Source organism: Diuraphis noxia, unplaced genomic scaffold, assembly GCF_037042655.1.
Source record: "Diuraphis noxia isolate RWA-SAM2 unplaced genomic scaffold, SU_Dnox_SAM2 contig0004, whole genome shotgun sequence".
In the NCBI taxonomy this organism is placed as follows: domain Eukaryota; kingdom Metazoa; phylum Arthropoda; class Insecta; order Hemiptera; family Aphididae; genus Diuraphis; species Diuraphis noxia.
The window spans coordinates 67626888-67850445 of record NW_028301714.1 but is presented as its reverse complement, the minus strand read 5'-3'; the positions used below and the strand labels follow the sequence as shown (position 1 = coordinate 67850445).

The window sequence follows — 223558 nt, the reverse complement described above, 5'->3', positions numbered from 1 at the left end:
ATCTACGTCACTTATGTTTTTTTTCACTGATAACTAGTGTGACAACGAGTAACTTCGTGTGCACAATTTTTATCTTACGCACTTATTTTATATTTAATCCAATATTTACTATTACTAACTATAATATTTATTCTCTCAAATTGTTAATTCTATATATACATCGATTCACTAAACATAATACTCAACAACATTTTAATTTTTTTTTTTTAAGGAATATTACAATTTTACAATTTTCTGATTCATCTAATTTTTAAATAGTATGCTTAAATACTGTCACGTTTATAAATTCTTCAGATTTTTTTACTACTTAAAGTGTGTTCTGAAGAAATATAATCTTTTCTTAATCAAATGAGAACCCAGAACCAATTTTGTTGAATGTAAATTAATAAGTTAAATTATGTTAATTAGAAAAACATTATATTATAATAAAGGAATATCAAAACAAGATATTTAACTAAATCATATTAAATATTTTTCATATTCCAAAGACTTACACCAATCAAATATTAAATTTATAACAACATAAAAATATGTTACACGTTTTAAAATAGAAAGATGTGAATATCTCTACGTAGATGAAATATCATTACATTACATTATGTATTCAATGTCTTACAAGATTTTCAATGTTAAACAACATTAATATAATACCTTAACGATAGTGTATGCAAATACATTAATTTTATCTATCATCCGTGCATTTAAAAGTAAGTAGGTACATAATATCTCTTATCTTGTCATATAATTCTTATTGTTGAAAAAAAATGATATCCTCTTATTCGTTCTTTTAAAATTTGCATATGACCTAACGCTGAAAACAAACAGTTCGCTATCTTCAGCTTATCCTAATATTTTGTTAAATCTCGCGTATAATGACATACAGCCGATAAACCCAATGAATCAACCATGTAATTCTGTACAAACGAAATATTAAACACTATTATACCATTTAAATGAGATTACCTTAAATGGAATCATATAGAGGAGTATTAATGCATACAAATTTATACTGACATTATCGGCACAATAAAATCCGTTATAAATTATCATCCAAACGGAATGCCAAAAGTCAAATTACAAGTTCGAAACTCCCTACACATACCTAATTTACGTATGATAACTGAATTCGTTAAAATCCATCATGCAAAAAAAATAAATGTTGGTACCTATTCGAATATACATTTTTGATTCCACCGCATTTTAATGTTTTATGATTAATTATAACATTTTAAATTGAACCAAGCACTAATAACTGTATTATATTATTATTATGTCTACATTGTACAAAAGCACGGATTTTTGTAATTTTTATTTTACAAATTATCAATTTGAAAGTAATTCTATTATTGCTATTTAAATCAAATGCGTATAATTCATTAATTAGTTCTATGTATCGATAATATATTAAATTAAAATTTCCAAAGTGATAATATTATCATTGGAAAATAATAAAAATCACTTTTAAAAATACGGTATTATTATTTATTTATTTTTAATGGTTCGTAAAGTAACGAATAGTATTTAATAATTTGTATTAAATATCTGAAATGCTGATCGGCGTTTTCAAATATGCATACAAATTTAATTAAATACCTAATCTATTTTAAGTTTATGAAATGTACTTATAGTATAAAAAAATTTTACAGTTTTTAAATATGTATGCCTCATAAAATCGAAAAAAATATTAGTAATCGATAATTATAACGATATATAATTACTAATTATACATAGAACCTGTAGTATGGCTGCTATATATGTCTAACCTCAATTATTTGTAATTTATCAACTACTTATTGGTTATAACTTATAATTATTGTTTAAATACTATTAGATCAAAACAACAACAACAAAATAATTCATTCGAATATTTAGAAGACTAAACGATATGTTTAAAAATATGTCAAGTTAAATAACTGAAGTGTACACACATCTATAATGCCTATCATGATATAAAATAGCTCGTATGCCCGTTCTAGTATTTAATTCGAAAAATTTCCGTTTTAATTTATTAATTTTATTTTCCTTAAAGTATGTGTCTATGCATTTAAAATGTCATATTATTTAGTAATCAAACTGTTTCTAAATATGAGGAATTGAGCTTAAAAAAAAATTATATAAGCGAATTATATAATTAAATAAATTATATTAATAAATATTATAAATTATATAATTTAATGAATTATATAATTCTATTTATTGTTTGAGTATAATAGGTATAAAATAATATGTTATAATGCTGTTATTAGGTTGACCTGTAACGTGTCCGTCGTAACGACGCGCGACGTTATATATAAGTTACCGAACTGTTGTACAGCTATTGATTATCTTAGTATTTCATTTAACGCAATGTTTCTCGCACAAATTACTCTTGGAAACACATTTCACAGTACACAATAGGCTCAAGTATTTTCAAGACGAATATTCAAATTTTTATTAACATATAAAAATAATTGTTTCCAGTATTATAGCGTATTATTCAATTATTGTAAGCCGATATTTCAATGTTATTTAGCTATTATAAATTTTTATTGCTATATCATATCGATCACTAGAAAATTTAAATGGAAATATATAAAACCCAATTATAACACTGCAGTAAAACAACAACCATTTATAAACTAAATCATCACATATTCCCGGTATATTATTCTATTTTAAAACCAGCTTGACATTTAATTTTTAAAAAATAATAAAAATAATTGGTTCACTTAAAACTATTTTTAAATTATCTTGTTTTTATGTTATTATATCTATATGACATTATTTTGTAATCACATTTGAAGGTAAAGAAGTACCCATTTTAAATGTTTCAAGTTTTTACCTGTAGAATTATTTTTAATTTTTATCCTAAACTTCTACTTATCATACCATTTTTTTGTTATAAACATAATAGTTTCTCTTAGCATAACATAAATATAAAACGTTACCAACAAATTAAAAAAAAAAAAATGTCACCATTTTATTTTAACTAAAAATAATAATAAACCTAAAGTTACTTTGCCGAGCCAGTAGTTTATTTACGTATTGTACTGTTGTCGAGATGTGTTGAATCGTTCAAAATATATTCATTTTCATGCTAAATTAAAATTTAATTTAATTTTAATATGTTTTTATTATATTTTGTCTTACATATCGTATATCCTTATTCCTTAACCTTGTATAGTAACATGGTAAAACTGTGGGTAATTTAAGAATTAATAGTAACAATTATAATATTAAAGCATTTTAATCTAACAATTATTTATCAATATATTTTAAGTATTTTTTCTGATCATCGTTCAGAAATTGTTGTAATTTAAAAATTTAACATATTATCGTACCTTACTTAAAAATGTTCTTCCTTGATAATCGCTCTAGACCGGGTTATTTCTTTGTCTTTTTAAGAACTACTTTTAACATGATGCTATATCAAATACTTTTATTGAAGTATAGTACTAAAAATTTTAAGAAACTTTTACTTTAATCATTTTGAAATCACTTTTCACTTTTTAGTTATTAATTGTATTTGTTCTCGATAGTTTAATAATGATTTAAATATTTTGTATTCATTTTAACTTTTTAACATATAGAAAGCATTATTAAACCATTTCAGGGGGTGGAGTGGACGAGCGGACTAAGGCGTCGGTTGCGACGCACGCAGTCGCCGGTTCGAATCTCGGTCACGGGTGGCATCGCTCTTTGGGCATTTCGCGGTGTCTGGAGAGAGAGGCCGCCGACCCCCAACCGGGCATGGCAGAAACCCACGGGTGCCCATTCAAAATTCTGCCAAAAACCCACGTGTTAAAACCTACAGTACCTTCCCCTACATTTACCTAGGCTAATGACCCCAGTTGTCGAAGCTTTAACCCTAAAAAAAAAAATTTAAAAAAAATCATTTCAATATATTATTTTGTAAAGCAAGAAATGTATTGGTATTATAATAATAATTAGGTTTTCCTTTTTAGTTATTAAGTTATATAATAATGTTTCTGAGTAAAAAACTACCATGCATGGTATATTTTTATCTAAATGGTCGTTTTATTAAAAAATATGTTTATTTTATAAGATTTAATATAACTAATTATAGTAATAATATGAAACTTATATATACATATATATATATATATATATATATATTTTTTTTTATCAATTATCCTGCGGCAACTAAGGCCATTGGGAAGGGGGTGGTACTGTAGGCCACGTGGGTGAGTTTTGGCAGAATTTTTATTGGGGCACCCGTAGGTTTTCGAGGATCGAACCCGGACCGGACCGGACCGGCTGAACCACAGCTGACGCGTTAGACCGTTCGGCCACCTCGTCCCCCTTATATATTTTTATTTATCGTTATAAAGTACAAATACCAAATTAAACTTGAAATTTAAATTTTTTAATTATTAGGTATATTATTAGTATTATTCAAAATAACAGGTACCTATTTTTTAGATAGTTTAATTGTATTTATTTTATTTTCAGTTCATATAATAACATATAATATTCATATTTTGTGAAATAAAAATAAATTATAATCTTAAAATCGTTGTAACATATTTTAATAATAACTTGGTCATAGTTAAAACCAACAATACAATAAAACATCTATTCTAATGTCTGTTTTTAATCTTAGGCAAACCTATTCAATACTTAATTTATGGAAAATACTTATAATTAAAAAAATAAGTTAATTTGAGAAAATTGAAAAAGTAATTAATTTCAAAAATTATGTATCAATTACATAAATTAGTAAAACTTAGACAAACACAAATAGACATCACGTATGTATAATACAGTATGATATCAATTTTCGTAACTTTATTTGGTTTTTAAGTCCTTACAAGATACCAATTTTAAATAAAAATTATATTTATACTATATTTTTCATTAAGTATTTTTATTCTGAAATAAAATTATACATAATTACAAACATTTAAATTCGAATGATTAGTTATAATAAGTTAAAAATGAGTGAAGTACCTAATAGAATCTAAATTAATTTACTACATGCTAGACCTTAGTTATTCATTTTTTACATATTTAAATTCTCGGAAAAATATTTCACTCCAAAATATAAAATTAAAAATTTATGACATCATTAAAAAGTTTAAAAACTTAAAAAGTTATAACGATAAGTTATGGTAGTAATATAATTTTTTTATATATATCCTATTGTAATGACTTAAAATCATGTAAAAATATATAAATATATAATGTTTCTAAAATCATTTATAATTATCAAGATAATGAGTGGGTAATTAAGTGTTAAATGAATCATTCTGTTTATGCACCTAATGTAAGTAATCAAATACCAGTAAAAGGTATAATGTCCAGGCTAGCATGGTTATTCTCATTATTATACTATTATAAGACCACTCCTTGTCAGCCAAAATTTCCTGAAATACGTGCTTACATAAAATATTCATTTGCTCAATAAAAAAAAAAATCTAAAATTCTTTAGTTATTTTTTTTAGATTATTCTCGGATAAAGGACGCATTATAAATAGGTGTGAATAAATAATGGAATTAGAACCTCATAAATCATGAAATTTTGTTGAATAAAAACAATAATATGCACTATACAATATAAATAAAAAAAGTTTATAAACATCATAACACAATGCAGTGTATTTTGTTTAAACGTGCTCTTTTAAAAACACTATAATTTTATAATAATTATTAGATGTTTTTTTTATTAATGATTTAAAATATGTATGTGCTGTTTGAGAGTTAATATTCCGTATAGTGTATATAGTCTATACTGTTTACATTTTTAAATATAATTAATATACTGAACACAATACGCTGGAACGAAAAAAGTAAAAGTATTGTATTATTTACTTATTTAAAAACTATTTTCGTTTTAGTCATGTATACAATATTATACAGCAAATTATGTGAAGTATAAAAGGTACCTACACAGGCATTTTCACGAAACTTTTTCTTAAAATTTCATCAAAATATTACTTTGAATTTTAAAGAGATACCTACCAGAGGTAATTTTTTTTAAATCACGACTTATATTTTGAATTTCATATTTGCCGTACTAGTTTGAAAGTTAACTAAGTCTAGACGATTACCAAAATAACCCAGAAAATACCATTTTATTCTACTGTGGGTTTCATGTAATAACACCAGTTAATATTTTTAAACTTAAATTATTATTTGAATTTTAAATTAAATTTTAAAGCTTTAATGTTTAAATTCACAGTCTAAATCTCTAAATCGTATTATACTGTTACATTGTATAAATATATTTTAGTATTATTGATATGTGCATTTGTGCAAACTACATAAATAATATCGATTCACAATAATTACATTAGAATAGTTTTATCTTAATTAATCAGTTAGTTGCCAGTTTGCTACGCGTTTGGTTGTTTCTATATTAATTTAAAAAAAAAAATAATAATTTATCTGCTAAGAAAACTTAATACTCATTTGCTGTCTCCGTCATATTATATCATATTATTTATATACATAAGACATACGACATAATACATTTTATGTAAGAGATAATTTATACAAACCTGTAATATTTTAAATGTAAAATGTGATTTTCCTTTTATTATATTAATATAAATAAGTAGGATTTGTGTTCTTTTGATGTTTTAATAGCAATGTGAGATATTAACATTTTTAATTAAAGGATAAATACAAAATAATGAGCAATCTGAAAATGATATTAATAAAAACATTTTAACGATTTTACAGTAACTAAAAAGCAAATATTCTAAATGCTTAATAATTTATATAATAAAAAATTTAAAAAAATCTTTAACAATTTAATATTATTACTAACATGACATTAAATTTTCTATTTAATTCAACAAAAAACTTTAAAAATTAATTTTTTTGATGATTGTGTATTATTTTGAAAATGTTAGTAGTTACAACTTATAAGTAGGACCCGGATTTCAATGTGAAGTGCATCTTTTTTTGGTTAATCATAGACAATGCTTTCCAAATACATAATTCGTTTCATTTAGTGTTTCTAAGTCAACATTTTTATTTTGAATTTTTAGCATTATTGGGTAAATTTTATGGTTTTTAATACATAATTAATTGTTCAATATTCTGTACAAATTTAGCGTATTAATTAATATATATTTTAGTATCTTTGTTTATAATGGAAAATATTGCCCCAAAACATAGGCGATCAACATCATAGCAGTATCAAGTCAATTTTCCAATTTTTATTTTTATTTTATTTTTATAAAATAATAAATAATAAATATATTTTAATAATAAATTCCAAATTAAAATACCAAATTGAATAAAAAAAATATATAAATGGCATTTTTGGCTATTTTTTGGATCATATTTTTATAGTTTTAAGAGCATTTAAATCCGGGTCTTACTTGTAAGTTATAATCATTGATTTAATAAAATTAAGTGTAACACGGCACTGTGTTCAGGCAAAGTAGGTACATGGATGTGTTGGGGGCAACAAACAATACAGAATAATTCTTTAAACGGTGAACTCTCATATTCTTAGTAAGTCTTATTAATTAAGATTTAACTTAAATTGTTAATTTAAATTTGATATTTCTAAACATTAAAATTATCTTAAAATATTTCTGCCTCATAATGTCTAAAGTAACATTTTTTTCTCTCTTTTTACAAAAGTAATAACTAAAAATTTTTTAAAAAACTTCTTTCAAAAATGTTGTTTTCAACATCAGTCTATTAAAAAAATGTTCACAGACATTAAAATGTTCATGAAAAACAATGTGTATCTTAAAAATAATTAGCTTGTACGTTTAACTCTTATAATTGTATTAAGAATGAACTAATAGGAAGTTATGTGTTTTGTGACATCAATCACTGTAAGTTGTCCAGTTGCGTATTTTCAACTTTTTTTCTGGAGGGAGGAGGAAGATTGCAAAATTTTTTTCAAGTCTAACATTTTATAGGTATTGATAAAATAAAACTATTATAGATGTTAAAAATTGTTTGGTTAGCTGAATTTTAAAAAGTAGATATTTAATTTTAAATTAATTTACAAACTAAAAGTAAAATATTTAATCTTTTTTTTCCTAAGCTTATCCAAATGAGAGGAAAGTGAATCTTTATTGTAAATGTATAACATTGTTAATTTGTTAAGTCTATTAAAAAAAATTTAAAAAACTGTACATTTTTAACTAAAATAAATAAATATTCTATCGAATAAAATGTGTTAATACTTACTTCAGAAATATTATTACACAATTACGCTTTTATTAATTTTAAATTCGGAAAGATTCTTTTTTAAACGATTTTAATGAAGATTATTTTTGTTTATTTTATAAAGCATTTGTATTGTGAATATTTTCTTCCAAAAAATAAATAGATAATACAATAAAAAATAAAAATAAAAATAAATTTTAAATATTCGAATAATTTTATAGTTAAATATAAAACGTATGCTTAGGTATATGGTATATCATAAATTAAAATCATTTAATAAATTTAGCATATTATAGGTACTTAATAAAAAAAAAACCTTATATTATGCCGAAATACTATCATAACATCTTCTAATTATTGTATATATTCGTTAGTAAGAATGGTGCACACGAAAGCCTATTTGTTATATACGCCATCGTACCTACCGTTTTACATCAAAATTGGTACAACAATTATTATGTAAAATATCATGTTATGTACTTACATAAGTTAGCAGTGAGCTATGGCTCTACTGCTCTAGCCATCATTGGTAAGTTCATCATTAGGCAGTGAAAGACAAAATACATTGAGAGTTGTTGTCTTGTTGACAACAAAGTAAAAACTCGAGTAAATTAGAAATAGGTATAGGTACTAACATACTACATAGTAATAATTGAACAGTGGTCTGTACATAGGTCTTCAATTTCTCGTAATAAGAACGTCTTGAGAATTATGAATATTTAATTATATTTTATTATTATTTTCATAGCGACATGATCAGGAGGTACCTCTGCAGCTCTGTTTATAAAATAAAGTGCACATGTAATATTTTGTACATTTGTCGTCTTTGTAATACAAAGTTCGTATAAACATCATCTACATTGTATTATAATAATAGTATCAAATTTGAATATCTTTAATTATCCTTCTTGTTTTTTGGTCTGGAGGAGTCTAATACCCCATCACAGGACACCCATCCTGTAAATACACCACTATTGTTGTTTATAGGCTGTAAATTCTAGATCCCTGACCAGGCCTGATTTGCTACATTGATTTAATATAAGAAATGTATTTTTTACATGAAAAATGTTTAGAAGTAAAATATAATGTAGCGATTGAAGAAAAACAAATCAATATTATTATAGAAATATGATTATCCAAAAAATAAATGACGAAAATACCTAACTATTAATCTCCTTAATATCCTTAATATCCGAAATTAATCATTCAAGTAGTCTATTATTGCCAGAAGTATTCGTTCATACACTTTATGGTGTCCTAATGGTTAACATTTAGAGATTATTGATTCACATTGTTCGAGCGTAATACAAAGAACTATTAGCAAATACCATTAGCATAATATGGTAATAAACATAATATATCATGCATTAATTCAATTAATTAATGTGTTTAAATTAATATATTATTATGTAAACATTTTCTGTTGAATATTTATGAACAATTATATAATTCATATGAAAAATAATACATCAGAATTAATCTCATAGTTGATAAAAAAATCACAATAAATAGAATTTGTCTAAAGTTATTTTCAAAGTAGTCAAGCTTATAATTTAATATTAAAACTACTCAATTAGTATAATATGTATACATTTAAATAAAACTAGTAATGTGTTCGGTTTTTTTTTTTACAGATGTTATCATATTGTAAACTAGTGTTATGCAAAAATAATCAACTTCATATTGAAAAATGTTGCATGGTCGCATAACTATACAATAAATATCGAATGCAGACGTTTTAATTTTAATACCATAATATTGAAATAATTGGATTTCTTAACATATCTGTGTTTATAAAAAACGAAGACTGTTATAATATAGTTAAACATTTTGCTGTCGGTACTTTAAGTCAATTTAATGGATATAAAAACACAATAGTATGAACTATAAATCATTTACGTATTGTTCATAATATTATACAAATAACCTTACAGAACAGGGAGACATGGTAGTGTTGATGGTATGTCTCGCGATACTTCCATTACTATGAAACGGAGTTTTAAATTATGGCTTGATAAACCTTATATCGTATTGAGAAACTATTTTAGAGCCAAATTCACAAAAGTGTTAGAGTCGTTTATCAAATTTTAACGCTCGTAATAACTCTCTGTGCAATCGACAACATTTGTGAATAAATATATATGTACATAATAAATAATTTATATGTCGAACAATAATATGCCTAGACGCCTAGTGGATGCCCATAGAATTGCCAACCAATCAAACAATAATCCACTATGTTTGACCTAAAGTATCGACATAAGTTAATTCGAGTTGTATTGGCAACGATGGTGTAATGATGCGAAATTGAAACGGCAATAAATCAGTTTATGTTCAGTCATTGGTCAATACGAAATACAAAACCCCGTTTCTTTACCTGCACGTTGTGCACGGGTTTTCATCGAAAGAACAGCAGATTTCATTTTCATTTCACGAAATGGTATCGATATGACTGTAGCCCTAATTATTCATTTATTCTATACAACAATATGTCGTATTTCTCGAAAAATGTACTTCCCTTAAGCTCGCCGGCTCCTACTACATACATTTTGGAATTCTAAAAAATTAAAGTACAACGCTAACTAAATAATACAATATATCAGTATAACTATATGTATGATGTAGTTTCTACCTTTTTAGACCTATTAATAACTTAAGTTTTAAGATAGATGCTTAAAATATATAGATATATTAGGTATGTACTCAACTGAGGATGAAGGGATGTCCCGTAAGTAATGACTAATGAGAAGAAAAAGAAGAAAAATACCTTTTTGAACACACTTGCATAATATTGATGCTATACGTGAGCAATATACGTAAACAGTTTAAACTGTTTAAATAGTAAAAATTAACCACAACATTTGTGCCAACACCCAATTGATATATTGAAACACTTTTCAAAACTTCAAATATTCCTGCTACACTGTAAAAAGTGTCCACAAACATTAATGCAATACGTATAGTGGGAAATTTGTTTAACAATAAACAATCATTATTTTGAAAAGTAATTAATGTTTTTGAAAATATTTTCTTAATCTTGTTTAAAATTAAAGAACTTGAATATTAGTTTTAATTTGCTAAGAAAATAATTAGAAGTCGGGATTTTGGCCATGTACACAAAGTTAGTTCTTCAACTTCAAAATACTACCAAATAATCGCAAATATTTTTTTGTACTTCTTACGATTTTTTCAAAATATTTATTTTATGAATATAGAATTACATAATATATAAATATATATATATATTTATACGTTTACTTAAATAACAGTAATATCACTTAATTTATTTTTCTTCAACATGAAACATTTAAAATTATGACTTATAAAGCAATACATTTAAATTGTTATGTAATATTATGTAAAATGCATATTGTATATTAAGTATTTAAACATTTTTCACACTGTTTTTTTATTTATCTAATGTTATTACTAATTAATACAATACCTTTGTTTTTCTAGATTTTTAAAACCTTGATTCAACCTTGCGGTAATTATTTGCCAAGGTAAAATTATTATCCTACTTTTACGGTCAATGCCATTACATTTAATATATTGAATGTTGATGTAGATTTTAAAAACTCATCACTATAAATACCACATTACAAGAACAGCGAATGTTACCAACACCTGCAACTTCTATGTCCTCTTTAAAAATAATATACAGAATTTTTAGTCAATTTCTATGAATAATAATTGACATATTTGTTGTAATCATTAACTTTTAAAATTCTAAAAACTTATTGTTGTTGTTATCAGTAGAAGTTGTGTAAAAAGGATTATCCAAGTATGCCATCATAAATACTATTATCACAGATTATATAAAATATAATCTATGTTATTATATTACTGTTGCATTTTAAGGTGTTGGCTATGGTTCTACATTTAAAACAATTAAGGCAATATATATAATAATTAATTAGTCATTACATTAGATAATTACAAAATATTTGTCTGAAACACTTCAAAATGTATAATATTACATAATTATATACATATATCAATATCTAAATATTCTAAATACATTTTTGTTATATTATAATATAATGTTCAGGTATTCTATACAAAATATAAACCAACCTAAAATTAGTATTTTAATATTTTAGACTAAAACTTTTAGTTTTATATTTTATAGAGTAGTTGAATATAATATATGTTACGGTGAATGATGTAAACGTGGTAAAAGACGTCATTCCCCGGTAAATGACATCATTTACCTAAAAATTGGTAAACGTTGTAAATGCAGACATTCTCCGGTTATTGTCGTCAATCACCAGTTTAATTGGAGAATGATGTTTAAAAAAATTTTCAAAGCTTGTGTCGGTACAACTGTTCGTGTCCCAATATTAGATGTTGATAGAGCACGTGGTTCTCCGCGTAATTTACTTGCTGTTATTATTTCATGCGAAGATGACATGTATAAATTATGTAAGGTAATTTTAATTTGATAATGTTTATTTAATTTGAATTAAATAAATACCCGAATGTTTGAACCAGGTACAGAATATGGGGTGTTGAAACACAAATATACACGAGCACAAATTTCTCCGTATAAAGAAAAATTTCTAGAGCTAGATGAAGCCATGAAAAAAATTAAAGACAGGGAAATAACATCATTAAGAGAAGCTGCAGCAGGACATGGAATGCTGGTCATCAAGGATTTAATCGATGCAACTGCAAAACTGGTTGTGGTACTAAAAAAATTGATTGCAATGCAGCAGAAATGTTATGCAATTCAAAATGTCATGTTAACCAAAATTGTACAAATAAAAATTGTTTTAATAATAAATCATTATTATAAATAGTACCTACCTATAGTAAAAAAATCAGTGTATTATTTGAGATTTATCATCATTTACCACTAGTTTTGGTAAATTACATCAATGACCGGTGAAAGATGTACATTTGAATTTAAAATTTGGTTTTTTACATCATTTACCTACATAATCGAATCAATTTGGTAAAAGACGTCATTCACCGGAGAATGACGACATTGACCAATATTCATCTTTTACCGTAACATATATATATAGCCATAATATATCTTATTTCTTATACAACGCAGGTTTGATGGTACATGGAAAATGTTTAATGATTTACAACTTTCATTGAAGGTATGAAAATTAAACTAACGAAAAAACTAAAATGTCAGCACAATCTAGTGACAAAATCTTGTGACGAATGGACGAGAAGATAAGTCTAAAAATAACAACAGTAGATGACTCTGCCATAACGACGTTAGCTGAATAAAATATATCAAACAAATGTATTAGATTCTAAATTTAATGATGGTTTAAGAAATAATAAATAAATTATTAATAATTTTTTTGTAACCAAAAAATTATATTATACTGGCAAATAATTTAAATAATTTCATAATATCAAAAACGTATAACACATTTTTAATCCACTAATTAGTTATAAAGGTATACTAATAATTAGTATTTATTATAATTTTGAATTTTAAAAGATATACTGGATGATTTACCAGATATGTTAACTCTTTTTTTTTCAAGAATGCAATTATTCAAAATCTGATTTTTGGAATATTCTATTCAAATTTTTAAATTCTAATGAATAAGATTTTATTAAATATCAATGTTATATTTAAATTCTTTTGTTTCATCTATTGAAAGGCCATGTTTTTAAATTCTTGAAATTTTTTTACATAAGTAGTGTCCTATACACATTTCTGTTTTTTGAATCAGATGAACTCCCTTTTCTACAGTAAATCATTTGGCAAATAATTTTTCTGAAAATGTTGACGTGCCTATAAAAATCAAAATTTATACAAGTAGTTTTTTAATTTACTTAACTTTGTATACTAAGGATAAATGGAACGTTATAATCCGGACATTCCTTTCACACCAAACCTGCAAAATGAGTCATTGTTGGTTTTGATTGAGAACATATATCAGGTAATCAAAGCACTGGTAGAATATTAGGATCGGCTGCACAATATCAATTCACATATGTCCTTTTCGATCGTTAATTGAAACGAAAAATACACATTTATATCGACGTATTGGGAACATTTGTTCAAAAGAATTTTCCGTAATTTTCAATACAATTTATAAGCCATATCAGCGCGTGGTGGAGTGTATTCCATATTTATTATATGTACCCAGAGGCACAAGCACAACTTTTCTCATTTTACTTTTTATGGCAACCGTACGAAACTAATCATATGGCATTGACAATCGCATCTCCTGAAATCGTAGCAATCATTATTTTTCATTGTGGGGCTGAGTAGAGCATATTTAGCAATGAAATTTCATTGTTCAGCGAGTCTATCATTCATCTATAAAATTTCAATCCACTACAACATTGCAACAATACCTAAACTTAAGTGAAAAATATAATATCAATATTATTGAAGCTATGATTTTTAAATAGGTTGTAAAATGTGTACTGTTGCCACGAATCTCAATGATTATACGTCATTTGAATTAAAGCGTTTACCGTTTTTGGCGCGACTATTGCCTTTACAATGACCATCAACAAAGCTTAGGGATAATCTCTATTCATGTGTGTGGAATACATTTGAAAAATCCTTGATTCTCACATGATCAAAAGTATTTGGCTTGCTCATGCAGTCATGCATTGGAGGATACCTTCTAAATTACGCACCAAGCGGAAAAGCAAAAAATATCGTGTATAGTTAACATTTGAATAAACAAAATTAAAACGAAATGTCAAATGGTCAGATTTTTTCGAAAAAAATGAACAAAAATACTCAGAAGAAAAATCAAAACAAATTAAATATTGTTATAAAGAGTTTTCTTTAAATTAAATTTCAGATAGAGTGATAACAACATAAGGTACAAACTATAATAATAATGATGTATACCTACAGGGCCGTAGCTGAAACAAATTTTTGTTGGGGGAGGGGGGTTTAAATCAAAGAATATTTTCATTTTAAGTAATTAAAAAAACACTTATTTAAAAAAAATCACATTTTACTATGTTAATGCATTATAATTATTTTAATCTAAATTTAAATTATATGCAATATACAATATTATAAATTACATTTATTAGTTGTAAAATATTTCGTGGAGGGGGGGGGTCAACCCCTAACCCAACCCCCCAACCACCATATACGGCCTTGTATTCAAGATGGGATGGCCAACGGAGCTTAGCGTCTAAAGTTTAACCTGGGTATTTATAATTATTTACAAAAGGTAGTATAATGTGACCATTGATGATAATATCGGGACAATCATTGAAGCGATTCTTATGAATATTAGAGTTTTGCATTTTTCAGGCGCAATAGAAAAAAAGGAGGATGATAAGATGTTATGTAAAGATTCTAATGCATTGTTAAGTGATATGGCTGCAAGATCGATATTTTGGTGGCTACCAGGTTGGTGGAGTTAATTTCGTAATTAGTGTTATCGGTAGAGTTCGTATTGCCATGCGGTAAATTATCGTCCGCTGACATCGGAACGTTTATATCTGAATATAATGGTGATTGTGATTTGGTATTTTTTGAGATATTTATAGACAACTGAAATTTTCAATTTTTCTGAAAATTTTTTTTTGAAGTGTGAATAAAATTTTTTTGGCCCTATCAAAATACTTGAAATTTTAATACAAAGTTTCTCATAAGTTATTCTCATAGTGATTAAAAAATTATAAGAATACATAGGCACAATTTTTTTTTATTAGCATTTGAAGTTCAAATATTGACAAAAATTCGTCAAAACCATGAATGTTTTTTTTTGTGTTTGTCATCTCGTTTTGGGGCAGTAAAAGTGCTTCGATTTTTGACTTCAGCACCTTATTCGATCAGAAAGTGAATCTAGTTGGTACTTTGGTTGTCAAAAATAAAAGTATTTTTTTCTACATAATCGGGATAAACAAATTAAAAATTAAGGGAAAACGGGAAATTTTACGCACAATCAGTTTTCGACAAAATCGATTTTGATTATTGATGTAACTTTATAACAAATGACCATTGATACATGAAATTTTCACCAAATATTTTTATAAGTATATTGTATCCACCATGAAATTTTCAAAAATGTTTGAATTATGTTGTTCTATTCATAGGTATATGCAATTTTCGATCATTAATAGTTTTTTTTTTAAATTAATATCGATAAAAATTTATTTTTTGGGTAGAAAATATTGAAGATTTAATACAAGGCTCTTAACATATTGTTACAATAGCAGTTGAAAAATAAAATAAATTCAGTCACATTTTTTTTTTATAAGCATTCAAATTTTAAATTTTGACAAAATACGTAATAATCACAAAAATTCGCAAAATGTTTTTAATCTAGAAATTGATAAAAAATTTCTTTTTAAATCTAAGATTTGAAAATTTAATACAAGATTCCTTACAAATTGTTCAGTCTTTATTACAAAAAAAATGTCCACCGGAAATTCAAATTAAATTTTTATTAGCATTTGAATTTCAAATATTGACAAAAATTCGTCAAAACCATGAATATTTGCAAATTATTTTGTTGTTCAAAATTCATAATATTGTTTGTATTTATACCTAAGGTTATAAAATGTAACACTAAGTTTTCCACAAGTTTTGCTTCAAATAGGTATAGAGAAAATTTGAAGCATCATTATAGGAAAAATGTTTTGAGCGTTTAAGTTTTAAATTTTTATGAAATCGCGTTTCATAAAAACGATTTATCATCAAACCAGGTATATGTATATCTATGATAATATAAGGTATTATGAATTATTATAATGCATAAACATGCAATTTTTTTTTGAAAAATTGATTAACCATGCCTTATGCAAAATGCGTCTTAATTGAAAAATAAAATATTTGTTTCAAAATAGAATATATGACAATATTTAAATATAATATATCCTAGACTGACAAATCATCTCCGTTCAGAATCGTTTTTCGTATACAATGATACCTATTATTGCATTAAAATTTAATCCCATCCATTACAGTAACCTACTGTACAGCAGAGCGACATCCACGACTTACCCGCTTTTTTTAAAATTACGTAAGTAAATAACTATTTAACAAATATGATGTTATATTAGGTTTACCTTTAAATTTTAATAAGATCTAATAAATAAATATCAGCTTACTTATTATTAGGTTTATTATTATTCATAATCACTTTAAAAAAAATAAATAAAACTATAACCTATTTAAATTATATAATTATACTTTTTATTTCAATTCAAAACTTGATTCATGTTTTAATTATTATTCTAAAATATGAAGAGTGATCACAGCTACTGAACTGCTGTCGAACTGTCCTTTATCAATGATCTTATTAATAAACCTATGGTGCCTGTCTATAACTATCTAAGGGAGTTTGATTTTCAGCAAATAAATTGTAATATTACTTTTTTATGCTGTTATGATAGATTAACTAGTAAGGATATAAGTTACAAAAACGTTAAGTCTGGGGTAAAAAACTACCCAAAAAATTTCACAATCAACATAATATATTAATTAATCCCAATTCGCATAGTCGCTCAACGTAAGATGATAATATATACATGAGATTTCACATATCTCATCTGGTGTCCCGCTTTTGATCATGCCCATTACCGAATTTACCTATCCATTCTTTCTAGCCATGATCATTTTAACCTATGTACAATGTTACCAGTATTCTTCTATAGTCTTTTAAAAGATACTTAAAAAAAAATATTCAAATACAGATATTTACTATTAAAAGTAATTAAAATGAGTATTCAATACTCAGTAAAAAATATATTTGAATACAGTTAAAAATACTTTTAAAAAAATAGGTATTTGTAGACACTTTCAACTTGTTAATAAAATATTTATTTTTTTACCTTACCATTCAACCGAACTGGTTTTCATGTTTCGCGTTAACTTTATAAAGCATTTTATACCATATCATTCGATGGAAATTTAAAATACTTTTCTGCTTTCTTTGTCGTAATATTTGAATTTTAGGTTGAGTAAAACTCACACTAACAGTATATTATTATATATAACATGTTCAAAATTAAATTAAAAATATATACTATATATATAATAATAAGCATCAGAAAAATAGTATTTGATTTTAAATACAGATAATTTGAGAAAGTATTTAAAATACGTATTTGAGTATCTATTTAAATAAATTGCTCAACAGCTCATCATCATGTCTATGCTTTCCTTCATTAATTCAATCATTTTCGTTATCTAGCTTTTTTAATGTCCTTCTCTACTTCATGTATTTTAATAAATTATGTTAATTATATTCTTTATGCTTACCAAATAATTAAGTGTCGAAGTAAATGGCTATAGTTGTTAAAATATCAATAAAAATAAAAATTTATATTTTACTAAATACGTAATTAAAGTACCTATTTAATTTCTGTCATATTTTTTTTTTAAGAATACGGTAAAATGAGAATACACAATTTGGTAAATACCTACACACTACTTTTTATGTACCTAACTGAATTTTCGTTAGCATTATTTTAGTGTATTTTTGATATACCAGTAATTTGCTAAAAAGGACATAAGTATACTAATTGGGTTTTATTTACCTTTTGATAAAATATTTTCAATATTGAAAATGCACAAATGAATATGATTAATTAATCTTCGTTCAATAAAGACCTTGAACATTTTGCACTACAATACTACAGATATATGACTAATGTGAAATAATTATTAGTTTCTTATGGCGCCATCATGCTACACAGACACACAGTATAGGTAGGTTACCTAACTATTTAATGGATAACGGTGTATGATTGATCAAATTATAGTTTGTTTCACGTCTAAAAATAATCGTATTGAACTCCCATGTAATATTTTCTTTCCAATTCAATAAAATATAAACAAAACATCATAATCAACCACCAAATTACATACTTTGAAAAAAAAAAAGAATTAGAATTTAATAATTAAATATGAAATAATGCATTTCAATATTCTAATATTTTACTCTAAGAAAAAAAGTTTATTTCAATCCAATTTTATATATTAATATAAAACAATGTGAGGAGAATAATAAATAATAACGTGTTATAAAATTAATTACTTATGTGTATATTAAAAGATTTTACTCAGTTTTAGAAGTGTAATTAAATGCCTACCGTGTTTTGTTTATGACTTCGGTTCATCGCCATAGACAATAGATTTTTCGATAATTTAAAATCTCCATGACAAAATATTATTTATAGGTAGTTTACTTACGTCATTTAATAATGCTATATCATCGTGTAACCATCGCCGTGAACTAAATCATGTAGGTACACCAGACTTTGAGGGAAATTCATAACCTAACCTTTTGATCTATAATAGAGGTACCTATTAATATAATATTATAAAACCTATATAAATTCCAGCATACGCATTCATAAAAATTAATTAAACATTAATGTCACTGAACAAAATTTTAATAATACCACCACTATAGCAGGTATACCTAGATAAAAAAAAAAATTGAAGAACATGATCTACGTGAACTTAATTTATATTACAAATAATAAGAGGTTTTTATTTTTGGTGAAAAACGTTCTTCGATCTAATTTTTTTCTATTATTATCATTTTATTTTATTTGATACGAACAGACTAATAATTAACTATTTAAAGAAAAACATATTTTATTGACGAAAACGATCAATAAAGGCTTTTCTATTATTTTACCAGAAATAATATATTAAGTTTTTTTTTTCTGTTAAAATAATGTAATATATCATATTATACAATAAGATATTATCTTATATTATCTATATTATAATCAATTATTTTATTAAAAAATTTGGTTTCGTACAATTTATATTGTTGAGTTCTTTAAATAGGCATATCCATTGTTTTATGGATTTTTTTTCAAATATTTATTCGTCTAGGGTACTTGAGAGTAAAATAAATTACATTTATATTAAAAAAATTTCTATATTTATGTCAAAATGGTCGCGTTTTTTGATATTCGAAAATCAAATTATATTAGAAAAATAATATTAAATAATAAAATATTTTGACTAACAATAATAATAAAATAAATAATAATAAATCATCTATGTCGAAACTGTGACAGAATATTATTTTGTATGTACATTGTACATGTATGCCTAAATTCTGACGTGCATCTTATCAATACGAGAAAACAAAATTGACAATAATTTAAAATGTTAATGAAAGTCTCAGGTGGCTTATAGTATTTGAAAACATAATGATTTTTTTTATATTGAAGAATATTGGATAGTTTTATAGAAGAAATATTGCTAATAGTTATAAGAAATTTTCAGTTAAATGTATGATACAAATATATTTAAAATATTAAATATGTAAATTATGTTATAAAATACAATAGTAATAAACATATATATGTATATATATATTTTTTAATGCAGTTATTTAAAAAAAAATAAATGACAGTAAATAAGTATAGAAAAAATAGTTAGTAAAATAAAATGAAACCATGAAAAATATTAATGATAATAAAAATAACAATAAAATAGTGTGCAAATAATAGAGAGGTAATAAAAAAATATCATTATGTTATATAAATTATGGGTATTAATACTTTTTTTTAATGTTATTACTCTTAGCTTATTAAAATCCCATACGATATAGGGTTTCAAAAAGTAAAAACTGGCCTACCTATCAAATGACTAATGGTACTGACAATCATACATACGACTCATATAAGTATCTATAGTCACTATATTTTTTTATATTCCTACTTACGTTGAATGCATGAAATAAGAAAACTATTATTACAGGCTGTAATTTACAGCCATTTAAACAGGCAGTCTATGAAACTTCAAAAATTAAGTTTTTATATATCGTTTGTGTATATCACGTTTTGAATGTTTGATGAATATTTTATCTAACTGTTAAAATGTTTGATCATAGATATTCCACTAATTAGTTATTCGAATTTATTTTATTCATTGTACTACGTACATGAAAATATATTCCATTTAAGCCTTTTATTAGGACAGAACATGGTTTGAAATCAAGTTTTTTTTTAATGACATGAATCTATTATTATTGATGTCAAAATATGTTCATAATTCAATGCACTGGCTATTGCCGTGAGGGTAAGCAAAGCGAAACGAGTAGGTGCCTACTAAACATCCAATTTCCGTACCCTGTCTACGCTTAATTTTTTATGGTTGTTGTTTTTGTTTAGTTTTTATTTCATAACAACATAACATCGAGTTTTCTAAAAAACTTTATTGTTTTTCAAACTGTATTATTTTGATTATTACAGTGAATGTTACGCGTTCATGTATAAATGTAATGTGCCCACTATTTGAGAGTTTTATTTCTCAATTTCTGTTTTCCATTTAAAATTGTATTGCGTGTTAACAAAAATTGTCGGCCAAGATAATAGAATCCAGATATGAAATGTATTATTGCCTTCTTTTTTTTAATGCTCGATATTTATTAAATTGGTATACAATTATTTATAATAATTACAGTAATGAAATATAAAAATAAAACAATTTTAGAATAATTTATATACCTACTATAACAGAACATAAGATCTAATACGCAACGATTTAACATTAATTTTACTAAGTGTCGCACGAAGATATATTCTTTATAACATAAACAGTTCTTTAAGATTAATAACTTAATTCTTTATATTCCCTCCTTTCTAAAAATTAAATACTAGAGTTTCACGTCCGATAGAAGCTTAACTTTGTCAAATCCAGACTCCAATTGCCCCACCCACTTCTCACATCCAAACTGAAAAGTCTCAATTTATAAAATCACCATCAGACCAGTATGTCAGTTTCTAAAGAAAAATGCGGACTTTCAGTAAATTTGCCTTCGTCATAACATGTTTACTTCTTAGTTCATCCAGAATAAAATAATAATTATGTTGAATTTCCGTGTTCTGTATAAGTTTTAAATAAATAAAAAAAAATGAATTCGATTTGGTGACTAAAATGGAAACATGTTCAGAATAAGATATTTATTTCGAACCTAAATTGGTTTATTATATTTTATTTTATTTTGTTTCAAATATATTTTTATACAGTATATTGTATTACAGAATTATTATATGCTTATAAGGAGCGTAGGAGCGTGTAAAATTTAATAAACTACATATACATACACCTCACTACAGTTAAACGTATAACCTATAGATATGTGAAACTTAAATATAAACTCATTATGTAAACATTATGATTATAGCTTAGTTTCATTATATGTAAAATGTAAATTTGAAATCTTTTTTCTATATGTTAACTTTATAGATTAAAAATATTTTACAAATGTTTACGGAAAGTAAACTACCTATAGAATATTAAAAGTTCTTAATGTGTAATATGAATAAATCGACATTCAAAAAATAACGTTGTTTACTATTATTTAATATAACACATTGATATTTTGATCTCAAGCTTAAATTTATTATTTTCTAAAATTGCTTACGTTTAATTCATAGTTAATATATCAGCTATTTTTAATAAGAATACAGATAGAAGTAAACATATTTCTGTATTAAATCTTTTGAATATTTAAAGTAATGGTATATATTAAGTACATTTTTTAACACACCTACTGAATAAAATAATTATTATTAGTATTAAATTATTTGAAAACAAAAACATTTTTAATATAATAAACATTCACTAATTATTGAAAAATCAGACAAATTATTAAGGCATTATGGAAAAGTAACGATTTTTAATTTTAAAGATTTTTATAATGCCTACTTAAGAGCATACTACACAGCCATTTGTCGTCTTTGTCCTACAAATGCGTAATACATACCAAATGCACGCTCTGCAGATCACGTTTTGCTTCTTTAATTAAACAATTGGAGTGAATCGACCTATATGGGTTTGAAAGATATGAAAGCTATGGTGATTTGAAAATTTTAGAAATTAATAGTAATCTATTAACATTTATAATTTGTGAAAAAAATTGTTGTTTGTTTTTGTTTAGCAAAATTTTTATTAGGTTATTTGATAAAGGTCTAAACAGTTGAACAGTAAGATTATTGATAATAAATAATGATATGAAAATAAAAAGAGTGAAAAGAGTGAAAAGGCTTTACGAAGAATATACTTCATCATTATTCTATCTATTTGATATTTTTTTTAGTATTAACATTTGAATCACTGATAGACTACTTGTTTGAATTTTGAATAATATACATCAATATTTTCAACAGATATGATATTTCAAAGAATTTTCTAATTTAAAAAGCAGTTTGTGTCACCAAAAGACATAGGTAGTACAAAAAATCCTGATATATTCTTTAAGTAAATAATAAATATGATCTTTAAGTATATTTAAAAATTCTATGAATCAGAATTTGAATACATTCATTACTAAAGGAAAAAATGGGAAAGAGTAAACTTGGTAAATTACCCAAAATATATAATATTATTTATATAAGATTAAGACATGTTTGAAAATAAACCTTAAATTCTTAGCTATAATGAATTAGGTACCTACCTAAACAATATGTAGATGTCAATATAAAATATATTGTTATTTACTGCATTCATTATTTTTTTACAATTATGTATTGCATTTTTAGTATATTATAGCCTTCCTCAACTATATAAAATTATTACAATCTTAAACTATGCTGATGATATTTATTTTAATACATAAAAGAACAAAACATGATTAAGCATAAGTCTATATTTTGTGTTTTAATGTTAAATATTTCTAAAATGTTAAGACTATAAAAAACAAATTTAAAAAAAAACTTTTATTAAAGATTTAATATTGGAGAAGACAGTTTTAAAATTTAACAATATAACTAATTATTATACCTACATTATGTTAAATAACATACTTATGAAAAAAATAATTATCATAAACTAAAAACAAAAAATTTTATTCTAAATCACTATGAATAAATCTTGATTGAAAATTACTAAAAATATCAAACATGGATATCATAATGTACTCAATAATTGCGTAGGAGTGTGTTTTTATGTATAGGCACCTAACCATCCATGCACCTTTTCAGTATAAAATGGGATACAAATGCAGGGCAGACTCTTTTGACTGCCTCAGTTAACGTGTGGCAGCCGTAGGTTAACTTACCTCGCAGAGCGTGTATGAGCAACAGGTGAGAAGAATACGTCAAAACTGAAGAACACAAAATGCATAAGCTCTTTGTTCAAGTATATGTTTTTGTGTTGATCATTTGGGCTGTGGAAAAGTCTGATTGCAAACAAGGAGGTAAACGTGTTTATTAATGGTACCTAGCTAATTTTTCTTATACAATAAAATGTATTATTTTAATTTTTAAGGAGCGAAAAACTCATCATTAAATTTACCATTTTATCAATGAATAGAAATAGTTCACATATATTATTTATATTATAGCATTAAATTATTAAATAATAATTATAAGAATATAAGAGTTTATTTTCTTGAACTGAACTACCAACATAACTCTTTTATACATATTTGTAACTTGACATGTTAAAGTATTCCCTGCAATATTGTGAAATAACAGTTTTTTTAGGATATCTAAACTTGTAGACATTTAAGAATATTTTTATCAATTAAATATTAAATACTTTAAAAAAATTTTAATTCCATCACAAACTCCAGATCCTAAATATTATTTTTATTATATAAGTAGCAACCTATTTTTATTCAAATATTTACATTTCTTCTGAAGGTCAATTCTTAGGTTCCATTATTATTTTTATAAATATTATTGTATTTAGAGTGTTTTTTGTTATTAAAAATTGCTAAAGACCGAAATCCGGAGTAAAGCATTTCAAATATTATGTTAAAACGAAGATTCGGTAAACATATTTAAAATATAAATGATATTTTTTGTACACTGAACTATAAAAACAAGTTTTTTATTCATTACATAATCATGAAATTTCACACATGGAATATCAACATACAATTAAGTTTTTCATAATAAAAAATAACTGATTTATACGTAAATATATTATACATTATTATACAACTAGTATATATTTTATTGTAACAATATTTATTTAATATTCATCACACGATTTAAATTGATATTTGCAAAAATAAAAATAATAAAAATATTATAAATTTTATATTGACTTAAATTAGGTAATATGTTTAACTTTTAAGCATACAGTATTATATAACGGGATAAAGTTTAAACTAACACTTACTTATGTTTGAGTTTTATTTTTAACAATTAATGTACTTAATTTACTTTGTGTCTACTTTTTCAATTTGAATAAATAACAACTAATATAAAGTATATCCATTTTATTAAATGAGTGTCAAACATTTCACAATTGTTGACAAATAATAAATATGTTATAACCTTTACATGCATTCAAACATGTAAACGCATGACTAAATGTTTGATTTATGTTGCGAAAAATATAATAGCATGATTGATTAACGAAAATCCATTAATATGTCAGAAACTTCCAAAAAATTTAATAAAAAAAAAAACATCGATTACAATTTTCAGAAAATATAATCTATAATCCTGAGCACAACACCTACCTAATATTTTAATACTAAATATTTATAAAAACATAATATACTACAAAGTCATGTTTTTGTAGTTCACAAAATTATTTTATTTTTATTTCCTAAATAATAAATTATACAATAATACATAATAATATTATCATGAACCTAATAATCATAATATGCATAGTATGTAGCTTAGTTTAAGTGTCAAAATTTTTTATAATATTTTCTTATGAAGATTAAAATATTGCGCTATACAAAATACATTTCGCGTCACATAAATTGTAATTACTTATTGAATTATTTACTAGAGAAACTTAAATTTAAAAATAACTGCAAGATATAATATTTTTCGTAATTTAACACATTATATAGATAATTGTGTTCGTAAAAATGTTGTATAATTATTTCAGATAGTATACATAATTTTTGAACACAGAAATATTGTGTGACTCTAAAAATACCCCAAAAAAATATTCACCAAAAGGTGGTTTCTTTCCAAGAACGATACAGAATGCTGTTTTCAAATTATAACTAAACATTAACAATTTTATAATAAATTAATTTAAAAAAAATAGGTACTACACGCTTGGTTGTATATGTTTTAAGGGATTCAATTAATATTAAAAATTGACTTTGTTATCGTCAATAATTAATTATTGTACCATGACCAAACACATAATACACTAAATACATAATATATTTTACATGAGAACAATAAGCAATAAAGTAAGGTATTATAATATAGTGTGTTATTTCTACATATTAATTATTTTAAAAAATACAAACAATGACTACTCTTTGGGAATTCGAGATTAGTCAAAATCTGACATTTTTTCTCTATATTGTGGTGAATAATTTGTTTCGTGAAATAGTAAAAGTTACAAGCTTAAACTATTTTATTTTCAAAATGAATAGGAATATTTTAACCATTTAAGCGTTACGTAACAGATTTTTTTGTTTCAAAATTCAAATCCCTATATAATCCAAAACATTCCATGAATACCGGGTTAATACGTTCGTCAAAATTCTGTATGGCTATTCTAAAACAGTTGCAATTTAAAAGGCAAATACTAAATAGTATAGTTTACAATGAGTTTGAAAGTTTTGATGTACAGTAGTTGTACACAATTGAAATGTTACCAAAGTATAATTAGATAGATTATCGTTGGTGTTATACATTAAAGACAAAGTAAGTATACAACTTATTCCTTGGAAACGCAATCTAATTATTGATATATTTTTAAATCTATCGAATTAATTTTTATATTTAAACAGATTGGTAATTTATCACAATATTTACGTAAATCAAAGTCAGAACGTACAATATAGTCAGACGACCTGCGACGATTCTAGGCTAATCTATCTTTAAAACTATTTTAATTACCATCCAATAATTGTTTTAACTATTGTAAACAATAGATAAACAATTATTCAAGACTAAAAACTTAAATAAATATCATCTCTCTATAATTATATTAATTCGTTTTGTAAACGATACACAAATATCTAGTCTTATACTACTAATCTTTTAATTCGCCGCAGTTATATGCTATATACTGTTTCCTCATTTGATGAAATTATAATATTATTTGAATCAGAATCAGAATCTCCGTCATTCACAAATCTATCATTGCCGTCATTTATTAAACAAAGCACAAGCTATGTCTCTTAGGCTCTTAGCTATTCATTAATTTGTGTAGCTATATTTCGTCACACGCGTATACAGTAAGTTAATAAACTCGTATATATATACTATAATATGTAAAATGTATCCTCCCAATGGCTACGACAGGCGATAAATAAGAAATATTAAAGAATCATAATATGATACAAATAAAAATAAAAATAACAAACCGAAAAAGCTTCAGACATGACTCGGTCACAGCTCAGTGGTGTCATTTCAGCTTTTGAGAGAGGGGGCAAACATTTTGACTACCACATAATATAACAAAAAAAAAAAAAAAAACCACTCGCCAAAAATTACATTACAATTACATTTTTATCTCAATACAAATAGCCTTTTTACATAATTTCATACATAATAGTAACTATCACGGTTATCTGAGATACGGCATAAATAAGAATAACTCACTTTTTGAGGGATGACTGCAATGACTAAATTATACATATATAATAATATGTACTATGTATATTGTAGAGGGATACCCAATATTACCTATTAGCTATTATATGATGACTTATTTTGAGATGAATTTTGCCTGGATTGATGTCCTATTTACGCTAAATATGAGTATAAATGTATTTATAAAAAATAGAACAAAATATACAATAAATTATTAAATATGTATCATTAATTTATGTTTTTAAAATGTTACTTAGATAGTAAGAATGTTAGATTCAAGGCATTAACTGGATATCTTCTAGTCTTCATAACAACAAACATGTCAACAGCTTGATTTAAATCTATTAGTGAAGCTAATGAAATAATTTGAAATGTTAATTTATAGCGAGCTTGCGGCCCATATCCGGCCCGACAGCAAACCGCTAATGATAAGGCAGATGACCACCCTGTATCCCTCAAATGACGCCACAGCTCTAGCTCTTTATTTGACCGTATAATAAGAATAAGCAAAGGCATATAAATATCTTTCCTAGTTACAGCCTACTTTCCGATAATCTCTATATACTATATTTCATTTAACTCGCCATGCTACTTGAACAAGAGCTGAATAGCCAATCATCTAATATCTCCAATCTCACTCTTCTATTATAAATATCCCTCTTTTCATATAAATTTATCCTTATGTACGTCTTGATTTTTAAATTTAGTAATCGGAGACTATATTCATATACCCTTTTTAAAATCATTTTGGCTATACTTCTTTGGTTATTATAATAATGTCAATTTAAGATTGTATATGATATATTTTTTAAGTTAATTTATTCCTTTATACTAACAAGGTACCAATATGTTGAATATTATTTTCTAATTTTTTACTATAAATATTATTATGTTAGGAATAAAAACAACTAGTAAGAATAACAATAAATTATAAGCGTAGGTACATTGCATAGCCTAGGGACTGTCGACAACCATAATTAGAACATACGAGTCCCACTGTGGCAAAATAGATTAGAGCATTAAATTTTAATAAACTTTCAGACTGAACATTTAAAAAATCTTCTAAGTTTTTTCATAGTAAAACAACAATATATTTATAATTTTTAGAAACAACACATTTTCATTTGATATTTATTTTTTGTATCATGTACATCGATTTTGTTATAAATATTTTTGATGTTGATAAACGTTTGCAATAATTCTTAAATTATATAAATTTATATACCTTTTATAGATTAAAAGTATTTAGAATTTTTGAATGTCCATTATTTTTTAATTTCATTATTAATAATAATTGTTTGTTTTCATTTAAAATTTGATGTAAGTAACACTTAAAATAGCCTAAATATATTTCCCTATACTCATAAAAAAAAATGATAAAACTAAAAGTTAAAAAAAAACTAAATTTTTGGTGTACCTACAGGTCATCAGAACCAGCTAATGAATGCTGAAGATTTCGATTTTTATAACGGAGGTAAGAAATAGAACGCAAAATTTATCACGCAATTTGTATAATACATATTAACTCGTGTTTTAAAATGATTTCCATCACTGCACCGTAGAACAATTTTACAATCATTGACTTAATCGTTGAACAAAATTAAAATATATTATAATATCACTATATTTCACGTTTCTTTTGCTTATCGACACATATTTATATTTGAAATATTATCATCAACTTTTTTTTATTACGAATACGAATACAAATTATTTATTTATTATATACTGATCCTTGTTAGTAGATGAACTATAAAAAATTATATTTTTTTTATATAAATAAATTAATTGTTATACATACGTATTTATTTTTAGTTATGATCATGCATTAAGTCATACTTTTATACCAAAAAGTCTACACCTACGTACTAACCATAATTTATGATAACCTTGTATTTTTGTTTTAGAAAATTTAATTTAAAACAATTTTATTAACATTGTCTACTTGTATTCTAAATTATTATTATTATTATTATTATTAAAACAAGACTATAGTGTTTCACAAATTCCTCAGTATCTCCAACAATTATTTAAAAAAGAAAGATGTACATTAATTCTATTACAGTGGTATTTTGTATGGAATAGAGTTAAATTTATTTCTTATTACACTTTAATTTTATAATAAAGCCTCACTGTTTATTATTGGAAATATTAAGCAAGATTTCTTTTGTACATAGGAGTATAATATATTAAAAACCTAAATTTCATTGGAGTGCCGTTTGAATTAAAATAAAAAATTATTTTATAAGCTCTATCAATGCATATCATATCCTATGATAATTAAACAATTCTTTTCATATAATTATATTTTCTCGAGTTGACGGTATGCTTTAATCAGTTATTCTAAATTTATTCATTTTCTAAGTTTAAAATATTTACTCCATCTAATCCGTATACAATATTTAACATGGCCATGGTTAATTCTGTACAAAATGTAGAAGTCAATTATTGACAATATTGTCCCTGGTTAAGATACGAACAAAAATTTGAACAGATTTAAAATTATTAATCGTCACCTAGTTTTTTTTTTACGTTTTATTATATTATACAGTGTTTAAAAAGTTTAGAAGCAATAATTTGACTAATTAGGACTGATAAGCAATAATATGCTATAATTGTTAATTAAGGAGATGATTAAATATTTTACCTAACAAAGGTGTAGCAGTGTTATATGTTATTTGTTATTACTAAACTTTATTATGTAGGTATAAAAATATACAAACATTAATTAAATCGTTTCCAAATTTTAAACACCTTATATATTATTTGGGTGCGTTATATTATGGATTATTGTGAAATGATGATATTTTAAACAAACGAGCGTCTGCAAAAATATGTATTGTGTTGAATTAATTAGTAAGTTATAAATTAGGTTGTACTTAATACTTATAGATTATCTTGTTTAATTTTGAACTTTTTATAAATATGCCTACCCCGAGTAGAGGTACGACTAACTCGTTTTACAAAAAATTAGTCAATGTTCATATAAAAATTTAAATAATGAATGAGGAAATTTACCTAAGAATATAAACGGTGTTTTAGAAATTAATATCAAAATTATATTATATCCTTGATAGTACTGTACAGCTTTTTTCGATCCTTCTAGGTGTCAAACCAATAAATAAACAACCACACAATAATACGATGCTTACTAGCTATACTGATCAGACAACACAACATTTAGTTAGCTAAAATAATTTTTAAAACACCTTGTAATAAAATTGTATTAACGCCATAAATATTGGAATTTAGCCGGTATTTGTTAAACGTGATACAACGAATTATTTGGAAAAAACACACAGCTGTGGTAGATCACCAGTGTTATTTTATGTTAGATAGTTAAATAACATAAAAGTTCAATTTTTGAGTGATATTCCAAATGTTTAGACAAGCACATCGGTAAAGTTCTAATGTGTATTCTATCCATGATATAAGAAACATAGGTACCTAGTCTTATAGAAAACCAAACAAATAATAATTGCTGATACAAAATCGCCCAACACTAGTAAGTATAGTTAATTGGTAGGTTTCCTATACAAGACGTAGGAGAAATTGTGTATCTTAAATATAATTACATAAATAAGATTAAATGTTTGCTTATGAACAATATTGATAGGTTTACATGTTAACATTATTATTAATGAAAAAGCGCTTCACAAATATTGTATTATTTCTAAAATGTTTGTATTGTTCTGTACAAAATCTTGAAAAACAATTTTAATTTGGATATAGGTGATAAACATACATAAATTAAATTACTAGGTAAGTTCTTATTTTGCATAGATATAATATTGACTTTGAAAAATATATAAGATTAAATAACCAAATATTCAAATTCAAAATATCTAATTTCAGAAATTTTGGCTATTACACGACCTAATCTCAATCGTTTAAAAGGTATTTAAAAAAAATTCTAAACGAGAAAAAATATAGATACCCGTGATATTTCAAAATTACGCAATTCCTTACTAAGTATTTACTATTAAAAATAATAATAAAATAAGAATTATAGAAAGAAAAAAATTAACGATTTATCTCAAAATCTTAGAGCTTGTAATATTTTTTCTTCTATAAAACCTTTTTAGTATCATTCATCAAATAATATAAATAGTACGTAACATAATAAAAAATTTCCTGCAAAAAGATAGTAATAGTTTTGGTGAAATACTAAAATAGTTGGAAGGTATTTTTACGTGATAATATATAAATTAAGCACTAGTTTTTTTTATAAGGATATTCATTCAGCTTTTTATTAGTTAGCTAGGTACTATATAATTTACAACATACCAAATCAAGTACAATTGATTGCAACGATTAATGTAAATATTTTATGATTATGATTTCATATTGATTTATTTTGCACTTCGCTTATTTGTTATGATAATTTATTTACAGCTTTTTAAACTGTAAAATTTGTATAATAGGTAGTATTTATATAGTAAACTATTATTTTTTTCTATAAAGTAAATATTGGATTGCCGATAAAAATACCGTAATTTTAGGTTTATGTTGTTTGATAAGACATGAAAAAAAAAATTGGGGAAATCGGAGAAATCGGTATGCTGAATTGTAGTTTTTTAGTGTACAATGTACCTCATAATTAAGAAAATCACTGTAACAGAGATGAATCTGAATTCAATGACCAATCATTGTATGAAAAAATAAATCTATTTTTCATGCTAGTTCATGTTAGATTATATTTAAGCTATAATTAGTATTTTATTTTAATTCGATAGATTAAAGTTCAGTGTTTCTTAACCTGTGTTCCGCGAAAGTTCCACAAAAGTTTAAAATCGCAAGAGATAGAGATCGCTGACGGTCGGTACTCTAAAGATAATTTCCAAAGGGATTCCACATGAAAAAAATATTATTGTTTGGTGTTCCGTGATATCAAAAAGGTTCTTAACACTGGACTAAACTGATAATTTCCAAAAACATCGCTTATAACTTAAAAGTCAGTTCCTACCTAAATAAAGATAAAAAAATTAAAAAGTTTCAAGTTTCAAATGTCTTTATAAATAGTCAGTTCAAAATTATAAAATATTTGTAATATGTATTAGGTTTAAAAAAATATAATAATATAAATAATTTTGTGAATGTTTGGGCCTTCGCTAATGTTTCCTAATAAATTAAAATTAAAAAAAAAAAAAAACAATATCGATTTAAAAGATATTTATTTATTTTTGACCTCCTCCCCTAGAAAGAACTAATTACATCACATATTTTAAATTAACCTCAATGTCGAAGATTGGAGCAAATTATCTGCTCTTAACAGACACACTAAAAAAGGTGAAAAAATATAATTTTAAAACCAATACATTTCACGCTCCACTCAGAATCTAAAAAATATATCTCCTTTAATTTTACTATTTGTACAACGTGTCAATGTACAATTTGAACCTGACTATTCAATATTTCACGAAAAAACAACCTTGTATTTTCCTTGGAAATATACTTTCTAATGTTTTTTTTTCTTTCATCTCAAAACGTCTCTGTCCACGTTTTCAGAGTGATGGGTGATTTGAAAATATATAACAATTTTCGTTAAGTTTGAATTTAATTTAATTTTAAAAAAAAAATTGAATTTTTTATTTCACACGGTAATCTTATAGTTACCAATATATTATATTAATATTTTTGTTGATATTATTTTCGAGTAATATAAATTTGAAATTAAATACCAGCAAATTGTGCTTTAGACAGTATGTATTTTTTCATCACCTTTTTGGAATATATAGTAATCAAGTAACAACAATATATGACAAAGAAATATGGCCAAAATAATATTTCAAATTTATGAGTAAACCATGAGCTCTGAAAGTCTGAATTGTTTTTGAATCGTTGCTTTTAGATTTTAAAAAACCTATAATTCTTAATCCAAACTAACTCGATTCCTTTAATCCTAAATCTTAATTTATTGAGTACCTATATCTATATGTTATTAGTTATTAATTTATTACTTATTAGTAGTTATTGGCTTATTGCCTATAATTAACATAATATTTATGATTAACAATGTGGTTCTTAGTAGTAAAAACGTATTTTAACTATCAAGAATTTGTATTTTATTATTAATTATAAAGTATGTTTTATTTTGTATATATAATGTACATATTTTTATATTCATCACATTATAGAATTTGATTTCAAAAATTACTACGCAATTTACTTAATAACCATTGAAATAATGAATTGTATTGACTGTGTGTGTATAATATAATGCTGGGATCAAACATTTTATACAACTTTTTTAAACTGTTATTTACAAAAGGAGCATAAAAAAATCCGTTTAAAAATATTTGAATAGATTTGAGAAATAAAGTTAAGAAAGCAAAAATCAAACAAATACAGATATTTTTTATTTCAAAAAATAAATTTGAATTAATTAATGAAAATCAGTCGTTAAATCGTATCCCTGTAACTGTTTATTAAACCTATGATGTATTATCAAATGACTTTTTTTGTTGCAGCGGCGTGTTTAAATTATGGCCATTCGTGTTGGGGAGGTAATTACAACGTATCTATATAAATATATTACAATCATCAAATTAAATTTATAAAAATAAATGTTGTAACAATATAATTCTGGAAATCTAGACATGTACCTAGTTAAAATAAGTTAATATGACATTTTGTACTTCACACAGCTCATGGCAAACGCAATGTGGGCGGGACAAACGACATAGACACTTTCTTAAGATATCGGATGGCCCTTCTTAAGAAATCGGGACGCAGAGATTCATATATAGATCCAAATACAGACCAATCTCAAGAAGATATTCCGAACTATTACAACATTTTCAAACATTATTCAAAAATAAATTCGATGAAAACAAACAAGTAATAAGATTAAAATTATTCTTGAACTACAATATTTAAATTATTATCAATCATATTTGTCGTAGCGATGATACCGTTGACACCTGGAGCCTTGAACCGAACAATAACTTACCTAGTGGTAAGTCGTACTACGAAGATCAAGTCTTAGATCCCAGGATTGAATATAAAATTATGGTAATAGTTTCATTTGTACACTAAAAAGAGATATTATAATACAATTGTGAAAACAATTTTTATTTTTATATGTTGAAAAATTAATCTATATATCTTTTTCACAGAAAATATAGGCGAAGAAGTACCACAATTTATTCTATAACGTTAATAGTTAATACTTGGAGAAACCGGAAAAATTAATATTTCAAATATGTAACAATAATACCATGTAAATGTCAAAATAATAAAGATATTGAAATGTTGGTCACATATTTTAATTTATAAACACAACCTATGGACAATGTTAATGCAAATATTATTTATATTTGCTGATTATATTTTAAAACTTATTTGTTTCTGTGTACTGAATAAGAATTATGTATTTATTCGAATTTTTATTTCAAGTTTAATATGTAACAAAATCTTACTTACAATGACCTTAAAATAGTATAGATTATTAATAGACAATTATTAAATCTGTAGCACAATACTATATTTTAAAAATGCTTCAATTTCCAAATAAACAAAATAATACAATAATTGGTTTTTATTAATTTCTTTAATATTAAACGCAGCTTTATTCTAATAAAGGTTCTAAATATTAAACATTTTTATTATGTAAATACTATATTTACCAAATCGCTAAATGCTATTATAATCGTGGCATAAAATGTAATAAAAGTAATAAATTTAATTTTTAAATAAATGAAACCTTTCATAATTAACACCGTTTAATATTGTTAATTAAATACATATCTCACATTTGGTTGGATGTAAAATGAAGGTGGTCACTGAGGGGAGTCTAAAATATATCATAAATCATATTTTTATTATCGTACCTCATTCTTTAATAACATACTTTAGGATTACATGTGCAATATTAGATACCTATTATCGACAAACATAAAATAATATGGTTTGATTAAACATTCAATTTAAACTAGTAGCTCAACCACAGTATAAAGAATAATTATTCTTTATACTGTGGTGGCTCAACTTTAAAGGAATAAATGATTTAATAATACATATTTAATTTTAATAGACACAAGATGATAAATCAAAACTAACCTTAGTATAAAACATCATATTGTATATACGTAAAGGAAAATAGTTGAATACAAGTGTGTGGTAAACATCACTCATTAAAAATAAAGTGGGTTTTTAAATTATATAAAAAAAAAACATGTGCAATATGATGCAAACGTTTTAACAACAATTAATGCTTAAAACATAAAAATGTTTATGATAAATGTATAAATCAAATTTAACAAAATAATTATGTAGGTACATAAATTTATAAATAATTTTTAGTTTAACAAGTGAGCGACTTGTTTTAGAAATTATAATGAACAGATTTAAGTATGGCAGTTAACTTAAGAGTAAAGTATATTTTATGCTTATGTATATAATTATTTTTTTAAGAACAATATTTAAAATAAAACATTTGTTTGGAATAGATATCGAAATCAATAACAAGTATTACTTATCAGTTGTTTTAAAAATAATAAAAACATATTAATACAAATAATAATAGATATAAATATTATGTATATTTAACTTTTTAAATAGTAAAAAAAAAAATGCTTAATTTAACGATAATTACTTCAGCATGAACTTGAGTTATTTTTTCCTATTATTCTAGATGAATCTATAACTAATCTATAAAATATAAATTCAAAAAATGTATATTCTATAGAATAAAAAGGTTTTTTAAGACTTGGACTGTATTTATAATGCATAAGTTATAGATTTATGAGGACATACATATTATTACCTATTAAGTATTTATAATCGTTTAGAGATTTTTTTTTAAATATAAACTGTTTAACTCAAAACTAATTATTTTTCAAGATTCAAAAGTCTTTGTATTTAATGCCCAAATTGTTAGGTATCTATATAATATCACAAAGTACTATATAAGTATTAATTTGTTTCGCGGTATTCTAAAAATATTTTAAGTTAAAATAATCATACTCTATGAATTCGAAAAGCTACGCATTTACTTTATATAACCATCGAAATTTCATCTTTAAATCTAAATTTCTAAATTTCATAATATGATTTTATAACTATTCAAATAAACTTTGTTACTTATAATACAAGCACATTTCGATTAATTTATTAAGCAAACATGATAATATATTCTACACAGTAAATTTAAAAAATCTAGTAATATATTTAAAGATTTCTCTATGTTTAATCAACTGTATAATATCATAATATTTTCGTTATACATTAAGTACCTATCTTCCTATCAAGTAGTAAATATGAGAAAATGTGTAACTTAATAGTATAATCATAGTTCATACGAAGGCATAATATCATAAGAAAAAAAACATTAAAAATAAATACAGAAAAATGCATAAGCGAGATAGATCATCCCCTGGTTCTCAAATAAACTAGATTAAAGTATATGTTGGAATTACTTTTATTTGATTTCTTTAGTAAGTTTAATTTAAAAATAAAACCCACTATCTGAAATAAATTATTATTATTTTATAAAGACAACACATTTCAACGATTGTTAGTAATAAAAAATCTTGTAAGATTGTTTTTCATTAATTATTTATTCAGAGAGTTATATCATTATTATGTACGCCACTACAACGGAAATAATAATTGTCAAATGCGATTGACATCTACCAGCTGCTCCCCATCCACATTCAATGTCGTTTTTAAAAGCTTCGGCTAGTGGTTTTTTCTTATCTGCACAAGCAGCCATCTCGAGATCTTCGTCACTGATGAGACACGTAGACTTACTAGTAGAATAGTGTTCAACATCTCTATATCTATTTGAAGGCGCTGTCGACGGATCTTGGTGATTGCACAAAAATTGACGTTTTTTACGATGCCAGACTTCCATCCAACTAAAATACATAACATACGCACAGTCAACACTATATGAAAAGCTTAACTCACGTCAACAATTGAGAAAGGCTACATAATATAGGCTATATCAAAAATATAGGTCTGTTTAGAAAAATTTAAAATTCGAAAAATTTTAAGCCAAGCTGCGCCATTTTTCTGAGGTCAAAAAATCAGAACATACCTACTTAGTGTTTGTATTCACACATGTCGTATCTCTAGAAAAAGACTGGCACAACTTAAAATACATCAATTTTATGGCTACCTACTTTCGAATAGTGAAAAATGTTCAACATAATCATTCAATATCATTTTTCATTCAGCATTTAAACCACTAAAAATATTGTCCAGTATTGAATTATTTATTTTTTTAGCTAATTTTAAAAAAGAACCACATTTACCTTAAGGTAGTATACTTATTTTAATTTATTCAATAACTCATGAAAGTCAAATTCAAGACTACCTCATTTCGATTTGTGGCATTCTTGCACTACATAAAAACTAATTTTCGTGCGATATGTTTAGTGCTATATAACAACTTTTGTACACAACCACTTCTCGAAATATGGCAATCTTGAATTTACTTAAAAAATTATTAAAGGTCACCAATCTAACTTTTTGAGTGTAAAAATGTATAATATTTTAAATATTCATATTGTATAATATGTTTGCAATTAGGTGTTTGAGTTTTCGATTTCAAACACATAAGTAAAGAATAATGTAAAATATCTGAGATTTAAAAAATAGTTTTTCTCAAAACAATTAGTGTTGAGGCGTGACATTCTTGTTCTAGCGGTGCAATATTGTGTTAAGTGTATCTCACAAACTTGATTTTTTAATGATTTCCAATGCCGATAAATCGGAATTTCAATTAAACGAAAAAACATGTTAATTTTTAGGTTCTAACAGTTACTTAAAACACACCCTGTACCATTATATTACAGGCTACAGCATAATAATAATCATTCCTCTCCAAAACGTAACTTTAATCATATTTAGTCCTCTCGTTACTCCAACCTTCCAAGAAATATTACATACTGTTTTATAGGAACTGCACACAATAATACAATATTATTGCACCGTGATAGTAACGCTACACAAAAACCAAAACCGATTTCTTAATAAAATGTCTTTTCAAGTAAGCACACAAACTTTTGTAACGACGCAAATCATATTTGCATGTTGTATATTTACAATTTTTCATACAGAACTCTAAAATTTAATTTTTAGGCAACTGTATTTATGAATACATTATACATATCAACATGTATTAAATTGAATGATGTAAGTATAAGCAATTCTGTAAATTAATGATTACAAAAAATTAAAAATTACCCAATACTACAATCACAGGTCCACGGGTTTCCAGAAACTTTTAGTGAAGTTAAAAATGTTTGGCCATGCTGTTTTGGTAACGCATTAGTGGATGGATTTCCTATGGACTTCAACGAATTATTTCGGATATCTAAACTGATGTTTCTTACAGATCCCATATGTCGAAAAATTTCATTCGATATTAAGTCCAAGCTCGTATTGAAAATTGTCAAATTCAAATTTGGATATCTCAGACCCTAAAAATAATTTTCTATTTATTTAATTAAAACACTTACAATAGTCAATAAGTCATAATTTTAATATACTCGCTCAGATTGTATATCTGTACCTGAAATATATTATTTGATGTAAGTCCGTGTAAAGCTTTTCCACTAATTGTGAAGTTTCTTAGCTTATATGGAAACACACCAATTAATTCTTTCCCCATTCGTGATAATTTATCAACCTGCAATCACATAAGATACCTATAAAATAATTGAAATATAGTCGTACCTAATCATTAGTAACTATTATTTACTATACATATATACTCATAATGATACCTATGAATAAAATATTGTAAGAACATTATAACCTTATGATCATTTTTATGGTTTTATAAGTCAGTGAATGATATGTTCATAATAACATAATGGAAATTAATAAACATAATAGTACGATCCGTCGATCCCTTAAAAGTCCTAATGTATTTTAATTTGACTGTTTTTGATTATCGATACATTTATTTATTACATCATTTTCAGCATAGAACTTAACATGACTATGACGTAATTATTAGCTCAAAACCTTACTTAAATTTTTTGATAAAATACACTTTAAAAAAATAATCAACTTTTTTATTTTAACTAAGAACCATATATCCATTAATGTACAGTAAGAATATTAGATAAATGCATTTGCTTGAATGAAACCCTTGGTTAAAGAAGCCAACCATTAATAAGAGCTTCAAAAAATAATTTTTTTTTTTATTTTAAAACAGGAAAATATAATCTTCTTATGCTTATTATATAATCAAATTTATTCATTTTCCGTGATTATTGTTTGGTAAAATTTTATTGAGTGACTACTGATAGATATAGTGATGGATATAATATGTAACTATTACAAGTGTTGAGTACCTAATACTTACTTTAAGGTTCAAATTTCTAAGAGTATGAATGTCAGCAATTACTGAAGGAACATTGAAATCCTTGATACCAACAAATGTACTAATAACTAGCGTCTGTAAAGATGTCATTTTGTTTAAAGCACCGGTCTGAAAAATAATACATAGTAATGAAAATTGATATAACAGTTTTTTCAAAATAGTTTTTCTTACTTCAAATGACACTAATGGCATATAACTCAGATCTAAAGAAATCAATTTTTGAACACCCATATTTAAAGTATTGTTATTCAAATCGTAAATATGATTATTGGATAAATTAAGATGGTTGAGCTCTGGCAAATTCATAATGATGGCTGGAAATCCAATAAGCTCATTACGACTTAAATCTAAGCTTCGCAATGATGATAAATTAGAAGCTCTATCTGGTGACAAAGATGATATTTGGTTTCCAGATAAATCTAAATTTAGAAGAGATGGTAGCGGCAATTCTGGTATCTGAAAAATAATATTACATATTATTATATAAACGAATAAAGTTAATATAATATAAGATACTCATTACTCACGGACGTTAAAGAAATATTTTTAAGTCTAAGATGTTGAAGCGACTGATCAAGGCCTAAGAACATGCGACCTTTATTTTCAAAACTCAGAGCATCGTTATGACTTAAGTCAAGGTAAGTTAAACGAATTAAACTTGCAAAATTTGAATCTTCGAGATGTACCAAACGATTACCAGCTAGATTTAACCGTTTTAACGACTAAAAAAAAAAATCATTATTATAATTTTAACGCTTGATAATAAAGCTATATTTGCTTACTTTAAACCTAGAAAACATTTCAAAAACAGGTAATGCCGTTATTGTGTTGAAAGACAAATCCATATCACATACAATGCCCGCAGAATGTGTACTAAATGACAAAACAGGCATACGAGATAATTCGTTATGAGCCATGTTTAGTACTTCCAAGTTATCTTCACTGAAAAACATATCTGGCAACACCCGAAGTTTGTTGTATGAAAGATCAACTATTCGAAGTTCAGTGAATCCTTTAAATAAATCATTAGGTAAATCGACTAAACGGTTATGAGATATTATGAAAACTTGTAGTCTTTTTGATCCTTTAAAGGAATCAAATCCAATTTCGACAATATGGTTATGTCCAAGATCTAGCCAAATGAGGTTATTTAAGTTACCAAACACATTTCTAGACACTTGAAATAGATTATTAAAAGACATATGCAAATAACTTAAACTTGACTCCATCGGAGAAAAATATTTGTCTTCTATACTTTTAATGCTATTATACGAAATGTCTAAAACCTAAAAATAAAAACAATAATGAACATATAGACTATATTTTATTACTTAACATTACCCTAATATTTGATTGTATATATAAGTCCTTTGTAGAAAAATTGGAATTAGATGATAATTTCGACAAGAGATTGTGACTAACGTTCATATGGAAATTCGAAAGCATTCCAACCTAAAAAAATAGTAAGAAAATATATTAAATAGAAAATATAGTTTATTGAGTTTGTATATTACTTGATCTAAGAATGTAAAGTCCATGTGTTTAATAAAGTTATAAGCTAAATCGAGTTCTTGTAAATATGGTAAATTTTGGAATGCTTCCATTTCCAATTTTTCAATTTGATTTCCTCTTAATATTAACCATCGTAAACGCTCCAAATTGGTAAAAGCGTGTCTTTCAATACGATTTATTCGATTTCCATCCAAATGAATCTTTCCTAATGATGGTAAATCATCAAAAGATCCACCTTCAATTTTTTTCAAAAAGTTAAATGACAAGTATATTTCTTCTAAAAGAGTATGGCTCCCTCCAATTCCACCCTAAAAAAGTTGAAATTATCAAAAGCTACAACCACCTAATTATAAAATAGTTTATCCTACTTGAAATGTCCCTTTGTGCAAAGTTTCTATCATGCAATCTTGTAGCTTTAACGACCTTAAATTTGTTTGAGAGTGGAAAGTCGATTCTCGTAGGTATTGCAAATGATTATTGCTTAATTCCATATATTTCAAATTATTCAAATACCGAAAAGCATCTCCTGGTATTGGTTTAAACGAAGATGCAAAAGCGTGTGACATTTTAAGGAATTGAAGAGAATGTCCTACCTAAGTTGAACAAATAATTTTTACATTAAATAACTTTTATTTTATCAAACTGTTTTCTTAAAACCTCTTTAAATGCGTCGGAATCTAATGTGCTTATCACATTATCAGACAAATCTAAATATTTTAGTCCATGTATATGCTTAAATGCATGTGCCTTGACTGTTTTTATATCTGATCCAGTGATCTGAAGTTCCTCCATATCAATAGTAAAATTCATAAACATATCTGGTTCTATATATGATGTGGTCATCTTTGATAGAGAAAGCCGACGAAGATATTTAAAACTGAAACACAATAATAACATAATTCACTTAGTATTAATACAATTTATTGAAATTTGCATACCCATTAATGATATTAGTTTGAAGCGGGCCATTATTCCATCCAGAGAAATCGAAATCTTGCAGGGAATAAAATTCATGATGATTATTTTTTTCAAGTGAATTTCGTTCATTATTTTCATGAGCAGGCTGTTGCTTGTCGTTTGCTTTTTTCTTCTCGTTTGATTTTATTATATTTTCTTTTCCCTCATTATGTATGATGGGAAATAAATGTTTTATTTTATTATCTCTAAGCCCTAGTTTCATAAGCGTGTTAAAATTCTGCTGTAACTTCCTAATAGGAAATTCTGTTATGTTATTATTTGACACGTCCAAAGTATGCAAATATGATTCAAGGCCTTTGAACGCTTCAGATGATACATTATAAATTTCACAATCAACCATAAAGATCTCTCGAATTTTAGTATTTTGAAATGCTCCTTCCTAAAACACTGACAATTATTTAATTGGCCAATACACAGGTACAATTTAAAAGATACCTGACAAGTGTCTTTATTGTATAATGTTAACTTCTTAAATATTATTGAATTTTATTTAACTAATTAGTGATTTTTTTTTTTCTATAATTCAATTGGCAATTTACGAATGCAAATAAAATTCCAATAAGTAGACCGTACTAATTTTAATTTAATATATTTTTAGATGTCCATTATTATTTTAAATTTCGATAAAAATTCAAATAAAAAATGTCTACTTTTAATTAATTATTTAAATTTCAAACATTATTCAAATAATTACAGTTTTACTTTTTGAACAAAACGTATAAGTATGCAATATATATAATACCAGCATGTTACATACAAAATAAAATATTTAAAATATAAATTTTATATTCACTTGAATATGTGTTATTGGGTTTCCATCAAAATATGTTTTGTTTATAGACTCGAAATTCTGCAAACTTTGTTTTTCTAAAATTTTGATGTGATTGTATTCCAAGTGAAGTTCGTCTAGGAAAAACTTATGTCTCCCACCTCGAGATGTCACTGTCAATAATGGTCCTTTTGTACTTTCAATCAAATTGTAACTAACGTCCAAATACTTCAGAGATCTATTATTAAACATTGATTTTCATTTGTTATAAATATTATGTATACACATAAATATTTTAGTATAAAAGTGGGCCAAATATATAATAATTAAAAGTTTAATAATTAACTTAAATATAACATTAATTAACTATAACAAATATGTTTCTATTATTTGGACTTGAAACATTATAAAAATACAAAATATTGTTTACATAAACATTCAATTTCAAGAATCAGAACAATGAGCAGCGTTATTGATATTAAACTAAATGTCATATTACATGAGCAAATGTCTGTACTTTTACGTAATTGTTCAGCTTACTTCATCGCCGATGATGATAAATGTATGTATGGAATATATTTCAACAAATTATCAGCTAAATTAAGTCTGAGCAGCTGCAATGGACCGTCTTGAAATGCATTTACATGTATTTCCGAAATCATATTACCAGACAAATCAAGATTTTCTAAAAACGCAAGGCTATCAAAAGCTCTGTGTGGTAAATATGTAAGTGCGTTGTTTGCAAGTTTTAGAACTTTAAGAGTGTTCTCTAGTCCACTCCAATCACCCATCTTTATTTCTGATATTTGATTGCCTAAAATTTTAACAACAATAATATTATTATAACTAATAAGTACTTTAATAGTTCCTAGTAGCAGTAAATTGTACAGTTTAAAGCATACCTGACAAATTAAGTACTTTTAGCTTAAGTAAAATTCGTATTGCCCGACTTGGAACATAAGTTAAATAAGTATTAACTAATTCCAATTCCCATAGTGAATGCTCTAATCCATATAAAGAATCATCATTTAAAATTGGCAATGGATTGTCTTGGATTGTCATCTTATAAAGACCTAAAATGTACAACTTTTTATTAGTGTATCGAATAATAACGTGCATATTGACACTCATATAGTTAATAAGATGTTATTCTACGATTCGTTTTGTTTATAGAAAATTTTAATAGAAAAAAAGTAAATACATTCCAATCATATACAATAAAATGTTTTAATTTCATTGATATGATATAGACATATAGGCAGTGACGTATTTAGGGAGGATCAGAGGGGGCTTGGGCCCCAGGCGGTAAAATTTTAGGGGCGCAACATTTTGGAGAGCGTTTTAATATAATACGGTACCTAGGTAATTTTAGTGATATAAAAAGGTAATGGCATTCAGATACTAATACACTATTATGTTTTTTTTTTTTTTTTACAAATACACCTATTGCTAATAAATTTAGGTTGGAAGGGGGCGTTTTTTCTCTTACCTGGTGCGCAAAATTCCTAAATACGTCTCTGCCTATTGGTAGGTAGTAAGATATTTTTCAAATCTTTTTCTAGATTCTTACTGACTTAAATGTTATTTTTGAATCTAAACGAGAACTTATGAGATATGAGTAGATTTTAACATTAATTAAAAACAGAAGATAACATATCATTATACATAGGTTTTCTTAATATTGTTAGGTAACAATAATAATAAATAAGTGCCTAATGGTTATTCTAACATTAATTAGGTATATAGCATAACAATAATAAAATACAAAAAAAAAATAATGAAGTTACCTACTTATTATTAAAATTAGTATAACTACAGTTATTTAGGTAGGCACCTTTAGGTATATTAGACATAAGTATAGATAATTAATTTACACGAATATTATCTTACAAGTGAAGATTTAACCGACAAGTTAAGTCGGCAATGTCGGAGAGGTTTATGAAAAAAATCTTTATAAAATCTACAAACCAGTAACATTAATAGTCTGAGAATTTTACCAATTTTGGAGATTAATGATATAGTGAATATTTAACTAATTTAGCGTATATACCTAAACAAAAATAAAAATAAAGCAAATGTGAAAAAACGATTTTTGAAAAAAACACACTGAAAACTAGTTTTAACCACTAATCAATAAAAAAAAAAAAAATGAAGTATGATTTTCAATCAATTAACTGTATGTATCTAGAAAAATCAGTTGTAGATTACTATAATATCAATAGGTGTATCGTATACAAAAATAAGTGATTATCCGTCTTTTCAGATGTTATCAGCTTCATAGAGTATAAAGTATATATATAGAGTCATGGAGAAGCGATTAGGTGGGTACCTAAATTGATTTGACAATGCCTACATAAGCTGAGCTAGATATAAGTTTAACCAGTAAAATATTACAACATAATGTAAATTTAATACAAATGATTATTTGAATACATATATGATATGGTTAACGAAAGTCGAACCGAACAATATTTACCGGTATTGACGAGGAAGTAAGGCTCTATGCTGTCCAAGTCATTGTTCCTAAGATGGAGTGTCGACAACCTAGATCGGTTGATAGCCGGTGGTATCCGAGGAAAGTACACATCTACGCAGTGTACTTCGCCTAAGCTGTCGTATGACTTGGTGCATGAACACAGAGGATTGAACGGACACGGCTGGAAGTCTTGCAAAAAACTTTCAGCTTCCGTACGGGACATCCATAATACCGACAATGCGAATACTACAAATGCGTATCCGGTGTTCATGACAATCTGCAATCAAATAATATGGTACTGTTGATTTTAGTATTTTGTCCTATATTATTTTATATTGGTGAATATCTGATAGGTACATTGATGCATTATATACCTAATATATAAGTAGAATAAACGATTCGTTCGATTAATACATTCGTACGTCACTAACGCCTTAGTAAGCGGACGTATTAGCTCAAAATATGATTTTAAGAATAGATAAATGCAACCGGAAGTACTAAATTATAATATGTGAACGACAAAATTTGAAACAAACAAGTAATTGATCTTACTGTTACACAATTCTTAAAAAATAATTAATGTTAAATGAATGATTAAAATGAAAAGCAAGGGTCATGTCGTATAATGATGACGTAGTCATTAAGATATTTTTCAATGGAGTAATTTAAAAATAAAACACAATATCACATGTTGAATTATAATATCAGATATAGGTAGACATAATTAAATATTAATAATATACACATCTACGATGTCACGATGAGTACGTGTAGGTACCCACTCTAAACAGTATAACGTTTAACGTTGTAAATTGGGAATTAAATGACAATACACCACTTGGTTGTCCCTATATTTTTTTTATTAATGCATACTAAACGTTGTACATGTTGTTTATATTTAATTACACTAATGACCATAAAAAATATAGATTTATATTATAAACTATTGGATAACACAACTGAATAAGGGAAAAAAATAAGTAATATTACATCAAATCACAATTTATACGGCGTTATTTCGTCATTTATATACGCAATTCGAAGTAATGTCAAAACCATCCTTGCAGTCTTATACCTTTTTCTTGTAATATAATATATTACTTATTGCATTAATATTGTGCACAAATCGTAAATATTAGTTTTCTAATAAAAAACAATTTAATATGCAGTTGCCTTAAATTCAAAATTAATTGTCGGGTGCAATGAAAATAGAACTGTTTTTCGAACTCTAAGGTTAAATAGGAGTGTGAATGTGACATCGAGTCTTTAAAATTGCGTGATGTACGTTTTAAGTACGTTATTATAGAAAGCGTTGCACTAAATATTTTCAGTGAAAAGCCAAAAAAAATATTAAATACCAAACCCAATTGCTTAGTCCGTGAGATTCCAATTTAGAGTCAAATCATGTAAGTACCTAAATAACTAAGTAAGTATACTATTATGGTTTTAAAAATAACTATTATTGTTTTATTTTTATTTTTATTTTATCGTTTGGATCTCCAATATTGTTAATATTATAGTTTAAATAATATGTTTTTAATTATATTTAATGTTTAAAAGTAAAAAGAAAAAAATGGTGTATACCTCATGACAAGCACATAATATAAATCATGTATTATTTGAATTTTCATTATTCACATTTAATTGAGAATTACTTGCGACCAGTAATCAAATCACTTTTTTGATATTAACTAGGTAATAAAAAATGTTAACCTAACCAAACTGACCTTTCATTTATCAACCACCCACGATGATTTTTTTATATTGTGAAAGAACTTCATTGCCTGTTGCCTACTTTAAATTAGATGTTGTTTTAACATAAATCTAAAACCAGCACATAATAGGATGAATGGATAATACATTAAGACAATTATGAAGAAAAAAATATACATATATTTTATTCTACTCTTATTATTTTAGTCAACTTCAATATTTCAATAACATTGAACAACGTTTTGAAACTATTTTAAAATATACATTAGAATTTTATTTTAGATTCTTATTTTATTTATGCATAAACATACTAGACTTATTTTGAGATAGCATGAGAAAAGTATAGACAACATTAAAAAAATTATAAAAATAAATTAATAAAAAAAACTAATTAAATCCATGTATACCAACTATATTCTGAGGTGAGCAGAGAATGCATTGATTTTACAATGACACCTGAAGATATTTTTTAAACCTAATAAAAAAAATGCTTCAATTTTCAACACCTGCATTGTGTCTTTTGATAAAAATATGAACCTATAGTTGGTAGATATGCTTTGAGAGGTCAAAAGTAAAGTCCTTTTCTTAATAATGAAAAAAAAAATTATGGTAAAACAGGAATTTTTCAATTTTAATCAATTTTTTTATTTAATTGTTTCCAAAAATATTTTCTGAGCTGATTTAAGCTTTAAACTATAAAATCATATATTATATTTGTAACGATTTTTTTTAAATATTTAGATTGATTTTATGCCATTGTCAATATTTTATAGTACGAACCTATTTGCACCGTCAAGTCAAAATTGATTCAAAAGCTAATAACACTAATATAGGATATAAATATTTAGGTATTATCGTTGAATTCACATTTAACACATAATAGGTACATTACTATAATTACGATAATTTACTCAATGACAGTGTACACTCTACACCGACTACACCTATTGTATAGCTGATCGTTTATCTACGTTCTCGCCTTTTTCATTTTTGACCAGATTCGCACAAAAATTAACATAATCGAAATGAAAAATTAAATTAAACGGCAATAATCACAGTATAGCTGGCTGTCTATCTTAACGCTTAAGTCATCTCTATAAATATGCAAAGTATTAAATGCTGTGTAGGAAGTACCGATGTCATATTTACATACCCAACTTTAAAATATAAATGTTTTTAAAAATGTATTCATTGCATATAAACTTCTGTTATGGAATAAACAAAGATGAAGTGTTTAAGATTTTTGAAATAAGTGACAAACTAGTATCGATATCGAACAATAATACAGATACCTAAATATATCTGCACGTAACTCTTTATACAGATATCTATTCTGATATATTATAACTACAGTATTTTCATAAGTTTATCAAATAGTTCAGAATGGTCTATATAATTACTTTCTTTAGATTTTGTCACAGCGCTGTATAAAAACACTTAAAAAATATTTAAGTAAATATGTGTTTAAATATTCTAAAAATTAATACATTCAAATAACATTTTAAAAATATTATAGGTACTTGTATCCATCAAATATAATCTTCCGTCATAGAATTATTTTTTCCGTAGTATCTATAAGTACCTCAAGAAATGCGTAATTATTTAATGTAACATTATGTATTTTTACATTTTTGTCCAAGTTTAAAAGTGCATCATAATTCAATAACTGCGTGTAATTATGGGATCAAAAGAAAAGAAATTCAACTATTACATAATATAGTAATTAATGGCTTACATATAATGTATTGCATATACGTTCATTGAATCAAATCTTTAATCTACAATATACATCTATATAAATATAATTTCAAAGTCCGAAAGAATATTTCTGAATAAGCCCTGAATCATTAAAGCCTACTCAAACCCAAAGTTCATTACGACGCAGGATTTTTAACACATGCGGGGGGGCTATTATAACGCTGCAGATAAATATTATAAAATTTATAATTACATAAAATATACATTATTTAATAATGATATAGAAATAAGTCAGCGCGGACCTATCTATTATATTACAGCGTACCTATACATATAAAATGATTACGATTTTCGACCTACAGGAATCGATATTATTAATAATTTATATCTCACCATTTTTCTTCTTCTCTTTTTTTCTTTTTGTTTTTTTTTGTTTTTTTTTGTTTTTTTTCTGTAAAACCAGATTCCCCGGCGAAACCCACTACACTCGTCGCTCCGGGCCGTTTATTACAATAGTCGGCTTACATTTTTAGTACGACGACAGAGACAACGTAAAAATCTGACTCGCCGACATGTTCCCGTAATGGTAAGCTAGTTAAACGCCGTCCGAACACACTGCACTGCCCGTTCGAATGTCCGCGCGGTCTCCTATTACAAACGAAACAATATAATTGACGAGCATTTGAAAGTTTTCTCCCATCCGATTCCAATATAGGATTAACGACGATATTGTATTATGTACAGTGTACAGTTCGCGGTGGGTACGTCTGCGGGTGTGCGTGCGTGTGTCACGGTCCTTATTAATAATGTATGTATAGACCGCAGTTTTGTACGACGTGTGCTCTCGTGGCGGTGACCCATTCACGTGGGGGTACACTGAAATAGGTGCATGCGACCACAATAATTAATATGAAGTAGGTATATGCAGGGCCCCCTCAAAAGGGGGGCCGCTGGACCTTGAGTACGTAGGGTCCGGCTATATTTTAGGAGCCAGCTGAAATTAATTTATAATTTTGAAGTTTTGACATTTTGATAGTTATGCTTATTTTATATTAAATAATATTTTATAAGATTCGCGAAAAAATTTAGTGCAGGGGTCCCAACATTTTATGCGGCGGGCCTAGGTAGATGTAATATAAACTGCAGTATTTTATAGGGTATTGCGGAGTTCATTGATAGGTTGCCATAACTTGGGTTTTTTCTATGTAGGTACTTATATTTTTTTATTTATTTTTCGAGATAGTGCCGAAGCTAAGGGGTACTACACCAGTAGTACCCCCCAAGCCCTAGAAATAAAATATTGTAGCCACCTGCCATCCGAAGAAAAATCCTGGCTACGACACTACTTCGAGGAAATAGTGATACCCACTGAACATGTTCGTGTAATGACACATGCTATGATAATAAAATAATTGTTAAATTGCAATGAATATAATATTAAATAAAAAATGAACGAGCCTGTGAACAAAAAATCATCTGTATACCTATGAGTGGGTCGTGGACCACCGTATTGCAAGAATTGTAGCCATCATCAAAACTAAGGAGGTGCAAAAGGGTTTTTAGCTCCCTGAACATCTAATTTTACGTATATATATATGTATATTACGTACTCGGTAAAAACTTAATTAATATTGATTTAATAAACTCAAATCGGGTTATAACATTACTGGTATATTTGGGCATTTTGATCCCCTTATATGATAATAATAATGAAATTCATTTTTTATTTTTTTTATTAATTTGTATTTGTATTTGTTTTATTTGTATATTCAATATAAATGAAATACCTATATAATAATATAATATAGTGAAATTAATTTTTATTGAGTAAATAATGTATAAAATAATAATAAAATTTATTTTTTCGAATAGTAGCAGGGACGGATCTACTACCGGTTTTTTCCTGGGTCTCAATTTACTGAGTAAGTGTCATTCGGAACCCAATTTACCAAACCCATCATTTTCAAACATTTTATAATACAATATAGCTACCTAATATAATTTCATTATTTCCATAGTTTATATAATATATAAGTTATTATAAGCTATTATAAGTTTAAAATATCATAGATAATATATTAATTAATTTTCATACATGTGTTTTCAAGATTCTTGTACTACTAATGACTACTAGTATAGTTGTATTGTAAATTTTATAATAAATTACATAAATAAATTGTCAAGTATAAAAATAATTTAGTTAATTATAGATGTCAGATATCTATGCATTTTATTAAAGAAAAATCCAGAGGCCTACCCCTCCCCCGTGTACGCACCTATGAAAACCATCGATCGTTCAATTATTAAACTATAATATGACTTATCTATTTAATATGAATGCACATAAAATTATGTAAATACTGTGTTGTTATAATGTCTTCGTCGGGACCGTCGTTAAATATATTTTGAGAAACTATATTTGCAGCGAAAAGAAATGACAAAAATTATGATTCTAGCCTAGAGATGGCAAATCCATGGCAAGCAAAAAAATATTATGTAGGTACACGCGAAAAATTATTGTTAAATTTATTATATTGTATTTTATTTTCAACAAAAATAATAAGACCGAAATTGTTTTTTTGTTTATACTCGTATGACGTGTATATTGCATACCTAATACAGTAATACCTATACTTTATTGGCACTCAAGAAAAAATCAGGTAATTTTTTGCGTGTTAGAAAAATTTGCCATCCCCACTATATCCGGTATAAAACTATATTGGTATATATACCTATGCCCAGTGCACTCATAAGGGTGGTCCGGGGGGAGGGGGGAGTTGTCAGAAGGACACATGGTACTGGCCATTGGGGCTCGGCGTTCGTGCAAATAATTACTTAAAAATTATTTCAATATAAATTAGAAAAATCTTCGGGGCCACAACTTGTTCTGTGTACCAGGACCAAAAATATGATGTCGGGAACCTGTCTATGTCTCATATATAACATAATAATTAAATACATAGCCGCATATAGGTATAATGATCCATCCTATTACAGACAGACACAATCAACGAAATGGATAATTCACACGATTCATCATGTGTGTGTCGTGTCTCGTGTGTGTCTATTGTACACAAATGTGGTCAAATAGTCAGTCATACGAACGGTAGCGTGGGCAGACTACCAATTCGAATGGGGAGAGAGATGTACCTATTGCACATTTGTGCCTACTATCTAATATCTATACCTATATAATATATGTTATGTGATAAAGACCGCGTATACGCACTACATAATATATACCAATATGCCACACACACATATAATTTTATACATTTAATCGAAGAAAAAGAAGTTTTTTTTCAATGGTCAAAGCGTCAAACTATGTGAGAAGGATTTTATTGCTCGACTTAATTTTATTCGAATTATTCCCTTGTTTTAATTTCTTTAAATCTCCTATACTCAATTGCATATTATGCTATATAAGTGTTATATTATATTGTAATAAATTATATTTATACCTTAGCCTCGAAGGATGTTTCGTCTTGTTGGACATGAAACTCACTAAATAAGTAGAACTACGTATACAATTGTATCGTTTACCAACTATACATACCTATTATAGTATTATGTAAAAATATATTTATACGTACACCTCTACGAGATTAGGTTAGCTCTACAGGGTCCGTCAGAACAAACGCATGTTTTTCAAAATGATGCTATGCTCAAAGTAATTTCAGTAAAAAATGTTTTATTTTATCAAAAAATGCATACGCATATGCAGTTTCTTCATATGTAACAAAATTTAGGTTTTGAAAATAATGTCAGGCATATGGCGCCCTTGAACCACTAAGTAGGGGTGTTGGCACTCGCAAAACGATCTATCGTGTCAATCAGCATCTGTCTCGAAATTTTTCTCACCACTTGAGTGATCTCGTCTCTCAATTTATCAAAGGTTCGTGGTTTGTATTGGTAGACTTTTAATTTTATGTGACCCCGCCAAAAAAAATTGTATATTCTCAAGTCAAGGGATTAAGGAGGCCACGGGAATGTCCCCAAAACGCGAAATGAGCCATATGTATGACATTATTTTCAAAACCTAAATTTTGTTACATATGAAGAAACAGCATATTCGTATACATTTTTTGATATAATAAAACATTTTTTACTTAAATTACTTTGAGCATACCATCATTTTGAAAAGCATGCGTTTGTTCTGACGGACCCTGTATAATCTACTCATGTCCTGCCTAATCTAACTGACTTGCTAAACTTCAATACATTTTTTTTTTTTTTTTTAATTTGAGTTAAAGTGAAAAAAACACATAGGTACCTATAACCATAATTAGATAAATACTACCTATGTATTCAGTATAGTAATAATTTTTAAAAAGATAAATTATAAAAATAAGTTTTGAGTTTTGACCTTTGCAAAAACGGAATATAGATTGGTATAGTGAGGATTATATCGGTATAATATTCAGTATTCATTATTCGTACTTTCAAATTATAAACGGCTATAAGATAATATTTGAATAGTGTTGTAATAGTAATATTATGTTTCAACACACATTAAACAAACATAATATCATAGACCATGAAAACCGCATGATGGGTAAGGGTATAATACGTTTAAAAATGTTTAACTTCTTAAAATAATTTGTTGGCAAACAAAAATCATATTTTTCTGTTGTTTAGGCTCGACTGCACTGCAAGCGTGTAGATGTTACTATACGTCATAATTATATATGGTAATTATTTTTACACAATAATTTCCACGGGGTCCCGCGTGACGGCGTGCCCACACTATTTTTGACAGTGATATTAAAGTTTGTTTGGCGGAATTAATAAGCGTAGTGGTCAACGCGGCACAGTTTTAAAACAAAAAGTTTCGTGTTCCATTTCGGTTGACTGAAGTCGTTACATAAATAATGTGTACGTGTAAGACTTCCTTGACCAATACACACGAGGTAGGTATACTATAAGCCTTTAGGTCATTTCTAAGTAGATAATCATGCCGCGAGTACAAAATTAATGTCCGGGTGCTTACCTAAAATTAATGTATAATATTATAAACATTCATTATTTATTTTATAACAATCATATAATTATCATGAAAGCTCGCTGCGCGCATCGTTTCGGCCAAAAAATACGATTGTGCTGTACGAACAAAATATTTATAACGTTATAACCACTAACAGTTAGGTTCCGTTTGCAGGTTAGGATTTATATAAACATTTTAAAATACAAAATACATACCTAAATATATTAGGTATATTTCAACATGTCGTATAAATATACCAAAGATTGCAATAAAAAAATATATATTGAATACGAAAGTTCTGAATCGTTTTTACATACCCACTTTGAAAAATTAAAAATATTACCATACATAGTAGATACGAGGTATCTGGGAATTACACGTTTTCGTCAAAATAATATTACCCTTGTTTGCGCCTTAGCCCTTTTCCGCCAAAACGAAAAAGGTTCCGCCAAAATATGTTTGGAAACCAATTATGTAATTTTTGAAAACCTGACCTATCCTTGTATTATAATTGATATTTCTAAGACAATATAATATTATTACTTATATTTTGATATTATAGATACCTATGTGATATGTACAATATTTAAAAACTCTAAATTATTTTGCCTGTATTCAATAAATATATTATTATCATCTTATTATTTTTTTTTTTTTTTAATTAAGCCTCAGCAACTATGGCCATTGGCAACAATGGGTTTAACTCTAAATTATTTACAATAAGTTACTTATTAAATTCTATTAATAAGGTTAGACTTACTAATAAAGGTTATTATTTGTCTTGTATTGTCTGGGTGGTATCATCTTATTGTATTATAGTTTATAACGGCAAGAATATTTTCATATAATAAGAATATGTAATATTAGTACATTGTACATAGCTCCCAAATAATAGTTGGCGGAAAAAGGCCATGCTCGTTAGCCTAACCATTTTCAACAAATATGATTTGACCTTTAGGTAGGTATATTGAGTAATTAGGTATTGGTACCATAGTAAATCTATTTTTAATTGTTGTAACTTTTTTTTAAAATTATTTTTATTAATATTATACATTTATACTACCTATTATATTAAATATTAACAGTTTTTAGTAGCTATGCCTTTAGTATTTATTCTCAATAAAGAGAAAAAAAAAATTATACCAATTTTCAAATTCAATTCGATCGAATGATTGAAAAATAATGTTTAACATTATTATAAAATAAATGTTAACTACTAAAACCTACATTTAGTAAACTAAGTATCATATTCAAATCCTGTCCAACTGTCCAATTCAGCTACGCTTCGGCCTTTTAAATCTGATTAGTAATCGAAATTTGCCCAAAAAATAGTAACAAAATTAGACACGATTTTTAGCAACTAATTGGTATGTTTGGAAAATTAAAATAAATCTATTGTACATTTGTTAGACACTAAAATATTTTTGTTGGGCTTAGATAATTGTATAGTTATAATTTATAATAAATATATAAATAAGTGGAAAAAAGTTTCAAATCACACTACTCCCAACAAATAATATTTTTCAAATTACTACAAGTATAATTAGTATATAATTACTAAAATTTGGTTACTGTTTAATTACTAAACTTAGTTTGGTACTTATTTAGTGGACACCCGCCCCATATCTTCCCGCTACTTATATCTTTCATACAAAGTTCTAAATGTTCTAGTCAGACTAGTCATCTTACTGTATTGATAGTATATATATTAAACCAAAATTATTGATAATTATAATAATAAATAGAAAAGTATGAAAAAATTATACATAGATAGATAATAATATAAAAAGCACACTAAATCTTAAAAAGTAAACAATACGAAAACATTTTTACACTAATCACTAGAGGTCGGATTTTTATGATTTTACATATTTGTTCCTAGTCTATGCAGTTAAATGGGAGTGAGAAATCTTTACGATTCATGAAACACAGAAATCATAGGAAAAGATTTATTTTGCATAAAAAAGCATATTTTATGGGTTAGAGAATATTTGAGAATATTTTTGTAATATCGGCATATAATGAATATATTTCACGTATATCAGCACTTTGATAGGCATAATGTTCACTAAATAATTCTGTTTATAAATAATTAATTTCTGGGTTTTAATAAAAATTAATCTACAGGTATTATAACCTTATCGATTGCGATAGCACGTATGTTATTTCCTTAGCTAAAATAAATTTAAACTGAATTTTTTATTAATATTAAAAGAATATTTTGCATATTTAAGGACACAAAACATGATATATCTGGTATTTTAAAAGAATATTATGAGAATATATTGCCTAATTTATGCGACATAAAAACATCATATTTTAAGGATTTTAAGAGAATATAAATCCGACCTCTACTAATCACTATAGTACATTATGCTGATAAAATTATGCAGGTTAACTAGTATTTTAATTTTAAATTAAATTATCAATAAAGTATACAGTACAAATAATTATGTAATTTAATTAATTTAATATTTTATTTTCATTGATTTTGTAAAGATACTATTCATAAGTCATAGAACCAAGAGTAAGTAATATGAGAATAATACCAAAGTCTATGAGTATGAATCAACAATTTGTAAAATAAAAATATTATCATTATCTCCATGGACCACTATCCAAAATTAGTTTATGCATGCCAATGAAATAACAGGATTATACAAAATAATATTTTATATGATTATTTCATATTAGTTTTTTAAAATCGAAAACACAAATACAAAAAAAACTCAGGTTAAAAATTAAATTATTTTCAATTCTATACTCAGATTGCCGAGAGACCAGGACCGTTTGGCGCACATAACTGACAGTGGTGGCAGGTGGCACATAGCTGTTACGAGTTTTAGTGGGTGGAGATTGACGAGTTTTCATCCGCCGCGCAGTCCTGGTCTCTCCGCGAACAGACTTTAATACACATAAAATAAAAACTAATAAATTTGAAAAATATTTTAATACAAAATTTATTTTAATTTTATAACAAAATAGTGTTTTCTTTTATTATACTGTTATATAAATTTTACTAAAAATAGACATTGAAAAATCCTAAACAGTAAACATACATAAATATTATAGATAATAAAAATAATTAAAATCAGAAAATTAACTTAAATGATCTGACAATAAGTGAAAGTTGATGCAGTAATAAGTTTCTAGAGGTACAGTTGTTTGGTCCATTAATTTTTCCTTGGTTTCGCCATTCGTAATATCTATTAATAAACATAAATCAGCTAATCTTGTTTATTGAAAATTAGATTATATCAAAAATTCATAAATAGATAATTGTTAAATGGCTCGACTCAATAACACAAGTAACACTCAAAATGGGGAAAAATTGGGAGAGTTGAGACAATTTATTAGAACATACAAGAAAAAGTATTTTTTTTATAAAATACAAATGAAAACAATAATAGCTAATTTACTTTTAAGAGGATAAGCTATAAGTAATATACTTTATAATCAACTGTAATATATCAGATTGTATAAAATTTACTTTAATTCCAAAAAGCAATAGTATTAAACAACAGTACAGTATCCTATTACCTTTGAAATTCACTAAAACAATCAGTGGAAACCATACAAAAAATCCACTTTAATCACATTAACTTACATAAAGAAAGTTATTTTTAATAGGTACTTATCACATTAACAATTATAACTACAAAATAATCAATATTTCTCAAATTTAAAATTCTGTTTGTTTCTCAAACCAAAAAAAATATATTTGTTATTTGTTATTTTTAAGGTATTTAAATTAATACAATAAATAAATTATTTATTATTTAATAATTTGAGCTTTGAAATACTTGAACATTCAATTGAATAAGATTATTTTAATAACCAATTATTTAATGAATAATTTTTATTCAAAATCGCTGTATATTAACATTATTATATACTGTGATAAAATCAATAACACCATTTCAAAAGAATAAACAATATTATTTTTCATAACTCTTACTTATTTATAAATACTATCTAATAGCATTCGCTTGTTTTATTTAATTATAATTATCATATTAGATTTACATTAACACATTTAAGATAGATTGTCATAATCTAAAAGTTATGTTTAAGACGAGTCATGCGTCTGGTGCGTTACAATATTTTACTCATGAAAGACGAATCATGCGTTTTGCGCGTTATGTCTAATATCAAATTTTTTTTAAATTGATATAAAATCATATACTCACACCATTGTTTTCATTTAACAATCTATCAATAGGAAATATTCTATTGATTATTTACATAAAATAATTAAATTACACGTCACAGGAATTTGATTCGTAGTGCATATTAGCTGTTAATAATTATAAAATTGCTCATCTAGAGAAGAAAAAGAAACGAATATGTTCCTTCTTGATTGTACATAGTTGTACAACGCGCCTCACACGTGATTCGTCTCCAATACGTTAAATATATTTCCCATTTCTACTGAACACGAAATTGAAATAAATAAAATAAAACTTATCTAAAATAGTGATTGATATAAATTATACAAATTATATTTTATGCTGTACAATTTGAAGATAGTACTGGTTTATTTTTAAGACTTCACTATTAATATAGTATATTTAATTCACTTCTAAAAATTATTTATAAATTAGTTGTTTTAAGTAAATAAAAAAAAATTGTTCTAATTACTGAAATAAAATCTTCAAAAAATTCATAGTACAAACTTATAGGCTTATTTACAAACCTTTGCATATTTGTTTAGGCAATATATTTTCAGCATTGCGATGAAATATACTAATAACACGTCGATTACTATTTTGTGATGTTAATTGTAATGTCCAACTGTCATATGTAAAAGCTCTGAAATAAAAATTTTCAAGTTAAAGTCATAATAATTAATAATATGATTCATTCAGACATTCATAAACCTTTTTAAACATTAATATTAAATATAATACTTTGGTATATGATGTTCAATAAAATGTGTATTGATTGATGATCGAAAAATCTGTAGTGGTAATGTTTTCACAGAAGTGATGGCTTTTATAGGAGATGCATCTCCAAGATAATAACGCAAAGCATTTGTAATGACAGGCATCATACTTTGTGTAGTTATATTTAACATGGATTCAGTGACAGCAGCTAAATCTAAAACTGTATGAATTCTACATAACCAAATCATCCATGAGTTTAATGTTGTCCACCATTCTGAATAATCAATATTGCAAAATCTAAAAGAAAGATATCATAAATTTAAAATATACAAATATACAAAATTAATCATAACACACAATACTTACTTATTGTTCATTTCTAATTTTAAATGATCTGCTAAAGCTAACTTAGAAATTAAAAAGGCTTGGGTGTAATCATTTTTAAGTTTTTCAATTCCAATTTCAATTAATAACTGAACAGGGTCATAAAGTTTTTCTGGATTAGACGCTGTATTTCCTGGTAATGATTTTAAGATTTGAGCTAATCGTGTACCATTTGTTGATTTAATCTGTGTTTAATAACATATTATAAAAATCAACAGTTTATAATCATTTCTTATCTTTATCATACATACCAATGGTTTGAAAGTTTCATTTCTTACTGCTTTGTATAAATGTTTGAAACATTCAATTAGATCATTATATGATCTGCATTCTGAATAATATTTAAATTAAATCAAATATTAATTTTAAATCATTATATCAATTTTTAGAACTAACCTAATAAATAGGTCCAAAGTTTATCGGTAAATTCTTGTTGAATACATTCTGCAGCAATAACATCTCTGACACATTGACAAAATAACTTTTGATCATTATCTTCTTGTTCTCCAAACTTACCTCGTTTGTACAATGTAGAGGATATGCTTTGCAACATAGCAGGAAACATTTCAACAATTTTTCCATTGGCACAGCTTCTTATATCGCCCTTTCAAATAATAAAATAGTCAGTTATATATCAAAATAAAATAGTACTTATAAAATATTTACTTGAAACTGAGGAAACACAATGTTATTCCTATTTGTCAAACATTCATCTTTCAAATATGTTAATTGTTCTATTAGATCCTCTAAAAATAATAATTGGTGCCATAATGAGTGTAATGGACTAGTTTCTTGGCCTAATATACACTGAACAGTCTATAAAATAAATATTTATGAAAAATGAGTAATTAATATTTGTTATTATTGACATGACTTGCTATGTATAGAAGTACTTTGCAATTTTAGTATTGTGGCATTTCACCAATAGATGTACTGACTACTGGTACAAGGTACAAGCACGTAAAATAATATTTAACTTTTAAATTTTTTATAGCTTATTCATAATATACCTTTGATTATAAATATTAATTTAGTAATAAATTAATAATTAATAATTTACTTAAAAAAGTTCAATAATATTAACAAAAAATAAAACCAATATTTTCTTACTACAATATCTTTTCACTACAAATAGTGAAGAGTGCCTCTTGTTAAAAAAAAATGGGTAAAATAAATTTTAGAATTTATAACTCAAGGTCGTATTTAAAATATATGCATATTAGGTATGTGTATTTAATTTATTAATACTCATATATTATTTCAATATTTTAATATATCATTATTTATTATTAATCAATAGTTATTAATAATAGCTTATTATGATAAATTTATTTTTAATATTCTCAACTATTGTTTATTATTTTCCAATGCTAGTTTATATAACGTGAGAAATGTTTTAAAATCTTATTATGTATAGAAACTAGTAACCTCTTGAGGACCAATGTCTATTTTAATAGACAAATTTTATAACTGCTTTAGCGCACATGTTTAATCTAATTTTTGTATTTTTAATAATTTTTATAAACCCTTTGTCCATTTTTCTCTTATTCCCACAAAAGTCTATCCATTTTATTTGCTTATATTATACTTCCATCAAGATAATTTTAAACTGATGATAATTTGGAAGGATAAATGTGTAAAAAAATGTCCAATGAAATAGACATTGGATTTGTGGTACTGCAAAATTTAAATACGAGTTGAACCTCACGAGGTTATAGAAATTTTAAATTTAATAAAACAGAATTTTCCTTTTTAATCAGTGAACTAGAAACTTGTCCAAGACACAATTTTAATTGGCCCCATACAACAGGTTTCAATGTATACTACACTATAGATCAGGGGTAACCAAGTGAGTCTCGTGTGGCTCTTTACACCAAGCATAGAGTAAAATTAATTCATATAATATAAAAAGCACTTCTCAAAAGTAAAAAATCCCATTTCTTAATGTATACTTAAACAATAATGTTCTGTGTAGTGTAAAAAATGAATACTCCTTTACTAGTTATAAAATTAAAAATGTATTTTCATTTTATAAACATACCTACTTATCTTAATAATATGGCTCTTTTCGAAATAGCTTCTTAAATTTGTGGCTCCCAAAATTAAAGTTAGAGACCACCCCTGCTATAGGTCTATAGCTCCTAAAATTAATTCAATTAAGTAGTACCTGAAGTATGGCATGCATTTAATATTAAAACAAATGGAATGGAATATAACAAAACATAATACTTCTTACAAATAGACCATATTAATTATTTATTTACTTATATCTTACACAATATGATACTTTACACTTGTTGATTATATTATTTTGTTTATTAAAAATTATTTTATAGGTGGGAAATAACTTGAATTTTTTGAGAGGGAAGCTAAAATTATTCAATCCTTAAAGTACAGGTATTTTAGGGGATTGCAATTATACCTTAGCTAATTTTGAACATATTTTAAGTTATTGGAAATTTAAGGGACTTAGACCATATATTATTCATTATTCAACCTTTTGTAATTGACAGACAAAGTTATAAATGTATACACACTGGAAGCCGTAAAAAAAACTGTTTAACACTGAAATAATAAATATGCAGTTCATGTTTATATATTACATAATATACTTACAATAAATGATTCTGTTGACATGAGAGGAGCAAAAAGAGATGGTCGTCGCCAGCTAAGATTAAGTATAACCATGCCTGGCCCATTTTCAATAAATGTAAACTCTTCAGTGTTAGTAGCTGAAGTCAAATTTATAACTGCAGACACTTTGGACTCTAACTAGAATTAACAAACATAATTAATATTTTTTTATAATATACATGAATAATACAATATTTTAATTAAACTAAAATTTATTTACAATCATTGATGACACTTGAGGAAATTTTTTATGTGTTTCTATCATATTTTGTACAGAAAGCTCATCATGTGCCACATCATTACGTCCTTTATATTCGCCCCAGTAACGAGAATGCCATCCTTCAGATACATCACCGCCCAATAAAATTGTATTGTTTTTTAATCCATCACATAATATAAATAATGGTACACTTAAAAACTGTTCATCCTTTAATTTTAAGTATACTAATCGCCTAAAATATAAAAATCAAACAATTTAAAGTCTAACTGAATACTGATACAAGTATTAACACATTCTTAATAGAGTTGCTGGGTTAATAAGTTTAAGTTTAAAAGTATGCTAACAATTAATAATTACTGCTGAAAAATGTTATTTATTTATGATTAATTGTTCAGTTGTTTTAATCTACTTATAAAATGAACAAATAATATTTAAACAATTAGGTTTAATTAGATTCAATTACTTTACCTTGCTTGAAGCAAATTTAAAGGAAAATGACTATCTTCTGGTTTGTTTATTTCTACTTGAATTTTTTGAGCCTTTATAGGACTAAAAGGGCATTCTAATGGATTTCCAGTTAATTCTAACAACAAATAATAACAGATTAATACAACTTTAATTACCTACCAACTGCAATTTAATCTTAGGTACCAAGTTCATCATATTCTTCTTCCTCAGAACTAGAACAATTTTTAGCAATAGAATTCACAACTTTTGTGGGATGTTTTTTCTAAAAAATCAATAATTATTTATGAATTTAAAAATAAACGTACCAAGTATACACAATATTTATACTTACATAAATGTAGCCAACTATGGGTTTTTCAAAACCACTTACACAAAATGGACGGATATATGAGATAGTATTAGGATCACATTGATTCAGAACAAAATCAGGGTGTAAATTCACTTTCTCATGGCAAAATTGAAGAAAATTGTTGACATCCATCTAAACATTAATAATAACAAATTAACGAACACAGACTACCACAATAATTTATAATTCATAAAAAATTAAATGTTACCAATGTACACACATATAGACATATATATTTATATATTAAAATACAAAAAATTGTAAGTACTTACATTCAGTTTTCAAATAAGAAAAAGTTTCACTAAAAAAAATTCTTCTTCTAAATATAATATATTATGTCTGCTTCTACGTTTACAACACGTATAAAAGTATCGATGATCAATTTCTGTGATCTTAGTGTGCCTGTATCCTGAGTACTCCTCACTTCTGGCTTCTTGTCAAAACTCAGAACTCAAGAGGGATATTAGAGAACAGGATTTGTTAGTAAGTTGTTATTATATATTTATATTGCGAATTTGAATTTGTAATCAAACCAAAAACTAAACTAACAAAATAGGATAACAACATAACATCATAATTCATAAATTCATAATATAATAATCTATAACTACAAATTACGATAAATGGTATTGTTCAATGAAAATAAATTGGCGGGAAAATCGATTAGAGGTTAGTATCAGAGATTCATCTAATGATAAGTTGATAAGAACTTTTTGACAGAGAATTCTAACATTTTTATTGTTTAGTATTTTTATCCTATGTATCATCTGCACAGCTGCTGTTCACTGGATAAGAATTCGTGTCGCAAAAATACACATTTACGAACCTGGATTTAATTAATTTTAAATTTACGGTAAATACTGAATGTATTGTCAAATTATACATTTTACATTAACTATCATAAAATAGTATTCACCAAAAATTTTACAGCTTATTATTATTTACTGTTTAATAGGTACTAAAATCTATCTATTCTATCGTCCTGACCAACAGAAATTTTCATAAATATGGCTGTTAGCCATTTTGATGAAAAAAGTGGTATTGTACCATGTAATACAGAATGGGGTAGATGGTGGCAAACTGTGGATGAATTACATATTGAAATAACACTGTCACTTAATACCAAATCCAAAGATGTTAAAGTCAATGTCACTAACTCAAGTATTACTTGTCAAATTTTAGGAAAAACTTTATTTTCTGTTAGTTTGCAACTATTGATTTAGCGTCATTGTGTTATATTACTACCCATCGTTGTCCTTCAGGGCAATTTATTTAGAAAAGTACGTGCTGACGACACTGTATGGACATTAGAAGATAATGGTACTTTATTAAACATTGTATTGACAAAAGCAGATTGTTCTGATAAACAAAATTTTTGGGAAGCTATATTGGAGGATGGATCATTTAAAGCAGATCCCCTTACATGTATTGAAATGATGAAAAAAATGGATTTAGAAAAGCTTCAAATGAAGGTATGCAAACTTATAAATCACTTTAAACAATAAAATTAAAAATTATATGCTATCTATGGTATATTTTACAAGAAATAAAAATCTAACTCTTCATAATTGTCGTTACTTAGATATACTTGTTGAATATGTTATCAGTTGAATTGTCATACAGTGTAAAACTTTAAGATATTGACCACATATTACAATTTATATTAGGTAATTTTATGTTTGAAATTTGAATTCATTTAAATATAGGAGGTGTTTATTATTTTTATTATTATTGAAATATAACCCTTGATTTTGTAGCCATTAGATTTTAAATTATTATTGTATATATTTACAATAATCAACAGGCTAAACCCATTTATATAATATAGCAAAAAAATTTTACAAACCATGGTACATAGAATCAAAAATGCAAATAATAACATGATATTTGTAATTTCAAAAACAAAAAATAATTCAACATTATACTTTGAATATAACAAATTTCTAGCTATATAGGTTAGGCAAAATATCTAAGACAGTGAGAATCCTATTGGCATTAAAAAGAGCTCTTGAAAAAAATGAATTAATACCACAGTTTGTTTTAAATGTTACTATGAAGTATGAATAAACAGAATTATGGACATTTATAAAGGATTCTTAATCCAATTAAATTTAAACTTCTGAGCAGTTATTATAGCAACATAGTAATTTAAAATATCTTGAACAAACTTAATATTCATTAAATCTTGCCTGATCAAAAGATAATATAACCCTTTGAACTTCTGAATCAAAAGCACAGAATCACTTGAGATTGTACTGTTAGTGACTTTGAAAATTCATTTTAGAAATATATATCAGATATTATATGATAATTTAAATTAGATGAATAATTAGTAAACCAAATTCTAAATTAGATCTAACTAGAACAGTATATTCATTTTTTTAACACGAAGAATTTCTACTGTGCTTAGTATTTCTGTTTATAAAACCTGACGTCTTAAATGCTTTGTCATTTTATAATTTAGTAGCTGAACCCATACATTCTGTAGCCCATTAAAAATCCTACCTCTTATAATATGTCTCAAACATAGTGTGTTAAATTTGTTTCTTGTAATTTTACTAGTAGTGTACTTTTAAACATATAAATAAATAACAGTTAAAATATACTAAGTAATAATCTTACAACAATATTCAATTTAGTTTATCATTGTGTGATTTTATTCGTTTTATCGAGAAAAATCTGACAATTCAAATATTCGATTGCATGATATTTGGGCATTTTGTTTTTTTATTTCAGCCTATCTTTACCCATAGGTCTAATATATCTTTGTACCAAATTTCATTGCTTATGATAGAAATTTTTTTTTTTATTTATTAATTTATGTGTCGGAAAAATTTATTTATGTACCCACCAGAAGGAAGATCAAAAATTATTTTATATCCAAATGCACCTAAATAAATATCATTGAATTGAATACTTCAATAATTATATATATATAATTATTCATATTCATATTCATTTCATATAATAATATTATTTTCTTACAAAACAAATAAAATTGCATAATGATAAACTAAATTGAATATTGTTCAGTTATCGACACATTGACGAGTAATATAGCTTATATTTTAACCGTTATCTATCCATATGTATAAAAATACACTGCTAGCATAATCACGGCCCACGGGTAACGATTTTAACACACAGTTTGAGAGATATAAGAGGTAGAATTCTTAACAGGCTATGAAGTGCATGGGTTCCGCTAGTTATTAATATTTATAACATAATTCAAATTATAAAGGATGTGTTGGTGAATGGTGATTGATTATTCTTAGTAATGTTGTTTATTGTTAACTAAAATAATTAAATATATGAAAACAATTATATCATGTATTTTCTTTTCAGATTCTATAACCCATAAATATTCTTTATAATTATTGAAAATAGGTAATTAAAATGTGATTATACTTTTTGTGAAGTTACCTTGCATGGATATGCACTCTAATTATGCGATTGCATTTAATAATAATATGCAATATTTATTGAACTAACAATTCATGACTTCAATATTTTAATATTTAAAAGATATATATTTTTATCATACCCATAAATATTAATTTTTTATACTTTTATACTTTTATAGAATCATAATAAATAATAATATTGTATTTGTGTACTAAGAAAACTAAACTAAAAAATTTGTTAAAAATGCTTTTTATTAGAATAAAATTGTTCTTATAAAGCAGTGTTCGTGAAACTCATTCCTAAATGCTGATAATTTGATAAGTGCATTTAAATTGTACATAATAATGTTCAGAACAAATTTAAAAAAATATATGTATAGTCTTATTGTATTGCTTAATTTTTAAAGGTAAATAAAAATAGAAATCTATCTTAAACAATAATTTTTATAGTTTATAAAGATAATACAGTAGTAATATTTTAGCAAATATACTTAGTATTATGTAATTATTAATTAGTTTATTTCCATACAGTTTAACCTACTTGCTATACCTACTAAACTCTTATATGATTCAGTTTTTAATTGTTTTGTTTATTATAATTTAACTCTAAAGAAGACTAAATTATAATTTGTTTAAAACTTAAAAAGTTAATGCTATTTTATTTTTATTTAATATACTATATATTATATACTACTGTGATAAATGTTATATATTTATTGTGATATTTTAATAGCAATAATCTTGTATGTTGAATAATATTGTTTTCATAAGCAAAATTAAAAATTAATCAATTTTTTATTTATTTGAGCTATTTAATTATGTTTTAGTACCCGGGAATGGACTTCAGTAGATCAGAGCTTCAGAAAAATTACGACTCAATACCAGGACTCAATTAGGTTTAGATTTTAGTTATGTATCTAGATTCTAAACTAAACTTTTATGATTACATTTGAATTTCTAACTACAAGAATATAAATAATGACAATGCCAGGATTAGAACTTATATTTATGCCATTAACCAAAAATGTAAATTATTCATATTTATTTATCATAATGTAGACTTACACTCCTATTGTACCTATTATTTTAATTAAAACTTTCATAGTTTGTCTCTTATTTATATCTATCACTAAAATTTCTTATATGGAGTTATAAAATTTCTTATGTATAGCATTAAAAATTAAAATTATTGTAACTAAGTGTGTTTTTTTACTATTGATTAGGTGCATTTAATACATATCTCAATGTTTTGTGTGAAACATTTGATATTTATTCATACATTTTGTGTTATCCACTAAATATAACAAAACATAAATAATTTCTTGTATTAGAAATTTGATTTTGGTGAACAGTATTAGTTATGTCTTGAATATCAAACATTTATGCATGATATTAATATATTATAAAAGACATTCAATATCCATTTACAAAGTGAAGTTTATATCATACTTACAACCATACTATATTTAAAAAATTTATAGTTGATAGTAAAATGTGTTTTTCTTTTTGAGCTAAGAATTATTTTATTTTATTAGAAATGGAACAACAATAAACATTTAAATATTATTATTATTATTATTATTACTATTTTTTATTTATACATATTTCATGTCTATATACTTATATACCTATGCATTAAAAATCATTTTATTTAAATAATCTAAGAGACTTCCCATCCACACTGTATTATATTAAAGACAACTATAATACTAATTTGATACTATTGTTACTTGTTTAATGTTATATTATTGTGTGGACATTATTTGTATGTATCTAAAACAGAATGTATTGACTATTGATATATATAGTCATTCCCTTTGCTAAGGACTTATTAATTATTAGAATATGCGTAGACCTTAAGTGTGAATTTAAAAAAAAATTTAGTTTATTTATAATTTAAAATTGTCTGATGATTTTTAGTTGTAATTATACGTTCAAATGCTTTTTTTTAGATATTTTAATTGGTATATTATTCCTTTTTTTATTTTTATATATTTATAGGTATATTAAGTAGCAAAAAATTTTAAAATTGTTTAATATTATACTATAATTTAAAAAAAAAGTTTTTTATTTGAATTATAGGGAAATGCTAGATTTGAATCACCTAGTCTGTATCCTAACTTAAAGCATACAATTCTTAATTGGAAAATACGCTATAATTTATAAGAGGTAGTTATTAAAATAAAATTTATTTTACCTTGTCAGCTTGACACTATGATTTTATAAGTGTGGTAAAAGAATTTTTACTTCTATAAAAAAACACAATTTTCATCTATCTTACTATTTAAGGTATTTTAATAAAGTCTAAAAAATCAATGTGGATTTCTGTTCTGAAAACTCAATAATACTATTGCCAAAACTCAGGTTTAATATTCCATCATTTTGGATTGATGATATATTCACAGAAAATCTAAATATTACAGCCCAATGTTGATTCTTAATTTTCATCAATCAAACCTTTCTCAGTTTGGCGGTATGGTCTCAATGACTGGGAACCCCTCCCCCCCCCCCAAAAAAAAAAAAAAAACATTTATCAGTTTAATGAAGTTATTTGGAAATCCTTAATTTTTGTTGAAGTCTTAGAGACGATTAACACTTGTAATTTCAAAACATATCTCTACGATTGTGTACTACACAAATTAGTCTTATAGATAGGACACAGCACAGCTAAATAGTGTGAACTGGAATCGTTGAAACACGAGTAAGTTTAACGTTTGTTTTCATATAATTTTGGAGCATAAATTTACTTTTTAGATATGAATAAAATAGTTATTATTTATTACCACTAAAAATCTGATAATCGGGTGATGTAAAAACATATACTTATTCCCAAAAGCACAATTTATAAAATTCGTGAACCCTAACAATCCAAATGTCATCTACGTTTCACCGTGTCAAGTTTAATATGTATTTATTTTGCCTATACTACACGCCGCCGGGTAACACCTTAGGTTTGCGCTAAGTATAACGCTTAGTTATTATACTCATAGACGTAGACATAGGGGATTTATGTGTAATAGATCCCACTAAAAAGTTTTTGAGATTTTAAGTAGAGTTATGAATGTATTGATTTAATAACCATATTATTTTTTTTTCCTGTCATTAGTTTTTGGGACAATAAAAATGCAGTAATTGGTATAAATATTTTTTATTAAAACTCCTTTAAACATAGGCAATATAATATGCAGTAAATCCAAAGTAAATCTTCACGCGTATGGATGTTATCATTAGTTCTATGATAGTACATGTGTATTATCATAGAACAATATTATCAATATAAAAAATGTGCCGATTTCTCGATCATTCTGAAATTTTGAAAAATGTTTAGGCATTATAATATTATACCTATTTGTAATGTTATTAATGTTAATATCATAATTCACAGACATTTGTTGTTGAATTAGAGCAATAATTGTATTTAACTATTTATTCAACAACTATGAATAACTTGGTTTTAAGCTTAAGATTTTCCCGGAATATTAAATGCATTCAGTACTTGAATGTTCGATTCTACTCAGATTCTACTGTCAGAGTACGATTTGCTCCAAGTCCTACTGGTAGATATTTGATTATTATTACTTAAATTTAATCTATTTAATATTAAATATAAACATCACTCCGCCAGTTTTATCATATTGATTACTAAGATATAATTAAAATCTACAAAAGTATATCCATCTGATTTGAAATTTTTTTTCATTTAGGACAGTTACATTTAGGTGGATTTCGTACAGCACTTTACAATTATTTATTTGCTAAATCAAAAGGTGGTAAATTCATTTTAAGAATTGAGGATACTGATCGTACAAGAGTAGTGGACGGTGCTGTAGAACAACTTCAAGAAGATTTGAAATGGCTGGGAATTGAATTTGATGAAGGACCTAGTAATAATGGATCATATGGTCCATATATTCAATCTGAACGCCTGGAAAATTACCAGTATAAATTAAATGTAATATTTTTTAATTTATACGATTCATATTGACTTCGTTTTAAGGAGAAGAACACAGCAATTGTTAAGTGCTGGACATGCCTACAAATGTTATTGTACCGAGAAAAGATTAGAGCTTTTAAGAAGAGATGCATTACGTACTAGAACTATTCCCCGCTACGACAATAAATGTAGACATTTAGATGATGATGATTTAAGAAACAATGAAGGGAAAAAATATTGCATCAGATTCAAAGTACACCTTAGACTTTTCTTATTTATTTAACATATTTAATGCATACGAAATTGATCTTTAGTTGAACCAAAGTGATGGGTTTTTCAATGATCTAGTATATGGTCACATTGCAAGAAATGTGGCAGCTGTTGAAGGAGACCCAGTAATACTAAAATCTGATGGTTTTCCAACTTATCATTTAGCTAATGTTGTTGATGATCATGATATGAAAATTACACATGTCCTTAGAGGTGTCGAATGGCAACCATCAACATCTAAACATATGTTACTATATAAGTTAGTAACTCAGCAATTAAAGAAAAAAATTATTATTTATGTACTTGTTCCTAACAATTTAATCATATAACAACTTATTTAAACATTCTAGAGCATTTGGTTGGAATCCACCAAACTTTGGACACTTACCATTGTTGATCAATAAAGATGGTACAAAACTTTCTAAGCGTCAAAATGATATAACCATTGACGCATATCGTCAAAAAGGCATTTATCCTGAGGCACTTTTAAATTTTGTTATTAGTTGTGGGGGAGGATTTGTTCAAGATAAAGAAGCAAATAATGTTTACATAAAACCTCTATCAGAACTTATTTCTAAAGTGGGTATGGAGTATAGTTTCAAAGTTAAGAATATTAAAATTATTATAATTTTCATATAGTTTGATATAAGCTTAATAAATTCAAATTCATGTCAAGTCCCTCTGGATAAGCTTGGACATTTTAATCAAGCTCAATTAAAAATTGAATTAAACACAGATTTAGGAAGGAAACGAACAACTGAAAAATTAAAAAGTATTGTTCAAAATACATTTTCTAACGAGTAAGATTTAATTTCACTGTTTTATAGTAAATTTCTTTTAATTATTTAACTAAATTCACAGTAAGTGATAGATAGAAACTAAAAAATATTTTTATTATTTATGTACTCTATATTGTTATAAGGTAAATTATGTATATACATTTTTATTTGCAGCAAATCAGTAGAATTAGATTTGTCTGAAAATCATTTAAACAAAATACTTAAGTGGAGTATTAATAGAATAACAAATATTAACGAACTAATTCATGAAAACTATAAATTTATTTGGTTAAAACCATCAGACTCTGCTATAAAATCTATGGATTATAATAAAGGTAAAAAAAACATTTTTACTATATAATAACATAAACAAATATTTATTAAATATATAATACACAGTTTATTATGATTTTGTTCTAATAGATATAGTAATCAAACTAAAACATCATTTAATAAACATAGACGATTTCACTATTGATAATTTAGGAATAGTATTAAAAGAATTTTCAAAATCAAACAATATTGTATATAGTAATTTAATGAAAATGCTTCGCAACATTATCAGTGGATTGAAGGCTAGTAAATTTATAATTAGATCATTATTTATTTTAAAATATTTTTTTTATTTATATATTCTTTTTTGCAGCAAGGTCCAGGTGTTAGTGAAATAATGGTAATACTTGGCAAAGAAGAAGTGATAGCCAGATTAAATAAAGCCTGTTTAAAGGGCTGAACAATATCTAATTTTACTAATAAATATGTTTATTTTAACAATTATGTACTAGCAAATATGTAATGTGTTAACTTTTTTTGAGTAGTTATTTACTCTTGTCATCTGGCCCCTATAAATAAAAATAACATGTTTTTAATTAATTTTAATTTTTATAATTATTTTTCTTTTAAATTTACATTTTTTTCATTAAAAACCATTTTTTTCAAAGATTCCAGTGGTTCTTTCACATAATCCATCAATGAAAAGAATAATTCTTTCAAATCAGGTTTGCTACTATCTTCAGTACTGTCTGACTGGGACTCAGCTTTTGGTAATGGCAATGATGGTAACTCATAACCGGTTAAATCCTTCGTTACTAAAACAAAATAACATTCAGATTCAGCACTTAATTCATACATACTGAGTGATTTGCTGGCAATGTTTACTCTTCTTTTATACTTGAATAAAGAATTATGTTCTATAACGTATTGGTTTTTAGAATTTGTAATTTCTAAAAATGCTTAGATTTTTCTATTTATCTTAATAGATAAAAGGAATGTTTTCTGGAGGCATAAAATCATTTTTTCAAATGAAAACCATACATTTATACTGTTACTACTACCCGTTCGATTCAGATGAAAAAATCATCTACTTAGTATTTTATAGCAATAAGTCTAAGAATTTGAAAATATAGTCCTTATATATAAATAAGAATTTAAAAAATCAGAATATTCATAAATTTATTATTTAAGGAATAAGTTATGGTAAATTTTCTAGGAGAATCCCACAGTAAAATAAAATTATTTTATTACTAACCATTATTTATCAAATGATAGGACACAACTGAATAACGTTTGATGATTTTAGTAGCTTCTTCAGATTCTTTTGGATAACCAATATAAAATGCTGCTGTTGCTCCAGTAGTGGAGTAGGCTAGTTTTTTAAACTTTCCTTTTCTAGCTGCTATTAACAAGCCAGCTAAACCACTTCCTGCCACAAATCCAGCTCTGAGTGCAGAATTATTTTCTTGCCTCAAATCGCCCACAAAAGCTTAACATTTAACATAAATAATTAATTACAATACGTAATACAAATTTTAATTATGGTTAGATGTGATATTAATATTCTAAGAAATGGCCTAGTAAAAGTAGATATTAAATATAATCAATATGATTTTGTTATTTATAATATTAAGTTTATTTATTTATTATTATAAGAAAATAAATTGCATCCTTTCTCTCATTGGTTAATATTTAAACATTTTTAACATAATATATTACATACAAAAATGTTTATATAAAAAATTTAAAATATAACTAAGGAATATAGGTGCCAAGCAGTGCGTTATATACTTTAATTTAAATTTAATGATAAAAATATAATATCTAATAATAAAAACAACTAACTCGTATATTGATTATGCCAAATATAAAATGTTCTCTAGGTTCTGTGTATATAAGAAATGGTAAAAGCAAATATAAATATCAAGTGTTGACAGTAAATAATATTAAATTACAATGTTTAGTAAAACAATTTAAAAATAAAAACAGATGTCAGTATTTTTTTAAATGTATTTAGAACTATTAGTTTTGGAGCTAAAAATTAATCTTGCCTAGTTTTTTTATTGTGTACCAGCATATAATAATTTAAAGTAGTTTAAAAACTGTTGTCTTACATAACACTAAATGATTGTTTAAATGTTTAAATTGTTAGACCTATAGGTCTATAATATATCAATATTTATCTATAATTATAAAAGACATATAAATAAGAGATGATACAATATATTATTCGAGAAAATAATTTAAGCTCATACATTTTCATTCTAATGTGTTTTTCTGCAACAAGTATCTTGGTAAAAACCATTGAATATAATATTGTCAAATCTGTGACAATCTATGTATATTGTATATACTGCCCATGTATCATAAAGTCTTAAAATGGTGGAGGGAGTCACAGCAGTAAAGTAATCAAGATTATTATGCAGACATTGTGACATGCTAAAATGTTTGGGACAGTTTAAAGTATCTCCAAGCCAATAGATTACATACATGAATACTTGACCTCAGTACAAAACTTATTGTTTGTGAAGCCAAAAATCTATGAAATTTGATACTGGTAAAAAACAAAAATGTTTGACTTCATTATGTTTGTAGTAGCAATAATCTTGTATTACATTTAGTCAAGTACCAACTAGAATACATAATCATTTTTTTACTTACAAAGAAAGTATTTGATATTAATATTAAGGAATTAAATTTAAGTATGTATTTACATTCTGTGTGGCTAGCCCCAGTCTGAATAAAAATGTATATTCTATCTTTGACTTTGGACCATTGTTGATTTAGACTGACAATTTCTTCTCTAACTTTTTGAATTGAACTTAATGCTATAGTTGGTTGCCAGTTATCTTCTATCTCACTGCAATTTAAATTGTTATCTTTAATGTATGACTTTATCGGCATACAGCATATTTAATGCTTGTTCATAATATTATTATGCAATTATACAAGTACTCACGTTTTCTTTTCTTTAGTATCATCGGGGTATATTGATAAATCACTAGGTCTGACAAGTTTGGGTTCTTGTTCATCCTTGGCTAATACTGCTGGTATTACCGTATAAGCATAGGCGGATAATAAAAACCCATTGGTTGCAGTCTAATATTAAATAGAAATGAACGGTTAAGTTTTTAAGAAAACACACAAGAAATGTTTTATTCCAATTTTAATTATAACATCATTACACTTACTTTATTTTTAATAATGTTTTTAAACTTCATTTTTCTTAGATCAATCGCCAATGGAAAACAAGTAGACAAAATATACAACTAAAGTCTAAAATACAAGTAGTGATGAAGAAGAACAAGTAGGTGCAGAAATTAATTACTTATTAAAGATAATGTTTTATTTTTTTGTGACACTTTTGATAAGAATAAAAAAAAAGTAGCTACAATCACAGAATGTAAATTGTTGATAAGATCATAAACTACAACCACAGAATAAGACAATCAGAATGGACACTGATTATAAAATATACAGCAAACATAGGATAATAACTAAATCAATGACGCCATGTTTTTGGAGGACAAAACAGTGTGACCTTTAATGAGAAAAAAAACTATGTTGCATCATTATATAGTAATTTTATTTGAAAATTCAAATTTTGTCATTAAATAGTAAATTTTCTTACAAAATAAAAATAGTAAGTATAAAACAAATTACAGAAACCCAATATTATCTGTAAATAGTATATTTTACAGTTTTGTACATAAAAAAAAAAAAAATTAAAAATAGTTATAACAAATTATTAAAACTCAATATTGTCATTAAGCAGTAAATCTAAAACGTCATATTAATAAAAATAGGGTTTAAAACAAATTATTGAAACTTAATATTATCAGTAAATAGTATATTTTGCAGTTCTGTACAAAAAAAAAAATAAATAAATAAAAATAGATTTAAAAAGTTAATACATTTCAATATTGTCATTAAGCAGTAGGTATATCACATCATCCAAATAAAAATGCTTGGTTGTAAGATAAATTATTGAGTCTAGATAAAAAAATTATAAGTGAGAAAGAATATCTAGTTTCCTGTGCTTTCTAGGAGCAGAGAGTAAATCTCTATTAATTTTTTTGATAGCATGAAAAATCCTTAAACGTAAGTAAAGGTTTTTAAGAAAATCAACTTTAAAATTTGAACAAGGATGATTAAATGGTACATTATCTATTAAATTTTTCAATTTCATTCCTACATTGTTTTCTATGGCCAGTGTTGGAAAATTTGTTATAAATAAATTATCAAGTTCATTAATATAATTAAAAAACACATCTGATGGTACATTTAAGTTACCGAAGTTTGTAGGTTGATCATTTTGGTACGCTTTCAAATGGGTGAATAGAAATGATTCATCTAAGTAGTCTTGGCTTTTGGAAAAAGTTAAACAAGTTTCACAGGTATGCTTGTCAAGACATTTTTTTAGTAAATATCCACAAACATAAGTAAGAGCATTTCTTGGTGTTAAATCTAATTCCCTATAGTCTGTAGTTCCAATTTTTAAAGAATTGTAGTTGATTGGTGACTTTTCAGGAAACAGTACTGACGAATTAATTAATGGAGAAGTAGTTTCTCCGATGTTAGTAAGAATTTCATCTAAATCTTCTAAACAGTTGGACCCTTCAGAATGCTTGAAGTAGTTAAGAAAAAATATCTTTTTGAATGCCCAAAGAAATTGAATTGGCGTTGGATTAATATTATTCCCATTTTGATTTCTGAAATTACCAAAAAGGTTCTCAAGACAATCTTGACAGAGTCTGTATGTACATAATGCATACTGCGGTGTTTGAACATCTTCCCAAAGTTGTAAAAGTGAATTAATTGTGATTTGCCACCCATTTAAGAATTTCATGCGTTGAGTAACATCTATTTGTATAGTTTCTCCATCTATGATCTTTGTCTCAATAACTTGCATATTTTCAAAAATATTCAACATCTTCAATAAATGTTCTCTTTGTTTGGGAGTGTTCTTAAATGGACGGTTAAAATCTTTACTACCGGCTTTTGGCTTAGAATTCAATAAATCAAATAGTTTATCCATGTCATCTATGAAGTTGACAGTAGTATTTGCATTAGAAGGCAAGGTACCATTTATAATGCAATTACGCATACTTGCGGCCACTGTTGCACTGAAAACATGAGCAGCATAACAGACTTTCATTTTTTGAAAAGGCCCAGGATAAATATGAGCAACAGTTAACTTGGGTGCACAGCGGTTTAGACCTTGGTCAGCCTTAAAAAAATCGTTGAGGTATTTTTTGTCCGTTAGATCATTTAGGTCATTAGACAATTGTAGTTTATACTTGTAAAAATTGTTTCTTGTTGATTTTAACAAGTGTGGAGGGTCAAATACATAGTATATTTTTTTCCCATTCACAAAGAAAAAAGGACGCTCCTTTGTGACATGCATTTTACTAGCAAAACTATAAAAATTTGGTCCTTGATCGGTAGTGAAAACTCTAATATTAACACAAATACTCTGGAGTTTAGAGATAACAGCAACAATTGTGTTCTGTAATGTAATTCCAGTACAACTATTATTTATGAAATAGTATGCAACCGGTTGCTTCCATTTATAATTAAGACTTCTAATCATAAAACATAACACATGTTTTGCGGGTTCATATGTTTTTTGATCATATGTATTATTAAATCCAATTATACAATCTTTTGATAAATTATAAAAAAGATTAGTTTTTATGGACATTTCATCAACACAAAGAATGCAGTCCTTTGCATCATCTTTAAGATTTTTTATCTTTAGTTCTATAGAATTGAATATAATGTCGTTTAACCCGGGCATAATATCTACTTTTTCTGTGACTCTTCGTAGAGTTCTTGGACTAGGCAATTGCAAAATATTTTTTAAGAACCTATATGCCATGGGCCCAAAGAAATAAATAGTAAGGGCTAATTGTTTTAATTGGTTAGTGTAACGAAAGCCTTGAGGCTGTCTAGAAGCCATTCTACAATAACTTTTAACAATCATTGAAAGATTAGATGGTAAATGTATATCACATACTTCATAAAAATGTTCTTTGGATGTCATTACTTGTGAAAATTTGTTGGACATAAGGTTGAAATTTTCCTCCAATATTCTATACTTTTTCTCAAGTTCATTCACCTTAGTTTTCAACAGACGTTTTCTAGGTGTGTTTACAGAGAGCAGCTGGGTGGTTTGAGTAGTAGATGTTGACATAGAAATTGTAGAACATACAGAAGTTGAACTAATGATTGATGATTCTATACCTAAAAATAAATCGAATTACTAAATATATAAAAGATAATGGTAACATTATTTAAAGTAAAAAGTGAAAATATGTATTATCAATTATCATTAAAAACCCCTAAATAAAATAAAAATCGAACATTAAAAATTAACCTTGCCATAAAGTATACTTACTATCTAGTTGATTTTCTGAAACATTTAATTTAGAAGGTGTGCTGCTCGAGTATCTTGGTTCTGAAATAGAAATATCATCTTCAAAGGACACTTCGACTTTATTATCTAAGGGCAGCTCAAATCCAGCTTCAGTATTATCTAAAGATAAAGTACAATTTAATAAGTTGATGAAATATGATAAATAACAATCAAACATTTTAAATTAACTGACCAAACTCTGTAGGTATTGCAGTTGGTAATAACCTTGTCTTTTCAGGATTACTGAATGAACTAGCAGCAAAATGTTTGTTACATATTCGATAATTTTTATAAATATAATCTTCAGAATGGCCATGAAGATTAAATAATTTACAATTTGTTAACCACTGATTACAACTGAAATTGTAAAATATTTAATAATAATAAAATAAAAATTAACTTTGACTTGACATCTCAATTCCAAAAAAATTTTGGGTACACTTACCGCGATATATCATTTGGAAACCTATGCAATTTACAGTCCTTTTGTTTAGTCTTCCTTTTGGAGTTAACACAATTTTTAACAATACACACAAGCACCATTGTTTAAAGTGATTTAATACTATAGAAAATCAAATAAGGTACTTTGTAGTTTTGTACTAGGAATTAAATGATCACAAATTCACAATAATCAAAATTTTCAAAAACTGAAAACACGTTGTTATCACATAACAAAACAATGATAGTATCTTGAACTCTTGATTACAGCAGTGATAACAATTTGTCCTCCAAAAAAATGGCGACCGAGTGTCCAGGGGCTGCTACAACCATAGTATATATAATATATATAGACATACAGAGTGATTCTTTTATCAAACAACACTTATATGGTGTTTGTGTGTAAATACCACCTAACGACCTAACATACACCTATAACACACAAACACCACCCAAAACCACCCAACTTCGGGAGGCTATATCTTGTAAACGAATTGACGAAAAATGAAAATTTAAACGTGAAAATTCATTGCAAAAATAGCCTTTTTAGTTTATCAAATTTTAAGTATAGGTTGTCATTTGAAAATCAAAAGTTGATAATGGTTAACCTGATAAATATAAGGGTGAAAATATTTTAAAAAAATATATAGTTCTAGAACAAGATGGTTCCAAAATTTTGAAAAAAAAAAATTTTAAAAAATTCAATAGTTTTTGAAATAATGAGTGTTGTTTGATAAAAGAATCACCCTGTATATTATATATATATTGCACTATTTTCACAACACTTTCGTTAACACAAGACACAACAGATGTACTCATAAGTCATAGTAGACACTAGACACTAGACGCCGTATAAACTAAAACTTTACTATACTATATTTTAGGTCTATGGTCTATAACGTGGATTTTATCTATGGGACTATGGATATACTGCACAAGGGCCACAAGGCACGATCGGACAATCGTAGACCATAGTGGCACACGAATTAGTAGCATCATCAACATTCGTGTATGATACTATAGCATTCTAAAATCAACGTCTAAATTCATCAAAAATTACATTTTTTTTTTTCCTTTATCACTAATTTACAATTTTTATTTATATAATTTTATGTCTAAATATAAAATTGGTATTTACTATTTATAGAAAGATAAATATGGTTGAAACTTTAAACTTATACCAGGTTAATTTGTAACTTAGAAACAACAAATATAATATACTATGAGTATTCCGTATTCGTCGGTACTTCACAGAAGTAAATATTAAAATCATTAACAAATAACAACGAAAACTCAATAATGCACCTATATAATTATTATATTGCCATGGCCTGCAATCTACATATTATCTGGTATTATCCGCAACTAATAACAATTAACAATATCTACCGCAAAATTACCAAAATTTGTTGGAAAATTAATGTAAAATACCTACACCTAAAATAAACCTAACCTCGAGAAACTAGGTTCTTAAGTCAAATACTCAAATGTGATTGGTGCACTGGTCTTCCACATATTATATAATTCGCAGGTTTTATAAATACTTGTTATTTTTAAAATTTCACTTAATTACTTAATATGTTTATATTATATTATTAAGGATTATGATTTTAATAATTCATCGTAACACATATTTTTATTTTTTAGTCACTTCCGAACAGCGTATCCTTTAATGACCTCTACACGTACTACATAGACATACAAATGTCTATAACTCTAAATTTTTCAATTATTTCGAGAAATAAATTGTTTACAATTTTAAATTAAAAGTTCCAATAGAAATGCCAATCAGGTAGTGATACATTTAATTAACAATCAACCTATAATGTATCTAACGCATTTTTTAAATTGCAATTAATTCATATTGTAAGCATTTAATGTATAGTATACGATATCCGTTCATATCAAATAGATGATTGTAAAATTAGTTGTTATTTTTGAGGCTATCTTAAAATTGGGAAAATTATGTAGTAATTAAAAATGACTTTGAATAGTAAATAATTAATAATTATATCATTTGAGAACATGGCGTAGAGTACTTAATAATAAATAATATAATTTTTGACTATTTATCGCGATGTAGATAACATTTTATACTTTTATCTGTTGGCCATCTATAGATTTATAAATTATAGTAAATTTGTGTATAAAAAAAATTTAAATATAAAATATTATTGTTTTTAACTCGGCTTTTTACCAAAATTTACGATTGGTAAAAGTAAAATATTAACCAGCTGTAATTGAGGAACACCAAAACATGGCTGCTACAGCCTTCCGTGTTATCGTGTTATCACTTAATATCAATACAAGCATAATTATAATCACATGAACTTATAAACTAACCCTTGTGAAATTGAATCTTAATGTTAATATCCCAGTTGAAGTAATAAGCGCGAGTTTAGTTGCTTCAATTATTGTAATATATGTACACTTAATTATAGTTTGTATTAAATACCAAATTAATATGTTTTTTTAATTGTATATATTGTGTATATAATTTTGTTGAACTAAAAACACACATGCAAACTCATTTTTTGTGAAGAAAAACCTGTGAGTTTCATAAAAATATAAAATTACTACAATTATTTATTGTATTTACTAATTATAAATTAAAATAGTTTTTTGCCTCTTAAGATTAAATCTTAAAAAAATTGTCCCTGAATCTGTTAAAATGTCAAGTTTTTATATTGATTAAAAACTTTCAGTTATTCCTTAAAATCAATAATCTTGAACAATAAAATTTATAATTTAAATATTAGTATTTGTATATATTATTATATATAACTATTTTTTGTTGGTTTAATTTGCATTTATAGCATGTAAAAAATATAATATATCATCTCTTGTTTTAATTATTTGTTTTAGTATTTTTTTTTAATGAAATATCATAAATACCAAGAATAAAATCATACTTACTTTTCAGGTGATTTTTTTAATTCAATATACATAATGATGAGGTGGTCAAGAATGCCAAGACACTTTATGTCTGTTGTAAGAATGCAGTCTTCTAGTATAACTACTACTAAACTAGTTCGCCTCGATGAATCAAAAGTGCCCAATAATATTGTAGCAGCTGCTTTTCAATCATTAAAAGAAATTGATGATGCTAAAACAAAAAAGTCATCATTCTATATTATAAATAATACAATTGATAATGCCACTACAGTCGAAGAAATATTGGCAATATCAGACATAGGATTAGTCTCTAAACAACATGCGCTAAAAGTGAATATTTTCCTAGCTTAATAAATCTTATCATTAAAAAATATGTTATTCACATTTTAATATGATATCCTAATATATTATTTCAATTTTTTTTTTTTTTTTTTATACAGGCTGTATCTACTTTAGCTGAATGGGCTAGTTCTGGCCGAGTAAAATTGTCAGAATTTGAATCTGATTTAAGGTTTTTAAAGTTATGTAGGATGTTAGGGAAAGAAAATACGAAAGACAAAGAACATTTGTTTAGTGATCTATCTACAGTCCTTGGAATTACAGGAGATGATGAAGCTGCCAAATTGATCTCTTCAATAAGTCTACCACAAATGGTCAAAGTAAATGATTGTAGAATATTTTAAATGAAAAAACATTTATACTTAATACATTTAAAGGTATTATCAACACTTGGTGCTAAGAAAAAACGTTCCACAACTTTATTGCGATCATTAGCATTTAATATTGGAAGATGTTCTGAAAAGATGGATATTAAACAATCTGCTGATGTACTTTATGCTTTAGCTATACTAAATTTTCCAGATGAAGTACTTCTGGAAAAAGTTAGTGCAGATGTACGTAGTATTATGTCTACCACCGATCGGCCTTCAGTTATTGCATCAATAGTAACAAGTATTGGAATTTTACGATACCGAGACCCAGGTAATTTGCAATTTACAAAACACATAATCTTTTTTATATTCAAGAAGTAATTGGATTATAAAATAATACTTTTTTGAGTCAATTGTGTAGTATATTTTAAAATACTATACTAATTAAAATATGATATAGATGGTTAAATGTTTTACTCCATAAATATTATTTAATATTTTTTTATCAACGGTATTTTAATATTATTGGTTAAATTAAATAAATAAAAAGTAAAATTTGTGCTTACTTAATTTAAATTACTTTTGTAGATTTACTGGAATCCTTGTCAACATGGTTGGAAAAACACATTGATGAATGCAAACAGCATACACTATTTTCATATTTATTAACATTAGCTTATGTAAATTACAAACCTAATAATATGGACAATATAATTCGAGTAATTTTTTGTTAATTTTACTTTTCTTTAATGGTACAGGGTATAGCTGTACTGGTATAATTCTAGATTAATTTAATAAGATTATTTTTAGGTGTTCAAAAATACAAAGCAATTTAATGATGTTGGTAATTTAAACACATGGCTTGATATTATTTGGAGTTTGGTAGTATTAGAAAAAGCGGACAATGAACATTTGGCATCAGTTTTATCACCTAATTTTATTTCTAATCTTGTGAAATTGAAAGGTAAATGAAATGAGCATAATTCACTTTGGATAATTTTCTCAAGAATCAGCTTTTTTATTAATTGTTTGTACTTAAAATATATGTATCATAATATATCTATTTATCTATTATTGAACTTTACAAAAAAATAACTTACCTGTTAGTATACCATTGCTTATAGAATATTAATTGAATAAGTCGTGTTATTCGCATTCCACTAACGACTTAAACCAAAATTATTCCAAGTGATAAATCAGTAATATATTATACTTATTAATACGGCTAGGATTTATATGCAATAAAAAATGATTAAATATGCATTTGGTTTATTAAAAATATGCAATCAAAATATGCTTAAATAAACCAAATAAATATTATTTAAAAAACTTATTTTCTATAAAATTTTTTAAATACCAATTAATAAAAATAAATATGGTAAACACTTAAAATATAAAAACATTTAAAAAATTCTAAAATCTAAGAATCTTTAAAATATTAAATGATATAAAATTGATAAAGCTACTCAAATAATTACATGATGTTTTAAATTTTCAAAAATGAACGATCATCTGTTTGACCTTAGTATGTTTTTATATTTGCTAAAACTCCGTTCAACATCACATGACGTAATTTTTGCATATTTATATTTTGTAACTTCCCCAGAAGTTAGATTTGGAAAATCTTCATCTACATCGTTGCCATTTAAAATATTACATATCGTAGACATAGCTTTAAGTCCGCTATTTTTTTATAACACATTTTAGATTTTTTCAGAGATCGGTCCTTTGTTTTGGCCAAGTTAAGATTTGGTGTTTTCAATGATTTCCAAATTGAATGAAATATACTATAAAACATGCATTTTTTGTATTTTTGTAGTCGAAAGGTATAAAAATATTCATTTTGTCAAAATATGCAAAAATATGACAAATAAAAATACCACCATTTACCTCAGCAAGAGCTAATTGTGGACATTACTTACAAAATAATTAATCAGAAGTTGCAAAAAAAACATACCAATGCATATAAATCCTAGCCCTACTTATTAATATATCCATCTATTAGATAGGACTTAATTTATTAAAACAATTTATACGTATCTTTTATTTATTTAGCAAATTACTGCACAGTTCCCAGATAAATTTATACTTTAAGTTCAAACATTAATAATAGTTATTATTAAAAATACATTTATTCAGATTTTCTTTACATGGTGATTCACAGAGCATGTTTACACCTTTTTTCTTCAATAATTCAATTAAATCTAATTTTTGAATATACTTTAAGACCATATTTTTTAACTTTTGTGATTTATTGTACTACTTAAGAAATGTATTGTAAAGATTCTTTTTTTTCAAATGATACTCCCCCTCCCTTTCATTCATATATTCAGCAAATAATTTTTCTGAAAAATTTTACGTATCTGAATCAAAATGTATACAAGTAGTTTTTGAGTTATTTAACTTAGAATTCTAAGTATAAAATTTCCATAGTAATATGTTTATATGGTATGTGTCTATGATGATTTGAACATTTTAGTCATTAATATTAATCTAACTACAATAATGATTTATAAAAATAGCTTATAGTATAATAGTATAATAACTAGAAAATACTAGTACAAATATTGCATATATTTTATATCTTTTTAAAACCATCTTCAAGGACTATTATCCTTAGCTTAAACACTATTAAATAAGAAATTATAAATAATATAAATTTTAAACCTAGGTACATCGACATTTTCAAAGGAATTATCCACTAAATAATTTATGATTGAAAATGAGAGTTTTCATTTGAAAAATAGAAGTTTATATCATTACAGGACACTTCTTAAGTAGTTAAAAAAATTTTTCAAGTTTATTTAAAAATTCCAAAACTTAGAATTTGATTAAATTCATTACTAAAGAAAAACATTTTAAAAATAGGAATGGAAATGAACATTTTTGATGATAATTAATTAGACATAATTAAAATATATATAATTTAAAATTTTCAGTTTTTTAAATTTCATTTTTATTTTCTAGGTAACAGAGTTGTATCAATCAAATTACTTAATATAAATGGATATGCTAAGACCAAATTAGATTATAAAGGTAAATATTATAAGTTCATTATTATTATTATTATTATTTTCATATTTAAGGTTATTTTTTTTTTAGAATGATATAATTAAGAATAATCTTTGTATCAAATTTTTGATTTATAATAGAGTTGTATGCAAAATTTTTAAATTCAATGCTCTGAAGTTTCATCTGAGATTTATTGAGAATTTAGTTAGTACTTAATAAATAAATATACTATAAAATTTAATAAATTCTATTTTATTGTTTAAATACAGGACCATTACTAGATTCAAATTCTGAGATTTTTAAACTTGAATTAGTAAGATCAAAAGACAAACAAGTCTTAATGACAACAATGATGGACTCTTTGTCAATCATGTTTCCATCGGAAAATTTTGTGAAAACTGACGTTAAAACAGATTTAGGGTTTATAATTGGTAAGCTTGAAATTTTATCTTTTAATATATATTTTTTATAATGGAATACCTAAGTAGGAACCTATTATTTTATAGATAATAACTAATTATGATACAGTAAGTTGTCATTTAATTTTGGTTTTACTTATTACATTTTAGAATTTAAAATTCTTGTTTGGCTTAACAATGTGATAATTTCAGTAAAACGTTTTTAATATCAGCTTATATGTAACTTAATTTTAGTCGACCTTTTTGTGTAGTGTAGCCTTTTGTAGCCTGTGGTATAGGAAAAGATCATAGGTTAAATGCTAAGAAAATCTCCCTTCATAAAAAAAAATTTATTTGGTCCAAGTTGTACATAAAAAATTTCAACCTTAATAAGTAGTATGTGGTTATAAAAAGTTTTAAAACTAATGGCATAGTGTATATAATCTTATATAATTCAAAAGTTATTTTTCAATGATGACACTACCAATTTTATTGACATTCCTATCATACACATATGGTTATGATGTGGATAAGTGTGCGTTTATTATTTATATTAGTTCTTAATTTGATTAATAATAATCAATAAGTTGGTTAAAAATAATTTTCCTACTCTGCACTGCTACATTAATACACTTATCATGTTTTACTTTTTGATAATTATATACTACAGTGTCATTTATTGGCAGGAACACATTCCTCTAAATATGTGTAAAGAATCCCACTTAACTTTTTTTTTTGTGTTTTCTAGGAACCTATCCTTGACTTTTAACAAGGTCTTACTAGACATAATATTTAGTGTGAACAAGTTCTACCCAAAAATTCTAATAAAAAATAATGTGTTTTGATTGCTAAGTTGTATCCAACTATATAGTTGAATTAGTGTACATTTTATAACTTTTATTAAAACAGAATACAATAAAACTATAAAATATTCATTGCGTCTATCTTGATAGATATTTGCATAATAATACAGAGTTAATACAGTACAATTAAAAACTAATTACCAAATACCATTAATTTCAGACAATAAGTATTCTTTAAAAAATATATTAGGTAGTACCTATTATTATTTAAAGTTTCTATTGATTCTACTTAAAAATAAAGGGAAGCATTAACTTCTTGTTATTCACTAATAAGTTGGGAGTTATCACAAATGTGGAGCAATAGTGCAATACCTTTCATGAATTTAAATTTTTCTCTATTCTTATTGATGCATAATATAATTCCTTTATTTTATCATGTGTAATGTCTACTTACTATAATTATTGCAATGAACAAATATTTATTAAGATTTTGATGTGTAATACTTCATGTGTGTGAATGTAAAGATCTCAATAATATATGATAATCAAAGTACTATTTGTTATGTTAGATGCGGAATGTGCGCTTGATTCGAAATTGAACCCCATACCACTTGATAGTTCCAAGGTGAAGAGTCCAGAAACACATTTAATAGCATTTATGTTGACGGGATTTCATGACACGTGTCGAGGCTGTCACAATGAACCTAATGGAATTTCAGCACTCAATGCACGGTTAGCTAACACTCTTGGCTACAAAGTACTAACTGTTCCTTACACAGAATTAGGAACTAAAGACACGTTAGTTAACAGTGTTCAATACCTAAAAGAAAGTCTTAAAAATTTGTTAAGCGAGTCTTAGTATAAATAGTTCTGTATTTTATGTTTTATTGTATGTATCACGATTAAATTCATATATTTAAAATCAAATGCTGTGTTTATTTTTTTGTTTTTTACACTTATAATATAAAAAACTAAGTTCGTAGGCATTTGGATTTGATCCGGCTGAATTGCACAACATTTTTGCATACCATGAACAAAGGTTTTCTAATTTTGATATTCGACATTGACAAATCAAAGCTCCATGTGATGAATGTTGATGAGAATCAATAAGTAATACCTATACAAAAAAAAATATTTTTATTCTCAGAATTATATATTTAATTTTTCATTCATTAAAATTATTTCAAATATTTAAGGATTTTATAATTCTGTTTGTTGGTCTAAATCACAAAAAGCTAAGTTATCAACCACAGCATTATACTAATTGTATTATGATAATTTTTAAAATACATTTGAATTTATTGATTGTAAATAAAAAATAACAATGATGTATATAGATTGAATTTAAAAGCTTAACAATACATTTTGAACTTAGAAATATTCATTATAAAATTAAAATAAATTAAAAAAAAATACTTACTGAGTTCATATCTAACTGTATTACTATTAAAATTGCTTTATTGTGAGCAATGAGAATTATGTAAAGGTTGTTTGGTTTACAACATGGAGGATTTGTATACCATTCGATTACATAACGGTTCATCTCAGTGTACAAGTTGATTATCATATCGTTAAAATAAACTGAACTTTTCTAAAATAACCAATATAATTATACAAACAGCCAATTAGGAAACAATAATAGTTTTCAGTTAAAGTTGAAAAAATAATAATAATTTAGGGTTGCATAAAAAATTGTTAACCATTTAAGGAATTAATAGTACACTAAGGGTTCAATATTTTATTTAACCTGCTATAAATTTTTATTTTTACCCATTCAGTCATGGTGCCCAGTGATGATTTGCCTGCCTTCATTGCTTCTGGCACAGTTAAGTTTGTATCCTGTGATGAGCTGCTATTTTTGAATAAATTTTGATGGATTACATTACCATTTAGTATTGCATCTGAAAACAATTCAGTGAGGCTGTCTTTGATTGATTGTGTGAACAAACAATTGACTCGAATGTTTGATGTATTTATGTTTGTAGCCATGAGTAGTGCTATAATAGTACACGCATTACTCCCTTCTACAAATACATAAATTATAACATTATTAATAAGTAAATAATAATATCAAACAACACTAATTGCTTTAAGCAAATAATATTCATTTACCCACTTTATTATCCAAATAAACATAATTTAGGTTCAAAATATTAAAAACCAGTTCAGTAATTTAAACATTTTTAATACCTAGATGAACATTTTTAGGATGATAAAACGCCAGAGAAAATCTTTGATTTATTGTGTTAAATCGACATTTGACATTGACGCCTCAGAATTTAATGCAGCAAACCAATAATCAGTTCTTTTTTAATTTATCATTTTTTTTAGATGCTTAATGTAAATAATATCATTATCGTACTGTACTTGAATTTTTATTTCCTAATCTTGATTGTGAGAATGTAGGAGGGTACCAAATGAAGTGTATGCCGTATTTGTTTACAAATTTAAAATTTTCCGCATTTTCTGTGTTGTATTGACATGCATCACATGTCATCTTAGTGTTTCACAATTTTGATAGAAGTTTTCTGTAAATTTATTGTTAAAAGTGTTTTTGTTTATTTATGTGTTTTAAGTATTATTATTTATACTTTAGTGTAGTCAATAGAAATATTGAATGTTAAATTAAATAAACACATGATATAAATATTAAATATATAATTATCAATAATTATTAATTTGTAGGTACTAGGTATAAGGTAATTGGATCTATAAAAATAAATACAAGCTTTAATATTCTTAAGGTCATTGGAGGATTTAATGCCTGTAGGGTGGAGTAAATATTTACGAACCTGGACACTGCTCGAAAATGCTCCTTAGACAACACAATCACCACACTTTGTTTTTATTATTATCAAATCGTTTAGGATAAAAATCGATTATATTTTACATTTTAACTTTTTGTTATTTGTATGTTGCTCAAAATACAAAGTTTAAATTACAATTTTTTAATTATATAGGTAGATACAACAAAGTTATATTATGTGCATCAGCATCAACTATAGTATTAAAGTAAAATGTAAAGCTATACCCAGTTACCTCGTGGCTCCTACAATTATGACGATGACGGGATGACATCATAATAAATTATAAGCTATAATAACTAGATAAAATATTTATGCATAACTGAATGAGCTCAGTCGCACAGATTAAAATATTAAATGAAATAATGATTAAATTATAATATTATAATTAAATGTTTCATTATTTTAACATGCGGTAGACGAGTTTTGCAATGTACATACTATAATACACTGCAATAGACATAATACGCAAATACCTGATACAAGTCCGATCGTGTATTAAACGGAATATCATAATAGATTGAATTAGATTAGATTTGTATTGAATATTTTCTGAATGTGTCTAGATGAGATATGGGCACTTACATTCACTTTAGCTACCCAGCACGTCTTTAATTTTTTTTTTTATCGAGTCATGTGAATTCCAACGAATTAAGAACGATAGTGGGAAAACAAAACTTGCGGAAACCATTATTTTGAAAGTTATGGTCCTCCAAAGTTGAGGATTTTACGTTTATACGTAACAGTATTTTAATATCACGCGGAGTAGACTTAGGCGAGTTGTTTATTCGAACTGTTCGGTCTTTAGTAGTCAACCACCTGGAGCCGATAGGCGAAGCGCATCCCTTGAGTTTGGCTACCATATGGTATTATATCTGCAGAGTCAGTAAGCGAAGAGTTCTACTACACTTGTGTTACTTACATTAACAAGGTCAATAAGTTTATTCGTTAGGCAATCCGTCTTCCCGAGGTGCAGGGATGCTTGTCCCCCCACGACCCCGAAGGGATCAAACCCCCTTCTTCTTCCCCTAGTTCCTTCCTTTCCAGGAGAGGTTATAGGCTCATAAATGGGCGTAACTAGGATTTAATAGTTACAGCAGGAGTTTTAGAGTCCTAAAAAACCAATTTTTCAAAATAAATTGCGGCGAGCAAAGTTCTACATCATGGTAGAATAAACATTTTTTGTCACGCCTGCACCGAAAGTTTACCATACGAAAACGGTTCAATCGTTGCAGGAAACTTGGAAAGCGATCTTTTCCAATCCAGAGGCCGGTAAAATAGAAATCCCATAAGTGCCGGGTGGTAAAGGGAAATCCACAAAAGTCCTGAGAGTATCCTCTGTGCCAGTGGCGCCCAGACAGGTTAGCAAGGTATGCAACTGCATGACGTGTTCTCGAGGGGGGTGGTTGTGTACTACTGCAGGTTTCACAGGGAAATTAAAAAAATTGTAACATAAACTATAGTCAATACTAATTGATTTCTTTCAATTACAGTGAATAATAAGTGAAAATATTTGTTATAAATAAAAAATTGCAGGGTGGGTGGCTAACTTTTTTTAACTGCATATGTTCTTAAAATACCTCTGTGCGCCAATGCTCTGTACAACCAGACATTGAAATCGATACCACGGTCCAAACATACATTTTTGAGTAAAAATTAAGTATTCATATTATAATATATAGTAGTCTCCTTGTATGACGCGTAAACATTTTCCTTTCATGAAATTATTTCCGTTGAATAGTGTATAGATTTAATAGAAAAGCATAGATCCCTGCATTACCTTTGCCGTGATAGATGACCGTGGTGTAGTAAATAGTAATATGTGTGCCTTGTGCAGGAAGGTAATTTCAGTCTTGGACGGTTGGACGATATGTGGTCCTTGCCTGCTGCGGCTTGTATTACCCACACGCGTAACCCGCCGCTGAAATAGCTCATTTCCAGCACATGCCAGACAATATTCTATTTTCTCACGCCTGCACAATAAGTTAAGTTTTCTATGACGGTTGAAGCGTTGGAAAGCGACTTTTTTCGGATCACCGTGTGGTGGTTAAGTGGGAATCTCCATAGTGTCGGCCAGTAAAGTGGAAAAAGTGATGGGCGGTAAACTGGAAATCCTCAAAAATTCTGGTCGTATCGCCTATACACAACCAAAAACTGAAATATATACCACGGTCCTTACAAAACATATAAACTTTTGGTTAAATCTTATATATTTTATAAATTATATTATATAACCTCCTTGCAAGACGCGTAAACATTTTTTGTCATGCTTGCTGCATCAAAAGTACAAAGTTTTATTAGTTTTCGATGACGGTTGAAGCGTTCGAAAATGACCAGTTTCGTCCAGTGAACTGTAAAGGTCCGTTGTTTTCCTTACAGCGGCAGCAGATAAAATCTACCTCGAATAGTTAAATCTTTGATTTTCATCGCGACCGGCGGTAAAGTCATGGCTAAATATTTAGCCATGGGTAAGGGTAAGTAGTAAGTAGTGTAAGTACTAATAAGTAGTATTTCCAGAATGTATAACCTCGGAAAAGTATTAATACCCATTACATCACGCAGCGGTTAATTCCGGTTAATTCAGATCAAAATATACATGTTGGATACTAGCTGATAGATGGGTTATTACTAGGGCTGGGATTTATATGAAATAAAAAACCAAAAATATGGACATATATATGTAATTAAAATTGCCAAAATATGTAGTATTCTAAAATAAAAAATAGTATGTACCTACCTATTAAGAAAAATTTTAAAAAGATTTTAAAATTTAGAATTAAAATACAATTATAAATAATTTTTGAATAATACAATTTAGAATCTAATATACATTTAAGTTTCTTTTAAAAGTAGTCAATAATAATAATAATAATCCCAGTAAACATGTGAATGTCTATTAGATGTCTATTATAAACAATTTTTTAGATCAAAATATCTATTTTTGATGTATAATAGATGTCCTTTTTATGTTCTAAAATAAGTCTAAATGAGACAACTATTTAAAGTTTAAGTGAATATTGTTAATAAACTGTCTTTTATGTTTTATTGGTATACAAACTAGCATTTTAGATGTAAATAAACTATCTATTATTTGTATAGGATATGAGATACATGACTAATTAATATAATTTAATTTAATATAGTCTTTAGTCTTAAACTATAATATTTAAGTTTAATAAGTTAAATAAGTCCACTTATTTATTATTATACATTTAGAGGTAGGTAAATATTTACAGTTGGATAGGCATTAAATGTAATTAATATATTCAAAAACAAAAATGAATACCTCCACAAAATTAATTTATTTTAAATGTATAAATATAAAATAAATATATATTGTTGGTCGCCGGTATAGCTTCTGCAAATTATCGGCGGTTGGCTATATCGACTTGCGGTGTTAGGGATTCGGGTAATCCAATGAATACACAATATAATATATATAATAAATACACTTAACAACGTATGTGTGTGTACACTCAAACAAATATAATAATAATAATATATCAACGTCGTTGCGTGATTATATATAATACATAAAAAAAAACTCTACCTATAGCGGGCGCCCCAATATATAGATTTAATAAGAATACTGAATAATACAAAATAATAATAATACCATTTCAGACCAATATGGTCGAACATACAAAATATATAAATATATAGTTACAATAATATAATAAATTAATAAATTAAGATTGAATACTAATCAATGTTACGACCTGACAGCGACATTCGCACACGCCTCCACTCTGTCGAGCTATAATCTATACAACCGGACTGAATGGCAATAGGTGGCGGCAACAGGTAGTACACTTCCCAGGAAGACAGGTCACGGGACAGGAAGCTCCAGGGCTGATGACGGAACACGAGTTGGAGTGACCGTGGCTCCAGCACAGCGCACGCGGTACACGACCGTACAATCTCCGCAGAGAGGCAGAGAATAAAACGTTCTGGTATATATGTATAATATATTGTATATATATAAAAAATATACTGCGACCAGAACACCAGGTGGCACGTGGTAGAAAATATAATAAAAAAGCATGTTGGCCAAAAAAAAACTCGGCACGCTGGCGTAACAGGCGGGAGCTGAGGAGATGGTCCGTCAGTCTCAACCGCGGAAAAAAGACAACACCGGGCGGCGACTCTGTCTTAGCTCGCGACGAGTTGTCTACCGATGTAGGAGTGGTAGGGTGCTCGGTGAACTTCGACGCCGACGGCACGATAGCACCCGCCGATAATATCGGGGCGACGTGTTGTTGTTCCGATGTTCGAACATATATAAATATTATATAATAATAAATAATAATGATATAAGTTACAAATACAAAATATACGTAAAAATGTTAAAATTATTGTTTTTGATAATAACAACATACAGATTTTGGAACAAATGCACTTTACCACGCCCCTCACGAATTTCAATTTTTTTTTTTTTAATACATGTTTTTCAACGCTGATTTCGAGATTGTTTGAACTTTTGTGCGGAAACCATTATTTTAGAAGTTATAGCCTTCCAAAGTTTGTGATCTTACGTTAATACGCATACACTCAACACCAATTGTGCTCAGTTTTAATTCGACTACGTTCTACATTTATATCAATATCGCTATTTTATAAGCATTATAATTATAACTATCTCATTATTACTAAATTGTTAATTAAATTATTTTTATGATAAAAAATAAGCTTTATTAAGTTATTTTGCAATTATCAACAAGTAGACAGGCTAATGAGTATATTGTACCTTGTCAGTTAAAGTAGGTACCTAATAACCTAATATAAGTATATAGTAGTTCCCTTCACCTGCCAGCTCCGGTTGCCAAACTTGAGGTCCTCCGGATCCTTTCGTTAGATGGAGGCTCGGCCCCCAAACCCCCCGGGACTTAAATAGCTAACCTGTCGGTGGAGGTGGAGGCGATCCCTTCGGGTTCGCGGCGGGGGAAGGTACCTGCCCTACGGGCAGACGAATGACCTAACAAGTAAACTGACCCTTGTTAGTTAAAGTAACACACAAGTGGCTTCGGTCTTCAAACTAAAGGAACCTACCTTCGTCTGACGGCTACAATAGTCAAACCTCGAGTTGCTCTACGCGGCAGTATACTGTAGTGTGACGCGCATGCGTATAAACGTAAAATCGCAAATTTTGGAGGGCTATAACTTCCAAAATAATGGTTTCCGTAAAAAAATTCAAAAGATTCCTAAATCAGTATAAGAAAACCAGTCTTTAAAAAAAAAAAATTTTTGAAATTCGTAAGGGGCATGGTAAAGTGAATTTTAGCCCAGATTTTAAAAAAGTTAGGGAATCTATTTTTTTTCCTTAAAAAATGGTTTTAACATTTAAAACAACTCGGGAGAGTTTACATACTTCCTACAGGTAATTATAAAGTTAACCCGGGAGAGTTTACACATTTACTTCAGGTAAATATAATATTAACCCGAGAGAGTTTATTATTTTTAAAAATCGGGAGAGTTTACCACCGCCCCTTGGATACATAGTTTGGAGATTTGGTTATTTGGAGGAGACATTTTGATTAGAAGTATCGGATTTTGTTTAGGTTGGATGGTTTGATTGCATTCCATAATTGAATACCATATACACTAAGATAAGTTTGAGTAGAAGTTTATTCAAAAGAAATTTATTTTTTGAGTTGATGTGTTGTGACATAGTCACTAGTCAGTGAGAGCGGTTATTTAATTTAAGTATTTTGGTATGGGTAAGAGTTAGGTTAGCCTCAGTAGTTAACCGGCAGTCACGATGTAAGCCTAGGTAGTAGATGTATTGGGCGTTTGGAAGGGGTATATTGTATAGGAGCGTCTAAACACAGAACTGAACCGTGACCGTTTTGCGCATGCGCTAGTGACATTTCATAAATTGAAATCTCTTATCTGTTATCAGGTTATTACAACCATCTTATCTTATATCTATGATTACAACTTTTAAAAAATAAAAATCGTTTAATTATATTCAAATAATATTGCAATTTTGAATTTACTTGTATTAAATATACCATAATGTTGGTCTATTTGCATACATTTGTTTGAAATATAGTCTAAAGTCTTTAGTTTCAGGATCATTCATCAGTTTTATTTCATCAGATTATTTTTCATTACACTGCCTGTGAACAAGACTTATATTATGATGTATAATATTGTTAAATTTGTATCAGGTAATAATATGTTATAAACTTATATTATTATATATTTTTAATTATTAAGTTTTTATGTTTTATAGGAAAAAATTGAAACTAAATGTAATGAACCCAAACTAACAATTCTTTATAAAGATGGAAGATTGTATGCTTTAAAGAAACAGAAAAGTAAATAGTAAATTGTCATATTATTTTCTAAATTAATAATAATGGTAAAAATATTAAAAATTATTTCTCTATAACAAGATATAGAGTAAATGTATAGTGTTAATATAATGTCCCTAAAAAGTATAAAATGGTTTTAATTATAATGTAATACATAAAAAATAATTGAGTAATAATAATAATAATCAGTCTTTAGACTTCATCAACTAAAATGTATAAACGAGATATAGAGTAAATGTATAGTGTTGATATAATGTCCCTAAAAAGTATAAAACGGTTTTAATTGTAATATAATACATAAAAAATAATTGAGTAATAGTAATAATAATAATAATAATCAGTCTTTAGACTTCATCAATTAAAATGTATAAATTAGTGTTCTTTAAAATATGAATGTTCCACATCATTTTCCTGCAATATTTTTAATTTTTTGTTTAAAAAGGTGTCACGTAGATCATTACTTTCAAGTTCAGAAGGTTTAAACAAATCGTTTTCCGGTTTTTTTCGCTTTGATTTTGTAGAAAAAAAGTTATTTTGAGGAATTATTTTTTTATTAGGTGGATCGTTGTTTATTTTAATGAACTCTTTACTTGGTGCAGATTGTTTTGATGTTGCTTCAATAAATGCATTGAGAGCATCTATCATTTTAATAGCTTCTTTAAGGTGATCAGAATCTTCAATTAAATGGATTTTATTTACTGTACTCATAGCTTTTTTTTTAAATATTTCATACAAGTTTTCATTTTCATTTGTGTTCTTTAAAGTTTTCATGTGTATATCTATTTCTTGTGTATCTATTGTATGTTTATTTTTCTCATTTAATTCCGATTTGCCCACGTTTGTTGTATAATTTTCCTGACTTAATGCAATAGTATGAATATGCTTACAAATAATTGATTTTATGGAGTAATCTAAACAAGTGCATTCAAATGTATGAATGCATATTTTACATGTACTACAAACTATTACACAACATATTTCCTCGTTAATTTGTTTAACAACATAAGATTTACTTGGTGTATGTTCACTATCTACATTCCAGGTATTTGCATCGTTCTTGGTAATTTTTTAATTAAGTGAAATACTGGTTACATGTCTTTTTTTAATTTCCTGTATTCTTGTTGTTGATTTACCCTTTGTCAATTTGATCATTCTTTCTACTTTTTTATCACGTGTGAATCGTCTTATTGTCATTATACTTTTATCCAATCTTCCAATTTTACATCCATTTAAGTAATGATACTTAATAGTTTTATGCATTGATTCCAGATGCATATTGCAATTGACTCCCAGTCCTTTGCTGTAACAATATGCCCATAATGTTGCTCTATTTGCATACATTCGTTCAAAATATACTCCAAAATCTTTGGTTTCAGGATCATTCATCATTTCAATAATAAATTTGGTTAAAATTTTTTTGAATTCAGTGTCACTAGATATTGTTTGAAGCATTTTCAATGATTTATAAACCGTTGATTGTTTTTCCTTACGCTGAGGTCCAATAATTTTATTTAAATTTTGTCTCCAGGCTTTATCGACATGCCATGAACAAAAAATGCGATGTGGAACTGGACCCATTACAGTTTCCCATGCCAAATAAAAAGTTTCAACGATATCAGTCATAAACGTTTGGGGTTTTATTATACCTGTGACATCATGAATAACTGTGAACATAACAGTATATATTTTTGTATCTTTCAGATTAGTATACATAAAACAACATGGAAACCCTGAACCAAAGTCATCTATAACCATTAAGGTAACTAATTCAAAATCGTATCCATTAAGTCCGTGGGTCCCGTCAAGACATACTACTTTTCCTTGTCCAAATTTTTGTAGCAAGTGCATTTGACCAGGGTCCATTATAATTAAACAAAAATCATTTACTTCTAATTTTCCAGTTATATCAAGAACTCCTGAAATTCAAAATTAGTCCTTTAATGCATTAATTACATTTATATTACCAAAATATATGTTGGTAATATGAATTTTTCTTAATTTCTGAATTTATACTTATTAAGTAAAAATTAAATTACACATAAAATAATGTAATACCTTCCTAACTACATCTAAAATAAAATAATTTTTGTTGTAAAATTTACCTTGTTTTTTATAGTATTGAACTGGATTATTATCGCCTTGCTCTTTCATTTGTTCAACCCAAATATCCACACTTGTGGAATCATCTTTATGCAATTGACCGTCCTGAATTGATATATTATACTGATGCTTGATGTTATGAAGATCAGCCCGAGTAATTAGGTCTTCTCTTTTCAAATTGTTTCCAATGTTATCCCTAAAATTATCCAATATTCTACCAACTGTCACACCTTGTGACAACTTTGCAGCGACTTCATGTTTTGTTGTAACTGGTAAACCAATGTGTTGCAGTTCATTTTCTTCATGTCCATAATGTTCTTTATAAAATATTATATTACAATTGTTTTGGTTTAAGGGCTCGAATAATATTATATGACTTGTACAATTTGAGTTTATTTTTTTAGTTCCTTGTGACTTTATTAACCTTTTTGAATTATCTTTTTCTTTATAGGTGCCAGATCGACTACATTCATAATAAGTTCTACAACCATCATTGCATTTTCTTTTTCCGGTTTGGTGTGAATATTGACAGTTATGTTTTAGTTCATAATTTTTTAACCAATTTTGAAACTCTAGAATTTAATTTAGGATATTTTTTAGTACATTTAATAAATAAATAAACATTATATTATGTCATGGTGTTACCTGATACACTAGAAAAGTGCATTATTTCTTCTTTTATACACATTCCATGTTGTGTATTTAGATGTTCAATAAGCAATTTTTTTTTTGAAAATGTTTTGTCCATACAAGATATACATTTAGTTAACACTTTTTTTTTTGTTTCACTACTTACATTGTGTTTATTTAAAAGATGTCTGGTCAATGAAGACTTGGTCGAAAATTCTTCTTTGCATATATCACAATTAATCGCCATTTTGAACATAAAGTTAAAATAAAATAGGAAACTCTATTTTTTGTTTAATACTATACTGTATACTTGATCAAAGTTGCCTGTCATCATGGTATGATCATAACTCTCATGTAATTATATATAGCTATTTATAAAACTTTTATTAGGAAAATTTTAGTACTGTAAATAAAAGATAAATACAAGATCCAATAAAAATATTGTATGTAATAATATGTTTAGGATTACCATGATGTTATAAGAATTGAAAATGAGCTAATATTATTTTACAAAATTAATTTCCACAATTGTATATTTGTATTAATATTATTCATATTTTTTTATATAGGTAAACAGTGATAATATGTCTTATGAAAAATAATAAAAAATTCTTAATTTTTATTCATAATTTAAATATATTTTTTTTATTCTTTGATTATCTAGAAAGGAAATAATAGGTCAAGAAAATACAAAATATAAATCTAATATAAAATAATTAAATATGCGCTTTATTAACTTAAAACATTTTACTAACATGTAATATTTAATTTATTCTAATAACAAAAACAATTTTGTATTTGAAAATTCATTATTTATGTAATTATAAAATTAATAATTCATAAATATAGATTGACAATCTTTCGGATCCATAGCTCCAAGAGCAGACAGCGTCCAATCATCTATTGTATGATGTAACATACAACATGTTGTCTTGAATATTATTGTTGACATTGACATTGAGTTTGGCTGCCATCTTACACTATTCTGCGTATAACTGCTATTAGATTATAATTAAAACCATTATTAATTAATTTAGAAAATAATATGACAATTTACTATTTACTTTTCTGTTTCTTTAAAGCATACAATCTTCCATCTTTATAAAGAATTGTTAGTTTGGGTTCATTACATTTAGTTTCAATTTTTTCCTATAAAACATAAAAACTTAATAATTAAAAATATATAATAATATAAGTTTATAACATATTATTACCTGATACAAATTTAACAATATTATACATCATAATATAAGTCTTGTTCACAGGCAGTGTAATGAAAAATAATCTGATGAAATAAAACTGATGAATGATCCTGAAACTAAAGACTTTAGACTATATTTCAAACAAATGTATGCAAATAGACCAACATTATGGTATATTTAATACAAGTAAATTCAAAATTGCAATATTATTTGAATATAATTAAACGATTTTTATTTTTTAAAAGTTGTAATCATAGATATAAGATAAGATGGTTGTAATAACCTGATAACAGATAAGAGATTTCAATTTATGAAATGTCACTAGCGCATGCGCAAAACGGTCACGGTTCAGTTCTGTGTTTAGACGCTCCTTATTGTATATTGAATATAACACAATTTTAGGCATTATTTTCAGATAAGTAGTTATCAAAATCCAAAAGTTAGATAAGGCTAGAGAATTTTTGTTGAAAACCCATTTTTTTTTTAATATAATACACCACATCTATTTCTCCTAAATAAATATTAGGTAGTAGATTAGTGAATAAGTATTAAAATTAATGAGACAACTAAAATATAAAATTCAAATTTAAAGAATTGCCAGAATCTAGGAAATTTGAATGAAATGTTTTTAATAGCTTTTCTATAGATGAAAGTTTTTTGAAATAAATTGACTATTTTAGAACTATTTATTTTATTTCATTTTATAGCAGAACCAAGTGAATCAACCTTATGTTGTTACTTATAATGTTAGAGTGAAATAATGAATTCAATTATTATCTGTAAGAACTTTGCCTGTGTTGCTACATTACCACATTGGCTATTTTAAGATATTTCAATTTTTATGTAACTCATGAGTATCTAAATTATTAAAATTTAATAATGTGTATAAATTGCATAAAAATTAAATTATTGTATAAAAAATATAGCAACACAAGTGGTAATGTTCATAACTTAAAGTTTAATAATAAGTGGATTCACGTTATAATTAAAAGTAACAACACAGGGTTGGTTATGCTTAACATAAATTATTGTATCTGAGTTAGAGAAAGCTAAAATGAACATAGTGGACTGATATACTCTTAGCACAGAATATATGAAATTATATATATTATATATATTTCATATATTCTGTGCTCTTAGTACGACCTAACATTAATACCTTTTAAGTAATTAATTTGAATGTATATCTTAATTATCTTTGTTATATTTTGATAGTTGCTGAGCTATTATAGTTACACTAGAAGCTAATTAAAAAAAAGTAATTAATTTTATATCAACCAGAGCAACTTTTTAAATGTAAATCTTTATTTTATAAAACAATCATTCAAATGAATGTGTTTTCAAGTTTATTACTGTGCGTATAGGATGTAAATTAAACGTTCAGTCATTTGTAATCAACATAATATTTTAAGTCTGATCAAATTGATAAAACTAATTTTCCTTGAAGTTTAAATTATAATTTGTTTAATAAAAGAAACGTAGTCACCATCAATCAGTTAACGCCGAGACACAGTCAAGTTATACCTGATTATCACCTCACCCACTCAATTATCTGTATAACTGCAGTTTAGCGTTACGCCTCTTCACACCAAGTCACCCATTGGCTGCCTTCACTTGAACAGAGAGAGTATAAGTCACTATAATATAAAATTGTAATTCATTGAAGATTTCTACTATTGCATTCTTTGTATTTTTTTTTTAGATAAACTTTTTTTCTTAATAAACTAAAGGTTATGATTGTGTAGTTTTATAAGTTAAAATATATAATTTTAGGTCTATTTTCACGAGTAATTAATATTTGATAATGTCAATAAACGATGGCGGCGCCGCAGAAGCAATGCGAAAGCAGATCCCGCGGCGTCGTCGGTTAAAACAGAAAAAAAAAAAAAAGGTCTATTTTCACGTATTATAAACACTGTTTATAATAAATATTAAAAATAAATAAAGAAAGCACATGTTACCAGTCCTATTCAATTTTCATTCTCTGAAATAGGTATATTTTAAAATATTTATACCAGTAAATTTATATGAATGCATTATTTGGATATAAAATACAAATAATAAAATATACACCTATAGATCAATAATTATTAACAATATTAAACAAACTTTTCACCAAATATTTAAATGTATCTATATAATTTTAATTAAATAAAAATACAAGTAAAAACTTAAAATCATTAAATTTCTAAAGAATCATTGACATCCAAGCAGCAATTAATAACATACCCCCAGTGGGTGTATATTTGTTGAATGTTTTATCTCCAGTCAGTCCGTTATAGTAACAGGTACCACAAAATATTAAAGTTCCACCAATAAAGAGTACCCCAGTCTGAAAGAAATATTATTTTAATAATAAAAAAACACTTAAAAATATAATTAATTTGTACACTTACAATTCTAGGAAACCGACAAAATGGCACACCAAATAATGCAAAAGTATGGTAAAAATGATACCGATTTGCTGTTTCAAAATTTCTTATTTCTTCTGGGTTAGCTTTATGTGCAACAACTAAAAATAAATATTAATTAAAATATATACAAAAGGTAGTTAGTTAATAACTATTTACTAAATTCATAATATATTTTTGTCTAGTGACTATTTTGTAGTTTAAATAGTATGCTATAAATAAAAATGTTCTAAAATTATAATTTGGTGCCGTGATTTCTTAAATTAAATTAATTACAAAAAAAAAAAATTATAATTATTAATTATTAGTACTTATCAATTAACTACCATAAATTACAAGATGTAATAAGCAGATTTTAATACCTTGTTTCAAATAACAAAAAGTACTTTTAATTAAAGTTAAGATAAATCATTTTTCTCTTTGCTTAAATGTTGCATAATGTAACTAATTATAATTTATTTAAAAATATATTTTTGGTATACTAGAAGACTGAAGAGACTTCACGAGTATGCCATAATAAACATTCTCTTGTTAAAAATTAGGGAAATAAAAGTCACCAATAAATTATCAATAATTATTTTAAACTAAGTTTAATATAAGTATACTATCAGTATTAATATTACATCCAATCAAGGGAAACAACCACCGTATATACTTAAACTCATATTTAAAAATATAATATAGTTGCAATATATTAAAATGTTTGAAATATTTTTTTTATTATTTTTCATACCGTGAGCACCATAAGCTCCTAATATGACTGCAGATGCTCCTATAAGGCCAGCCATTTTATAGAAATAAATATTTTTTCCAAGCATTTGAAATATATTCAGACTCTCCATCTTCATAATTTGTTTTTCACCAGAACTTGATACTCCAATCCAATTTAGCTACAAAATTATATCAATTAAAATATTAAACAAAAAACAAATTATTAGGATGCCCTTCAGCTTTAATATTAATTAAAATAATTTATCTTGAAACATAAATGCAGATAAAAAAATATAATTCAATATAATTTAAAATTTAAATGGAACAATGAATAGGTTATATATATTCAATATTGTATATATTCAATAAGCATTTTTATAAAAAAAAATTAACATTTAATTAATTCAATAATTTAAAGTTTTGTTTAAACAAATTTTATGAAATTCATAAATCTGTAACAATTATTTAATTAAATAATATTTATAAAAACAAAACGTAAGCATTTATAGCTTAAATAAAAAATTTAACTTTAGTCTCCATACATTTATTAGATACATAGTTTTAAATCAATAGAACAAATAATATATAATTTACATTTATTTAATTTACCTTATGTATATTATTAATAATAAACAATAGATAGGATGATTATTTTAGTGTTAACAAATTATCAAACTCTATCTATCTTTATTGTATGATTTTATTGGAAACAATTTTAAAACAAGTAAGAGTATTAATTAAAAATACTGGTATTTATACCTAATGGAAATATCAATATTATTTATTTGTATCAATATCATTTATAATTTTTAACTATTTTAGATAAGGACATTGATTTTTAATTACATATTCTGAAGCAGGACATGAATACATGTTATACAGGGTGATTTTTTTATCATGAACCACTCATTATTTCAAAAAGTATCAATGTTTTTTTTACAAAGTTTCATGTTGTTAAAAAAACGTTTTTATTGAAAAATGATGTTTTTTAATATTTTTTATCCTTGTAATTTTTTAAGTTTTTTACTTTTTTGAATGATAACCTAGAGTTTTAATTTCATACTCCAAAGCAGAATATCTTTCTAAGTATTTTGATATGTAAAAATCGAATTTTGAACGAGTAGTTTATGAGTTATAAGTATTTAAAGTTTTGAGAAGTGGAGTAGTGGAAAAACATTTTGCGAGGTAACCCCGTACCACTCCAATTTACCAATCTAAACTTTAAATACTTATAACTCATAAACTACTCGTCCAAAATTCAATTTTTACGTATCAAAATACTTAGAAACATATTCTGCTTTGGAATATGAAATTAAAACTCTAGGTTCTCACTCAAAAAAGTAAAAAACTTAAAAAATTATAAGGATAAAATATATTAAAATACATATTTTTTTAATAAAAATGTTGCTTTTTTAACAACATGAAACTTTGTAAAAAAATATTTTCAAAAACATTGATACTTTTTGAAATAATGAGTAGTCCATGATAAAAAAAATCAGCCTGTATATATAATATATATTTATATTAAATTTCTTATAACTAGTTTATTGACTACAAGTATTAAAATATTTTTGGAAAACATCATTTAATCAATTACAAATAAAAATATGCGCAGTTTAAGTTACTGAATCTAAATGTACAAGGCAAAATGTTTTCATGTCCGTCACTTATAGGTATGTAGTCAATATAAAATATTCTCAACAATAGATATTTTTTAAAATCAGAGCTATAAACTAAAATTAACATGATAAACAGATCTCTCATGGAATACATTCAACAATGTTTACTTGCCAATGAATTAAATCCTTGTACTGAGTTAGTAACGACTGGATTCGTATATGTAATCCATTTAACAGCTCCTTGAACTGAATCAGAAATCATAATATACAACCTAAGTAAATAATTAATGCTCGTTGAATAAATAACATTAATCTAATTTAAAATTTTTTTTTTTACTTAAGTTAATTAACTTACAAATCACAAATAAGAGGTTTTGGAAGCAAAAACCAAATAATTAAGTGTTAAAACTAAATTTGTTGTTGACTTGCAAACGTACTGTAAAATCAATTGAAATAGGCCATCATTATTAATTATATTACTAAATACTAATGCAATAATAATGCAAATAGCGAACATTTAATTTATTCACAAAACTCGCACTAACCTTTTTTTTTTTTGTACACAATAACCAGTAGGACACAATTAAAATTAAATTTTAATTAACGCATTTCAAGTGTTCCTCAGCCTGTCAGCCTTCTGTAGAAGTTTCGTAATAATGTAATCTTTATTTTGTGCCACAATATTATCATAGAATACATTGATAGAAAAGTGATATTATTGTACATGAAACCCATAGATAATAAAGATATGGATAGGCTACGCCTATATTAAATATATTTGAGGCCGCGTTCCCGGAGGAGAGGCAATTGAGGCTCTTTTATCAATGCTTTTATATTGATAGTCGATACTCGATATAGGTATACTTATTTGGCCTCAATTGTACCCCTTAATTCCCACTTATAAGACCGTTATGTCCTATCCATATCTTTATTATCTATGATGAAACCACAGATATATATATTATATTTATTCTGTGTATATTATAAACTAAAGTCGGCGCAACGAAAACTGGCCGGTGACTGGTGCGACTCTAGTGGCAATTGTCAATAAGTGGTTATTAAGCTAATTGCCGCGTTTTTTTAAAATTATTCGTTCACATGGTATATATTAATTAATTATTATACCAATCATGAGAGAAAATGGTTTAAAAAATTATCAGTATAAAACATAATTTCAATACGTGATATAATATATATACAGTTTATTGATTGTTAATAATAATTGCAAATCAGTAAAAAAAAAATAATATTTTTACACATACAATAAAAATAAAATAATATTTATACCTATACTGGCTATACTTAATATTTTACATTTATTAATAATTGTCAATAATATTTACAAAACAGTCTACAAATACATAAATACATAAAATTATTATCAATATCAGTTATTCCAATTGCTCTATATCTGATTCCTCATCACTGCAATCGCTGTCATCGGGCAATATGGTCAAAACTACTGGTTCGATTAAGGTGTCCCTAAGAATTTCCTTTCGGTTATCTGAATCTTGTATTTTTTCGGCATGCCTTACACAATTTTCCCAATCCTCTTTGGTTACCGCATCCAACGCTTCATGGGTAAGACGCTCGATATCAACCATCTTGAATGTATTTTTTTTTTTTGCTACTTGACCCTTAACTTGGGCCCATATAAGTTCAATTGCATTGTATTGGCAATGATATGGAGGTAGGCGTATTACTTCGTGACCTTTTTCTAATGCAATTTGGTCAAGCAAGTATTTTTTTTGGCGCGGAATTAAGGCTTTAACTTTCTGATGAAGTTCTGCTAAAGTTTCAAGAGGATGAAATTCGATATTTTTTTCATTCAACCATTTTTGTACGTCCGATTTTTTCCAATTACTTTTTGGGTGATTATGTACTAGTGTGGAATGATATGACGCATTATCCATCACCAAAACAGATGGCTCTTCTAAATTGTTTAATAATTCAATAAACCACTTTTTAAAAACTTCGGCATTCATTTGACTGTGGTAGTCGGCGGTATTGCCTGTATTGCTACGGAATACTAGTTTGGACCCTTGAATAAAGCCATAACGAGCACATCCAGCATGGCACACGATAAGCCGACCTCCTTTTCCTGTTGGAACTTTCAATCCTTCAGTGCCGTGTTCATTTTGCCAAATCATCGATCTCGAATGATTTTGATTAACCCATGTCTCGTCAATATAAACAACAGGGCGATCATCCTTCATCTCGCGCAACGTACAAATTTCTCGAAGAAATTTACATCGAAGTGCAACGATGTCATTTCTCTCCATCAAAAATTTACGGCCATCATTACACTTCTTATAAGAAAATTTCAAATTCTTCAATAAATATTGCATGGAGCGTAAGCATCCGGAATAATTGATTTTTTGTCTTAAAGCATTTAGTATCAATTGTGCAGTTGGATACTCACCTCGATCGTAGAACTCGTGCACAGTTCTCCTAACGACATCAGAATCAAAATCGTCGATCTCCGACACAATTTTTGCACGTTTGTAACCTTTGCGTGGAGACTTAAATAACATAACTGACGTTGATTCTTCGGTTTTTTCTTTTGCTTCGGAGCAAATACGTCGGATAGTGCGCTCTGACAATCCACATGCTTCGGCAGTACGTATTTGTGTGTTTTTAAAAAAATCGGCGGTTAAATTTGGATGTGTTGACAGTTGTTTTAGAAACGTATACACTTTATAAACAATTTGTTTAGTCTGGCTACGAGTATCACTATTGGTAAGAGACATTTTTAATAAATCTAAGAACAACAATTTATTCAAACAGAAACACAAAAAATATACAAAACACTGGTACAGCACACTATCGGTTACAAATGTCTGTAGCATAATGCACAAAATCAACAGTATACACTACCCACTACCCTCCTGTTAAGACCCCTCCGTGTTACGATCCCTCTATACAATACATTCCAGTTATACAGCTAAAACTGGTTTTCAACATCGCATAACAAACACACCGCGTGCGCCTATTGTATAACATCGCAGCGGCGACGCGTAGTTTGAGAACCCGCGGCTAGCGGCACGTTCATGGCGGGCGGGTTTCGGGGGTAACCGGCCAGTTTTTGTTGCGCGGACTAGATTGCTAACTGGCCGATACAGCCTGTGTATTTAACATAGAGTAATTATATACGCGATGTTAGTGATAACGTATTCCAAAGATGTTGTAATACCTTGAAACCCAAGCAAATATTTCGCCCATAAGAAATACTCAGTAACTAATTTGGAAATTAATTAATTTTTTTAGTAAATTTAAAATTACAAAAGAATTAAGTTTGAATCTAATAACTTTATAATTCCTTTTTCTACGATGAACATTATGCATTTGAAATTTTGTGCAAAACATACTTATATTAATTAATTAATTAATTTCCAAATTATTTACTGTGTATTTCTTATGGGCGAAATATTTGTTTGGGTTTCTAGGTATTACAACGTCTTTGGAATACGTTATCACTAACATCGCGTATGATCCATGCACATTATTATCAATTATCCGTTATCAATACAAACGATAAGCCATAAGGTAATATTTTTTAATATAGATTCTGTATAGACATACTAGACATAGCACAGATTATATAATCTTATAATAATTGTATATAATCTGTGGACATAGTAAATATTATTATAAAATGTTGTAAATAATATATTCTGTATCATACAGTCCGGTGGTGGTTTGGTGGTAGCACTGTCTAGTGATCTAGGTGTCAGGTGAGATACCAGAGGCGGTTTGAGTATAATGTTGTTGGTGCACTGCACCACCAATGTTAGGGGGTGGGTGGTCTTAGTTGAGCATGTGCTAACCGCAATGTTTAATTTTAATGTTCAATAAATGAAAAAAATAATAAAGTACCTAATCGTGGCTGAAACTGTTGAAAGCGTTGAGCTAAGAATATAAGGACCTTATAATTATAAATTATAAACTTATAAAAAAATATTTATTTGTAATTTCTATGGTGAAGGGGGGGGGGGGGGGGGGTGGTGGTGAGTGTGTGTGTCTATATATTGTCTTGCACATTGACTAAATATAATACATTCAAACCGCCTCTGGGTGATACGTCACCATATTTAGTAGTAGATACCATTATTTCTTTGAAGAAATAAACATAAATAATTGAGTAAATTTCAAAGTACCTATCTAAATCTTGCATTTTTCGTCATTAGAATTAATTAGATATAAAATGTTAGTCTAACTTGTATCCACTTACAACTAATCAAGGAATTTGTTTATCACTAGTGCTAGCACCAAACATATTTGTTTGTACGAGTTCACGAAAAAAGTGTACAATGTAAATATACATTTTAACTACTACTTGAATTGAAAGTCAATGTCCCGAAAAATATATATATTATTTATTTAAATGCCTAGATAAATAATACTTTTTCTAATTATTTTTAACGGAGAATTGATAATAATGTGCACGGTGCACGGATCAGGGTGGTTTTAATCCGCTCGTGATAAAATGACGGAACTTGATTAACTTGATTCACGTCTTATCAATAGTTAGCAATCTAGTTTATTATATATATCTGTGCATGAAACACATAAAGTAATATATATATGTATAAATAAGTATAGAAGTCTGTGATGATGAAACACATAGAGTAATTTTAAATTTTAATTACTCTATGATGAAACATGACAACAATCAATTAATAGGACCATGTTGTCTGAAACAAACAGAAAAAAAAGAAAATTAGCTATTTTAAAACATTTGTAAAAAAAAAAGATAATTTTTCTTTAGGATATTGTTGTTTTAGTATTATGTATTGATGTATTTATAAAAATTTGTAATTAATGTTTCACCATGACAAAATAAATAATATTTATGTGACTATTAATAGTTAAAATGTTTTATTGCTTACTTGGCGATGTCGTGTTCGAACAGTTATAGTTAAACTTTTTTTTTAGTTTAACTTAAAGTTTAAACATTGTTAATTATTATTATACAATAAAATGATGTACAATATTTATTGTACCAATAAGTTGTAATACGGGACCACATAATATTCTGTGGTTGTACAATTGGTTATTATCTACATACAGGCTACACTGATATCCCAACAGGTGTTGCAAATCTATCCCCCATAAGACCTGTGTTATGCCTTCTGGTTATTCTGTGGTGTAACCAAGATAAAAAGTTACATTAATTCAAATGATTTAACCGTCTATAACCTGTTGGCAGTTTTCAAGATAATAAAATAGTAAATACTAAATACTAAATAATAAAATAAAATAAATACAAAATTAGGAAATTGTCCAGTAAAAAGTCACTAAAAACTAAACATTAATGTATGAATACGATATATAATTATTAATGATTAAATATCAAACAAAATCACCATTATTTTGACTCCTTGAAGTTTTGTGGCATTTAGCTTTACTAGGAAACTAAATTACAAGCATTGTTAATTTATTGTAACGGACAACCGTTAACTTATCTAATCTACATTCGACACTAAATAGTAAATACTATTGTAATCACTTAAATCACCGTTCATCGTTCCTAAATGACCAAAATGTTGAATGTGGAATTTCAATAACTGATCTTTTGTAGAAATTAAACTTAGATACGGCATTATAATACACAATAATGAAATGTAATATCTACTATCATATTATTTTTGTTGCACAACTGTTTTTCCAAAAATTAGTTTAAAATTAACTTCTAATAGTAAGTACTATAACTCGTTATTCGTACGTCATTAAATTGTCGATTCATCTTATCGACATTTTTATTGGTCATGTACATGTTGTAAATTACTTCGGCTATTGAACAATGGACATAAATGATTTGCAACGCGCTGACTGGGATCGAAGAAGAAAAATACGACTAGTTCAAGTAAATATATTATGTGTAATTCATATTTTAATGTCAATGACAATAATTACTTAGCGATAACTATGCACGAATTAATTACAGGTTAGAGACCAATCTAAAACATTAGCCAAAACAATACGGGACCGTGTCCACGGGGCTGTGGAAATTCAGTTGGATCAACGCGAGACAGCAAGAAATTTAAAAGAACATAAATTTAAATCACTGGCAGTAAACAAGTTGAAAAGTGATTTTAATTACTTGATACAAGATGTTGGCAACGGTTACTCAGTTGCATCGGTTCAAGTAAGATAAAAATAAATTGCACTAAAATCACTATAAAAAAATGATTTTATATGATGTTTATTGTTTAGCAAGATCCATGTATAGTGTTGGCTGAAAAACGATTGATAGACCGTTGTAAAGCTATATCAAGGGGCGCTGAAGCAGAAAAGCGACGACAACGGATACAAGAAGAACAGCGGATGGAAAAAGAAATGAGAGATAGAAGAACACATTTCAACAAGACAGTCGAAAAAATACGGTCAACACTTATAACAAGTGTTCAAAATGTGTAAATACTAAATATCAATCTACTTCATATATTTTATTTTGAAATTATTAATAGTTTATTTCAATGACTAAATTTTTATTTAAATGTTTCTAGTGACAATAATAATACTCAAAGACGTAATATAAAAGAACACAATGAGTGTTTCTTTATTCCAAGTCAAGTAACTTTGAATGAATCAAATATTATAAATCAGAACTTAAATAAAGTAAAATTAAAAAAATGAATGTTTAATTGTAATTATTCGGTTGTGAACTTGCTGATTAATATTATTTTGCTGTAGAAACTTTCAAAACCTTGGTCAGTTGTTATTAGTTCTGAAGAAAATCAAATGGAGGAATTGCAACAATTGCCAATGCATGATAAAAATAAAGAAAATAAGGAAAATGTATCTAAATTCTCAAAGCTAGAAACAGATTTAAAAATCTTTGAAACGTTAGTTTCAGAATTAAATAAATTATCTGCTGAAGAACAAAACATTAGAAACAAATTATTTCCAGACAACTTAAAAGTATGTTTAAATTTGTTCTATATTATCCATTATGTTTTATTATAAAATAATTTATGTTTAAATTTTAAGGAAATGATTATTACACATCAAAATAATTCACCTTCAAAATCTGAAGAAAAAAACCAAACAAAAGAAAATACTAGAAAAAAACAAAATACATCAAGTGAAAGAATTATCTTAACCGAAGCTAAAAAACAGATAACTGGTATGTAATATATCGAAAACTATTACTTATATACTCTCTCGTTTAAGAGTTACCATCCTCTGTAGTCCTCAGAAAAGGATTTTTGCGCGTAGCTACATCAATGAGTATAGCTAACATTATATCATACGAAAACGTATTTTTTTAATATGAAAATCATAAATGTGTATTCGGTTACATCTTTGTTATTACCATTCAATCTATGACACCAATTCGCCCCCTCCTCAAATTATCTTCAAATCTGCTACTGACTATAAAAACAAGTATAGATTAGTGCCCGAGATTTCAAACATTTATAAATTCATTTTTGCTATAAATTTCAATTTAAGTTAGATTAGATAATGTTAAGTAACACATATGATACTCCAGTACTATTATATTATGTATGTTAACTTAAATTAACATTTGTAACAAAAATTAATTAATTTTTTAATACACAAGTAATAAGGCTCGCTAATCCATAGATCCAGCCATGACCCATCTCTTTTGTTCTGTATCAATTTTTGTTAACAATGGTTGTAATAGAAATCAAATTCAAAACATCCTTTACAATGACAAGTTATTCATTTAATCTGAACAGAAGTGCAAGTTTCTTCCTTTTTTATTATTTATTATTAGGATGCCACACCAATGTGTTATGTCTTTGTATATCAGACAGAATATTGAATTTCTCGTTCATAATAATCCATTTCACCATCTTATTTTTTTTTTTTAATTAGAGTAAATTAACTTATTATAAAATGTTAAAATTATTAAATAGGACATCTCTGAAGCTTTTATTGATATTTTAGTTTGTAAGCAAATTATGATAATTTTATTAGAGTACTCTTAATAGATTTCAAGATACCCAACTTTTAAATTTTAAATTTTAAAATTAGTTAAAAATATACTACTTATTTTAAAAATAAATTACTAAAATGGATTATTGTAGACAATTTGCTATTTTGTAAAATTGTAAGATAGTTTAAACATGTCATATGCGGTGTTTTTTTGAACTTAAATATATTAAATCAATATATTTTGTTTTTATATTTTAGAAATACTACTTGATGAATCAAGTACGTCTACATCTATATGTATATCTTCATCCACATCAACCAGTACTAATTATGTACAACCTTCAAAGAAAACTATTCATTTTGAAAAAAAATGCAAAAAAAACAACCAAATCTGTTCTAATTATGAGCAATCTTCAAAGAAAAATACTCGTTTTGAGAAGGAATACAAAGAAAAAAATCAAATTAATACTAATTATGAGCAGCCTTCAAAGAAAAATATTCATTTTGAAAAGGAATGCCCAGAAAAAAACCAATTCAATACTTATTATGAGCAACCTTCAAAAAAAAATATTAACTTTGATAAAGGATGCAAAAAGAAAATAATACAACCAAGTGCTAAGTTAAATTATAAAGAAAAATTTAATTCTGGAAAACCTTTGCAAAATATTAACAATATAATGCAAAGAATTAAAAACAAAAAACAACTGCTCGTAAAAGAATTATCTGCTGGTACTACTAGAAATACAGATGCTGATTTAAAAAAATTGAAGACAATTCCTTCGATCCCTGCAACTGTACCTATGTCTAAAAAATGTTATACTAATGACAGATTACGGATGGAAAATCCAGTAAATTACGCTAAACTTCCAGATTCCTTTTACAATAGTCAGCTTAATACGTTAAAAGCACAGATATCACAGAAACAAATTAAAGTTTTTGATCAAAAAAACAATGAATCAATAAATGAAGATCTGATGGCACACATAAATACATTATTAAAAATGTCACCTTCTGATGTGGATAACTTGTCAGTTTCATCTTGTTCAAGTATTAAACTTGAAGAAAGTGTTTTACAACATTCAGAAAAAGATAACGAACATTACTGCAAAATGTTGAAATGTATTTCAAAATGCTTGAATACAGATATTTCTGACATAAATCAAACAGTGTTTGAATCTCCCAAAAACATTAACTTATTAAATAAACTTCAACAATTATCAAATTATTATTTAGAAAAAACTAAAGAAATTAAAAATATCTGTGATGAAACACTTCAAATTGCAAATGAAAAATCATACGAGACTGATGCTAATAGTATTAAAGAGTGAGTTATTATTAATTTCTTGTTAATATGTTGTAATCAATAATTGTTGTGTTTTCTTTTAGGAATAGTTCTATCAATTTATCATCAAGCTCATCAGTTGATGGGGAATATATATTAGGAAATTTAAATAAATTATTACAGAAAAAAGGAATTATTAATTCTGATAAAGAATGGCCAATGTTCAAACATACTGATGATGATAGAAGTTTAACTGATCAACTTCTTGATATATGTCCAAGTAGTTCATATGATAGATGAAAAATATTTTTTAATTACAAGTAGTTTGAAATAGTTTAAAGGTAATTATTTCTATATTTTTGATTATTCAGCATTCTTTATCAATTTAAAAATGTTCATCTGTGAAACTTGCATTAATTTAACAGCAATAACATATAATCTAATGCAATCACAAACATTTTTTTTAATCATTTTATTATCAACTACTGATTTAATTTAAATTTACTTATATATTTTAGAACATAACTAACTCAAATGACAATTTTATCAATTGAAACTAACTAAAATTGTTGTATTCATATTTTAAATCCTTAAAACTATCTTTCTTATCTACTTTTTAATTTTACTGCGAGTATTATTATAAATATTTGTAAATTATAAAATTTTTTATCTTAAGTATTAAGTAAATGTGTAATAATTACTTTTACTATTTAGAAATAATATTATAATTTTACTAGTTCATACACAAAAATTCAATTGTTTGTATTATTTTATTATACTATATTGCTTTGCAATATAATTTGTGGCTGTATTCTGAGGAATACATTCCAATTTTTTTTAATTTGATCATAAAACATTTTTATTATATAATCATATACTCCCATTCATGAAAAAAATTATTCTGGATTTGAAAATTTTAAACAATTCAAATTCTTTTGATTTGTTATTATTCCATGTCTATATAGTAATAATATTATTTTTTACTAATTAGTAAATACAAATTAAAGAGTAACAAATAATTTTAACAGTATTGTCGTCCTATGATAATATAATAGTTTTTTATTTATTTGTATTAATGTTCGTCATTTTACATTTTTAAGGTTTTGAATAACATAAAACTAACAAATATTTCAAGTTACACAATATTCAAATACTATGTTGTTTTAGTTTAAAAATGTAATTAATTTCAAAAAATTGGAATTGGTATCATGTCTACTTAAAATATTTTCATATAAAGAATTGAAAAAAAAAACAGTGTGACATCACCTTGGTTTGTTTGCTGTAATAAAGCTCGATAGATTTAATGCAATAATTGCTTATCTTATATGTACACAAATTACCCACTTCACACAATAAATTATTCAATATTTAAAAATAATAAATATTGTTTTGTACTAAATAAAATCATATTGGAACAGGAAATTCAAGACATAATTTTAGAAAATGTAAGCTTAATTTTTGTTGTAACAGTACTTCAAGCATTGAATATTATTCCTGGTTTCAGTATCATTAATTGTATTTATAATTATTTCATTTATTTTAGCACTAAAATACACTTACAATAAAATATTATGAATATTAATAATTTATTTACATGGTTATTTAATTAATTGAGTCTTCATTGTGTAAAGTGGATTACTTTTATATGCATACTGTACAAGATAGTATATTATGCTATATCTAGTCCAATTGCATCTATACCGCTATACCTATATATAATTTATCTAGAGAAATAAAGTTTTTGTGTTATACTAGTGTGAAGTAACTTTTCAATTGCATGAGTTTTTCTATAAAGAACTCATTTTCATATATATGTAAAGCTTTCATTGTAATTACTATTCCCCAATTATACTTTAGTAATTGTAGTTATAAAATATTAAATGTTAAAATTATGCTGCTTAGAATATTTTGCATAATTTTTCCAATTATATAATAGAAGTTTAAGATAAATATTATAGTCTTTGTTATGACTTAAATAACCTAACATTCTAAAATGCTGAAATATATCAATTTAGTCTGTTACCTATGATCATTGTTATACTTATAACTTAGGGATATTATAACTATGAAATTATTTGTAGTCAAATTATTTAAGTGTGTTATTTTAAATTAATATTTGTCATGTTTTTACATAGGCGGTTTGCACTTAGTTATCCAATAATTGAATAATGTTGTTCGATGAATTAATTATAATCAAGTTGTGAAGAAATAAGTATTTAATCCAAATTGTATATAGTATTATATAGCGTGGCATATAAACACTTAAAATACTTTTTTAACTTTTGGAATCTGAGCATTTTGTTTCTTTTGAGTATATTTTAAATTTCAAAGATGTAATTTCAACATTTATTCAATTTTCTTTTTGTATTCAAAATATATTTAGGTCAATCTGGTGCATCAGGTCAAAAACAATGTATGCGACAATACAAAGGCAACAAGAAAAATGAATCTCCACTACAACGTCCATTGGAGAATATAAATGAAATGTTAAGCTGGATTAAAAAGAAGAAACGTCGTTTGTTTGAGGAAATTTATACAAACCAAGCACCTATTAATGATGTACAATCAATGAACAATAAGAATGATACATTCAGAGACCGGCCAAAGGAAAGTCTTAACTATGTAGGACTACCGAGTTCATTTTATAACAGTACACTGAAAGTATTAGAGGAATATGTGAGAGATAAAAAACAAAAAAAGAGTAAATCAAACAATAACAACAATTGGATTAATATGGAATTAATGAGATACATATGTAATTTATTAAAAATGTCACCTAAAGAAATAGATGATCTTTCAGTGTCATCAAACTCGGGTATTCAATTAGAACAAAGTATTTTAGAGATTTCCAAAGCCAATTTGGAGTACCACAAAGACATTTTGAATTATATATCAAAGTGCTTGGATAGTAATCTGAGCGACATCAGTCGAGACCAGGCTTTTAGTTCGCCTCAATATATCGGTTTGTTAGATAAGCTACATAAGCTTGCTGATTATTACACAGAGAAGGCACAAGAAATGCAGAACATTTGTTTGGAGTCTCCGAGGGTCGAGATTAATTGCTTGGATGAACATTCCATTGAACAAATTACAGAAGACAATCCTAGGTGAAATTATTTTTCAATTTAATTAGTTCAAATATAACAACATATTCAATATTAATACATTTTATTTCTGGTAGTTTAACTTCAGAACTGTCTGTGGATGGAGCCTATGTTTTAGATCATTTGCGTACACTATTAGAACAAAGAGGGTTAATTTGCGCTGATAGAGAATGGCCTATTTTTGGAAATGATGACGAAGACGATAGCAGAAGCTTAACGGATCAGCTTTTGGATATCAAACCACAAATTAAATCCAATGATATTAAAGTAGAACGTTCTGAAAAAGGTAGCTTATTACAATTGATTTAAATATTGCAAAACTGTTTAGTCTAATAAATATAATAATATACATTTTTTTTTTAATGTAATGATTCCAAAAGTTAAAATACCATTTAAAATTTATTTTATGTCTATATTAATTATAATAAAGTTCCAAAACTTGTTTTAGAAATTTATCTTTTATGTTGCTTTAGTTGTAGCAGAATTCCATATTCTAATACTGACAATAAGTATTTATTGTGAAGAATATACGTGAACCATACTCATAAAACAAACTGAATATTTTGCCAATAACCAATATTTTAAACATTAAATTCTATCTTTTTTTAATTAAAAATACTTGCATATATTAAATGGTTATTGGATTAAAAACAATCCTTGTCTTGAAAACCATTTTTGGTGTTGCATTTCAGTGTTCAAATAGAAATTATCTTAATACAATGAAATACATACTATTAAGATTTGTACATCTGATATAATAAAATTAAGAAGGTACATAAAAAAAATCATTTTATTATATAACCATCTCTGATCTATTTTTCTCTTTTTTTCCTTTTAATTTTTTGTACATTGATATTATGAATTATGATGTAGTGAAACCATTAAACATAAAAATATAAATGAAAGCATAATATTACAGAAATTAAAGAGGATAACATATCTCAACACTCAATCCATTACTTTATTTACATAGCTTAAAAATCTTTGTGTACTATCTAAACATGTCTTGTAAATATTATTTACACAAGATTATTTTGCTCAAAAAATCCTTAATTTACAGAACATCATCAACTAAAATACGGAGAAAATATAATATAGTTCGCGTAAATATATTTTTATATAATTATAATCATAATCATAATAATAATAATAATAATAATAATAAGTAAATCGAAAATAATTTCATACTTAAGTGGTTCAACTAAATTAGTTTTGTTTTTTTAACGATTAATATTTTGTTTTATTTTTATAATTAAAGATTATGAAAAAGAACATAAAATCATTACTAAAATAGCTAATAACCAACTATATATAAAAACATGATGAGCACGACTTACAACAATTCTTGAATACTATGGGAAGCAAAAAAAAAAAAAAAAAATAACAAGTGAAAAAAAATCTTACATTGTTTAAAGGATATAAATTTTTCATAAAACTAACCAACTAAATCCATGAAAATAAAAAGAAAAAACATTGATTTATATACATTTATCTATTGCACAGCGACTACGCTCTTCAAAAGTGTTAATAAAAATTTATAATGTTCTCCTCTTCTTTTGACAAATGGAAAAAAATGTGTCAATTGTGAATTTGAAAACAGGTAAGGCTTCAAAAATCAGCATTAGAAAAATAAAATTACTATACCTTTAGTTAAATTAAGAATGTACACTTTATGTTGTTATAAAACTACAGTGGAAGTTTATTTATATTTTAAATATATATATATATAGATGCATATATTTTATTATATTGGTACATTCATTATTTTCATGCGCTTATTAAGTGTTAATTCAATATTTCTTCATAATATATTAAATCTTCTGAATCTTTTCTCCAACAACTACTGGATTATTGCGCCTGATTTCTTGTGCTCCTAGCTCCCTGTAGTCAAATGAACAATTATGTTTGTCGGAGTATCTATGGATGCCGCAAAATAAGCCACCACAACGGCATTCAAAACCTATAAAATAAGAAAAAACAATGTAATGAATCACTTTGTTAAGTTTAAAGAATTATAAAAAAATTCAATATACAAGATAAGCTACTAATCAATTTTAAAGACACCAATATTTCTAAGCTGAAGGGACAAATTCAAAATAATTTTTTAAAAATTTGAAAATTTCGTCCAGTTCAAGTGAAAGGGAAAGCATTAGGACAGAACTTTAGTTATAAACAAAGTAAATATCAGGATATAAGTATTGAGGAAAAGAGAAGTGGTTTGATTACGAGTTATTTTATACCATATAAATAAATATAGTAAATTAAATTTACCATTTACTAAGTTTTAATAACATGCCAGTTATATATAATTAAGTTAATTTATACATTGATCTTTTTTTTTTTAATTTCAATAGTTTGGAGAAAATTTTAAAGATAAAAAATGTACGAAAGTTTTGTTCTAATTTATTTTAGGGTAAATTTAACTTTAATTCTAGAATAGTTTGTCAAAACTATAATCTGTATAAGTGACCAAGCAGTGACCTCAAATGAATCGGTTTTTCTGCACATTGAGACACATGATTGAGTGGAGTTCATCTTAGAATGGTAGGACTTGGGTCGGAATGAGCAGTAAAACCAAGTCATGGTTGGGTCACGGTGAGGTTCTCACCGAACAGAGAATATTTTTTTTTTCAAACTTTAATATGCCTTTTGCCCCTAGTATCTACTTATCTGCCACCATACAGATGAATTAACTGTATGACATAATATATAGTTTTAATTTTCATACTAGGGGCGATGCCCCCGACTTGCTCTGCTTGCCAACCCCCACTTCTAACTCATAACAGTCATTTGTTTATTTATTTTTTTAGTTGCCATACCAATTATTATTCACTGAAACATAAAATTTCCAATACTCTTTTTCATGTTAAAGATATTATATATATGTATGTATATATATAAATCAAAATATCATAAAATTTAAAAGCTATGTCTATACCTGTAAGACCGACTTTTTTGCGGCACATGGCACATCGGTTTTTCTTTTTAGATTTGTCTTTATCATCATCGTCATCTTTTTTACCATCGTCCATGAGACTGCTGTCATTAGAACTGCATGCCAAACCATTGTCCATCTAAGAAATATAATTTTTAAATATTATAAAAACTATAGAATAATTTAATGGTAAATGGAAATTTACATCTTTTTTTGAGTCTGTGGGCAAAATAGGAGAGGCAGGTACAGGTGGAATCTGCAGCACTGGTATGGTAGGTATAGCAGTCTCAATCATATTCTGAGCGGAGACTGATGGTGGCGATGGAGCTGTTTGCGGTGGTGTCTGTTTCTTTTTCAGTGCTTCTTTATAGCACAGAGAGCAAAGGCCATCTGTAGATGGGTTACCATAGAAGCCACATCCACCACGACACAAAGCTTGCATGGAATTGGATTCTCGCTCCATTGTATTAAGAAATTATTTTATACCGTTTAATGATAATCTGAACGGCTTTTGATAGCCAACAGAAGTTATCTACATTAAAAAAAAAAAAAATTAAAATTATGTAAACGTTAGTTACTAAGTAAAGTATAAATAATTATATATTAAGTCTATAGTAGGTAATTTAATAACTTTAAAAAATCACCAAGGAATATCCATATTTCAATATTGTATAGGTATTTAATTATATTATGCATATTAGTAAGTAGCTACGGAATATAATTACATTAAATATGATTTCCAAATTATTTTAATGAAAAATTTCATGTAAATAAGGGTTTATGAATGTAACTTACAAAACAGACATAATGAAAAATGTTACCAACAAATACTTTTTGAAAATATAATAATGACTAATAAGCAGTTGTATAAATAAAATGTTGCAAAACCTTCTTATTACATGATAAAGCTTTCAGAGTATGTGTAATCACTAACCAGATATAATACATATTTGGTTACAATAGAAACAATATTATTGGTCATACAAACAAATTATTTGATCTTTAATACAGGTACCCCTAATGTAAAAATTCCATCATTTTATCTTTAATTAATTTCAGCAACAATTTCATCACTACAAAACCCAGCATATAATTTGTTTTATATATTATAAATCTATCTAGTTGAACCTTGGATTTTATTACAATTAAAACATTAATACAAATTATCAACACAGGCCTGTAGCCAGACTAAATATTCGAGTGGAGCAAACCAAATTCTAGAAAGCCAATATATATAAAAAAAATAACATTAATTTCTAATATTTTAAATATTGTTAGAGGGGACAATGATTTTAGGGTTTAGGGAGGAAAATGCTCCTTCTCGCCTGTCACATAGCTACAGGCTTTACAACATAACCAAGACAATAAATTATTTTACTAATTTATATATCATCAATACTACCTATGTTTGGAAGAAATGTAATTGGTTAAAAATATACTTATATCTGACTGAAACACAGGCAAGTATACAGGGTGATTCTTTTATCAAACAACACTCATTATTTCAAAAACTATTGACTTTTTTCTAATTTTTTTTTTCAAAATTTTAGATCTATCTTGTTCTTGAACTATATATTTTTTTTCACCCTTATATTTATCAGGTAAACCATTATCAACTTTTGGTTTTCAAATGACAGCCTATACTTAAAATTTCATAAACTAAAAAGGCTGTTTTTTCAATGAATTTTCAAGTTTAAATTTTCATTTTTTGTTAATCCGTTTACAAGATATAGCCACCCAAAGTTGGGTGGTGTTTGTGTGTTATAGGTGTATGTTAGGTGGTATCAACACACAAACACCATATGAGTGTTGTTTGATAAAAGAATCACCCTGTATAAAGTCCTCTTAAATGTATTGTGATAACTCATGTAACCCAGCACAAAAGTCGACTATAAAATAAAGGACTATAAAATGATCTATTAGTCTAATCAAATATCCAACTTCAACATTATACTCACAACTTAACATTCACACAGGTATAGATATTAAACTAGATTACTAACTAGAGATATTATGTGAAGTTATTATCGGCCATTTATTTTGTGAAGTTATTATCCACCATTTATAGTAGGTCAAATGCATGCCGAAATCCCACCAAAATTTGAATTCTTGTTTAAAATATTTTAAATGTATTTTTTTTAATAAAATATTTATGTAGTAGAATTTATTTAGATGTACGATTTAAAATGTTAAACAATAAAGGAATTATTTGTTTTAACAAGTCTTTTGCTGTTTAACATACATTATTATATAATAGGTATATTATTATTTATTAGATATATACAATATATATATATCATTTATACAATAGTTAACTATTATTACTCGTTATTTGTTTACACTTTTTATATAGAAAATAGTTGTGGAGCTTAATCACTGTACAGACCTGTCTATACTATAACAGACATACATGCAAGACCTCACAAAATTAAATTAATAAACCTAATGCGCACACATATTTAAATATAAGATTACACTTTTATAGCAAAATATTAACTTCTTCAATAATGAAAAAGACAAAAGCTTCATAAAACAATTTTATTTGAAAACATTTACCTAAACAACTACCTAGTTAAGAAACTGTTCCTTTACATATACCTCTAAGTATCTTTTACAAATAATAATATAATAATACAATTTATTGGTAATAAAATAGAATCTACAGAATAGTATTATATATTATTATTATAAATTACAAAAATAACATGAAATTATTCAATAGATCATTAACATTTTAAATTAATAAGACAATAATAATTTAAAAATTATTTAACAAATGTCAAATAATAAAGTAAATTTGTTACCTTCAATAATTTAAGGCATTTTCAAACTTTAAATTTTAAAACATTTATTGACTATTGTTTAAAAGAAATCAATCAAATCAGTAATAAATTGTGCTATCAAAATTATAACATGATAAGATACAAATGACCTACTAGTAATGGCGGATGTGTGGCTTCAAATGTATATATAGTTAGTATAGGGAACCTAGGAATCTAGTTTTTATCTATATCTATGAGCACACATTTGCAGAGCTCACGTAATCACGTGAAGACAAAGATAACCAATTCTATTGAAGCGTATTAAACATTCTTATTACGTATTTATATTTATATTATTAAGTTAAAGCCTTTAAGCATTAAGCGTCCTGCAAACGGTAATATTACAATACTACATTCAAGGGGTTTGAAAGTAGTTATTGTCCGTCTTTGTCTAACACATGAGGAACATCATAAAATTTAGACGTTTATTATTTTAAACGTACCGATTAATTTGGCGATACGAAAGAATTCTGTCAGTACTGAAAACAGATTCGAATTTTTCAAAAAGTAATCTAAAATCAAAAACGCAGTTACCTAAGTAAAATTGAGATAAATCTAAATCTTTTTTTCAGAACTTATATCGCCATACTAGATCGTCATCAATTGGTACGATTGTACGATGTGAAAAAACTTATCTTAACATCTGTCGCATGTGTATTCGACAGCAAATCACGTATCTTGATCTACTGACTAAATTATAATTTTAATGATCTTTAAAAGTTTAATGGTAACAATATGGATTAATGCACAATTTGAAACAGTGTCATCATAAATATTAATAAGCACATGGATAGTATCTGTTTTTATCATTTATATACCCTGGTAATTCCAAAATAATAGTAAATATAGTATGTTATTAATTTCAAATAATACGAAATATTTGTTAGACATGTTGATAAGCAATAAAAATAAAACGTTCTTAATCAAATATAATAAGCAAAATAGTGTTATTAAAATTAAAACAATAATAATAATAATTTACTCCCAAATAAACTATAACGGAATATAACAATTCTAAAATATTTTAAAACAGGAGTTGGAAATCTCGTAGGGATTTGATCTAATCATGTTATAACTTACAGTGAAAATAAATGATACCTTTATTTAAAGAATATTGAAAATCTTGCATAAATACTAGATGCACACCAGGCCGGAGTTGGGGTTGGCACGATCGTCGGTCATTAACGATTGTCAATTAGTGTCCGCCCCTAATCGATTAATAATTTTATTATCTAATTGATTTATAAAAATTAATTTAATGAAATTTCTGAAACGTAATAAAATCAAGTGGTTCTCATGAAAACTAGAATAGAGTGATAAAAAAAGGACGAGCCCATTGCCTACGTATAAATGGCCATAGGCAGCGCTGCGGTCGTGCTTTAATGCTACTTAAACCTGTGGTTGCGTAAAAAAATGATAATTTTAATTTTAGTTATTTGGAACCATGATCAGTAAATAAATTAAAAATTATATAGCTTGAAAACTTATTGATTAAAATCTTGATTGTATAATATAATTTGTGTAAATAATTTAATTCCATTACATTCCATTCCACAACCTAACCTTAGAAGTTATACACGGTATAAACTATAGTCATTAATATTTTATAACATGATATACCTACCTAAATGTTATTTAATCTAGTATTGATCTCATAAAAAAACAAAACAAAAATGTATTGTAAAATTTAATTATTTACATATTCTTTATTAATAATAGAAAGCAACAATTACTGTTATTGAAATATGTAGGTACAGTAAATGGAATTATATTTTTTTTATACTATTCATTAAGGATGCTACTATAATACTATATACTAGATAGTGATAGGCTTTATAATAATTATATCCAGAGCATAATTATATACATATAAGTTGTAGTTTTTTATTTTATATTTTTACATCTAAATTAATTGAATTGAAAGTTGGACAGCTAGATATACATAAATATATAATATCTTTGGTAATTTTTTTTTTAAATATTTGTCAGCATATTTTATCACCACAAAAATATAATAGTTATGAAATTAGAATATTTACCTTAAACGTCACGCAAGTGTAATTGATGATTGGTTTATCACAGGTTGAGAAACAGACGAATAATATTGCATTATTACTTTGAAATGAATGTCACGAAAACATTGGTTCTTTGATGAAGAACATCTGAAAAAAAATGATTAGGAAATTTGTTATATTGGTTGTAGGTATCAGAAAATTGTATTCAAGTACTCATAAATATAAACAAGTACTAATATTTTTTTTTTTATAAATGTAACGAGAGTACTTAGTCTTAATCATAATTTTTTCAAAAAACATAGAAAATATAGGATGTATTCTTCCTGATAATTCTGCTTCTTATGTTTTATGAATTCTAGATTTTATAATATTGTTTGTGAGACAAAATAATAAATTTTGTTAAAATAATACAAGTTCTATTAAAGATCAACAAAATCTTGTACATTATAAATATATATATATAATCTAGATTTTATGTGGTTGTTCTGCCATCTAGGTTATAAAATAAATAAATCAAGCTTGGGGATCAGAATTGGAATCGCAATTACAATTATTTTTGTCTTGTTCTCCAAAATTGAAAAGGTTTGAACAATTTTAACTTTCTTATATTTCAACCTTATATAAATGGTTTACCACAAAATTAATTCAATTTTAAATTAGTATTAGAGGAAGTAAAAAAATTGTAATATTAAATAATAACATATTAATACTCTGTCCCACAAATGAAAGGTTTCATGCATGGTGACTGCCGCTGAACCATTGATCTCCTCTAAATGCAATCCATACATTATATAAACAGGAATGTGTTTACTTATTAATCTGCAATGAAGTATCTCTAGTGGCTAACTGACATGTACCGGGTGGAGATGAGGACAAGGAGTTATAAGGTATAGGGGACGCTCGTCACTGACCAGTTTTTGTCAAAACACTTTTCTCTTTTGGGACAGAGTATATGTAATAATAACAAAACTAACTCAATGAATATATAATCAACTGTAAACAACCCGAGCAAGCCAGAACTTTATTTTTAATTATTTGAGCCAGTTTTATAGTGATAATTCTTAAGTCAATGGAAAATAAATTATATGTTATATAAATATTTATTCTAAACGAGCATTAATAGCTAAATTAATTAACAAAATATTTGAATGCTATTAAGAATTTAATTTTTACTGTAGGTATATTATATAGTTGTTGTACCTATTTTAAGTTTATAATAATCAATGTAAATATCATTATATAAATTAATATTTTATACAATATTATAAAAACATAACCTAAACCCAGTTGTCTAAGTTAGAATATTATTGTGAAATACAATTGTTGTATACTAAATGAGAAGACCTTGGCATGTCCTCTATAATGACAATATGATGATCAATACTTATTTCCCTTTTCACTAATTTTGTGCACAAAAAATTACAATTTTAAATATACTTGCAAAATAATCTGCATTAAAAACAAATTTTTAAATTCTTTGATATCTACATAAATATTTATATTATTTTACCTAATTATTCCATACGTTTTGAAAATTACACACAACATAATTAAAAACAAAAATTGTGAAAGAGATTAAAAAAAACATGAAACCATTTATTCATTATGAACAAATTGTAGGTATAACAGTGAAATTTCCATAGTCACATGGAGAACAAAAGAAAATTCGTTAAATACAATTTCCACATAACTCACAATGAATTTCATGGTTCTCAAAAATAATTTTGTAAATAGAAATTTTCTTTAAATGAAAGCTTCACTGTATTATATTATAATCAAATTATTGGTAATTATGTAGCCAAAATAACAGAATTTTTCAACTGCCTAACAAATTAATTTCCGTTTAGAACAATTCCATACAACATAATTTACATATTAAAAAACAAAATGTTCCACAGTATTCAAATAAACACAGAGTTGTGCTGAAGGGGGTAAGAACTCAAAACTGGCTACATCTCTCAAAGCATATCACACTAATCAAAAATCAAATTTTTTTTGGTAATATTAAAACGAATATGGTAGTTATAAATTGAACATGATAATTTTAAACTCAAATTGGAAGTGTTATGTTAGACATTGGGATTGGATTTGGTAATTTAAAAGGTGTATATTTTTTTTATTACTACAATAATAATAACTATAGATTTATAATTCTTGGACTCTATACCATCTTAAAAATTCCTGAAAGTGTCACAAGTCTAAGATAGTATTATCATAGACATAAGTACAATTTCTATACATTGATATAATTCTATTATCTTAACACAGATATACTATCGTCCAAAATAGGAAATTTTAAATTTTAAAATAAAAATGATTATATTTTATACTAAAACTAGCACAAAATGCTAGTTTAATACTAAAATATGATCTAGAAACATACCTCCATATTCAATAATATAAATATTTGAAATCAATGGTTATGAATTATGATTATATACCTTTAGTATAACAATCTTCAGGAAGGGAAATTTGTCCAGTCCCTAGGTATATTACAAACAATAACTAATTTGTTTTCCTACTATTAACAGTGCCCAACTATTCCATTATAATTTTTTTAATTTTTTAGCATTTCATGAAGTAAATGAACAAATAATGAAAAAACTTAATCACTTTATTACCATTAAAACTTTACTACTTATCTACTGCCCATTATTAATACAGAGAAGGAGTGGGTGGTTGATATGGTATACAGTAAAACCTCTCTATAACGGACCCTCTATTAAAAAGAATCCTCATTATAACGCAAAATGTCAATAATCTCAGTGCAAATAATATATGCAATTTCTACCATTCGATGACAGAAAACTCTTTATAACGGAAAAATGTTTGATCCCATGTGACTCTGTTATAGAGGTTTCACTGTATTTTATTAACAAAAATGACTCCACAAGAAACTCTCAAGCTATGTAAAATCATTTAATTTATTTAACTGTGTTATAACTGAAAGTACAAGATGTTTAACAGACAGCATTTAACTCCATCTTCTAATTTATTTTAAAGAATAGTATATCATTAATTATAAGACAAGCTTATAATATTGAAAATTAAGTTAAATGTAGGTTATATAATATTTCCCACTTAAAATTATAAAAGAAAATGTTTTGTTAATAAATTTGGTTGCTTCTAAAGGAAATGTCCATTATTTCCATGGTGTATTTTTGAGGACAAAATTATATTAACACCAGTCGCTTTAAAAGTTGTAAGTTAAATCATTATTCTATACATTAAACATAATCATAAAAAATGTACAATAACAAAATTTAAAAACATTATAAATACTTACTCTCTCCTAAGTTGAAATCAATCAAAATATTACTGGTACGTAGTAAGCCTTGTTATCTGAAAAAATAATAAAAATAAACTTAGAAAATACTTTTCTTAACTCAAACTACTAAATTCAAATTGAAGAAAACGACTAAGTTACAGAAACATAAAAAAAAATCCATAACGAATTTATAGTTTTTGGTGTGCATAATGAGATAATATTATGCTATATAGTTACATATTCCATGATCACAACAATATACCCACACCGAGCACAATATTTTAACATAATAACAACGCGCCAGAGCTTAGGTGTCCGTCGTTATTGTACTGTATATTATTATAATATAATTACGGTTGAGTTTTCGCTATCGGGGTTTTACACGTCTCTCGACGAGAGACGAAAATCATCAACAAAACTGAAGAAACAAAAAACTACAAGACGAATTTCGCCGAACCAAAAATCGCGATATGAACCCGTACAATTCACTCTCGACGACGACGACTACGACTAGGGTATGGAACAATAACGCACCGTTTATAATAACCTTTATGCAATCGACGAGATTACACCACAAATACACACTCACGCACGGGCACGCCGTGTGTTCTTTGTTAAATCATCTTTGTTTCCATCTGCCATTGGTCACTCGTGTAACGTATAACACGCACACACAACTCGCGGAGGTCGTTAACGGGATACGGATACCTAATCGATTGGGAAAACAAAAGTTTCGATGGTTTCGACTGTTCCGAAATTATCTCACGACAAACGCGACGCTCGACGGCCGACGGAGAAGGGGGCGGGGTAGAGGGTTAGCCGTTGTCTACAGACACCACGGGGAAATTTCAGAAAATTATCAACGGACAGTATAATAAGGGGGGAAGGGTTGGCTAAAATTGGGGTAAACAGAAAATGCGATGGCTGTAGGAGATCGTGCGGGGACTTCGACGTCTTAAAATACACGACAATACAATGTTTGCGACGTAGGCGAATCGAGAGGCAGTAGGCACGAGCCAATTGAGTGTACCCACACGGCGGCAGACGAAACGCACTTCTCAGTTGTGTTGGAAATTTAATAAAGAACAGTAATATCAATAGTAGTAATAATAATAATAATAGTGTGCTGCAGGTAGGCAGGTGTTAGCCGCGGAGGAGAAACAGCCGTCGTCGACGGGGCGAGTGGTCGGCGAACGAAAAAACACACAATAACTGTTCGTCGCTAATAAAGCAGACACCAAAGTGACTACGCAGCCATCGGGCCGCTTTTAACCTAATTTGCATAGCACATCAACACCGTCAACAACCTACCCGCGGCGGCCAAGAGTGGGCGCCGCGGTGAAGGGTCGGAAGCTGTTGTGGGGGGAGGGGGGAGCTGGAAGAGAAATTTTCTCCGCAGTTTTCCCGACAGTAAAAAACGGATTCCATTCGAAACCCACCACAGACGAGACAACGTCATGATGAAATCTATGGGGAACAGGACAAACGACAACAACACAGAATAAGACGACAATGGATTTATTTATTTGGACCGTCAAGGACGTACGGCGTAGTGAGTTGGCCTCGCCGCCGCCGCCGCCGCCTCCACTGACGTCGTCGCACCAGTCATATGCGCGAGGCACCGAAAAGAGTCGAATTTTCCGAGGAAAAATACCTCTGCTTACGGGACGGTCAATTGCGAAAGAGGACAGACATGTGTCCGCATTAAAATGGCGATCTAACCCGAGGAAAAAAAATTAAACATGTCCGCCAGCGCGGAGCCATGCGCGTACGTGTAGTACTCACCGATTTCTTACAGTCCGCTATGTCCGCACGACGTAAAACAACGTTTTTGCACTGTTCTCACTCGACGACGAGAAAATTTACTTTATGTTGGAACAACAACGAGAAAAAAAGAGACATTTGCGACGATTCCGCCTGCCGAATCGACTGTTCGGAGCGAGTGCGCACGGCAGTAACGCGGCGATACGTATAGCACTGTAGCGTCAAACGGGGAGCGGAGGAAAAAAACTATGCGTACATATATATATATATACCACCGCGGAGCCACGCAACACTCGTCGAAGTCGTCGGGCGAAATGACGACAAATCAGAAACGCGTATGATATCAGTGGTGTGGCGAACGGCGGACAGGACGACGACGACGACTTGCACACGCACAATAGAAGGATGCGCGTCCAGGCTTGCGCACACGCGCGATGACTCGTCGTTTTCCGGGGTGGGGAACGGCGAGCGCAAAGACAGTGCGGCCGCGGACGGGGAATAAAACGCGTCGTCCATCTGTACACACCACACGCGGGTTCGGAGACAACTGGTGGTGGCAGTGGTGTGTGACTTGTGTTGCTTAGGAGGAGGACAATATTACAAATTACAATATAATAATATACTATATTACTATACATAGCTAACTTGTAACTAAATAGTAACTTCTATATACTATATTATAGGAACTACGCTCTACGGTAGTCCACAAGTTACAACAATTCGTCAACGGCAATTTATGAAATGGAGAGAAATAAATAAACGAGACGGGAAATAGCCTTGGAGGATATGATAAACTGATGTGGCCTTTACATTATTATTTATTATTAACTACTATTGCTGCTTATGCCCATTCACAGTTCACGCTTTGTGTGCTTCGACGCACATACGGGGCCATAAGCGCATGAGAACTGTGAGGACGATCGCAATGAGCGCATTGCTTGTTGGCAACGAGGCGTTTTTTACAATTTTTTTTTCTCTCGACATTAACGTCCGTTCAAAGGCAAAACGATATTCTAAAAAACTATACACAGCATATTATTTTATATTATCAACGGTTCTCAATAATCTCAACGTTCTGATAATGAGAGTCATACACTAACGTCCTTACACGTCATTATTGGGCCGGAAAATCTAGAAAAAGAAATAAAAGACTCCGCGTGATTGAAGAATAATTACTCAAGAGATATTATATTATATTTTCTAGTCCTAAAGCCGATATCGTGAAGAAAAAAACAATACGTCTTATCCGTTAATATTTTTTAACTTTTATGGTTTTATTATGTTCATAAACATAAGTATCAATAACAATGGTCCAATCACGACGTATTGATTTATCATAAAAATATATTCCATCGTATTATTAATAATATTGTACACTGCACGCGTGACATCATCACTCGCGGCGTCACACAGGACATTGTTTATTTGTTGTTGTTATTGTTGTAGTAGTATTATATAGTAGTAGTAGCAAAGGTAGTGTTACTTGTTAGTAGCACAGAATAGAGTAGTGCAATACTACCCATGTATATAATATAACACGCGCAGATTTGTTTCCGCGATACACACACACGCGCGCGCGCGCGCGTGCGTCTTATACCGTTGCAGTACTATATTAATGCGTTTTATCTTTTCCTGGTACCGCTGCTGATCTCGTCCGGTTTTTTGCCGACCCGCGGCGTGACGTCACACGAACCCGATTCGTATTTTTGCACTCGCGTGTGTGTGTGTGAAGGACAAGGGCGCGCATCATCAAGCTGCGACGAAGTGCGAAACTGCGAACTCCGGAAACGTGCGCCGCATAATATGATGCTCTTGGCGGTTGGACTTTGGACTAGTAGTTAGTACGCCACAACCGTTGTCATCGTCGTCGTCTTGTACTCGTGTGGTGGTTGCTTCGGCGAATTTTAAAAATAAAACGACCGTGTCCGCCGGTCATCGTCCACCCGGCGAGATAAACATAAATAATATTATGTACAAATTTCGTCACGACAAAAACCGCTAACGAACAATAATAACGATTTATTAACGCGCAGCAGTGTATGAACGAAAGTATTGCGTTATTTTTACCTACTGCGTTTTTTGTCCCTCTTATCGAGCTCGTAGTATTTTTGTTTTTTTATCACGTGTTTTTTGTTCTATTGTCCCAGCAAATTTAGTATGTACGCGTTTTTAAATAATTCATCTTAGAACAACAATAATGACTGATATTAGGAAAAAAAAGTCCTAGGTAACAAAGTCTAAAGGAAAAAAAGTCTCCAAACTAATATTTGATTTAAATTCAGTCTTTTATCATTATCAATACATTATGTTACATGTTACATATTTTATTGAAAATAATTAACAAGCAACTATAAATGAAATGAGCACCTTTCTAGGATTATAAATTATTCTCACATATTCACTAAAGAATATAAATACAAATTATTATTCACTACATAGTTAACTAGATATTTTCTTTCAGTTTAATTAATATTTACTAAAAATGCAGTGTTCTGAACTTTTAATAAAAAAATGAATTCGTTCACGTTCAGTCCTCAAAAAGGAACTCGTTCACGTTCTTTTAAAAATGAACGCATTCATTAGGTCGTTCATTTACTCGTAATTTTTGTTTATGAACAGTTTACCAGCAGTTTATATAAAAACCCATAAACACATAGGAGTCAGCCCAAAAACAAAAACACAATTTAGACTTTAGAACGTATGCATTTTCTGAAGTATCTAAATTATATTTTATACACATAATACATATATTTATTAAATAGTAAATAAAATGAGTGTCTTAAAAATCGTTCAAATTCATTAAAAATATAAGCATTGTGTTGTTCACTAACTATGAACGTGCGTTCATTTACGACTTTCTTTTTAAACATTGAAAAATGCATATTATACTTATACATAATAAACATATAAATATGTATAATAGTAGATTTAAATTATAATCATTTTATCGTATAATTATTTATAAACATAATAACATGTTAAATTTATTGAAAATATAATAATATAGAATATAAAATATTATTTAAAAAATAGAGACTTTTTCCGTTCACCATGCTGACCATACGAAGATCTCCGCGATGAAAGAGGGCGTAATTTCTTTTTCTTTTGTACCTAACCTAAATCACTGTTCAGCTGTATTTTTGTATTACATTAAGCCCTAAAAATATTGTGAATAGAAAAAAAAAACCATTTATAAAATTGAAATATCTACATGATAGATAATATTTAAAATTTGATTTTATTAACTTTGACCTATTTGTAAAAATGTACCTACTGTGGCACAGTGCTATATATAGTGTGAGTTGTAGTACAAGTACAACCTTACCCGTCGAGTGTTGTCGTTTTGTCTTATAGACTATAGTATAATTAGACTTTGATTAATTGATTATATAATACATTAATACGATTTATACACTATTACAGAGAAAATCCGTTTTTTTTTTTAAGAGAAATGTAAGGGTTAGAGACCTCCTCCATTAATTAATAAAATACTTAAATACCCAAGTAGGTAGCTCCATTTGGAGCCCTCCTACATCGTGCCATTTTTCATGTTATGTAATCCTCTTCATCATTATTACTTGTTGTGCTTAATTGTACTCGTATAGTTGTATATTTTCTTATATAAAAAAAAAAAAAAAAAAAAGAGAGAGAAATGTATTTAATATTAAAGATATTATAGAAAATGAGTAGCTGCCTATTATGCAAATTAATGGTTATTATCTGCTTTCGTATATCGCTATTTTACGATAATATAAAAAATAAATAAATATTATAAAATACGACATCCTTATATGAATATTTTGAATTTTCAAATAGTGCGTTGTATTTATACCATTAAATTTTATAAAATTGGTTAATTCACTTAAATTGTTTAAATAACAAAGATAAAATGCCAAGTGTAATTTTATTATTACGAACTTATATGATGGAGACAACAAATTTTTCAAATGCAACGTCCTCTTAAATTTATTTTAAATTTCTACTATGTTTATACTGTTTAGAGAGTATATAGCTGTATAGGTACGTAGTAGTTTATAATTTTATGTGTTGGGAAAATTGAGGTTTTATTTTATTGGTTGTGCATCGTGTCACGTGTGCCATAGGTAATAGGTTGATAAATAAGTAGGACAAAGCCATCCAGCAATTTAAACAGACTTTTATAATGTTATAACTTATAAGAAAAATAAAGTTAAAAGTGGCAACTGGTAGCTGATTAAATTAAGTTAGCAGCCCAAATAACGGTTTGGAACGTTCAATAAAAAAAGGAATTCGTTCAAGTTCGTGTTTTTTTTCAAACAAACGCATTCACGTTCACGTTCTATTAAAAAAAAAAAAAAACGAGTGACGTTTGAGGTATCGCTCACTAACTATGAACATTGAACATGCGTTCATGAACGACGTTCTTTCCAAACACTGAGTATATGTGGATGCCTGTGAGGTACCTGGACAAAAATGACAAAAAACTGAATAAACTATATAAAAAAAAAATACAACAATTATAAAATATTGATAACTTTTTAACTGCCATTTTTCTACAAAGTTAGGTACTTATAACTATTTTTGACATAAGGTACGATTTACCTGCTTTGCCAAACAAGTCTCATCTTAGTGTCGTGACTCCGAGTTTTCACTCGCAACAGTCGCAACAGGAAAAATGTACCTTAACTACATTGTCTACACTTGTTTTTTGTCATTTTCTTATTTTGTTTGACTAACCTAATTTTTATCCGATATATTTTATCATTCTTTGTACAATTGCTATTTGAATTTTTTTATATAATGAGTTCTATAGTGTATTTCATTTGCAAACATATTAATATATTATTTATTCATTTCATGAAATATCGTATAAGTACAGGGTATATCTAACCAGTCAGTTGAATTATTAATTAAATTTGCTAAAAAAAATTGTAACTATAATATCAATTAAAATATGACTCAATATTATGATCATAACGCCTTCTCAACAATTCCTAAATATTATTTTGTGGTGTACAGTGTACTGGTGTGAGACTATAAGCCTATTATTTTTATCAATCTACTAAACGCTATAAAATAAATTTATTAACTATTAGCACTAGATAGGTACATCTAAAATGATAAAATGTCTAAAATTAATTCTTACAAATTTTGAACGGAGAAATTATTTTAATTAAACTTCAAGACCCCGACCAGTCACTAGTGTTTGTCAAACGTGTAGTTGTGGGGAGGGGGTGAAGGGGGGTGGACCTGATATGACAATTTTTTGTTCAATGTGTTAGATCTGATAACTATAAATTATATTTACAATATTAAAATTGTACACATTAAAAATCAGCCAACCTAAGGGAGGGGGGTCTCTTTTACAAATCATTTAACAGTCACCGAAACTGTCAACTTTTAAAAGCAGTCAGAAATAAGGTGACTGAGTGTTTGAGTTTCATAATTGCGTCTCCTCGACCCTCGACCATAACTTTAACCACTGAATAGTTATACCCAATACACACATGAATCATATATGTACATATATTATGTTAATCAGTCTTAAAGTTCATTTTGAAAAAAGTTGAACAAAAAGTCCGAAAATATAAAATATTCTATCAAATTTGAATCTATAATAATTATATTATAATACACCTATATAGCAATATAGGTATTTCATAGTTTCACATTTATAGATATAATTAATATTCAAATTAATTACTAATGAATGTAATTACAAATTTTATATAATGTAGATTTAATTGACTATTTTGATACAACATATTATATTACTGGAACATACAGAAAAGTGGGGGTTACTAAATTCAGAAGAAAATAAATAAGCAATTGTATGATTATACAATTTGCATCCGCAATCTACTTGAAACAATAAACGTACACAAGGCAACATTCTACACTTACAAGTCCTCATAGGCAAACAAAATAATATCCAGGAAACCTTTTTTTTTTTACACAAATATATAGGTATTGTTATTTTGAAATTAATTACATTTTTTTAGACTATGGAATTTATAACATTAGGAAATAAAATAATTAAGTTGAGGTTAAAAATTAAAATCATATATTAGCAGTTTTGTTCAATATTTGCGATTATTTGTATTTAAATATTTTTTGACAAATGCATTTTAAACACAGTCATATCCAAGAAACTATTTAAATTATTCTTATTTAAAATAAAGACTAAAAAATAAAACAATATCTGTTTTATCCTCTAATCTAGTTTTAGTGTAGCTTGTCTAGTTCTCTTAGTGACTTGAATTGTCATTTTTTATCATTTATTTCTTTCATAATAATTTAAATACAGAAACATAATGTCATTATGACTGATTTTGTTTTAAGCTACTGATTTCAGTCAATTGCATTGTAACTTATTACCTAAATTAGGTTAATAATAATTAATACCTATTAACCACTAGTTTCTGTAGAGATACCAGCGTAATGTTAGCCCATCGGAGTGATGGACTAACATAAGTTATGAATTTATGACTAACAACTTCATCAAACCTTTGAATACATATCTTTTGCAAGTTATAAGTTAATAGCTAATCAATGATTCACAACTGATTCTATATAGACTCTTCATATATTAAAAAAATAGGTGTAACATTTTTTTAATATATCAACTATGAAAAAATATAATAAATATATACTTTGTCATGGCTACACCACATAAATGCTTAATCCATCTTACAAACAAACATCATACCAAATTTGGATTCAGCAGAAACAATTTTCTAATAATTTTTGCTCTTTTATATTAAAGTAATCATTTCTAATATCATCAAACTTAATAGGATGCCACGCCCGCATTTGATGTCTCAGTCTTACAAATGCATAAAAATAGTAAATGTATGTTCAGCAGTTAACATTTTACTTTGTTAGCTTAGAAATTAAATCGAATATACCTATTATGAAACTTGACAGTAAGAACATTATCTGTTTCGTTAGAAATTTTTTTAAGATACTTCAGTTTTTGAATGAGTTATGCATGTATAATAAATTGTAAAATAAAAATGCTCATAACTCACATAAAACTGAATTATCGTAAAAAATTCTTACAAAACACAGATAATAGTCGTACCATCAAGTTGTATAATAGGTCTATTCACTCTTATTTTAAATCTAATGGAATAAAACGTAAACTGCTTAGTATATATTTGCTATGTTACATGTTTATAAGACAGACAACAAATACAGGTGTTGCCGTTACGCCCTCTTAAAAGTAAGAATATTTAGTACATCACATAAGGTTTTGATAAATTGTAAATGTTAAAGTATAAGACATTAAAAACCAATATTTGACTAACTAAATAGTTCATTTTAAAATTAAAATATCAATAAAGCCAATGAGGTAGCTTAGATAATATTCTTACATTTAAGTTTGATCATAGGTTATATAAGTTGTTAGTTGACACATATAAATGTACATTATATCACTATGTGATAGTGGTTGATACTTAATCCCTTGTACTTAATGAGTATATGATTACTGTTTCAATAAATAATTATTAAGTACCTAATAATTTTTAACAATCAAAATAAGTGTTCATATATTATTATCTTACAAGTTACAAGTTATAATAGCAAAAATAATTACATTTCAATTTTCTATATAATAGCAAATAAATGAATCTATTAGGTAAAAGAATAACAAAAATAGTAAATTATATATGTAAAATAGTATGTACATTGTTATATTTTATATTATGTTCATTACATCAAAATCTAAAATGGAAAAAATAATAATTAAATAATGTTGAAAATCATGTGAATCTTTTTCTTAATTCAGAAAGTATACAACTCTATTAAAAGTATACAATAGTAATAAAGAGTGACTGAGTGATAATTTTATCGTTCAACGAAATACTAAATAATCAAAAAGTATACTAAGAGGAGAAATTAGGAAATACAAGATGTTATTGAAGCAGTTTAATAATATTGTCAATGGATTATAACAAAGAGTGAGCCATGACTTCATTGAAATCAAATGTATACTAGAGTACACTAATAATTAGTTATGATTGAGTTGATATTTCTACATGACTACATAATATAATACTCTGTTAGGTAACTGACACATTTATCCCCTTAGAACATTTTTTGAAAAATAAGATCTCCACAATCAATTACAAAATGATATTCACAATGTCCTGATCATTCTTAGATTTAAATTAAATTTGAGATTGTTGATTATTTCAACTCACAAAATTTTTTGAATTTTAAAATATTAATTTACCCTCTATTATTTAAAGCTAAATTGAACCCTTGTGTTAATTCTATAATACAATTTACATATTAAGTAATAAAATGTATGGGTATACTAACATTAATATAAATATAAATAATATATTATAAAATTATTTAAACTAATTGATACCTATATTGTATATTTAATCAATTATCATTGAACCTGGTGAAAGTATAAGACTTTTAACAATATGTATTCTAACTTCTTTTGCATTATATGTTTTTAATATTTATAAATAATTTTAAGTACTTATTTAAGTTTTAATAAAATAAAATAGGTAACCAATTGTATTACATTATTTTAATTCAAATAAATGTGTTTAAAGAGGTATATTTTCTGTTTGTTCAAATATATAAGTATATAAGTATGTTATATTAATAAATTAATTTACAATTAAGTTGTAGTTATTGATAGCCAGAACCAGTAATGTATATTATTTAAATTTATACAAATTATTAATGATAAAACCTATACAAACAAAGTACAAACAATGAGACCTAAATACTTACTTCATCTTCATTAAAGCTTTAATAACACAATAATTATTAAATTCCAAATTTTGTAAGAGATAAAGAATATAATGTTAATATAATTTAAGCTATACAAATTAAATAACATGTTTTAAAAATATTCCCAAGGTACATATTTTAGTAGAGCAGTCATACATTATTCTCCCTCGAACAAATTTAAAACAGAGGATCAACATTTTTAATATTATAATTTAAAAACATATATATAATAATATATACGATGTTCAATCATTTTTACAATAATCTGGTCTCACTTATAATATGGGATGATTTATTTTGACAAACTATAGGCCTAGCCCATTCTACAAATTCATCAATTAGAACTGGCCACGCTCCTTCTTGATCATAATCTGTCATCTCTTCATCAATAACACTAGCAAATTCTAATAAAAGATTCCACGTATCTCTAGGTATTGATTTATTATGGTGTTCCTGTAAAAATAGTAATTCATAAATATTTAAAAACAATAAAATAGTGGTTTAATTATTATTATGGTATGGAATAATAAGCAAGCGTTATAGACTAGAATTAGATTTTAAGAGGATGTGATACTTGCATGTGTTGTCTCATTTTACAATTGCGTAACATAGTACATTTTACGCTCAACAGATCACGCTATGCTTGTTAGTTTAAAAATTTAAGTGAATTGACCTCTTATAAAACTTAGTTAAGATTATTATTTAGACAATATTGTGATGTATTAACTATATTTTAATTTTGATGCGAGTTATAAGTATTTTAAAATTGTGAATTTTTAGTACATCTTAAAATACAGTAAAAAGCTAATGAGGTTGTTTGAATATTAATCTTACCACAATGCTAAACGTGATCTGTAGGACAAAAAATTTGATATGTTACGCCTTTGTAAAACAGACACAACACATGCTGGTATCACATCCTCTTAATTAATTTAAATTAATTGATTTAGATTTTATAAATTTTACAAATCACAATTTTATATCTAAAGATTAATGCTAAGGTAACCATTATATTAGCATATGTCTATATGAGACATATGCCTATATAATGTCATTAGCATTATATAGGCATAAATTTAAAATTATATTTCACATGAATATTTAAAACAAAACCATCAGGTATCTATTATAAATTATAATTATGAACTATTATAACTTTTATTTTAATCACTTACTCTGAGAAATTGGCACCATAGATCAAGGAACCTGAATCGCCCCACAAAAATAATGTTCCAGTAAGTAATAGCCATATCAAGGTCTAGCCCTTTTTGACCTATATTCTTAGCATAATTGAATGTAAAATAGTAAAAATCTTTGAATTTTGATGGATCTGAAAGTTCTCTTTCCAGAGTTGGTAATCTAATTTTTAATTTCTCTATTGAATCAGACCTAATAAAAATTATAAGGAACATAAATTATATTCATATGCAATATACTATGTTTGACTTATTCTACTAATAGATAAATTTAGAACCATTTTTGTATCTGTTGTCAAATAAATAATTATGAATAATTTACTAGTAAACATACTAATCTATAACCTAACTTTTTAATATTTTAAGCATACATTAGAAAGAGTATTCTAGAGAAATAGAAAAGTTAAAAAAATTCTCACAAAAGTAAAAAAAAATATTTCATTTTCATTATTGAAAACAAAATGTCGGTTATACACCATTAAGGTTTTTGGGTTATAATTTTCATTTTTTGGAATAGGTGAATACTACGTAAGCACTCCTGAAATCAAATATTGACATACTAAAATTACATCAAATTCTATAAAGGACGCACTTATACAGTTGCTATTCTTGTAATACGCCTTAAACCTAATTAAAGTTTGATCATAACAAGCATATAATGGTGTAATAAAAAAAAAAAAATGTTAAAGAATTTACTTTTTGTGCTTAAAACAAAATTTTTTCTTCTATGAGTTATATTAAATATGTCCATTACCCTGGAAAACCTTGTTTACACTATGCAATGTTGATCAAATAAATATATCAAAAGTTGGAAGATTAAAAAAAGATATTATAAATAACAGTTGAATCACAATTCACAACTCAACATATCAAAAAATTACAAATAAATACTTTAAAATTAATCACTTATACATTAGTTATAACATCTAAACATTGATACATTCTTTACTGACATTAATATTCTAAATTTTAAGTACATGTGCAGGAGAATACACAACTGTGTAATATATATAGGGGTTTAGTGTTATTTGAATTCAGCGATAATAATTTTATATGACAAGACATTAGTTTCATTTTTTATGAAAAATGGATATTGTAAACTTTAAATCTACTTTACACCCCTCATATGAAAAACGAAATCCATTTCTGTTTCCTCCCCCCTCCAATTTTACTTCTAAATGAGAAAAATTACTACATATATAGGGTAATTCACCAGATATGCTCACCCCCATTTTTCCTTTAATAATGAATTTATTATTTTGAATGTTTTATACTACTTAAGGAATGTCCTGTGTCAATACAAACTTCTGTTTTTCAAATAGAATCCCTCTTTTTTATGGTTAACTATTTATTAGATAACTTTTTTTTTAAATTTTGATGTACTTAATTATAAAGGTTAACGAGTAGTTTCTTAATTATAAAAATGTTTGAACTAAGAATAACAGTCCTTAAAAATAGTTTTATAAAAGCATAAAATACAAGTAATATTGGAACTAGTGTTTATGATACTTAGGTCATTTTTACAAATTATTTATGTTGATGGAATAATTAAAATTAAAATCTACCAAAGAGGCAAAGACATATTGTCAATACACATATTTTATAAATCTAAAATATGAACCTTCTTACAACACAATTTTAAATAACTCAATAACTAGGTATTAGAATTTTGATTTAAATACAAAAAAAATATCTACTAAATGAATTACAGTAAAAAATTGGGCTTCTCATTTGAAAAACTAAAATTTATATTGACACAGGACACAGGAGTTAAGTGGTACAAAAAATCTCATGAATTTGAAAATATGGTCTTCAAGTATACTCAAAGATTCCAATATCAGATTTTGAATAACTGCATTATAAAAAAATAGGGTAATCATAATTTGTAAACCACCCAGTATACTCGTATAAAGAAATTTTTCACATAAGGACCCTTGAAACAGAAAATACTACAAATAGGATTATAATAAATAAAATATAATTTTACCAAATATTAGTAATAAAGGTATAGATAATACCAAAACCTCCACTGCACTACTGCATACAAAAATTAAATTTTAAGCCTTTTATCGAAAAAAAAATGATGTCTTTGGATATAAAAATATAAATATCTTAACCTAGCCAGTGATCATTAAGAGAAATTGTCTTAGATTTACATACTTAAGATTAGATTAGTAAGAATAGTTTAAAAGATATGATTTATTTTTAACTATAAGATTTATATCATAAAAAATATAAAAATTACCCCATTTTACTCATTCCATTTAAAAATTCTTGTTTAGTGAATTCACATTGAGCTGCTGCTTGACATTTCCAAGCAATTATGAGTACTAATATTGAATCTGGAGGTAATTTAAGTTCATCTAGCAAACGCATAACACCTTCAACATTAATTTTGTTTGGTTCAGCTGGATCTAAAACAATATATATATATTATGCTTAGATAAATAAACAAAATAAACCAGCTAATCATAATAATGTTATCTTGTAAAATTTATTTTATTGTACTCAAGTACCTATTTGTAAACAAAAATTATTAGTAAAGTAATGATAGTAATTAATAGAAAAAATAATATTTAAGGTTTATTAAACAAAACTGTCTAACTAGAATAACTAAAATAAAGTTCTTACGATTTGAGAATAATGTCTATAGTTTGAAATATAATTAATGCTATAAAATTTTACCACGATATCTAGCATACAAGGCCTCCAGCTTTCTTTTATCAACAACAAAACTTAATTGGGTGTTGATTTTCACAGTTTCATATTCATGTGGATTTTGAAAAAAGTTATCGGACGCTTGTTCTAATTTCCAGTCATTTTTGGCTAAACAAAAAATTGCAACACTTTCAGATGTCTGAGTGAATGTCATGAACTTTTTCACTTTATCTTTTTGAGATGATTTTAATTTGTTCTGAAAATCAAATAAATTAAAATAAGATAATAATTAGATTATATATCATGTATATACAAATAAATAAAAATGGGCTATCACAAAAATTTAAATAAATAGGAATAGAAATGAAAATAAAGATAATTTAAAATTAGTTTAAAATGGTCTTGCAAGAACAACTTAATTTATTATTAGTTACAAAGGTCGCTTACCATTTCGAAATAATATTGGACTATAAATTAATGATATATTTTGCAACGTAAAATTGGCGAAAAAATGTAACTGTCCGATATTTTTAACTCTCGTGTAGACATTTTTTTTATTAATCACCGTCCGAATTAAGAATTTATACTGATATCAAACGACATTTTGATAAACATTCCAAATTAAAGTGGCTAATAATTAATTGTTAATGTATAGCAAAATAGTAACAAAAGAAAAGAAAATATATTTTTTATGAACAATAATAGGTATTAACAGTAAAGTTCGAGTGATAATCCTGTAATTATAATCACTCGTAACAGTGTCGACAAAGATATCACAAATTGTTTTGTTTGACATTCACGTTGAAAATATTGTTAACCTGTATAATATGATTTCATGTAATCACTCATATAGAATAAACTAGATTGCTAACAATAACATAGCGTCTGTTTAATTGGTTGAAGCCATTGGCCGCCATGTTAAACGAGGCCAATGTTCGTTATCACTTGTGTTTATAAGATAACGTAAAAATATTTATTATTTTTATTATTATTATAAAATAATTACTATATCACAGAATTGAATAATAATTATAATTTCTAAAATCTAAAATAATAAAAAATTATAACCATAATTTAACGTCTAACCAAATAGTTTAACACTTTAACATAATAATAATTATTAATAAAACAATAAAAACTATTACAAGAATTGTGTAATTTATTATACTGAAATGTAAATGCATAAATAATTAATATAATATATCATATTGAAAAGTTACATATTATAAAATAGTCTTTGTCAGCCTGCTTTAGTCACCTATTATCAATATTTAAATACTTGTGATGAGACCCATTGGCCATTGACCTCTTTATTTTTTTTCCTTTTTATGGCGGATGGTTACTTTACGTCGTATAACAGTTAACAATCTAGTTTTTATTTTATATATCTGTGCGTAATGTCTGTACGTAAGTCATGTCTTTATTATTGTAGTGAATACTGAATAGTGATCCCTCACTAACGCAGCAACGTCTATATTTTGAGTTCTACGACGTTGGACGACGATCAGGTTTTTCAAAGGAGAAGGTTGCAGAGTAAAACGACATAACGTTATTATTAAATGTTTATTAGGTAATGTCAAAAATAAAATGATATAAATTTGATGACAGGACGAAAAGTATCTGCCCGAAAAGTTAGTAATCTATTCACTAAAACAATGGGAGAAACTTAGTCTGGCGGCTATGTGGAGTGCACGGGCTCTACGACCAGATAAGTTCTACATGTGTGGGAGATTTAACTAATTCTGATTTTGGTATGGACGAAGTCTTGTATTTATGCAGAATCTTGGTGGTTTAAGTCAGGGGCGTATTTATGGGAGTGGCTAAGGGGGCTTCAGCCCCCCCCCCCCCGAAATCCAGGAATTTTTTATGAAGTCTGCTTATTATGTCCTATCAGATGTAAATTTTCTAACTCATATAGGCTGAATTGGGAATTTCAGTTGGAGAAAATACCACAGCCCTCCCCCTAAAAAATATCTAAATATGCCCCTGGCTTAAGTGTTACAAGTAACTAATAAGAGACTAGGAGGTGGATCAAAAGGTACCGACGGGGTTGTTGTTATTACCAAATGTAGTTGAAGGCGGTTCCTATTCGTAGCTTTTTTATTAGTTATCAAATATTTCTACGAATTGTAATAAATCCGAAGTGGTAATAAAATTATGCTGTTTTTGCAAGGCTGAAGATGCGCATTGATATATAATATGAAATGGTGATAAAATTAAGTTGTTTTTACGAGTCACGTCGGCTCTTGGCTATTTGTCACTAATGTTAAATGTATATTATTTATACATCACTACATTGCAATCATATAATATATAAAATAATAAATTGACTCTGTCGGTTTACCTACTCATTATTTATCAAAATGGTTTATCATCTTTCATCAGTTTTTTATGTACAGGTGTCAGGTCCGTCAACTCCGGTTATAATAACCACCCGTATCTCTAAAAGCAGTTTCAAATTAACAAAATTACAGTAAAAATTATTTTTAAATTAAATTAAAAATAGTATGCACTTATCCATTAAATAAAAGGAGGTAACAAGAGCTCTCCATCTTAATCGTTCCTATAGAAAACTGGTTTAGGTTAGGTGGGAAAAAGATCTCCATCGTGTGACAGACATAGTATAGTGATCCGAATTAACCATCACTTTTAGCCCATTTTCTTCAAAAATAATACTGCAGTCCTAACACAAACACACGAAATTCAACAATTTACACCTAGTACTTACAACTTACTACCTACTAAAAATGGCTCGTACACCATCATCGATCGATATTCGATACCGAATATCATGGTTGAATCATTAATCACTGTCATAACTCACAGACACATGACTACATACTGAAGGTTTATCTGCTAGACCCTGTATAAACCACGGACTAGGATATAAGATTAAATAACGTTAATAACAATGCTTGTCCCTTAGTGCGTAGAGTCCTTATGATTTTATAGAAGCTAATTTAAAAATGAATTCGTAGTGGTACAATAAATTGTAATGTTAAATAATAAATATGTTAATGAAAAGAGTGAGAATAGTTGGAAAAATTGAGAAAAAAAAGCAAAAAAATGCCAACGGCACGTAGTGTTCCCAAGCGGTCACCCATCCAAGTACTAACTACGCCCGACGTTGCTTAACTTCAGTGATCGGACGAGAACTGGTGTATTCAACGTGGTATGGTCGTTAGCGTTAACTCTGTGGAAAATAAAAATATTTAAACTGACTAGTTATAGCAAAAATATCGTTCACATTTTTCCATATTGCCGATTTGCATGAAATCTAATTTTTAATATTGCATTTCAGCTTATAATTATTAATGTATGCTGAATTACTCATTATTAATGTGTAATAAATAATGAGATATTTGGACGGTACCTAACATAGCCACATAGAAATAGGCCATCTATAATTTGTATTTCGTCTTCATGATGTTAGGATATCATATATCATTATTCATTATAAATTATAATAATATATATAAATAAAATTAATTTAATATTTTTTAAATGTTAAATATTTATACTATACGGGTTAAAATCATTTTTGTCGAGAAAAATTATTTTAATAAAAGACAATTAGTAATATACAGTGGGCTTAAAATAAATATTTGATAAAATAATTGTAGTTGAAAATATCACTGTTAGTAAGTGATATAATAAATTAGTAAACAATCCAGAAAGGCAAAAAATAAAAAATAAATTGGAAAAACAAGATTTTTTCAACAAGTTTTCTACAAAATAAATTTAGTAGATTTTATAGTAGGTACTTCAAAAATGAATTTTTTAAGGAATAATAAATTGAATTAAAAAATAATGGGAAAAAGTTCTAAAAGTAAAAAATGAATAATTGTTTATTAGTAGAAAAAACAGCAAAAAAATGCCAACGGCACGTAGTGTTCCCAAGCGGTCACCCATCCAAGTACTAACTATGCCCGACGTTGCTTAACTTCAGTGATCGGACGAGAACTGGTGTATTCAACGTGGTATGGTCGTTGGCGAAGGAGGAGAAAAATATAAAAAAATTTAAACTGATCAGATATAGGAAAAATAATATTCACATTTTTTTATATTACAGACTTGCACTACTTGCAGTAATCCAAGTCACAACTAAATAAATCTATGTTATAACTGAATTTTAACCTGTATTAATCAAATTATGCTGAATAATAATAAATGTGTGAAAAATAATGAGATATCAAACAACTATCTTTTATGCTTTTTTTTATTATAATTTCTAACAGTGGCGTACGCAAAGGGGAGTTAACGTGCTGAAGCCTTCCCCATTGATAATATTGTTTGTTTTTTTTTACCCGTGGTTCCATACAGTCTCTATTATTTAAATTTGTCACAACTAGGTACATATGATTAAGAAAAGAAGAATAAAGAAAGTACCTATCTACTTTATTTTTCAAACCTTATATTAAAATAACTGAGTGATTTTTTATTTCCAAGCCCTCCTCCCCACCAGATTGAAAAATACTGCATAAGCCACTGGATTTTAAATTTAATGCCACTATTCCCGCATCGCATGAACATTTTATTTTCAATATTAATTTATTATTTAATTAGTAGTTAGCACTTACACTCATTATACTCGTTAAACGGTATTTCATTAAGTCTTTATTTATTGCAAAAAGGGTTGTATATTATTGATATAATTACCTACCAAGTATATTTAAAGATATATTGTAATATACATAATATTATATATTACATAGGCATTGTGATTACAGATGTATTTATAAATTTATTTTAATACTAGCCATTAATTATATACCTACGGTATGTTTGATATTATTAATATTGGACAAAATAATTTTGAAAATATCATTGCTTTGTATAAAAATAAAATAAATTAGTAAACAATCCAGAAAAACAAAGAAAAAATTGGAAAAACAGGAATTTGACAACAAAATAAATTTAGTTAATTTTTTAGGAAGTACTTCAAAAATAAATTCTTTGCGGCAAAACAATTTGAATATGATAACAGTGAATAGTTCTAAAAGTTAAAAATGCAAAATAAATAAAATGTTATAAAAAAAAGTAAAAAATGCCAACGGCACGTAGTGTTCCCAAGCGGTCACCCATCCAAGTACTAACTAGGCCCGACGTTGCTTAACTTCAGTGATCGGACGAGAACTGGTGTATTCAACGTGGTATGGTCGTTGGCGTTAACTCTGTGGAAAATAAAAATATTTAAACTGACTAGTTATAGCAAAAATATCGTTTAGATTTTTCTGTACTATAGACTTTTATGAAAATATAATAAGAAATGAGATATTTGGTACGTATCATTAAATCATAGCCATATATGTTAGGCCACAATTTTCTAGAAAATAATGATATTTAAATTGACCAGGTATAAAAAAATGTAAATTTTTATTTTTACATGATTTTTAGAATTAAGTACAGTGGTGGATTTAGCGTCAGGCAAAGTAGGCAGTTGCCTAGGGCGGCAAATTTTTAGGGGCGGCAATTTTAGGCCAATATTTTATTGAAAATATACTCTAGGTTTCTTTTTGATTTTCTTATGTTCGGTGATTACTTTGAAGTTTGAAGGATGGAAAATAAAAATGTTTAATATTTGTATAACATAATATTCTTGTTAATATAATTTCTTCATTATTTTATAATACTAATACATAACAATAAACGCCCAAGTAAATAATCGAACGACTGCCGGAACGTATATTTTCTATTATCTAAATACTAACCATAGATTACATATTTCGTTATTTTGTTTTTTTACTAAGTCGTAATAATGGGGCGGCAATTGTGTAAATCCGTCTCTGATTAAGTAACTTTAGTCTACATTTCTGTTAAAAAAAAAAAAAAAATTATATTGTTATTTTTTTGGAACTTAATCGCAGTTACCTTAGATTTTCAATTTTTTAAACTATACAACCTTAAAGCTTAATAATTGTACATTTTATTCCAGTAATACGGACTGCTATAAGTAAGTACGTATCTACTTTGATTTTGTGATACATCAATAGCAATATGTAAAAATATAAAAAGAGATTTGACTGTTCGGTGTAGTGCTAGTATAATTATTATCAATATCATCAGTTAAATATTGCCAGTTAACTCAAGTGTCAAGTGGGTACCCCGATCTTCTGTACAGTATAATAGCTGATGCTGATATGTTTATTTTTTTTGATTAATACCAGTGAAACAAAATCTCTTGAGAAGACGCCACACCCGCATGTGTTGTCTCCGTCGTACAAGTGCGTAGCATAGCAAATTTTACGCTCAGCAGATCACGATTATCTTCGTTAATTTAAAATTTAGAGTGAATTGACTTATTATAAAAATTAAAGACAAGATTATTACCGAGGGCATCTCATAAGCTTTTTATTATATTTTAATTTTAAACTGAGTTATGACTATTTTAAAAATGTAAATTATTTTTATATCTAAAAATACTCATAACTCGATTTAAAATTAAAATATAATAAAAAGCCTATGAGATTCCCTTGGTAATAATCTTGCCTTCAGTTTTCATAATAGGTCAATTCACTCTAAATTTTAAATTAACGGAGATAAACGTGATCTGCTGAGCGTAAAATTTGCTATGCTACTCACTTTGTACGACGGAGAAAACACATGGCGTCCTCTTAATCATGTGTTTCGTCTATAAAAATATAATATAATATACACTAATATATGCTATACAGAATAAAGATAAATACACATCGTAAAATCAGTTTTAGCTGATACGACACTATAATATATCTTATGTATAATTTATACATCAATAGTACCTACATAGATATTATTCTTTATTTATACATCTGATTATGTTTATGCGTACATTTTTAAAAGCAAGTATTTAAATTTTTATTTACTTTATTTTAATTATGGTATATAATATACTATATAATAATTTGTATATGCAAATACAACGTTTATTGTTGAACACAAATAGAAGCGAACTCATTGATCTGAACAACGCGAATGAAAAACTATATCACTCATCACTCGTCGACCGACGACCATACTACCCTAAATAACTGGCTAAACTGTAAAACTGATGTTACCATATTATAAAACAATCTATATTATGGGTATTACACCGATAAACTGATTAATGTATTGGCCGTAATAAATATTGTCCCGTACCTATCCGTATACGTACAACTGCAGATTTGGTAGTTACATCGATTGCAGTGGTAGTGGTGGGGCTGGAAGGATAATACCGAAGTACCGCTCACGGTCACGGATCACCATCGGGCATTGGGCAGTGGGCAGCGACGAGGACGACCACCTACGCCGGATTACTATAAATTATAATGTTTAAACCCTGCCGGAATTTATTACGTTGTTCGTAGAAAAAAAGATAAACCCAACACATGTATTCGGGGTGTACGTCTGCTGCTGACTGCTATAAAAAATATCCCAAGCAGTCATCTCTCCGAACAGTTTGAACCGTATCTCGCCTAATCGCTACAACAACTACCTAGTCGCGTCTCGCGTTACTGCTTTAGTCGTTAGCTGCACTCGGAACAGTCGTAATCGGCGAAGCACGTGTAGTCGCCACACCGAAACACCAACTATTATAGATAGTATACAATAGTCTCAGCTGTTGTATTTACACGATGTCGAAAAAAATTAACACCGGTGTAAGTTAATACATTTTATTATATTATTTATTAATATGACTAACACAAACGTAGATTTCTGTTTCCGCGGATGAAAGTGGTTCGAAAACAAAAATTAACCGTTGTCAACGTTGTGATATCTTATATATTATTAAATGGACATTTTTATCTCAGAAGGTTGCGGGTCTGTCTTCGCCTGGTATGAAACATCGCTCAGACGGATTTAGTTTAGGGTTGGAACCAGAAATGATTATCAACTCGAAACCGGTAGAAGGAACAAATTACCTTTTGATGAAATGGAAAGACGTCAAAGAACCATCTTACGTCAAGGCTTCGGTTGCTAATAAAAAATGCCCAAGTATTGTTATTGATTTTTATCAAAGCCACCTTACATGGTCTAATTTTTAATGTAATGTATGAATACTATATAAATTTTATTTTATTTATAAATATATTTTTAAATACTTTTTGCATTATGTCTTATCTAGGTATATGATTCTATAATTTTAGATCATGTACACATGTACAATATTTTGTAATACCTATACTAATTATTAAATTAAATTTTATACCATTATTTACTACATATGTATTACAGTTTATTATTATGCCTAGCATACAATTTATCGTCAATAACTTATTGTTAACATATTTCATGTTTATTTCACTTTCAAGATGTATATAGTATTTTTTAGCTTAACAATATATGTATAACCAACACTTATATAAGCACTTAAACTTATTCTATATTAACGGGTTGCATTTATAATAAATATTAAATAATAATATTATTATGCATAGGAAAATATTCAATACATTGTATATGAAATACATAAATTCAAAATAATTTTAAAACAAACTGATTTTTTCTTGATTGCTGCCTATACTGCAGGGTGATTCTTTTAAGTGGGTATACATACACTAATTATCTCGAAAAGTATTTACATTTTTCAAAATTTTTTTTACATGGTTTCATATGTTGTTAAAAAACCAACATTTTTATTAAAAAATTATATTTTTAAATATTTTTTATCCTTATCATTTTTTAAGTTTTTACTTTTTTGAATGACAACAGAGTTTTAAATTCATAATATTCCAAAGCAGAATATTTTTCTAAGTAGTTTGATTCATAAAAATCAAATTTAGGACGAGTAGTTTATGAGTTATATGTATTTAAAGTTTTGACAAGCGGAGTAGTAGATAAACATTTTGCGGGGTAATCCCGTACTACACCACTAAGCCAATCTAAACTTTAAATACTTATAACTCAAAAACTACTAGCCCTAAATTCGATTTTTATGAATCAAAATACTTAGAAAAATATTCTGCTTTGGAATATGAAATTAAAACTCTATGTTGTCATTCAAAAAAGTAAAAAACTTAAAAAAATGATGATAAAAAATATTTAAAAATATAATTTTTATTAAAAACGTTGATTTTATTAACGACTTGAAACACCATGTAAAAAATATTTTTAAAAAAGTAAATACTTTTCGAGATAATTAGTGTACCCACTTAAAAGAATCACCCTATACATAGAATCGACTAGAGTAAAACAAAAAACGCAAATACGATAAAATTCGGTATTATTTTGCACAAATGTGAACGTACGTGAACGCAAACCGTAAATTATTTTCAGTTTGTCCTGTCTATATTTTGTCTAGTTCAGTAGTTGCAGTTGCCAGTTAAGTCCTGTTAAAGTTTCAGTGATCAATTTGGATATTGTATTCGTGTCTGTAATATTCAACGACCAGTGACCACTATGTCCTGTAAAATAATTTTCTCCTATTGGCTGAACCACATGATTCCATTAAGGTCATCTTTGGCAAACAACATTCAACTAATTTACCTGCGTCCCTGTGATATATCATTGTTTTATCACACAATAGTATATAGTAACCGAAATATTATTACAAATTGCATAATACATTCAACTTTTGAAAACGTAGTTACCTATAGACATCATCTAGGTATTAATTTGGTTATATTTATGGTTTATTATGAATTTTTCTGATTACTGTAACTTTTTATTTTAAATAACTTTCAATTCGTTTATTATTATAATATTAATAGATATTTTTATTTTAGGTATTTAAAAAATGATTGAATGTTATCATCTGCAGGTACACTATAATTCACATAATTGAAGAGAATTTCGGTATAAACCAGGCATAAACAAGGTATAAACAGGTGAAATACCTGTTTTTCGGTATAAACCTATAACATTTATATCCGTGATGGTACAAGACTATAAACAGAAAACGACCGGAACGAAGGCACTGTAATAGGCTGACATATTTCAAAAATATTGAACATGTTTCAGAGCCCCCAAATTTTATTTATTTTTTTAAACTACCCAACAAAAATTTAATCACATCTCCGTCTATGGAAGGTCATACTACGATCATTAAATACACGACATGACACTGTGTATAAAAATGATTCACTAATGACTAATCTCACTATAGAACAAGCACTAAATTCATTACATGATACCAAAAAAGTAATGTCTAATCACAATTTATTCGATTATTACAATTCAATCGACACGACACTACAAAAAATACTAAAATGACGATATTTTACGGAATAGACGGTATAATTGAAAAAAATCGTCAATAATCATGCCGAAATTTTCTATTTTATGGTAGCTGAAAATTGTATAAAAACTAAATATTATATGTAAAACAATATTATTGATTAAAATCATTTTTTGTTTTTAAATAATCAAAATAACGAGTAATACAGTAATGAGTTCATAATATAGATTATTATTTGATATAATATTAAACTAACAATAATGGTTACATGTTACTTAAAGTTAATATTGGAGTTCATTAGAATCACTGTAAGGACATGATCACCAGAGGTCCATTGGCACAACTATTGGGGGAGGGGGGGGTGTTTAAAATGTGCTCCCAAATTCCAAAAATGAATCTGATAGTTAATAATTTTAATAGCCGCCGCGGCTACAGTCAAACTGTCTAAGTTAATTTTATTTTGTAATTTATGTTATTTTCGTTTTTGACTGTCTGTAGCGATTAAGCATTGAAAAAGCATTAAAAATAACAAACATAGCTTGAGGACCAAATATAAAATTTCTAGGGGGCCTGAGTAGGTATGACAGCCTGTAATCGCGCTGCCAATCCGCTCATGTATGCATCATCAAAACGTAAGATTTTCTTTTAAATTTTGACTATTATGAAGTAACACAAATTCTGTACAATACCAACTATACGGTTTATTGAGAAATATCACTTTTTATTCATAAACAGGCCCATCCGAATATCCGATACCAAATATTATATTGAAATCTGATTGTCGCATTTCGCATGTCGCAGTGATGCAGCCCGTTTAATATACTACGTTTATATTGTAGTGATCACGTCGCCTACAAGTATCAGTAGTCAAGGATGATGTTGGAAGGCGACTCTTGAGTTGATTTAAACAACGTTGAATTATTTTTAGTTAGACTGGTTTATTATTTATTTTGACAAAACATATATTTATTTATAAACATGAAAACTGAATTTTATTTAACAAATTAGGTATTCTGAATGGCTAGAATAAATTCGGTTTGACTCGAATATTTTCTAAGTTCAGAATATTATTTTACGAGAATTTTCTCAAGTCCAATTTAATTAATTATAGAACAGACTGGCGCGAAGGTGCTCTGGCTAGTCTGGTCAAGTCGCGTCTGAATACAGGCCGTTTCGGGGTCCCTTATTATACAGTACTACCCTCTACTCCCCATAGTCTACTTGCTCTTGTCACTGTTCTCACGGATGTGGTGTAATCATCTAAACTGACGGAAATGCCACTCGCCCACACACGAGGAAAATGCGCATCCCGTGCAGCTGCATACCTCGATAATTTATATTATTATTATGTAAAAATATATATTATGATATTACATAATAACATCGGTTCTTGGAACTTTTGTACTGATGCATAACCCCTGCACGTCCTGTGCACACCTATTAATAATCTTTTATAGTCGTATGACCACATTATTTCGTATTTCCCTTATGTTAATGATTTCCACGAAATGCTTTCTTTCCTACAATTACAAAGTTGGTCGCACCCTATACCCTAGCTTGGTTCAGCTGGTACCTAGTTGACCGTGAACTAGACAATTCGAGACGCTAGTCCATAGCAATATGATGGCGTTATTAAAACGGTTTTAAATTCTTAAACTACAAAGTGCGAGCGTTTTAACGTCATCGTATAAATGTAGTAATATTAATTATAAATATATTATTAGTAAAGCCAGTAAAGGTCTATGAGGAATATAATTAGAAAGTAGAAAGTACTTCCATTTAATTAAGTAAACATATTTACTATACCTACTGTTCACTGTTTAAATTGGCAAATGGTAATTTCAATTTGGTGTGCAAGTGTGCAACAAGAAAATTCTGAACACTAACACTGACCCCAAGGCGTAGACGGATACAGAGAAAATGTAAGATTCTAAGATGTGTAATAATTTTATAATTTATTTAATCATGTATAATAACTGCATATTAAAAAAAAATCTAGTGAAAAACTAAAAAAAAAAAACGAACTTCTTATGTTTGAAATTTTGTACTGGTAACACTGGACCTGGTACTGGGTATCATCGGTATCTTCCATTTCTTTGTTATCTATAGAAAATTTAAAAACATCATCGACTATAATTTATTGATAATTGATAATAAACGTATAGAAGCGGCATATTATTTTGTAAAGAAATTAAAAGCCTGTAACTGTCTTCTACAATATTATAACTGTCTATCTAGTGTTTAGTCCCGTCTCCTTTGTAGTGTTTTAGTGTGTAGTTTGTGGATTCAATTCGGACGTGTTAACAGCCACTTTAAAAATTCAAGTATGAAGCAGAGCAATAATCCTCATTTAGAAAAATGCAGAAAACTAGTTCGCACACATCTCGATTTGGTATTTTTGTTAACTGACAACTTGTATAGTTGTATTTTAAATAGGTTATAATATATTGTATTTTATTAGCAATTATTCTCATCTGCATTGTTTTGGGCTGACAAAGCAGCCACTTTAAGTCATTTTGATCCAAGAGATATTTATCAACTAGCTAGTTGCATGTTTTTGTTAAAACAATACCAAAGGGCGGTCATGCTGATAAAAAATAAAGGGTTGGATAAAGTAAGAACAATTATGTTGTAATTTATTTATAATTTGAACTTATAATAATAATAATAATAATAATAATTTTTGTTTTTTAAGACTGATATGTTATGTTACTACATGGTCTTAAGATGTTTGGTAGAAGCCAAAGACTACACAGAAGCAGCTAACATTATTAATTCAGAAATAAATCCAACATCATGTAATGTATCACTTCAACAACAAGATATGAAGTCTCATGATGGTTTGACTCATTTTAATGTTTGTATACAAATTTATTTTTAACAACTAAGAATGAAAATTTCAACAGCAGTTATTTTTTAGGTTCAAAGTGCATTATTTTGTATTAAAGGAAAAATATATGAAGCATTAGATAACAGAAATTTTGCTACAGATTGTTATAGAGAGGCTTTGAGAAATGATGTACATTGTTATGATGCATTTCAAGCTCTTATACAGCATCAGATGTTAACTTCATTTGAAGGTTGGTTGAAATTTATAATTATTAGTTATATACTGGAAAAAGTGTAAAGATAGTCAAATTAATATTACATAATTATACCAGACTGTTTAAACTTAATTTATATATTTTTATAGTCGTTCTGGTTTACAACTAAAACTAGATATTATGACTTTTAATATTTTTTCATTTTAATTTATACCTACTTATAAAAACTATTGAAAGTTATTATTATATTCTATGGAATGCACTCTTGTGAATATGAACATATACAATCCCAATTACAAGGGAATTCTTTACAAATCCCTTCTTAAATTTAAATATTCATTCAAACCAGCACATTTTTAGTAAAAATTACTTGATATTGACTATGCGTCTTTTCAGACTAAATCTTCTTGTGTATTCATCACTAACCATAACACAACATTACATTTTGTCATTAAACAGTAATTATATTAATAATATGTCATACAATATATTCAACTGTTGAGGTATAATCTGAATATTCTAAAAGCCAATAAAATAATATTCAATGGTCTATTACACTATATTCAAAATTTTATAACATTCTATAAATTAGATTTTAAACTACAAAAACATTATATTATTCATTAATTATTAATTTATTACAAAATTTACAAAATTAAGTTAATTCCTGTTTTGGTTAGTTTAATTAATACTATAAGTATAGAATATTAGAACTTTATATTGTATTAAATTTGTATTATGCAGTTAATTATTAACTAATGATAATATGAATATTGTTTTAAACCAGTGTTCTGACAAAACAATATTTGTGTAACTTAACCATAGTATACTTGAGTTTTAAAATTAGAAAATGTCCAAATAGAATAATCTATATTTTGAACTATTTAGTTTAATTTGGTTTAGTTTAGTTTTGTTTATTGATCATTAAGTTTGACTTTTGGAAAAATCCGAAGCCTGATTCAATTTTTTAAACTTTTCTACAATTTTCTAATATAACCGTATAAATAATATTAGTTATGGTATTTTAAACTGCTTTTAGAACAAATGTTAATTCAGTCATTACCATGGAGTAATCATCCAAATGATTGCATTACAAAACCTTTGTATGAAGTGCTGTTAAAAAAATACCAAGAACCAAAATTAACTGGTCCATTTTCACAATTTGATATGCCTGTTGAATTAATAATGGATAATCTGGATATTCAAGAGGCTGAAGCTGAAAGACATTACTATGCCTGTGCATACAAAGACTGTTTTCAAATTACTCAAAGTGTTTTGAAACAAGACCCTTATCATCCTGACTGTTTACCAATACACATAGCTTGTTTAGTGGAATTGGAAAAATCAAATGGTGTGGATTAAAATAAGTCAACAAATGTTGAATATTTAATTTAATTTTCGTAATTTTTTTCAGAATTATTTTATTTAGCACATAAATTGGTAGATCTTCAACCAGATCAGGCAATTGCATGGTTTGCTGTTGGGTGTTATTATTACCTCATAGGTATTTATAATAATTTATGAAATAAAATTAAATGATTAGTTTTATATTGTATTCAATTATAGGTAAACGAGATCAAAGTAGAAGATATTTAGGAAAAGCAACTAACCTTGATAACACTTTTGGACCAGCTTGGTTAGCTTATGGTCATTCATTTGCTGTTGAAAATGAACATGATCAAGCTATGGCTGCTTACTTTAAAGCATCACAACTTTTAAAAGGGTTAGTATTTATTTTATCTTTGAAAACAAATAAGAAACATGCATTAAAATTTTATTTTATTTTTAGATGTCATTTACCTCTTCTATATATTGGTTTAGAGTGTTCTTTAACAAATAACATTATCATGGCTCAAAAGTATTTAAAAGAAGCTTTGGAAATTGCTCCAAATGATCCATTTGTCTTACATGAATTAGGAGTTATTGCTTTTCAAAGCCATAGGTATGTTAAATTATTATATAAGCATAAAAATGTTAATAATTGAATGATTTAATTTTTATTATTCATTTTTTTTTTGGTCTTGTAAAAATTGTTGCTATAAAAAATCATAATATGAGAAATTAACAAAATACATAATTTTATATGAACAATAATAGTATAATATATTCTAAAATACGAAAAATAGGCTAAATATTCTTAAATAAATATTAAATATTACATAATAACAATAATACATTTTTTTTTCCACAAACTGTGATAAATAAATCGTCCACATTTTTCATCGTCGTAAAGTTGCATTAAGCCAGTCAAAATATTTAAAAACCTAAAAATCCTCTTTCTATTTAACGGTGTTGATTTGACGACTTTGACCTACTTAGTAACATTTCTATTGTTAAAATCAAAACCTTCTTTATTTATGATGCAGCTAAACTTGACAATGTATGCCTTAACAAGATCTTATTGAAAATAGAAAGCCAAAAATCAGATTCTGAGGAGGCCCCCAGCAGCTTAAGGATTAGAAGACATAGCCCAGACCTTGGTTGGCATTTTTATAGTCGGCACTTTAAAATATTTAATGAAGCATTTACATGTAAAAGGCGCAAAATTTAAGTTTACTTAATATCATTTTATAAAATGCATACATTTGAAACTAGTCATTTTACTAATTTTAACTTTTTATCATTTAATATTAATTGATAATGTTTAAAGTTAACTAGATGCATCTAGTAATTGATTAAAAGTAGTCTAAATTATAATATAATTGATGTATAATTTATATTTACTAAAAGTATGTTTTATAGTATGTAAAATGATTAAATAATATTGATAATATGTTGAGAACACACTACATCAATAGTAAAATGTTAGTTATTTTTAGTATATTAATCAATTTTACTATAGCCTAAATTATATACAGAGTGACTATACCTTTAGTTTTTCTTTATGATAAACTGATAACGCATTTATTCATATTTTTGTTTTAGGAATTGTATGTAATACGTAACAAACAATTTACAATTTAAAAATATTTATAACACGCTTAAAATTAATATACAATAAAATGCCTATTAGATGTCGTAGGTAATAATTTTACTTTTATATTCTATAAGAGATCTTCTTTCACCTTTACTCCAAACTATTTGGGTTCAGCCACCCCGGACCTCAACTTCCAGATTCTTAAAGCTGTCGAGCGTACAATTTGCTATATTACAACATATGCGGGTGCCAGATCCTCTTTAAAACAATATTTCAAATGAAAACAAGCGTTTTTTTCTATTCTAGTTGATTTTTTTAAATTAATATTGATGTACCTATCTAATTTGATATTCAATATATAAGTTTCTGAATTTTTGTAAAATGTATGTACTATAATCACAAGTCTATGAAATATAATATTGCAGCTTGGTCGTTCGATCAACTGCGGAAATGCTCTAAGTGCAACTAGCACACTGTTGCTAGCTCCTGGATGGGTACCCAATTGGGTTTAAAGTAACTAATCCTTTCCACACATTTACTAGTAACTAATGTACCTAGTAATATTAACATTGCACTAAATGTAATAATATTATACATTTGTTGTCATGATATATAGCAATATTTTAAACTAATATACTATACAATCTAATATATTAGTTATTAATGTAGTACCTAATATACTTCAATAATAATAATAATTAATAACATTATTGGTAAAATATTCGGGCTTGTATTAACACTGATTGTTTATCAGTATTTATCATATATTGTTTGTAAATGTAATAAAGGAATAAACATTTAAGGTAGGGGTAGGCAAGTAATTTCAAATAAAGTCCAGATGATTAAAATATTAAATAAATGAGGTCCAACGAAAACAATTTTAGTCAAATCTTTATATATTTATAATAGCTATATGAATACAAAAAAAAATGTTAAGACTTGTTGGCCTAGTTTTCTGCTAACTAAATAAAAACCTGGCTTAACTATTTACAATATTAAGGGGTTGTCTTCATTTTCTTTATTTAATTTACTTTTTAATTTCTTTTTTTTTTTTTTGTTTAAATATTGTATTCTATAGTACTGTATCTTGTTATATCTTTCATATAATTGTTGAGCTGTAATAGTTAAACTGAAAGCTAATAAAAAAAAAAAAATAAAAAAAAGGGGGGTTGTCTTCATTTGAACCTAGTCTGGACCGCAATGAGACATTCCTAAAAATTAAAAAATCTGAAGTAACTTAAGTATTGTTTTTTTTTAAACTGTATTTCAAAACCCTAAAATCAAATTTTGATCATAGATTTATTCATTTAAATGTTCAACAGACAATTTAAAATACAAAACATTATTTATTTTGATAGGAAACAAAAATAAAATTCCTATATACATAAATTTAAACTTAAAAAGTCAAGATTTTTGCATATTACCTGTGATATATTTATTTTAATCTAAATATTCTAACATTGTAAAAATGCTAAATGTAACAGAACAATTTAGTTGATACATAATAATAATGAATGATAGATGAATTTAAACATCTAGTCAAGTATACTAGATGTACCTTTACGAAATAAAATGTATTATTCAGATTCCATGTAAGATAGGAGAAGTATTGGCAACATAGTTCCTTCTCCGGTCCTCGATACCATAAGGAAAAAAAATAAATAAATAAAAGATACCTTTAAACATAATTTGAAATTTGATTATAGAAAGTAATATGGTGTTTTGATCAAATTACTACCATTGGTATTTTGAATGGATTAAAAAGAGAATAATACTTTATAATGATGTGGTAAACTGTCAGCTTAAGTAGGCATGCTAACTGCAGAGCTATTCCTGAGAAACTTTTTGCTTAAAATTAATTACTAAGATTTTCAGATTAAATTTTTAAATTTGTTGAACGTCACCAGAAAAAAAATATAGGTTCAATACTTATCTTAGTAATACTTTTTAAAACTTAAACTTAATTATATTAGTTAAATTTACAATAATTAGTATATTTATAAAATTAATCGTTCTCCTATTTTTAAGGTATAAAGATGCTGAAGCTAGATTCCTTGAAGCACTTGAAAGAATTAAACAGATAAAACAACCTATAATAGCTAATAAATGGGAATCGCTTTTCAACAATTTAGGACATGTATATCGAAAGATGAAAAACTATGAAAAAGCTCTTGAATATCATAAACAAGTAAGAACCTACACACCAAAATAACATGAACATTTTATATTTTAATTTATCTTTATTGTTTTTAAGGCTTTAGTTATATCTCCTATGAACACGTCTACATTAACATGTATTGGATTTGTTCAGTCACTCGATAATAATTTTAGAGATGCTGTAGATACATTTCATAAGGCTTTGGGCCAAAAGCGAGAAGATACATTTAGTAGTACCATGTTAACATGCGTCTTGGACATATGCATTGAAGATCCTCCTTTGTTTGATGATTATTCAGATGAGGCAACAGAATCATTAAAGCTTGAACTTAGTAAAAAATCACCAAAAACCAATAGATTATTAAAAATGAATGATGATAATGACGTCATACTACCATTCAGAAATCCTAATTTAAGACTATGGAACAGAAGGTTAAAAAAGAAGACTGAAGATACAAGTAGTACTGATCCTTTAGAAGATATCAGTAGCAACAATCCTACTGATGACACAAATAGTAATACTAATGTAGGAGATAATAGTTGTAACATTGTAGGAGATACTACTAGTAGTAGTGCAATGGTTATAGATTCAAGTTCAGCAGCTGATACTTCTAGTATTAATATGGATTTGTCAACAAATATGTCTGGAAACTCTGAGTATTAAGTAATGTAAAAAAATTAAATTAAGACATTTTTATTGTATCTTACCTTATGTAAAGTAATAAATATTTAATTTTAATTTATAGATATTAATCTACTAAATATTTTATATTATATAAATAAAAATAGATATGTTATGACATTTGATTTATTTTATATATTATATACTTATTATAAATTAATATATAGTGTCATAGTGATACTTCAATAATTAAAATAGAACTCAAAATATATAAACATAGTAGCAATTGGCGTAATTATGGGGATGCACAACGGTGAACTTACACCCCCCTGGTATATTTTGTGGCAGCTGCACAGATATGTTTTTTCACTTGTAGGCGCTAAACTTTATACCTATTAAAATACAATACTATATTTCATTGATTTAAATATTTTATAAGCTTATTTAAACATTTTGTTGTCACTGTAATTCATTTCCTATGGATATTATATTTTTTATAAGTATAATGTGTAATGAACAGATACAACCATACAACACATACAGATTTACTAAGTAAGACATAAGATAAAGATTTTGATATTTGTTTATATTATATAGTGATTAAATGTAAAAACATACAATGCAAGCAAAGCAATTAGCTGTAAATATGACTTGATGTTTTGTCATCACAATTATAAAACCGTTTTGCACCTATTAAACCTTAATGAAATTATGTCAATGTTACCAACAATATTACATCAATAACTATTTAAAATTCTAATCAAACTACTGCTGGTTTCATGAAGAATTTTACTCTGACCATCTACACAATTGTAACCGGTTTCATGGATAAAACTTATTAAATGAATTGCATGATAACGCAATTTATTCGAAAACTTTTCAAGTTTCTTTAGCTCTCATTAAATTAGTGAAATTGAAGAAGAAAAGGTTAAGAGAAAACACTATAGATTACTGTAAAAATATAAGTATATTTCAAAAAATTAAATAAGGATATCATGCAATATTATAGTTTTGTAATTAAATACAAATTTCAAGAATAGTAATATTAATGCAACAAATAAAAAGATACTGTTGTTTTAGTAAACCCCAGTAATTTTATAAACTTTTTGATAACCCATCATAAAAAAAAAAAAAAATAATAAAGAACACTAATTAAATAAATATTTTAACAAAATTGTACTCTTAATACATAATAATAATCTCTCAAAACATAACAATAAAAATAAATGGCTATTTTTCATAATCATTGCTCCACTTCAAACCTATGACAAATAATGTTTGTAAATTAATTATATGCGAATTAGATCATTCAAAAATTCCCAACTCACTGACGTGTAGGTGAAGAAAAACTGTTGTTGTTAGGAGATGTAAATCTTGGTGGTGAACATATGCTAGTTGGAGTGTGTTTAGAATTTCGCATTAGCGGACGATGTGTACTTAATGTAGTACTTGTATGTTTCCAATTCCAACATCCACGGCAATAGTAACGATAGCACAATTGATCTCTGCAGAAGTATGGACCAAGTTGAATATTACAAACGCTGCAAGCACTATCTTCTAAGTACGGATCAACCTGAATCTAAAGCAGTTTCCATTAATACAATTTAATTATGAGTAAAAATATTTTTAACATACTATTTTGCAAAACTTAGGAGTCTTAACTTCAACAAACGATGCAGCCACAGCTTTTGTATAGGATTGGTAAGTACTAAAGGTTACTCTGCCCGAACCAATCGGATATTTATACTTGTCAGTATCAATTCCTATAAAATAAATTGTTTTAAATTTAATTTAAATTTAAGTTTGTTTTAGTCCAATTAATATATTTTTAAATACCTGCATATGAAACATTGCTAAACAAATCATCCATAATTCTAAATAATCCTTGGGCATTCATCATTCCATGCAACGCACCCACAAATACTGTCCTGGTAGGATCCAACTTTTGAGAAGGATGTTTAACACAATTACTATCATTTATTAACCATGGAATAACTTGCACTTCTTTGCCTTTCATTTTTCGTGACGAAATTTTGAAATAATAGTTCCCATTTAATCTTTTAGTACATGACTCTAACAACTGTTTCACCATTTGATCAGATTGCATTATTACATAAACATAACCTTTCGGTTGATTTATGTTAGTTGATGTGCCTGGCCATTCAATTTTAATAGATCCAAATTGACCAAAAGCCATAATTAATCCATCTTCAGTTATGTCCCATGGTACACCTCCCAAAAATACTTTGCAAGAATAATTTGGGGAACTATGTATAATTTTAGGAAGTTGACCACTCCAAGTAAATACAGGATCTTTGTGTAAGCCACCTATAACAAAATAATTCAAATAAAACATATGCACACATTATAATGTTTATCTATTTAAACAGTGAATAGAAATTGTTATTTAAAAAAATTTAGTTGTAACACTAAATTAAGATTTGTCTTATTATAAACATGGAGAGGGAGAATTAAATGATTTAATAAATTTATGTGTGAGAGTAAAATAAAATTGATTTTAACAAATATAATAAAATTAATTTTAACAAATATAATAAAATAAATATAACAGGACTTACTAAACGAATTGCGATTTAAAGATCGATTTTCAACTTGATTATTATTACTATCGCTTTTTGGTCTCGTGGGTGACCAAAACGGAGGAGGAGATCTCTTCTCGTAAACAGGCGACTGACCAGCGGCTGGCGAACCATAACGGGTGGGATATTGACTTTTGTTAGCCAATAATGTGCTTAGTAAATTTTGAGTTTGATGATGTATATTTTCACCAGCAGATAACCTCCCACTCGATATGCGTTGCATATTAGCCAAGTCTTGTTCCGTCAGTGGAGATGAACCATAAGGATTTATATTAACTTGATTCTGAAAAAAGAACAAGAATTAGTATTTTAAGTATAAAATGATTAGGTAGTAAAATATCCTCACAATTAAATCAGATACAGCTTCTGGACTGTTGGAAATGTCAGAATCATCTGGAGTATTAGATCTAGATCCCATCATGAGATGCGAAAGAAGCGGATCACTACCATCACTAAATGTAGGCGAAATACGATACTGTTGTTGCGGAATTTGATAACCACCGTAAGAGGTAAACGATAAATCCAATTTTGGACGACGAAGATTTTTACGCCCGACGTCGACTTCTTCGGTTTGACTTACATTTCCAAAATCAGTCATATTTGTCAAACTACGATCCGCGAGATACGGCAAATGAAGAGAGTTGCGTCTTATATTTGCTAATTGCTCCTAAAAAAAATTATCAGTACGTAGTTTTTTAGTAAATTAATGCAAATTAACAATCATGTAAAAAATTATTTTTTTTATTAAACAAAACGAATTAATGCATAGCAACGATTATTGTTAAAATCCATGTCAGAGAGATTAATGAAAACACTTTTGACATAGAAGGCTATATTATAGTATATGTTATAAAATTGAATAAAAAGTAGTATATTTACCTGAGCTGTATATTGGCGTGTAGAATAATTAGGGACAGATTGCCGACCAATCATTGAACTGCGTGGCGTACTTAAAGAAAAATACTCTGAAGAGTTCAATGATTCCCCTAAAAATAAAAAAAATTTTTATTTAAATGTAATTTATAAAAATAAATAAATAAGAAGATACTTACCAGAATTGTTTCTTGATGGACTTAGGCTTTGATCAGGTGAAGAAAAGAAACTATTGAAATCTCTAGCACTTCTATCTTGACCTACGGAAGGTGATGTGACTTCCGGCACGTCTTGGTTTTGAAAAATCGATCCCTAAAATTTTAATAAAAAAAATTTTTTTAAATTTTTGAAAAATGAAAAAAATTATGCAGGTTTTGAAAAATTTAAATTAATTAACATACAAAAACTTTGTAAAAAAAAAAAAAAAAAAAATACTTAAAAGTTATACTTACTCTTCTGAATGTAGACATAATTGAAAATTGAGAAGTTGAAGGTAGATTGAAAATTAGAGGATTAAGAATGGATATGGAATAAAGGAGATTGAAATAAAACCTAATTACGAACAATTAAAAACCGCGGACCTTAAAATAGGTAAGACCAAGTCGACACTCGGCGATGAACTAACAGGAGTTACTCGCGGGATGGGTCTATTCGAACTTCTCAGTTACTGCGCAACGTTCATGCGCATGGCTTTGGGCGGCAGGCTCTGATTGGTTGTCGACAAGTCGTGCCGGCGAATCAAAAGGCATTACACAGTACAATACACCTCCTTTATCTTTTTCCAGGACTGTGCAACAACTTATTAAAATTCCACGTATTATTATTATTACTATTTTCCAATTATATTAATTTTGTAAAAAAAAAAAATATTATATTTTTCATACTATATAGGTACACTGTAACAAAAAATAAATATATAAATTATAACATTGTATTACACAATTTTCTCCTCTATATTTTATATCAAAGACCAAGAATAAAGATTGTACTATGTAGGTATGTGATATTAAATTTGGTCGAACTTTTACTATTACTTTCATCGCGGAATTTCGTATGATCGATTTAAAAATATAATTTAACTATAATAGTTAATATAACCGCAAACATAATATTTTATTGAGTTGATAAAATAAATAAACTTTCCATCATATATAGTTCACTGCAGTTATCTGTTTTTTTAACGAAAGTAGGTGTACTTATAATATTCGATTTCATATAGGTATAATATGTTATATATATACTTATAATATACATACAATGTACCTACATAATATATTAATATGTATGTAACAAACTAACAAACTTTTATTGAACACAATTTTCTGTTAAGTAAAATATATATTTAAGAACCAAACAAAATTAAAAAGAAATTTTTTCAAGTAGTTCTATTCAACGAATTTCTTTATAAAACGATTTTTTTTTTTTTTTTGAAAATTCGTGTTGTTGTATTATGGAAGTTTCGCTGTTGCAGCACTTAATTGTGTATTAGATGCGCGAAATACAAGTTTATAATAAATTATAATTACTTATAATTACAGCATTTAGAGACGCCAAACTCAATCTATATACTCCCTTCAGATATTAATGAATATAAATTTCAACTTTTATTTCGGAGAACTGAGAAGTTAACCATATGACTTTTTAACATTTAGATATAATATATAGTATAAAATGCGTATTGCAGTGTGCCAGTGTATATATCATGTTTAGGTATTATGCTTGCACCATCATATACATATAAGAGCATTCGTGTACTATAATGGATTTTCATTCTTCATATACCTATAACCTATGTCTTAAACGGATAAATGTAATAAATTATAAAATTCTTAGGTACCTAATTTGAAATAAACTTTTATAATAGTAAGTTGATACAATAAATTAATACAAGGTATACTATATATATAAATCAAAGTTAGCCCAACTAATCGATCTTTTATAAAGAATATTAGGTAGGTATATTCGAGTATCGAGTTATAGCACGAAATACGATTACGTCCATCCTATACCTTTTTACCAACAAAAAACGCTATACTACGTTTGCGCTCCGTGAAATGCAGCTGCAGGTATAATACCTACACTATTTAAAAATACAAAAAATACAGTCGGAATAATGCGGTAAAATCGTATATTAAACATTAATTTTAGGTACCAAAATCGGTTGATCTCAATACAGTTTGGTACCTAAATATAGTGGTCGATCGCAAGGTATATTTACAATTTTAAAATAGTTCATTATTTGGAAAAGAGGACGCTTAGACCCAATAGACGCACATGTGTTGCTGTCTCCGTGTTTGCAGATCACGTTTAGCTCCGTGAGTTTAAAATTTAGAGTGAATTGACCTCTTATAAAAATTAAAAATTAAAGGTAACATTATTTTCGAGGGCTTCTCATAGGATTTTTACTATATTTTAATTTTAAAGCGAGTTTTGTATATTTTAAAATTGAAAATTATTTATATACCTTAAAATACTCAGAACTCACTTTAAAATTAAAATATAGTAAAAAAAACCTATGAGAAACTCTCGAAAATAATGTTACATTTAATTTTTATAAGAGGTCAATTCTCTCTAAATTTTAAACTCACGGAGCTAAACGTGATCTGCTGAGCGTAAAATTTGCCATGCTATGCACTTTCAAGACGGAGACAACGTGCGCGTATATTGCGTCTAAGCGTACTCTTAACGTTTTTTATAAAAATAAAAAGTTAAAGTAATAACGATTGTATAGGTACTTATCGATAGCAACTAATTTACTCCTCTAAGAATAGGTAGTTGACCAATAATACACATCTTTATTAAGTATTATTTACGGCACTTTAAGTATGCAATTTTAATACATCCGAATATAAATTAAAATAAGAAAATATGAAAACAATTTTAGATTGATGTTTATTTTTTATTGAATGAAAAATTTCTTATTCTAATAACCAAATGGTAAATATGTAAAATGGTCACACTGTAATATGCGTTTTGATAATATTATCAGTATTTTTATTTCATTTTTACGTGTATACCTCTCCCCGCTCATCATGGAAAATGGACCAGTTTCTTGTTTACCAACAACCCCGAAAATGTCGAAAGCGAAGAAAGTGATTGAAGAAGCACTGGAAAATCAAAATCCTGAGTTGGATTTAGCGGATAAGGGGGTAGTTTCCTTCGAAGAGATGCCAGGACTCAGTAAGTATACTAAATTTAAACATTTCCTTTTATGGAAACTTGTTTCTTATTTACTATCGCCTTATAAGGACATCTCTATCATTTTCTACAATGTTTCTTAGTTATTATATTTTTATAACTACACCACTAGATCTTTAATAGATAATTAACTAACATTTAATATATTTAAAAAAATATAATATAATATTTTCAATGTATAAATATTTTTTGTTCATAATTTGTTTTCTAAAAGGTAAAAAAAAATGATAAGGGAAGGGGGACAACTGTTAGTTCAACCACTAAACTTGAATTATTGGATTTTATAGCTTTTTGTGCCTAAATTAGTAAATATTTTTTTTTTGTTTAGATAAATAATTCTTTTATGGCTATATTTACATCAATACAATCAACAGCCACTGTAGTCAAGCCATTTAAATTGATTTATAGAATAATATAATAATTACTGAATATATAAATATTTAAGTTTTTATGATATTTATTTATAATGTAAATCTTATTTATTTATTCAAACAGTTTCTTATAGCCTAAACCACAGTATAACAATAAATACAGTAACTATTATTTATTCTGCCCAGGAGACTTTTAACTTTGCTCAGGCGCTTAATCGAGTTTGACATGTTGGCATCCTCTATAAACTAGAGTTATTCAATATTTGCACATCTGAAAACCCCATAATAGCAAATGCTAATTTAGCTATGTAAATCGATGACACTGCTATACTGACCTCCAACATTAACCTCATACTAGCCTCTTATGCTCTTCTTCACCCATCTTGACCTAATTAATACTTGGGCAAATCAAAATTGACTACAAAAAATCTTTCCACGCAATATTTACTCTCCGTAAAAATGACTTTTTTTTGCTGCAATTACAAGGAATTAATATCTTAAAAATCTTTCTGGTAAAATATCTAGGACTATTGATAAACGTCTAGCCTGAGACCCTCACCTAAAATCTAAACCCCAAACTCTAAATAATCGTCTGTATATACTTCGACCTATACTTAAATCCACATAAAATTAATTTTATATGAGTCCCTTTTAAGGCAAATCTAGCCCAAATTAAAAATAATAATCATACTTTGAAAGGTTCTATCAATGGATAGCCTCTCTTCTCATAATAATTAAGCCATGTTATTTAATTCATTGTTTATGTATTCATCACATTTGCTTATTGTACACAAGCTACAAATTGTGGATATTTATTTATTTATTTAAAAAATTCAAAATTAACATTTTAATTCATCTAGAAAAGAAATCTCTTTTATTCATTCATGTATTTTCTTTTAGCCTAAACCACAGTACAGTACTACAGTATTAATAAATACAGGAATTATCAATTACCTCTTTAGTTATACCACGTCTAATAAATTATATAATATGAAAAAAAAAAATTTTCAATTTATATTTATATTTTATCTCTTAACAAAAAAATACTATAATATTATCCACATTAATTTCCTTATAAAAATATCAATAGTATAATATTATTATTGATATTGAAAAGAAGGTCACTGCTTCACAGGAGGATATACCTATATTATATCCCTTGTTTGACTACCCCTGTTATAGGATGGTTATAACTCTGTAGAAATATAATGATTCATTATAATGGATAAAAAATAACTATAATGTTATTAAAAACTATAAGAATCAAATGACAACGGTAAAAATATCGCTATAATATGATTAGCTATTTTCTATAAAATGATAACAGCTATTCATAATCAAATAAATAATTTGAAATGAATGTTTTGTTTTTCATTATTAAACCCCATATTTTTTTTTAATTTTGTGTCTAACAACATTTTTATTGTTTGATTTCAGTTGATATGCATAATATTACTCGTATTACATTAAGTCACAATAAAATACAAAGTACGTATTACTTGCTTAATTTTATTTATATATATTTTTATACTTAATTGAAACTATTGACATAAACTTAACTGTATTTACATTTTACAGCCTTAAAAGTCTGTTAAATTATTGTACGAGTATTTTATAAATTTTTATATTATACTGGTCAGTAAAAAGTTAGCATTGACCATATATAACCAAACACTCTCTGCGTAATATCATTGAATGATATTATTGTTTAACATTTTTACATAAAATTTTACTTTTAATTGGAAAATATGAATTTCTAGAAGTACCTCCTGGGATTGCAAATTTAACTCAGCTAGAGATGTTAAATTTATTTAACAATCATATTGAAGAATTGCCAGTTTCTCTTTCGTCTATGCCAAAATTGCGTATATTGAATGTTGGGTAAGCTTAAATAATCTGTTTACAATAAAATTTAAAAGTAAAGCATGGTATAATAGTTCTATTATCAATTTTTTTTCTAGAATGAATCGTTTGGACTCGTTACCGCGAGGTTTTGGAGCATTTGCAGTTCTTGAAGTATTAGATTTAACATACAATAATCTAAGTGAATCCAGTTTGCCAGGAAATTTTTTTATGTTGGGTAATTACTAATTATAAACTAGTAATATTATATCGTTTCTTAAATCTGGAATCAAATATTTCATAATTTTTTAGAAACTTTACGTGCATTATACTTGGGTGATAATGATTTTGAGACTATACCACCGGAAATTGGACAACTAAAAAATCTTCAAATTGTAAGTTTTATACTCTGTTATAACATTTAACATGTCTTCATTTTTATCATTTATATAGGTACTTGTTTAACAATCTTAACTTCCTTTAAAAAAAGTTTTGAATAACAGTAATTTTTTGTTTGTAGTTCTGAAAAAATCATGCTAACCATTTAAACATAATATATTTCAATGTTTTATTATTATTAATTTTTTTTTGCAGCTAGTTCTACGAGAAAATGATTTAATTGATATACCAAAAGAGATTGGTTATTTACCCAGATTACGTGAGTTACACATACAAGCTAATCGACTTACAGTTTTACCACCAGAAGTGGGTAATTTAGATTTATTTGGAAATAAATCTGTATTAAGAATGGAGTTTAATCCTTGGGTTGCTCCAATTGCTGACCAACTTCAAGTTGGTGTATCTCATGTAATTGATTATATTAGATCGGAAACCTACAGATAGTAAGTATTTAAAAATCATATGAAATAAACAACTAAGGCATAAAAAAAACTAAAACTACATTAAAGCCAATAAAATATTTAATTAATTAAGTAATGGTGTAGGTATATATAATATACTTTAAAAGTTTAAAACATCTCAAGAAACAGTACACATATAATAATATTTACTACCAACACAATCTATGTTTTTTGAAGAGATATCAAGTATCTTATTATTTGTACATGATTGTATTGTTAAATATTATTTGATGAATAAATAAATTATTGTTATTTAATATTTTAAAGTTTGAATCAATTATTTTATTCTAGTTGCGATAGTAAATTTTGTTTTTTTCTATAGAATTTTTATGAATTTTTTTAAAGTTTATTTATGAAATTATATTAGTTGATGAATAAAATAGAATTATTAACTCATTATTTATATTTTATAAACTATATTATATATAATTATATGTATTTTTTTTAAATTATAATATATATATTTTTTTTTTAGTCTTTACAATCGGCATATTGCTGCTAGGGGTCCACCTCCACCAAAACTCAATGATAAGACACGTAAGATTTCAAGGAATCGTCAATATAGCTAACTTTTTGGTTAAATTTAAATGATCAAAATTAACTTTAGACTTAAGAGGCATATAATATCCGAACTCATAAGACAATCACCCCTTCTAAAATAACTATGGGAATATTTAAACTACCAACTACCTAAATAATGCAATTCATTTAAAATCGTTTTTATCCACCTATACTGAAATGTAATTTTTATTCATTTTTTGTTATTTATGTTATCCAATTTTTTAATTGTCAATATTTTTTTGTTCCTTACCGGTTAATAATAAATATTAATGAATACATTTTTATTTGGTAGTATGGTAGTTACTGAAATTTTGGCGCTTGTTCTTAACAGTTAGCATAAAATCTTATTAATGATTAATGTTTTTTTCTTTTTTTATGAACTAACAATATCATCTAAATATATATATTTTTTTATAAAGTCAATATAATATAATATTTTAGGTAGACTAATATAAGTTATTTTAACAAACTAAGTCATCCATTAATATATTTTTGAAAAAGTTTTATATTATTAAACTCTTTTTATGTAATTTATTATTAGAATTTAACTATGTTATGAATTTGTGTTGTTATTATTTTGAAATAAAATAGTTCAAATTTATTAACTTTAACAGTGTGTATATTGTGCAATGTGCATTCTGGCATTAATGCATTATGCGTGTTCGCATTATTCGCGGCATGCAATCGTTGTGACTTATGGTTATGACTTTATGAGTTATGACGGTAATGGGTTTTGTGAATTTAATGATGATTCGGATTTCTATTGAGTTAAAAATGAAAAGACACTAGTGTAAACCGCCGTTATCTCGAAATTGGGAAAATGAAACTAGAGGTCTCTAGTTCACGTGTTGTCAAATTCACGGATAGACGTGAATTTTAAATTCCCGCATGCAATCACGTGAATTTGTGAATTTAATTAGATTCAAGTGAATCCGTGAATTTAACTTCACGCTTGTCAGCGAATTGTGTTATTAAACCATGCGTTTATTAATTCTAAATAATGGATTTTTAGGTTCTTAAAAGCTTAAAATATGATGCTAATATGTTAGAGAAAAAACAAATTACAAAACTATTATGAGCAATAAAAGAATATATTATAAAATATGAAAAATAAGGTAAGTATTATCTTATGTCCAAAATATGCTTTAATGTGCAAAATAAATGTTTCCTACGTTCTTGTGATGAATACATCGTCCACGTTTTTCATCTTCGTAGTTGCATAAAGCCAGTCAAATTATGTAAAACCTAAATATCCGCTCTCCTCTAATTATTACATTTGAAATTGTATTTTCTACCCATTTAGTGTCTTTTAATGATTTCCCTAGTTTCTGCATACATGGCGGTGACCAGTGGCGTAATTAGGAATTTGTCTTAGGGGGGGATAAACATTTTTTTTCCACACAAAATACTTAGATTTTCAAGTACAATATCTGGGAAAACTATTTCATCAAAAATTCTTAAACTTATATATATGTACACAAAATGTATTAATAAATGTGCTTTAAAATTCTACACAATTTAGTACCTATACAATATTATAATAATTTCTTCAAAATATAAATTTTGAATATATTAAAATTAAAGTTTACTTTTAAATTTATAGATTTCCTGATATTAATTATATTTAATATATTTCGTCGTGATGTCAGCACGATAAAACATATAATTCCATAAGCTTCAAATTAATATATAAATATACACATTATATAGGCTCTGGGGGGATATATCCCCCTCATCCCCCCTTAATTACGCCCCTGGCGGTGACCGGTGAACAGATGAACAGAGCATCCACGGAAAACCGATATTTTAGAACGCGTTTTTTCGAATATAATTGAAAAAAATATTTTATTTGAACAATGAGAATACAATTTCATAAATTCAGTTATACAAAACCACCCGTATACCATCACTTGACGACAATACTGTTAATGAAAAATTTATTTTTAGAATAATAGGCCAAATATAAATATTTTTAGTTTTTAGTTTTTTACAGGAATTATTGATTTATCTTTTTTTAAATATTTTGTGAACATTTAACGAATGATATAATGAATCTTGGAATAAAAATCCCCAAAGTTTGCTTTGTAGAGTTTGAAAAGTTTACTTATATATTAATAAAACATCTTAGACGGAGACAGCAAATTTCTGTGTAACGTCCTCTCAATAAACGCGATTTCGATGTAATACCGATTGACCAATTAGTCCAGAACGTATAATATTGCTGTTAATCGCATAATCACAGATAAAGACGTTATCCACGTATCGAAATCAACATAACAGTACGATTTACAAATAATAAAATGATAAATGATCGGAACAAAATTTCTTATTATTTTTATTTTATTCGCAATATGATATTTTGTATTTTTAATACTGTTCATTATTATCATTATTATTTTTATTTCTTGCGTAATCTAACTGTGCGATCAAGATAATATTATAATAGTTATCATTCAATTTTTTTTACCATTATTAATTATTATTTTAGACAACAATACTGTATATACAAGTATACAACAGTTAGGAATAGCTTTGGGGATTTTTTTCCTGTGGATTTTTTTTCCGATTTCCATGATAATAATATCACGTTTTAAGCACACAATATGTAGTCAGTATAAGTAGTCGGTTAGTAAATTTCAAGGATTTTTTTAATATTCAAGCAACAGGTATATACACGGGATCGCGTGAGTCATAATTCGCGTTCAAATTCGATCGCTCTAAAAGAAACGGTTCGTCGGTTGGAATTACATCGTAATTTTCCACCATCGTCCATGCAATCGTCATTATCGCGATGACCCCGGTGCCCGGAAAGTCGTGTCTGGACGGAAATTCCACGAACCGCCGCCGCCGTCTGGTCTGGCAGTGCGACTGTATACACAATAAAATAATATCATATTATATTCCTTCCGGCACGTGCCGCCTGAAAACGCGAACAACACAAATAGAGCACTTCTTGAAAACTGTACGCGCAACGTCTGCGAATTTCCCGCCACCGGCGACCTCGAGTCTGGCACACGTGGCGGCGGCCCTTTTGTCCCCGTCGACACGTGCCCGTCTGGCTCGAGGGTTTTCGCGAACCGGTCCCCGTTCACGGATCGATTCCATCGCGATAAAGACGTAATAATGTACCAATAATAATTAAATCATTGTAATGAATAATTGCGTTTTATATATATAATATATATAAATGTCTCATTATTTATCGTGTTGGACACGAATTCCCGATTTCTGCGAAGGGTTGGCGTTCGGCGACGAGACTCTCTTTACGGAATTGTAATAATATTTTTGTACGACGTACGACGCAACATGTCTGCATACTGACCACACGTCGTCCGTCCGAAATTCGTCCATACCCATCATAAATGCGGGCTGCTCAGAATCCGCAGTCATAGAGGTTCGGCTGTTGATCAAAATATAATAACAGTCAAAATAATAATATCGAGCACGAATAATTGTCGAGCGATAGATTTTGCTGCGAAATAGCCCAACGATTCGGATCGACGGGAATATTGCTTACCACCCGTGATCAGATGATACGACGACGTTATGATTTAATTTAAATATATTAACATCGACATTATTTTATGATGAATTGTTTTTATAAATTTTGATCATTTTTTATATGATATAACTCTTGTTGGTATAGTGTATATAGGAATAAATATTATAATATTGGCGTATTTTTCTATTACCCTTAATTTCGGTTTGCGGTGTGTGTTTTTTGTAATTAATCTAAGACTCGAAAGTTACCCGGACATGATAATAATTTATGGTAAATGATGACAATAGGTCATTATTTTAATTGATTACAACATTTTGGCACATAACCTGAAAATGGTTCGCTGCCCACCCCTGAGGCCTGGATGTAGACGTTTAGTTGTCCACACTTCCACAGATCTAAAGTATTAACTGTGGTTATGGTACAACGACCATAATATTATAATATATGTTTTATGTTGTTGATGGTTATACATATTATGTACAATGCACTGTGCGTATTTCGGTATGATCTAAATAATAATAATCGATGTAAAAAATTTTAGTCAGCGGTAGAGAGCAGCTTGGCCCCGGGCTTGGTGTATATGAAACTTAAATATACCGATGGTTAATTACAACTGAGTACTCGCAATCCTTATCGTAAACAACTTCGGTAGTTCACAATTTTTTAAACTAGCACGCACCATTAACCCTCACCTAAAACAAAAATATTACACGGCCTCTTTTAGGGGAAATGACGGTGATCGAACGTTACTCAATATTGTGGTAGCGGCGGTGTAATTATATTTATTTATAAAAGTATAAATTGAACTTTTTAAAATTCAATAACGCCATATAATATGACAGATTAAATACCTACAAAAGAATATGACATTTATACGTATTCGATATGCATTATCAATAAGATGTTTCTGTATTTCCACATATAGTATATTTTATATGAATCTACACACACTCCTCCCAGCCCTATTCATTTATCCCTTCTAGACGGGATAATTTTCTCCTTAACATAAAATCAACATTAAAAGTAAAAATATTAAACAATAATTTGCAATACAAATTAATATTTTACAAACGATTAAATGAATATATAAATATGCTTCAATCATACGTCTTAATATTGCCATAATAACGCTATATTTCCAGTACAGAATTCACTAATATAAATATAAAAATTTCAAACAAAATACAGTTTATAGTTTTAAACAATGTCGAAAAATAAAATACAGGAAATTTTTAATGGATTTATAGTTATATTTATATTATATTTATACACGATTTCGCGTGTTTAAACTTTTAGAATAAATTCATTTTTATTTTTTAAAAATGCACAAAACAAAATATATAGGTTTTCACGAGAAAAGTAATGTTTGACTGTGAGTGTCATCATGGCCCATGGGTAAACGAAATCACATAAGAATGGTTTTAGTTTAAAAATACATTCTTTTCAATTAAAGTTTCTGTATTAAGTGGTTGCTATGTATAAAAACTTTTATAGAAATAAGTCACCTGTTCAATTGTAATAAAATAAAAAGTTAGCACGAAATCGGATTATGTTTATTTATACTTATGTTTTTTTTAAGTACCCAACTAATAAACTAATTTTAATACTTGGGAATTTCAAGTAGTAATGGTATTTTTATGGGGATTCTTATTTCTTTTTATTTGATTACCTATTACCTATTCACAAAACATGGAAAAACCCACGCCCGTTTTCAAAAAAGCCCGTGATGTGTGATTATGTTGGCTGAAATATTATTTTAACGCGATTAAATACCCTTAGAATAGGTATTAAAAATTACAATATTACTTTTATTAATTAATTTACCTATTTATCAATCTATTACTTAAAAGGTTTTCTAAATATTACCGCAAGAGCTTCCTGTCCGTCAGTGGAGTATTTAGGAATTTGTTATTGTGAGGGTTCAGAATGTTCAGATAATTTTTAAAACACAGAGTCGTGGGGTCTACGCCTCCCCAAATTACTCTATAATTAGTAACCATACCATATTTATAAGACATTTAAACATTTTTCAGATTTAATTATGTCATATAATATTGATTTATATCATGAATTTTGTAATAATAATAAAACGATAATTAATTAAAAATAATTATATAAGCTGTTTACTAGTTAACTAATAAATTGCTGACATACTCATTACTTAGTCACAGCCTCACAGGAGCATCCCCTTAGGGGAAGCGAAGGGGATGATCACCTCACCCCATAAGGTGAACCTTATTAGACCAAATTTCTTCATACCTACTAAGCTATCATAAACACGTTTTCACGGTCATGGACTCATAGAATTTTTAGAGGATATAATTTATTTTTTATTTTTTTTTAATCTAGATTTTATAGAATCTGTACATAAAAAAAAGTACAATAAGCATAAATGATGTTATTTTTTAAAATTATATATATATATATATATTAGCTTGAGTGTCTTGAGGGAAGAACCAACCACCGAAGGTGGTTATAACTATTATTGATTCATATATATTAATTTATAATAAAATATTCTGTGCTCAATTGTATTGCTACAAATGTAATATGCTCAATCGTTATTCGTTTTACGTTCAACTGTGCTTTTCCATGTAAATAAATATTAATTTTTTTTTATTCCCTCCCCAAGCCACAGCCAAGGTCTAGGGACGCCCTTGCTTAGTCAATTATTCATGATTGCAACAATTTAAAATTTATTTTTTAATGTTATCGAAAAATAATCACGATAACATATTATATGAACTGCTAACTATTTATTGCAATTAAATTTAAAAAATATTTTATTGTGATCAAATATTATTTTTTATTTAAATAAAATATACAATCTGTATAACTTAAATACAATAATTAATTTGGATAACAATTTTTACCAGACTGGACGGCTTGAGGGAAGGGAGAGTCCATTGACACTAAACATTACTACGAAACAAAATGTAATCGCCTAGTACTTAGCGCCATTTCATCAATAATTGCATCCACATTGATGGGTATGTTCTGATGAATAGACATAATAAATTAGTTAGAGAAACCTCTGTCATCGTTATAACTTATTATTTTGGGCTATCATTTAGTTAATTTTAATAATACCAAAGCGTTTGTTCAATAATTAAGAACTTCGTATTTTTCAACCATGTTCCAAATTGATAGGTACAAGAAAATCACGATATTAATCATAGACTACGATATTAATTGAAAATGTTTATAACAATCGTTTATAAAATTCCCTGTTTCGTATGAGAAATTCGTTTATCTTAACCATGTAAAACACAAAATTTAACATAATATACGAGACACGAGTCAATGGATGATTACGCCACTGCAGTGTCCGTAGTACCTACCATTGATTATAAATATTATTTATTATTAGTCATTTTTATTTTTTTGGCAGTACGTAATATATAGGTAATAGGTACTTATATAATAAATATGTATATTATAGAGTTTATCCGAGTGTAACGACAACGACATCGAATACGATCGCTCAATTTCATTTTGAGAAACTCGTGGCTTGGAACTAGCCAGTTTCAGTCGGTCGACGTTTTCGTGTTGTGTTATTAATTTGTTACAAATCCGACCACAAGAACCTCAGTCGGTACATGGAATGTGTATATTATGATGAATTTAAACATTCGAGGCGTGATATGACTTTATATTGTGGACGCGCCGTGTGAATAGCAGTATGTCCAGTACACGTATAATATAGTACCTGCGCCTATGATGTTCTTACTGTTCTTAGCATTAGATTCAACGAATATAATGCAATAACAATAAAATATTACAACATAATATTATAAATGGGCAGTAGACGGCCGAGAGTAATGATTGTCGTCTTAATCCGAAATACTTGGTTCGTTCTTAATCCTTTAGTTTGAATTCGGAATTCAATACTTCTCGGGACGGTCAACGAAAGTTTTGCGATGGTTTTACCTATATTATTATGGGGCAGATAAAAGCTGTACACAAATGCGGGTATAATACAATAATAATGATGACACTATGATATAGATATTACGGGGTATGGCCCTATTTAGATAGCAAAATAGTTTCCGTGTAAACGGAGAAAACGCGATAGACGCAATTTCACGAAAGCCGGGAGAGGGCCCTGGACTGATACAATAATGCTCGTCGTAGTCGGACGGCGTTCCTAGGAATAATAATTATCTGTTGACCGTATTATGAGCGGTATGGTGTACTTACAACTTACAGGTATTTCATAATGGCGTGTACAGTGTGTATGCCTAATTAAATTAACAAGTTTAACATGGTTTTCTGAAATACAATATTATTACGGCGTTGTTCGAACGAAAAAAACGATCGTTTAACCGAAGTATATAATATATATATACAATGAAGTATAGTCTTTGTGATTATGCATTTATAAATTATGTCTGTAACACGTATTCTTATTATACCTTTGTGTATGGATTGTAAATTCTCTAATAAAAATTGAAAAAAAATTAGGGAAATTAATTTATTATTGTCAATATATTATGTTACTAAATCATATTGTAATTAATTATTAATGAACAATGATTAATGACGTCGCAATATTTAAACAAATACTATATTATAATATCAACAAGCGAAATGAGAATCCTACAAATTATTATTAAAAAATAATTTAGTTATACAGATAATAAATAGGTACAACTATAAATATTTGGGAAATTCCAAGTTAATGATTTATAAAAAAAAAAAAACAGAAAAAAAATCGTGATTTGAACTTGAAATGCTGACATTTAAATTACTATTGTGTAATGTGTGGAAATAACTAAATCAATACTATATATTATATCGTTCGTTAAATTTCCAAATTTTCTCATTTACCTAGTAGATTGATCCTTGGGAATATTATTTTTAATTATAGGTATATATATAACGCTTTTATACAAATACAAACATACAGAATATTATCATTGAATAATATATTAGTTAGGTACCAACTCAATTCTTATTAAAATAATAATCAACGTAATGAGAAGTTAATGCATTTTGTCATAACTTATAAAGTTATGTTATAATAATTTTAAGTTTACATTATGTCATAAACTCATTGCTCGTATATTTAAACAAAAAACGACTGGTCGGGAAATTTTCCAATATTTAGAAGTGTAATTGACCCCCGAGTTATTTTCATGAGGGTAGGCATTATTGTATTTATTTGGAAATTAGAAAAAGTTCCCAGAAATTAAATGACAATAAAAAGTTACCAATCTTTAATTATGTAATTAAATTTATTCTGAGAATTATACAATATTATTCATATGTGAGTTTTTTTATACGTAAGATATATAATCAGTTCTTGGGTGTTACCGATGGGTGACTACCTTAAAAGTTGTTGTTTTTTTAAAAAAAATTATGTATATATTCTATATCAAAATTACTAAATGTGCTTGTTGTACAGATTGTTTTTGAAAAAAAAAATTAAAAAAAAAAAAAAAGATATATAATGGGTAGGTAGGATTTATATGCATTGGTATGTTTTTTTTTGCAACTTCTGATTAATTATTTTGTAAGTAATGTCCACAATTAGCTCTTGCTGAGGTAAATGGTGGTATTTTTATTTGTCATATTTTTGCATATTTTGACAAAATTAATATTTTTATACCTTTCGACTACAAAAATACAAAAAATGCATGTTTTATAGTATATTTCATTCAATTTGGAAATCATTGAAAACACCAAATCTTAACTTGGCCAAAACAAAGGACCGATCTCTGAAAAAATCTAAAATGTGTTATAAAAAAATAGCGGATTTAAAGCTATGTCTACGATATGTAATATTTTAAATGGCAACGATGTAAATGAAGATTTTCCAAATCTAACTCCTGGGGAAGTTACAAAATATAAATATGCAAAAATTACGTCATGTGATGTTGAACGGAGTTTTAGCAAATATAAAAACATACTAAGGTCTGAGTAGCTTTATCAATTTTATATCATTTAATATTTTAGAGATTCTTAGATTTTAGAATTTTTTAAATGTTTTTATATTTTAAGTGTTTACCATATTTATTTTTATTAATTGGTATTTAAAAAATTTTATAGAAAATAAGTTTTTTAAATAATATTTATTTGGTTTATTTAAGCATATTTTGATTGCATATTTTTAATAAACCAAATGCATATTTAATCATTTTTTATTGCATATAAATCCTAGCCGTAATAATGGGAAAGAAGTATTATTTATTGTTGTAAATAGTTACGTTAATAGTGTAAATGTAGGTAAGTAATATGTAATATGTAGATAGGAATGAACATAATTCGTCCAACCTTGTACAATATAGGTACTTACTATTTTTCTTTTTTCTTTTTTAATATTATGTATAAAATGTCTGAAAGCCATATTGGTGTATGTATATTCTATATAATAATATATAAAAATGGATTTCTACGTATAATATGTTCTTTATGCATTCTTAACCCTAGATTACTAACCTTATTTATTTGCCTTTATTTCTAACCATTCGTCAATATGACGAATACTATAAATATTATGAACATTTAACCATTTTTAATTGTTTTTTTCAATGAATCAAAAATATAATTTATAAAAACACAATAATTAAACTTTTGGATAACTTTATTGTAAATAATATTAGTAAAAAAAACGTTTTTCCTCATTTTTAAAATGTAAAATCGTTAAACATAAATTATAACTCTATAAAGGTATAAAATAATTATATAAGAGTAGGTAATACACAGGTTATTTAGCATTACAAATTGGACAAGTTACTATTTGATGTTCTCCACAAATATGTTTTTTACATGTTGCACATTGAGTTTTTGTCATTCGCCTTTTTTTATAGTTACAAAAAGTGCAAATTTTTCTTTTGTTGATTGATGCTGAACAGTCACTAGTCAAGCTAGATCGCTAAACGTTATCGGGATAGATATAGGACATAATATATGAGAGATACAAGGAGGGTTTAATGATATTAGATAAAATGCCTAAAAATAGCAACAATAAAATTATCAGTGTTCGTCGAATCGACGAATAGTTAGCGATCTAGGGTTAAACGATGACTGGACCGATTGCGACGACATTTGGCATACATAAATATATTAAATAAATATTTTTGAAATTAAAATGTTTTTAACATAAGCTAGATCGTAATTTACTTAGCAAAAATATTGATATTTAAAAAAATTGTAAAATTTCAAAAAATATTTTATATGAACATCTTATAGGTTCGTGTTAAAATCTAATTAATTTTCTATTGTATTTAATATTTTATTATAATAATATTATTTGGTCAATAAACTCATTTTTTGAAATTAAAATGTTTCTAACATAAATTAGATCGTAATTTACTTAAAGAAAATATTTAAATTTTTTTTAAAAAATCAGCCATATATTTGATATAAATAAGTGTTTATAAATTTTTCTTAAAATCAGATGGATTTACAAATTGGCTATATTGAATATTTCAAAAAAAATTTTATCAAATTTTAAGTTTTTTATTTTCAGTATTAAAAAATAAAAAATGTATTCTACAAATGTTACGCAAGTGTCCATGAATTATATTTAAAAGAAATTTAAAAAAAATATTGATTAGAACAAAAGTTATTTCATCTGTCAGATCTCCGTGGAACACATGCATAATAATAATATGCAATCATCACTAATTTAAAAGTGGAATTTTTAATGTTTTAAAAAAATCCAAGCACATCTGTGATGAAAAAAAATCGGAAAATTCATGCCATTTAAAATTTTCTTGACAGTAATTATATTTAATTATTATTCCTTATATTCCATAATGACTAATAAGTTAAGTTTTATCCAGTGGCCATAAGAGACAGAGGCACAGAAATTTAATAATAATACAAATATAAATTATTTAATAATGATTCATGAGCTAATAATAATTATAAAATATATTTTTTATTTTATTATTTATTACATATTTTATTAATAAAAACATATAATATGTTTTAGTATTATACTTAAAAATTAACTTTTCGAGCCTTCATTTGAGCAAACTTGTCAATTACATCTTCTAAATTCAATTGCCGTGCCCGCCTATTCTCAATGGAAATATTTGCCAAACCACTCAGTCGTTCCTCTGCCATCGTACTCCGTAAATAATTTTTTATTATTTTTAGTTTTGAGAACGATTGCTCTGCTGCTGCAACTGTAATGGGTAACGTCAAATACAAAGTAAAAGCAGTGCATACATGAGGGTATGTTGTTGTAAGAGGAGAATGTTCAATTAATAACATTTCTGCAATTTCTTTTGTTGTTTTTGAATTTTTCAATACATGATCGAAAAGATAGAATCTGATGAACAAAGTCTGGAGAAATATCGTGATTATACTTTTTTTGTAGTATTTCTTTAATCTCGTCGTTTAGTTCTGATAATGAGATAGGTTGTAAGCATTTAAAAAAGTGAGAAACGTAATTTAAACTTTGAAATCTACGTTCCATTTCGTTGTTCTACGATCAAGTGTTATTTCCAGGTGATTTTAATCTTTGGTCTTCACAAAGCTCATCAAAAAACATTTTTTTTTTTTGCTATACCTTTGGTTTTTAAATGTTGGTGTTATGCCCTATGTTTTCGAAAGATTTGTAGCTTCTGTGAAAAATTCCGAAAAATTTCCTCTTATAATTTTCAAATTACTTGTTAATGTTTGTAGTAGTCCTGTAGCTTTGTGAAGATCAATATCTCTCTGTTGTAACAATTGTGAGACACCATCTATTTTTCTTAGTATATCACTTAAAAATACCAACGTTAATACAAAGCTGAAACTTTCAAGACTTTTTACAAGTAGTTTAGCTTCTGAAATTTCATTTTTATTTTTAGACAATAATATTATTTTTGTTAAAGCTTTTAAAATATTTAGAAATTTAAATCGAATAGGAGAAATAGCTTGATGGCATGATGACCACCTGGTAGAGCAAACTTTTTTAAGTGTTACTCCACCAACTGGTAAAATGTCAGTTAAAATTTTCCAGCGTTTTCCACTTAACGCAAAATAAACATATAGTTTTTGTATAATGGCAAAAAAATTTTGAATTTCAATTGAGGCAGTCATAGTATCATTTAAAACCAAGTTCAAATTATGGGCGTTACAGTGAATATACTCTGCAAGAAATGAGCTTTTATTTTTGTTTGGACACCGTTATTTTCGTTTCGTATTTTAGATCAAATTTTTTTCTACGTAAATATAATTTTTAAAAAAAATGTTCAGTATTTTTTTTTTTATGTAATATTGTTTTACGTCTTTTAAAAAATCTCATTTACACTCATACTAGTACTTAACTCCTTATTTATAAATCCTTACTTAAACCCATGTGGACATATGGACTGCAATTATGGGGAAACGCAAAAAAGTCCAATCTAAACAAAATACAAACTTTCCAAAATCTAGCGCTTCGTAAATTATTAAATGCCCCTCCCTATGTATCTAATCATACTATTCATTCACATTTAAAAATGCCTCTAGTGCATGATGAAGCAAAAATTTATTATAAACGTTTCCACCACCACTTATTATCTCACCCCAATCCCCTCGTTAGAAATCTCTCTACCCCAAATATCCCCGGAAACCCTCCAAGAAGGTTAAAACGTAAATGGTGCCGTGACTTGCTTATATAAATCAAGTACTAAATAATTAAGTATACTAAAAAAAAAAAAAAAAAACGAGCGAGAGTGTCATTAATGGGTGGCTGCTCTCATCAAACGTAACATGTACTATATAATTTATTGTAAACTCTTTTTACTATTAATATTAATTGTTTTGATACCTTATATATTTTCTGTTTCACATTTACTCATTGTGCCTAAGGTATAGATCGTAAATTTCTTTAAAAAAAAAATTTTTTAAAAAAATGTAATATTGTATAACAAAGGTCCTGTGGCCCCCGACTTCGACACACCTAGGGGGCCCCGGCCTAAATACGCCCCTGGTTTTATCATTGATTGTACTATTAATTATTTTTATAATCAATGGTTTTAATAAACATAAGGCAATGACCTGTACCGTCGTACCTATTCTATATTTTAAAATGTTCTCATAAAATAAACTCATAATTATTGATTTCTGTACGTAAATGTTTAATTGGAAACCATTCTGTAACTTCTAAGTTGAAGATTATAGAATTTTTTTGTTAGACACCAAAAACACCTTACTAAAAATCGGTCAGAAACAAAAAATCTTGAATATAACATAATAATTATTAATTATATTTAAAAAAAAAAAACATTGTAAAAACTAGAAATTAGTCACTTCGTTCAGAATCTATTGATTTTTAGTATTATATTCTAAGATTAAATATTGAAGTACCTACAATAAGTGAATAAATTCTTAAGCCAACATAATTAGTTAATAGTTAGCCAAAATAAATTTGAATAAAAAAAATATAGGCACAAAGAAGGAAACAAGATAAATGATTTTCATATATTTAATTTTGTACAACCTCTTTGCGTCTCAGAAACATCAAACAGCTGATGTTATCATCGTGTTATCACTTATCAGCAAAAGCTAAATTATTTTGATGAAATATGGCATTGCACTATCGGTTACTGGTTAGCTTTAGTTGAAAAAACGTGTTCTTTTTAGTTACTATAAAATTTAATAAGTTCGGCCAAAATTCTCATTAAATTGTTTGATATAAAATGTCAAAATTGACCAAGTTTTTCGTCGGGAATCTGCCGTGGACAGTCAGCAGCCGAGAACTCCGTAAATATTTTGCATCATTCGGCCACGTTGCTACCGCAGACGTATTGTTCGACCACTCTACTGGTTTGTCGAAGGGATACGGATTTGTTCAGTTTTCTACACCAGGTGGATACGAAAGCGTTTTAAACAATGACAAACATGAATTAGAGGGGCAAACATTGATTCTTAAAAAAGCTGATTATCAATAATCATTGTCTCTTACAAGCAAAATTCCTTTTTTTTTATATATATATATAATATACCTATTAGTGTATAATATAGTTTAAGTAATGGATTTTAATTTTGAAGATTTATCTGCTCAGTTTGATAAAGCCGTCTCTTTTATTTCTGGATCTAATTTATCTGATGTTGACACACAGCTTAGATTGTATGGATTTTATAAGCAAGCGATAGAAGGTGTATGTACTCTACCAAAACCTCCAATATATGATATGAAAGGTCGTAAGAAGTGGTATGCCTGGTCAGAAATGGGTTCAATGTCTAAAAACGAAGCTATGGCTTCATACATAAATTTAGTGAGGACTATAAATCCAAACATAGAAACAGAAAAAACCTCGGAAAAAACTGGATGGGTGACGGTAAGTACATTTGCCAATGATGAAGAACCTCTGTCGGAAAACGAAAAAACTATTAGTGATTGGGTTAAAGAAGGAGACTTAGACAAAATAAAGACTTTTATAGGTAATATAAATATTCATGATTGTATGGGAATGGCACCGATTCACTGGGCTTCAGATCGTGGTGATTTGGACATTTTGAAATGTTTAGTAGAAAATCATTCAGCTGATGTTAATTTTCAAGATAATACGGGCCAAACAGCTTTACATTACGCTGTATCTTGTAGTCACGAAGAGATATGCAAATATTTGGTTATTGCTGGTGCAAGAATAAATATTCAAGACGAGGATGGAATTACTGCCCTAGACATGTGTTCGGATGAAAAATTAAAATCATTATTGTCAATAAATTAAATCTATGTCTATACACAGTTCAATGTATATAATTCTAATCACAAAATGTTAAAACAAAATTAAATATTATTGTATGTAAGAACAAAATGTAGTATGTGTTATGTAATATTTTTTAAAATAAATAAATAAAAAACATTTTTTTAATTTTTTTATTTTCATTAAATAAATAACAATTGATAATAAATAATTTCAAAAATTATGACCTCAATATGAGAAATTATAAAAAGGTCAATTAAGTTACATAATATAAATATATAATTAAAATAAAATACACGTATTGGTACAAACCACAAAATTTCCCATTTTGTATGTATCTTGCCTACACTTAAGATAATTATAATATTAGGTGTCAATGTTAGTTATTTATTTAATAATAATACCCCTAAAGTGAAAAATACTACTAAACATTTTATGAATAACACTTATAAAAATTCACAATCTAGGTTTACAATAGTCAATAAAACTAAAATATTGTTATTCAAATCTGAATTTAATTTAAAAAAGGGTTTATATATTTGCTTACAAATTGAACTTATAAATAGTTTATACATTTAAAAAAATTGGTTTTATATTATAAAACAGGTGGTAAAAAGTGATGCAAATAGTACATAATTTAAATATATATTAACAATTGCATTAAGTAATACTAAGTAGAACAACACATTAGTGTTTTGACTTAACAATGTACATAGTCAATCTTTAAAAATAAATATAAAATTGACAAACTAAATTTTTGTTGAAATTTACAGAATTGGTGTAGTTAGTCAAAAAAATTAATTGCCAGCATTTTAACTTGTATTTGTAAAACATTAGTTGATTGAAGTTGGAAACGTTAATATGTTAGCATTAAATTATGCAGTTATAATTGACATAGAATGTTTTGAAGTATACATTGATAGTTGAGTTAAATCTGATGGAATATAATGTTGGTAATTGTATGTAATGTTGTAGGTCGTTGTCGTATACGTAGATATTGTCCATTGTCAGAATAAATTGTGTTTATAAGTTTTGTTGTTACAATCATGTAAATTTATTGTTTATTTACTATATTTTCAAAATCAAGTTACATGTAGTTAGTTTGTACATTTTTAGATGGTAAAAAATAAGTTATCATTCAATTAAATATGTGTTGTGTTTCAGTAAAACAACCAATGGTTACTAAATAATATAAATTAATATTTGTCATACCACTCATATCCACAATAATTTATTCAAGTATCACAAGTTATTGGTTACCCACAGCTTGGGAATTGTTTCAAAAATCAATAAGAATTAAATTGTACATTATTATAGTAATATAATAATAATAATATAATAATATATAATAATAATATTATTATTATATGTTGTTTTACGCACATAATTGTTTAAATTAACTAATTAAAGTTTAAACTATGTGTTGTGATAGGTAATTAAAAATTAATTGTTAACCATGTCGTAATAATGTTTATGTTAACAATGTAGGTAACTTGTGTCTTAATGTCATTCGGTAGGTACCATGCAGTTTTTCTTTTAAGTTACAGAGGTTTTTAAAATCATAATGGTAAGTGTATTTTAATATTTTATTTTTCATAATTTACTTTTCTAAAATGTTTTATAGTCAAATAAAAAAGTACAAAATCAATAACCATGGCTGATATTAAAATATGTTATATACTCATAGTGTTTTTTTTCATTTTAACATTTTTTAGTTACCTATTCAAGTACCTATTGCTTGATGTAATGTAATGTCGTATTTTGTGCTGTTGTATCTATGTATCAGTCACTGACGTTTGAAATCATACTTGAGGAATTCCACGTGGGAAAATCGTCTAAATATCTAAGGCTGATCTAAGTATTCGGAGAGAAATACAAATAAAAAGTAGTGAAGTGGTCGATATTTTTCAGAAAAAAAAAATAAAAAATATAAGTATCTAAATTATTTTTTTTATTTTTATTATTATATAATTTAACATTTTTTTTTTATACATATGGTAAGTAGTAATTACATATTTATTAATTATCACATGTCAATGAAAAATAACATCACGAATAAAAATTAGTAATCTATTAAAATATACGATATGTTTTGTTATGTTCAGGTGTCATGTCATCTAATATGTTAACTAAAAAAATTAACCCTCCCCCCCCAAAAAAAAAAAAAGTTCAGGTCCAAGTACGGCACTGTATCAGTGGCATGTAAAAAAGTAATTTTTGGGGTGGGCTATAAAAGTTAGCTACTATCAACTAGAGGCTTCAATATATTTAACAATTTGTCTGTTCTATTTGTCATTCAGTCGTCAATATGTTTGTATGGTATTGAGAGTTAGTACAATGCTATCTACAAAAAATAAATATTTAAGTACTTAATTACTGTATTTTTTTTTTTTTTTTTTTAGGGGAGGGGCTACAATATAGTATTATAGTTGAAGTATATGTACCAATGTTTGTAATTGATTATTGTTTTTAGGTTATATTGTTTTCAATAAAATAGCATTGTTAGTGATTAGTTGTTTTATGAAATTAAGTTGTGTTGTCAAGATGTTAGGGTTGGTATAGTAAAATTATTAACCACTTAGGAATTAAAGTGCTCAAACGAAGTCCCCCTTTCCATAGGTTCAAAATGAAAAAAGGGTATTCATGTACTCGTGTTGTAAAAAGTATTGTTAATGGTATTATGTAGGTAGTATGTAATATGTTTAAAAACTTTAATAGATGTATTTAAATGTATTTATAAATAATTTATAGTCATTGTTAGAGAGTGTTTATAGTTGAAGTATATACTTTTATAGTTATATATAAAATTGTGCCCACATATAGTTTAACACATAATATTTTTTATTATACTCAAAGTTTGTTAAAATATTAAAATTAAAATGTATATTATCAATATATTAGATATTTACCCCAAAATAATATTGTACTAGCTGAGATTTATAAAGAAATTATTATTTTAATCAGTATAGTCATGTTAATTGTATAAATGTATAATAGTATTGTGTAGATTGTAGATGTATTGAACAAACTAAACTATTTTGTAGTTTTTTTGTAAGTATACAATTGTCCCTAAGTAGTTAAGTTCAGAGTTTCCTACATATTTAATTTAGGTTATAAATACTAACTTTTATAATAAATTATAAGTATAATATATGCATGTATGTTTGTATATTTGTTATTTGTATGTAGGTATCTACATTGCATCAATATGCCATGTACTTATGTATATTTTATGTAGGTATGTATGTATGTATTTATGTATATAACATGTAGTTACTTATGTTATTAGTTAGGTTTGCATGTACATTGTATTTATGCATAGGTCAATAGACGTATATTATGTATAATTTAATATGTGTTTGTTTCTAGGTATGTGTATAAATTATATCAAAATATATACCTGTACGTTTATATCAATGTATAATATGGAAGGTATTTGTTTTTTTAAATTTTTTATTTAAAAAACAATATTATAAATAGGTAGCATTAATTTTTTGTTACTTATGGTTTACCTTTTGTTAGTTTTTCAAATGTTCAGTTGAGTTGAGTACATATCTGTTTATTGTAAATGTAATAGTTAAGTTAAACATATTATTACCTATTTCCTAAGAACCTAATTTCTGGTTTTCATAGAAATTGTCAAAATTAACTTGCACTTATGTAGCAAATTGGTTGTTAGATAGTTATTTAGTGTCGGGAATGTAATGCACTATAAATACAAAAAAAAATTATTTTATGCCTAAAAATATAAAAATAATGCACTTCTTATTTTAATTTTAAACATACCATATAATTATTATATGTATTAAAGTATAGACATATGAATAATGTAGGTTGTTGGTATAAATGTATAGTAATATTAAGTATGTCTTATGTCTATATATATATAATAGGTACCTATTACCTTTATTCTAGTATTATAGTGCCTACAAAACAAAGCATCAGTTGTGTGTACTAAGTTGTCTTAAAATAACTTGATTCTTGACAGCCGTTACTATTTAGATATACCTTATTTTCTATAACTTAATAAGGTAGGTAGGTATTTTATAAATTAAAATAATAAAATAAAATATTAAAATGAGTCACCTTCTTTTTTAAATGTTATGTTTCTAAGTTGTAATCTGTAAGTTAAGTTGTGAAGTATATTTTAGTTTGTAGGTATTAATTTTATTATTCAAACTTGACTACTTGAGTTGACATTTCATAGCTCTTTATTCTGGCTCTGAAGTAGTCTAAATAGGTACTTTCATACCTATACAAATATAACTGTAATAAATGAAAATTATGTCTTATAGGCACCTACATCATTATTGCCTAAAAGTAGATATTATGTCATAATGTTTGTATTTATTTTTATAATTGTCACGATAATTCGACACTGCCAATTTCAAATTTGTATAAATAGAACACTGCAGGTACTTTCTGCGTGGGTTGATATTCGAATATTATGAGTATTATATTATGTTAGTTGTTGGGTAGGTCGTAAGTAAGTACTAGTTATTAGTCAGTTTGTGGCATGTAGGTGCCTACTTAAAATTGAAAAATGTATAATTCTATGGTATGGTATGAATAACCGTAATGTTTGTTTGTAGTTAGGTACTATTGTTAGTACTTACATACTTGGCTGCCACTTGTTACAGACTGATTTTATGGTTTAGGAAATATAATACCTACAAGTAGTACGAGTGTAGACAGTGTAGTTTTTAAATAGTTATTAGTTAAGCCGATGGATTTGTACTTTATCATTAATATATTTTCGTAGATTTTAAAGATTAAACTCATTAAAAATAAAAATACTTAATAGATTTGTTATACCTACTTATATGTAGGTACACTTTAAGAACACGTCTTTTTTTCCTGTTTGTATATAGGCATTCATTGTCGTCGGTTAAAGTTCAAATGTTACGTTTAAATATAGGTAATATTATGTGACTATTTAGGTAGATATATAATATTATATACCTACCTATGTATTGATAAGGTACATTTTATTTTATTTATTTGTTCAGGTATTTAGTTTTTAAAATTCATAACATTTTGTTAAGTAAGTACCTACATTTGTATAATAAATAATAAATAATAATATTTTTGTTAAATATAAAAATTTAAATAATTTTGAGTATCCGATATTGTTTATTTGTATGTAAAATTATTGTTAAATTATTTAATAATTTAATATTTATATCTTTACAGGTAATATAAATAATAAATATACCATCGAGGGTACCATTATATTTATAATATATACCAGTAATAATAAAAATAATAATTGAAAAACTAATCAATTTCTTTTCTTCTATATTATATATAATACGTAAATTGTTGTTAATTTAATTTAAAAGTGAATAAACAGCAGAAGTTTTGTAAACTAATACAATTACGACCTCACTGCCGGACAATAAATACTTACTATAGATAAGTTAGGTTTTACTATCCAGAATTCAAAACCTTGAATATAATTCTAGTATCTATATTAAATACTTATTAAACCATTTCAATTATTTCAAATCAATATATTATACATTATTCTTTATTGGAAGATGGTGATGTTACTGTTTTTGTTTATGTTGTAAAATGTAGGTAGGTATTATATAATATTTGTTGTCATGTACCAATAATGTTCATTTGTTCCCGTAACCCATATGTATGTATATAATAATTTATAGGATGATTCTTAAATTATTTTATTACCTAGTAAACATTCATGAAATCAAAAAACAACAATGGTTTTGAAATTAAAGTATATAATATTTGTATTTGATGATTAACATAAATGTGATTTCGTTTCACTTACTACGTTATATAATGATGGCGTTAAAACTCTCGCACTATGTATAGTTTAAGAATTTAAAATCTATTTGATTTCGAACCATTTTAACGCCATCATATAAACGCAGTAACTACGTCGGTATTATTCGTAAAAAAGTTGTCCAAATGTAGATGTACAAGAAAATATTCAAATTTACAATAAGTGGATACAGTATGTGAGTATGTCGTTTTTGTTTTGTTTACATCGCTGGACATTAGTTAAATAATTGTCGTAGTTAGGTCGTACAGATTTAGGTAAGTTTACTATATATAGGTATCGGTACCTAAATGTTTGTATGTCGGCAGTTACGCGGTGAACAGCAAAAACAGGCTTGCGTAATAATATCATACTAATTTGTTAAATAGTATACAATACATAATATCCCTATTTGGGTGGTTTTTAATTGTGTGAAATACCTACAATAACAAATCGTTTGGTGAGATTTAAGATTCAGATGGATACCTCGTGATCAATTATTCAGAATTCTGATGTTTGTGTATTGTTAGGGTGACTTTATGTATATAATGTATAATATCATAATATACTAAGTCGAGTAAGTCGCAGTTATAAAAATTTCTAATCAGGAAATATTTATTACAATATGAAAAAATCGACCAATTATAATACTACAACAGGTAAGACACGCAAAATGTATATTATTATTTGTATAATATAAGAAGTAGGTATATGTAGAAATAAGTATGTATATGCATTTTTATCATATCATATAGGTAGGTACGCTTTAAATTGATAAAAATGGCTCATGTGGAAATAATCTACTTACACATGTTAATGACCTTGCGACCCACTTTCTAACTAAGTTTTCATTTTTGCGTTCTATACACGGTCAGAAGGGGGAAACTGGGATCTAAGTGAAAGCCCAAAGTGAAATTACAAAGTCAGTAAATTAACATTGACATGTGTGTAGTTGAACTACCGAATTCTACATGACCGTATATGTAGAATGTTAACTATATATAGTTATTATTCTGTATATGATTATAATGCATTCATTAGTGAATATTTTAAAATGCGATTCCACCAAACATGCCCACTTCACTTTTTTTTTTTTTATTAAGAATAAACCCTCGGCGACATCGGCCATTGGGAACAATGGAATTCCGTTATTTACATCTAAAATTTACAGTATTTAAATTTGAATAAGTGTACATTCCACTTCACTTTTATATTTTAATAGTTTTTGATCTTTTTAATTTTAAGCATATTTATTTCAATTAAAAACCATTCTTTTTCTCACAAAGGTATTTATAGGTTGACTTTCAAAACATACCTATACTGTATATCAAATAGTGAATATAGTGAATATGCTTTCAAAGTGTACAATAACACTGTAGGTAATCATAATAAAATCATTGTGGTCGTTTTTTACCAATATTATAATATATATTATACACATATATGTGTATATACATTATACGTAAATTATAAAATTATGAGGTGCAAATCATCCGTGTGGTATAGATACATATTCTAAGTACATGTCAAATGTGTAAATTGTACCAACATGTCATTGTCAGGAGTGAAGATGTCCGTCATAAGTAGGTATATGTTTTCAAAATAGTTCTATTTTTGTAGTCGCTGTAAGTATATAGGTTGGAGTATAGGAATGTGGCTGAACATAAAATATAAATATCCATAACATAATTCGTGTGATTGATTATTACGGCTATTTTAGTTATTAGTTATTCTTATTACATATAATATAAATGCAACAATTTGAAGTCAAATATTTTAATTTAATTCTTGTGTATATGTCAAGTACTGAAGAATATATAGTCAACAGTCGTGTACTCGTATAGATGATTATTCCATATTACTATTATGTTTAAAGAGTTAACATGTGAATTGTTGTATTAAGAGTTAAATTGGTAAATAGTAGGTACTACGTACAGTAAGTATATGGTTTAAAATACTGATCGTGTTAAATGTCATGCAGTTGGTATAGGAGTAAATTATAATAATAGTAGGTATTAATAGTCTTAGTATAGTCGTACAATTTATAGTATATAATAATATAAAAGACAATACATTTATAAAGTCACGTATAACTGTATTTTAGGTAAAAAAATGTTGTGTTTATTTGTACTCATATACATGTAAACAAATTTCAGTAGGTATATTAAAAGTCATCAACACAAAAAGTTTAAAAAAATATACATATATTTATACAGTGTATAGTTAATGTATACAGTATCTAATATGTGTCTATGTAGTATGTATACAGTTACGTTAGTAGGTATATATATTGTTTGCTTATAAAATAAAAGTCCACGTGATTGATATTATAATATTTCGATGAGTATTGTCGATATACAAAATTATATTAAACACACGAAAAATTATGTATGTATATTATATACATAAAATCATAATACTTGATATTATAGTGTTGTATACAGTTTCATAGAAAAACAAGCCATTATTAGTGTATGGGTTAAGTGTATGTTTGCGTATGTCGTAGTAGTAAAGGTTTTTAAGTATATATATGAAATAAGTACAGTATACTGGCTTAAATAATGTTGAATGTATCACGTATTAATGTATTATGTAAATTTATAGTGCATTTAAAAACAATAAATTGAAATTTAGACCATGAGTTTTTTTTCAACAAAAAGTTAATTTGTTGGCCCTGCAGTTTCAAGAGTCCCACGTTGATGTTTTGTCAAACAACATTTTAGAAAAAACCCGGTGGGAAAAAAGTATAGGGATTGCAAAAAAATATTTTATCACAGCCATGTTTAAAAAAAAAAAAAATTTATCTACAAAATAATGCACTTTAGCAAGTACCCTAATAAGATACTCTATAGCTTATACGCGTTTTCGATATAAGTTATATATTTTTAAATAGTTATAGTAAAAATACGTTACATAATTTAAAATAATTATTTATTTTTATTTTTAAAATCGTAAATAATTGATTAACTTAAAATATTAATCGAATAAATAAGTTATGTACAATATAGTGGAATTAGCTATCGAAAATATCGTGGTTGTTGACTAATTTTTTTTGCACGAATAATATTGAACTGCGGTAGCTCATCATCATAATAACTATATAAATCGATGATAATCGATATAAAAGTGAAATGTTACATACCTTCATATGATGTCCATATTAAATACATCATATTATATATTTGTTACGAACAATAATTTATTAAGAATGTGTTTGTTTTTGAAAATAAATGAAAATTCCATTTGGTCCACGTAAGGTAGTGTACAGCAAAAGCGAGACTGTTGTGATTTCCAAGGCGATCAAAACTGTAAAACAAAATCAACATTAAACAGTAATTGAAAAATTCAAAAAAAAATTTGTTAAAACAACTATAAAAATAGCACACCGCGAGTCTGTGACCAGTATCAGCTGCAGTCATCGTTATATTATTATTATTTAGTTTAATTTGTATTTTTGTCCAATAACTGGTAATCATTGTAATTATTATAAATGATAATTAGGACGATAAACTAATCTTGCGAGTGAGCAGCCGCCATCGCCGCAGCGTCGATGAATTGTGAAGACTGAATGCGACGGCAAACCCACCCGCTGGTGTTTTATATATACATGCTAATTTCGTATACGCATTTTTTTCCTCATTATTTTCTTATTTGTTGTCTTTCGTTTTAACGAGTGATGACGGAAGAAAGCAGAGAAATCGTGAAACGTCAAATTTCACACCCATCAAAACTCGGAAGGAAGAGAGGAGTGAGAGAGGTAGAGGGAGAGAGAAGAAAGAAAATGAATGGATATACGATATACTATATTATTATTATTATTATTATATCACACAAGGTACATAAATGCGTAAACATTAATAAAAGCGCCTCTGATTTCACTATATGATAGTATGCGATATATGGTGCACACCTACCACGTGCGAAGCCAAAGGACTTTAAACAAATACTATACACACGCGCGCACTGCAGCATACCCACTATCAAAGATCACGCAAAATATGTTGACTGAGTGCCTCAAACATAATGTTGTAGGTAGATATTGTTGGTAGAGAAAGTCAATTGAACGCGGCTAAGATGAGAATCAAATACTTTATATACGTTTTCTACGTTATGCATATACTGCAGAAGCACTGTATATAACAATGAATGATAATGTGAATGTAAATATAGACGAGACATAGAATTCTATAGTCTACAAATTTTGACGGTTTAAAACGGTTTAACGTGTACGATATGATGCATCTATGCATATTATTAGTATTATGTTAACTGCGGTTAGGTACCTATACGAAATTGGTCAACTTAAAATGATTTACTAAAATTTAATGCACCAATCACGACCGGTCACTAAATCACGCTTAAGATACTTAGTGAACTATATTAAATTCACTTTTAATTCGTTAAATGTTTTTTGATATAACTCGCACATATTACCAAAAAAATCTCGCTGTGAGAATAGGAAAGTTCTAACTATACTACTAAATTAACGATTAAACTCCGACAATTGAAACACAAATTGAATGTAATTTGGTCGCCGACGTCAATATGATGATTATTGGCATATTAAACGTCAAAAGTGTGTCGATAATACTTGATATTTATGACAATAATTAAATGTCTACATAGAGTATAGTTATAAACTTATAAAATTATAACTTATAATTAGATCTGAGTTCTGAGTCTACGAGTATTAATAATAATAATGAGGACGTAAATGTCCTATTAGTATTTCTTTACGATTTACGTGCATATCCGTTTCGTATTCAATAATTTAATAATTGGTATAATTTATACACCCGATTACCTGAAGCATATATGTGGCTAATGCGCTAAAGAAAGCTTATAAGTCTCTCTCAGATAATTCCATACCCCTCCACAAGTAATTTCTTGATTTATGAGGAAATATAATTATTGTATAGGCATATTTTGTAGCATTGGAATTGTTTGTTATTTTAAACTATTTTTAGAGTCGATATATAGTATTTTTTTTTCTTCGGCCCATCAGCATAATATCCGGAAATAGATAAATTCTATGTGAGTATATTAAATAACAATTAAAAATTTAAGTTCAACCCAATTTTGAGTCTTGCTGTTTAAAAAGTATTGATGAAAATTTATTATTTTAATTTATCATTAATTGTATTTATTTTAAATGTGTTATATTGACATATTGTTAATTAATAGGTAAGTCAAACTAATCTATCCCTTTGGCAGTTTGGTCTGAAAGTCTATGATAACCTGCACGGATTCAACCATTTTATGTTATAATATGAAGTCTATAAGTATAATGTGATGTTTATAAAGCCATTTTGCTATTCGAATATTCTGTTTTGTGATAATTATGCTTTACACAATGGCTTCAGTTATATTATCAAGAGTCAAGACTCGTTTTTATATAACGTGAATATATTAATTTTATCACGCATATATCTGTCTATATATAGTCACCTGAACTTACTCTGAAAGGGTTTCAGGATTAGGGTATGAGCCGTGAGGGTGAGTTTAGAATTTCTAACAAAATTCAATAGTCGTATGCTATATAATATATAGGTAAACCTGCAAACGTGTGTGATGTACAGCCATATTATTCTCTATAGTCTATACTCACGTCACAGAAGACGAAAGAGAAACGACTTGAAAAAAAAGAAAGAAAAACGGTCAAGCAGCATTGCATCCTCGACGGATTATATCATAACATATAGGAGGTACCTATATATATTCAAGTACCTAAGTTACCGTGGGAATTTTATTTGTTTTTTTTTTAAACTTGCCCGGTAACGGCTACGAACTTTCTCTTACCACAACCGTGTTTACGTATAGGTTGGTAGGTGGTACGTTCGTATGTCTATATACCTATAGTATACACGCTCCAGTTGACAAATAAATAATAATAACCATCTATATACACTTTATGTACCGCAGCGCATTATAATGTACCCAGATGTGACTGCAACCGAACGGCAAACAGAACGTCGGCGGCGCCGCGCGCGATATGCGATCTCCCGAGGCGTGACATTCGCGAGATTTTTTTTTAATTGATATTTAAACGAGCCGTGAAAGTCGAAATCGTTAACCAGCGCGTGCGTTCAAATTGCTTTAACGGCGGCAGCAACGACGACGGGTGGCGGACGCACGCACGAAATATAAATGATCTAAAAATCATTTAACGGTGACATTATTATGTATATCGAAACTTTCTATTATGCGCGTGTATGCGTGTTATTTATACACACGGTCCACCATCATCCGGTTGTTCGGGATAATGTTACATCGTATATATATACACTACGACTGGCGACGAGTTTTCCGTATTGGATTTTCCCGTCAAAATATACGTATAGAGAAGGCGGTCATAATTATTACCTTTCACTCATTTTTCTGAATGATTTTTTCTTTTTCTCCGAACGACCGTTATTGACTTTAGTCAGTCAATATATTATATATTCAAATAAACGCGTATATTATGCATTTGTGTGTGTGTGTGTGTGTGTGTGTGTGTGTGTGGGTATGAGCGCGCGCGTATCTACATATATATGTAGTTAACATTAGGGTACTCGTCGTTGAGTTTTCGAAACCGAATATCATATTGTATTCCGTAAACAGATTTATGCTTCGTACACTCAAAATAATTACAGACTACGGTAATTCCTATTGTGTTACAATGTTGTTTAGAATTAACCAGAAAACAAATGTACATTTAATTGGTTTGAAAAAGTATTTTTTTCATCATTATGTTCTTATATAGTCGTTTTGGATTAAATACAGAGTGGATTTTTTTGTTTAATTTCATCGAATGTAGAAAAAGTCTATAATATTAATAGTAGACCCGAATACATGGCCAAGTGCGCACTGACAAAATGCGTCAATTTATTTTCTAATGACATATCAATAATCACGAACAATAAAATTGTGATCACAAAAATCTCAATATTGATAAATTCCTCAACTGACATTGACGATGACTTAAACAGTATAATGTAATTATGTAATAGTAATTTGGAATAAATTCGCTTCCTCGAAGCACACAATAGTACACGTGAATACGTGATCATCGCTATAGTACGAGTCATCGGAATTCACGAATGTACATAAAATGCCTATACAAAACGCCGTCTTAATATGTTATGGGAAACGAAAACCACGTAAGTATACATTCACGCAAGTATACCACAACAGGGACCGGTCGAAACCAAAAAATAGTAATAAGTATATGGTAGCAATAATATTTACCAGAGATTTTCCGCATATAAAAAAACATATTTCAATAAAATCATGACTGCATTATGGTGCTACGCGCGTACCATCTATTATAATATGGTTTTCTCAAAATAAATTTCGAAAATGTGCTAACGATATAGGTGCATGTAAAAAGCTATAAAATGTGTATACTTGCTCAAACAAATGATACTAGGAAAATGATAGGATTTTGTTTAATAGACAAATGAAAAATATCAAACCTTGTGCTCGTCCCGCCGCCGGAAACCGCGTCGCGGGCCTCTGTTGAGGGGCAGCCGTTGATGGAACCAAATCGGCGGCTGTGGCGGCGGACGATTCGCTGGTCGTCGACATTGTCGCTGTTGCTGTACCGCGACAAGGACGATGGTCATTGCGATTTTTTCCTGTGCAGCTTGTCGTTCTGCTTCATCGTCGATATGGCGTTCACCGAGCCGAACAATATTTTGGCAGTGACCTGGACGCGTCGGGGTTGGGCGGCTGGACTGTCACCGGCACCTCCGCCGCCGCCGGTCGACGAGGGACCGTAACCACCGCATGCTGCGTTCATGCATTTGGTGGGACCGTTGTTGTTCACGTCACCACCCGTCGATCGGGTCGGGGAACCGTCCGGCACCCTAGTCTTGGACGAACCTTTGGATATCTAAATATTCATAGACAACGAAAACGAAAAGAATCAGTAAACGTGGCTGCTATAATTTAAAATAATAAAATATACGTGTATCGTGCTGTAGACTAAAGCATTCAAAAATCTGAATGACACAAACCGGGTGGGAAGATCGACACCGGTAATCAATATTATACCTAATACTATTTTTGTGTTTGATAATAAACATGTGAAATAATAATAATAATAATGGTAGCACTCTCTATTATATCCCCTTCTTGTGTAAAACGGTCCTATAGATACACTCCTCGTCGAAACCGCGCAGAGAAAGGTGTACCAATATAATATAATTAATATATATTGTTATGAATGTATTTAAATCTTGGTCCCACGACTGAACCCAATAACCCATTAAAAAATGTTCCTTCCAAATGTTCTGAAATATAACTGTCTCCATCTCTACTGCGATTCCCCTCTGATGTATCACTATACTCACTAATCAAGCCCTACGCAATTAAAATAAAACCTGCGAACGAACTCACAAAACTAAATTATAATAAGAGTTTTCAAACGAAACTATTACATATTTCATATTAAATACTAAACAATTAATTCAAACTACGCCTTCGAAATTGCATCTCCGATATACTTGAGAATTAAAAAGAAACGGCAATTGTCACTATTAATATTCTGACAAAATAAACACAATATTTTATACCCTCTTATGTATACACTCTAGACTAGAAACTATGGATAACGATACACGCGGTCTTACCGATTTATAAAAGTAACAAATTCCTTTATTAAGCGATTCACATTTTGATATCAAATGATAACTTATTGCACATGTGTGTTTAGATAGTTTTTATTTTTCTGATGAAAAAAAAATATGCAGGTGAACCCTAACCCTATAGAACCCTACTAGAATTTTTTCCTGGCCCCTCCAAGAGCATCTTAGTCATGTAATCATGTTCAAGCCTTTGAGCGGACAAATCGGACAATTACTTGAATTGATTTTTATAGTCCTTACTGTATTGAAATTCGAGTTATATCGAGACTCGACTGTATTGTAATAATATAGGCATTGCACGCGAAACGCAGATGAACTCAACCCGCGATGTATGATAATTTAATCTCTGCACACGATTAAAAAAGGGTACTGTAGTTTTTGTTTTTTTTTTTCGGGCTCTCATCTCGGTCATGTGGGTGTATATGTATAGTTATAATATTAATATCATCATTATTATTATCGTCACGAACCTACGGGCGCGAATGTGCCGCGAACGAAAGCCGACCCGTTGGGTTTCGCTCAAATACGAAACACAGTGTTTTTGACCCCGCGCGACGGAGAAAGCCGTCATAACGCGTACCATAGGAATACTGTAGCGGTATACGGCACGATCAAACGCCCCTGCGGCGTTTAAAAATCTCGTCGTCCCGCACACGTGTACTATAGGCTTATAACGTCATCGTATATGTGTATGAGCGCTACAGTGTGCGTGTGCGTGTGCTTTTACGTATGCGTGCGCGTCTATTTGTACAGCGACGCGCGGGGACGGACCGGATGGAGCTGACGGTATACAAATAGTATATTATATTATGTTTAACGCCGCGCGATGTCATCCGAGACGCAAGTACGTTAACAATACTATTGTATACGAAAAATAATAATTTAGTTTTTTAATAATTAATTATTGATGCCGATGACGGCAACTCTGTTCACAGATATTATATTATTTTGGTCTAAAATAAAATTAAAGAAAATTTCCTCCTAAATGTACACGATTGGCCGTAGAAACTGTTTTATGGACGGTCAGATAATAAGTTCGAATCGAAATTCGAACGAGTAGTAACTATTTGACTCTAGGATACTATATATAGGTTTAGAACAGAATCTAATGAGAATTGAGAAGGGTATAATCTAATAAATTATGAGTGCTATATTGCTGGCTTGCAAATTATAATAGATATATATGTTATATATTATGTTTATTATGTATTCTGTACATACAAATATTATTACCTAAGTAATTATAATATCATAATGATATAATCGATCAATATTTTATAGTTTGTAAAAATTGACCAATTAGATATAATTTTTATAAATATGAGTATTATAGATTCCAAATTTGAATTACTCGAAAACTACTTGTGTGTCTTGTTCGATTTAAAAAATTTAGATTCATCGACATTTAAAAAAATCATACTCTTATAACAGTTTACAGTTAACTAAAAATGTTGGTTCTCGTTTGACAAAAATTAAAGTCTGAACACCTACATCCGCGTACTTCATAAATATACAAAACGTACACGATTGAAAATGTGGTCCTCGTACTTACGACTATTTTATTCGTATATTATACTTGCAAAAATTCAAAACGTCAGAAATTGAATAAATGCATTATTATTATAAAGGAAAAAAATAGAGTGAGCACGTTTAGACACAATTATTGTTTATACACAATATACATAAACCTAGGTATATAACTTCATTTATATGTATATATATATGACACCGCTAACGAAAATCACCCGACGCAAATCGTTCAGAGCATATATTATAATATATAATGTACACACAACCGACGAATAAGGTCATCGTCGAACGTTTCAAGCGCGTACGATGTTTTTAATTATGCTACCATGCCTATATTTTATGTTGTGTGGTTGTGGTATATATACTTAATATATTATAATCATATCATGATATCCAAATCATTTTTTTCTCCTCGGTTCTATATATTTTTATAATTTTATGATAAATTTATTATATATACATAGACGTATGTATTATGTCGACTGTTTCAATAAATTATATGATTATTATAAACGAGCGACAAGTTTTGTTCGCCGTTCATATCGTCGTCATCGTCGTCGACGTCCGAGTTGCTGCACGAATCGGGCCAAGGATGATGTTAAACACGAGTGTGCCTACCTGCCTACCTTCCTCTTGTGCAGCCTATATGATTTTCATCAGTTTTTAACGCGTAACCGTATATAATATAATAATAATAATAATGTACGGTTTATGTTTAATGTTTAAATAACCTTATCTGCGGATAAGTAGTTGTGTACATGAGTGACAATAATGCTTTCAATACTGACTACTACTGTTTAGTTATTTTATATATAAATATGAAAACTACACTTAGTTTCTCAGAATAATGCAATCGAAATTATTGTATCAAATAAACGTTTTCAAAACAAATATATTTAGGCGTACTCGTATACCGAGTTGCTGCACTGCCGTGCGCGCACAAGTGCTGCATACGAAATACCAAAACTGATAACAATAATAATACTTTTATATTATATATATATATATATATAATATATACAATGACATTATATGCAGAGCCTATATACGATGCGAAACCAGAGGACTTGACAATTTTAAGCCGAAATTAAATTATGAATTCAATTTTTGTCACGTATAATATATAGGTACTATTATATAACAGTGACCACAGATATATTAGAAAATAAAAAAAAACCAACTAATTCAAATACATTATGTATGGGAAGTATACAGAGAAACTTTCAGGTAATGAACTTTCATTTAACAAAACCGTTTTATTAAAATATGTTTTGGCTAATGAAATATTTTTTTGAGAACCAAACCAAATGATTAGAGAACCGTTATATATTTTATTTAATGAGTTTAATGAATATCACTATATAATATACGATTTTTTTACACGACGAGATATTAATTCGTAACTAGAAAATTTCAATGTTTATATTGTATTATAAGTCAGTGGCGTAATTTCGATTTCAATTTGTCAAAACTACAATTTTTCTGTGCAGCTCTGCAATCACGAATTGGTCCATTTTCCAGGTCAAACAGTTCGATAAGTGTGCCAAATTACAATAACATTTGCAGATGTTAAACACACAATTAATGTATATCTATAAATGTCAAATAAACCTCGTGCGAGGTCTAAATGACGCCAATGATTTTGAGACTCATTCTGCAAATACTTAATTTACAATAATATATAATATACATATTCTATAATACCTATATATTTTGTGCAATATGCTGATTTAGATTTTTACTCACCATATTTTTTACAGACGTGGACGCGTTGTGTGAATGAATTATCGGATCGGGCGATGTCAAACCGTTGTCATCGGTGATGAACCACGTCCAAATCTCACGCGGTTACGACGGCTGTTGCTAATACAGTGGTCCCCGGAGGCGTTGCTGTGCGCGCACTCGCGTCGAAAAACTGAAAATATACCGCCGCGAACGGTTGAAATTAACGTTTTCGGGCGTTACGTGACGGGTAACGCGGACGCAAAACGATGTTATTATGTATAGACGATTTTTATTGTGGACGTGACCCAGTTGTATACGCGTGACCCGCGCCCGTGTTGCTCCAGTCGTTTAGCTGATGTACCACGGTGTTCGTTTGTATTTTAAATAATGATAATTATAATTTTGTCTCTTTTATTCGATTCGGCGGCGACAGACAGACCTCTTTTTTATAACAATAAATATTAAATTATAGTAAAATTTATTATTTTATTATTATTATTGTCGACTTAGTGACGACGGTACAGTTGCGTGTTATGGTGGTCGACGACGGCAGCGGTGCAGGCGATCGGCCGTGTGGGCATGTCGCGCACGAGTACCGTGGTCTTATACGACGACGACTACGATCTAGAGTTCGAGGGCGGCGTCGAGCGATCGAGCGATCTATAGCAGCTGACCGGTGAGCGGTGCGCGCGCGCGTGTTTGTGCGTTAGCTGACGCGCGTGTAATGTGTGTAAGAGCGGTGGACGCGAACCACGAAAATAATAAAAAATAAAATCTTCTCGGCTCCGCTAACGGCGGCGGTGATAAAGAGTGGGACGACGACGACGAAGATGAGGTGAGCGAGTGAACGCATATTATATATATATATATATATATATATAGCACATATACCCGTAGAATAATAATATTTTATCGTGGACGGTGCGCGCGGCGGGCCGGAGGCGCCTACATAACGCACCGGGTGGGGGCGGGCGTCCAGCGCGGGGGCCGTCCGCTACCGAAATCGCGAAAATGTACTATATATCGAGGCACTCTGCCCCGCAGCTGCTGCGCGATATGTGTGCTAATGAGAAAGAGAGAGGACGGCACCGCCGGCGCGCGATCGACAGTCACGACGACGACGGATGCGATGGCGGTGGTCGGTGGACGGTGGACGGTGGACGGTGGTTCGTCGCGTATAATATTGTTGGTATACCTATGTATACTATCCATAGCGTTGTGCACACTCCAGATCGTAATCGTCTCTCTGCTCGAGCTCGCAAAAAACGTGTCTCACGAAGCCGCCCACTCCTCCGCCTCAACCACCACGAGGCACCTCCACGCTGGGTCGTAGTCTTCATGTGGAGATTTCACTACGGAACAACAATAATGTTATACTTCCTATATTATAATATTATCATTATGTATTAATTACATATAGGTGCACGGGTCGTAGTCGTTATGGAACGATGTATCCACGTATATCTATATAGTAGTGCGTTGAGATATCGGAAGTCCGGGCACGCGGTCACTTCCGGGCCGTGCAGGCGTTATAAAAAATATATAGTGGTAGGTATTACCGAAGGAGTCGAACGGCTCAAGGGTCACTGTCCCGCGGTGAGACACGCGCGTACGATAATAGTATAATAATATACACGTCATATTATTAAATATAATGTGTGTAGTGTGTATAAGTACTATATTATATGTTGCTTGCAGACAGCTCTCGTCGTGCCACATTTTTCGGAGTAGATTTAACGGCCTATATGTTATATATCGCAGTAATTACTAAATACGAAGTTCTTGATTAGAATGTGCGTTATACCGAATGATTCGCCGAGTTAAATGTTCATTCCTATTTTTTTTTGTTTATTAATGAATTTACTATTTTTGGATTTTTATAGTATATTATTATGCCTTTGAAGATAATTATATTTTAAACAAATTCTTAAAGAGTGACCTATAGGTGTGGTGATTTCAACTTTTCTTTTTTAATTTTATGAGAATCATGCTATTTTCTTAATAAGTTAATCAGATGACTTTTTTGAAAATGTTGATGTAGGTACTAATATAAATCGAAATTCAAACGAATAATTTTCGAGTTATTGAACTTTGTGTACTAAGCATAATATAATATAGGTCCACGATAATATTGATTTGATAGATATGGATAAGGGGTGCTCTGCGATGAGCCGATGATATATTTATATACAAGATATTAGCAGATGATGTAGGTTATATATATATTCCCCATCTCCCATCCTCGCCTATTATATATAGACACATGCAGTCGAAGCAATGCTTGTTATTATATATGTTATATAGGTATATACGTATAGATGTGAGTGTATAGATAACCACATCTTTGCGTCGCATACCAATTACTTATTAAATATATCGTAGTCACGGAGGGAGGTGTAGGCGGAGGAGTCGTAATTTGTGTTCTTACTAGGTCGAGATCCCAAACTGTACATGGTAAAAAATAAAAATTGTAAATACCAATCAACAAGTCTTTGCGGAAACGGGTATTTATATATTATAATAATATACACCTACTGGCTACTACTACTATATATAGTATATTATGGATAAATATAATATTATTGCGAGCTCGCGAGATATTATCCAGACGATCGACGCGATTTGACTTGAATATATTTCAAACATATTATGTTATTTTTATTACCTATTATTTTTGAAAATAACTTTAAAACTTGAAAAACTCAGAGTGATGTTATTTTGAATTACTATTTATTAATATATTTAGATGACATTTATATTTTGTGTTATACGTAATCAGAATAATAGTTCTAATATAATGTATATTCTATAGCCTCTATATATTGCCTACTGACATATAATACAATATCAATTTGGTAAAATACAAATCATATTTAAATACTGAATAAAATTAATAAAAGTTAGGTACCTGACAACAACTATTATAGCTGTTAGAAACCTTACTATATCACAGTAATTTGCTCGTTATTACCCAGATTATTTACATCTGGCAAGTAATCTAAAACTAAAGATTTATATTTAATATTTTTATTTTTTAAGCCCAATTAAGATATTAGATCTTATTTTATTGGGCAATCATTTTATAATTTCAATTGGATATTTTTTTCAAAATCATAATAATACAATTATTCCAATGATATTCTTCTTATGATGGATAGTTTAACGATACATTATTATATTATATTATGTTCTAAATGAATAATAGTTATAAAGACCTGTGAACGGTTCGATTATTTCAGGGGATTGAATAGTATTGTTTGATATGTATGATTTGATATGCCGAAACAGTTGGGATTTGATAGCATTAAAAAAAAAATATGAAGAAATTAATAATAACAATAATAAAATTAATAAAGTTCTTAAATCGTGCGTTGGTTTTCTGAACTGTAATATACTTATATATAGCCACTTACATGTTATACTAGTTTTACAAAGATGAAAAACAGTAACAATAATAACACTGACGCAAACTATAATATGTAGTATTTACACCGGCTACACTGCGCGTGTAGGCTACACGGCTACACATAGACTTAGTGATAATATTATATTGTAATAAAAAAATATGAAAATTGTCCGTCGAATTTGAACTCTGAATCGCTGGCCACTGCTGTCGGATAACATCCCCGAATAAATTATGAAAAAAGTACTTACCACATTATGTATTATATGAACTACCGTAGAAAACGCACACTCAACTTCCGATCTACATCGCACATGTGTAAACGTGATGTATATAAACATCACAAGATGGCTTTATAAAAAAGTATACGATCTGAATGTAGGTATATCGTGAATTCCTAAAAAAAATGATTTGCATCAATATCATGTCTGCTGAAGTATGTACACATATCATCGCTTATTGTTTAGAATCTCTTATTTTTAAAATATATTATATTTATGCAGATTATTAACATATTATATCGTAACGAGAGGTTGTGTTATAATTTATAATCATGTACACATTTATAAAAATATCGTGATTTATATTAATTATGGTTTAAAATTGACAAAAAGTATAAAACACCTAGGTAATACTTAAATAATACATATAATTAATATATAATAATTTTTTTTCGTCTTCCAAATAACATAATTCAAACAAATTAAACGCATGAAAATATAATATAATATATAGCATGTTGTGTTCAGAAATTATACCGCCTCGCCCCGGAATAATTGGTTATTTTTTTGTTTGAACAACGTATATACAGAATTAATAAACTATTCTCATAAAAATGTTTTTTGTTTCAAATTTTAATAAATTGCGTTATACCTACCTATGTATTACAACACTTCATTCACTTAGCACAATTTTAATTAACCAATTTAATTGTGTGATAAGAACTTTAATCGACCTTCGGTCATAAAATTAGTGAATGAACATAATATAATAAGTACATATGTGTAATAAATTAATATTTACCTTATAGTATATGAATCTTGTGATAATTATGCACTAGCCTTGCTGAACAAAAGAAACGCATATAGTTAAAAATAAATCTTACAAAATTATAACATTTAAAAACACTATACATTATAATTTTTTTTTTTCATGTATACCTTATTGACCTAATTTTGTATTCGAATTTATTATTATACATATTGTGTATATATATTTTTTTTGACTAATGAATAATTAATCATTATTCATTTGTTTAAAAAAATTGCAATATTCTAAGATGTGTGACCTCTCTCGTAGGTATTACTCGTGGATTGGTAATTTTTTAATACATTTAAAATTTAACTATATACAGAATAATATATAAAGTATACACACTGTTATTTTTATAAGAATATTTTTTGATGAATGAATGCATTTTTTTCAAAATGTGTTTATTCGGGTATACGAACAGTTAGAACAATTGACGGTTGTGTTATCGGGGTCGACTCTTTCACTCAAATAAAATATAGACTCGTGATGGATACAGGATACTTCATAAAATAAGCTTTCGTTCAATTATTTTTATTCAAATATAATCTCAATTCTATTTTAATAATCCAGACGATTCCGACAGAACATTATTCCGAAATATCTAATCGTAGGTACTTTATCGTACGTGTATATCTAGTTTACAGGAGTAACCGAATTATTCGACTCGACTTATTAAAATACCCTTTTCAAACAGGAAATATTTCACATGTGGTGTTTGGGCTCGTGAATCAATTTGGTACTAGCCAGTTTAACACAACCATCACCCATTTCAGCTGTTTCTACATAATATTAAATTATACATTATTATACCATTTATACCTATATTATATTATTGTAATACCTACACATATATAGTTCAATATTTATTTAACATATGTAGGTACTAGGTACATACTGTCGTACTGAACGTCTCGCCTCTCGCGCAGTCGTTTGTTGTATAGGATATTTACCTATTCTGTAAACAATGGTCTGCCAAAGCATCGAACGATCGAACAGTTTATGTCTTTATGACCATATACAAACTGTACACGAAGTCTCTCTCTATATTTATATATATATATACATGTAATTGTTCAATCATTTGATAGTTTCAAGAGTAAAAGTGAAGTTGATGACACGATTCCATCACATACACACACATTCACGAATCCTACCATACGTCATTATTACACCTAACACATCATACACACACGCGCGCATAGTTCCAGACTATTATAAGATTTGTGTATGAATTTTCACTTTTGTTCGTCGATGGTAAGTATAGGTATATAACATCATATATGTATTGGTCATATGGTATTTTTTCTTTCTTTCCGTATCCTTAAACACGTTCGAATATTGTCGTGCGTTTGTATTATACGTATTCTATATATGTATCGACCTGTTGCAGCCTATGGTCTAGGTATAATTTATATATTTAATATGACACGATGTATAATATCGTTTCGCCGAAACGGACACGACGTGATACGAATAATTATATTATCGGAAAACCTATTTTTCACTTAATGATTATTATCATTATTATTGTCCACTATTATTTTTCGATACAATCGTATTACGTTCCTCACAAAGCGTATTATAAGCATCGCGCAGTATTTATGCATATATATATACGATATACCTATGTATGTATGTACATACATAATACATATAATTTATTAAATAGAGAAAGAATCATCATGTTCCAAATAAATTATGATGTTATTAGTATGGTTTAAGTTCGGGCCGGTGCAGTGCAAGTCCGAGTCATTAGGTAAGTGGATCAGTGGGCTAGTGGGCCAAACTAGACGCGGTCCATTAGAATATAACACTGGCACACTGCCGAGGTACCACTCGCCAGGAATACAATATTATTATATTATTATGTGCGTGTGTGTATGTATACAGTAACATTATGTTATACGATGACGAGTTAGAAAGAAAGAAACGTTCATGAATTATTTTGGCCAGGTGAAAAAAAAAGTCAAACATGCCGGAAATTAATTTCAAAAAAGAACAAAAAAAATAATAACCAAGCAATGTTTGCGGCACAGTGGCGTATATTGTACAGACTACAGACACAAAGCAGCGACATAATATGTATATTGTATTTATATAGGTATATTATAATATTTATGCATAGCCATAGGATGAGTTCGCGGGCCACTCATGTGTTAATATAATATTATATAATAATTATGTTCACAAGACATAATACAGTATGCGCGCTCTAGACAGTGTAATATAGAGTATACAAAATAATAATAGGTACATAATATAATTTGATCTGACTCCAAAATAGGGTGTTAAATACCATTTGTGCTTTGCAATTTTCGCGATATCTAATAATAGCTTAATTTATGAATTAATACGTACCCATGTTCTATACATACCTAACTTGTACACACTATACACAAAATATATTCATCGTACATCATATATAACACATAATAATATATAAATTCGTAAAAATGTATACATAATTAATATTATATTTTATATAAACGCAGGAATCAACGGTATATTAATATTATATATACAATAACACAGCTGAGGCAGTGGCAATTTTTTTTGCCCCTTGGACCTCATAAAAACAAAACGTAGGTATACACTAATCAATAATCCTAAGTGACTCACTACAAAGTACATTGAGGAGTATTGAAAACGTTCTTTCCGACACCAAACGAGATCACCAGAAAAATATATAAACAACTCAACGACCTTACTCAATCTGGCTATTCAATCACCTTGATTTGGATCTCTAGCCACAACCAAATCTCGAGAAATGAAAGAGCTGACGAAAAAGATCGCTAAGCAATTACCTCCTCTGATGCGCTGTTAGACTAAATAGTTTTACTCTCCATGACGCTAAATCCATATAAAAAATAATCTCAAACAATATATAGCTAAGAGCATGGAAACAAGGTACCTCAAACAAAATCAAAAATACCATCTATACATGGTTCTCTCCACCAGACTTCTCAAGGAAGATGGAACCGCAATAAATAGAATGCGTATAGGACACACGTCGCTAACACACCACAACTTGATGAAGCAAGAAGACCCACCCATATGCGCCAGTTGTGGTACACTTCTATCAATCAAACAAATTTTATCCGAATGCCGTTTCTATTAAACGGACAAACGAGAAGCTGGGGTATCAAATATCATGTCGGAAGCTCTCTATCCAAATACCATAAGTTACATGACGATCTTTTTGATTACAACCAACCTTATAAATAGCTTATAATCTGTTCTTGTTTGTATAATATTTAAATACTGTACTCTTAAAAATTGTTAACCTTAAACTCCTTGTTTGCCAATGGCTATAGACGCCGAAGCTTATTTATTTAAATTATATATATATAATATATTATATTCAATAAACATATTTTATATTTTATACAATTATACCATCTGTGTCAAGCGCACGTATACCACAACATTGTACTTGTGGGTACCTGCAAATATACCTACGTTATATGGTGTTATGTTAGGTATATTTGACAGTTGATGCATTAATAAAAAATAATATGCCTTGAAGAAGTACAAGCGGTGCGTGCGTCCGGTGTATACATCGCGAGTAAACCAGTTCCGATGGATCTGATCGGAGCAGTGAGAGAGAGGAGTCAAGGTTAGGCTGCGTGGACGTACTTTGAGAGACAGGTGGAGAAAGGGTCCGATGGTGAAGGGAGGTCGCGGTCACTGCTGGGAAAAAGAGAGTGAGAAAGATGAAGCAAATGAGAAAGAGAGAGAGAGAGAGAGAGAGAGAGAGAGAGCGCGAGACAGAAAAACAAAATTAAATTCTCGCGCATACGATTTATTGGGCTGTGGTAATCGGTTGCGGAAAATTTTTTCTTTCGAAAACAACGCTCACGGAATATTGCATATATAATTTGTTGCAGGACATTGTGTTATATGCAATTTTAAACGCTTCGTATATTATAAACACATGTTATATATTTTTTAGATTCCAATAGTGAAACGAAAAATTGTAATATAGCTTTGCAAGAATGTAATCGTGTTATGTATGTATCTTATATTCACTGCAGAGATTATACATATTAGTGAATACTGAATACTGAATAGTATCTATAATACACCAATAAATTCTTCCATGCATATAATGGTTTATTATAATTTATAATTAGTTAATCACGAGTCTTTGTGGTATAATCGGAATATGTATTATTTATTAATATAAAGATATTAAGATGGTTGTTACTATAGTAGTATAGTTAGTAAAAAGATATTAGAAGCTTGATCGAAATTTCAGGAAAAACATGATGCCATGTCGAATCTCGGTTGCAACCGGTACCAACCATAGAATTAATTCTGTGTACTTACCGTCGGTGATCGATTGAAGCAATAATACACTGATTACGGTATAACGTGATAGGAGTTATATTATATAATATGAATATAAGATGACATCATTTATCACAGTCGAGACTCGATACCACGAATCTCTAGGTCTAAAGGAATAAAAATAAATTCAACCTATGTATTTTTCGAGTTATACACCTTATACTTATACCTCAGAATAACTCAAAAATACTTAAAGGCCAAGTAAAAATTCGAATTATGGAGTTATTGTAGTTCGACTTTATAATGTATAATAAACTATATTAATCAATGTATAAAGGTTTATAATATAATATTGTTTGCATTGTTTCCCTTATTTTATTATTATATTTATTAATTTACGATTATTTTATCTGATTTATTACCCGCATCAGTTCAAGACGTTTACGTTCATCGCACTATTTATAATAATTTTAGTGTTAAAAATAAACAATTTCGAGTTGGTGAATATTAAATAGGTATTAATGTATTATTATACATAATATATGATATACATACGATTTGGCTGATTTCGGTGTAACGCGGACTTGAACGGGTGTTGGGCCGCGAACTGTCCGGAAGTGGGCCAAGCACGATCAGTAAACGAGTTTCGAAGAAGGAAATATTCACACACGCACGTGTGTGTAAATTAATGAAAAATGTATACTTTATTTATACCTATATGATAAGGATTATAGCGTTCGGTAGGTAGTAGGTACGTTCGTTTTCTGTTTGCGGTAGGCAATAGCCAATAGTGGTTTTGAAATCGAGGAAAACCACATGATATGATAAATAATAAATAATGTATATTATTACGCATGTAGATACTGTAATTTGTACTATACCGCAGGAGAGGAATATATAATATTATAGTGTTAATACATTATACAATAATATTGTGGTATACCGTTTACACCTACTGCATGAGCGGAAGGTATCATGCACATAAATTGAGTAATTGATTAATTTAACGAAAGATACACATTATTTCAGATACGTTTTTGAAAATATTTCTTCTACACGATTTTTAATTCGTTACAAAACGTAATATTTTTGGAAAACAATGATTACTATTTTTTTTTCATTATTAGTTTTTAAGTTTTTACTATTTTGAATGACCACAGAATTTTTAATTTCATATTTCGAAGTAAAATATAATTTGGAGCATTTAAAACTACAAAAATCAAATTTTGGAAAAGTATTTTAGTATAGTTTATTAATTAGTAATTATAACTTTTAAAAAATTCAGAAATTTAATTGTGAACAATTTTTCTGTGTTTATGCCATTCAATAAGACATTTTCTAATAAACTACTGTATAAAAATCACATTTGAATATTTTAAAGATTAATACCTATATAATATATACATTATACATAAACTATAAAGTTAGTCTTATGAATTATGATGAATCGTACAGATTATTACGATAATATGGTTATTCTCGAATGGTTAATATGAGAATTTTGGAAATTTATGGTATGGCTATCTTTTTGTATGAGCTCTACCACAGATTGTGATCTACCTGCGATTATTGGACGATTGTTGTATGCGCTCTAATATAAAATTTATAACTTAATGGTAATAAAGATAAGAACTCTCTTTTCCTACATCATAATATCATTCATATCATATTTTTTGATCGTATAGTTATTACTTATTAGTTATTGTTAAGTTATTGGGTGACAATACTGGAGTTCACATTTCATACACATTTTTATATTTTAACGTCACGTTCAAAATGTTTGGAAAAGAATTTAAAAAAATTATACAAAACGAAGAAGTAGTTAAATGGCCGTAACAATAGTGGCTTGAGCATCGGTGCACAACTTGAACTGGTCTATTATTGGTGTCGAAATATTAAACAGACTACAATTTTATTATAAGCTTAACCGGTAGATCACATAATACTCGTACAATGTGTGACTGGATGAACTTCTACCATAATATACCTGTCAGAATGTTCGAAAATCGTGCTAAATTGGGAGGACTCGGAATAGTGATCCAAGTTGACGAAATAATTAAGGTCGACTTGCAGATTTACCATTCGAAAATCATAATGTTGATGACAACTTGGAAAATGTTAATCCTTTAGAAAATGGAGTAAGAAACTATGAAAAACGGCTTGATGGACCAAGGGCATTCAGCTTGTGTGACAATAAAGAAGGAAGGTACTGGAGTGTATTTTGCTGTCCAAAAAAGGGACAAAACAACTTTATACGAAATTATACAAAGAAAGGTTTTTGCTGGGTCTACAATACATTCCGATGACTTTAAGAGTTAGCTTACTACGATCTTTCTCGTTGTGTTTTGGCTTTTTTTTCGGAAATTTTAATAAATCAGTCTTATTTGTAAAATTTCAGTAAATAAGATTATAATATATCTAGTAAAAGACAGGTTAATTAGTTGTATTTATTAATTATTATATTTAAGTTGCCGGCCACTTTGATCTCACAATAAAATCATTAATAAAAATCCACCATTCACTATTAATATATATACTTTAATATTAAAACAATAACAGACAATTACAGATTGATAATTTATCACACAATATGTATATATTATATAATATAATGCTAGTGTAAATTATTAAGTGCATGTATATAACATTTAATAAAAAATTAAGCGATGTTTATTATTTACTAATTTACTATTCGTATAGTAGTGTAGCACGTGTTTGTACATAATAGTGGTTAGTGGGACATTGTCAAAAAAGAAACTCTTACATTCTAACCAATTATAAATATTCATAAAATATTGTATATTATACACAATAAAACTTAAAATAAAAATCATCACACATTTATTTGAGAATAATTTTATAGTTTAAGAAACACTGGTTTTGTCTAGCGTGTAATCGGGTTACCTGTCTCAAATGGATTAGGTTAATTTCCAGCCTCCAGTGGCGTTTATGCATGAGGAGATTCATTATGGGTCAATTCTTTTTTAAAATAAGATTCGAAAAAAATAGCATATTTTTTTAGAAAAACTTTGAGAATATAATATTGTTATTCATATACATTTTATTCATATACATTTCACATATTATAATAAACCAAGTACCTAGTACTTATTTGTATAAACATAGAGGTAAAATCGAATTTTAAGTACTCCATTAAATATATTATTATATTATTATACAACCACGCGTACTATTTTTTCTTTTTGTACTCATGCAACTATTTATAAAAGGTTCAAATGTTTTTTTTTTCACCTCTGCGTTCATGACCATGGGCAAAGGTAATGCAGGTATCTATTTAACAACCAAATTATTTCACCAAAACATTTACATGGAAGAAATATTATTTTATTTTAGTATGACCATATACCAACCATAAGTTATAAACAGTTATGTCGATTAACTTATCCGCAATAGGTATCGGTAAATATGTTCAACGCTGCGTCTTGCGGCACGCGGGAACAGTGAAAATGATTACGGGCATTATTACGGATCATGCAAAGAGGTTATAATATGCATATAAGATGTAACCAAAAATGTATGTTTGTTAAGGACCGTGGTATAAATTTCAGTGTCTGATGTGCAGGGAATTTGCTCGACACTTTTAGGGATTTCCATTTTTCAGCCCGGCACTTTAAGATTCCCGCTTTACTATGCCGCCCCTTTAACGATAATAAGTCGCTTTCCGACGCTTTCATTGGAAAATTTGAAAACTGTTATACATTCGGTGCAGACATGTTTACGTCGTTAGATTTGATGTTTCATTACTTTTGCTGGGTCCATACGACAGTGGTAAAATGTGATGTATATAAGCAGCAGGGGATCGTGACAAATAATATCATGGCGGTATACTATATTTCTAAATATATAGTCATCCGCACACTGCAATGGGCTGTGAATTTGGGTGAATATTAACTATTAAGTCTCACTTGAAATTATTTTTTCAAAACATTTTTCTAGAAATTAATTATATTTTGTTCATCAATCCCTATAATCATACAAAATTCACAGTATGGCTATATATTATATGCATATACGATACACGACTGTTTTATATATAGTTCATAACAAGGCATATATCATATATTGCGCTACACTGCCACAATTTTTCAATATTTCAAGTTATAACGTATACCTAAGTAATATAACTTACTGTATTACATATAGATACTGATTTGTGAGTAATGAGTACGAATTAAATTGTTTAATATACTCACAGCCCACACTGATGATTAAGTTAATCATTGAAAATCATTAAAATTTGCATTTTTTGTAAACTTAATCGAATAAAAGCAATTTCGTTTCTCTGTAAATTCGTTCGGCGTAAACAATATAATATATTATGACTTATGAATAGTAATATAACTCACACCATCAACCTAAACGACATATTTTAAACTTCTTAAAAATTATGACACGTTTCGAGTGGGAAAAAAGTACATTGGTATATATGTTGCGTGAAATATTATTTTATAAACCTATATAATTTATACGTCACGTAAATATTGGGCACTCGTGCATAAAAAATCCTATATAATATTATGTATTATTATGATTTATGTTTAACGAAAAAGTTGTTAGCATACCACATTTAACGACCATAATGCCGTTTGTCATTTACCTAGCCTATAGGTATATAAATACAACATGATGTACCTATACCCGAAAAATGTCCATAGTCCTAACTATAATATGAAGTTTACTACACACACACATACGCATACACGGAAGTACATTAACATATTATACAATGTATGACGTATGTATATATATGTAGATATAGAGGCTAAATTTGATGGACTTTTTTCCCCGATGTTAATTTGCTGGTCCGAATATTTCGGGTGTAGCTCCCCCCAGCCGCCACAACCAGCACCGTCGTCATTATCGTCGCACCTCACTACATCTTGCACAAGTCTAGACGGTTTTTTTACAGCCGTTTCAATATTTTATCATATGATAAATTTTCTGAAATGACCATAGGCGAGGCGAACGCGAGATGCTTATAGCATGTACAACGCGTAGGATATACCTGCACGTATGGTAAAGTTATTAGTTATACAAAAAATATTAAATAAGTAATGTACATAAAACACGAGACGAAAATAGCTGATCGACGAGGATCGAGAAAACCCAACAACGGTTTTTCGAACAACACAATAAAATGTATTTAATTCATGTAATAATATAGGTACCCGATTCTTTGGCTAATAACCTTAACAGTGGAAGTATGTAAACTTTTAAATAAAAAAAAATAGGAACCCGATATCCGAATATAATATTATTGCCGTACTTTTAAGTAGGTACAAAAATAATGCATAATATGACATGAAAATATATTGTCATATTTTGTCGAGTTGTTATTTTTTTCTATGGTTTCGTGAAATTGTATTTATTTTACTTGTGTGTCATGTGTGCAGTTATATAATAATATAATACAATTTTATATGTACATATGTATGACGTGCGTGTTAAAATAAAAATGGTTATACCAACATTCATGAAAAACGAAATACGGAGAAATTATTGTGAGCTGCTTACAACGATCGTATACGAACGGTTCTATATATAGACTATAGTGTCCATATACATGTAAAACACGCGTCTGACCTTTGTTGGAATTCGGATATCCAGGCCGTTGTTAATATTGAAGCTCAATTATTAAGTGTTTACGATGTTTTTTGTTTTCGAAGGTTGTGGCTTATTGGATTTTCACATTCCTTGAGACTCCATAAGAAAACTAGTCTCGACAACTCTTACTTTTGGAATCGTGTATGCTTTAATTGACCGGACCTAGCCACATGTTTTGTACGGTTTGAAGAGGTCAGCGCCCTCTACAAACACGATAATCCTATAAATGTATACAATTTTCTAAAAAAGAATAAAGATAACATTATGTATACAGCAGTTTCACTAGAAATTGTTTCATACGCATCTGAAGACGACTGCAGCGGTATATTATTATTACACGCGTGCACCAACAAAAATTTATTAATTTATTATTATATTTATATACATATTAATATATTATTAAACATTTACGCTTATACCAGGTCCTGATTTAGGCGAGTACCTTGGTGTCTAGTCACCTGGCCTTCATTTATGAAAGGTCTTGTTTTGATTTATTAAATTTATTACACCAATGTCGTTTAAAGACAACATTTTTGTATCAATTAATTTAATTATAATAAAAAATAAATCTTAAACTGATAACTTATTAACGCATTGGTATTAGTGGAATCACCGTCGATCATATTATAAACCACGATAGGTAGTACTGTTTGTAGTTTGTATAACCTTGATTATAAAATCATATACATGACCATAACCTACAACTAGGTCATATAACCCTTGGGGGTGATGGCCGCTTGAAAATCAACGTTGTCTAAAATTGGCGCTAAAGCCTGTAAATCAGGCCCTGCTTATACATGTCGTAGGCATTTAGTTAAATCAGCCATTTAAATAAATGTCTAGGTGGATATTGAAATTGCATAAAAATTAAATTCTTCGACTATTTGCCAAGGCATTTCGTAAAATGCTTGATTTGACTATACGCTTACGAGGCTATGGCAACAGGTACATTTACAGGACAACTATATTGATTATAAAAAGTGTGTACATACTATTTATAATCAACGATAATATACCTAAATAAATCGATTGAATGAAAAAACGGTAAAATCACACACTAGAGGTCTAGAGAAATATACAGGTGAAATGATATAATATTTGAAAATTAATTGTTTAGGTATAGGTTAGGTTAGGTATACTATTATTTTACATCACCAATTTCGCACTACCTGCAATCTGTCGAATCGACGCCTAAAAAAAATTATGATTCTGATGTTTACGAACCGATAAACTCGCTAATTAGACAAGAATACAGTCATACCTCAATACCTCCAGTACGCCGTACCCGGATTAGTAGTTATGTTATGTATATTTGTGTTGATTGGCATGTTAAGAACAAAAAAATTTACAAACTAGAACGGATGAAGTATCTAACTACGTTAAAAAATATGCCAAACCCAAACGACAACAGTGACGTAACGTCACCAATATTATAGTTTTATATATTATGCCTATGCAATGGGTTATGGCTTTATAAACTAAAACACTGCATATTATATAAGACATGTATTATAATTAATTATTATATAAGTCATCGGCTGCCGCAGCGTATTACGTCAAACGGAATGGGTTCAAAAAATCCATCCCGGGAAACGTCGCAACTATGAACTACGTAAAATATCATTATTAACTTTTTCTACGGTGGCAAATCATAGGTTAACGGAGTTTGTGGGGAACTGTCAGACCGAGAAAAATAATATATGGGCATAACTAGATCTAAATTGTTGTTTTGGAGGGGTAGAGGTTGCTAAAATAGTGATAAACGTATAGACGTCAGTCGACTGAATTGCGGAAAAAATGCCCACGGGAAAAACCCACAGAAAAAAAGCCCTCCGAAAAAATTAAAATTAAAAATAAATATTAATACATCTATATTTAATAAAATTATTATATGATATATTTTTTATTTTTTATCTAGAGTTTATACAATCTGTATATAAAAAAAAAGTACAATAAGCATACAACTTATACATCATTTAATGATGTTTTTTAAAAATTATTATACATATTGTAGTAGTATCTTGAGAGAAGACCCAACCAGCGAAGGCACTTCGGGGAATTATATGATATAATTTAAATAAAAGTTTGGAAAATAATAAGAGTGTTAATTATTTGTTTAAGTTTATTTTGATAAAAAAAAAAAAAATTATTTGTTCAAGTTCGGTCTTTTATTATAATGGTTTTATACAAGGGCAATGGAATCACAATATACCCAATTATGTTTTATTACACAATTATTGATAATAATTTTGACATTTAATTTAATTTATATTGTTGATACCCTTATACTAGTGTATGGCCACTGAAGTAAGTAAATTTAACTTTGCTTAAACCAGTTAAAATATTAGTTGGGTAATAAAATTGAAATTTATAGACAAATGACAGGTATAATATAGGTATACTAACGAAATAATATGTAATATTAAATCAACAGTATAATCAACAATCAACAAAATAATATAAAACACATTTTTTGTTTCGTGGGTGTTTTTCCGTTGGATTTTTTTGGGGGTCTTTTTTCCCGTGGTCATTTTTTCCACTCACTTAGTCGACTAATATAACATACATATACCCATTCAACCAATTAAACCTCATCCCAGGCTCTTTTAATAAATTACTGAATTAGTGAATTAGATATGAGGTTGAATAACAATTATTTATTTTCATATAAGGATTTATACGTTTTTGATTTTCCTCTATATATGACAAATAGATATTATTTAAATAATAAATTGCTTAGATATCTTTTATTTACCGTATATTATATGCTTGAAAAATTGTGTTCGCTTGTTCCAAGACTTGTTTGGAAAATTGGAATATTATATATTATAATCTAAATTTGAAATAATATATGTATATAAGTTAGGAAAGGCTTTATTTTGATAATCCCCAAGCATAATATCATTGATAATATTAACTGTGGTAATCCTTATTAGTTACTTTGATTAATTTATTTACAATCTGTTAATCTTAAATAGTTAAATGAAATATTTCAAACATGAATGCGAAAATAATGATTTGCCTTAATCAAAAATCATAATACTTATTGAAATGTAATATAATATATATATGTAAGAATTAAGAATTATGGCTAGGAGTTTTGGAGGTGCTTATTTTGTAATTGATTTAAAATGATTTTCCATTATAAATATATATTAATAAAAATAAATACGATTATATTTTACTTAATTTATGAAAATCGGATAGGTATTTATTGCTATTTTAAAACCTATCCCGGGTATATTATTTAGGTACTAGGTACATACTACAATGTATATTAGTAAGTATCCCGATTATCGGCTTGAATGGACAATATTACTAAACATTAAAAAGGATTGCCAACGCGCAACAATCTACATTTGTGTTTAATTAGAACCGATCTGGTGATTTGTGTTATTAACTTGAGTATTAATTAATATAATTAACCTATTATCAAACTAGAAGTTAAAAACATTCATCATTATAATATTAATTATATTCCAACTTAGGCTTTTAGCAATATTTGAATTTTAAAATAAGATGTGAGTATTTTCATATTGTTAACTTTTTACACACTCATTTAACTTTCGTTAAAATTTGGAATATCGTAAACAATCCAACATAATAACACAGAAACTTTTTTTATAACTTAAAGTTTGATTATGGTTGGACATATTAAAGCTAACGACAAGATAGATTCATAGATTGGTTCTGCTGAATATAAATTTTCATATGTTCCGCATGAATCAAAGAGAGAAAGCAAAATATAGTGCGCCGACATCCTCTTAAACGTGGTTTCTTGTCCCATTAGAATTAGATTTTATGATTCTTCCTTTCTTAAATTCTACCTTTAGAGTTAGAAATCAATCAATTTGTTATGCAATTCAGCAATTGCACAGCAGTGAGGAGCGTTAAGGCTTAAGGAGAATAATGCCTGTCGCCTGAAGTAGATGGCATTATAATGTGCCAGCGCACATAAAATGCATGTGGGTATCACAACTTCCGTATAAATACGTCTATTTATCATAATATAGTTAATTGTATTTATTTATACTTAATTCTGTGCCACTGCATGTATGCGGACGTGTGGTTAATATTATATAACCATTGCAGTAGCTCGTGTAAATATAATGAATCAATCATGCACACTATATAGAGTAAATAAAAATAGAAAAGAAAATCGACCATGCATTGCTAAAAGTGAGAAAACCATTAATCATAATCATAACGTCAATACTATTACCAAATACTCAGCTGAATATATACACATACTGCATTTATTAATGAATTTTTTGAACTTCCAATGGTGCTCATTGTATAGTTACATTACATGCAGTGTCAGTTACACGGCCGGTGCAGCGAACAACGACATTCGACCTAACTGAAAACACACAAGTCATCTTGACCAAGTTACTTTTCCTGCCTAAATATTGTGTATTATATGTTACCTATGTAGGTACACCTGACAAATGTCACTAGGTCGACGTCACTCGTTGTCGTATTTAAAAAATAATATTATTATTGTTGTTATTATTATTATTATGATTGTAGGCACAGTGATGCACGCCGCTCGGGAAGGATGACGATTTTTTTGGCAGAAGTTTGTGGGTCAAGGCCGTGTGGCTAAAGTAAGCGTACAATCATATATTATACCTATACACCTAGTTTATATTATAAAAAAATATATATAGCACTATAGTCGTGAGGTTACTGCTGCGGCAAAACCTGTCGGGCGGAATTTGGAGGAGAAAAAAAATGTCGAACGAATGTGCGTTTCAAAACGAAATCGCGTTAAATCATAGTAATTCGGTCAGTTTTCATATTATATGAAAACGTATTTCGATGTCGAATCAGTATATATAAATGAAACAATTTATATTATTATATTATGTACGTATACAACACACATCGCACATAATATCTAGAATAACACTCGTTTATGAATTTATGATTATTGATTTAAACGATGCGTACACACAAGCGTGATATATGTTAAAGTAAATTATATACATATATAGTACAACTATAGTATACTACCAGCTATGTTCTATATATCTTTTAAGTTATAACTGGTGTAGGTTGAAGATAGTATTATGAGGCATAGTTTATTTATTAAGATGACGGAATACGATATTAGAACATTAAAAATTTGTCAAGTCTGAGTATCTATTATTGGTTTATTATATTGTTATCGGGAAAAATTACAAACCAAAATATAAATAATACTATCATTTTGTCATTATTTTCATTACCTTTATAAATATTTGAACACTCTAATGTGTGACAGCTTAATACTGCTTTACTGCATAATGTTATACAAACATTGAAACATATTTTCTACAAAATAATATTGATATTTTGATTATAGCAAAAGTTATTTTATTAATAATTTATTTTTGTTAGGTACATAGTTTAGGAAAAAGTTATATGGTCATGGCACTTTAAAATGACTATCATCTATCGACAAAAAC

The 223558-nt window shown here is 27.5% G+C and overlaps 21 protein-coding genes and 3 non-coding genes across 40 annotated transcripts; 11 read left to right on the top strand and 13 right to left on the bottom strand.

Moving 5' to 3' along the window:
• The first annotated feature begins 24092 nt into the window (after positions 1-24092).
• LOC107170314 (neuropeptide CCHamide 1) lies at positions 24093-34868 on the top strand. Its single transcript, XM_089225367.1, has 5 exons — positions 24093-24269; positions 34074-34109; positions 34251-34443; positions 34509-34617; positions 34722-34868. Exons 1-5 carry the CDS (start codon positions 24191-24193, stop codon positions 34728-34730), a joined length of 426 nt encoding a protein of 141 aa, XP_089081493.1. The 5' UTR covers positions 24093-24190; the 3' UTR covers positions 34731-34868.
• A 441-nt stretch (positions 34869-35309) lies between these two features.
• Positions 35310-49822, bottom strand: chp (leucine rich repeat containing G protein-coupled receptor chaoptin). 2 transcript variants are annotated; one of them, XM_089225366.1, is made up of 17 exons: positions 49483-49822; positions 45679-45955; positions 44105-44275; positions 43743-44016; positions 43227-43440; positions 42394-42812; positions 42113-42332; positions 41824-42048; positions 41458-41763; positions 41285-41395; positions 40726-41229; positions 40471-40665; positions 40115-40399; positions 39926-40051; positions 39125-39241; positions 38797-39032; positions 35310-37463 (listed from the first exon to the last, which is right to left on the bottom strand). In XM_089225366.1, exons 1-17 carry the CDS (start codon positions 49483-49485, stop codon positions 37175-37177), a joined length of 3972 nt encoding a protein of 1323 aa, XP_089081492.1. In that variant the 5' UTR covers positions 49486-49822; the 3' UTR covers positions 35310-37174. The 2 variants fall into 2 exon arrangements, with proteins under 2 accessions (XP_089081492.1, XP_015375889.1); XM_015520403.2 differs by lacking the exon at positions 49483-49822 and adding an exon at positions 46053-46071.
• A 7186-nt stretch (positions 49823-57008) lies between these two features.
• On the bottom strand, positions 57009-63642 carry Zwilch (zwilch kinetochore protein). 2 transcript variants are annotated; one of them, XM_015520401.2, is made up of 13 exons: positions 63287-63640; positions 62997-63146; positions 62849-62927; positions 62666-62780; positions 62198-62429; positions 61960-62115; positions 60010-60159; positions 59740-59947; positions 59595-59674; positions 59326-59528; positions 58984-59256; positions 58770-58885; positions 57009-57279 (listed from the first exon to the last, which is right to left on the bottom strand). In XM_015520401.2, the coding sequence occupies exons 2-13, from the start codon at positions 63144-63146 to the stop codon at positions 57173-57175; spliced, it is 1869 nt and encodes a 622-aa protein (XP_015375887.1). In that variant the 5' UTR covers positions 63287-63640; the 3' UTR covers positions 57009-57172. The 2 variants fall into 2 exon arrangements, with proteins under 2 accessions (XP_015375887.1, XP_089081489.1); XM_089225363.1 differs by lacking the exon at positions 57009-57279 and having other exon boundaries at positions 58954-59256; positions 63287-63642.
• An 86-nt stretch (positions 63643-63728) lies between these two features.
• Positions 63729-68377, top strand: LOC107170308 (nudC domain-containing protein 2-like). 2 transcript variants are annotated; one of them, XM_089225365.1, is made up of 5 exons: positions 63729-63867; positions 63970-64213; positions 64277-64486; positions 66360-66401; positions 67246-68377. In XM_089225365.1, the coding sequence occupies exons 2-4, from the start codon at positions 64022-64024 to the stop codon at positions 66366-66368; spliced, it is 411 nt and encodes a 136-aa protein (XP_089081491.1). In that variant the 5' UTR covers positions 63729-63867; positions 63970-64021; the 3' UTR covers positions 66369-66401; positions 67246-68377. The 2 variants fall into 2 exon arrangements, with proteins under 2 accessions (XP_089081491.1, XP_089081490.1); XM_089225364.1 differs by lacking the exon at positions 66360-66401 and having other exon boundaries at positions 63742-63867.
• Positions 68378-69712: 1335 nt separating this feature from the next.
• On the top strand, positions 69713-72192 carry GluRS-m (putative glutamate--tRNA ligase, mitochondrial). 3 transcript variants are annotated; one of them, XM_089226023.1, is made up of 9 exons: positions 69713-69975; positions 70123-70357; positions 70416-70605; positions 70667-70881; positions 70973-71201; positions 71262-71422; positions 71576-71736; positions 71825-71976; positions 72048-72192. In XM_089226023.1, the coding sequence occupies exons 1-9, from the start codon at positions 69858-69860 to the stop codon at positions 72132-72134; spliced, it is 1548 nt and encodes a 515-aa protein (XP_089082149.1). In that variant the 5' UTR covers positions 69713-69857; the 3' UTR covers positions 72135-72192. The 3 variants fall into 3 exon arrangements, with proteins under 3 accessions (XP_089082149.1, XP_089082148.1, XP_089082150.1); XM_089226022.1 differs by having other exon boundaries at positions 71825-72192; XM_089226024.1 differs by having other exon boundaries at positions 69714-69975; positions 70128-70357; positions 71825-72192.
• On the bottom strand, positions 72143-75027 carry Mic26-27 (MICOS complex subunit 26/27). The gene is made up of 6 exons (XM_089226025.1): positions 74866-75027; positions 74634-74773; positions 74389-74534; positions 72930-73163; positions 72311-72489; positions 72143-72243 (listed from the first exon to the last, which is right to left on the bottom strand). Exons 1-6 carry the CDS (start codon positions 74893-74895, stop codon positions 72220-72222), a joined length of 753 nt encoding a protein of 250 aa, XP_089082151.1. The 5' UTR covers positions 74896-75027; the 3' UTR covers positions 72143-72219.
• Positions 75028-80876: 5849 nt separating this feature from the next.
• LOC107170310 (FAST kinase domain-containing protein 4) lies at positions 80877-87215 on the top strand. Its single transcript, XM_089226584.1, has 9 exons — positions 80877-81080; positions 81454-81755; positions 81866-82084; positions 82142-82406; positions 82664-82794; positions 82886-83039; positions 85043-85111; positions 85357-85518; positions 86858-87215. The coding sequence occupies exons 2-9, from the start codon at positions 81480-81482 to the stop codon at positions 87145-87147; spliced, it is 1566 nt and encodes a 521-aa protein (XP_089082710.1). The 5' UTR covers positions 80877-81080; positions 81454-81479; the 3' UTR covers positions 87148-87215.
• Positions 87204-93134, bottom strand: LOC107170311 (uncharacterized). Of its 5 annotated transcripts, XM_089226587.1 has the most exons (6): positions 92812-93134; positions 90873-91229; positions 88656-88816; positions 88059-88312; positions 87709-87879; positions 87204-87405 (listed from the first exon to the last, which is right to left on the bottom strand). In XM_089226587.1, exons 3-6 carry the CDS (start codon positions 88783-88785, stop codon positions 87211-87213), a joined length of 750 nt encoding a protein of 249 aa, XP_089082713.1. In that variant the 5' UTR covers positions 88786-88816; positions 90873-91229; positions 92812-93134; the 3' UTR covers positions 87204-87210. The 5 variants fall into 5 exon arrangements, with proteins under 5 accessions (XP_089082713.1, XP_089082712.1, XP_089082715.1 ...); XM_089226586.1 differs by lacking the exon at positions 92812-93134 and having other exon boundaries at positions 90873-91799; XM_089226589.1 differs by lacking the exons at positions 90873-91229; positions 92812-93134 and adding an exon at positions 89328-89443.
• Positions 93135-95511: 2377 nt separating this feature from the next.
• On the bottom strand, positions 95512-98386 carry LOC149056402 (uncharacterized). Its single transcript, XM_089227073.1, has 5 exons — positions 98155-98386; positions 97512-98081; positions 96543-97325; positions 96000-96320; positions 95512-95525 (listed from the first exon to the last, which is right to left on the bottom strand). The coding sequence occupies exons 1-5, from the start codon at positions 98384-98386 to the stop codon at positions 95512-95514; spliced, it is 1920 nt and encodes a 639-aa protein (XP_089083199.1).
• Positions 98387-101461: 3075 nt separating this feature from the next.
• LOC149056401 (transmembrane protein 256-like) lies at positions 101462-107052 on the bottom strand. Of its 3 annotated transcripts, none has more exons than XM_089227355.1 (6): positions 104628-105017; positions 104438-104518; positions 104255-104354; positions 102486-102642; positions 101738-101853; positions 101462-101673 (listed from the first exon to the last, which is right to left on the bottom strand). In XM_089227355.1, exons 3-6 carry the CDS (start codon positions 104342-104344, stop codon positions 101530-101532), a joined length of 507 nt encoding a protein of 168 aa, XP_089083481.1. In that variant the 5' UTR covers positions 104345-104354; positions 104438-104518; positions 104628-105017; the 3' UTR covers positions 101462-101529. The 3 variants fall into 3 exon arrangements, with proteins under 3 accessions (XP_089083481.1, XP_089083482.1, XP_089083480.1); XM_089227356.1 differs by having other exon boundaries at positions 104438-104520; positions 104631-105017; XM_089227354.1 differs by lacking the exons at positions 101462-101673; positions 101738-101853 and having other exon boundaries at positions 102576-102642; positions 104255-104328; positions 104628-107052.
• A 2232-nt stretch (positions 107053-109284) lies between these two features.
• LOC107168309 (uncharacterized) lies at positions 109285-114838 on the top strand. Its single transcript, XM_089227353.1, has 9 exons — positions 109285-109948; positions 110030-110230; positions 110299-110498; positions 110592-110703; positions 110779-111006; positions 111076-111211; positions 112246-113311; positions 113374-113610; positions 114370-114838. The coding sequence occupies exons 1-8, from the start codon at positions 109886-109888 to the stop codon at positions 113567-113569; spliced, it is 2202 nt and encodes a 733-aa protein (XP_089083479.1). The 5' UTR covers positions 109285-109885; the 3' UTR covers positions 113570-113610; positions 114370-114838.
• Positions 114839-115684: 846 nt separating this feature from the next.
• On the top strand, positions 115685-116824 carry LOC107168318 (uncharacterized). The gene is made up of 2 exons (XM_015517686.2): positions 115685-116376; positions 116451-116824. Exons 1-2 carry the CDS (start codon positions 115685-115687, stop codon positions 116680-116682), a joined length of 924 nt encoding a protein of 307 aa, XP_015373172.2. The 3' UTR covers positions 116683-116824.
• Positions 116825-117149: 325 nt separating this feature from the next.
• On the bottom strand, positions 117150-129522 carry drn (zinc finger AN1-type doctor no). Of its 2 annotated transcripts, XM_015517690.2 has the most exons (6): positions 129199-129522; positions 127432-127487; positions 124170-124292; positions 119514-119840; positions 119312-119447; positions 117150-118333 (listed from the first exon to the last, which is right to left on the bottom strand). In XM_015517690.2, exons 4-6 carry the CDS (start codon positions 119769-119771, stop codon positions 118185-118187), a joined length of 543 nt encoding a protein of 180 aa, XP_015373176.1. In that variant the 5' UTR covers positions 119772-119840; positions 124170-124292; positions 127432-127487; positions 129199-129522; the 3' UTR covers positions 117150-118184. The 2 variants fall into 2 exon arrangements, with proteins under 2 accessions (XP_015373176.1, XP_015373177.1); XM_015517691.2 differs by lacking the exons at positions 124170-124292; positions 127432-127487; positions 129199-129522 and adding an exon at positions 123229-123311.
• A 6284-nt stretch (positions 129523-135806) lies between these two features.
• On the bottom strand, positions 135807-142461 carry SCCRO (defective in cullin neddylation 1 domain containing SCCRO). The gene is made up of 5 exons (XM_089226846.1): positions 142218-142461; positions 141798-142026; positions 141358-141526; positions 139092-139305; positions 135807-138369 (listed from the first exon to the last, which is right to left on the bottom strand). Exons 1-5 carry the CDS (start codon positions 142218-142220, stop codon positions 138172-138174), a joined length of 813 nt encoding a protein of 270 aa, XP_089082972.1. The 5' UTR covers positions 142221-142461; the 3' UTR covers positions 135807-138171.
• A 2376-nt stretch (positions 142462-144837) lies between these two features.
• Positions 144838-144956, bottom strand: LOC149056400 (5S ribosomal RNA). The gene has a single exon (XR_016191815.1). It is a non-coding gene; the product is annotated as a 5S ribosomal RNA (ribosomal RNA).
• A 689-nt stretch (positions 144957-145645) lies between these two features.
• On the bottom strand, positions 145646-145764 carry LOC149056399 (5S ribosomal RNA). The gene has a single exon (XR_016191816.1). It is a non-coding gene; the product is annotated as a 5S ribosomal RNA (ribosomal RNA).
• A 1054-nt stretch (positions 145765-146818) lies between these two features.
• LOC149056398 (5S ribosomal RNA) lies at positions 146819-146937 on the bottom strand. The gene has a single exon (XR_016191817.1). It is a non-coding gene; the product is annotated as a 5S ribosomal RNA (ribosomal RNA).
• Positions 146938-148997: 2060 nt separating this feature from the next.
• On the top strand, positions 148998-149945 carry LOC107168319 (chromobox protein homolog 1-like). 2 transcript variants are annotated; one of them, XM_015517688.2, is made up of 2 exons: positions 148998-149389; positions 149546-149945. In XM_015517688.2, exons 1-2 carry the CDS (start codon positions 149366-149368, stop codon positions 149774-149776), a joined length of 255 nt encoding a protein of 84 aa, XP_015373174.1. In that variant the 5' UTR covers positions 148998-149365; the 3' UTR covers positions 149777-149945. The 2 variants fall into 2 exon arrangements, with proteins under 2 accessions (XP_015373174.1, XP_015373173.1); XM_015517687.2 differs by having other exon boundaries at positions 149008-149389; positions 149543-149945.
• Positions 149946-153982: 4037 nt separating this feature from the next.
• On the top strand, positions 153983-161076 carry Cdc16 (cell division cycle protein 16). Of its 2 annotated transcripts, XM_015517678.2 has the most exons (10): positions 153983-154300; positions 154370-154522; positions 154604-154765; positions 154829-154988; positions 155992-156303; positions 156367-156456; positions 156519-156675; positions 156742-156894; positions 159898-160057; positions 160124-161076. In XM_015517678.2, the coding sequence occupies exons 1-10, from the start codon at positions 154235-154237 to the stop codon at positions 160688-160690; spliced, it is 1980 nt and encodes a 659-aa protein (XP_015373164.2). In that variant the 5' UTR covers positions 153983-154234; the 3' UTR covers positions 160691-161076. The 2 variants fall into 2 exon arrangements, with proteins under 2 accessions (XP_015373164.2, XP_089082501.1); XM_089226375.1 differs by lacking the exons at positions 153983-154300; positions 154370-154522 and having other exon boundaries at positions 154611-154748.
• Positions 161077-161596: 520 nt separating this feature from the next.
• On the bottom strand, positions 161597-164754 carry orb (polyadenylation element binding protein orb). 2 transcript variants are annotated; one of them, XM_015517681.2, is made up of 9 exons: positions 164574-164754; positions 164301-164433; positions 164128-164234; positions 163595-163915; positions 163228-163531; positions 162485-162976; positions 162284-162411; positions 161977-162227; positions 161597-161910 (listed from the first exon to the last, which is right to left on the bottom strand). In XM_015517681.2, exons 1-9 carry the CDS (start codon positions 164589-164591, stop codon positions 161892-161894), a joined length of 1773 nt encoding a protein of 590 aa, XP_015373167.1. In that variant the 5' UTR covers positions 164592-164754; the 3' UTR covers positions 161597-161891. The 2 variants fall into 2 exon arrangements, with proteins under 2 accessions (XP_015373167.1, XP_015373166.1); XM_015517680.2 differs by having other exon boundaries at positions 161981-162227.
• A 2361-nt stretch (positions 164755-167115) lies between these two features.
• Positions 167116-171483, top strand: ics (ras suppressor protein 1). The gene is made up of 7 exons (XM_015517685.2): positions 167116-167301; positions 169128-169178; positions 169451-169571; positions 169652-169770; positions 169845-169927; positions 170127-170374; positions 170868-171483. The coding sequence occupies exons 1-7, from the start codon at positions 167154-167156 to the stop codon at positions 170959-170961; spliced, it is 864 nt and encodes a 287-aa protein (XP_015373171.1). The 5' UTR covers positions 167116-167153; the 3' UTR covers positions 170962-171483.
• A 13479-nt stretch (positions 171484-184962) lies between these two features.
• LOC107168316 (SRA stem-loop-interacting RNA-binding protein, mitochondrial-like) lies at positions 184963-185352 on the top strand. The gene has a single exon (XM_015517683.2). It carries the CDS (start codon positions 185078-185080, stop codon positions 185327-185329), a length of 252 nt encoding a protein of 83 aa, XP_015373169.1. The 5' UTR covers positions 184963-185077; the 3' UTR covers positions 185330-185352.
• A 58-nt stretch (positions 185353-185410) lies between these two features.
• Positions 185411-186256, top strand: LOC107168315 (acyl-CoA-binding domain-containing protein 6-like). The gene has a single exon (XM_015517682.2). The coding sequence runs from the start codon at positions 185411-185413 to the stop codon at positions 186110-186112; it is 702 nt and encodes a 233-aa protein (XP_015373168.1). The 3' UTR covers positions 186113-186256.
• Positions 186257-193633: 7377 nt separating this feature from the next.
• Positions 193634-204507, bottom strand: LOC149056397 (uncharacterized). 2 transcript variants are annotated; one of them, XR_016191306.1, is made up of 3 exons: positions 203780-204507; positions 199331-199749; positions 193634-195179 (listed from the first exon to the last, which is right to left on the bottom strand). XR_016191306.1 is itself a non-coding variant. In XM_089225158.1 (2 exons), exons 1-2 carry the CDS (start codon positions 199440-199442, stop codon positions 195076-195078), a joined length of 216 nt encoding a protein of 71 aa, XP_089081284.1. In that variant the 5' UTR covers positions 199443-199480; the 3' UTR covers positions 193634-195075. The 2 variants fall into 2 exon arrangements, 1 of the variants encoding a protein (XP_089081284.1); XM_089225158.1 differs by lacking the exon at positions 203780-204507 and having other exon boundaries at positions 199331-199480.
• Between the last annotated feature and the right edge of the window lie 19051 nt (positions 204508-223558).

Coding starts and splice junctions, on each gene's coding strand:
- LOC107170310 (XM_089226584.1), top strand. CDS start 81,480: ATGATGAGGTGGTCAAGAATGCCAAGACACTTTATGTCTGTTGTAAGA. Junction 82,407..82,663: donor TTTACGATACCGAGACCCAG/GTAATTTGCAAT, acceptor TTACTTTTGTAG/ATTTACTGGAATCCTTGTCA. Junction 85,112..85,356: donor GACCAAATTAGATTATAAAG/GTAAATATTATA, acceptor GTTTAAATACAG/GACCATTACTAGATTCAAAT.
- LOC107168318 (XM_015517686.2), top strand. CDS start 115,685: ATGCGACAATACAAAGGCAACAAGAAAAATGAATCTCCACTACAACGT. Junction 116,377..116,450: donor ATTACAGAAGACAATCCTAG/GTGAAATTATTT, acceptor TATTTCTGGTAG/TTTAACTTCAGAACTGTCTG.
- Mic26-27 (XM_089226025.1), bottom strand. CDS start 74,895: ATGAAGTTTAAAAACATTATTAAAAATAAA. Junction 74,774..74,865: donor AAAACATTATTAAAAATAAA/GTAAGTGTAATG, acceptor ATTTAATATTAG/ACTGCAACCAATGGGTTTTT. Junction 72,244..72,310: donor TGGTTTTTAATGAAAAAAAT/GTAAATTTAAAA, acceptor TTTTATTTATAG/GGGCCAGATGACAAGAGTAA.
- LOC107170314 (XM_089225367.1), top strand. CDS start 24,191: ATGCATAAGCTCTTTGTTCAAGTATATGTTTTTGTGTTGATCATTTGG. Junction 24,270..34,073: donor GTCTGATTGCAAACAAGGAG/GTAAACGTGTTT, acceptor TTTTTGTTGCAG/CGGCGTGTTTAAATTATGGC. Junction 34,444..34,508: donor AATTCGATGAAAACAAACAA/GTAATAAGATTA, acceptor TATTTGTCGTAG/CGATGATACCGTTGACACCT.
- LOC107168309 (XM_089227353.1), top strand. CDS start 109,886: ATGGACATAAATGATTTGCAACGCGCTGACTGGGATCGAAGAAGAAAA. Junction 109,949..110,029: donor GAAAAATACGACTAGTTCAA/GTAAATATATTA, acceptor AATTAATTACAG/GTTAGAGACCAATCTAAAAC. Junction 111,212..112,245: donor AGCTAAAAAACAGATAACTG/GTATGTAATATA, acceptor TTTATATTTTAG/AAATACTACTTGATGAATCA.
- LOC107168319 (XM_015517687.2), top strand. CDS start 149,366: ATGTCGAAAAAAATTAACACCGGT. Junction 149,390..149,542: donor CGAAAAAAATTAACACCGGT/GTAAGTTAATAC, acceptor TTTTTATCTCAG/AAGGTTGCGGGTCTGTCTTC.
- LOC107168315 (XM_015517682.2), top strand. CDS start 185,411: ATGGATTTTAATTTTGAAGATTTATCTGCTCAGTTTGATAAAGCCGTC.
- Cdc16 (XM_015517678.2), top strand. CDS start 154,235: ATGAAGCAGAGCAATAATCCTCATTTAGAAAAATGCAGAAAACTAGTT. Junction 154,523..154,603: donor AAAATAAAGGGTTGGATAAA/GTAAGAACAATT, acceptor TTGTTTTTTAAG/ACTGATATGTTATGTTACTA. Junction 154,766..154,828: donor ATGGTTTGACTCATTTTAAT/GTTTGTATACAA, acceptor GTTATTTTTTAG/GTTCAAAGTGCATTATTTTG.
- SCCRO (XM_089226846.1), bottom strand. Junction 139,306..141,357: donor AATGGAATGAGTAAAATGGG/GTAATTTTTATA, acceptor AATTTTTATTAG/GTCTGATTCAATAGAGAAAT. Junction 138,370..139,091: donor TATGGTGCCAATTTCTCAGA/GTAAGTGATTAA, acceptor CTATTTTTACAG/GAACACCATAATAAATCAAT.
- chp (XM_089225366.1), bottom strand. Junction 41,396..41,457: donor ACTTTACATTCTTAGATCAA/GTAATATACAAA, acceptor CTATTTTTTTAG/GTTGGAATGCTTTCGAATTT. Junction 40,400..40,470: donor AAAATATTTCTTTAACGTCC/GTGAGTAATGAG, acceptor ATTATTTTTCAG/ATACCAGAATTGCCGCTACC.
- LOC107168316 (XM_015517683.2), top strand. CDS start 185,078: ATGTCAAAATTGACCAAGTTTTTCGTCGGGAATCTGCCGTGGACAGTC.
- LOC107170308 (XM_089225364.1), top strand. CDS start 64,022: ATGGCTGTTAGCCATTTTGATGAAAAAAGTGGTATTGTACCATGTAAT. Junction 64,214..64,276: donor TAGGAAAAACTTTATTTTCT/GTTAGTTTGCAA, acceptor GTTGTCCTTCAG/GGCAATTTATTTAGAAAAGT. Junction 64,487..67,245: donor TAGAAAAGCTTCAAATGAAG/GTATGCAAACTT, acceptor ATTATGTTTTAG/TACCCGGGAATGGACTTCAG.
- LOC149056402 (XM_089227073.1), bottom strand. CDS start 98,386: ATGGCGATTAATTGTGATATATGCAAAGAAGAATTTTCGACCAAGTCT. Junction 97,326..97,511: donor TCAATACTATAAAAAACAAG/GTAAATTTTACA, acceptor TTTGAATTTCAG/GAGTTCTTGATATAACTGGA. Junction 96,321..96,542: donor AATGATCAAATTGACAAAGG/GTAAATCAACAA, acceptor GCACTTGTTTAG/ATTACTCCATAAAATCAATT.
- ics (XM_015517685.2), top strand. CDS start 167,154: ATGGAAAATGGACCAGTTTCTTGTTTACCAACAACCCCGAAAATGTCG. Junction 167,302..169,127: donor CGAAGAGATGCCAGGACTCA/GTAAGTATACTA, acceptor GTTTGATTTCAG/TTGATATGCATAATATTACT. Junction 169,928..170,126: donor AACTAAAAAATCTTCAAATT/GTAAGTTTTATA, acceptor TTTTTTTTGCAG/CTAGTTCTACGAGAAAATGA.
- Zwilch (XM_015520401.2), bottom strand. CDS start 63,146: ATGGATGTCAACAATTTTCTTCAATTTTGCCATGAGAAAGTGAATTTA. Junction 62,116..62,197: donor CTCAAGTGTCATCAATGATT/GTAAATAAATTT, acceptor TGTTAATTCTAG/TTAGAGTCCAAAGTGTCTGC. Junction 59,948..60,009: donor TTGTGTTTCCTCAGTTTCAA/GTAAATATTTTA, acceptor ATTATTTGAAAG/GGCGATATAAGAAGCTGTGC.
- LOC149056397 (XM_089225158.1), bottom strand. CDS start 199,442: ATGTCGACGACCAGCGAATCGTCCGCCGCCACAGCCGCCGATTTGGTT. Junction 195,180..199,330: donor GGCGGCGGGACGAGCACAAG/GTTTGATATTTT, acceptor TTTGTTTTACAG/TTTTGATCGCCTTGGAAATC.
- LOC107170311 (XM_089226587.1), bottom strand. CDS start 88,785: ATGACATGTGATGCATGTCAATACAACACAGAAAATGCGGAAAATTTT. Junction 88,313..88,655: donor ATTAGGAAATAAAAATTCAA/GTACAGTACGAT, acceptor ATGTATTTGTAG/AAGGGAGTAATGCGTGTACT. Junction 87,880..88,058: donor TGGGCACCATGACTGAATGG/GTAAAAATAAAA, acceptor TGGTTATTTTAG/AAAAGTTCAGTTTATTTTAA.
- LOC149056401 (XM_089227354.1), bottom strand. CDS start 106,931: ATGCTACAGACATTTGTAACCGATAGTGTGCTGTACCAGTGTTTTGTA.
- GluRS-m (XM_089226022.1), top strand. CDS start 69,858: ATGAATAACTTGGTTTTAAGCTTAAGATTTTCCCGGAATATTAAATGC. Junction 70,606..70,666: donor AATATTGCATCAGATTCAAA/GTACACCTTAGA, acceptor ATTGATCTTTAG/TTGAACCAAAGTGATGGGTT. Junction 71,202..71,261: donor TATCAGAACTTATTTCTAAA/GTGGGTATGGAG, acceptor ATTTTCATATAG/TTTGATATAAGCTTAATAAA.
- orb (XM_015517680.2), bottom strand. Junction 163,916..164,127: donor CACGCCAATATACAGCTCAG/GTAAATATACTA, acceptor AATTTTTTTTAG/GAGCAATTAGCAAATATAAG. Junction 162,977..163,227: donor TTTAAATCGCAATTCGTTTA/GTAAGTCCTGTT, acceptor ATTTTGTTATAG/GTGGCTTACACAAAGATCCT.
- drn (XM_015517690.2), bottom strand. CDS start 119,771: ATGGAGCGAGAATCCAATTCCATGCAAGCTTTGTGTCGTGGTGGATGT. Junction 119,448..119,513: donor CCACAGACTCAAAAAAAGAT/GTAAATTTCCAT, acceptor TATATTTCTTAG/ATGGACAATGGTTTGGCATG. Junction 118,334..119,311: donor CAAAAAAGTCGGTCTTACAG/GTATAGACATAG, acceptor CTTATTTTATAG/GTTTTGAATGCCGTTGTGGT.